The following is a 269873-nucleotide window of genomic DNA, read 5'->3' as shown; positions in this document are numbered from 1 at the left end:
ATCCGGGGGTCACCATTCTTGTCCAGAATCTTGGTGCACCTACCACAGGACAGGACAGGAGAGTAAGGGAGACTGCTTGTGGCTGTTCAGCAGTCCCCTCCTTCCACCACCCAGTTTCCCCCATCTGTAAAATGAGTACCTCTCACCCAGTACCCCTATAGCCTTACTAGAGACACCCTAAAAAGAGCTAACACTTTGCACAGCAGCACTTCCTGATGCTCACACTTTCTTTCCCCCCTCCTCAAGCACTGGGTCCCCTTCACCCTGCAATCCCCCAGAACAGCTCAACACCGCTCTGAGAGCTCAAAGTCCATGGGGCAGGTGGGTTGGGGAGAGGACTCAGCGTGGAGGGGGGGGACGACAGTTACTTGCGGAGGATGATCTCAGAGGCTCCCTTGCTGTACATGCGGAAGCTGTTGTCACTGTTCTTGAGTACTGTGCTCATGGACTTGCGCACAGAGTTGAAGGTATAGACTTTGTACAGCTTCTCCTCTGGCACCTCATTCCGCACAGCCTGATAATCCTGCTTCAGGTCCAGCACAAAGCCCAGCAAGGCACACTCTGTCTTGTTCCCCACTTGCCGGGGTAGCCCCCCTTCCTTCTCTGGTGGCTGGAGGAAAAAGGGAAAGGAAAAGAAATGTCAAACCTGGGCACTGCAGAACACAGTGGGATGGAAGCAGTAGCGATGGCCAACAGTGGGAACGTAAGGCTGTGGTTCTCAAGAGCCAACTCACCAGGATCTTGGATGTGTAGGCAGAGTTGATGGCAACACCATTGACAATGAGGTCCAGGACCTTGGGCAAGATGGCTTCAGGGTCAGGAATCTGGCGATAGTGGGTGTCCCCCACGTAGGCCTGCACCACAGTCATTCGGTTCATTGTGAGCGTGCCGGTCTTGTCTGAGCAGATGGCGGTGGCATTACCCATGGTCTCACAAGCATCCAAGTGCCTCACAAGGTTGTTGTCCTTCATCATTTTCTGCAGCATGACCAGGAAGGTTAAAGCCAAAAGCCTGAACATTCCCATCACACTTCTCCACACCCACCATGCCCCTACTGGTCTCACCTTCACTGAGTAGGCCAGGGAGATGGTGACTGCCAGTGGGAGCCCTTCAGGCACAGCCACTACCAGCACGGTGACACCGATGATGAAGAACTTGACAAAGTACTGGATGTAGATGGGGGTGCATTCTGCCAGCCAGGGCCGACGCTGTACCCCAAAGGTGTCGATGACAAAGTACAGCACCAAGATGATCACCGTGATGGCTGACATAATCAACCCTGGGAGAGGATGCCAAGCAGCAAGTGAGGGGACACAGGGATGGCAAGCAGGGATCAGCCCCCTCCCACTGTCCCACCTCCAGTGAGACACCCGGGGTGATGGCTCACCTGCCTTCCCAATCTGGACTGCAAGGCGCGTCAGCTTCCCTTGGAGCACAGACTTCTCCTTCTTGGGCACCTTCACTTTCTTCTTCTCCTTCTCCTCATTTTCCACCCCTTCCTGGCTCTTCAAGGGTTGGATCTCTAAGGCCACACCATCCTGAGTTTTAGCTACAGCCCCAGGGCAAAATAAGACACCACGTGTGAGTAGGAGAGAGACCAGGGAGATCTGCAGGACACCACTGAGAAATACGGTGGTGGGAAAGAGAGAAAACCCAGAGCACAAACCATCCTCCATGACACACATATCCGAGCACATGGAAATCTCTTGTCCTGGGGCCCTGTTGCCTCTCTATGGGGCAGTCTTTACATCTACCCCATGCCCCAGCCCCATGCAGGAAGGGTCCTGGGGCTGACGCTGGCTATGGGTCACAGAAGTGCTGCCAGAGATCCCTAACCTGGCTGCCGGGCACAGGCAGGACATCTCCAACCTCTCCCCAGCTGCTTCACACCCTGCAGCACAAGAAAAGCATGCTGGGTTTGCCCCAAAGCAGCTCCAGTGCACCAGCAGACCCCACCCCAGCTACAACACAGTGGGTCAAGCTTGTAGAGGACTTCTCTCTGCTCTGTACCCCTCTTCTGCGGTTTAATGCCCTTTTTAAAGCCCTTCTGGAGGCTCAGCAGGAATCCATTACATATAAGAGCACTGGAGAGGTGAGATGGAGGAGAACAGTTAAGACATTCCAAAGGAGTTGAAAGAGGAGTGAACCAGCTCCTACAATCCCAGCCCCAAGCTGTCCATTATGTTCTTAGGACCCAAAAAGGCCAGGCTTCCGTAGCCCAGCTCCATGGCCTCCCCTCAGCTAAAAAATCCCAGCTGGGTTGGGCGGCATGGGGTGGGATGGTGGAGCAAAGGCTGAGATCTGCTGGGCTGGGGGAGCAGCAAAACCACCCCACAGCAGCCCCAGGACCCATCCCCTCCTGGCAGCCACTGCTCAATGGTCAGAGACAGCCCCAGGCTGCCCTGACACCTCCACAGTTACAACAACACGGACAAAACAAGCACCCAGACACATCTGGCAGGAAGGAGGGCAAAACTGCTGAGAGGAAAGAAAGAGAGAGAGGGGTGGAGAGAGAGGTGCAGAAATGGGCTTCCTCCACAGCCTGCAAAGAACAGGGTGAGAAACACCGGCGAGGAGACGCTCACGGAGTCGAGGCCATGGGAGGAGAGGGTGCAACCACCACACAGGCCGGGTCTCACAGGAGATTTATCCCAGGAGGATGTGACCTGTGCCTCTTGCCCCACCATGCCAAAATACACACCCTGCAGGAAAGCAGCACAAATGCTTCAGAGCCACTAGGTCATGTCAATAGGGACTTGCTTTGCACCAAGGGATGCTGTGCCAGCAGTCTGAACTGCCAGGAATAGGCTTGTCTTCCCTTCCCAAAGACTGCACCCCAAGCAGAGGCCATGGGGCATTGATCCCATTGTGCCGGAGCTGTGGGACCATTGCACCCTCTCCCAGGAAAACGAGGCGAGAGTCCCGCCAGAGTAGCAAAGAGCACAGACTCATGAGAAGAAGGAAGGAGGAATGCTTTGTAGTTAGTGTGGTGCTGGTTCAAAGGATGGAGAGGCTGGTTACCTTTGTTGCGATTTTCAGGGGCTCCGGTTTTTTTACCTGTTCAAAGAGAGAAAGGGTGCAGGGCTGAGCACACAGACCAGACAGAGGGATAGGAAGGGTCAGCCCTCCTCCAAGGGGCTACACATACTGCTCCAGCAGCACCTCTGCTGTGGGCTCACTGTCATCAGGCACTGAATGCGGGACCCCAGACAGCTCACCTCACCTGCCAGAGGCAATCCTGCACCCCAGCACAGCAAGGACCTGGAGCTCCACAGCACCCTGACCTCATTGCTTCAGACATCCCCAGCTGCAAAGCATCCGCTATAAACCCCACCAGAGCTCTGCAGGGTACCAGGGCATCTCAGACCTCTGAGGAGAAGCCACAAGCAGAGCCTGATCTCTGCACAGCATGAGATCATCCACACTCATCTCCCCCAATAATGGGCAGCACTACACAGCACAGATCACCCCAAGTCTGCAGCAGGCAAGGTCCCCATTTTGGGGTTCCCTAATGGGCCTCCATCATATGAAAAGTGCAGGGCTGCTGTTATCTAAACAAGCAGCATACAATGAAGGGGTTTATAGACCAGAGACCTGGTTTCTCCCTCCCCCCCTTCCCCTCAGCAGCACAACAAGAGGTGAGTCAGGGCAGCATTCTCCTAAGTTTTAGTCCCAAATTGACAGCTGCAAGGTCCCAGCACTGAACACATAGCTAGGTTTGCATTGGGATCAAGTGACAGAGCATGAGGACAAGGAAAATAACCACCAAGCACCACACCTGGACCTCAAGCACTCTGCTGTTAGCTCCAACAGCTTTCTCTCTCCGTGATCCCATCTCCAAGCTGGGCTATGCCCTAGATGCTCCAGCCCAGATCACATCAACAAGAGCTTGGGATCCTCAGGGATAAAGAAGCACTGTGATGAAGCAGCAAGAGGGCAGAGCTGAAGCTGGAAAGAGTTCACATCCCAGCACAATTGGAGACATCTCAGCTGGTCCCTCTCCTCTTCCTCACCCACGAGGCACAGATCCCTCCTCACCCTCTTCTCATTTCCTGTGCTTTCACCTCTCAGTCCAGGCAACTCAGAGATGCCAACAGAAATTTTCAGCCAAGTCCTGATGGCACAGCATGGGCTGCTGGCATCTTGCAGGCAGTCAGAACTCACCCTCCAACCACAGGGTGGGCGATGAGCTCCCTACAAAGCGTCACACAGCATCACCCCCAGTCCCATTCCCCTCACACCCAGCCTCCAACACCAGACTACAGCTGGATGGACAAGAGAGATGGAGCTATGACTGAAAAGAGCCAGGGAGCTGAGATCTAAGTACACAAAAGACTTTCCTCTTGCAGCACATCCTACATTGGACCGAGAGCTCACCATACCTGTCTGTGTCACACGCACTAACGCACAATCACATCCCATTGCTGTGGACGGAGCTTGTCACACACTGGCAGGTGCTTCCCAGGGAAGGGAGAATGGCAACAGGTGGGAAGAAGCAGACTTCAGAAATCCCCTTACCTTTCTTCACCTTCTTTTCCTCATCTCCTTCTCCTGCACCCAACAGAGTGAAGATGATTCCAGTCTGGGAATTGATTCCCACTGCAGTAACCACCATCCGCCCAGAGCCCTCCATCACATGGGTACCTGGCAAAGCAGGAAGGCATGATGAGAAAGGGCGCAGTACAGAGCTCCCACTATCCCCAAAAACCCATGTCAGCTAAGGCTCCCTCCCTAGGTCATCTGCAGATACCACAGCAGCCCTTGTGACAAGGGGACGAGGCAAAGGCCCCGCTGCCATCCCCGTATTTCTCATAATACAAAGCTGCTCTAGGGCTGGGAGCCACAATTCAGCAGCAAAAAGATGGCCAGTACCCCATCCCAATCAAATCAGTAATTCTAAATGCCATGTTGACAGCTTTGGGACTTCAAATGGAGGAGCAGCCTCACCTGACAGCAGCATGGGGTCTTTTTCAAGTGATTTTCTGACTTGGTCAGACTCTCCCGTCAGTGAGCTCTCATCTATTTTCAGGTCATTGCCTTGGATCAGGATGCCATCTGCTGGCAAGAGGTCACCTGGGAGAGGAGCAGAGAGAATGGTTGGTCCCAATCCAGACAGCTGCAGCATCCCTGTCAGCTGTACCCAAGGGAGAATTCTGTGTTAGAAAAAGGGCTCAAGAAACTTGTCCCAGTTTAAAGAAGTAAAGCCTAGGGATTAAACACTGATCTCCAGTAGCTCACTGATGCATAAAGGCACTAGTTTTGAGGCCTTTCACTCCATCTGGCAGTGCATCCCTATGTTTGCTTTTAATGAATCAATATCCCTTATTCCCAAAGTCTCAATGCATCCAAATCATTGCACAAATGTACAACTGCAGGGGCAGCAGAAAGCTCCAGGTAAAAATCAGCACCACGCAAGAAAACCCTTGTTCCTGATGGGAGCTGCAGGCAATGAGTGCTGGGTGAGCAAGGAGCAGGGCCTGGCTTCGGCCAAGGGCTGCATCAGAACACCCCTTGCTAGGGAAATGATCTCCAACAAGGACACAGTCGGTGCTGGAGCAGCCCAAAGCCATGTGCTGACCTCAGTCCCAATCACCCTGCTGGAGCTGCAGAGTTCCATCCCATTGCTCCCAACCTCCACATGCCATGGGGCACAATCAGGCCACCCTTGCCCCACTCACCATACTTGATCTGTGCGATGTCTCCCACCACGATCTCTGCCACAGGGATCTGAATCACCTGCCCTTTGCGGATCACTGTGAACTTCTGCTCTTGCTCGATGCGGCTCTGGAGGCCACGGAACTGCTTTTCTTTGCTCCAGTCGTTGAAGGCGGTCACCAGCACCACAATAATGACTGAAAACAGGATGGCTGCCCCCTCGATCCAGCCAGCCTGCGCCTCGCCCTCATCCTCCACGCCACCTGATGATTGCCCACACACTGCCACCAGAGAGGAGAACACGTTGTACAGAGGGGGAAAAAAGGAACTGTGCTATGGCATGGCTCAGCCACCATGGGGCATCACAGCTGTAAGGAGCACTGCCAGATCTGAGCTGCCAGAGAAGAGCTCTGTAGAGAAGGATCTGGGGTCCATGGGGGCCAAACAGGGTGATCATGAGCCCACAGCATGCTCTGGTGACCAAGAAGGTCAGTGGTACCCTTGCTGACCAACAGCTGACCATGTGCCATCAGTGTGTCTTGATAGCCAATGTGGCCAGCTATATAGATAGATATAGATATATATGTGTGTGTGTGTCACAGACCACGGCCACCCTGGTGAGGGGCTTCACAGCTCAGTGTGGAGAGGCCACAGCTGGAATGCTGTGCCCAGTGCTGTGCTCCCATTTCCAGGCAGACACAAAACTGCTGGAGAGCCCAGCAGAGGGCGACAAATATGATTTTAAAGGGCCTGGAGCATTTCTGGTACAGGAAAGGCTGAGAGCTCCGGAGCTGTTCAGTCTGGAGGAGGAAGGCAGAGGGGGGAACCTCATCACTGTTTATAAGTATCCAGTATGGGAGTCGAGTTGATGCGGATGAACTCTTCAGTAGCGAGCAGCAATAGAAGAAAGGGGAATGGGCAGTAACTGAAGTACATAAAATTCCACATTAACACAAGGAAGAACTAGTTTACTGTCAGAGTGAAGGAGCACTGGAACAGGCTGCCCAGAGAGGTCGTGGAGTCTCCCCTGGAATTATTCAGTATCTGTCTGGATGCCTACCTGTGCGACCTGTTGTAAGGAACCTGCTTCGGCAGGGAGGCTGGCCTGGTTGACCTTTAGAGGTCCCTTCCAGCCCCTGTGACTCTGTGATCTGGGCAGGTGCTCATGAGCATTCAGCCCCATCCCTCTGTGCGCCAAACCACAAAACAACACATGGGTTGGGCCACCAGACCCCTGGTCTCTGTGCATTCATGGGGACCAGCAAGGAGCAGCTCTGAGCAACGCTGCAGTGATGCTGCATCCAGACACCCGTCAGCGCCCATCCCCCTTACATGGATGGGAGGAGAGAAGCCACCATATCAAGAGCAAGTGAAAACAGAACGGCCCAAAGGCACTGCAGCTTACCCCATGGGTCCCCTGATTTTGTCCCACCACTCACGTTCATTGTCGCCACCTGGGGGATGGTAGAACGACAGCCCCAGAGAGATTATGGCTGCTATTTCCAAGATGATCAGGGTGACGTCCTGGAGTGCCTCCCACACTAACTGCAGGAACGTCTTGGCTTTCTTGGGAGGAATGAAGTTCTGGCCGAACACCTGCCTCCTCTTCTCCAGGTCAGTTGGGTTCCCAGACAGACCTGGGGAGGGGAACAAGGCAAGATGTGACCAAACAGCAGCGCAGCCACCACATCCCCTCCAGCTGAGCAGAGTACAGCTCCTGTGCAGCACAGGGAGGGACACCTGGGGCACACACAGAGCCATGCCAGTTGGCACTGGCCGGTTTGTTTACACACTGCATCAAATTAACTGTAAATCTGACAGCAGGAGCAGTGTCCAGAGCCACCTGAACCCTGACAGCTTCTGGGGAGCAGTGCTGAGAGCAGCCCCATCCCCACACCCACCTCCATGCTCTCCACCTTAAGCACAGGCCAGGGCCGCTGCCAGCTCCCAAAATGCAGCAGGAGAGCAGCTGTAATGCCCAGCCCCTGCTGCACCCCGTGGAGGAAGCAGCAGGAGGAGCTCTGTGCGCCTTCCCACACGCACCCCTTCCCTGTGACTAACCCCGTGTTCCCACCCAGCACTCAGAGCGGGATCTCCCAGCCCCGCGGCTTCACCCAGCCCTGCCCATGTGGTAGGGATGGAAAATCTCGCTAAGAGCCACGCTTGACTCATTGCAGCGTCACAGCTGGAGGCTGTGGGGCCCGGAGGGTGCACACGTGGAACCTCCAAACTTACCTGCAAGAGACTCCTCTAGAGCTGCCCCACATCCTCCTGGGGCAACAGGGCAGACAGAGTCCATCAGCTTTCAGCTTTTTTCCTCTCCCTTTTATTTTATTTTTTTTTAGGAGTCACAGTCCCCCCAAGGAGAAGAGCTGTGTGCAGGACAGCTCCACAAAGCAGGAGGAAAGCAGCAGAGCCATACTCCCCACTAGGAGCCCCCCAAAGCAGACTCCTTGCTGCAGCCTTGGAGTAGGGGCCAGGAGGAAGGAGGCAGCAGCTGCCAGACTCAGGTGTGAATAGAGAGCAGTGCTCTTCCTACAGCCTTAGCTCATAGGAAATCACCTTTCTATCCACACCAAGCTCAGTAGGACAGACAACAAAGATTACCTCCGCACAAGGGGAGGACAGGAGCACACCTAAAGCACAGAATAGAGGGATATGAACACAACCAACAGCCTTGTATGAAGGCAGGGGCTCAGGCCTGTAAGCTGCCTTTGGGATCAAACAGTGCCCGTTCCTTATGCAAGCCCCAAGGCCAAGACAGAGCTCTTTGGGTTCACTTCTCACCCCTCCACCCACTCCCAAAAACATACTCACCTTTTGGCATGGCCAAAATGCATTGTTTTGTGATCTGGACTTGGTATTTCCACTGGGACTCCCCTCCTCCTCTAATGACATCCCGGGATTGTCTGGACCTTCCTGGTCCAGCTCACAGCTGGGAAACACACTAACCCAGCTCACAGCACTGGCAAACCACACAGCCCCATTCCATACCCCCACAGGGCTGCAACCTGCCCACGCCATTCCCACAGCCCTCAGTGCTGCAATTAGGGCATTTCTCCCTTTGTGCCCCTTTCAAAACCATGGAAAAGGCTCAAAGCACAAAGCTGCCCCATGCCACAGCACCACATGGAGGGCCCAAAAACTCTGTCCCACACCATGGGGGGAGGTAATATTCCAGTGACATCCTTCTACCACAACTTCCCAGAAAGCAGCCAGCACAAAATCCACCACTGCACTCTATCCTATGGGGCTCAGAACAACTCAGTCACATTCCCAACTCCTGCAGCTGCTTGAGAAGCCCTAAATCAGTGGGAAGGAAGCACATCTCCCTGTCACCACCAGCACTTTGGGTTGAGATGCTCACATCACAAGAACAACTAAAACCCCATGCAGCCCCACTGTGAATCACTGAGCAAAGCCAGTGCCACATGTGGGGGGGGCAGCAGGGCAAGGAGTGGAGCTTCAGCCCCACCAGCCACCCTTCATTCATTGGGATGCAATACGTTGCATCCCAAAAAGCTCATGGCAGATGTGCAGTGCAATGGGACCGTGCCTGAACTCCACCAGCAGCTGGGTGAGCAGCATCACAGTGGCTGCTTGAAAGCCTTTAAAGGCTTGAGCTCCACACATCACATCTGGCCAAGTGGCCACTTACCCTCAACCGGCGACGTCTTCAGCCTCTTGCAGACAGTCTGCACGCTGCCATAGGAGTCGCTGATCCGGGCGACTGCCTCAGCGCTCCGCAGTTCCATGAGATTCCTGAGCTCCACCATGGAGCAACCAAAGTCCCCCTCATGGTTGCCTTCAGCAACTGAGTTCCCAGGGTGATGGTCAGCCACGTTGTTTGTCATCTCACCGAGGACACAGCCAGAAAGGTTTGCTTTTGAAGGGAGATGGGGGTGGCCCCACAGATGTCCCTGTCTGTTGGGGTGGGCTGGGTGCAGTGGTACCTCTAACCAAGCCCAAGTCCTCTGGAGGAAGGTGTAAACAGGATGTGCATGTTACCGCGGAGGCAACCTTAGCAACGGCCGTCGTGCATCTCCTGCTGGAGGAGGAGGGCTCCCTGGATACCACAGCAACTGGAGCTGCAGAAAAGGACAGCAAAATTAGGAGATGGCCATGGGGAGGGCTGTAAAGAAACACATACCACAGGGACAGCAGATGGAAATAGGAGGAGGTGGGGTTTGGGGATACACACCAGCCCTGCTTGATCTCCTGGCCCTGCATAACACTGGGATTTGGCTTTGTTTGAGCAAAACCGTGTGTTGAATGGAGCTGGGGGCAGGAAGGGCAGCCAGGTGGTTCTCCGCTCAGCCCACAGCTGGGCAGCCCAGAACACGCTCCCATTGAGTTGGGTTTAAAAATACATCTCAGCAGTGGAAAGCAGCTGTTTCCTCCCTACACCGTGGTCCCTGGGCAGGAGTGCCTGGTCATAGCAGGTACAGAAAGCATCCTCAGGTGTCTGACAGGTGGGGATTCACAGCACCAAGCTGGTTTCTGATTGCTAGTAAGATCTGTCAGGATACAACAGAAATTCACACATCTCTCCAGCACAGAAGCTTATGCATTAAGGACATCTCTCAAAGTGCCAAAACGCTGCTGGACAGACGATGGCTCAGTCCCACAGCATCCCCTCCCCTGGCATCAGGAGCAGGAAAAAGCAACACTGGTGGCAGCCTGGGAGATGGAGCAGGATAGCAGCACAGCAAGGGCTAGGGGAAAGAACGGCCTTCTCCCCCAGGAAGGTAACCTCTAGTTCTGCTCCCCTGCTCAGCTCCAGCACATGGTTTCAGCACAAGGGATGCTAACCCTAACCCCAACCCTGCAGGAGAGGCTCTGCAGAAGGACAATAAAGCCTCTTCTTAAAGAGAATAAAAGAGGTACGGTCACTGAGCACCCAGAGGCTCAGAGTATGCAGCCAAAGCCCAGCAGAAGAACACTCAATGCAAGCACATGGATGTGCCCAGCCCTTAGCAAACCCATCAGGCAGGCACTGGAACAGCCCTGTACATCTCAGCATCATCCTTACACCAAACCAATGGCACAGCAGTTTGACACTCCCCCAGGGCAGCAGGACCTGCACAAAGCAGCTCCCTCCTTCTAACCCACAGCCTAGCCCCCTCCTTCTGCCCTGGCAACCGCAGAGCTAGCAGCAAGCACCAACCAACCTGGAATGCCACATCACAGGAGGGTCCCATGCAAAGGCATGGCTGTGGTGCCACCGCTGCTGTACAGATGCTGTGGCTCTGCCCCCTGCACCCACATAGCAGGGCAAGATCTGAAGCATCAGCACCCCATGGCTGAAAGGGTAAAGCTAATTCATGCCACCGTGCTCAGCTCATAATTACCCCCTGAAGGAGCCCATGGCTGTTCAGTCCTGGCAGCGGCACTGGCCCCACAGACTCACTCGGACAATCAGAAATAAAGGAGGACCTGGCCAGGACTAGGGATTACCCAAAAGCCAACACCCTAACACAGCCCTCAGGGCTGCCCATCCCTCTGTAATGAGTTTCCAGAGCCTCCAGGCAGTTGAGATGAAGGAGTGTTGTCCAAGGGTCTCCTCTGCCGGAGGACAAGGCACTGGGTGCCTGCACCCTACAGAGCAAGAGAACACAGTTGTGATGGGAGAACACAACTGGGGAGCCCAGACCAGCAGCATCGTGTCATCTCCCGAGCAGTGTCCCCAGACCAGACGCTGATGGCAGGAAGGACACCCAGGAACGGAGCCGAGGGAGCGAGCATGCAGGCGGCAGGGAAGAGGCAGCCGTGGAGCCGATGCAGTGCTGCAGACAAACCTGCCCAGAATAATAAGCGGCTGCACTACACCTCCATCCTGGCCGGGAGAGCGGCTGCATGCCAGCACAGCCTCAGTACACAGCAATGGCACCAGGCAGAAAGTAACCACTGGCACAAGGGCAGGAGCCCATCTGCTGTCAGATGTGAGGAAAGGAAAGCACGCAGCAAGGAGAGGGACATGGCTGCAGAAGGCAGACTCTACCCACGGGGCACCGGAGCCGGGAGCAGACCACAACCACACAGCCTCTCCATAGCACAAGCAGTGCAAGCGCCCAGAGCTCACCACTTCTTCCCCAAGGATGCAAAGCCAAGCTGCAACAAAAACTGGGTGCATGGCACCAGCTTGACAATTCCCACCGGACACCTTTATGCCAAGGCAACAGAGCTCTGCCTACGAGACTGGCAGCACTACAGCCCATGTAACACAGCCTGCAGCTGCTGCTCGTACATCAGGGACGCAGACCTGTGTGGAGATCCCCATTCCTGTGCTGCTGAATGCCACCGCATGCTCCTGGGACAGCAACAGCAGTGCTTCCCATGTCCTGCACTCTGATTTAAGGCAAACCCTCCTCACCTCTGTTAGGCATGCTTGCAGAGAGCAGAGGGACAGCAAACACAAAGTCAGTCCAGCTGCACCCAGGAGCCAAACCAGCCTGAAACAGCTGTTCCTTTACCCATGACAGATGGGGAAAATCAGCACTCCTGCATTATGCAGGAGAAAGCCAAGGTGAGGAGAACAAGCCTCAGTTGGGGCAGGCAGGATGCAGCCCCCTGAGCAGACATCGGCCCCACTCATGGAGCTCCTCACCCCCACCCTCCCCACCCCTGACCCCCACGGCTGCCCTGTCCCATCCTTGCTGAGGGGCATCCCCTCCCCAGTTCCAGCAACAGGGGCTAGAAATACTGCTCCTGAAGGTTGTAATGGAAAAGTCAATGTAAAGCTGTGGCTGAGATACTGCTTACATTGCCAAACCAGGGAGAAAAAAGGAAAGGAAAAAAAAAAATTGAAAAAGCATCCAAGGAGAGAGCACAATGCTCCCCTGTTGCAGAATAACACTCCCCCCAGCACAGACCCCCACAGAGCCACATCCACTGTGATGAGAGGGGAGGGGGGGACAGTTCCCTGGTCTGCAGCTCCTCAGCAGGGAGAGAATGCTGCAGGTGGGAGCTCCACATCCCACGTGGTCCCCAATCCCCCCCCACACCCTGAATCCAGCAAGGGAGCCCCAGGCCCCTCCCTGCACACTCACCAAATTGCAATGTGCAGATGGCAGCAGCTCTGCTTCTGGTTCCCAGCAACACCCATGGGCCACCTGCCCCTTGCTGTGCTTAACCCCTCCTGTGCTGAGATGCCCAGTCAGCCCCAAGGCGTGCATGGTAGCCTGCTGCCCTCTCACATCTGGAGCAGCCCAGGATGAGCCATCACCAACCACTGCATCCCTGCCAGCACACTCAAAAATCTACAGTTGGGGAGACAGAAGATGAGCAGCAACCAGAGGGACACACACTGTATGACCACACCACAGCACCAGCAGGGGCAGCAGCAGCACCCCATGCCCACAGCACCACACCACTGCACATCTTCCTCTTCCTTCCCCCACCACGTGAACCAAGATACAAGGAGGACCAGTGCAGATGAAGGGCAGCTTGCCTTGCACATCACTCCACAGGGAGCCGGCAGCTGCCAGCAGCCCACTAATTAACACCACTGCTGCTCACTTCATGCCCATTCTGCCTCTTGTTAACTAAGGTAGGAAAACTTTTTTTCCCCACATGCCCGAGGTAGCAATTAGCCCTTACAAAAAAGAGCAGCAGACACACCACAGCAGCACACACCACACTCAGATACTGCCACACAGTTCCTCAAAATCCACCATGCCCAGAGCAGGGCTCCTGCATGGTGCATCCGTGTAGCACAGCGGGACCAGGAGCCCTGCACTGGGGGCTCAGGAATGCACGTATGCCACAGGGTTTTCCTGCAGCTGCAGGACACAGAGGAGAGGAATTTCAGGGGGGTGGAAAAAAGAAAACAGAGGGAGTCTCCAGGCGAGCTGTCAAGGGGAATGTTTCCATCTAAGGCCTTGGTATTTCTCTCTCGGCGCCTGCACTAAATCACCCGAGCTCCTCTCATTATTCTTTTGTGCTTTACAAGGTAACATGGGCAGCAGGGTTGGTGGAGGAACACAGGAATTCACACAAAGCAGCCCCTCCTGCACCAGCAGCACCACCATGGGGCACTATCTCCCTCAGCACTGGGTGCTAGAACCCCTGGGTTCTGCAGCCCCACGGGCACAGGGACAGGGCAGGACAGCCTTTGTCCTCCGCTTCTCCATCCCACTCAGCACTAGGAAACAGGTTCCTCCTGCCCCAGCACTTCATGTGGCAATATGGCACCAGCAAGCCACCTGTTGGGCAACCCTTCACTCCTGTGGCTTTCTGCCCATTCAGATCCATCTGTTGGGCAGTTCCCTTGTGGTGAGAGGCAGACAGTTCTGACACAGCTGAGGTTTGGGCTCTAACTGCTCAGAAAGCAGAGCTCCCCACATTGCATTTCCTGAGTGCTCCCCACAGTGCAGCAGTATCCCAGGGCAGCACTGCTCCCCTGCACTACACACCGCTGGGGGAACTGAGGCAGCCCCAGCATCGCCCTACACAGGGAGCAGGCTAACAGCTCCACTTAAAATGAAACGAGAGCAGCAGGCAGGCACCGACCTGCAGAGCATGAGGGCATCTCATGGGCAAAACAACACCCAGAGAAGGAGAGCGATCAGCTGGGGCCACATGGGCACAGCCATGGTATTTTTAGCAGTATTACACAGGGACAGGGGATTCCTACCCTTCACATCCCTGGGGGTTTAAAATAGGCCCCAGCACTTCCTCCTGTGAGCAGAGGGATAAGCAGCGGTGCTGTGAGCGCCATGCCCTCCCCCAGCACCCACAAGTGGGCACACAGCAGGGGTCCTGCAGCATCTCACACCAGTGAGACCAAATCCCCATCCCACCGGAGCAATGCTGCAGCACTGACCCGTGCCAGCACGATGCAATGCTTCTGCCTATACCATCAGCAAAAAGAGAAAGCACAAACAAGAAATAAAACAGACACATTAAATAAAAAAATCCTTCTTGATGACAGCAGGAGAAACTGAGGCAGGGGACAAAGCTCTTGGTGGACACCATGGGATGAGCAGCGCATCCCCCAGATTATGGGGTGCAACCCAGCACAGGGGACCTCCAGCACTGGGAGCACTGAGAGATATCTGCGCTCTGAGCCCCTCTCCCCATCCCAAAGGGTTATAAAGCAAAGCCGTCAGTAAGGAGCAAGAGGAAAAACACACCGCTCCCCAGCTGCTTACCGCTTCCCTTCCCAACATGCCCCGCTCCTGGGAAAGTGTAGGCTGTTTTCCATATATAACTGCAAACTGTTCCATGCAGTAAGAAGTCTAATTAAAGGGAATGAGGGAGAGAAGGAGAGATGCAGAAGACCAAAAGGCAATATTTATATGAGGGAAGAAAGGCTGCAGCCCAGGCAGCAAATTAGACCCTTTGCAGTACGAAGCTCTGCGTTATCATCGAGAGATCACAGCAAGACAGAGTGGCAGCTTTGCGGAAGAGGCAAATCAGAGCCTGGAAAGCATGTACCAATAGGTGAGAACCAGATAGGCCATGGGAGGGGCAGGGAAGGAACAGCCCACCCCAGCTCGGGATAACACACAACGCCACTGGGCTGCGCATTGGGGTCCCCACATCCTGTGGAGGGAGAAGAGCTACTGAAGCAAAACCACAGCAAAGAATGGTAAACTGATGTCCGGGGCAATCCCTCCTCCTGCACCCTCCACCCAGATGTGGGCTGAGCAGGGAAGACACCCACATGTCTGTGCCACAAATCCCCCCGGCAAGCTGTGCCCCTGTGAGCTCAAATCCAGCAACCAAACACGGCTCTGTGACCGCAGTCACACAAGGTGACAGCCAGGCACAGACCACTCTGTGCCCACCAGACCACAGCCAGCACCCACCCCCCACAGACATCCATAGCAGTGGGCTCCAGCCTGGGAAGAGCAGTGAGAGGGCAGAAGATTGCTGCAGCAGCAGGCACAGAGCAGCCTGAAACAAAGCAGGCAGCTCTGTGAGCTTGGCACCGGGGTGTACAAGGCATCCTTGTCCTCCCCACTGCCTCTCTGCATGCAGACAGGCTCCAGGCAGCCTTCTTGGCAGGAGGGTGTCAGGGGATGCTGCAGGGCTGAGGAACAGCGAGGCCACTCCATGCAGGCAGCTGCATCCAGGGAAGCAGGAGGAAGGGAGGATCCCTCAGCATCCTTTCCAAAAGGAAAAGGGTCATCCCCTGAAGCAAGCACCAGACAGAGTGGGGAGCGCCACAAGCCCTGAGCAGCACAGCACACGTTCCCCCTGCACTTCTGCAGCACCATCTGCAGCATCTCATGTGGATGTGATGCATTTCACGTCCAACTGCAGGAGTGAGAGGAACCCCCAGCTGCTGCCCTGCAGAGCAATGGGCAGATGCTGCAGGGAAGAGAAACAAGGGGATGCCGCCCACCTGCACCTCCAACCTGATGCATGCAGATGCCTGGATGAGGTGACACCTGGGGGCACAGAGCATCCCAAACACATGGGAACCGGCAGTGGGATGAGGAAGGATTCCTCATGGGCTGCACAGTCCAGTGCTCTCCGACAAGGCAATGCTGCTGGAGTGCAGTCAGCTGCTTCAGCCCCTTTGCTTTTGGCTGGTCCCATTGGGATCAGCGTTACAAGCAACTTGTCATTTTGGAAATAACAACATCTCACCCCTCCTCCCACAAATAAAACTCAAAAGATACCATTTAGCCAAGCTGAGTCCTGACACCTAAAAATAGCTGGCACCATCACCCTGCAGAGCACAGCCAGGCAGCTTCATAGCTTGCAGCACAGCCTGGGACGCAGCAGCTTTGGGTCACGGAGACAGTCCATGCAATGTGGGGGGCAGCAGCAGCCCTGCAGTGCTGACATGGAGACACATCTTCACAAAGACACCCAGGACAGAGCACACAAACCACCAGGTGTTCAGGAACAGAACCATCCCCACGCCTGTCTTCATATCCCACTGCCCACAGTGGTGACAGCCTGAGCAATGGCATGAGCACCAGAGCAGCTTTCCCACCATCAGCTGAAAGCATCAGCGAGCTGCAGCCCGAGATCTGCTCGGAACAAATGAAGCACTCTGACAACCCAGGGTAATTCCTGAGCAGCTTTCAAGGAGGTGGGAAGAGGGAGATCAGGAGCAGGAGCGGCACTTGGCCGGCAGGAGGGCTTGGACAGGACACGGGCATTTCAGAAGGAGCAAACAGAAAGCCATGCACAAGCCCTGGGTGCAGAGCCAGTATAAGGGAAGGGATAGCCAAGCTCAGGATCCCTAACGACCATCACAAGGAATCGCGCTGAAAAATCAGACACCTTCTACCAGAAATCTGAGCCTGGAGCAGCAAATCTGACCAGCAAATCCAGCGTTCAAAGAGCAAAGGTCACAGGGAGCCCCAGCCAGACCCCCCAGCGGGGCTGAGCCATCCCACTGCTTCCCCCGGCCCCACCGGCTTATTTTTAGCCCAGAGAGAGCTGGAGCTTTGCTGCTGGTTCCCAGTCAGAACAAGTCTGAATGGATCATCTCAGCTTCCAGCCAACCTCAGCACAGATCAGCACCGAGCCTTCCTCTGCCTATGGAGAAGATGCTGGGGTCAGGACCCACAGCACACAGCTCCTGTGTATTCCCAGCTCTGGGTGCTGCGCTGACCTTTCTGCATTCAAGGAGACAGAAGCAGACTGGGAGGTGGCAGATCTGCATGGACAGGAGAGGGACAGCGCTGTGCCACGAGCAGGAGGGAGCAGGCAAGGATCCCTCCTCCCTGCCGGACAAACTCTTCCGGGTAGGGCTTCCGCCCACTGCTTTCCACATCCCAGTCACTTCAGTAGGTGGGAATACACACGCTTGGGACATTAAAAATAATACAGGGACAGAGATTTTCACACAACCCGTGGATGCCAGAGCTCCGCTGGTTCCCAGCCCACTGCCGACTCATCCCTGCCACGGAAGGAAAAGTTTCTCCGTCAGCACAAACCACTGCCAAACCTCCACACCCCGCACGCCACTCCAGGGTCCCCGCGTCCTTCTGCATGTGCCACAGGGATGCTCGTGCCCCACAACCCACACCTCCTGCAAGCAAAGCTCAGCAGCTCCCCAGGGCAGGACGCCACACAGTGTCTCACTGAGCTCATTGAGCGTCAGGGAGTCCCGTCCTGGTGAGTGACACAGGTGGGTAGCACACCAGCAGTGTGCCACGCACTCTACAAGTGCCAAGCATTTCCTTTTTTTTTTCCCCCTCCCCTTCCCTTCCCCTTTTCCAACTAACAAATATAGAAGTAGGGTCTATAAGACCATGGAAACTCTATTACTCTTCTGCATTAAAGCCAAAAGCAACTCATTAAAACATCAAAGTAGGATGTCTCATCAGCTCAGGAAGCTCCAGCAGGAGGTGGCAGGGATGCAGCTCCCACACAGCCCCACACTGGGCATGAGGAGCCAGGAGCCCCAGGCCGGGGCTGCAACCCCTCCTTACTGCAGGAGCTCTGCACACACTGACCCTGCAAGCAGGGATGCAGAGAGGTGCTCCATCCTACTTAAGCCCGAAGCTCAGAGCTTCTTATACCAGGAGTATCCCCATCACCACAGGACTGATGCCCACTGGCTCGGTGAGAGGAAAGAGGGATGGGCTCCCTCTCCTTGCTCACCCAGTCCCATTTATTTCCCTTTCCATGCACCAATTCTCCACCTGTACAACAGAAGAGACACCGCTGCCTCCACCACCTCAACCAGCCATCAGGCAGCAGCATCCCATGCTCATGTCACATCCCTGGGATCCAATCCCAGAAGCCTCCAAAAAGGCAGAGGAATTTGGGAGACAGCATCACCTCCATGCACTGCAGCAGCCACCCCTATGGATACGCATCCATCGCTCCAGCCATGCTGAGCAGCACAGCTTCCAGATGGCTCAGAGAGCAGCACTGATTTGCAGAACACAGCTGGGAGGGATCCAGGCTGGGGGGAGCAGCCAGCAGCAGCAGCGTCTGCAGCACAGGGCAGCAGATCCCTGCGGGCTGCTCACAGCACTGCAGCAACAGGCGGTGGAAATGTTGTGAGCAAACTGTGCTCACGGCACAGCAAGGGGAAATAAATTTTATGCATATGTATACTCGCGCGGATATACTTATATATGCACAGATTAATTAAGAGAGAGAACGAAAATGGGAGAACGCGGGGAACCAAGGGAAGCTGAGAGGGTGCACGCAGCTCCCGGGGCACCGCAGCAGCCAGGGAAGGCCTCGGGGAAGGGGGAATTCCTCACTCACGGCTCCACCCTGCTGCCTTCTGCCGCACAACAATGGCAGCGCGCAGCGGTCCCTCCCCGCAGCCGCTGAGCCCGGGGCCGGAGCGCCGCACGAGCGGATACGGCGATGCTCAGCGCGGAGCGCAGCGCTCCGGACAGCGGCGGGCGGCTCAGGGGAGGCTGCGCCCCGCGGGGAAGGATCGAGCTGGGCTGGGAGCGGGGAGAGCCGGGGGTGTTAGTTAGCCCCGCTCGTTCGCTGCTTAACGATTCAGGTGCGTTTCGGTGTTCACATTGAGCGCAGCGGCTGCAGCCGCGCAGTCAACGCGAGCGGTTACCGGGAGCGCTGCGCCCATTTGGGGGCGGGAGGGGGGGAATGCAGAGAGGTGCCCCGCCCCGCGGCGCAAACAGGTCCGCGAGCCGAGCAACCCCCCCGCCCTCAGGTCTCCGGAGATAAGAGGACAATAACCCATTGTCCATCCCCTCGCTTCCTCCCCGCCCGCATGCAGAACGACCGGGAACAGGGGGGCCGTGCAGCCCCCGCGGCCCGGACCGTGCCCGCAGCCCCTGCCCCACCCAGCGCTGCCGCAGGCGGGGAGCGGCTCCCAGCCCCGGGCCGAGGAGGAGCCGCCCCTGCGGAACCTCCCGGCGCTGCCCTCGGGCTGCCGCAAGGCGCTCCCCCTCCGACCCCGCTCAGCCTTTCCCTCCGGCCACGGCCGCATCCACGAGCTGCGCCCGCCCCCCCCACGCCGCTCTGCCACGCGGGAACGCCGCGCAACCCCCCCCCTCCCCCGGCTCCCCCAAGGGTTGTTCCCAAGGGCAGCAACAAGTGGTGGGCGGCTGTTACAGCCGGAGCGCTCCCCCCTCCCCACCGCCTCCCTCCCCCCCGCCCGAGTTCGCACAGCCCCGGGGTGTCACGGCCACCCCCCGAACCGCTCCGCGATCCGCTCGGACCCGGGAGATGCGCGTGGCCCCCACGCTCCCCAGATTCCGACGGCAGAACAACTCCCCGTCCCCCCGCTCCCTCCCACCTGCTGCGCCGGTCCCGTGTCCTTCCTCCCAACCGACGTTCCCCCACTGTCTCCAACAGCCGACCCCGCAGCAGCTGCAGCGTTATGGAAGGCGAAACCCGCGCGCTCCTTCCGCGGGACGCTCCCCCCCAACGGAACCTCGAAGGCAGCACCGCCGCCTACACCCGCCCCACCCAAAGGGGCACCCTGGGAATTAACCCCCCCCCCCCCTCTCGCTCCCTCCGCCTCGGTCCCGCACTCACCGGCGCGGCGCCCCGTCCCGACTGTCGGCGGAGCCCCCGCGGGCGGCCATAAGGAGGGCGGCGGCGGCTGCAGAGCTAGCGGGAGAAAATGCTTGTCATGGCAACCCGGGCCGGGCCTGCCGGGGGAGGGGCTGCCTTAAGGTGGCGGCCCGCCCCGTCCGCTGCTTAAGGGGGACGGGAGGCGGCGGGCGGGGCTGCGTCCCCTGGGCGCTGCGGGGCGGGTGCGTGCTCGGGCGGTATCGGTGCGCCCCGCGGACACTGCCCCTCTACCCCAGGAAGCACCGTCGAGTAGTACAGGTGAACCCCGGTGCCGGTACGTGTACCTCCATACGTCGTGGGCTTCCCCATAGGCAACCCCCACCACCAACCCCCGAGCAGTACAGATGTACACCCAGGAGGTGGGTGTCCGTGCAGTGTCACCCACGTGGAGCAGCTGCAAGTGGTGCACGAACCCGTGGGGACAGAGGACCCCCCTCCAAGCACGGTGGTCCGTGTGTGCCCCCCACCTCGAGCGGTACGTCCAGGGTGCGCGGCTGCAGGGCGGCATTGTGTGCACTCCTGGCACTGCGGATCCTCCCTTGGGCAGTGCAGTGCACGCACCACCAAGCGCTGTGCCTGCACCCCCAAAATCTGTGTACCCCCTTCTGCACATACTGCACCCCTGCTGTGGTGGTACAGATTTCCTCGAGCAGTGTAAGTTGCTCCCTCATGATGGATGCATCTGGGACACCCCCAGCTCCCCTGGCAGTGTGGTCACTGCAAAACAGGATGCACAGAAAGTCCTTCCTGCTGCGAGCATGGGGCACAAAATCTCTGGAGCAGAGCTCGGGGTTCCTTGTGGTCACTGTCGTTGGTGACATGTGACGGGGGGGTGTGCCCCACCCTGCTACTCATAGGGCACAGCCACTGCTGTCCCTACAGCGTGGGGTGGTGGTGTCACCCAGGAGGGGTACAGCTGCTCCTTGAGGTGCAGAGCATGAATCTCAGCCCCTTGTCCAGGCAGAGCCAACCCTTCCCCCTTTTATTACAGAAGCAAAGAAAAAAGTATGCATTGAAACTCCACTGAAGCCCTGGAAATGCTGTGGCTGCAAGGAAAACGTAACACGGCATTGATGCAGCTATGCTGGTGTAATATTGGGTGTAGGCAACCTTAACTCAGCACTAATCCTGTTGTTTGGGCATGCAACCCAGTTCAAGTCAAACCAGTGTAACATCTGTGCGTGCACAAGCCCTCATTTAACACTTGTAACATTTACCCCTGCCCTTGAGGGCTGCGCCTCAATAACTTTGCATTCCTGAACAGTCCTGGGGGGGTTCCTCTTTGGGCCTTTGGCAAGGGGATTCCTCCCTGTGTGTCCACATCTCTTTGCCGAGCTCTCAGGGCAGCGCTCTGCGCTTGTGCAGCTGCATGCAGCAATAGGCAACCTGCAGCCCTGCAGGAACCCCAGGTTGCAAAGCAGGTACAGTTATCTGAAATCAGCAGAACGACTGCAGAGCACCAGGCATGGCACAATCACAGCATCTCACTGGGACTCTACATGGAAGACAACAAACTGCTCCAGTTCTCTGCAGCAGGACCAGGGAAAGGGACCTGAGCTCATCACTGCTGTTTTCCTTGGTGCTGCTTTTTCCTCAGGGGTTGGACATGGTTATCCCTTACTATGAAACCTGGGCACTGTCACGGCAAGAACAAGCCTCGTATCTCAAAGCAAACTCAGCCATCCTCCCTTCCTGAGCACAGTCAGCATCCAGGGCTGCACTGACCGTTTTTGGTCTGAGTGACTGCAGAGCAGCTTGAAAATTGGATGTAGGAACAGTGCTTCCAAAGGGATGCAGAATGGCTGTTGAGAATACTGGCCTTTTAAAACAGGTTTTCTGAGCTTGGAAGGAGTATCTGACCATCTGGATTTGAACTCTGCAAAGGAAATCAGCCTTCCTGCCTTGGGGAACCTGTTGAATTTGCAGCCCCTTTGGGCTCTGTATGAGATTGGAGGGAGGCCCTTCCAGCCTGCACACAGCTGAAGGAACCAGCCAAAATCCACTGGAAAACATGTCAGCCTGCAATCACAGCACTGGTGTTCAGTAGCTCCTGTCTGGTGCTTTTCCATTACATCAAGAGCAACCATAAACACTGCGGCTGAAAGCCCCTTCCATTTTACATTTAAGGAAAAGCACATGGAGGAAAGTCAGACAGCCCTGCAGAGAAGAGAGCAGAGCGCTGGTGCAGGGCAAGCAGAGAGTTCCTGCACAGAGTGCTTTGAGGTCGTCCAAGCCCTGGGCTGATGCTGAGCTAGCCCTGCTTTGGAGGTGTGGGCGCTGCTTGGACAGTGCCCGTGCACTGCTTCCTCTGTTTGTTACCTCCTCTCTCCCCACTAGGCTGGCAGTCTCTGCTCTTAGCTGTGATCTGGTGCTCTTTTTCTATGGAGGACGGAGTACTCCACTTTGGCCATGCATTCTGTGAGCAAAGCAGAAAGCGATCCTGAGTGGTGCGTAGCCTAAAAGTACCCTAAAATAGAAAGGATCAGTCTGCCAGGTTCTTCTGTAAAAATTAGGCTTAAGTGATAATTTTCCTTTAAAAAGTGTATGAAACTTCATAATAATTTGTCTTTAATGTCTCCCAGGCTGGGAACTTGTAGGTGGAGTTTTAGCCCAAAATGAATTGAATCAGCCAAGTTGTATCTGCCAAGTTACAAACCCATCAAAACCTGAGGCCAGATCCTGATCTCATCTCTGCGGGTACAAATCCAGCGTGGCTGTGCTGGAGTCAGCAGGGAAGGTTTTGTCACTGTGCCGGGAGGCAGCAAGCAGGATTGGACCCCAGGGTTTCTAATGGAAACACTGACTGAGCCTTGAGCACCAGGCAGAGCGTCTGTGAAATCTTTCTCCATTCAGAGCTAAATATAGGGAGAGAGAGAGGGAGAGAGAGAGCCAGCAAGCAATTCAGCTTTCAGTGCTCATGGATAAATAAACCCCCAGTGCTGCTCTGCTGTAAGCTACTGGCAGTTGATCCTGTGGGTTGTGGGGCTGCCTGGGTGATGCTTATAGCATGAGGCTGCAGAATGCTCCCATCCTGCTCCCATCCTGGGGACAGGGTTGCCCACCTCAGCTGCCTGTAGGCTGTTCACCTATGGCATGGGCCTCTCGCTTGTTGCAGAGGGTGCCCAGAAAAATCCCAGAGCCACTCTGCCATGCTATTGCCAGTAAATCTCTCCTAGACCATCTCTGCTAACTGCTCTAGCAGCACAGTTGATTTCTAACTGAGCAGCCACTTTGTTGGGAGGGGGCTGCAACTAAAAAACATGTAGAACAGGAGGGATTTGGACCCAGTTCTCCCTTTTGAGTGCATCTAAGAAACACAGTTGTTTGCTCACCTGAGGAGCTCAACCCCAAAGTGCTTCATGGCTGCCCTACAACACTGAGCTTTCCCTGGGAGCTCAGGGACTGATGTTGCTTTTCCATTCCCCAGCCTTTCACCTTCCCACTTGTAGCCAGTGATGGCAGGCCCTAAATTGATGAAAACTCCAATTATATTCTACAGCTGAGGGAGAGCTGCCCCTTCCCAGAAACCTGTGGGCAGGGTGACAAGATGCCATGGTGATGCCCAGGGGGATCTGCATGGCATTGGTGAGTACAACTCAAACACCACCTCTTGGGGCCCTGGGGACACCCTTGTCCCCTCCCCAGGGAGCCGGAGGGAGACAGGGAGATCCTCCGCTCCACCTCAAAATGAACATTTTTCCCTCCAGTTCTGACCTCGTTTCATTCATCTCATCAAGGAGAAACCTTGCACTTGGTGTTTGCATCGCGGTAACACCTCCAGGACCTCGGTGGGTCTGAGGAAAGTCCCTGTTGCTGGGAGTGACAATGCGGTGGGTAGTGTTGAAAGGGAGGAGGGAGAAGTGACAGCACAGGAGAACCACTCGCATGGCTGTCACTCGCAAGCTGTCACTCCTGGGGGAGCGGGGAGCAGAGGAGCTCTGCGCTCCGAGTCCTACTTCAGTGCCTTCCTTCCAGAGATGGAGAACAGTGCTGTGCCAGCAGTTCTGACCAGGGCAGGGTGCCTTTGTGCCACCTCACAGCCCCCCGTGGTGCTGCAGGGACAGGAGCAGGCAGCTGAGAAGAAGGTTCTCCCCAGAACCTGCCACCAGAGCTCTGGGAATGGCTGAGCAGAGAGCCATGGGTTTCCGCTGGCATTGCCCAGCATAGGTATACGCAGGCGTTTCCTCCACTCCATGTGGAGTTCCAGCATGCAGTGACCAAACCCCCATGTCCCTCACCCTGCACTGATTGTCAGCCCCCCAGCAATATACTGCTGGTATATATTCCAGTGAGAGGAAGAGGATGGGAAGCATAGGCCGCTCTGCAACCCCAGCAGCCCTGGGCAGAGCTCAGCCCTGCAGCCTCCCAGCATGATCTGCAGAAAGGCGATGGAGGCAGAACACGTACAACATGAAAGGTGACCTCTTCCAGAAATGGAGAAAGAAAAAAATCCATAAACACTGCCAACTGCATCCATAGAAAAACAAGCAACAACTGTTTTATTTGAATAATAACCATCAATAATACATTGCTTAGAAGCTACAGATGACTGCAATTAAAAAAAAGCACCGCATTCCCTGAGCAAAATCTAAATTATTCTTCACAGCTTCTCTGCTCCCTAAGTTATATGAAAATGAAGTGGTTCCTGGTGTGGCTCAGCAGAGCCGGGAGCCCGAGTGGAAGGCATAAAAGGAGAAAAAAGAGGCAAGGAGAAAGGAGAGCCCTAATGTAGGGGGTTATAAATATTTCACAGCCGAAGAGGAGTGGGGAGCCTCTGATACAGATGCGATTGCAGGCGTCCATGGTGGGAGGGAGGAATTAATCACAGAAACAGAGGAGAAAGTTCTCTCGAGGAGTCCATGCATACACCCACAGACAAAGCAGATCTGGGGGCTCCTTGGCACTGGATCTTGGGGTGTGGGGCAGGTTGGCGGCTGCTCCAGAAGGTGACTTGGTGCTGCTGGCTGCCCCTGGCCAGGCACTGTGCAATACCAACCCCATGTATGGGTGCTTTGATGGTGCTGCTGTGAGGGCCTTAGGGCACCATGTTCCCCTGGGAACAACCCCGCTATGTGCACCTTGCACTCTGTTATCTACAGAGCAAGCACCAGCTGCAGTCTTCCTATTGTTATTCAAATAGTAGCTCTGCTACCCAAACTGCAAACAGACCCACATGCTGGGTTGACCACACTGGTCACCATTGGTGGAGGTAACAGAGAGGGGCACCAAGCAGCAGCCCTGTGGCAAACATCCCCCTCCACACCTCTGTCTCCTGACTGGCAGCAAACAGTTCCCTGAGGAAGGTCTCCCTTCCCTGGGCTGAGGACAAAGCCATGCAGCTGGGGGCATTCCCACCCGTCCCAAACATCTCCGTACCTGGAGCTGAGTGATAGCAGCATGATGCACTGCTGCTTATCAGGCACTGTGCTGTGTGGCGGGGCAGGGAGTGCTCCCAAGGCCAAGCTGTTTTCTTTTCTCCCCTCTTGCTCTCAGCCCATTTTTCCCAGCCATCTCAGGCGCTTTGCAGTGCTGGGGATGGCCCTGTCCTCTCTGCCCACTTCCTGAGCAGCCGGGGCAGAGGGGATAGTCCTGTACCCCATCCCCAGCTCTGAGCTTGGGCTTCCCTTGCTCCTTCTGTCCCAGCTCCCTCTGGGTACAAAAAGAGCACGAGAAGACTCCAGGCTCAACTTCACTGTCCCCATAAACACTGATTGGAAAAGCTTAGCTGCACCTGCTGGGAGCCTCTGCAGGTATTAAAGCCTCTGCGCGTAAGAGTACCTCTTTAAAAATTAAAGCCTCAGTGAGAAAGAAATGAGTCGTGACAGGGAGAGATGAAGCTCATGGCATCTGCAAATCACTGTTGAAATGAGAGCCAGCACCAGGCATCGTCTGGAGTCGTGACCATCTTTGATGCACCAGCCAGAAGGCTGGAGATTAAGTGCAAGCAGCTGAGGCACAGGACACCTGCAGACACCAACCCCTGGCTCAGCATCCAGGCACACCAGGTTTGGACATACAGCTCCCCTCTGCATGGCATCAGGGTTCCCAAAGCTGGGAGGACACTGAAGGCTGCGCTCCCACAGCACAACCAACCTCCTGGGTGGGCACAAGAGTTACAGTTGGTACAGGAGTTACTTTGAATCCCAAATGCTGGCAATACTGCATTGCCTATCACTAACATGCTGGAATAGCTTGTGCTGCAAATATGGCACAGACGTATCTCTTCTGCAAGACATGCATGTGTCTCACATTGGCAGTGACGCCAGCAAATTAATTCCCTGCTGACTGCTGAGATGGCTGATCAGCTCTTTCTTGTCTGCAACGTGGGATCTTGCCCTTAATTTCCAGTGGCACCAATATGTTTACTTTCTCCCCTCCCTGTAAGCTCTCGTTTGCTCCACATGGAATTTGGCAGGCAGTTATGCATCTCCCTGAATGATGCCAGTGTCCCTGAACCCAAACGTGGCACATCCCGGCCTCCCAAGGAGCAATCAGCTAACAGAGGGCAGAGCTGGCAGCTCATGGTGAGCCCAGATCATGCATGATACATGCTGTGCATAAAGGATGTGTGTGTTTGACACTAGAGCAGAGCTTCCAGCAAAAACCAGCAGTCGCTTTGGGAAGCAGCATTTTTGCCAATAGAGTGCAGTGCGTAGGTAGGAGAGTGAGCATGCATTTATCCCTAAACTTGAGCATGTGGCTGCCAAAGGATATTACTGCAGAGAGGACAACTGCAGGCACCTCTGCAGGACTGCACTTCTGTGCGCATGGTTACAGGTGTGTGTGTGTGCATGCTTGGCCTGGGGGATGCATGTGCTCAGGGCAGGGACAGCTGTGTGCCAGCCCCACTCAGTGCTGGAACTGCCAGGGTTGTGTGCTCTGAGATCTGGCAGCAGCGGGGCTTTGTGCACTTATTTGTAAACACACTAAGCCCACGATTTGCAGAGAAAGACAAGAGCCAAATGTCTGCAATTGTTTGCATGCGAACCTTTGGGAAGCAGTTTTCTGCTCTCTTTGATATGCTCACCAAAATTGTTCTGCTCCGTTGAGCTGGAAATTGGCTGTGGATTTCAGCATCCAAACGTCAGGTCTGAAGAATAGATTTCCCTCTCAGTCATTAGATGCAGGCAATGATGCAAGTGGACAGGGAAGGGGAAAATGGCTGGGACTGGCGCAGCTCAATTCTTCCTCTCAAACAAGGTAAAGAGATGTGGGCAGCAGGGCTAGAGAGGAGGCACAAATGCCTTTATACTGCTGGGAAGTAGCTGGTATGGTTTGAGCTCTCCAGTCATGCTGGGCTTATAGCCTTTGTCCTGGTCCCTCTGACTGATTTCCTTCCTCCCTTTCCTTGTCATCCTGCCCTCCTGCCTCCCACCCCTGCCCCATGGCTGTTGGCACCAGCAAGGCTGTGCTGTAGCATGGAGCAGCTCTGTGGGGCTGGGGTTGGCGTGGCACTGTGACCTGCCCGTGATGATTAACTCACTCCTAACACACCCTCTACTTTGATGGCAGGAACCACCACCAGAAAGCAGAAGCTGGTTCCTTCCCTCTTGCTCCCCACTAAGATTTTCCAGTGACCAGTCGTTCTGCATCACTAATGGAAAGTTGACCAGTCCCTGTCCTTTTTTTGGGTGTTTGTGTTTTGTTTCATCTGTGTCTTAGCATCATCTGTCCCAAACTGACTGCCCTTGGAGGAGGAGCATCATTGCTGGCATTGCACGGTTCCCTGCAAGCAGGAGGCTTGCTTGGTTTTGCTCTGAGCACACCCCAGCACGGGTGAATTGCAAGGATGAATGCTCTCACACCCAGTGTGGGCGCGGGTTATCAGTGCATACAGCTCCTGTTGAAGGGGAGATGCTACTGGCCACAGAGCCATATAAACCATAGCCCACAGCCACATCTGGGGCTGCTGCAGCATTTCTGGGCTCAGCCAAGGATGGTCAACAGGTTGCAAGGTTTGGGTGTTTGAGCACATTCTGAGAGCCTGAAACCAGCTGGCTCAAGCCCCATACCCAGTGATGGGAAACCCTGCTTTATCTCCCATACTGTGCTGCGTGGCTTTGCTGCACCCTCACACAACTGCTGTTTGGCAGCAAAATGACCCTAGGACCCTATACACTAATTCAGCATTAATCAGCCCCTCCGTTATTAATTAAAAAGCCCTACAGGCCAGAATTCCCTGCACATACACAACTAGAATCAGCCAGCAGCCCAAGAGCTCTTTTAGTACTCATTCCCTAAATCTGTTCCTAATTAGGAGTGGACTCTCCCCTGCAATTACTTGCTAGTCATTCATTAGTGACTAGATATCACAGCAGGTCTGTTTGGAAGAGGAGGCAGCATAGTGTCTAATCAATGCATAGCAAACAGTGAAAGCACCAAAGTTGATCCTCTGTGCCTGGCCAGGGGACAGCAGAGCCTGGTGGTTTCCAGCAGAAAGCTTTGGGGCAAAGGGATGGGTTTGGGTTTTGCATCAAGCAGGGAGAGCCCCTCACCTGAAGCTGGGTCTGAATCACTCTTTCTAAAGAACTGATCCTCTGCTGGAGTGAGAGAAGCCCATTTTGTCCCAGGTTTCCTGCCATACACAGGGTTTTCCCTGTGCATTTGGCACACAGCAGAATCACACTGGGAATCAGCTCATAGCCTAGCACATAGCATGGGCACATGACATCCCCCATCGTGCCTCATCGCGGGGGAACAGCAGTGTGACAGTGGGACATGAAGGGCACAAACCCTTTTTTAAACCTTTCCAAACCAGGTCACAATCTCCCATGGCACAGTTTCTTTGTCTGCCACTTGGAATCACCACCAAGAGCCCCGAGTGCTATTCTTGTCTTTAAGGGAAGTGAAAGCACTTCTGTGCCTCAGCACTGAATTTTTCCTCCTAATGCAACCTGCATGGAAACAAGTTCACCCCACTCTGGGAACCACCATCCTGTACTGGGGACACCCCCAGCACCACAGCCCCTACTGCACACACAGCACCCATTCTGGATGGGGATGCCGGTGGCCCAGGGGCCACCCCACTTACCCAGAGCTGGCAGACACTGGCAGCAGCAGTTCATACAATGTGGTTCAAACTGTTTTTCAGCAGTTTTACTTTTCTTTTTTTTCCTGCTGGGTCACATGGAGGGGATGGAGCAGCTCCGTAGTTTCTCAGTTGGAGATGGTTCGGGAAAAAAATGTGTTTAGTGACAGAGGAGTTAAGCTGCATTCTATCTGCTAATGGCTGGTGAAATTACATTAAAAAAAAACTGGAACAAAACAAACCCTTGAAGGTATATGACTGTAAACAGCAAAGGAAACTGGGACACAAATCTCGACTGGGAGAAGGTGTTCATTGCGGGCTGGCAGGTGATTCATGCGGGTGATGGCCATCGGTTCCCAGTGCCCCTGGGGTTAGGGGGATTGCTCTTTCCTTCTCTTCATTTTAATTCACAGCCTCTGTCTATGGAGCAATGCTCCTCCCATGGGCACAAGTACTTGCGTGGGATCAGCACCCACCCTGCCCGTCTGTGATGCAGAGCACCTGTCCCTTGGTCCCTGCAGCAAACAGAACCTCCCCCCCCCTCCCCAGCTATTTTCTGGCAGCCATACCCAGCCCTGAGTGCCTCTGGGGGAACTTGGCAGCAGGTGCCAGCTCCTCACCGCCTAATCCCGCTCCCTGCCACCAGCCAAGGGGTGACGGGAATAAACACATCCGCAGCCACTCTCGACGTGCCTTTCCATAAGGGGAGCGGACCTGCTGGCACCGTACGCTGGCCAAGGTGCAGCCTGCTGCCAGCTCACATCCAGCCCTTTCTCCTGTGGGGCCAGGAAGTGGAGGGAGAACTCTTAACCCCAGGGTCCGCTAGGCACCTCCAGCATCACAATGCTTCTCCCCTCCGAATTTCTCAGCAGAGGCTGAACTGCTGGTCACAGCACCACTGGAACAGAGTGCAGAGAGGCTAACTATATAAATTACTTAATGAGAGTGTTCACTGGAGATGAGGAGGCCCTGGGAAAGCAGGCAGCAGGCAGAGGAGCATGCAGGGCAGCTTTACCTAAGGACCCTATTGTGGGTTGCCTGTGCTATAGCGGGGACAGGGCAGGGACATGGAAGGGACACATGGGGACACAGTGGAACGAAGCACAAGGTGGCTGAGCCCGCCACCTGCTGCAGTGAGTTACAAGTGCCTCTTCACCCATCAACAGGGATGCCCCTGTGAAGACAGTGTTTAAAGCATCACTTCCAATATCCGTTTGTTTTCCCATCCTGCTATGGAGACAGATTCCTTATATAAACCCTGTTAAGTAGGGCAGTCTTTTATACCTTTTTCCTGTCTCTGCTGGTAGAGCAGACCTTTGAATGCATCCAGCTCTGCAGAGTGGCCCAGAGGGCCATGAGGAGGCTTTGAACTGGGACTAAGGGAAGCAACCTTGGTTAATTAAAGCAACCAAGTTCCTGCAGTGCCTTCCCTGAGACAAGGTATGCTGCAGCAGAGATTGTGAAGGGGATAAATGCAAGGCCAGAACTCTGATGTGCTCAGATGCATCAGCACAGGGGATCCCACCTGCAGCCCCCTCCCTGTCTGCCCAGCTGCCCACAGTACCTTGGCACAACCCCATCCTCAATCTGTTACAGTTGTCTCTGGCCGAAGCATTTCCTCCTTGCTGCCTTTTCTCCAGACCTGTAAGACATCTGGAATGACAGGTTTAACATGGGTAAATTTTTGATGAACAAGCTATTAAATATTTGTGGCCATTGCATGTGCTTTCAATTATTCACTGCAAAGATGCAGACAAGGTGCAGGCAGTATCTTGGGCTGTCACGCTCTCCTTGTGACAGCAAAGGACACTGCAACCACATGGGACCCATGAGCCAGCTCAAAATCTCCTGTGGGGAAAAACCTCAGGGGACAAAGCTCCTTTGCCAGCAAAATCATCTCACAGGGAATACTTGCACTATTTCAGGCTGCGTTTGATGATCGACTTCAATGCAATGCGGAGGACGGCAGCTGATGCCTCACTCCATGTGTAGCTGAGGGAGAAGAAAGAAGTGCAGCTCCTGAGATCAGCAGAGAACTAAACTTGCAGCTCCAAGGCATGGGAGCACATGAGTGCCTGCTTGGAAGCAGCCTGCAGTGCTGCAGGGGTACCAAGTAGTAAACCCCCCACATACGTTTGAAAATGGCCACTGGAAATTATTTCTCAGCAACCCCTTCCTCGTGCAAACTCTGAATTGCTGCCTATGAGGATTTTATTTGTGGAACAAGCCAGGAGGAACTCTTGCAGAGCTGTCAGGTCTTGGGCTCTAATCCTCTTGCTTCCAGGGCTGCAGGAGCTGCAGGTGCTGGGAGCCAGCCCTGGACTGCCAGCAGCTCTGCTGTTTTCCCAGGTGACCATAAAACCCTGAGCACTGCTCAAATCTAAATCCCATTTTCAGATGTCATTGTTTCTCACAAAAGAGAGATGTGGAGCTTGGACTGGCAGGGCAGGGCTGTATTGCAAATAAATAATCAGTGATCACTAAGGGATCTCTCGCTGCCTGGTGGGGATGGAGAAGCTCTCCCCCTCCTCCAGAAGGACTCAGTTTCATCGGTGCGTGGGAGGACTGGCAGTGCTGAGATGAAAGCATCCACAGGGCTGCTCACTCCCGCAGTCAGGTACCCACCCAACGGCACTGCAAACTTTCTTCCCTTGGAGGAAAGGCAACCCAAGGATTAGCCAGGCTCTTTCATTGCCATGACAACTCTAAAACATTTATCAGCAGTAATTGTTGAGTGGACCAATTCTGGCTTACTTCGGGCACAATGCTGCAGAGGGTCTCTTTCTGCCTCACTGCTTCCCTTGCTCTTCACGTCTGCAGCTTCTGAGTGCTGCTGGCCTGTGCAGCTCAGCTGGAAATTGCAAGCAGAGGCCAGGGGCATCTCCCTGGGCACAGTCCTGCCACCAGCAATGGGCCCATGCTTTAATGCCAGGGGCATTCGCTCTCTCCAAACTTACCCACAGCAATTGATCTGCATTACCATGGTGAGAAGGAAAATCCAGTTCCTAGTCCTCATTATCCTTAGCACTGATTTAAAATATTGTCTTAAAATGGTGGTGCTGACCTTGGCACAGGGTGTGTGCTCACACTCATCACCATTTGGTGTAAATGGGGTTTTTGGCTTCATCTCAAGTCATAAAGTCCTCCCAGGCAGTCATTAATCCCCAGGAAATGGTCTGTGATTTGGATCATTGCTGCTTAATTAATACAAGCTCCCAGTCCTGAAGTCATCATGTGCATAGCTTCCCCTTGGATCTGAGAGCTGAGATGCCAAAAGGAGGTGAGCCAATGACGGGAACGCGGGTGCAGAGAGATGCAGGGATGCCGGCACTATGGGATTTGGATGCTGTAGGACATGGGCACTGCAGACACCAGCAGATGATTGCTCACAGACTGGAACCATGGCTATTGTTCTCACAAGGTTTTTTACAGCACCAAGCACCTCACCATGAGTGGCTAAGACAACCTCTCCAAGGCACAAGCAACACCTTGAGAAGTGCAGTACATTGTCCTAATAATGCACAACTGTGTGGGAAGCCCAAGGTAAGGGGTGTGCTGGTAGGAGAGGTGCTGGAGGGCAGGCTTGGTTACTGAAACCCTTAATCACAAGCACACACTCATGCTCCCCCCATCCCCAGCAAGGGACACACAGCAAATGCCTGTTCCAAAGGACTCTCATGCAATCAGCTTTATCCTCCTTAACTCGTCAAAAACTGAAAATGTAACACCTCCTCTTCCCCAGCCTCTCCTCTTCTCTGGTCTTCCATGATCTCTCTTAAAAGAGAAATAAAACCCCATTCATCACAATAATGATTTTTATTTCCAAGCATTGCCAGTGATTTATGGACCTGCTTCCTGAAGCTGCTCTCTCCACTAGCAGAAATGGAGGAATGCATTTGAGATGGGCTGGGGCTGCCGGTGGGAGTGCAGGGAGCAGGGACACCACGGGCAGGTCGGTGCTGACAAGGCAGGACAGAGCTTACAGTGCACTGGGTAAGGTGCTACCATTCAGCGAGCCCCTGCCCTGCAGATGCAGGAGCACCACGCTCTGAGGGTAGGGAGCGCCACCCATCCTTGCTGGCATTTGAGTTTGTGTTGACAAACAGGGCTTTAAAAGCCCCAGAGATGCGAGGCCATAAATCCCCAACATGGTGAAAGGTCACTGTGCCTGGCATTTCCCACTGAGGTAATTATGGTGGGCAGAGGTGGCTCAGAGCTTAAATATCAGTGGAATTTATGCTGGGGGCTGACAGCACTGCTGTCAGTCCTGTGCTTCAGTGGCGATGGTGGCCCCAGCGCAGCACAGCACTGCTGGCTCCTGCAGTCCTGGGGAGGGACAAACAACAGGGAGCCTGTCAGGGTTGCAGGTTTTGGGAGGCAAACCTGTAGGGTAATGAGTGTCATCTGTGCTCCTCTAAAACCTGGGTTGCAAGTATTCTGGAGGATTCACCTCTGCACATAGTGGCCAGAAAGAACCCCCTGCAGACCCCCAGCCCACCAAAAGCTGTTGGCAAGCTCCAGTGCCAATGCTTCCAAACCCAGACCCTTCCCAAGACCACTGGACTGTTTGCAATATTAGGTTGCCAATATATTTATTTTTGCCTGTGTTTATTTGCCTGAATTTTTTTTCCTGTTTGTCTGAAGTTATGGCTCAATTTCAGGAGTTAAAGAAAACTCTGTTTATAAATAGTTTGCTCATAGCTCCACTTTCCAGAAACGACAGCAAACCGGCTCCCAGTGAGCGCCGCTTCCCCGAGGGAGGGTCACAGCCAGGGGATGTGGGGTGCACTGTTCCCACATTGCCTCCTCAAACAGCATCCACCCTTCCTGAGAGCTGGGGAAGGGCATTCAGGGTGGCTGCTCCCCTGTGCCAGCGTCACAGCCAGCAGGATTTGCCTCTCCAAAAGGAATGGCAGGGCTGTGGTGGCTGGGGACAGCCTGAGCAGAGGAGCATCACCCCTGTGCAACTCCATTCCCAGCACACATCCCTGCTTGGAGCAGTGGAGATGTGCCTGAGCTGGCATGTGAGAGTGATGCTGGGAAAAGGGAGGAGAAAGGAGGAAATTGCCAAGGAATTGTCACCACGGGGTTGCCCCAGAACGATGGGGCTAGTAATCTTCAACATCTTTGTCAGTTACTGAGGGACTGAATGCACCCCCATCACATTTGTGGATGATACGCAGCTGAGTGGTGGAGGAATGGGTGCTGTTAGCAGGCCACCAGCACCAAGCCACCACCCCACGCTGCCCTAAAAGGCTGCAGTGAGGATTCCTGGATTGAGGCTCTGTCCTGAAAAGCTGTGGGTTGAAAATACCAGCACTATTCATAGCTGCCTGAGAGTGAGAATGTCTCATCACTTTGATGGTGCAGAGAGAGGAAGCGCTGTGGGGCAGGGACTGTCACTTCCAGTGTGCATCTAGACCCCCAGAGCAACAACACTGCTGCCAGCAAAACATCACACCTGAGTTCTGTTGGTGGTTGCAAGCTGACCTCCCAGTAGCACAATTCAAAAGGAAGCACCCACTGCCCATCTTTCCTTATCCAATATTTCTCCAAAGCCCAGCATCCTGAGATGCCACAGGACCATCAGCTTGTAAACTACATTTCTGCCTCTTTGACCCTAGCAGCAAGCAAGCCAGGAAAGCCTCACATACTTATGGTGCAATAACCCCAAAGCATCCAGATTTGGAGGTGCTGTGCTTCATGTGCCCCTCACTCCACCATCTGAGCAGAACTAAACCAACATTTGTACAACCGTTCTCCAGCTCAGCAGCACATGCATCTGCTCCTGCTTAAAGCACAATTCTCCAAACACCCTGTCTTGTTCCAAAAAGGAAGGAGATGGGGGAAAGGAAGCAATGCTGGATTTCACTGCCTTTTTTCTTTTTCTTTTCTTTTTTTTTTTTTCTTTCCTTTTCTTTAGTGGAGGGTTTGTTACTTCTCCCTCTCTCTTTCTGTTCCTCCTCAGCATGGAAACTTTTGCTTCAGCTCACTCTTGTGACTGGAAAAAGAGCCAGTTGGTCACAGCAGAACAAGGGTGCTGTTTCTTCTTTCTTTTTTTATTCCAGAGTTCTTAGGAAAGTGTTTTTGCAGGGAGGCTGCAGGGGAGAGGCAGGAGTGAGGTCTCTGGGGACATCCTTGGCACACACAGGGCAGAAGAAAGAGGAGGGCAGAAATCTGGGTGGTGGTTCAGCTCAGTGGGCTCAAGGAAGGCTATGAAAGAGAGAGGAGCGGACTGCTTGGGCACAGACACTGCTAGCAGCAGCTGCTCTATCGCTTGATACCCATCTCAGGTCCTTATACTCCTCCACAGTTCTCTTCCCTCACATTTCCCAGCTCTTTCTGCCTTCTGGATTCTTCCCTTGCATCCACCTTGAGGCCTCCAGGCTGCCACGAACCCTGGAAGAACCTGAGCAGAGGCAGGATTTGCAGCAGGATTGCACCACCAGGCTCCTGGCATTCAGTTTCACGTTGACAGAGAGATGTGCGAGATAGAGGTAGCACATCCACCTCTCCTCAGCCTGGGGGGCTCCTTCCGGGGATTTCTGTCCCCTGTTTGTGACCACTCAGCACATCTCAGGGCCAGCAGCCAGCTCTCTGCTGTGTGCACAGATGCTCTGGCCCCAGGTTCCCTCCTTTGCAGACTCAGAGATGGTGGTGGCAGCAGGAGCTGGCACTGGCTGCTGCACGGGGACCCCAAGGGATGGTGACACATCTGCGTCACGGATGACAATGCAGAGCTGCCGCAGCATCGCTCTTCAGGTCCACTGGGAAACACCCCAGCGGCTGCTCCATCCACACCAGGCTGGTGGTGCTGGCTGGAAAGGGGCACAACAGACACTTGGAAAACCCCATTATTTGCACACTGCAGACTCTGTTCCTCCTTCTGGCTGTATCCCAAGCGTTGAACACCTCTGTCTGACTCCGGTAAGGTGTATCCTCGATTATCAGGCTCACTTCCAAGCCTTCTAGGGTATGGATGCATTCACCATCCTCCCCACCAGCTCTGCAAGATACAGCCTTGCCCTGGGTGCACTGAGGCTCATAGCAAGTCAGTGCTTTTCCAGCAAGGAGGGAGCAAGCCAGCCTGCTGCTTATCAAATCTAACAGCAAAAGCTGAAAATCAACAGAACAACACTGCAAAGCCTGTCAGGGCTCAGTGAACCAGCTGAGCAAAATGCCTTCATGCCCACTCTTCTTCCTTCCCCCTCCAGCCACATTAGCATCAAAGGGAATTCCCTGCACAGGGCAGGGTGTCGACTTGCTCCCGTGCTGCGTGCTCTGAGCATCGCTGGCACAGCTCCCTGCAAAGCATTTGTTAGCACTCAAACCAGAGCTGTGTGAGGAAGGGGGTGGCACAGGGAGCTGAAATAGCTCATGGCTTTTTCCTGCATCCCTCTACAAGCCTTCCCCAGCTGGGAACTGGATATCCCACTGCCAGCCCATCGGGTACTCTCCAGCAGATGCATTTATGTGCTTGATATAATTTTAGGTTTCCGTTTCCAAAGGAGGCATCAAGCTTCAAAACCACTGAAGTCCATATGGACACCAAAACACTACCCTTCACCAGCTAAAAGGGTACAGCCCAATTCATGGGTTCTTCCATCCCACAGAGCTCAGCAGCGAAGTGGCTCCCAATGCCACATGCCCTGGGCTTTGCTGCACACTCCTGTCCCAGCCTAAGCGTGGCCACTTGCTCCAGCTCCAGCAATTGCACCCCTCCCCAGACCACTGCTAGGGTGAAGCTGCTATGTGCAGGGCTCCCTGCTCCAGTTCCTTTTGTCCCTAAAGAAAAGAAAGCAGGGAACACACTTGGAGCCTGGAGAAGTTTGCAAACAGTCCAAACACATTCTCCAAATCATTTCCAGCTCTACAGGCATTGAAGCGTTTGATTTAAGAGCTGCAGGAGATTTCCAAGCAGATATAATAAAGAGAAAAGCAGGTCAGATTTTGGCTGTTCACCAACACAGTCACTGCTTGCTACATCAAGCTCTGAGCACACAACTGGAGGGATTTGCTCCATCCTGGGTGCTCCAACCTCAATCCCCTCCATGCTGGAAAGGCTTTGGGCACAGCAGAGGGGGCTGATGTGCTCTGGGCACACAGCTTTTCCAGGAGGAAGTCTGGTGAGGAGCTGGCATGGCACACGGGTCCATACTGAGCCATACGTCAGTAAAAGAGAATAAAAAAAATCTTTTTACAAATATATCAATGGTTAGAGGAAAACCAAGGAAAATGTCCACCCCTTACTTGATGCAGCAGGGAACGTGACCACTGAGGATAAGGGGAAGGCTGAGGTCCTCAATGCCTTCTTCACATCTGCCTTTAATGGGCAGAATAGTTATCCTCATGGCACTTTATGTCCTGATCTGAAAGTCTGGGATGGAGCACAGAATACACCCCCAGTGATTCAGGTGGAGACAGTTAAAGAGCTCCTCCTCCACCTCCACCATAGACTGTCCATGGGACCAGATGGGCTCCAACCTCAGGTACTGAGGGAGCTGGCGGGGGTGATTGCTGAGATGCAAGAAGCAGCACCAGGCTGCTTTCAAGAGGCAATGAAGGATGTTTTCATCTCCTGCAGAAATCACTGGAGGCATCCAGCTGGGCTGGGAGCTGCTGCTCCAGCAGTAAAGCATCTGCACCCACTGCAGGGAAACGCCTGCAGCAGGGCCAGGGCAACCACAAGCATCCTGTCCCCAAGCAAGGTCAGTGAAACTGCAGCAAAGTAGGGTAAATGGGAGGAAAAACAGTACAGGAAGGAGCAATTCTGCCCTATGTTCTGCCAGCCTTTAAAACTTGATGCCTGGAGATGAAGTAATCTACATACCAGGGAGAAAACACTGGCGTTAACCATGCTGAAGCAGGATGCAAAACAGCATTGAAATGAAAGGAGAGGGAACAGGCCTGGAAGCACAGAGCCCAGGCTGGAAGGAGTTAACCCAACACTGAGATCCTCCCCACTACTCCAGCGGGATTCCAGCCCCTTTTCAAAAGGGGATTTTGCAATACATTTACTTACATTTCAAAATGAAAAGTAATTTGCAGGCGAGAAATGGATTATGTTCTGCTGAGAAAGTGTTCAAGTGGGGTCTTTTGGTGATTTGGAAGGCTTTCCCATAAAAAAATTTAAAACAAGTGTGTCGAAACTGATGTTTCCCTATAAACATATTGTATTTCAACAAACCTCTGTTTTTCAAACAAGAAAATAACCTGCTGGCCGTGTGGGAATGTCTAGGGCCACCTCTTGGCCAGGTGACATTTGGATGGCAGGGAGCATTGCTCCTGCATTCACAGAAGCCTCAGCAGAAAAAAATAACAGCAACAGCACCATGACCACTCCAATCCTCCCCACTCCTGCTGCTCCATTTTGGGTTTATTTAAGGAAAACTCATACAGTTTTCACTTGAAAAGTGTTTGACATCATTTAGTACTCCCAGCGCAAAAGGCTCCCGCTGCTGAGGCTCTCTCATCTGCAACCATGAAACGTGATCAAAACGCAGCAGACAGCCACAGCATTGGAGCTGCGGGTCAATGGGGACAGAATTATATATTGATTTTTTTCCTCTGCGCAGCTGCTTTAATGCTGTCAGCATTCCCCTCCTTCCCAGCCCCCTGAGCTCTCATTCTGCATAAAACCAATGTGCAGGATGGGTTGGGGCAAGAATTTCCCCCACTCAATAACATCAGTCTTCACTTTTCCTTTGAGCTTTGGGGCAGGATTACCATTCCCTTGTCTGCATCAAGTCCCCTCTGCCACATTGAGGACAGGGGACACAAGCAGCATTCATTTCAGAATACCAATAAGAGATGTTGCAAAGCCAAATTTCCAAGCTGAGGTATGCAAGACATGAGAGCAGCAGAAACAGAGGCTGTGCAGAAGGCTGCAGCCCTGTGCCCATCACTTGTAGCAAGGATGCTGCAGCTGCAACAGACCGAAGCAGATTCATGCTATTACCATATTAGCAGCCACCCCTCTCCCTCTCCCCCATTTGTTGCTCTAATGGGGATTATTATACTTATTACAGTCTCAGCTGCCAATGCGTATTGATTGTGACACCACAGCAAGTTTAATCAGTGATCTAAAACACATTATTATCAGTGCCAAGGGGTCACCAATGTGCAAACATAACCACAATAACAAGGACAAAAATAACCTCCCCCAGGCAGAAAGCTATGCCAGGTGGATGGGAAACCTGCTGGCACAGTGATCGTGCATCCCAGAGCCTGGCAAAGGCTGTTGACAGAGCCAGGAAGCACAGCTGGATGGGGAGCACCAGAGTGTGTGGCACCACGCGCACCTCCACCCCTGTATGCCTTGCTCCCCCCCAAACCTGGTGAGTCACAATTACACAACTGTGGGAGAAGGCTCTCACCACAACAATTAAGGCTCGGGAATGACACATGCCAGCACATTCAATCAGAAATTACCCACATCCATCTTTACAGAACTTGCCTCTGATCCAGCCCCTCCAGCACAGTGACAAGCAGCCCCCTGTAGCACCCCCCACCCCACCAATCACCTGATCTCAATTTAAAGCAGCTCCGTGAGCAAATGTGAAAGAGCTACAGTGAAAGCATGAAAATAGAGACATGAAAGGCACTGCAGCAGGACGCCTGCAGCCCTTCCTGCGCTCCCACTGCTGGCGTTCATTATCAGTACAACGGGCACAGGGCAGACTGCATTGATCCACCAAGCAATCGGTTATTTGGAAGCACAACCATTATTTTTCTGCATGTCCCCTTGCAAGTTTGAGCAGTGCAGCCATCTGAGCACCTGCCACATAGGAAGGCACAAACCTGACCCCAGAGAAGCTCTCATCCTAATGAGCCCCCTGGCACAGCCATCCAATGACCTGCTGGTGCCTCTGCTTCTCCTCCACACCCTTACCTCTGCCAAACCTCATCCATCCTGCCCATGGATATGGGGAGAAAGCTCAGCATCCTGGCCCCATGCTGGGTCTTTCCCCATGGGTCCCTGCTCCCCAGGATGGTGCTGCCCTCTCTGCAGGGGCAAATATGTCCTTGGATGCAGACACTCAAATTCCCTACCACTGTTCTTCCCTCCCCACATGCAGCAAAGCAATGTCTGATGGCCCTTTCCTGGGTGCCATGGGGAAAAGGTAGAGAGAGGGAAGCTCTGGGCTGGGATGGCAGCTACTCCCAAAGCCCTTCAGGTAAGTGCCTCCAGCCCCTGCCTCCTCTGACCCAGCTATGCAGGGAGCCCAGCAGCTCTGCACAAAGGCTTTTTCTCTTAAGCAGAGAGGCGAGGGAAAGCAAAACCTCCCCAGTCAGCTGAAAGCAACAGGGGAGTGACAGGTATGTAGAGATAATTACTCAAATTGGAATTTGGGGTAATTATGTTCTGCCTTCCTGCAATTTGCCCAGTGGGGAAGCCTTTTTGTAACCCCCCAATACAACAGATTTATCATCAGCTGAACACCAGGTCCTTCCCTGTAATCTCTGAATTCTAACACACGTTTCTCTGATCATAAATTAGCAATACTCACAAGCGCTCACTCAAAGCTTGTTCTCTCTTCCCCCTCTCCAGGTTTTCCACATCCCACAGAAACAGAAGAGCCGGGCTCTGGGCTGGTTATTTTAAAAGCCGGTGCTTGCTCAGGCATCCTGGGGGGAAGTGAGGGCTCTCCTCCTCTGCTTATGGTCTGCAGGTCCCCCACATCAGCTGCTGCCTCGTGCCCCACAGCCAATGTAGGGCTTTGGGTTGATAGAAGGATCTAAAGGCAGGAGCAGAGAAGTGGCGAGATGGGGAATGAATGCTCGGTGAGGTGAACTACGTGCCCTGTGAGCTGTTGGTGCCAGCAGTCTGGGAAAAGCCTGGATCAAGCAGATGGGAGAGAAAATTCATCAGTGCTTTGCTCCATTTCATCATTCCTCTCTGCTAAGATGGCTTGGTGTGCTTGGGTGGGAACAAAGAGTGACCTTGGGAGTGGTGCTGGGAAACTTCCCCTACAACAGCAGCCAGGGCTGCTTGGGGCAGCCATGCTTCTGGCCATGGGTGTGGGGCAGGTCCCCAAAGCTGGTATCAGCCACAGGGAGGGCATAACCCCCATTTTGGGGACACACTTTTGTCCCCCACTGCAAGGAGCAAGGATGTTGTCAATCCTGGATGGAATGGGAACACCAGCTTCCATGCTGCAGGCTCCAGCATCCTCCAGAGCAGCCACATGCCCTGTGTGATGCAGAGCACAGACCCCCTGCCCCTTGGCCCCATCAGCCTCAGTCTCCTTGCAGCCCTTGTCCCAGAGCAGAGATCCCAGAGTGCTTTGCAGGAATTGGGTTAAGTCGTGTGGGTCCCCCCCAGGGACACGTGCCTCCCCTAAGCATCAGGGCTCCTGCTGACAAGACCTAACGCTACATTGCTAAGAATAGCTGCATCTTGAGCGCATTTCCATCCTGGAGCAGTTCACTGCAATGAGTCCCCCCAGGCTGGAGGAGGGGAGGCTGGAGGAGCCCCGGGGTGCTCAGGCACTTCCAGATCGGCTGCAAGGAGGGGCTGGCTTGTCATAGATTGTTTCAGCCCTAAACCCTCAGGATCTGGGCAAAAATGTTGTGAAGAGGGAAGTAATGCATTCTCTTCTTTCTTTTGCTGTATTTATCCTCCTCTTTCATCTAGCAACAAAGTGGAAAATGGGGAGAGGAAAAGCCCAAACTCAGTTTCCATTGATGAGCTTCCCCACAGAGGCCTGGGCAGCTGTCTGCACCCCAGCAGCAATTCATGAGCAGTGATTTTGTCTCCAGAGCCATCACAGCTCCCATCTAACGAATCCCAGCACTGGGATCGTGCAAAAATACATTTAAAAATGGATAAATAAGAGACAGACCTGGAAGCTGAGGTGCTGAGAAGCAACACAGTGGTGACCAGGTGGACATTAGTCAATTAGCATTAGCAAAGTACAACCTCTCAGACCCTAAGGCACCAAAGTGGGATTTCTCCTTATGGGATGCTCTAAACATACAGGTAGGAAATGAGGCACTGGGGTGCTGGGAATGGGAGGTGGGACAGGTCAGGGTCCATGCCAGGCAATGGAAGCACAGCGATGGCTTTGGTAGAGCTACGAGTGCTCCAGCCACAAGCTGCACAAACAGCCACCCTAAACGACTGCACATACTAAGCACAAATCCGTGCCTTGAGCCAACAGCCAGTTAATGCTATAAATAAAGCTGTTATCATCAAAGCCTCACTCACTGAGGGAGCTGAGCCACAGCACTTCCTCTTCAGCAGCATTTAAGGGTGATTTCTAGCCCAGAGGAGGCCAAGACCTTGTCAGTATCCACACTTCAGTGGCCTTTTTCCCTCCTGCCATTGATGCTGCACTTGGCCAATAAACCCACTGGTTACCCATCCTGGGTGCAGGCTGGGGACTGGGCTGCCACCATAGGGACACTGATGCTGGCTGATGTGGACATGGTATGTGTGTTATCTCTGTGACCTTGTTCCACATCACCTGGCTCCCAGGACTGCTGAAAGTCTCTCTCCTTCTCCTCTTGCTGCTGCTCTGGTTCCCATCTCTGCCTCTGGCCCCCAGTCCCTACTGCACTGCCTGGGCAGTGGAGGTCCTAAACAGAAGGAAATGATGGCTGTGTCCCCAGGCAGTACCAAGGGACATGACCAGGCAGAAAAGGGGGAAGGCTGCTCCTCCATGCCTCTATGGCTTTTTCCTCCTTGCTTTTGGTGCTTGCTAATGATGCATGGGCAGGAAATGGGAGGAGAGCATGCAGGGGAAGGCAGGATTAAGAAGGAGGGGGCCCATATGGAGAAGTTCTTCCAAGGAGTGACAAGATGCTGAGCTGGCATGAGCCTGGGAGCTCACTGAGACATTGGCTGTTGTAGCCAAGCGATCAATATGTGAAAATCCAGCCCAGCAAGGAAGGTGACCTTGAGCAGCAGAGAGAGACAGTGAGAGGAGAGCAGCATGAATTACACGCTGAGATGTTCTCTGGGCAAGGGAGGACAGACAGAGGGGAGAGAGAGACAGGCAGAATATAAGCCCTGGAGCTCAATGCCCAGCACAGCTCTGCTCCTCCTACTCCACCCTCATGCAGGTGGGGACATGGTTCCCTGTACACAGCCCCCAGATCAAAAGATCTCAGAATCAGCTGCTTGTCCCAACCATCCTTCTAAGCAGGGAAGCTCCTGTCCCCCTTCATCTCACCACCTCCAGTAGTGCAGCCTTCACCATTTTCCAGCTGCTTTGAAGCCCCACAGCTCCCACTGCTTCTCAGTGAAAGCTCCTGAGATCAGAGCAATGTTTTGCCTCCACACAGTTCCAGCTGACAGCTCCTAGTGGAAGGCCCTGCTCTCATTTCTCTTTCTCAGCTGCTCTGCTCCCTCCCCTGCAGCTGTTTGGCCCCACATGCTTGCAGCAGGTCTGGCAGCTGTTGGCCCTGAATTGCTGCACCCATGTCAGGTTAGCAGAAGCAGCACATGATTCTGAGCAGAGCTGCACAGAACTTTACATGCACATAACTGTGGTCTGTGTAGCCCTAAAAAGCCTCTGCCACAGAAATGGCTTTAGATACAGGTCTACATAGGTGGTTGTAAGGGTGGCTAATATATAAAGATATTAACAAAGATGATTGTAAATAGTCAAAGGTTATTAACAAAGAAAAACTCACCAATGACGATCCCTTGACCAGAAAGCTGAGGCAGTCTCCACTGCAGAGCAAACTCCAAGAGATGCTGCCTCAGTCGTGGTCAGCCCTTAAATGAGGTCTTAGAGGAGGTGGAGTCGAGTTCCACCCCTTCCAAGAGCACAGCTCCATTACTCTCACCTGTGCTCCCGCAGCTGACCCAACACTTGCCTCAGCTGATTAATCAGAGGTTCAGGCTGTGATTTCCCATACAGTGGCACAAGCCATCAGCTGGGCAGAGCCACAGATGTCAGGGATGGACAGCAGCCAGGACTGCCAGCTGCTTGGGCACAACTTGGGGACACAGGCAGTGAGAATGAAGGATCTTGGGGACAAATGGCTGAGATCAACTGCTGCATTCAGAACCAGGGCAGGCTGTGTCTCCATGCCAGCCCCGGTAGGTTCCTCCAACCACTTTGAGGTACTTGTGGGGAGCTCATTCACCTGGTCCCCACTGAGGTCTTAAGGGACTTCAGAAGGATGGGAAACAGCCACAGTGAATTTCTCCAAAATGCTGAAACATTCCCAAAAGGAATACAGACAGCAGAGATTCAGTTTGCAGTTGGGCGTTCAGGTCAGGCTACTCCAATACTCTGCCTTGCCATCTAGTGGGATGAACGTGAAGGAGCAGAGTTCGCTTTTGGGGAAAGCTGGGTGACTCCAGGATGGCACGACAACAGGGCTAATAAACCCTGGCATTTAGAGCCTGGAAGGAAAGATGGGAGCAGAACCAGTTTCCTTTCACCAGTCACCAAGGGTCCTGGCTTTTGGATGGACATAGCCTGTCTCAGAGCAGCCCCTCTTTGGGCTTTGCATGGAAAAGTGCACGCAGGCACACCCTGTTTGTCACTGTGCCGTGCGAGCAAGGCGGGCTGGAGGCACCAGCGCCCAGCAGTGCTCACAGCGTGCCCATATATGAGAAGCTGAATCTTTTCTCAAGCTGCCTTAGTCTGCCTTCCCAGGCCTGGAGGATGTGGGCTGAGCTCAGTGATTTCAGTTCAGGATTTTGGATTCTCTGGGGGTGCATCATCTCTCACAGTACGTGTGTTTATTACATGTGTGTAAAAATATAGAGGATGAATACATTACACTTAAAGTATCTCACCACTGGGCAGCACTTTTCAGGTTTGAAAGGTTGGGATGACGTGAGATATTTTAACTACATCCAAGTGACTCTTTGCTGCTGTGTGAGGGGACATTTGGCTTTAGGCATGGGGCGTCAAAACAGCCCCAAAGTGCAGGGAGCTGCTGCACACACCCTCCAGGCACAGATCACACTGGCTCTGTGTCCCAGCCAAAATCAGGACCTGGACACAACTAAGGGACAGCCTGTTGTACAGGTCAAAGCATCACCTCCCTGCAGCAGTGCAGCTCCTGGCCTGGAAACCCTTAAAGCAATCCGACCCACAAGGGTCTTCCCAACATCCCCAGGAGGGAGGGAACTGAGGAAGAATTGGGCAGGTCCCCATCCTTGCATCCAGCAGAGGTCACAAAGAAGCTGTTGGGCTGGGTGAGAAACAAAAACAAAGAAAAAAACACCGAATGCATTTTTAAAGTCTTCATTTTATTACAACTGCCCACACCCGGTTCTGCTTGCCTCAGAACTGAGTTCACCCGTGTGCAGATGCTCAGCTCACCCTAAGGTTAAATATGTCTGCCTTAATCCCATGTTTTCCATGGAACAGTGGGACACGAGGGAGTACAGGTGGAATGTCAAGGGCTTGGGGATGCTCCCCATCAGGGGTTGATGCTGGGAATCAGAGGAAGCGCCCCGTGGGCAGGCGGGGCAGGCAAAAGTAGGCATTGGGGAAGAGGCTGAGGTTGATGGGGTTGCCATCGAGGCGAATGTCCTCCAGAGCCCTGCGGATGTGGCTCTGGTCTTGGCTATTGCAAAACGTGTCCTCATGCATGGTCTGGATGTTGTTGTTCTGGAAGAGGAGAGAGAGGTAAAAATGGGATTTGGCAGTGCAGGGGGTCTCAGGGGGCTCTGTAGATGAGGATTTGCTATGGAAAAGATGTCTCACCTGGAGGTGCAGAGACCGTAGGCTCTCGGGCAGGGGTGCAGGGATGTAGTCCAGCTGGTTATCGGACAGATGGAGAAACTGCAGCTGCTTGAGGTCCTGCAGGAAAAGATGAGAGGTGAAGCTCCTCACTCCCTGCCCCAGCACTTGTCCCATCACCCCTTGCCATGGGGTTAAAACCATCCAGATGGGTCTGTGGGTGCATGGCATGTCTCAGTGCACACCACCAGCTCCAGCACCTACCTGGAAAGCTTCGGGCCGGAGACCAGCACTGGAGATCCTGTTGAGACGGGCATCCAGCCTGATGATGCTGCGGGGCAGCTCGGGAAGTGCCGTCAGCCTGTTCTCAGGCAGGATGAGCTCCTGCAGGCTGGAGAGGTGACGGAAAGCATCCGCATCTGCCCAGGAGATGGAATTGCTTGTCAGGTCTATTCGCTTCAGTTTCTCTGACGAGAGAGGAGGGAGGGGGTGCTCAGGTCACACATCATCACCTGTCCCTGCAAAGCTTCCCTGGGGCCTGGCCCTTCCCTTGCCCCAACATACTCAGCCCCATAAAATCACCAGCCCGGATGGCGCCGATGCGGTTGAAGCGGGCGTACAGGTAGGTGGTGTCGGGCGGCAGTGGTGGGATGTGCTCCAGGTCGGTGTCATCACAGTACACGGAGGTTCTGATGCAGAGGCAGCGCAAGCAGCTGGGGAGGCCTGGGGCACAGAGAGGCAGCTCTGGGCACAGCACAGCATAGCATTGCACATCACAGCTTGACACGGCACAGCATGGCATGGCGCAGCATGGCATGACATGGCATAGCATGGCACGGCTTGGCTGCTTCGTCTCTCCTGAGCACCCCAACCAGCAGAGGAAGCATTAGCCAGAGGTGCTGCTAATAAATGAATCTGCTCAGGATCAGGTAGCTTCTATGGGAGGGGGGTAGATGTGAAGTTCCCAAGATCAGCAGAGTTGCACATAAAGCTCATTTGGACTTGTGTTGTTTGTTTGTTTTTTTCTCACAGAAGGAAATTTGACAAAAGAAAGCAAAAGCAAATAGTTTTGCACTGAGCAGAACACTTTACTGTGCAAGCAAGTTGGTCCCAGCAAGCTTGGCAGGGGCAGCAGGAGGGGCAACGCCGAGTACCCCCCATGCAGGCTTCCTCTGCTCACCCCCAGGGACACCAGGCTCTGCATCCATTAATGGGAGAGTTCAAAGCAGAAGGCAACTATTTCCCTCTGCCTCCTCCTTAATTTGTCCCAGTCCAGAATGACAGAAAATGAATAAAGATATTTATCCCTCACTACAGGATTTTAATTGTCGCTAATCTAATTGCTACTCTGTCCAACTCTCACAATGCCTGTGCTCATTAAGATGTTGCTGGTGTTTGCTGGAGCTCGTTTCTCAGAAATGTCTCTCTGCAGCACTCCTGCCTGCTGTGTGATAAGGCAAACCCCAGCACCCCTCCTCTCCTTGCTGCGCGGGCAGAGCAAATAACTACTGCTGTCTGCTGTTGGAAAAGACTTTGCTCCTGGGCTGTACGGCTGCACTGGATGGAAATGAAACCCTGTTGGTCTGTGCTCACCCTGCACAGTGCCAGGTCCTGGTGGTGCTGGGTGGATGGGATTGGTGGTGGCCAGAGGCTGCAGCTTTGGTGCTGGAGCTGCTGTGCCCAGCTCTGGCAGAGCCTTGCGGTCCTTGGGCCGAGGAGCCAGAGTCCCGACCTCGATCTGCAAAACAGATGGGGCATGAGGGCTAATCAAGATCTCCCACTCCCTTCTGGGGCCCTAGACAGCTCTCATAAGAAAGCCAGACTCTCCTTCAACAGCTCTCCTGGCTCTTCAGAATCTCCTATTACCCAGAAGGATGAAGACACTTCCTCCTTGTCTTCCTCTGGTTCACCCTGCAGCAATACTCAGCCCAGGCAGGACACAAGGAAGCAGGAGAAGTATGGGATTGGGTAAAGCATTCCCAACAGCAAAAGAAGTGGAAGAGCCACCATGGCTTATAGGCTTTTACAAGGGGCTGAGTCTGTTCTCCAGCCATAGCCCACAAGAACCAGCTGTGGTCCATAGCTCCGAGCAGCCCCTGCCTCCTTCCCCAGGCTGCACCAGGATGAGCCCTTCCCTGCGTGCCCTCCTGTACCCCTCACCTTCGGAACCAGATCACCGTAGTCATAGAGCTCCTCATAGTTGTTCAGGTCCATGATGTCCCCATAGCTGTCCAGAGTCACATCATAGTTGTCCAGATCCAGGTTTTCATAGAGCACAAGGTCAGCTTTTGGCTTCTCCACCTTCTTCCTCTCTTTCTTGGCTGGGACAGCCCAGGTTGCTCCCAAACACAGGCTGGCGATGCCCACCCAGGCCAGAGTCTGCATCCTGTGCCCTAAAGCCATCTACCCTAAGACAGCTGCAAAGTGGTGAAAGCAAAGAGAAGGTAAGATGAGCACACTGACCCTGCTCTGCAGCCGTGCTAGGGACTGCAGCCTCTGTGGGGGATGAGCTTTTCTTTTCTTTTCAGCCCATTTCACGCCTGGCTGCACGGCTGTGCAGAAGAGGCCCCGAGCAGCCAGGCCGCCCCCGCTTTCCCAGCCCCAAGGAGGTGATAAGGGGCTCAGGGAACCCCATGCTGTAGCAACACTCACTCCCAGCATAGCAAGCAGAGCAGTCTTGTGACATTCAGCTCATCTGCCCCCATCACATTTCCCCTCTGCTCAGGCCCCCTGTGCAGTGCTGCTTCGGAAACTTGGAACAGTCTGGGGAGAGGGAGCAGGCACAGACCGGGGGGCGGCACCACTCTCACCACCAGAGTGGGGTGGGAGATGTTCCCCCTCCTCTGCTCCGCACACCCATGTGTGCAGTGGAGCTGCTGGTTCCCTGCCACCTGCAGTTCCTAGCCCTGCTGCATCCTCTGGATGCTAGAGACGTGTCCTATGGGGCTGGGACACCTCAGGATGGGCACCAGCCCCATTGGCTCCATCAGTACTGGGCAGCATAGTGCACATGCAGCCACCCACCACTGTGAAAACAGTCTTCTCTCTTGCACACAGATCGCAGCCCACACACTCACCCACCCGAGACGTCATGCCCATCTGCTACTTCTTGCTGGCAGGCAGGGACACCCTTGCAGTGGGGACCGTCCTTGTCCAAGCACCCACAGCCGCAGCACACACCACTCCTTCTCAATGCAGCCCCAGTCCCCTAGGCACGCTGTGGAGCAAAGGGCGGCCGCTAATCCTCATTAAGCCCCTCATTAGGCAGCTCAGCAGCCACAATGATGGAGGCGATGTGGCAGCTCGGGGGCACCACGGCTCAGCCCCCCTCGTTTCTGTGGTGCTGCGTTCCTCATCTGGAGAGGCACCCACCCCAAAGTGCGTGATTCACATGCCCATCACAAAGCACAGATTTTATTCTACAGCAGAAAAATAGGAGAGCTTGCTGCCTGCTCTGCACGGCTTGCGTACACATACCTGTGCATGCCCCACGCCAAAGCCCATGCATTCCCATCCACACCCACACTCACCCTCCCTCTCTGCTCATGATTCATGTGGGGAGAGCAGCAGTGAAAGGAGATACTGAATCTGCAGTGATAGGCAGGAAGATAAATTGCTACCCACACCCATTCTGCTCGTGTGAAAACAAGCATGCAGCCTGCACAGCCACAGTGTGGGGGTCCGGGTTTATCACAGTGGGTTGGAGATGCTTTCCCTATATGTCCCAAAGTCCACCTGTGCTGCCCAGAGGGGCAAACTCACCCTAAGGACACTTGTCCAGCTTTCCTGGGAGCACCAAAGTGAAGTGGGGCAGCTCATCTCCAGTTTGGGACAACCCACCCCAATGCAGTGTGTGCAGCCATACAGGGACGACAACGCCCATCATCTGCATCCACAGCCCTGGAAGTTGCAGTCAACGTCGGGCACTCCTAATTAGCAGGTCTGTTCATTAGGCCAGGCCCATGCTCCAGAAACCTGACCAGCACAGGTAGAAGAAAGCCCTGGGTGACCCCCAGACAAGCTCCAGCATTTTGGAGGGCTGCCCCCTGCTCCCAAATGAAGCTGCTTCCCATACAGCAAAGAAGATGCAGAGAAGCAGATCCAACCACAGCTCCAGGTCCCTTGTGAATCACTTTATTTTCACTGCTGCGGAGAGTAGGAGTGAAAATACCATTAAGTTGAAATCAGTTGAGAACTACATATGTCTCTAGATATATCTGTACAGTCTACCAGTATATATACACATTATATATAAATATACACAATAGGGTCTTCGGGTTTAAGGTTGAAACCTGTCAAACCCAACAAAGCCCATTGGAGGAAGATTTGGAGAGACTCATGTTATTAAAGTAATCCTGAATATCCTGGTAGTTTGCTGGTCCTTCCTATCTCTGGTGCACGCAGGTCATCTGCAGGGAGCATCCCCACTCCTTCCTGGGGAGTGGGACACAGTGCCTGTCCATGCCCACCCCAGAGAAGGGTCACTCTGGGGGCTGAATACCAAGTCTTGTTTCTTTGGTTTATTCCATTACATTTGTTTTGATTGGATTTTTTTTTCTCCTCAAACCTAAATCTTGAGAATTAGGAAGGAAAAGAAAAAAAAGAAAAAAAGAAAAGGAAAGAAAAAAGAGAATAATCCCCTCTAAACCCAGACACCCTATATATGCAGGCACAGCTATCCAAGAGGGGAGTGATACATGTGGGAATGGGGAGAAGAGGGGATAGAAAACAGCTTTTCTGAAAGAGTAAAGAGTAACGAGTAACGAGTAATCCTTCCCTTTGCCTCTCCTTAAAAAAAAAAGAAAAGAAAAAAGGCAAAACCAGACGTGTGTTCGGTCCGAGAATGCGACAGAACGGAACGTGCAGGAGGTGGGCACAGGGGGCACGGGAGAGCAGGGCGGGGGGTGGCGCGGTCACCCAGGCAGCAGAACCCAAACGTTCTCCACGTCTGTGCCTCAGCTCGGGGGCGGCGGGATGCGGGAGGTGGGGGTTGAACTCGGGGTAGGGGTGCAGAGCACACGGAGTGTATTGCAACCCCGTCGGCAGCAGCAGGGGAAGGGCCACCCCCCGCCACCATCTCATGCCCGATTGCCCTCAGACACGCTGCCCCGGGAGCAAGGCTACGGAGCAGCGGGAGGATGGCGTCCCGGCCCCGGGCCGTGGCTGCGGCCACGAGGTGTCGTTGCCGGCTCTGCCCGGCGGTTCCAGCCCGCTCCCCCCGCACCGAACCGGGCGGCGGCCGCGGGACCTCGGGGCAAAGTCCTGGGGTCGGGCTGGGACCCGGAGCAGCGCTGCGCCGCGGCTGGTTGGATGCGGGACCCGCTTGGACTGATGGGAGGCGGTGCGGGAACGGAGGGCTGAGCTTCCCAAAGCAGGGACTCAGCTCTGCTTGCTGCTGCCCGAGCGCAGGGATGCACATGTCCCCTGACAGGCCAGCCTCGGGCTGCTGGCTTTGGTGGTTGTTTAGGTTTGGTGTTTGTGCAGATTACGGCTGCTCTGAGCTGAAATAGCTCCGTCACAGGGCTGTGTGATTGCTGTCCAGCAGCACCACTAGCTCCTGTGCCATCCCTTCCCCAAACACCCCCCTATCAGCTCCATCAGGAGATGCTTTGGATAGGGCCGAGCCCACCCTCTCAAAACTCTTCCAGGTCCAGGGGAGAGATGGAGCCAGCTCCAGTGCTGGCCAGCGGTCAAGCGGGGGCTGGGGGGGCATGGGCAGGCTAATGCTGGGACATGGGATAGATGCTGCAATGCTGCAGACATACCCGGGGACACAGAAGCCACTTCAGGGGAGGAAAGGGGGGGTAAGGGGGTGACATGAGGGGAACAGAGAGGTTAGGGGGTGAGCAAGGGAAGAGGGAAGAGGGTCCCAAGTGTCAAATACTGATGTAGTTTGAGTCTTCGTGCAAAGCCAAGTCCTATGAGATGCACGCAGGGCTAGAAAACCACGGACTGCAGGAGACGGAAGCACATCATCAGGTCCAAGGGAATGGGGGGCTTCAGGAGGTTCCCGTCCAGCCGCAGGTACCGGAGCCGGGGCACACTGTCCAAGTCAGAGGGGGAGAAATCCTGGATGGACATCAGTGAGGTGGGGCAGATCTGTGTCCCATTGATTTCTGCAGGGAAAGAAGGAGAAGAAGGACAAGGATTAGAGGTTATGAGGAGAAGGAAGGCAGAAGGGGATGCTAGAGACCCCCTTCTCCCCCCTCCCCCTCAATTCATTTGTCCCTATCTTCATAGCATCACCCCACAATGGGGTTGCTTTGCTACCAAAAGGAGAATCCCCAGCCCCTCTGAGGAGCCCAAGCACCCTGGCAAGAGGTTTTGTTCAGAAATGAAGCAGGTCACTCAGCCAAAGCAGAGTGAGGAATACAGAGAGCCAGTCTGGAGACAAAAGGGACCACCACATCCCACAGCACAGTCAGTGCTTGGCAGATAAAAAGTCAGCTTCTGATTTGCCCCTTCCTGATGATGCACCCAGCGCCCAGTTCATGATTTCACACCTCCTTGGCAGTACGCTGCTCTTCCATGTAAAGCCACACACTGTCACTGCCGATCAAACAAACAGCGTCGCATGTGGAAGTGTCAGTGTCACATCACCTGTTGGGACCAATGTCCTGCCCAGCAGCTGCTTCACAAATGAGTAATGCCCTGTGTGGGTCCTGCAGCCTCCAAACCCCCACCAGAGCCTGAAATATGAGAGCCCAGCTCACTTTCCCCAATGCAAAGAGAGGGTTCCTGGCAAGAATGCTGCATTCTTGCTCCCCTGCAGATAGCAAGGACAGCGGGTCGCTGGACCTCTAAAAGCAGAAACATCTGGCTTGACCAGGAATGCTTCTCTGTCTTCTTTAAAGTGCTGGCTGTTTATACACTTCACAAGCCAGTACCATGAAGCTTTGCCTGGAGCAGTGTTAAACTGCCCTGTTTGGTTTGCCAAGACAACCTCCATCAAGGCCCTGTTCTTCTTGTTCCTTCCTCTGTGAGGCTCTGCTTGAGAGCTAATCTGGGTTATTTCTAATAATCTTGACTGTGTATTTGGCACCACTTCCTAAAATATGTGCACAGACACTCCTTTCTGAATAGCCCTGTTTCTGAGCCCTGCTGGGGAAGTAACTGTTTCAATGACAGGTACCCCCTAAGAAGGTCTGCCTATGGCAACAAACAAGAAAAGCCTTGCAGCTCCAAGGGTTATTCAGCCCTGCTCCTCTGCTGCTACCCTCACCCATAGGTCATCCTTCAACTTGTGCAAACGCTCCTTCATTTGCCAACTGTAAAACCTGAGCTCATCTCACCACTGCATCCCCCCCTTTGAAAGATTCACATACAGATGGGTGAAAAATGCCCTTTTGAACAAAATGCTTGCCATCTCTCAACCTATCTGCTTCCCAAATCTCTCCCAGCTAGCCAACGTGACTCACTTTCAATGGAGTTGTTGTTTAGGTAGAGGTGCTCCAGCTTGGAGCTGATGAAAGGGACATTGGTGAGCTTGTTGTGGGCTAGGTGCAACACCAGCAGGTTGGTGAGGTTGAAGGAGTTCTTGGGGAGCCCCTTGTCAGAGATCTGGTTGTAGTTGAGCCGAATGAATGCCAGGTTGGGAAACTCCTTGAAGTAGTCACTGGGGATGTCCTCAATGTTGTTCCTGTCCAGGAAGAGTTGGTGGATGGCACTGGGCACCCCAGGTGGCATTTTCCTCAGAATGTTGTGGGCAAGGTTGAGTTGCATGAGGTTCTTGAGTCCTTTGAAGGTGTTTTTGTTGAAGACTCCATCACTGAGCTTGTTGTGGTGCAGATCCAAGAGGACCAGGTTCTCCAGCTTATTGAAGACCCCGGCAGGGATCTTGGAAATCTGGTTCCTGCTCAGGCGCAGCTGCTCCAGGTTGGGTGGCAGGAAAGCAGGCACCTCCTTCAGCTGGTTCTTCTCCATGTAGAGGAAGATGAGGTTTTCCAGCTTCTCCAGGACCCTCCTGTCCACTTTCCGGATGCGATTGTTGTCAAGGTTGACCCATTTCAGCCCCGTGGCATTCCTGAAGGACTCCTCCGGGAGGTCATCAATGAAGTTGTTCTGGAGGTAGAGGTAGTGGATGCGGGATGGGATGATGGGAACCTTCCGTAGGTTGCGGCTGTCACAGTAGAGAGCAGAGGGGAAGTCCGGGGGACAGTAGCATTCTCGGGGGCAGTCGGGGAAGATGGAGGGTGGGCCAGGTGGCAGAGGTGGGGGAAGCTCAGTGGGCTCCACAGGTTCAACAGGCTCGATGGGCTCAGGAGGTGGGCGGGTGGGCTTCCGTGGAGGCTTCCTCCGCTGCCCGCTCACCTCCGAGATCAGCACAAGAACAAGTGGGAGAAGCAAGCTAAAGGCCAACTTCATGGTCCAGATGTTTGCCTGAGCAAGACAACAAGGAGAGGTGGATTAGGAAGAATCACAGAATCATAGAATGGCCTGGGTAAAAAAGTTCCAGGTGCGGGCTGGGAGCCTCACTGCACCCCTTCTTCCAGAAGAATGGAACTTTCAGAGGCCTTGATGGATTAGGGTTAATTTTGCTCTTGAGCCAAAAAATCAATGATTCAGCAACAAACTGGCTGAGCAACAGCATCAGGAGGCCCACAGCAGCTAACATAGCAATGAAGATGGATAGTGTTGGGCTTCGGGGACCAGGACTTAATGCAGGACGGCCCATTTCCAAGGCTGTGTGATAAAAAAAAGGACATTTGCAAGATTACACACGGGCAATACTGAAGGTATTCTGCCATATGCTTCCCTATGGTGCCCAAATAACTGATCCATCACCTCCAGCCCCACTGCAGGGTGCTAGGCTGGGCTGGTAATTTAGGGGAGTGCAGTAGCAGTGGTCTCCGATTGTCCCTAGCCCTTGGGAGCCCCTCCTGGACACCAGCCCAACAGCTCACATCCCCCACTTTTCCCTCTCAACCACATCCTGATTTCTGTGGTCATTACTAAGCCCACAGAGCCTTTCTGTCCCATCCTTGCTGCCTGGAACAGCAGCAGCAACCTTCCTTGCAAGATTTTTGCTGGGTGCTTTCCAGCTGACAGCTTGAAGGATGCAGGAATCCAGCTCTTTGCAGATGAGCTCCCGGTGCAGAAGGTGCTTTGGATGCTCCCCAGGCCAGCTGGAGCAGACCAGGTTCTGTACTTTCTGTGCAGTCAGAAGACACCTGGGAGTGTTTGTCAGGTTTCTACCAGTGGCATTAGGCACTCCAGTGAGAATGGAGCCTGTGTGGATGAACAGCAAAGCAGACGGAGGAGCTGGGCAGAGCTGGGATGGGAAGGGGAACCAAGCAAGGGGAGACAGGAAGGAGGGTGTGGAGGAAGATGAGACAGTGAGGAGAATGGATCTCCCAAACGAACAGAGCAGATGCCATGAGAGACATCACAGCTGGGATGGCAGCATGGAGCAGGAGGCTTTGGTAATGCTGGAGCTCAAATCAGGCTGCCTCAACTGAAAGCAGCACCCACCACCAAACCTCCCCTCCCCTGTTGACTTTTCCTGGCATGGAAATGCCTGCCTGGGTCCCCTCTGGCTTAACATCCCCCTTTCTATTCCAACTTTGGTGGGTGCTGCTTTCAGCCCCTGGAGCTGTGCCAGCCCTACTCCCTTTGAAGCAATCCCATGCATTCCTGGGGCTCACAGTAATTGACATTCTCCTTGAAAAAACCCTGTTCCCACCCCCCGCCCTCCCCCAGCCTGTGTTACTTTCCTTTTTGTCTCACTCTGCTCCCATCTGGCTCTGTTTAACCCTATAAGGCTCCCATGCCTGCTGTTTTCAATCAGAGCTCTGGCATCTTGCTGGGGGGAAGGGAGGAACAGAGAAAGAGCAACACTGCCAGATATTCAGCTCAGCAGTACTGCAGTCAGTCCCTTTTGGGGATGTACGTGCATGCTTCTGTGTTGTCGAGGACAGATTCGACAGCAGGCCATGGAGTACAGACAAATTCTCAATACAGAGGCCCCTCCCTGGCCCCACAGCATCCCGCTCCTCTCCCAGCCACGTTCCCCTTTGCATGCCCTCTCCCCCCACTTTATCCCAAACTTTTCCACAGGCTTTTGCATCAGCTCCAAAACTCAGTTCTGGATTTTCACACCCACAAAGCCTGGAGGAGCTGGGGGGGATCTGATGCCTGCTTTTGGCTGGTGATGGAAGGAGGAGGTGGCTGGGATGCAGCACACGCTGTGGTGCAGCCATTCAGCTCCTCCCTGTGACAGGGCATGGCTCTGTTTGGGGCAATATCACCATGAGGGGCAAGGATGGGGTTGCACCATCAGGCCTGGGAGCTGGGACTGCAGCCAGTCTGCTCACCACTTCCATCCCATGCACAAAAAGTAGCACTCACTCTCCTGCAATTTGCAGACAGCAGCTCACGGCCTGTGGCACCCATGTCCAGAAAAACATTAGCAACCAGGCTTTTTGCAACAAGCCCAAGGCTGCCACGAGATGTACAGTTGCCTCCAGCACTAGGGAAGATTCAAAGCTGTCTCTCCTAGGGGGTACCCTAACCCGGGTACCCCCTAGGAATCCCTGCAGTTGAAATAGAGTTAAACCATGAAGCAATGAATGCCTTCAGGAAACCAACTGCTCATTGCAGAGGAAAGCCCCATTTCATGTACAGTTTTAACAGTCTGAGCACCTCTTGAGCAGTGTTGAGTGTCTTGGCTTAGGTGCAAGACCAGCATCTCCTACAAGACCCTGGTTGGGGTTACAACAAAGCCTCCAACAAATGGCAGCCCAGAGCTTTTCCCAAGAATAGACAGCTGCACATTCAGTCGTCCCATTACAACCAACAAAAATTCAGTGCAACAGCCAGAAATTCCATCCCCAGTCAACACTGCTGTTTGCTTCCAAATAGTTTACCTTTGGTGCATCTCACCAGCCCAGTGCTCCCAAGCAGTGCTTGCTAGTAGCACAGCAGCTGGTGCAGGAATCACAGCCCCTGGGAGAGGAGGGAGCTTTGAAAAGGTCGTTGGGGGATTTTTGGCAGGCAGAAGTCACATCACTTTCTCTCGGGTGCCTCCTGACCTCCCAGCTGCCTCCTGGAGCAGCTGGGTACACAGGGAGCAGCAGCAAGCTCTGGACAGATGTTTCTGGGACCCCTCCTCCTGTGAGGGGCCAGGAGGAATGAAGGGAGCCTTTGTCTTTAGGGAGGTGAGGACGAAGACTTGATTGCTGCACCAGGGACTCCTTCCAGTCCATTGCCCATAGCCCCACTCCCTTCGCAGTTTTTTCACTGCTGCCTCCATCTCCCATTTCATCTCCACTCCCCAGGCTGGAAAATACCCCCGGTTTCCCTGGGAGCCTGCGCTCTACAGCAGCACAAGAAATGTGGCTTAAAAATAGCCAAAAGGAGCCAGTAAGCCTCCCCTATTGGTCTTCCTCCACCTCCAGTCTCTGTAACAGTCCATTAGCTCTCCGCAAGGCTCTGGGTCTGATCAGCTTTAACCAGAACAGGGGGTTCTTTATCCAGCAGTGCCGCAGTGCTGGGAATGCTGGAAAACCACAAGACACAGCGCCAGGCTGTCCTCTGAGGGGAGGCAGACATGCTGCCACCCGCACGTTCCCGAGGTGCCTGGGGAGCAGAGCAGAGCATTGATACGACAACCGCCCTGCTTGCCCTTTCCCAGCAATGTCCCAGCCAAAAGACAAGCTGTGTGCTGCTGGTCCATCTGGGGTCAGTGCTGCATTTCTTCTCATGTGACCATGCAGGACATGGGTGTCCCAGGGGACCCACTGCAGTCTGGCTGGAGAGCAGCTCAAACATGAACATGGGCTCACAAGCAATGCCTGTGGGCTCAACTTGAGAACTGCACAATGTGGGGATGGCAATGCCCAGCCTGTGTGCTCCCACATGCCAGGAGTGTTCCCCCCGCTGTGTCACAGTCACCAGACTCATTGCAAAAAGCTTGTTGTGTTCGCCACTACCTCTATCCCCCGGGGTGGTCTGTGGTACGGCAGAGAGGGCAGTGAGCACCGCTGCTGCCTCCTCCATCTCAGCAATTCCTCCTCCTTCCTCCTCCTCCTCCCCTCACTCTGCCTGCCCTGGGGCTGCTCCTGGCTCAGCCCACACACCTCCATGCTGCAACCACCGAAGCAAACCCCCATGCACACCCCACTCCCCCCCCAGCAGATGCATCATGCCAGCTCAACTTTTACAAAAGGTTGAGAAACACTCTGATGCTTTGTCATCTCCTTCCACCTCATTCCTTCCTCTCAGACTCTTCCCAAGGCAGAGCAGACCTCCCACAGCCATACTTTCCTCCCTCCTACTGGGAGCATCCCATCCATTGCCCTGCAATACAAAGGGGCACCCAGGAATCGGCACACTCCCAGGCTATGGGATGCTGCAGCCCAGCACCACATAAGGCAGCCCTCAGCTCCTAGGAAAGTTTCCAAGCCCTCACATGCTGCGTGCTTTGCATTCGGCTGCCAAGAGGATGAATTTCTGTTTTTCATCCTCTTATTTATTTCTTTTCCTAAAAGCATCCAGCTCTCAAAAAGACAAAGAAGGCAGGTTTGGTGTAAAAGTGAATCTCCTCTGCACACCAAAAACTTTGTTCCAGGATTTAAGTGAGCATCCTTGCCCTGTTGCTTCCTCCCTTTGCCTGCTGAAGCAGGCACAAAGAGCCGGCTGTGAGCCAAGCTGCTCCATCTAATGGGGTGGCTAAGTGTGCCCTGGGAGTGAGCTGTGTGTACCAGGCATAACTTTGCCTGTAGGGTAGGAAAGCTGTACCACCGTGCACAAAAGGGTGCTGAAAACTGCTCCTGAAGCACCCAGATGTTGTTTGGCTGCCCCATCACACCTCTCCCAACCTCCTCCTGCAGGAGCAGCCCCCTCCACCCCCACCCCATTCCCTGCAAACCCAGAAACTCAGTGACCTGGTGCCCACAGCGTGATTGATGTTCCCTGGGAGAAATCCCAACTCCAGAGGTGTGTGCTCTCCTCTCAGCCTCCCACCTTCCTTGCGCACCTTCCGGACTCCTTTCCTAGGCAGGGGATTGCTCTGGGCACAGCTTGGGCTGAGCAGCTCCCTGTTCACCCCCAGCACTTCTATCCAGCTGGGGATCTGAACCTGAGTGTGGTTGGGAGCCACCACAGAAAGCACCTGGCCGCAGGCACAACGCTGTCACACACGGGACTTAGTTCTGTTTTCAGCCCCCTCCACCCCCAACCTGCACCACTCTGAGTAAAACTCTTGCAAAAACAGAGCAAAGTGAAGGGAAAAGAGACTCCAGATGCTGAAGGGGGAAAAAAAAGAAAGAGAGAGAGAGGAAGAAGGAACAGCGAATGCTGCTGTGCATGTAAGAGACGCTGGAGAGGGCAGGAGCATCGTGGACCACTGCAGCGTCCAGGCTGGGGCATCAGGCAAGGCGAGGTGAGCCTCGGGGGAAGCGCCTGCCCACCGCTTACCTGCGTGCACCTCTCCCTCCTCCTGCCTCTTATTAATCCCCAATGCAGTTTCCCTCTGGCCGCCTCCCTCCTCCTCCTCCTCCTCCTCTCCACGAGCGAGTGCCGGCTGAGCGCGCGGCGCTGCGCGGGGGTTTTGTTCCTGGGAACCGCGGGCGCGGGGTGGGTGGGAGCGCGGGAGGCGGAGGGCTGGGATGGAGGCACGATGACAACAATAACGTCTTTATCTGGCAGCCAAGAGCTGCGGGCTCCGCACACATGGCCGGCCTGCCGGAGGGCTGGCGTTTAATAACAATTCCTTCTGCTGCGGAGGCTGCTCAGAGACCGTGTTTAAAAACAAAGCTAATTAATAATTTCAATAAGCCCTTCCCTTGCCACGGCCCCTGCTCCAGGAGCATGCAGTTGGGCTGGTGCTTTCCAGCTTTGCTTCTGATTGCAGAGGGAGCGTGGAGCGCAGGGGCTCTGCAAGTGCCACCCATCCCCGGAGCTGTCCCATGCGGGGCAGTGACACAGCACAGGGACACGCAGTTGCCCTCTGTCCTGCAGAAGGGAACCAGCCCTATGCTGGGGTCTGGAGGATGGCATCATAAAACATGGTAGAGGTTTCATTCTTTCCCAGTTGTTCAGAGCTTTAATTTAAATCCCAGTGATTCTCAGTGAAGAGGAAGGAGCAGGGCTGTGGCAGTGCTGGGTGACTGAGTGGGAAATGGGTGAAGGGCTGTGGGGTTTTACCCTCAGACTATGAAGGTCCTGGGCTGGAAAATCACTCTGTGCAGAGCGGGCACACTGGGGAACATCAGTGCCAGGGCTGCAGGGACTGGTGAGCTGGTGAGTGCCCAGGGGGATGGTTTTACTCCCAGGGGCTCCAGGTGAATATTCACAGTGCTAAGAAATAGCATGGGGCCAAGCAGGGAGCACCATGGGCACAGCAGGCTGTGGGCATCCCCATCCCAAGCACCACTCAGGTTGGGAGGGCAGGGGCTCCCACCCTCCCCATCCTCCCTCCAGCCATGTGGATCTGCAGGAAGGGCCAGGAAAAGCTGCTTTTGCTCAGAGAAAACCCAGACCAAAACCTGCTAGATGCTGGCAGCTGCCTGGCAGGGGCTAATACTGCACTGCCCCACTTGGCTGATGATGGCTATCAGCTATAAGCTTCAAACAACAGAAGTCAGACCCTCCCCAAAGCTCCCACCATCTGGCTTTCCCTGCTTGGCCCTGGGTTCCCTGCAGCCTTTCTGTCTGCTTGTTTCCAGCACAGTGACCTTTTCCTTGCCCTATAACTGGGTCTCACTGGGAGTGAAAGGGGGCATGTGGATGCCCCAAAACCTGCAGGGCACCAAAGAGGCACAAGGAGAAACCAGATTGGTACTTCATGTTGCTTAAACAAAGGGTTGAGATGGAGACGTGTTTGCCAGCTGGAGAAAGATCAAAATCAATATGGAAAGAATATGCTGTTTTCCAGCATGGAGATTAACACCAATTGCTTTGAAAAAATAGTTGAAAGTATCCAAAGTGAAACGAGCACAGCTATTTTTAATGTGTTTATGTTTTTTCTTTTTTTCCCATTACCTAATACATACTCAGCTGAGCACTGAGGTATGCGCAGGGGAAACTAAGGCCCTGAACAGGGGCATTTCTTGCACAAAAGCTTTCTTGCAAAGCCCAGCATGGAAAGGTCTCCTACTCCAGACTCTATCTACTGTGAAGCTGCTCCATTGCTGGGAATGCCTAAAGATGATGCCCAGGACAAAGGAAGATGCTTATTCTTCATGTTATGACAGCATCAGCTGCCCCATCATTAGCCAAGCCTTTGCTCTGCTCAGTGCTGTACAAACACAGATGATTAATGGTATGGTGCTTCTTTCTGACAGCCAGATCTTCAAACTCCCCTTGGAGAGCTAGAAAAAAATAAAAAAATCAGAAAGGAAAAAAATAAAGACAGGAAATCCGAGCTGCCTTTGTGGCCAGTGGGTTGGATCAGCGCGTGCTTCATGCACAACGCCAAAGCTGCCTGCCCTCACCGAGCACCCCAGCACCAAGCAGTCACGTCCCCAGTCCATCCTACCCATGGGTGCTGCTGCAATGACGCAGTGTCATGGGAAGGAGTCCTGAGCAGGGACAGGGGAAGCCCTGAGCTGCAGCCCCCCCAGGGCTCTGCACACCCCACCAGCACCTCCTTGTGAAGCGCATGGTGCTGCCACCAGCCTGCAGAATTAAGCTTTGTGGTCCCTCCTCCAACTGACCATCGAGCTCATTCCCAGGAGCCAGAAGGCTGGAAAAGTATCACCAGGAGAAACATATGGCTACAAACAAAACTCTGGAGGTGGAAGTGAGCAAAGGGGAAAAGTATGCTGTGCTGTCATGCACAGATCTTGCTCTCCGGTCATTGGGATGCTGCGGGATGAACTTCCTCCCCTGGCTGCAGTTGGGTCGGGGCCGGGTACAGCTGCTCCGTGCCCACATTTCCACCTCCAGAAAACACTGTGAGTGCAGCTGTGAGGGGGATGCATGGAAATGCTCCTCAAACAAAGCAGCCCCCAGCCCCAAGTGCTCTAGAGGCAAAAAGATTCTGCCCAGTGTTTGGCTGGTGTGGGAGATTCGGTCACTTCAGTCAACACAGCAGAATGAGGGATGGAGGTGGAGGAAACTGGTATCATCTCCTCACAAGGCCAAACACTGTTGCCTTCCTTCCAAGCATGGTCTGGCCCCTCCATCCATCCCTGAGTGTCTCATGCTGCTAGAACCAGGATGTAAGAACCCTGTAGACCAGGACACACTGCTTCACCCACTCAGACAGAGGCCGATGGAGCCAGGCTGGAAAGAATGAGCTGCCCTCCATTCCAAGTGAGAAACACAGCTGAAAAATCCATCTGACCTTTGCCCCAACCAGGTGTTTAAAAAGAAAGAGGAAAAACAAGAAATAATCCTGTTTTGAGCACAGCTGCTGTTTTGGTCATTAGATGTACAGGCAAATCACCTCTCAGGATCGTCCTCAGCAGTTGAGCTGCCTGAGCACAGGCGCTGTGGCAGCCAGGGAAGGGTTAGGGAATGGAAAACGCCTGCAAGCTGCTTGTCCCACAGCACCACCAGAGCTGACGCAGTGAAGGAATGCAAACCCCCATGCCTCTTGCCTGCAGCTTTAAACCCCTTCCTGCTTGGCTGTTGCCAGAGACGTGATGAAGCAGGAACAGGCCAGATTGGATCAGGAACAGGCCAGTGGTCCTGCTGTGCTATGGGACATGATGCAGGGAGGAGAGAAATGGGATCTGCATCCCCCATCACCTGAGGAAACTGAGGCAGGAGGGAGCTCTGCACTAAACCAGTTGCCTTTTCATTTACACAACCTGAAGTGTTTCCCAAGCAGTGCCAGGGTTTTATTGTTCTTCCTCTTTCAGCCTTGGCATGGGGGAGCTGGCACACGAACAGCAGCATGAGCACTTTACAGCCTAGCACTGAGGTTTGTTTGCTGAGCTTGCAGTCACCCCGTGGGGATGGAGCAGCACTTCCCCAAGGGATGGAGACCTAGCAAAACTCATTGCTGGAACAGCCCGAGGAGGAGTTGGTCCCTTGCCAAGTAAAAGGCAAAGTGAAGGAGAGGCTCAAAGCTACCAAAGCAAAATGGAAGTGGTACTGTAATTCATGAGGACCCCATCCCTGCTGCGTGTCAGAGACTGCAGGCAGTGGGGCCAGCCCATAGCTGGTGGGGGACATAGCACAGCTGCCAGCTCCACTCCATCTGCACTGTAAGCACTGAGCCCTCCCAGCACACCCCCAGCCCCTTCCTCCCCATTCCACATCTCCTGGGCTGGTCTTGTGGCTGCTTTAAGTGCAGGGAGGGGATACAGAATTCATCAGACCTCACATTTCTCGGGGATTAAATCATCCAGCTCATTTCTCTGAGGGAGAGAAGTCCAATCCCCCTTTTTTTCTTTTTTTTTTCCCTGCAGGGCCGAGCAGCCACTCATTAGCTCTTGGCAGTGGGGCATGGTGCATGGCCAAGTGCTGCTGCTGCATGCTCAGCTCATAACCACGGTGCCAGGGGCTGGGAACTGCAGGGCACCAACCAGGCCCCCATCCCTGCCCCACAGTGCCCCTGCCAGCAGCACCCCGACCCAGCCGTGCCACTGGGACTTTATGTCCTCTCCTCTCCTGGGATGAGTGTCCCAGTCCACACAGTTCTCTGCCGTTTCAACAGTGGTTTGCACTGGAAGCACACAGGACACAAGGACCTTTCTTCCCCCTGAGCAGGGGCTGCATATTTCCAAGCTGTGCTGGGTGTGACAGTAGCCTCCAGGAGTGCGGAAAACAGCTCCTATCATTCCCTGTCTGGGTGTACTATGGAAAAGACTGGCTTATCCTTGCTCATGCAACATTAGGGCTGGTACTTTAGATAAGCAAAGTGGCCCCAGGCTCTGGGGCCCCATAGGGCTGCTCCTGAGGAAGTCGCTGCTTTCACCCTGCCCCAGCATCACTGCTCCACCCCAGAGGTCTCATCCTGCCCACTGGGTAGGATGAAATGAAGTGCACTGAAAACCACGAAAGCAAATACTCCAAGCCAAGCACACAATTAGCTGGTGGGACCCATCACCACAAGATGCTGCTCAGGCTAAATGGCTCCATAGGGTTTAAATAAATACATGAAAAATATGTGAAGGGATGCCCACATGTAGGAAGACTGGTGTCATTCAAGGTGGCAAGAGCAATGGGAGCAAGCATTCCAATGAGCAGAAAAGCACTGGGGACACAGAAGTAAAGGAGTCACTAAGCTGTGGTGGACATCTGCCTGTTTCTCAGGTGATGCATTATGCCCCTGGGGATGGAAGAGATTACTCAGCTGTTGGCACACAGGTGACATAGCTCCCCACTGGCTGCAGTGCTGCCCCAAAGCCTCTGTCACCTCCCTTGCTCTGTCTGGGTGTCACCGTTGGCTGTTTGCAAAGGAAACCCCTGAGCCACATCTAGCCCTTCCAGCCCTCCCTTGGGTTTGGCCTTCATCCCTGCCTCCTCCTCCTTGCCCAGTATTTTTCCTCTCCAAAGACAGGAGCCAGCTGCTTCCCTTGCACGACATCAGCTGCACTGTGAGCCTGGCTGCTCCCCAGGGTTGGGGGGGCACAAAGTGCTGCAGCCCACCGGTGCCTGGGGGACTGCTCCCACCCCCAGCATTTGCTTTCCCACAGTAACCTCAGAGACATTGACTGGAGTGATGTGGGATAAGACTGATGGACCTGGACGGTAAGAACAGCTCCTTCCTAGCAAGCAGCCCCATCTAGAGTAGGCATGGCTGGGGGGATCTTGCTTCTTAACAAATATGCTCCTACTATGATGACCTGACAGTGCGTTACGGGCAGAATGATGATGTCTCTTCCAACACAGCAGCCCCAGCCTGCTCAGCTGTCCCCTGGAAAACCTCAGCCTAAGCAACAGACTCCAACAGCCTCACTGCAACAGCTGACAAAGGCATGTGAGACATCCCGAGCTGGGGGCTGAGCTGCACATCACAGGTGGGGATATTTCCTACACGAAGTCCCTTGCTGTGCACTGAGCACACAGCAGTGCAGTCCCCAGCTCTACACCATGCACGTGTGATGGGAAGGTGAAAGCAGAGCACAGAAGGCTGGAGGTGATGGATATGCAGCCTGAGCTGGGAAGCAATCTCAGTGGCCCTGTTCTATTGCTGCTCATTACACTTGGTGCGGATTTGCCTATATTGCTTGGCAGAATGTGAGTAGCAAACAGGCTTCATCAAAACCCCAGAGATACCCAGAAATGGCTCCAAATATTACAGCTATAAATTCAGCTCATTTTCTAACTGCTCAGAGCTGCCAGGGAGGTTGACTCAATGCCTCTCCTGGTGACTTTGTGCCAAACCCCACCAGACATTGTTCCCCTGCAGCTCCTCATGAGGGTCTGCAATACACATCCCATCATACCCCAAGCTCCCACTGATGCAGCCTTCACTCCCACACCCCCTCTGCCCCCAGGGTCCCACCATCTATTCCCCACCTCCACTCCTGCCAGCTTTCCCCTCTCCCCTCGAACCAGAGCCACTTTTGCAGCACTGCTGGTACCACTCAGATGTACTTAGTCTGCTCCTTGAGACCCTTCCTGTCTCTGCCTTGTGCTTTTCCCCATGCAAGCAAAGGCTCCATGTTCTCCTCTCAGGCTCTTTGTGTCCCTCCTCTGTGTACACTGAAGTCAGCATCAGATTTCCAAAAACATTCCAGGACTTATCCTCCAGGGACTATATCCTCACATCTCCCCCTTAAACATTTTCCTTTCTCCTCGGGAAGAAAAGGGCTATAATTAACCCTGGATCATTCCTGGGGTTATGAGAGCTGGGAATGCCTTACAACACGGACTTCTCACCCAGTCCTTTCCCCAGCCACTCATCACCCAAATATTTGAGGCCCACTTGTGCAAACAGCAAATTGTGCAAAGGGACAGAGCAGAAATCTGGGCAGCTGCTGGCTCCGATAGCTGCTCAGAAGGGGATGCGAGCACAATCTAAGATCCAAAACTGGAATATCAGCATCTACCATCCAAAAGGAGCTACTGAGGTTCTGCAGACGTGCAGCCTTTCCAGTGGAACTGAAAACCTTCCTCCTGTCCAGCACAAACTGCTGCTCACTCCTCTTTTAGCAGAGGAGCACAGAGGCTCAGCAATGAAGCAGCAATGCAGAGGCAGCACAGAGGCTTCTGCCTCCCCAGGCAGTACAGGGAATATCAAAAGGAAACTTGCCTTGGCAGAAGTCCCAGCTGGTCTCACACAGACCCCCGAGGCCCTGAGCCGAGGTTATCAATCACAGATGGACTCCAGCTCCAGGTTTATTTTCCTGGCTGTGTGGTTTTTGCTCTGATCCAGAGCTATGTCTGCATGGAGACAGTCCAGTCGTTACACAAGCTTCAAGATAACTCCTCACAAACCACAATGAAAACTGGGAGGAAAGGAGATGAAAGGAAACAGCAAATAAATCACACTGCTCCTGTATTTTCTACCTTGCTGAGCTCTATCCCTTATCTCCCACCTTTTCCCTCTTGCTCCCAGCTGCTCTGCAGCTCAGCCCCACAGCTCTGTGTGCTCAGCCCTCTCCTCTCAAAGCAGTTCTTAACCCAATAGCTGGGAGGGAACAGCCAAGCCTGGGTGGGCTGAACCCCTTTGAGAGGGGGAGTGGGGTGTAGGTCAGGCTGGAGCCCCCCGTCACCGCTCCTGGGCTGGTGGAGGCAAAGCTGAGGCTGGGCTGAGGCAGGGGGATCTGGACCTTTGTGTGGAACATCTGCCAGAGCAAATCCCCCTCCCCAGTTCCTGGGACTCCATAATGAGTTCCCTAAGTCCTGGAGAAAAGAAGATCCTCAAGAAGAATGCAGCTGGAACCCCAAAACACTTCCATGTGGGTGAGGGGCTGGAGCAGCCAGCACAGCCCAGGATCCAGGGGTTAAATCCCCTGGCTGGTGAGTCAGAACTCTTTGATGCAGCCAAAAGGAGCTGAGTAATATGTGTATCTGCAGAGGTCACACTGCCTCCTCTCTCCTTACGCCTGTTACTCATGCTGCTCCTTCCCACTCTCCCTCTGCAGTCTGGACTTCTCTCTCCCTCCAGCTCATCAGCTCTCTTTACTACTGTTGCTATTAATTATCAGCATTAGCACAGCCCTGAGGAGACCCTGGCAACAGCTGGCAGCCCTGTGTGGTGCCGGTACCATTGGAGCACAGCACAGTGATGGGTACCAAGCGCTCACCCTGCTCCCTTTCATCTTCCTCTCTCCTACGTGGATATTCATCACCCTCCACTCCATGGTTTCATTCAGAAGTTCTGAGCAGCAGAATTTCTATAGGACTCACTCTGCTGCCAGCTCTGCAAAGCCGCTTAATCCCAAGTGATGAGGCAGGAGTTGCTCTCGGAGCTTTGTGTCTCTCGAATGACAATCTCAATAATCCCAGGTTGCTACGAAGCACCTGGGCAGCCAGAAAGACTTTCCTGCATTTAATCAAATCATTTAATTAGGTTGTCTAATAAGCAAGGGAGCTCTGGGAACATCAGTGTTTCCCTGCTCTCATACAGTGTTTGAAGCACGGATTTATGGCAGAGCCATTAAGATCCTAACAATCAGCTTTTAATCCATCACAGCAAGGCCTCTCTGCTCCTGTGCCCACAGGACCCCTTCCCCTGAGAGCTGTGCAAAGGGGTGGGTATGGTCCAGGGCACCCATCAGAGCATCCCACCACTGCCAGCTCCTGCAGAGCAGCTGTGGGAATGGGTATTTCCTACATGTGCAGCTTGACCCACTCAGCCCCTGATCAGCTCATTGCCCTTCTGGTTATGGAGAGGGATTGCAACGCCAGCTCAGCAGCAGTGAGCCTGCATCCAGGGGCAGGGCAGCTCAAGGGGCTCCTGCTCCTTCTTGCCATTGCATTACACACCCAAGTGCCTGTCCTACATCAGCTGCCCCAAGCAGCTTGCAGCATCCACTGCATGCTGTGCTGCTGCCATCCTCCAATCCCCTCCAGATGGATTTGCTTTTCATTTCCCAATCTGGGCCTTTGTGTTTCTTGCAGATGTTTCTAACCTCTCTGTCCTCTCTGGTATTTGCAAATCTTCCCAGTTCTGCATCCACAGAGGATTTTGTGTATGTGCTACTTCCTTCCTAATCCACAGCATTGCTGAATCCCAGTAAACACACTGGTCCCCATGGGCCACAACTGGACTTGCATTTTGAATCTTCCCTGCCTTGCACAGACCTGAAAACCCCCAATTGTAGACACAAAGATTTCCACAGCCAATTCAAGTTCGTGAACCCCGCACATCTGTTGGCCACAGCTGAGAACACACAGCATCCTTGGCACACAGCAAGCACCAGAGCCCACAGTAGGGCTGGAACCGCCACCTGCAACTCACCTCCCCACCTTTCACCTCACCATGCTTCTGCCTTTCCCCCAGGGCCTGAAAGTTGGCTGCAATTACTGCCTGGCAATGCAAACCTTCATTCTTTCCCCCAGAGCTGCTGCCAGCAGTTCAGGGCAACTGCTAACTCCCCAGTTAATGCAATCACTGGCACCTAGTAATTAATATCTGGGATGTTAACCCCCATCCCCAAATTCTCTGACTGGGGCTGCAGTTCTGCATCTATGACACTGAGTCAGCTGCGCAAATCAGCCCCTCCTCTCCTGGAGATCCCCTCAGAGACCTCACCAGTGCTCCCAGCAGGACAGCACCCACTGCCCTGCACAGCACCAGGCCAGCTCTCCTGCATGCTGCTCCCCATGCAGAGCATGCCATTTGCCGTCATTAGCAGCGTGTCCAATTAGGAGAGCTGGAAAGCTCCAGGGAGCTACAGCTCTGTATTCCCAAATGTCAGGTGGAGGTGGAGCAGCAGAGGAAGTGTGTTCATCTCGAAGGCATCCATGCTGCTGCTCCAGTGGAGGCAGATGCTCTGGTAGCAGCTTCTGCAGCCCCACAACACTCTGAGGATCTGCTCTCATGCAGGTGGAGGGCTTCAAAACCACGGCCAAACCCCAAAACTGTGACCAAGGCAGCTTCAAGCCCTTGGCTGCTTTCCCCAGCATCTTCACAACACAGCCAGGGAGCACCACTGCTTGGGAAGTGGTGGCACTGATCCTTCTCTAGTGCAACCAGCACAGGGGCTGGGGACATTTCCTGAGAGGAGGGGGTGGCACGGGACTGGCCTGGTGCTGGCAGCGCTCGCAGTGGGTCAGCATCTCTCCCCCGAGGCCAGCAATGTAGCTCCAGGGGCAAAGGCGTCTGTTTGTTTTTCAGCACAGAACGAGGCTTTGCTGGAGCTGGAGGAATTCATCTAGCTGAAAGAGCCTTGTTTTTCATGGAGGAAATGAGACAGCGCACTTTTAATAGGAAATAAAAACACGTAAAATAAAGAGAAACTGAGACACAGGCCTGGAAAAATGTTGAGCCATCCAGCTGTGTCTCGCCAGCAGCTCAGCCCCTGCCAGCAGGCAGCACTGTGCACTGCTCTGCCCCTGTCCCAGCACTTACAGACAGGGCACAGGGCGCAGAACTGGGCAAGCCTGCAGGCACTGCCCAACACCAACGAGTTGCTGATGAGTGCAGGTCTGTGCTGTGATGAGGGCAACACAAAAGGAAAAGCACCACAGGGGCACCTGAAGCCCTGAGTCTGGTAGACCTCTGCTGATGAGCCCTGTGCTGGCCATGGGACTGCCAGCAGGGCAGGGGCTGGTCTGCTTCACAAGGAGCAGCACACACTTCAGCGACCCTCAGGGAAACCAGGCACAGGCTGGGGAAGAGATTTTCCAGCTGTTTTACAGGGATTTGCACTGGGATCAGAGACAGTTCATGGTTCATAGCTTATTTGCATTGATTAAGTGAGAAACTTAAGCAGTGCAGGAAGGGTTTGGTGCTGGGGATGGTGGCTGTGCAGGGGAACACGCTGTGCTGGAGCCCTGGAGACACCACCAAGAGCAGCTCACAGTTCCATGGTCCTGCAGCAATGCTCTGATTAAATCGGAATGCAATACACATCCGGAGGCTTTGCTGCAAATCCATCCTCCCCCGGCTGGGAGCACAGCCGCTGTCCCAGGAGCAGCCCCACGCCTGTCACCATCGGGAAGGACAGGAATCAGCAGATCCCATCCTGGGGGTAAACACTGCCCTGAAAATTGTCCCCACAACCAGCAGGGCAGCTGTACAGCCTGCCTTTACCCTAACTGCTTGCTGAGCAAGATGTCCCCATAGGACATGCATCCCACACAACAGCCAGAGCTCCTGACACCCAGCCCTGTCCCAACACACGCCATCTCCCCAGTATCACTTGCTCACCCGCCCAGCCACCCCCAGTTTCTTTCCACCAGACACCATCCTGACATATGAAGTCAAACTGCTCCTTACATAGCTCTTGGCTATCACAGAAAGCAGCCGTAGCTATGGGTGCAAACAAGCAATGTTTCCATCCCAGCCTTGTTCCAGCCCTGTCCTGGCTGTCTGCAGAACCACACCCAGGACCCAAGCTATGCATGAGGAGATGCAAGGTTTGGTGGCTGTGTCCCAGAGTTTCTTAAAACCATGGGGATGATGTCCCAGTGATGGGGGCTGCTGGAAACCTCCAGTTCATCGTTGCTGTCTGGAGTAAAGCTGGAAGAAGTAGCCAGGAAGAGAAGGCTTGAAGGAATTTTCAAACAACTCCTGCAAACGTTTCCCCAACAAAAACCCCTTTAGTCCCAGGGCGCCTGGCCATTTGTGTGGAGCCAAGTGTAACATTTGTGCATATGGAGCTATAAGGAAATGTGTTTATTTTTCAGCACGTTTGATGAAACACTGCGTGCTGGGGGGAGGGGGGAGCAGAGCTTTCCCCATGACAGCAGGGCCACTGCCAGCTTACACCAGCTCTGAGCCCCCCAGAGCCCACATGCAACCACAACCAGGACACCCACATCACTTCTGAGCAGCCACAGCATTGGGCCCAAAGCACGTGCAAGGTTAGGCAGATGAATGAGAGGAGGGATGAGTGTGGTGCCTGTGTCAGAACAGCAGCAGAGCATGAGAGCAAGTGGCCCAGAGCAGACCAAGGAGCTCCCTGGTACCACACGCAAGGCAAAAGCTTTTGTCATGCTTTAAAACAAGCAGATGTGTTCCCACCACTCCCTTGACACTGAGGGGAAGAAGCCCTGCTGGGATCAAGGCTGTCTTTGGGCTGATTCCCCTCTGGGGGTCTCTGGGAGACTGTGCCAGCAATGACAGTTTAGATCACGGTTTCTTGTTAAACACACCTGAATGGAGACATTTACTTAGGATTACACATTATTAACAGCCACAGCAGGAAAAGGTCGCGGAAAGAAAAAAGTCGATGTTATTTCCCAGGGGAGAGGCTCAGCAAGAGGATGCTGCTGGGGTTTCCTCCAGCAGCTCCATAACAAAGGGAAACTTTCCACATTAAAACACCCAGGGAAAAGAGTGACCTAAAAAACCCCTGGAGGGAGGGGAGGCCTTGGCAGTAGGGAACCCCCATCCAGAGGTGAGCAGGGTGCGGCCATGTGGGGCTGGGATGCCCTGTTATAGTGCAGCAGAGGCCAGGTACCACTGGCAGCATCAGCCGTGCACCACCAGCCCTTGAGGCTGTGACGTGAGAGGATTAATTAATTTTTACACACTGCTCAGCGCAGGGCTGGGCACAATCATGCATTATTCATGCATTCAATAACACAGCTGATTTATTAATGAGGAGGTCAGACTCCCTGGAAACGAAGGCTTGTTGTAAAATCACTTTGAGCTGGGATGTTTCAGAGGAGCCGCTGGAGCAGAGCCGGCACTGGGCTACAGTGCTGGGATGAGAACGGCACGCAGAGCTGCCCTGTTCCTTCCAGCCCATTAATCCCCGTGCTGCTTCAGAGGCGCACGTTCCAGCTCCAGCACCGGCACACAGCCGTGCAAATGTAATGCGGGCGTCGGAGGAGCAGAGTGGGTCCGTAGGGCCTGGCTGCCTCCTCCCTGCTGCAGCCATGGAGGACCTGGGGAGCCAAAGAGACCCAGAGCGGACACATCAGCATCTGGGCCTCGCAGAGAAACGGGAGGAGAACGCAGGCAGCCAACCCCTCCCTCCTGCTGGCTCAGTGGGGAAAGCTGGAGCCACCTCCAAACCAAATGAAGGGAAGAAATTAGTGCTCCTGGCCTCCTGCTGCAAACCAAGGAGAGCAGGGCTGGGGGAGAGGGATCGATAGCGAGGGGTGAGGGGGAGGGACACAGCCTTGGGTGTCAGCCCCTGCAGTTGCCACCCTGAATGTCCCAGGCAGGGCTGGGCTTTGCTTTGTGCCGGTATCTTGAATGGTGTCAAGATTTCCAGGCCCCGGCGCTTGGGGCTGTGGAGAAGAAGTCGCTTTGATCATCGATAATTATTGCTGCTGGGCTGACAGCACTCTGCTGTCCCACCCCCAGCTCAGCTGTGCCCACCCACATTCCCCATCACCCCACTCTGCAGCGGGTTTGTAGGTGCTGCCGGTGGGGCTGGAGCCCCACATCCACCTTCAGATGGGTGGACGGACTGACAGCACCAGCAACATGCCCCACAGCCTGGGGTATGACTCAGGTCCTAGAGCACCACTGCTCCATACTGCAGGGATTAAACCCTCAGTGCACGTCCCCCTCGATGCTTTTTATTCCCCTTAAACTGCAAAGGCACTGCCAGGTCCCCGAGTTCCTGCTGAACAACACAATTCGGCTGAACAGAAGCAAAAACAGAGAACGCCCACGCCCTCCTCTTGCTCCTGTTTATTTCCAAAGCTTTTCTAGAAAAGAAAAGAGAAGAAAAGACAAGAAAGAAAAAAAGAAAAGAAAACTAAAACACATCTTCCCTCAGTATAGAGGAGTGGTGCAGCTGAGTGTGGAGATGGGAATAGGAGTGCAGAGGGCAGAGCTTTGCTCCAGTGCTTCTGGCCATGGGCTTGGAGGCTGCCGGCCGTGGCACCTGCAATTTGTTTGTGAGCACGGGAAGCCAGGTGGCGGAGCAGGCAGGAGCACTAATGGGTTTCCCAGGCAGTTGATGTTATGCTTTAAAAAAAATAAAAAAAAAAAAAAAAAAAGTTCTCATTTTTCGGATGCTTTAGAGAGAAAAACAGTCTGTGCTCCACTGGGGAGGGGAGCTCAGTGCAGTGCAGTGACCTTCCTGAACCAGGGTATGCAGGGGGAGCAGGACCAGGTCCCACCTTCACCCCTGTTCCCCCAGCCCTGCTGCCCCCACCCCACACCCTGAGCCATCCTCATTTCTGAGATGGATAGAAACGGGGGCTGTGTGTGTCAACCACATCAGCATTGTCTGGCAGGTACGTGGCAGGGACACACGGCTGCACGCACGTTGCCTCTTGTTTGCTCCCTGGTGCAGCTCAGGCTGCTGGTTATGATTTATTAATCTCTGTATGGGTTTATATTTGGCTCCAAGAGTGTCTGCAGCCGCTTGCAGAGAGTGTTGGGTGCTGGGCTGTCAGTTTACACTGAGTGGGGCAGGGACAGGGCTGGGCTGGGACCCATAAGCTCTGCTTATGGGAAATGTGATTGAGATCTTCCCCATCCAGGAGCCTCAGACCATGGGCTGGAGTGAGCCTGTTCCCTTCTGCTGTTTGTTCAGGAGAGCTGGGAGGGTTCTGAAGGGAGCCAAGTGCTCAAAGGGCCTTTGACAACATGAATCGAGGTCTCTGACCAAAGAAATGCTGCTTTTTTTTTTTCCCTTCTGCTCCTTGGACAGCTGCAGCCAGCATCTGGCAGCCGTTCATGCAACCTTGATGCACAGTGAGGAAAGAAGGGGAAAGATGGAAGGTTCTTCCCTAACAAGCCTCCCTTAGCCTCGGTGATGTTCGCAGCACAAAGCAGACGTCCAGGGGCAGCCGAGGGAGCAACTGCATGAGGAAACACTTCATAGTTTCCAGCTCTGTTCTAAATTAGGCACTTAACCTTTTCAAACACATTTGATGGTGGTTGCAGTGAGATCTGAACTGCTTTGTGCACAGCCCAGGGCTGCACTGCAAGGAGCGCTTCCATGAGGAAATCCAGCAGGTGGGGTCTGCAGGGGAGTGGATCAGAGTGCACACAGATATTCCGAGGCCATTTGTTACCCAGAGCCACGCTGGTGGGGCCAGGGGCTGGGAGTACACTGTCCACTGTCCATCCCATCATAACCTGCAGATGGTTACTACTACATGGAGTTCTAAGGCCCCAGAAGCAGTCCATAATTACAATGGGACAGAGCAGAGCCTTCCCCAGCTAAACCGTCACCCCCAGTGCTGTGCAAAGCAGAGCAGGGGGGCAGGAGACAAGTCAGGCTTTTCTTTCCCTCCCTTTGTGCCATCCACCAGAATAGATCTGGGGGGCAAAACAGAGCCATTTGCAGCCATCTCCCACCTGTTTCAGCCAGGAAAGACCCAGGCTGAGCCCTTGCAGCTCATTGCACGCAGGGAAAGTTTTGCAGCACATCCCACGGAAGGAGCTGTGCCTGCACCCAAGTCAAAGTTTCCAGCAGAGCCCCATGGCCCCACTGCCGTCACACTGTCTCCAAGTGACCAATTCTCATCGCCTCAAATCTCATTTCAAGAATGTTGTTTGGGTTGCAGAAAGTACGTCTAAGAGAGGGAAATAAAAAGAGAGAGAGAGAGAGAGAAAAGAGAAGGCCAGGATGAGATGAGAGAGGTTTCACTCTGCCCTTTCGTGCTGACCACTGTATTTCTTGAGAGGATAGCACAGCCCCAGCTGCAGCAGCTGCCAGATGTTGACTGCATTCCCTCTGCATGGCTTGGCCAGGGCTGAGTCCCAAAGATCTGCTCCCACTCCCTCCAGGATTTCCCCACATTTGTCCCCTTCCTGGTCTGGTTTAGCTGCTGGTGCTGTGAACATTCTTAGAAAGCAAGAGGGGTCTGCCAGCTGAGGTTGGCTTCAGAGGTGTGGGTGACAACTGTTGTTGGATGACAACCACTGGGGAAGCTGTATGGCTGCTCCGCTGGGCACAAGAGGGACAAACCCCTCTGCGGGCATCCACTGAGGGCTTGGGAGCCTGGTGAGGGGATGGGGAGGTGAGGAAGAGAAGGACAACGCAAACCTGGGAGCCACCGTCCCAAAAGCTCAGGAGGAGCCTCTGGAAACAAAAAAGAAAATCAGGAGAGGGAGAACAGAGCAGCAAGCAGCTCCAGCATGGCCGAAACTTCTTGGAAAGGTAGAAGAGGCAGTAATGACATTTTCATGAGTAAGAAGGGAAGCTGCTCTGAAGTAGCCGTGCTTAATGATGATCACTGGTTTTGGATGTGTGTGGGACATTTAATAGCTTGGCATCCACTGGAAAGAATGAGACTTATCCTTAGCAGAGCATCAGATTGCTTTGCTTCTTCATTACGCATTGGAGAATTTGCTGCTTATGCCAGAGTGGTGGTCCATGCACAGGACAGTGCTCCATGCTCCAAGTGCAGTGTTTGTAAATTAAAGGCAAATTTGGGATGGGTTTGCTGGTTTCAGATACAAAGCTCAAGAGCATTTGATCAAAACAACTGGAACAAACCCAACCAAAATAGACACTGCTCATATCAGTTTGGTTTAGAAAACCAAAGCAAACCAATACAGACATCTGTCTGGCCCTGATGAGATGCAGACTACAATCATAAGCGTAACTCCGCCGGATGAGATTATGCAGTGATAGGGACCATTGGCTTTGAGCAAGCAGGACAGTGTGTTCCCAGCTCCTGGTACCAGTTCAAGTCTTCCTTTGAACAGTGAGCCATTGGGAAGAGGTGTTTATAGTTGTCCAAAAAGTCTGATGAAAGTTGCGGATAGCTGCAGAAGCTTTGCACTGGCCTGAAATGAGCAGTAGCATTGAGGTCTTATCAACAGTGGCTCAGGAGACAACGGCCACCTGGAACATGAGATTGCAGGATTAACCAGATAAGATGTATATGCATCTTTAGACAGCAGATTTTCACTTTCCTCAGACAGCCCAGAGGACACTGGAGCGGGGTCTCCCCCTGCACCACCCCCAGGCTCCCCCACATACATGTCAAAGGTGTGAGCCCTTCTCAAGCTGCAGTAACAGTGCCCCACAGGGACAAAGAAGTGCTGCCAGCTCAACTGAAGCCCATGGAGGCTCAGAGAGTACAAACCCCTGCTGCTTGACAAGGGCTTTACCTCCTTTGGGGCAGCACATCTTCTTCCCTCACTTGAAGGCAAGATTTTTCTGACTCACCCGGAGGAAGCAGCACTCAGCCTGTAGCACCACAGAGAGCTGTGCTTTCCAGGCATGCTCGTCCCTCCCAGCCTCACATACTGGCACAATCCCCACTGTACAGTTTGTCCCTCACAACCCTGTCCGTGAACCACCCGCACATTCCTCCTCCCTACAGTGAGGAACACAGATTGATAAGGATCTTTGCAAGTCTCCCCAGGGCCAGAGGATGTTTTGGCTGGGAAATATCAATGGGAAACAAGGAGAAAGCAAGCCCAGAGGGAGCGTGGCACCTGCCAAGCCCGCTAAATAACTGCAGGCTCCTTGGCAGAGCCAGGCATGCTGCTGGAACAGGGCATGGAGCAGCAGGCAATGGGCAGTCAGGGTTCCTCCTTCCTTCTCCCTGCAGGAAGAAATGCTTCAACAGCCATCAAAGGGCCATGGCCAGTGCTGAAGCATGCAGGGGCAGTGATCAGCACCTAATAGTCCACAGCTTTGCACGACACAGTGGGCACTGCATAGCAGGAGGTGCTGCAAGCTGCCATGTCCCCAGTTCTGTCACAGAACATGTTCCCTCCCCTCACCCCCTCCCCAGCAGCCTCACTGGGGACCCCCCCATCCTAGGTGGGAGGGCACGGGCAGTAGAAATGCCAGCTGTCTCCTTCCAAGCTGAAGAGAAATTCCTGGTGTCACAGTGGCCCTTTGGTAGGCAATTTATTTACCTTGGATGCCACCGCCTTATCGTTCATGGAAATGTTTATCCTAAATATTTAATAACAGGGCTGCATAAACGGAGGTTTCCTGGGAAGGAGCCCAGGCTGCAGTTGGGGCAGGCACAGCATCCCTTCCTTTGGTAAAGTTACAGCTCCCTTCTCACTTCTCCTCAAAAATCACATCCTCAGCGCCTCAAAATCAGGGAGTTTTTCATCTGGCCAGAAGCCTCTTCATCACTTCCTGATGAGAAACGCAGGAGACCTAACAACAGCCCTTTTAAAAACAACATCCCCAATTCCACTAACTCGTTAAACAGAGAGAGCCTGAAAAGTGCCAACACTCCTATGAGAAAAGACGGGAGAGAGAGAGAGAGAGAGGGAGGAAAGAAAAGGCAGGTTATTTATAACACCAGGCTGCGTTAGGGTCTCTTCAGTCTGCAAACTGTCTGCTGCTAGGAGGTCACTCCCAAAAAACCTGCACAGCCCGTGACCCGCAAGCACAGTGTTTGATCTGGGATCTAGGGCGGGCACCAGCCCTTGCACGCTGGGAGACGCACTCACATGCTGCTTGACACACGGGAGATCCTAGAGCAGCACAGCAAGGCTTTGGAAAGGAGGCTCTCCACTTGGTAAGTCCATCTCCATATTTATTCTGATTTTTTTATTTTTTTTTATTTATTTATTTTTTAAGCTCGATTTCCATAGCCCTGCCATGGCAGGCAGCTGCCACACAGAGCACATGCCAGCAACACGGGTGGCAAGGCATGGGCGCCAGCATGCCCGCTCCATCTCCTGCCCCGAGCAGCAGCTCCCCAAACATTTGCCATGGGATCCACACACCCACAGCCCCAGGCACACGCACCCCCCCAGCCCCACACAGCTCTGCCAGACCTGCTGCTCGTGTCGTGCTTGCGATGCCACTTGCTCCAAACCCTGCTCCCTCCCTGAGTGATGAGCTGGCGCTGATGGGACACCTGGCCAACTAGCACAGAATGATGAAGGATGAGAGACTGCTTGGATATTGTGCAGATGCCACCCAAAAATGGGGCTGAACACACCGGGGAGGGAAGAGAAGCCTTCAAATGGAGCAGGGGTGGCTGCTGAGGACAGGTGCTGGGGCAGGTGTTGGGGCTGGTGGCACCTTGGAGGAGGCTCTGAGAAGGTGGAAGGGAGTCCTGGATCCATTCTGCCCCACACAGAGGGACCCCAGGAAGGGGTAGCAGCCCCAGAACAGAGCAGACAGCTCTGTTTTACCAGGCAGAGTGCCCTGGAGCAGGAGGGAGGAGGAGGAGAAACTCTCCTGCAACTGCCAAGATCCTGCCACACACAGAGCAGCCAGGAGGGCCAGGGCTCCTCTGCCCCTCGGAACAAGAGAAAGCGAGAGTCATGCCTGCCTCGTTTGGTCTCAATTCCTCCTTTCTTCCAGCAGGAGCAGCCTGCCAGGGTCGCTCAGGGGCAGCCCCGGGCAGAGCTGTGCCCTCTTTGTCTGATGGATGAGCAGTTCCCTCCTCACTGCTGTGCCAGGGCAGGAGACCTTGTGCTCCTTGGGAGCACAGTTTGGATGGGGAAGAGGGAGTGGATCCTCAAGGATATGATTTGGGAATGTCTAGTGGGTGCAGCCAGCTCCACCATCACAGCTCTGCAGGGCTGAGTGACAGCCCCCAGCATTGCAGGGGTCAGGTGGAGGAGAAAACCACAAAACCTGCTGTTTTCACCATTTTCCCAGCTGGGTTAGGGCATGAATGCTGCATGGTTTCCCCATGCACAGCAGCACAGCCACGTGTACAGGAGCCTGCGCTCCCCCTCCAAGCAGCACAGCTCAGATTATTTCCTGGAGGCATTTCAAGCCACCTCGCTGTGTGTGCTGGCATAGCCACGAGGCTCAGGAAAGGACGAGAAGCCATAACTGTTGTTCTCCATCTGACAGTGCAGTGCCCTGACAGTGCAGCAAAGCCCACCCTGAGCCAAGGGACTCCAGGGCTGTTGTGCAGTGCTGAGCATCCAGCTCTGCTCCCAGCTGGTCTCCAGCCCTACACCGACTGGTTCCCATAAACAGGGTCCCAACAGCAGCCCCAGGGATGTCGCCACTGTCCTGTATCACACTGGCCTTGACGGGATGGCAGCTGACAGCCAATTCACATCAGGACAGGAGGAGAGGGAAAACTAAGTTCTAAAGTGGTTTCAGTTCAAAATAAGGCAGAATTTGTTTACCAGGATTTACATCAGTCCCAAGCCGTGTGAGCATCCCACATGTTTGTGGGGGAGGGGAGAGCCGGATTAAACCCACTGCAACTTGCATCGCCAGCGAGAATGGAATAAATATAGCTGCACTGAAACATGCCTTGAGCTTCAGCAACCTGTTCCTGCAGCTCCCACTTGCCGGCTGCTGCTTGGAGGGCGGCTGAGTCCCTTCTCCTCCCTACTGCATAGGCCAGCAGAGGTGAATTGGGATGCTGCAGGGCATAGCTGTGGCCTTGCACTAACTCTGACAATGGGCCCCCACTGACATCCTCTACCCAGAAACACCAGTGGGCAGAGTTGGCAAGAAAACAGGCACTAGAATGTTTCTGGAAAGTGTGAGATGAAAGAGGGGGAGATCGGGTAACTTCAAAAAAGGGAAATGCTGGAAAGCACATTCATTTTAATGAGATTCCCTCAGGTCATCCCAGTTCATTGGCTCTGCTGCCAAGTGCCATCAGCCCCACATCCCAACTCGCTCCACCCCACATGCACTCAGCCCCAGCCCGCAGGCAGCAGCTCACCTGCCTGTGACCCCACATTGGACCTGACTTTGCCACTGGTTCCCCCCCAGGTCCCTCCAGCTCCAGCACCATGCATTGGGCCACCATCCTGCTCGTTGCTGGGTTCTGCGGAGTCTCCCTGGGCCAGTACAATGAGGAGGAGGACCTGGCATGGCTGCAGTACTACATGCGGCAGTCCCGGATGTCCTCCTACAACTACATGCCCTACTACGAGGATGAGAACAGCCCCTACGTTTACTCCTACCTTCCGGCCCCAGACACTGAGGCAGAACCCATCCCTGAAGCTCAGCAGGCCTCATCCTGGCAATGCCCCCAGGAATGTGACTGTCCCCCCAACTTCTCTTCAGCCATGTACTGTGACACACGCAACCTGAGGTATCTGCCCTTTGTTCCCACCCGGATGAAGTACGTCTACTTCCAGAACAACCAAATCACTGCCATCCAGGAAGGAGCTTTTGACAACGCCACCGAGCTGGAGTGGCTCGCACTGCACAACAACCAGATCAGCAGCGAGAAGATGGGCAAGAGGGTCTTTGCCAAGCTCAAAAACCTGGAGCGGCTGTACATGAACAACAACAACCTGACCAAGATGCCCAGCCCCTTGCCCCGGTCCCTGAGGGAGCTCCACTTGTCTTACAACCAGATCTCCAAGGTCCCCTCCAATGCTCTGGAGGGTCTGGAGAACCTCACAGCCCTGTACCTCAGCCACAACTACATTTTTGAGATGGGAGCGTCCCTCAAAGGGCTCAAGTCCTTGATCCTTGCTGATCTGAGCTACAACCACCTCAGGAAAGTCCCTGATGGGCTCCCAATGAATCTGGAACAGCTCTACCTAGAGTACAACTACATCAACACCATCCCTGAAGACTATTTCAAGGTGTCTCCCAAGCTGCTCTACGTAAGGATGTCCCACAACGTCCTGACAAACCAAGGGCTCTCTACCAACACTTTCAACAGCAGCAGCATCCTCGAGCTGGATCTCTCCTACAACCGGCTCCAGAAGATCCCCCGGGTCAGCACCAATCTGGAGAACCTCTACCTTCAAGGGAACCAAATAAATGGTGAGCAGACACTTATCAGCCATGTGTAATGGGGATGGGGAGGTGGGGAGATGTACGGACGCCCAGCATGAGGCTGCCCAGGGAATGGTTTGAGCAGGACAACAAAATTTGGCAGATCTCTGACCTCTTGAATGCAAGGCTGTAAGGCAGGAAAGGAGCCTGCTCTGTTGTCAGCTCTGAGATCTGTGTGATGCTCAGAGACACTGCTTTGGTTTTATTGAGAATTTATTTAATTCTGGACAGGCCAGAATTGTGGGTAGAGGCTGATGCACAATTGTCTCTCCCGGGGAGACACTGCAGCCCTCCCTTGTGCCCCCTCCTGTCACTGACCTCCCCCGCCTCCCCTCCAAGGCTGTTTCAGACGGTGTGGAGCTGCACAGCCCTGAGCAGTTTGGGCTGAGTGCTGTGCAAGAACTTCCCCAAGAACCTTCCCCAGAAGCTCTCGGCCTGGAGCTTTGCTGCCCCCTAGGCGGTCGTTTCTCTCCTAAATCCTGCACAAACACGAGATTTGCTCGGTAACCCCCCCTGCAAACCCAGGGAAGGATGGGCCTGAGAGCTGCTGACAGCAGTGGGTGGCAGAGAGAGGAGAGGGAATACAGATGGGATGGGGACCTCCCCCCACAGACACAGTGCCTGGGTGGTCCCACTCCCCATCGGTGCCACAGGGTCTGGATGCTGCAGCATGGGAAGACTCATGAACTGCAGTGACCGTTCCCTCTGAAAAGTGATGGGTTTTGTCTGACACCACCCAGCTCTGTCCTTTTATCCTACCAGGACTCCAGCCATGCTGGGTAAAGTCACAGCTTCCAAAGCTTTGAGCACGCACAGCCTCAGCGCTGCTTTGGGCTCCAGCTGGAAGCACCAACTGCTCTGCTGGTTTAGGATGGAAGGGCATGGAATCCAATTTAGCTGTAAATTGCTAATTTAGGGGTGTGATCATTGTTCTCCTGCCTGATCTGCATCTGCTGGGCACCCTCTGACCCACTGCAGAGCAGTGCCCTGACAGCTCTCCTCCCCCCCCCTCCCCACAGAATTCTCTATCAGCAGTTTCTGCACTGTCGTGGATGTCATGAACTACTCCCGGCTCCAGGTGCTGCGGTTGGATGGGAATGAGATCAAGCGCAATGCAATGCCCCCCGATGCCCCACTGTGCCTGCGGCGTGCCACCGTCATTGAGATCTAACCTGCTGCCAGCCCCGCTCCTCAGGACTCTACTACCCCCTCCCAGGGGGATACTCACTCCCATTTTAATGCAGCTTGACAGTTTGACTTGGCTTCTGCAATAGTGCAATAATGGTGCTCCAATGCCAGCCCACACAGGGGAGCTCAGCCCTAAATCCCCCCCGGCTCTCCAGCCTCACAGATCCCATGTAGCCATGCCCTGGTCCATGTAGGAGGCAGTGGGGAAGGACGAGAGCTCATCCCATCTCCAAAACATGGTGCTTAAGGAGAGGAGCTTAAGGGGAGAAGCCCCACAGCAGGTGAGGTTTCAAACCAGATGGGACCCACCTGGGTTTAACGGGGGAGGGTTTCACTGCTCCCAGAATCCTGGTGCCTGGCCCCTGTGCTCACCTGCACTGCAGGATCTGCCCTGTCCCTCCCACCCCTCCACTTGCTGGCACAGCTCTGAGCTTCCCACCCAGGGAACTGGGCTCCCCCATTAAGAATAAACGATGCAGCAGTAATATCTGCATGGGCAGCACATCTTGATTTATTGAGAGCCAAAACACCCACTTGGTTCCTTGGACAGGCTTACTGAGAACCAGAGGGGCAGCTGAGCTTTGAAGATGACCTGCAAAGCCAAAGTCATCCAGACTCTCCGCATTTAAACTGCATGCTAACACTATAGAAACAAAAACCTAAAAAAGCCTGCACTATCACCGGCGCATGAACTGTAGATGTCATTCCGACGAATAAAGCCCTTTTTGTAACTGCACAACATGTGTCTGAGGAATCCCAGCACCGTGTGGAGCCGCTCGCAGCCCAGACTCCGTGCAGTGATAACGCTGCGCTGTGCACTGGCCGTCTGGTGGCTGCTGCGGGCACTGCAGGGGTTTATAGAATCATGGAGTGCTGGAGTTGGAAGGGACCCCTCAAGGCCATCCGGTCCCATGCCGTAGTGCACAGGGACACCCACAGCTCCATCAGTGCTCACAGCCCCATCCCTGCCCTTGGGGGGTCTCTGGAGATGGGACATCACCACCTCTCTAGGTAGTGTGTGCAGTGCCTCACTGCCCTGACTGCAAAAGACTTTGCTCTTATACCCAATCTAGACTTCCCCCCTTTTGGTTTGATTTCCCCTTATCCTATCACACAGACCCTGCTATAGTGTCTGACTCCTCTTTCTTACAGACCCTTTACATACTGAAGGCTGCTCTCAGCTCTCCCCACAGCCTTCTCCATCTGCACAGCCACAGCTTTCAGCCTGTCCTTGCAGGGCAGTGTCCCATCCCTGGCACCGCATGTTGGATGTGCTCCAACAGCTCCACGTCCCTCCTGTGCTGAGGACTCTCCATCTGGACGCAGTGCTCCAGGTGAGGTGGCAGAGCAGTGGCAGATCCCCTCCCTGGCCCTGCTGGCCGCGTTGCTTTGGATGAAGCGAGGATACGGTCGGCTTTCTGGGCTGCGGCTGGAGAGGCAATCCGGCCCTACTCCGCCATCCCCATCCCCTCTGCACCCCATCGCTGCCCCCTGCAGTCACAGACCCGCCATGGGCTCGCAGGACCAATAGGAGCAACCCCTCGGGGCAGCTCAGCATCGGCGTGGGGGTGATGAGGGGCTGCGCGCTCCCACTTCTCCCCCATCCCCCAAAAAGTGGGCGATCCTATTGGTCCTGCGAGCCCACTGGCGCCCAATCAGAGCCGTGTTGCTGAGTGGGGGACGGCAGGATGGGGGCTCGCGTCCCCTTCCTCCTCCTCCTCCTCCTCCTGTTGCGGGGAGGAGCGGCGGCAGCGGTGTAGCCCGGGGAGGAGGAGTCCGCGGCTTTGTCCGGACTCACCAAGAAGCACAAAGGAGGGGAAAACCCCAAAGCAACCGAAAGCGGCTCTGTTGCTCCGCCCCCCCCGCCCCGAGGTGTCCCCGTGGCTTTGTGGGGCACCGCATACCGCGACGAGCAGCTCCCACGAGGACGGGCACGGCTTCTCCACAGCCCCCCCCAAAACCGTCACATTTCAGCTCCCAAAGTCCCCAGTTCCTTTTCAGCATCTTTTCCCACATTTTCTTCCCCTCCTCCCTCTGCCCCTCACCCCCCCACCCTTCCTTTGAAGCATCCCGCAGCTCAAACCTTCCCAGGCCGTTCCCAAACAGCCCTTTACCATCACATTCCTCCACGGGATTTATGTTTCAACACCATCATCCCAGATATTACCATCTGGGGACACAGATGAGAACAAAGAAAGGACAGCTATGACCCAAAGCCACCCCTGGGACACGAGTACTGGGCACAGCACACACGCCCTGTCCTTCAGCATTTCCCTTTGCTCCATTCTCCCCAGCCTTAACCTAAAACCTTTATTGTTCCGGGATGACTTTAGGATGTGTAAGTGCAGACAGAGCCGTCGGGATTTCTGTTTTTCTTCCCCAAAGCCGTGCCACATTTCTCACACTGATGCTGAGGACAAAAGGACTGAGTCCCACACACATGGCTGTCTGCAGACAGGCAGCAATAAAGGCTGATTATTAATAACCCGCATGGATCCGGGCCATGGCAGCTGCGACATTGCTGGGAAGAGATAAGAAAATTGCAGAGGTAGAGGGAAAACATGCCAAGGGGGGAGACCAGTGAGTTCCCAGCAGGGATCAACCAGACCTCAAGCACTGCGTGGTCCTGAGTTATAGAGGAGAATGAGGGTTGGAGACTTCCCAGCTCCTGCTCCACATCAGGGCTGAAGATTTGGGATGTGGTGTTTTAGGGCTCAGGCAGAGCTCAGTGCAAACGCTTTGGGGACTGCGGGGCAGCCCAGTGCCCCCACACTGCACAACCCCAGCAGTGTTGGGGAGTGGGGCAGAGGGAAGGGCAAGAAATCCCCAATCCGTTTGGCTCCCATTCTTGCCTCCCCTTTTGTTCCACTCACCATCTGTCCCACAGCCCCGTGCACCCCGTGCTCCCTCTGCACGTGCTGTAAATATCAAGCTGGGTTTTGTTTCTGCTTCTAAAGGCACAGTGTGCCCGGAGTCGTGCTGCAGCCCCAAAGCACCAGCCTTAAAGCTGCAAGGGCTGGCACTGCTGGGATCAGAGGGGCACACCCCTGCCGTGCTCTGCTCCTTGGGGATTTGTAACTGTGCCATTCCCTCTCAGAACCATCCCTGGGAGAGGAGGGGTCCCAATCCCTCTCTAAGTGAGCAGCACCCCAGCTGCTGTCCCAGCCTGGATGCAGCCTTTTAGCTCACAACAAAGCCATCAGCCCATCAGCAAGAGCAGCTGCTCTGCTTCAGCCCAGTCCTTCCCCTTCCCTGTTTTATCTGGGGCTATAACAGACACAAACTCCCCAGTAAAAGGGCATAGTCAGAGGGAAAATGGGCCTCACTTTCCATCTGGCAGCTGGGAGCCAGAGGACGCTGCAGGGCTCAGGGGCATTGTTGGTGTTTCCATAAGGCGTTTCCTGGTGTGTCCCAGAGGAGCAGTCTGCATGCAGGGTGTCACCAATCCCAGCTCATGCAGTGCAGCAGCTGCGTGAGTAATGGGGCACAGAGAAAGCCCAACATCCCCCACATGGCTCTGAACCCCCACCTGGCAAAGTCCTTCAGAGGCTCAGCATCCCAGACAATGACCTGTGGGAAGCGGTGATGCTCCCATCCCAGGGCCAGCCAGGCACCATGGCCCCACTACTGCAGTCCCTCAGCATGCTTTGGGATGGGGAGTAGGGCAAAGCCCACAGGGACACTGGCACAACGTCCCCACGGTCAGCAAGATACAGCTCTGTCCCTGCAGTTCATGCCCCACAGTGTGTTGAACTCCTCCCAGTTTGCAGAGTGAAGGACAGAAGGGTCCAGGACCAGGTTGCCCAGTGCCAACAGACTCCTCAATTAACAACAATTACTATTAGAATAGTTAATAAGAGCAGCATGCAAAGCAGCAAGCTCTGCCCTGACCTGCACGTCGCAAGGAGGCCGCTTTTCTCCCCAGTGCTCCCAGCTCTTCTCTTGGAAAACAAAAGGTGCAAAGTTCAGTGGTGCATGAAAGAGAAACAAAACCCAGCCCCAGCCGCACCCCCCCCGCCCCCCACCCCAACAGACAGATGGCAGCAGTTGTCCCCGCACACCAGTTGCTCACTGTTGCAAATAAGCTCTTTTATCCCCCAACAGATCATAAATGAGAGCACTAGAGCTCAGCAGCTGCCTGTCATGGATGGGCTGGAATTGGGACAGAGACAGGAATGGGGATGGGGACAGAAAAGGGGATGGGATGGGATAGAGATGGGGGTGGGGACGAGGACAGGAATGGGGATGGGAATTAGATGGAGATGAGATGGGGATAGGGCAGGAATGAGGACTGAAATGGGGATGGGGAGATCGAGATGATTCTCCCTATGAGATGTGCAGTGGAAAACAAAAAAAGCAGCTCCATGCTGCCTGCCCATCTGCCAAGGCCCCACATCCCGTGCTGGTGGGGACACAAAGGTTAGGGTCAGGGCTGCAGGGAGCTCAGGTTCTGCTCTGCAGACAGTGTGAGGGGAAGGGAGGAAAGGTCTGTCAGGACAAAGGGCAGGCGAGGAGCACGGTCCCTCAGCAGGATCCATTCTGCCAGCCCTGCTGAGGGGCAGGAACCAGCAGGAATCCACATGCAGCACAAGACGTGGGTTTGCTGGAGCTGGTGCTGCTGCAACCCCTCCAACCACTCAAAGCACCGTCCCGTTGCTGGGCCACGTGAGCAGTTTCTCCAGCTGTGGCAGATCCTGGGAAGATGGTTTGAGCTGCACACACCGCAGGTGATGGAGCACCCTGGGCATCCCCTCCCATCCCCAGGGCTGGGGCAGAGCAGCTGCATCGCCCCAGATACAGGCACCCACACAGCACTGATTGGCCTCAGCTGAGCTGACATCACTGCTCCCATCCCAGCAGCAAAACCCCAGCAGGAAGCACCTCGAGGAGTCCAACCCCACGCCATGTGCAGGGGAGGGTGGAGGCTGGGTTTCACTTCTGCTGATGTTTCTTTTCTGGTAAGTTAGAAGTGAGAAATGCTCAACTTCCGCTAAAGGGACCCTGGAAAGAGAACAGAAAAACACACAAAAATCCAGTAACATTTTGTCACGTATTGAGCAAAATATCTTCACGGAGTCCGTCTGTGGGGGTCACTGCCTCCAGGTCGGGCCATTTTCCGCAGCTGATTTGGACTTTGCACAAATGGCATTTCTCCAGCAGACAGACAGACAGCCCCAGCCCAGCAGGAAGGACAGGTGGGGCAGAGCAAAGGGCACCAGGCAGCGCTCCAGCCCAGGACACGCTGGGGATGAATGCTGGTTTGTGAAATGTGCCAGTTGCTGGTGGTAGGGGGCACTGACCAGACGGGGCTCCTTGAATCAGACACTTCCAGCAGAAACACACCAATTTAAAAAAATAAAATTAATAAAAACTAAAAAAATTTTTTAAATGCCAGCAAAAATCCAGCAGAATCTTGGCAGAAAGAGTGTCCAAATGGCAACAGGAGGCAGGGAGCAGTGGTTGCACCTTTGTTTACTTTCAGTCTGTCCTGAACCATCCTGGGCTGTCACCCTGTACCCCTCCCCACACCCCAGAGCTGATCCTGACCGACCACGATCCAACCAGAAGGAAAATGATGAGCAAAATAAAAATAGGAGATGAGTCACCTCTGAGAGGCTGGTGGGCAGACCTGGAGGCTGTGCCATAGTGCTGACTCCTCACTGAGCACTCCTCTGCAGGAGAGCCGTGTTTTCATCCAGGCTGAGAGCACTCCAGTTTGGGGCCATTGCAGCTCTGCTTGTGGGGACCCAAAGGGCAGAGGCTTTAGCCCTGCGAGAGCCCAAACGGAACCTGTGGGCACAGCAGGGGCACAGGCTGTGCTGCCACCACCACCCCCAGCCCACACACTCAGCGAATGGGCATCATCCCACCACTCTGTGCCTTTGAACCTGCATGACTCCAATGTAATCAGCAACCAACGGGACACCCATTCCTCCCTAACAACCCTGTTTCACAAGCAGCAGCAATTTGGGTGTGCTTACTGAAACTAATGAAGGGATGAGTTCAGAAAGGAGTGGCCTTGACAGAGCACCAAAACCAACCCACCAGCTGTTTTCCTCCTCTAGGTGGGATAAAAGCAGGAGAGAGACATGGCTCAGTTCCCAGGCCTGCACCCACCCCAGCATCACTTCTCTGGAAGCCCCCAGGGAGCAGCTGGGGGATGGCAGAGCCCACAAAACATTTTGGCATGTTTGTGACCAAAGCTAGCACCGGTGTGAGCTGATTTAGCTCAGTGCCCCTAAATAAAGTCAGCCTGAAGAGAAGGGATGAGGCACACAAGCCACACAGTGAGCAAGCTGCAGTCACCAGCCTGGGCACAACCAAAACAGGATCTGCCATGAATCAGCCCCAGGTGCTTTTGTTGTAACAGCCCTAAGCATTCCCAGGACATCTCCATCCTCTGATCTCTCAGCCTTCCTCCTGCTGACTCAGCCACCCCTGGAAGGAGGGCAGGAAGGGAGCAGGGTGGCACACCCAGACACCCAGGAACTGCCCCGTGCCTGGCTCAGGTCATTACCTGCTCGTTTCCAAGGTGAACAATGGTTTTATAGTGTTGAATAAGAGACCCAGCAGGCAGCTCCATGCCCTCTGTGCTCTGCAACAAGCCCCCCACTGCCTCTGTGGGACAAGTCAAGGCAGCCACAGGGAGAAGGGCAGGACCCCACAGCCCCATTACTCATCAGACCCAGCCCCCAGCTCCGCAGGGCTGTGCTCTGCACATTGAGTAAGCAGGTTTTTCCAAACCTCCTGTTACACAGCCAGAAAGAAGCAGTCTCACACACACTCTAACCAAGCCCCAGCAGCACAGTGCGGTCACAAAGTCCACCCCCCATTGTCAGCCCAGCAAGGAAACAAGGCTCAGCAATGCTATGTTTTTATTAAAGTAACAAAAGCATAAGGATCTGTACACTCTGTATATAAAAACACTACTGTACAATTAGTAACCATCCATTTCTTCCTCCATGTGTAGCTTACAAAGTTTCCACCACATCCACCCAATAAAAAAAGCAGGTCCCAGTCAACAGTCCAGCTTTGTTTAAACAGTGAGAGGAAACCTCCAACCCCCTGGCCCCCAAAGACCTCCTGAAAACACACCATTTCAGCTTGTAGGCAAGAAGGCAACAGCACAGAAATTCACAGCTTTTACAAGGAACCAGCTAGAAGAGAAAGGGGTTACACCTGAATTTTAGTTGGGCTTGAAGCTAACAAGACACTTGAAGGTGAGGCTCCTCCACGCCAGGGATAAGGAATGGGACGTGGCTGCTTTTGTGTTAGAAGCAGGAGCACAGAAAGTGCAAAGATAGCGCGTTCCTTTGGTGCGGGATGTTCCTCTGACATTCTTTTCTGCTAAGAGGGAGGGAACAGTAACAGGGAGGCAGACACCACAGCCCAGGCAACCCCACACCCAGACACAGGGGCCAAAGCAAACAGCATTCGTCCTGATCACACTGCAGCTCCCAGACAAGCAGATTTGAAGCAAGGACTCCAGGAAACACTCTGGTCCTTTTCTCCTTTGAAAAGAGAACTTGTTTTTTTGGAAGTTCCCAAGTGCTCCCCTCTGGGTGATGTCACCTATTGCACCAGGGGAAAAAGTCCCAGCGCTTCAGTTCAGCTTCTGCTTCACTGCTGTGAGGAACTGAAGTGATGCAACTCCAGAGCAACCGCCTCGTACTGTTCAAGGACAACATAAAACCACTTGACATTTAATAAAAATGCTGTTTTTCCAGTTCAGGAAATCATTTGAAACTGCTACAGGAATCTGTAAGTTTTCCCACATAAGTAGTAGTCAGAACTGGGGAGCTGCACTTCTTTGTTTTAATGTATTGAGAAACAAGCCAAGAACTGTAGCAGACAGGAGGCTTCCTTCCTCTCCCAGAGCATCCATGGTTTTGAAATATATTGCACAATTGTCTGAGAACTTGAACCCAAGGCTGAGAAAAAGCAGCTCCAGGATGCCAGTCAGCTGCCAGCTCAGGAAGGAGGAAGGTTAAAATAAAAGTGTTCTGCAAAACAGATCTGAAGAAGTTTCATTAGAACAGGCCACGTCAATGCCCTGAATTTCCCCATCACTTCTACTGAGATCATTGGAGGAGCACCAGCTGGTTCATAAAAAAGCTAATGGACATCTCATGCTGGTGAAGGCTCATTCCCCAACAGCCAGTGTTGGGGCAATGCTTTTGGTTCCCACCCCACCTGCAGAAGCCAGAGGGCCAAACACCTGAACGCCACTCAGGTAAACCACCATGAACACAAAACACCACCAGGACCACAAGAAGAGCTCTGCTTTGAGACGTGAAGGGCCAGGCATTGTGCAAGACAGGTACCAAGAAACCAGAACCAGAAACTGACCCTTCAAGGTCTCAGCTAAGACAGCTCCAAGGGGAGGAAGAGAGGGAGGAAAATATGTGAATTTAAAAGCAACATGGATGCCAAAGCATCCGAGCACCTAAACCCCAGGCAGCCACAAGCACAGGGGAAGAATCTCCCAATACTTTTAGATTTAAAGATAGAGGAAAGAGGGGAACTTACACACCAATCTCTAGGGCACAAGGTGAGTTGCTTCAGCTCTTCCAGAGAAGTGACACAGAGCAGTATCAGAGTTGGGTTAGGCAACTTTTACAAACAAGAGGGGATGCAGCTGCAGGGCATGGGCTGATGTCTGAACCCCATGGAGGAGAAAGGCCTCAGTTCAGTGCTGGTTTCAGGGCTTGGAGCAGCCCTCTCAGTGAGCAGCGAGCTGTGGTGACAGCCAGGTGCTGGAGAGCACCAGGAACAAATAGCACTGGGTGCCACCAAAATATTTACAATATTGGGGACCTCCACTGCACAGGAATCACAGGGTTCCCAGCACCAAACAGACCTTGGGGTTACCAAACATCATCCCGAGAGATCAGACCAGCTTAGGCATGAGTTAGTGAAGGAAGTGCAGAAACTCATCCCTTACCTAACAGGGCTGCAATGCTTGGTGACACAGCAGCACTGCCAGGTACCAGGACAAAGAGGAGGCGACACTTGGGTCCTGTCATCAGCTACACTACCCAGCTGGCCTCCTCCCCCTCTTCCTCCATTCCAAGCTTCCCAGTGACAAAGCCAGCTCACCAAAACTGCCATCCAACACTAATTAGGTAGATATCGGCTTCATAATAAAAACCTCAAGCTTGCAACAGCTTTTTTTTTTTTTTTTAAAAAAAGGCACCTAAAAACACCGCTTCTGTCTGAAGCAGCGTCTGATATTTTAATTTTGATTTTCTCAGATTTTCTTAAAAAATATAAATAGCTCTTCATTTTAAAAATAGATCCTCAGGTGAGGTATACAGTAGCCCGTGTCTTGGCAGTGTAAGGACAAGAGGAGTATTTAGCTGGAGACAGTCATGATGTAGTTCTTCGAAGGGCTGGTGCGACCTAACATCATCTGGTTCTTACAGGTAAGCATCCCATAGGAGCTCACAGGTTTGGCTGCTGTCGCTTCGTACAAGACACAGATGGAGCCATCCTCACCAATGCGGTATGAGACCTCGTAGGGGTCCACCCAGAGTGTGAGCTCGCTGGGCAGGAGCTGGTAGAGCTGCGGGAGGCTGAGTCCGATCTGGCTAGCTGCCTTGCTAATAATGGGGTCCATTTTGTGGTTAATCCGGATGCAGCGGTACCCAGAGCCTTTGAACGGTTTCTCAGGAAACCAGTGGTGTTTGTAGTGCTCTGCAAGGGAAGCAAGAAGGGAAGCACGGTGAGCAGACATGTAGCAGCAAGGTCTGTATTTCAATGTAGTCCCGAGGGGTCCCACATCTCAATGCAGTCAGAGGAAACCATGTCCTGCTTCAGTCACCTCAGTCACAGCAGCTCCAGAGCAGAGTGCTCAGCTGCACGGCTGCCACTTGCAGAACCCAGGGCAGAAAGCAGCTCTTCAGGTCCTGGAAAGCCCCAGCAGCGCCACAGGGGATCCCAAAGCCTCCGCACCCCAGGAGTGAGGTGGCTGGGAGAGATAGAGTATCACCAGCAACAAAACCCCGTGGTCAGGGAGTAGCAGATGGGTCATTAGGGGCACACCACTGCCCCTTATCTTGACGGAGCAGCAGACAAATGCCCTCCTTTGGGCTGATAGCACCAGGGCTGCACTGGGAGGAGAGCCTCGCACCACCCAGCATGATACAGGGTGGATCTTCACTTGGCAGGGACTGGGCACAGAGCCCGGCTTCGGTCCCCCCAGGCAAACCCCAGAGACGATGCTGAGGGCACAGAGCTCTCCATAGGGGACAGGCAGACAGCTGCAGGGCTAAAGTGCCACAGAGACACGGGCAGGTGCCCACAGGGACATACATGGGTGCTCAGCACCGAGGGGGCCACAGCTGGGTATTGAAGGACGTGGGCAGGAACCAGCAGGGGACCCCCGGCCCCGGGAGTGACACAGAAGCTTCTGGTCTCAATCGAAGGGGCTGAAGACCGGATGGAGGTGGGCTCCGCAGGGACCTCAAAGCCTCAGTCCCATCCTTAGAGGTGCCCAAGGCAACGTATGGAGGCTAAGCAACCTGAGCCGTTGTGGAGGAGGGGGGCACTCAGCAAGCGATGGGGCTGGGGGTAGTCGCGAGGTCCCTAAGGTCCCTTCCAACGCAGCTGATGTCCCTCCCAACCCAAACCACGCTGCGACTCCATGACGAGCCGTCCGCATCCCCCCTCACCTGCAAGCGCCTCCCGCAGCGCTCCGCTGAACACCTGCAGCTGCTGCTCGCTGACGCAGCCCCGTGTCCGCAGGAGCCCGGAGACGAAACCGACGGCGGCGGCGATCTCGGGCAGCATGTCGGCCCGCTGCGGGGGCACACGGCGCTGGCTCATGGCTGGTGGGGGGCGATGCCTGACGGTGGGTGGGTGCCTGCCCTGCCCGCTCGGACCCGCTCGGCGCTGTTCGGCTCAGCTCGCAGTGCCGCCGCCCGCTCCGCTCCGCCTTTAAGTACCGCAGCGCGGAGGGGCGGCAGCGGCGCCTCGGAGCCCATTGGGCGCAAGGAGAGCGATGCAAAGAGCGGCTGAGCTCAGCGCCCTGGAAGGAGTGACGTCGGCGCGGCCCTGAGAGGGTGGCGGGGGGGCGGGATGCTTACGGGAGGGCTGGTTACGGGAGGGCTATTTTTGGGCTGAGCGGGGAGGGGGAGGGGAAAAAAGAAAGAAAAGAAGCAAAAAAAGGGGCCAGGGCCGGGGCTCGTCGCGCCGCGTGCCGAGAGGCGGAGGGGTGGGAGGGGTCTCCATGGCAGCTGCGGAGCTGCTGCAGCTGGGGGTGCCCAGGGGGGGCCAGGTGGGTGAGAGGGGCGCGATGTGTCCGTTAACGGACCGACCCCCCGCGAGGGTGAAGCCAAGGCCGCTCCCCGCCCAGCTGTCGGCGATGGGCGCTGCGCCTTGTGCTGCCGGACAGCGGGAACCGGGAGGGGGCTGCAACGTGGGGACGTGTCACACCACGGAACGGGGAGGGCAGCCAAGGCAAGGACAGAGCCCAGACAAGTGCCCTCGGATGCCTCAGTCCAGCCCAGCAGCAGAGGAGAGGAGCAGAGCAAGCAGCACACAGCCTTGATGCATAGTAAGATGCAGGCAGCTCCCAAAAGCCACTACAGAACAGGGAGCTGCAGCAGCCAGCCCTGCTGCCACGATGGAGGCACTCGCCCAGCTTCTGGTGAAACTGGCCTGAAGCTAAAGCAACAGTGGGAGACCAAGCTCTGTTCTTGCCTTTGCTTTGATCCAATGAGAGAGTTGGTATCAAAACAGGATGGGTTTTCTGATTTAATATTCAGTGGCAGAGAGCTGGGATCCTTTGGAGCCGTTGTCAGGCAGCCCCGGATCCCTCCCTTGGCCTGCACTGGGGAGGATCTGAAGCCACAGTGTGATGCAGACCATGGTGGAAAGGCATCCTATGGCCAGGGCCTCACCTGGCTCCTCCATGAGCAGTGGGAGCAGCTGCAGGCACTAAAGCAGGTCAGGAGCTCACCTGGCTGTGCCCCTGCCAGCAGGGCAGCCTGCTGTGCTCACTCTCTGATAAGGCTCCCTGATATGATAAGGTGCAGCTGCCACCGAGCCCTGTGGGGCCACCTGGGCACCCTGCTTGTGTAGCAGTGTGTAGCCCCAAAAAAGGAGCAAGGAGAAGAAAATAGCTTTTGAAATCGTGGAAGATTGTAGTAGAAGATAATGCCCAAACAGAAGTCCGTACTGACCCCATTTCTTGTTCTGCACAGCTCAAAAAACACTTTGAGAAGCAGCACAGAAGTGTCAAGCAATAGAAAGAGTGAGCCAAGGGGTCCTTGGTCCTCCCCTCCCCGCTCCATCTGCTGCTCCATTATCTGCAAAGCACAAGGAATCAGGCAAATCTCTTGCTACAAACCAGATTTGCCTTTGTAAGCTTTGAAATAAACCTCAGGATTAAAGTCTAAAGACTTTTTTTTTTTTTTTTAAGTCAGCAATACACATGAAAGAGCACATGGGTCCATGTGAAACCCAACACAGGGCACAGTGCAGGGCAGGGTCTTTGTACTGGAGCAGCAGCTGGGGCCCCCGGAAGAGACTGCACAAACACATGGAGCAAGCCTGTCTACACAGAGCTTGATTACTTTAAACACACCTGGACTGTCAGCCAGCAAACACACTCAGAGCGCGTGGGTACAGTCATAAGCAGCATGAAATTAGGAAGTAAACAAAGCCATCCTGGTAGAAGACACCTTTATACAAATGTATCAGGAAAAGCCAAAACAAAAACAAACTTTTCTTCCTTAGTAAAATGCAGGAGAGCTGAGCTGTGCTTGCAGCCTGACTGCACAAAGTGGGAAAAGGGGCTGTTCCCCCATCCAACAGAAGGAGCCCATTAAGAAGTACAGGGATGGCATCACCCAGAACTGAGTCAGTAGAAGAGGCGCTGTGTGCTCTGCTCTGCCAAGAATAGCACTCATAGCAAAGTGTGGGTTTGTTCACCACCAGGGCTCACAGTGTTCCTTAAGTGCAGCTGAAGCTCTGCCCTTGGCAAGCAGGTTCCCCTGGTCCCCCCTGCTCCACAAGTGGGTGCAGTCAGCAGTGGCACCATTCTCCAAATTCAGATCCTCCATTTGTTCTTAATCACCGTGTTAATACAGGCTCCCCTCGCACTGCTCAGGGCCTTTGTCTTCCGTGCTCATATGGTCTGATACCAGCCCAGGCCCTGCAATCAGATTGTCTTCATTAAGCCCTTCCAATAAGAGATTTCCTGTGGAGCTGAAGGATCCCTAAGCGGGTTATGCACCCATAACTTCTGGCCTTGTTACAATAAGACTGCAGTCTTAAAGACAGGGCATAGACTTAATACACACTTCCAAATTGCTTTGAGGAGTTACAGAGTAAACAAACAATTAAAAGATAAAATTCATTTGAAAAAGAGAAGTTAGAGCTGTTTCGGTGTCAGTCTGGCTAGATTTGTTTCTGCTCTGTGTCATGCTGGAAATGGCTGAGAGCATTTTGATTTCAATTTAAAATAAAACTAACAAAATCAAACAAAACCACCAATAAACCTCTCCAAAGTGATTGGCCGGACTAGATTTGTAACTGGTTTGATGGGAGTTAAACATCTGATAGGCTTTCAAACACTCTGGCCCTGTTTATCCAAATGAGGTTCAGAACCAGTTGAGCTGGAAAATTTACAATAAAAGGGTAATATTTGGCTTTCAGTGAAGGGTTGATATTCAGCATGGACAGAACGAGCTGCTCACAGGACTCGGGCATTTCCAGAGTCAGCAACTCCAGTGTTTTCTGTACACCTAAAAGACAACTGTTCCCACGCTGTGCTTTCACCTGCTGGGTTTGGAGGGGCACCCATGTACCACATTGGGCTGAAGTTCATAAGGCGTTAGACACAAAACCCAGCTTCTGAATATCAGCAGAGTCAGCTGCCAGTCAGACGGCCGTGGTGTGAATCCACAGCCCCTGTTATCAGCAGTGAAATAGTTACACACAGGATTCACATCCAAATCTGCCTGATTAGACATGTCCCACGGATTGCTAAATTAGCTGTCGCTTCTCCCAGTTGGGCCCCTCCCAACTACCCCAGGATTTGAGAAAGACTGTAAGGTTATCTGTGTGGATACAGGAAGGCTTTCCTTACATTAAAAACAAAAACAAAGTTTCAGAAGCAGTTCTGAGCTGTAGAGACAATCGATGTAGCAGCCTGCTTCCAATCTCATTATCTGGCTCTACCGGAGATGGCACAGACATCACGATGGTGCTGCCACCAGCTCCCTGGTTGCTAGCAGGGGCTCAGCATGATCAGCTGGAATCTAAGGAGAAAATGCCCAGGGGTAAGCAGTGTGTTTAATCATAGCTGTAATTGGTAACCTGGGTCTGACCCCAGAAACAGGCCTAGCAGGCAGGGTAAACAATAAAGCAAGAGTCTTAAGCCCAACCTACACTTAGAGCTAATAAGTCCTTTCAAAACACACAGTTGTGAAATGTGGCTGTGACTGAACCGTGTGAAATGCAGTTGTGAGCAGGGAAGGAGCTGGGCAGAAAACAAAGACTTTTTAACCTGTTAGCTACTGAGATTAGCCCTCATTCTGCAGCACATATGGATTCCTGGCAGTGTGAACCAGAGCCTGAACATGTGCTAGCCTGGCCAAGCTCTCGGGAGCTCAGCATCCTGCACACCTCCATGGCCTAGGCTTCACTGAGCACCTTGCACCTTGCTGAATGCCTGCTAGCAGCTCAGTCCTTTCTTGTCCCTATTTGTGCTGCCCATCACCTGGCTCCCTTCCACAGTGCCTGTGCAGATGCAGCACTGGATGGATGAATGGAAATACTTTGGGCTGTTCCATGGGGCAGTTCCATCTGCAGGCTATCAGGATGCTAAATATTCCCCTCTGCCTCATCCACGGAGGGTATGGAGCGAGGGCTGGATGTTCTCCAGCACTTTGGGAGCACAGCCCAGGGCTCCAGCAGCCACCTGCCGTGTCCCCAGGAGGTGCCTTTCACCCAACAACCTCCCTCTGAGCCACTTTCCTTATAGCAGGCCATATTTCCTCATGGAAAACAGCCTATCTGGCCCACAGTAAATGTCACATCTGTTCAGAAGTATTTTTGGAAGCAAACATTGCTGTACTCAAGGGAGCCACAAGCAAAGTAATTGCTTTCTCTTCTAATTTCTTAGGACTTCAGGCCTGGTTTCCAATGGTGCTGAGCACTCGCTGGCTCCAGGTGTCCTCAGCACAGTCTGGGGGGTTCTCTTCAACCTTCCCAGCTTATTGCTGAACCCCTGTTGACAAGCATCTTCTGGAACACAGTTGCTCAAAGCAAAGTGTTATCAGCTGGAGAAGCAGCTTCAGACAATAGTTCCTCCTGAAGCTGCTCTGTTGGGGAAGGTGTGTAGGTGACCTCGTGCTGATTTCGTAGCTGTTTCCTGTTCTTTGCACTTGGTTATTCTTTCTTTCCACATCCTCTGTGTAGGATCCATTCTACACCTACATCTGTTCCGGTTGAACAAAGCTTGAGAGGGTAAAAAAGGGGACTTTGGCATATCCAGAGAAAGTCACCAGCTGTAAAGCCTGGAATGGGCTTGTTGGATCATGAGAGCACAGAGCAAGTCCAGAGCCCTGAATCGTGCTTTGAAACAGAGAAATGATCAGTGATTCTGTGGCAGATGCACGTCCTGCTCCACCCCTCTGCCCCCAGCAGCCCTTGACATCTCCCCGCAGCCCCCGCCTGCAGCACAGAGATGTAAACACAGCTGTGTGTGGATGCAAAGTGCGCCTTGGCCGATCTCTGCTATTGCAGCATCCCGGGGTGTGGCTGCTCTAGAAAGTCCCAAGGCACAGACAGCTCCAGTCAAAACATGATTTCCCTCCCCATAGCTGGGGATAGGTAAACACAGAGCAACTGATGGTGAACCCACCGACACCATGGGACAGGGAACCAAATCTTCCCCAGCGCCACAAAGACACATGGACAACCACATGAGGATCTCACTGTGTATGAAGGCAGGAAACTGAGCCTGCAGGGTGCTGGGCTTTGTTCCAGGCTGCAGAGCAGGGCTGTGACATGGGACCCATCCTCAGCAATGATACAGCACAACAGGGGTCCTCTGCTCCCCCCTCCACCTTCCTAAGCAATCCTCCCCCATGGGGCCTATTACACATCGTTCCTTTGAGGGGGGGCCGCAGGCTATATGTAGTGCATTCACACTTCGCTGCAATGCAGTTGGGCTATGAAAATGGATTTTTTTTTTCTTTTCTTCGAAATTCAAAGTTAAGAAACAGCTTCTGGCTGAAAACCACCAGACAGGATTTTTTTCAGCAGTGAGAATGCAGCTCATCTGCCAAACTCCAGCTCAGCCATGGAGCAATGCTGCGATGGAGCTGCCAGAGCAGCACATTGCCGAAATCTGCATTTATTGCTTATAATAATGCAGGATAACGTGTCTTGCAGTACCATAGCAACCCCAATCATCAGCAACAAAATAAGGGCAAGAGCACCAAAGGCACTGTTGCTGTAGCAGCCATAAGTGGACGTACTGACCCTGTTCAGAGACACCTGACATCTTGGCACTGAGTGGGGAGTCTGCTGGGCTTGAAGGTGGGGTCCTGGGAGCCCAGGGACAGCAGCTGATTTACCCACTGTCACTTTTGTCTTCGAGCTAGTGAGAGCAGCAGCGTGCAGATGGTCTGGGCTCCAGCGTGGGAGAGAAGGGACACTGGGAGAAGGTCCTTGGGGTTCTTCTCAGGCTACACCCACAAATATGAAAGAAGCCAGAGCTTCTCAGAGCCCAGCAAAACTCCTAACCCCTGCAAACATCAATTAGTGCACAAAAGCAGCCCAGATAAAGTGGGGCAACACCCTGCAAGAGTTTAGATCTGGGTGGTACCCTTTCCCAAAAGGCAGCCTGATCCTCGCTAGGTACCTCCTGAAAAGCAGGTGGACTCTGCAGGACTGCTCTGGGCTGTTCCAAGGATTCCTGCGCCTCCCTATCAAAGCCAGTTCTTTGATTTTTGGTGAGTGCTGCACCTGAGCAGGGGGAGGGTGCATGGAGTGTACCATAAGCATCCACCCCTTCACAGAAGCAGCACATAAGCTCTCTCTTCATATTTCTGCATATCAGCAGCAACCAAGGCTTTAGCGCAGTCTCTAGGGGCATTTTTTCCCCCTCACTTGTATTTGAAGGCATTAAAGCAGACATGATTTTATCAGTGTAAATTTGAGGAGAGGAGGTGGGGTCTGGATTCCTGAGCCATTTTCAGGTCGGACCTTGGTGCCCAGCCAAGGCCCTGCCCTGTTGCTCAATTTCTGCTCAGGACTTTGGTCTCGCTTTATGAAAACTCAGGAGCTTCACCGACCTGGCCCAGGTTTCAGTGCTGCCCATGCTGACCAGTGTTCCCAGAGCTCCTTGAAGTGATTGACCTCCACGTGCATCACACCATAATTAATGCTTTTGGGTGCCCAGTTATACCCCAGCCCTGCTCCACCCCACCTGTAATGGCAGGGATGGTCCTACTCCCACCCCAGCCAGCTATGTTCCCATCTCCCACTGGAAGGTCAGTGAAGCTGTCGGGGATGTTGCAGCACTTCTGGAATTTGAATGGGCACCAAAACTAAACAGGGTGGCTATGCCAAGAGTGACAACTGGAAATCCAATGCATGGGCACTGCCCCATGAAGTAGCAGAGGAAAAAGCCATGCAAGGGAAATGGTGATGGGATCTGCCACAGTGCCTGGGTGGCTGGAGAGTGGTGTGAGTGGTATCACAGAGAGAATTCAGATCATTAGTTGTAAGAAAAGCAACAAGCAGCCTCCTTGCTGGCACACCTCCCCTGCTGGGCACAGCGATCTCATGGAGCACCTTCCTTCAGAACAGCACTCTCCAATGAGGTTCAGTCCGCAGGACTTTGCTGCCACATTCCTTAGGAAACAAAAGAAAGTTTGGAAAAACAATAAACCATTTCTCCTCCCTGCACTGAGCCTTGGCTGAGGGCATGCTGAGTGAATTATACATGGAGCTCTGTCAGGGAGCCTCCCTCCAAGCTGGGAACATGCAATCCAATCTGCCCACAGCCAAGACATCAGCGCAGACCAGGGCTGGGGGATGGGAGATGCTGCTGCCTCCCTTACAGACTGTTTGCTGAGCTCCTCAATTCAGAAACCCACCCTGCCTTCTTGGGGTCACCTTGTAGTTTTCCAGTAGCAACAAGCCTTATGAACACATGAGGCACAGCATTGTCGTGTTATGATCCCAACCATTTCAGATTTCCCTCATACACACACCCTTGAGATCCGCAGAGGCTGAAGAATAAACAGACCTTAAAAGGGGCTGAAATTACTGCTTTCCACTCCCTTGTTCTCAAGGGTGCTCTTCAGCAAAGCAGCTTTTGCAGAGACCAGGCAACCAAAGGTCCTCTTTACAATACAAAGCAGCTAATAATAACCCACACACCCTTCACCCTGCCTGCTCCAGAGCCCAGGAGAGCCCCCGCTCAGCAAATGTTCGTGTTTTCCTGCCATAAGTGGTTGTTTTCCCTTTCTAGCGAGGCCGCATTGTGCTCAAACTGTTCTGTTTCACCATCATAAATTTCAGCTCAAAATTGCCAGTGCAGATCTTATCACAAGACTCCTCATGTTTGGAAGCTTTTCTTCTCCTCTTACAAGGGCTGAGCTTTTAATTTAAACAAAAGGTTTGTTGCTAAGAAGAAATCTGAAAACATGAACTGCCTCAAGTTGAGGTTGGAAACACAGGTGTCAGCTAAAGCAATCAGAGAAAATGTTCTCAAAAGAACAGGGAGCCTTGTGGTATTTGTAGCAGAATCAATGTGTCCTTTCACTGCGAACAAAACACGTCAAGGAAGCGTGTTCACATTAGCACCATTTTATTGGGAACATTTCTCAGAACCAGGATGGAATTTCCCATGAAAAACAGAGGAGGACAATGAGTAAATGAGCCTCTGCCCAGAGCAACCCACACTGCACCTGCAGATAGAATGCTCCAAGTCAAGGCTGCCTTCTGGCAGATCACATCTGAATCTGGGTCACTCACTTCTTGGGTGTCAGTTTCAGGCTGCGTCAGAATAGAGACAAGACACAGAACTCCTCTTTTTTATTGAAAGACAGAAGTTAAAAAGAAGCACTTCTCCAGCCAGCTTTTCCCAGCAGGAGCACAACAATAAAGTCCACTTCAAAGATGTCACCTAAGACACACCTAAGGTGAATGCTTTAGAGACATGTGAGCAGGTAAATCATTTGAAGGGCCACTTTGGGCCTTATAACTGCCCCTGGGTATGCTAAAAATTGACCACAATTACTCTGTGGGGTGCTTACCTTACATAATCGTCTTAATTACAGGGGTCTGCCTAATTACACTTTATGCAGCTTTAACTATGCAAAGGCATCACGCGTGGGATAGAAGAGATCCTGACCAAGTCTTGACCGACATGAGAAAAACAGAAGTGCTGCTGGACCCACTGCGCCTCTTGCCCTGTGACCCTGCTGAGCAGGTTTCTCCCACAACCCCGATAAGATTAGGAACCTGGGTGTAACCCTGGCTTATGGCAACACACATTAAAGCAGGCAGAACCCTGGGTTGGGCTGGGGGTTGGGGGGTGGGAAGGGGCTTTCCAGCTGAGCAGCCGATCCCACAATGGCAGCACTGTAATTGTCCTTCATTCCAGGCTGTTTATGCAAGGGCAGAAAGCTGCTCTCAGATTAACTGTCTCCTCCTCGTAGCTCTGTAACCTTGGTAGCCTCATTTATTATTATATTTTTTAACTACGCCACACGTCGGCACAGAGCAGAGCTGTCTTATTGCACAGGCGCCCACATGAAAGGAACTTTGTAGCGTGCAGCCATGTCAGAGCTTCAGGGAAGGCAGAGCAGCAAAGCCTTGCCAGGCGGGTAGGACGGGTGTGCTGGAGAAAGGTGCCTTGCTATGGATTGTGCATCTAACTTGGGGTTTTCCCAAAGCTGAGAAGCAGTCAGGTGAGGATCTGACCTAAGTCTGTCTTAGAGAATTGCTGTTAATGCCCAAGTTGCCAAATGTGTGTGCGTACATCTAACCCACTATGAATAAAACACCACTCCAAACATGCTCTCAGGCTGTTTTGTTCCCCTTCTTTGGGCACCTGGAAGCCCCCAGACTGAGGCTGAACGTTCACTTCTACCACGCTGGTCCTTCCCACAATACACCTCCTCTTTGAATCCCCCAAACTGCCCCAGTTCAGGTGCTGCCTCGGGACATGAAACTGCTAAATTCTGTGGAAGGGGAATAATTGTTTCCATTTCATAAAGCAGCTCCATCAGAAAAGCGAGGATGAGGGAGTGCCATCAGAGAGGAAGATCTAAATATAACACTGGAAAAGCATTCCACTCCAATTAATTATCAGCACTAAAATAACATTTTTAAAAGAGAAAGGAAAATATTGTGCTGAGCTGAGAAAAAGAGGGAGGTCTGCCAGGCCAGGCGTGTGTTTATCCTGGACATTGTTTAAGCTCTTAGTGCTAAATTACTGACAGAGCCCAGCTGTTCCTCAATCTCAGCCCTCCCCTCTGCTCAGGCCAATAGATTTCGCTCTAATCTGCACCCAAAAAAGGACTGTATTTCCCTTCCCGGCCGTGCCTGACGTGGCCTGGCCTGCACACGTCAGCAGGATCAGCTCCCCAGCAGGAAGCTGGCGAGAGCTTCTCGAAAACATGTGACGTAGGAGACAGCCACGCAGCACCTCCGCACCGAGGGCAGCACAGAGTGGGAGCAGAGCCACGCTTCCAAAGAAGGAGAGCCTGCATGGCCCTTCCTTGGTAACAAAAGCTCCGTAACAGCCTCCCAGACGTGCTGTGTTGCTGCCAGGAGCGTGCGGGCTTGCAGTGTTGCGGTGCTGGTAGATAGTACATGTTTGGCACGGGAAGAAAGGGCTGCCTGTGAGAAACATGTTCAGGGTGCCTGAAAGGGTGCTGCATCCAGGCTGTGAGTTGGGAAGGAAAGGAGAAGTGGCACAGATGTATCACATTGGGCCTGCACAGCAGGGCTGCTGCATCCTGCATGGGATATGGGTGTGTTCACTTCCCTGGGGGAAAAACAAAGGGTCACAAATCAAAGGGAAACACCATCACACAACTGTCCCTGTGTCTGATCAATGAGGAGAAATGAGTGCTGTCCGATGGGAGTATTTTGAGACACGATTCCACCACATCCTCCTCCACCCCCGCAAAAAACAAAACAATAAAAAATAAATAATAACATCTGGCAGCTTTTCAAGCCTCCCTGTGCAGCACAGCTGCCCCAGGAGTGCCCAGGAAAAGGCAGGAGCACAACATGAAGCCCAGGACAGAGCTCTGCTCCAGCTTTCCCACGCCCTGCTGAACAGGCCAGCCCGCATGCGAGCACAGAGCAGAAGCACATTCACACGCTAGAAACCTAATGCTTCCTTCCCTGCAGCATGTCCCTGAGTGAGGTAAATAATTGGCAGCTCCTTTGATGAATTTCACTTTTACTGCTTTCAAGTTCACCAGTCTCCTGTTTACCTGGGTTTTCTCTCATGTCTGCAATATTCAGAACCATTTACCGAATAATACACCAGACTGGTGTGAGCTGGGGCCAGGATCCTCCTGAAGCCATTAGCCAACAGAAAGCGGCGATCTGTCATGGGTGCCCATGGGCTCAGTCCCCATCTCATCACCGCCTCACACCCCAAGAGATGGGGGAGCTCAAAGTTTTACCCTCCTGAGGCAGCTCTGAACTAACTTGAGGCTCATTCAGGCTGGTTTGTCTCACAACGAGGATCAGTACTTTAGTTTAAGGACCGATATCAGTTTACCAAAAGGAATCCACGACTTCTAGTTCTAAAACTTTCCATTTCAACTCTGCTCGGTGTGTGAACAGCCTTGTTTTCTCTTCATTCCACTTCACAAGAAGCACTGGAGTCATAATAGAATACTTATCTCTGCATTTCATGAGGTGCAAGGACATTTCCCTCAGATTTCACATGGATTGTTTTGGAAGTTGCCTAACAAGCAATGGAAATATGCCAGATCAGGGAAAAACAGCTAAAGGTCAGCCAAAAGTCTCAGTGACGAAGTTGACAGTGGAAAAGTGGGGATAAAATAGTACGCATGCGACCACTCTAAATGAGATCACGCATGCCTAGAGGAATATTAGCATATATTAATGAGTCCTTGAATAGGAACGCATATACATGGCAATGTCCTGCGCCCACGAGGGTTTATGGCGCTGCCCCGTGGCGCAGTGCGGCACAGCACCTCTGTTCTCCTGGCCGCACTGTGTTGGATGCACCCAGGATACGGTTGGATTTCACAGCTCATAGGCTTTCTGCCTTTGTTGCTGGTGTTTTTCCTTGGCTGTGAGGGAGCAGAGGAGAGACTGCTGCCCTTTTTGTGGCCTCCCGTACTCTTCATTCCTAAAAGCAAATATCTGCCAATCCAGCCCCTATATTTTGAGGTTTCTGAAAAGGCTGTGAATGCTTTGCCTTCATTACAACAAAAATAAAACAAAAAGTGGGATGCTGGTCAGCCCCTCAGTTTTCATAGAATCAGAGATTCGTGAATGTTTTCATGAATGTTTACAGGCAAAACCTCACCCTCTGTTGGCATTAGTTGGGGTTCAGGAAACATATATTGGCTAAAGCTGTTCTCTTTGCTGCCCCAGAGACTGAAACCTTGAATGGGAAAAAGGACAAAGTCACTCAGTGAGATAAACCCCATCCTGGCAGTATTTTGAAACAAAACTGTTCTTTCAAAACAAGGACAGTATCTGATGAAGTGCAGGGACACAGATAATGTCTCTGTCTAGAATTAAGGAGACATTTCACCCCCTTCAAGAAAGCTGAATAAAGGGGTCAGACTGACTTCCAAACCGTTTTAAGCCTTTAGGTTAAAGGGCAGTTAGAGCTGCTGCTTAAGTAGGGAATGTTTTATTTAAAGGCTATTTGGTTGCTAGAATTTCTAGGGCCCGAAGTGCTATTGAATTATTTTAAAAGCCTTTATCATGCTAATATCGCAAAAACACTCATGAATCTGAGAGGAGCAAACACCCTTTTGCTGGTGCCTGATGGCCCACATACCCTGCGCTGGGACATTGAGACGTTTTTCTCCTTCAGTTGCATCGTGGCAGTTGGAGGATGGGGGTCAGCTCCCCCCGCACACCCACAGCGCTATCAGCTCGGGTTGTCTCAGCAACTGTTGCTTCAATGCTCTGTTGTTATATCCTGTAAATGTTTAATGGCAAGCTTATCTCTCTTACCTATACAGATGGCTCCGGTTATTGAGCTTTCGAGCAAGGATTAATTGGAAATGGGCAGATGTCGTCTACCAGAAAAAGAGCTTAATAAGTGATTAGATGGGATGCTGCTGTGGGGGCAAAGCCTTCTGTGAAGGGTTCGGAGCAAAACAAGTGCAAAAGGAACTTCCTGGGAAAAAACCAGAATAGCTAAAACAAAGCATTCTTCATGTGATATGTCCATAGCTAAAATAACATCCGTGTGCATATTCATTCGTGCACATACCCTTTTTCAGTGTGTTTTGCTCACCTGCACACACCTACATCTGAGCACAGATATTTATATGCAAACTAGCAGCTTGTGAGTCTGTATCACATGCACTTACACCCACTGCTCACAGCCTGCTCCTACTGGCTGACAGAACACAAAACTGATCTTGGGACTCATGTTTAGAGACAGAGATAGGCAGCAGGATCCAGCTCTGCATGTAGACAACACCCTGTTATTCACTGGGGTTAACCACCACCACAGGGAGCTGGTGAACTCAGTCCTGACCACCTGGGAACATCAGGCAGATGCTCACAGTGCAGAGTCAACATTTATTTAAGGAACAGGATTGGCAAAAATGAAGCTTGAGTGTTTCCTAACATCAGAGAAGCTAAGGGTGTGTTTACAGTGCCTAATTATAACTGTTTGGTGTCAACAGACAGAAAGGAAAGATAAAAGCTGTAATATAAGGAGAAAATATATAATGCCCGATTGCAATATAAATGGACTACTCAAGGTCCTAATAAAACATACACAGGCACAAAAGGTGGATAAACTATGACTGTGTAGAAGTAGCTGGGGAAATGGCTGCAGCATTTTGTAATCAGACTGAGTCAGGGTTATATTTCTGGGAACGTACATGCAGAAGGGAGGAATTTCCCCTGCAGTGCCAGGGAATGGTTGGCATCTGCCCATAGCCCTACTCCATCTTAATCCCATTAGAGTCCAAAGTGATTAGACTCTATCTAAAGCAGAAACCAAAGCAAGAAAGGAGATCAGGTATCTCCAAACGCCTCTTGGACTGGGCACTGGATGCAACACAACTCATTGGAGTAATCAGTGATGCACTGATATCCCTATCTTAGATTATAGACCACATTAAGCAAGGAGACTTTTGCCAAGATAGCAAGGTAAAAGCTAAGACCTTCTAAGAAATAAAAACAGCGCCGAGTTAAGCTGCCCTAATCATAGAGCAAAATCTCCCTCACTTTCAGCAAAGTGAAAACAAGGCGTTACTTCTTATTTTAAGCACTTGTGCACACACTGGTTGTTGATTTTTGTTCTGCCACTCCCAAAACTTTGATATTTGACACGGCACAGCAGAGGCAGGGCCAAGGTGTAGGTCATTGACATGCACTGGCATCAGGAAGCACATTCCTCTTTATAGGCTCCAGAGCTGAATTCCAAGTGGACCAACCCCTGGGTAGGAATCTGAAGCTACTTACTGTGTCTGGGAAGGGGATGACTTTGTTTAGATGTAGTTTTCTAGGAAGAAGTAGATAAAATTGCTCTGATCTTCATGATAGAATGCTTATCAAGTATATAAAGCTGTGAGCAAAAACAGGCAGTTCTTTGGAGAACCTGCTGAACTGCTGTAATGAATGCTGTAACATTTATCACTGAAATGAATGATCCAGTGTGACTGCTTTGTTTTATGTCATGGCACTGTGAAAACCAGGGCTTGCTCCACAGCAAAAAAGTTCCTATATACCTGGGAAGAGCAAGCAACATTGACACCTACTGTTGGACAGATTAATTGCTGATGGTACCAAGGCACTATCTTGCCAAGATTCCTGTAAACCAGGAGAGGACGATCTCTGTACTTAAAGCTACATGCTGACTCCAGAGACAGGAACTTAATGGCAGTTGAAGAGAAAAAAGGCTGGATACAGAACTTAGCAGTGACTGTTTTCTCACATGGTGATCTAAAGTCCTCTACGACAAAGGTAAAGTCATATGAATATGTCCTGAATAACGCACTGTCCCTGGGCATTTTAAGTGTGTGGCCTCCAAGAAATAATGTTTCTCCTGAAAGGAAATTATCCCAGCAAGGCACCATCAAACATTCACTTTTCAGGCCAGCCGCACACTCACCATTGAAGGTGCTCCTGAATCCTCCAAGCCCAACCCAGTTTTGTCTCACTGACCCCCAGCCAAGGAGACCAAACCCTTGTAAAGCACCTTGGTTTGGTAGCACCTGCCACCTCTGGGCAGACACAATGTCAGTACGAGGTTGAACAGACATCCACTGCGTAATCACTGATATCGACACAAAGTCTGTCGTGGTAAAGAAAATTTCTAAGAAAGGCAATCTAATCTTATGTAATGTCCAATAATGTTTCAGCATCTTTGTTGACACAAGACTTGCAAGAAGTGAGAGGAGCATATAAAAGAGAGAAACGGTCTGCACCAAGCTAGTTTGGGTCAAAGATGGCCAAGCTCATTTTGCTTACCGGTAAGTCCTGCTTCAAAACTCTGCCCTTATGCCCACCATTGCTCTCTCATGCTTACACTGGGGTCAGTCCCTGCAGTAGAGCTTTGAGTTTGCAAATACAAATACTAATCCCTTATGTTTTCTTCACTTCTAAACAGGTCTGGCCCTCCTGCTGAACGCCCAAGTAGGTATGTGCTTCCCACCACAAAACAACTCAATAAACACTTTGAGCATGGGCACACACATTCAAGGCAGGCATGCAGCACATCAGAACTACAACATCTCTAATTCTCTGCAGGCTCTGCCTATGTGCTGTCATGCTATTTCACCAACTGGGCTCAGTACAGGCCTGGCTCAGGGCGCTTTACAGTTGACAACATCGACCCATGCCTCTGTGACCATCTGATCTATGCCTTCGCTGGGATGTCCAACAATGAGATCACAACCATTGAGTGGAATGATGAGACCCTCTACAAATCCTTCAATGGGCTGAAAAATCAGTACGTACTATGAGCATCAGGGAACATTTGTACACTTGTTCAGGACCTGCCCATTACAGAGCATCCATACCCTGCATGAGTGGTGGGGGTGCTGAGGGGAATGGGAGACAGTGATGGCAGCAAAGGCTGGCCAGGCTGCCAGCATTGATTCTCTGGGGAGGAGGAACATCAGGCACTGTGCTCCTGACATTCTCCTTGGGCTTCAATCCACATCACAGCTATAAATGCAGCTGCAACAGCCACTTTCCAGAAAAGCAAGAGCACTGTGCTTCATAAACAGCAATACTAAGACAATATTTGGACTGAAACGTGTTTCTGTTCCTCCCTTTGCAGGAATGGAAACCTCAAGACCCTCCTGGCAATTGGAGGATGGAATTTTGGGACAGCCAAGTAAGTTCAAACCACCCATTTCCCATAACAACACACTGGAAAGGGAGGTGAAGGGGAAAAGAGGCACCAACCAAGCCCAAATTCTGCCCTTCTCTTCTTCCCTAGGTTCTCCACAATGGTTTCCACCCCTGAGAACCGCCAGACCTTCATCAACTCTGTCATCAAATTCCTGCGCAAGTACCAGTTTGATGGGCTGGACATTGACTGGGAATACCCTGGAACAAGGGGCAGCCCTGCTCAGGACAAAGGTCTCTTCACTGTCCTTGTTCAGGTAGGACACAACAAAAGGCTTTGAACAAACCCTCCATGGGGTCAGAGGGCTCACACTGAGCTGTTTGTTGGTATCCTGCAGGAAATGCTGGCTGCCTTTGAGCAGGAAGCCAGGCAGGTGAACAAGCCCCGTCTCATGATCACTGCTGCTGTTGCTGCAGGACTTTCCAATATTCAGGCTGGCTACCAGATTGCTGAGCTTGGAAAGTGAGTAGCAAACTCTCTGGCACGCTTCCTAGAACTTCCTTCAAGAGATTTCTTCCAGCACTCTTCCTGGTGGAGGGTTGTTGTGGGGTAAATGGCCGGGTCTGCAGTAACAGTTGGGTCCAGGTGACTGAACTGGCCAGAGTGCAGACACAGGAACCTTTCTCCACAGGTACCTGGACTACTTCCATGTGATGACTTATGACTTCTACAGCTCTGGGGATGGGCAAACTGGGGAGAACAGCCCTCTGTACAGTGGCAATAATGCCTACCTCAGTGTTGTAAGTACAATATGAGAGTCTGTCTCAGAGACTACCATAGTTGCTCAGCCAGTGAGAAATTAAGAATTCATCCTACAGCCGACAAACTGCGACACAGAATGAACTAAGATCTTTTTTTTTTTTAGGATTATGCTATGAACTATTGGAAGAGCAATGGTGCTCCAGCTGAGAAACTCCTGGTTGGATTCCCAACCTACGGACATAGCTTCAACCTCCAGAATCCATCCAACACTGCTGTTGGGGCACCAACATCCGGCCCTGGGCCAGCTGGGCCTTACACAAAGGAAGCTGGGTTGCTGGCTTACTACGAGGTATGTGTGTTCCAACACATCTATGCAGCCAGGAACAGAAACACACTTCAAACTACTTCAAACTACCTAAAAAAGAATTTTATCCCACAGATTCATGGAATATTCCAGCCACCCATTTCTATGGGACAGTTACTAAGTTCCCTCTTCCTGCCCTTTCCTCCTAGATCTGCACATTCCTGGACTCTGGAGCCACTCAGGCTTGGGATGCTCCCCAGGATGTGCCCTATGCCTACAAGAGCACTGAATGGGTTGGCTATGACAACATCAAGAGCTTCAACATCAAGGTACAGTTGTTGGGAAGCACAGCTGTACTAATGACAGCACAAAACCCCTTCTGCAGTAGCACATCCTGGGACTAATGGTCATTTCTCCCCTGGCATTACACAGATTGACTGGCTGAAGCAGAACAACTATGGCGGTGCTATGGTTTGGACTCTTGATATGGATGATTTCACTGGCACTTTCTGTAAACAGGGCAAATATCCTCTGATTTCCACCCTGAAGAACGCTCTTGGACAGCAAAGCAGCAGTGAGTAACCTCAATAGCATGCAGCTTGTTAAAATAATTTCAGCAACAAATAGTTGTGCTTGTAGCACCAGGAGACCATGAAAAGAGGGAAGTTGGGGATGCTTATTGTAAATATACATTCACAAAAGGCAAACAAAAAGGAAGAATTAATTAAGAGCAGCCCTGAGGTGAAGGATTTGTGGGTTATGACAGTGAATAGCTTGATGTGAGCCAAAAGCGTGTGCTTGCAGCTTGGATGGTGAAAGGACAAGGGGCAACAGTTTTTAAGCTAAGAAAATGGAGATTTAGATTAGATGACAGAAGGAAATTCTTTACTCAGAGGGTGGTGAGGCATTGGAAAAGTTTGCCCAGAGAAGCTGTGGATGTCCTGTCCCTCAGGAGCTCGAGTACAGGCTGGATGGGGTGCTGGGAATCTTGACTAATGGTAACCTGCCCACAGCAAGGAGCTGAGAACTAGACAGTCTTCAAGTTCCCTTAAACACAAGCCATTCTACCATTTCATAACTGCATGATTCTGTGATTCTCTGAAAATGCCTTTCCGATTTCCTTTCAGGCTGTCTGACCTATTAGCAACCCAGTCCTCAAGTACCTGCAGCTCCTAACACCAGGAGCAGAAGTGGAAATGGTTTTGTGAGCAAGTACTAGAGTAGTAATTCCAATGGGAGCAGATTTTGTGCTGATAAAGTGATCCAGACTTATTCAACAAGAGCAGCTTCTACCAATACTTGAAATACATCAAAAATTATTTGCTGAACTGCCAGGCAGAGCTCATGAATGAAACCAGCTGCTTCTGCTGCAACTGAGCATGAAGATACCAATTCTGTTACAGCAAACACATCCCCTTGATCTAATCCCATGGAAAAATAATGATAAATAAAGTGTTCTGCTAAAGCAAAAATGCATGCTGCTCTGACTCATCTTGCTCGTGATATTGGTTCTCTCTCAGTACTTACATCCATGCCTAGAGTAGGGCCCAAATACAGAAGTGGCACTTCAATAGTCCTAGACAGGCATATTACAGGTCTTTCTTACTTTCCTACTGCGGCAGTCAGTCAGAGGGGAAAAAAAACAACAAAAAGAGGGTACAGGGCAGATCATGCTGTGCCATAGGAGAGCACTCAGAGCAAGGTGGCACCAACAACCACGAGCCTGACTCTCCAGAAGCCCAGAGAGTGCAGCACTTCAGCTCCACACAACACATCAGCTCTCCCTGAGAGGCAGGACTGAAATGCTGCAGCAAGTCCCCACTGGGGGCCTTACATCCAAGGGCATGTCAGCCCTCATTGCACCTCAGCACTATTGGCTATCATTACAGCTCCCCCCAATAGACAGAAATGGAAAAAATTCCTCGAAACACATCCATCTCCTGAGCTTATCAGCTGCTCTGGCTTTTTGTCCTTACCTTCATTAGAAATAAACCTATTTTTAGAAGCTCAAACCTGTATCAGGAGATCAGTGCTTATGCCTCTCTATTCAGTTAAGGGTTAGGACAGGGTTATCCAAAAGATATGGTTCCATTTCATTGACCTTTACAGTTCTCCCCAGTTGAGCCTTCCACACTGACCTGTCTAATCTCAGTAGCAAGGGCAGGTAGAACAAAACACATCCAAAGCGCTGCCTTGGGTACACCAGAGTTAACAGGGATGACATGGAAAAGGTCCCCCTGTAATACAGCACTCGTTAGAGAGTTGGCTGGCAGTCACCTGTTAGAAACATCTCCAAGTGGGTGTGAAGCTGTGCCAGTGCCATACCTGACCCTGGCAAACCACCTCAGCCATCCACCATTTCTCATCTCATTCCTCCATACCACATAGATGTGGATCTACAGCCTAATGAGCCTTTATGGCACTTCAGTAGTTTCAGAACAAGTACGTGACATGAACAACACTGTGGGCATTTTCAAGGCTCCCATTCCAGCAAGTCTTAGCAACTACCTTGAAATTCACCTTCACATCATCTTCACACAAATAAAGCCATGACTCAGTGCAGAGCAAGTGGTATGTGCAGCAGAGAAGTCAGAACAAAAAAGTCACCTGGATCCCAACCAATCACTTGCCAACAGCAGTGAGCTCCTGAGTCTGCTGTAGGTCCAAGCTCTGCTCAGTCTCACCTCTCTGACCCTCAGCCAAGGAGACCGAACCCTTGTAAAGCACCTTGATTTGGCAGCACCTGCCACCTCTGGGCAGACACAATGGCAACGCAAGGTTGAACACTGCAGACATCTACTCCAGCGTAATCACCAATATTGACACAAAGTCTGTCACAGTAAAGAGAATTTCTAAGAAAAGTCACCTAATCTTGTTCTTCCACTGCTCAGGCAGAAACACAAAATGGCAGGGTGTGATAATACTGTTTTTTTTCCAAATAGAGTGTTACAGCCAATTGTATTTCTATTATTTTTCTTTGATGTTGATCTTTACCAGCTTGTGCAATGTTTGGGCATCTTTGTTGACGTAAGACTTGCATGAAAGGAGAAGAGCATATAAAAGTGAGAAATGGTCAGCACCAAATCAGTTCTGGTCCAAGATGGCCAAGCTCATTTTGCTTACAGGTAAGTCCTGCTTCTAAACTTACTTCTCTGCCTTTATGACAAACACTGCAGCTCTCTCACTTCAATACTGGGTGACAGAGGAGAGGTTCTATGGAATTCAAGATGTTGCATTTTCTGTTTAGTCAAAGGAAAATCACTTCCACATATTCAGGCTGTTTATATGCAGGAGTGCTTTGGTGTTTTCTTCTTCCTTATATATGCAATTTCTTTACTTAATTGATTTCTTTAACCAAAGAACCAAAACATAACTCTCTAAGGATGAGAACTGCCATGCTAACAGAGCTATTACTGTCCATATTTGCCTGTGAATGAATTGTGACCTCAGATTGAGCTTCTGTTGGGTTCATACTAACTGAAAAAGTTGGCACAGAGCAATTTTATTGTTTGTACAACAATGTACCTATCAAATGATCAAATGACTTCTGCTTCTTCCAGCACTGATGTTTATTTCAAAGACTAATACTTTACTTTGTTCTTCAAAGGTCTGGCCCTCCTGCTGAATGCCCAAATAGGTACGTGCTTCCCACCACAAAGCAACTCACTAAATGCTTTTGAGCATGGGCACACACAATCAAGGCAGGCATGGAGCACATTAGATATACCAACATCCTTCCTCCACCCAGGCACTTCACTGGAGATCTGTTTTAGGTCTGTTTTTCCTCAACAAAGGGAGAAAGACTCAGTTTGAGAAAGAGACACAGCAGCCACAACCACCCTGAATCATGAGTTTCAGGGTACAAACAAAGAAGGAAGAAGGAAATGCATCATTGACCTTAGGGAGGCAGTTCCCAGAAGGATTACCAGTCTTACATCACTTTCTTTGAAATCCTTACTCCCAAGCAAACATTGCCCAAACACTTCTGATCAGATTTCATTTATGTTGTAATTTAAAACCAGTGAGCCCGGTGCAGTGTTGGCTGCACTGAGTGGCATGAAAGGTTGTTACAGGAGATCTCATGCAGCTAATTACCTGGTCAGCATAGATAACAGGCCATCAGCATCTTCCATTTACTCTCTTTTCCCCTGACTCCACCTCCTCAATTTCTCTGCAGGCTCTGCCTATGTGCTGTCATGTTATTTCACCAACTGGGCTCAGTACAGGCCTGGCCTGGGAAAATACATGCCAGACAACATCGACCCATGCCTCTGTGACCATCTGATCTATGCCTTCGCTGGGATGTCCAACAATGAGATCACAACTTATGAATGGAATGACGAGACCCTCTACAAATCCTTCAATGGGCTGAAAAATCAGTACGTACTGAGAGCATCAGGCATCATGTGTTTTCTCATTCAGGTCCTGCAAATTACTGTTCTGTACATGATGGCAGCTCAATCCACATGTTGATGTGGGCAAATAAAAAGGGGCAGACAATGATGGGCAGCAAAGGCTGTCCAGGCTGCCAGCACTGATTCTCTGGGGAGGAGGAACATCAGGCACTGTGCTCCTGACATTCTCCTTGGGCTTCAATCCACATCACAGCTATAAATGCAGCTGCAACAGCCACTTTCCAGAAAAGCAAGAGCACTGTGCTTCATAAACAGCAATACTAAGACAATATTTGGACTGAAACGTGTTTCTGTTCCTCCCTTTGCAGGAATGGAAACCTCAAGACCCTCCTGGCAATTGGAGGATGGAATTTTGGGACAGCCAAGTAAGTTCAAACCACCTATTTCCCATAACAACACACTGGAAAGAGAGGTGAAGGGGAAAAGAGGCACCAACCAAGCCCCAATTCTGCCCTTCTCTTCTTCCCTAGGTTCTCCACAATGGTTTCCACTCCTGAGAACCGCCAGACCTTCATCAACTCTGTCATCAAATTCCTGCGCCAGTACCAGTTTGATGGGCTGGACATTGACTGGGAATACCCTGGATCAAGGGGCAGCACTGCTCAGGACAAAGGTCTCTTCACTGTCCTTGTTAAGGTAGGACACAACAAAAGGCTTTGATCAGGCTCCCTGAGCTGCACAGCTCTGACCAGAGCCCTGGTGGGGTTCACACTGTTTGTTGGTATCCTGCAGGAAATGCTGGCTGCCTTTGAGCAGGAAGCCAAGCAGGTGAACAAGCCCCGTCTCATGATCACTGCTGCTGTTGCTGCAGGACTTTCCAACATTCAGGCTGGCTACCAGATTGCTGAGCTTGGAAAGTAAGTAGCAAATTCTCCAATAGTATTTGTTACTTAATTGGTCTTAATTTTGAGCAATTAAGAGAAATTATGTCATTAAAACTGTCAGGTACTTGGACTATTTCCATGTGATGACCTATGATTTCCATGGCTCCTGGGATGGACAAACAGGGGAGAACAGCCCTCTGTACAAAGGCCCCGCTGACAGTGGTGACCTCATCTATTTCAACGTTGTAAGTACAGTTTAGAAATCTATTTCACAGACCACTGTAATTGTACCACCAGTGAGAAGTTTAAGAATTCATCCTACAGCCGAAAATTCAGGGCAAAACCATAACCAGGATGCCTTTTTTTTTTAGGATTATGCTATGAACTATTGGAAGAGCAACGGTGCTCCAGCTGAGAAACTCCTGGTTGGGTTCCCAACCTACGGACATAGCTACATCCTCAAGGATCCATCCAACACTGCTGTTGGGGCACCAACATCGGGCCCTGGGCCAGCTGGGCCTTACACAAGGCAGTCTGGTTTCTTGGCTTACTACGAGGTATGTGTGTTCCAGCACATCTACACAGCAAAGAACTGTCACTAAACTTCCTAGAAAGGAAATGTATCCCATGGATTAATGGAATATTCCAGACACCCAGTTCCTTCTTTCTGCCCTTTCCTCCTAGATCTGCACATTCCTGGACTCTGGAGCCACTCAGGCTTGGGATGCTCCCCAGGATGTGCCCTATGCCTACAAGAGCACTGAATGGGTTGGCTATGACAACATCAAGAGCTTCAACATCAAGGTACAGGGGGTGGGAAGCACAGCTGTGCTAATGACAGCGCAAAACCCCTTCTGCAGTAGCACATCCTGGGACTAATGGTCATTTCTCTCCTGGCATTACACAGACTGACTGGCTGAAGAAGAACAACTATGGTGGTGCTATGGTTTGGTCCCTTGATATGGATGACTTCACTGGCACTTTCTGTAAACAGGGCAAATATCCCCTGATTACCACCCTGAAGAACGCTCTTGGTCTTCAAAGCAACAGTAAGTAGCAGGGCCTCCTTGAAGGGGATCCCCCAGCTCGCTGCTGGTGCAGAGCTTCAGAAGCCCAGGAACTCTCAATTCTGTGGCCTTGGTAGATAAACTTTTTTTTGGTGGAAGCCACAACAGGAGATTGAGCTGGAAACATCCCTTTACTGTAGATCCCCAAGGATGAAAGAGTGAGATTGGAGCTTGTGTCTGGGTCCAGATTTTTCAAAGGCCAACTGTGAACCCAGCCAGACTTTGAGGGGCACAGAGTTTAATAGCAGTTCTGCTAATGGCAACAGCAGAAAAGGAGAGCTGAGAAACTAATAAAACAACCCTTTTCCTGCTCTTCTTTCAGGCTGCGTGCCCCCAGCTCAGCCCAATCCTCCCATCACTGCAGCTCCCAGCACTGGAAGTGGGAGTGGAAGCGGGAGCTCAGGTAGCAATACCGGTAGCTCAGGTGGGAGTGGATTCTGTGCTGGCAAGGCCAATGGCATCTATGCAGATCCAACCAACAAGAGCAAATTCTACAACTGCAATAATGGTGAAACCTTCACGCAGACGTGCCAGGCTGGTCTTGTCTTTGACTCCAGCTGCTCCTGCTGCAACTGGGCATGAAGACAACAATTCTGTTACAGCAAACACACTCCTCTGATCTAATTCCATGGAATAATGATGATAAATAAAGTGTTCTGCAAATGTAACAATGCATGCTGTTTTGACTCATCTTGCTCATAATATTTTGATGCTCCCTATTTCTCTCTCAGCACTTACATCCATGTCTATGGTAGGGCCCAAATCCAGAAGTGGCATTTCAACAGGCTAGACAGGCATTTTCCGGGACTTACTTTATCAGTAGAGCAGTCAGTCAGAGGGGAAAAGAAAAGCAACAGAAAGAGGGGACAGGGCAGATCATGCTGTGCCGTGAGAGAGCACTCAGGGTAAGGTGGCAGCAGCAACCAGGAGCCTGACTCTCCAGAAGCCCTTGTGCAATGTCTTTCCTTTGGTATAGGAAAAAAAGAAAAAAGGATAAAAAGGAAAAAATAAAAATAAAAAAAAAAGCATTCCCCTTCTGGAAAATTTACCCTGCAAAGACACCAGTCTTCAAAGGTCCTGTAGCTCTTGTGCCTTGGCATTGAAACTGCTGCAGGAATTCCCCCACCACTGCAGAAATGGGCATGTACCAGTTTACAGACACGTACTCCTGATGTGCCCTAGAGCCCCAAATGACCACTGCATGGCCTCAGCAACAGGGGAGCCTCATCCCCATTGCAACAGCCTAAAGCATGAATCACAACACTATTCTTCCTTTTCTTGCAACTAAGATTTGTTTAAAAGACACATATTTAGAGAAGAGACTTAAGTTTTGCAGATCAGTCACTTTTGCACTTCCCCTGATGAAAATGGTGCTGAAAAATGCTTTTGAGCCACAAGGAAAAGGCATCATATACTTCCTGAAAACAAATGACAGAGCAAAAAAGGCTACATGACTGGAGCAAGAGAAGAATAGCATTTCACCTGAGACTTAAAGTTATGACAAGCAGATTTCAAAGGGCCAGAGTCACAGCTTGGCAAGAATGTATATGATCTCAAGCCATTCTGGTCTCACTTTTAGTGGTCATGAAACAGACTGGGAAGCAGAGAGAGCTAGAAAAGCAGTCTGCTTTCATATAGACCAACGCTCATCTATCCAGCATATGCCTCTGTTGCTAACAAGGCTCATAACCATGGAACATTTCCATCAGCACAACTGTCACTATTGGCTGTCAGCTCAAACCACCCTGAGCCGGGAAACTGATAACCAATACCTCTCTATTCAGTTAAGGGTCAAGACAGGGTTATCCAAAAGATATGGTTCCATTTCATTGACCTTTACAGTTCTCCCCAGTTGAGCCTTCCACACTGACCTGTCTAATCTCAGTAGCAAGGGCAGGTAGAACAAAACACATCCAAAGCGCTGCCTTGGGTACACCAGAGTTAACAGGGATGACATGGAAAAGGTCTCCCTGGAATACAGCACTCGTTAGAGAGTTGGCTGGCAGTCACCTGTTAGAAACATCTCCAAGTGGGTGTGAAGCTGTGCCAGTGCCATACCTGACCCTGGCAAACCACCTCAGCCATCCACCATTTCTCATCTCATTCCTCCATACCACATAGATGTGGATCTACAGCCTAATGAGCCTTTATGGCACTTCAGTAGTTTCAGAACAAGTACGTGACATGAACAACACTGTGGGCATTTTCAAGGCTCCCATTCCAGCAAGTCTTAGCAACTACCTTGAAATTCACCTTCACATCATCTTCACACAAATAAAGCCATGACTCAGTGCAGAGCAAGTGGTATGTGCAGCAGAGAAGTCAGAACAAAAAAGTCACCTGGATCCCAACCAATCACTTGCCAACAGCAGTGAGCTCCTGAGTCTGCTGTAGGTCCAAGCTCTGCTCAGTCTCACCTCTCTGACCCTCAGCCAAGGAGACCGAACCCTTGTAAAGCACCTTGATTTGGCAGCACCTGCCACCTCTGGGCAGACACAATGGCAACGCAAGGTTGAACACTTCAGACATCTACTCCAGCGTAATCACCAATATTGACACAAAGTCTGTCACAGTAAAGAGAATTTCTAAGAAAAGTCACCTAATCTTGTTCTTCCACTGCTCAGGCAGAAACACAAAATGGGAGAGCACGATAACGCTTGGGTCTCCAAACAAAACCTTAAAGTCTATTGTATTTATATCTCAGTTTTTATGATACTGATCTTTAACAACATGTTTGGGCATCTTTGTTGACACAAGACTTGTATGAAAGGAGAGGAGCGTATAAAAGTGAGGAATGGTCTGCACCAGATCAGTTCTGGTCCAAGATGGCCAAGCTCATTTTGCTTACAGGTAAGTCCTGCTTCTAAACTTACTTCTCTGCCTTTATGACAAGCACAGCAGCTGTCTCCCTGTTACACCAGGTGATAGAAGAGAGGTTATTTGGAATTTAAGATGTTGTACACTCCTTTCAAAGGAAAAAATTATAACAGTAGCTTTCAGAATGGATAGTTAGACTTTTCAATGCCACTGAAAAGACACGTTATGCATTTAAAATCAATATAGTTCATTGCTATTTGAAATGGGTAAAGTGTTTTTGAACAAAACAAAGAAAAAGACCACAAAATCCCATAATTGTCAATGTGAGCTATTCAGTTATTTTTCTATGTTTCCACATGAAATTGTCCCACAAACTGTACCCTTTTCCAAATGAACACTCATCAGACATGTGCTGTACAATCTATGTTCCTGTATGTTATTTAAGGAGACAAAATGATCACAAACAAGTTCAGTTTTGCATTTTAAGGTCACATGGCATCTTTACCACAGTTTTCCCTTCCCTCAAAGTGACCTGTGAACTGGGGTATAAGTTACATTAGGTTCAGCCCAGTTCTGCTTTGCATTTCTCTGTTCTAGGACTAATCCTACATTTTTTTCTTCACAGGTCTGGCCTTCCTGCTGAACGCCCAGATAAGTACGTGCTTTCTACCCAAAACAGCTCCACAAAACCTTTCTCAGCATCTGCATGTACCTGGAATGGACTCACTGACCAACTCTTTTACAAGACAGGGAGGACTTGAAGGCTGCTTAGCACGCAGTAGTTGTGTCTCTGAAGACAACAGTTTAACAAAGCATGATGCTCTCAGTCTCGAGCGCAAATATACTGCTTGCTTTCACACAAGTTTCCCCCTAGCCCCCTTCCTGCTGGCTTTAATGAAGTCTGAGCGCAGTCACTGTGTGGTTATGCAGAAAGGTTATGCTTGACTTTCACAGGCAGGTGAGGAAAGCAGTACAGCAGACACAAAAACAACCTTCCTCATTCTTAGTGCCTCTCTGGAGATCTATTCTGCCTCTGTTCTTCCTCACCTGGCAGCAAGGGAGAAAGACTCAGATTAGGGAAGAGACTCAGCAGCTACAGCCACCCTGACCCATCAGTTACAGCATGCAAGAAGCTCCTAGGTGGACGTGTTTATGTAGCTAGTTACATGGACAGCATGCATAAGAGTCTGACAGCATTTCAAACACACTCTCTCTGTTTTCTTCTCTCTCTACCCTATTGCTGTTTACCTGCAGGCACTGCCTATGTGCTGTCATGCTATTTCACCAACTGGGCTCAGTACAGGCCTGGCGTGGGAAGTTTCATGCCTCATAACATCGACCCATGCCTGTGCACTCACCTGCTTTATGCCTTCGCTGGGATGTCCAACAATGAGATCACAACCATTGAATGGAATGATGAGACCCTCTACAAATCCTTCAATGGACTGAAAAAACAGTATGTACTGAGAGCATCAGGCAACATTTATTCACTTGTTCAGGACCTGCCCATTACAGAGCATCCATACCCTGCATGAGCAGTGGGGGTGCTGAGGGGAATGGGAGACAGCGATGGCAGCAAAGGCTGGCCAGGCTTCCAGCATTGATTCTCTGGGGAGGAGGAACATCAGGCACTGTGCTCCTGACATTCTCCTTGGGCTTCAATTCACATCACAGCTACAAATGCAGCTGCAACAGCCACTTTGCAGAAAAGCAAGAGCACTGTGCTTCATGTTGGTCATTTATCTAAAGTTAGAAACAGCAACTCTAAACCATTATTTGTAGTGAAACATGTTTCTGTCCCTCTCTCTATAGGAATGAAAATCTGAAGACTCTGCTTTCTATCGGAGGATGGAATTTTGGAACAGACAAGTAAGTTCAAACCATTTATTTTCCTGAAATAGAGGAAATAAAAAAGAGGCACCAACCAAGCCCTAACTCCTCTTCTTCCCTAGGTTCTCCACAATGGTTTCCACTCCTGAGAACCGCCAGACCTTCATCAACTCTGTCATCAAATTCCTGCGCAAGTACCAGTTTGATGGGCTGGACATTGACTGGGAATACCCTGGAACGAGGGGCAGCCCTGCTCAGGACAAAGGTCTCTTCACTGTCCTTGTTCAGGTAGGACACAACAAAAGGCTTTGAACAAACCCTCTGTGGGGTCAGAGGGCTCACACTGAGCTGTTTGTTGGTATCCTGCAGGAAATGCTGGCTGCCTTTGAGCAGGAAGCCAGGCAGGTGAACAAGCCCCGTCTCATGATCACTGCTGCTGTTGCTGCAGGACTTTCCAACATTCAGGCTGGCTACCAGATTGCTGAGCTTGGAAAGTGAGTAGCAAACTCTCTGGCACGCTTCCTAGAACTTCCTTCAAGAGATTTCTTCCAGCACTCTTCCTGGTGGAGGGTTGTTGTGGGGTAAATGGCCGGGTCTGCAGTAACAGTTGGGTCCAGGTGACTGAACTGGCCAGAGTGCAGACACAGGAACCTTTCTCCACAGGTACCTGGACTACTTCCATGTGATGACTTATGATTTCCATGGCTCTTGGGATACACAGACTGGGGAGAACAGCCCTCTATACAAAGGCCCGAATGACACTGGTGACAATATCTATTTCAATGTCGTAAGTATATTTTAGGAGCCTGTGTGAGAAATATCAGCTCTGTGATCAGGGCAGTGATGATAGTGCAAGAATTCACCGTCCTGTGTACCAAACCTTGCACAGACTGGAATTCTGTTTTGTTTTGTTTTGTTTTGTTTTTTAAATAGGATTATGCCATGAACTATTGGAAGAGCAATGGTGCCCCAGCTGAGAAACTAGTTGTTGGATTCCCAGCCTATGGAAATACCTTCAGACTGCAAAACCCATCTAATCATGGTCTCGGTGCACTGACTTCGGGACCAGGACCTGCTGGACCTTACACACAGGAGGCTGGGACGCTGGCTTACTATGAGGTTTGTATGATATCAATTTTGTGAAGTTATTTCAAATAATTTCATAGAAAAGATTCATGGAACTTTCTGAGTGGCTGCTGCACACAGGATGATACTCAACAAAATTCCCCCTTTTCCCTTTCTCCCCAGATTTGCACATTACTGGATTCTGGAGGCACACAAGTTTGGGATGCTCCCCAGGATGTGCCCTATGCCTACAAAGGTAGCACATGGGTTGGCTATGACAACATCAAGAGCTTCAACATCAAGGTACAGGGGGTGGGAAGCGCAGCTGTACTAATGACAGTGCAAAAGCCCTTCTGCAGAAGGATGACTTGGAATTAATTGGGATATTTCTCCTGGCATTACACAGGCTGACTGGCTGAAGAAGAACAACTATGGCGGTGCTATGGTTTGGGCCATTGATCTGGATGACTTCACTGGCACTTTCTGTAAACAGGGCAAATATCCCCTGATTACCACCCTGAAGAACGCTCTTGGTATTCAAAGCAACAGTAAGTAGCAGGGCCTCCTTGAAGGGGATCCCCCAGCTCGCTGCTGGTGCAGAGCTTCAGAAGCCCAGGAACTCTCAATTCTGAGGCTTTTGTAGATAAACTTTTTTTTGGTGGAAGCCACAGCAGGAGATTGAGCTGGAAACATCCCTTTACTGTAGATCCCCAAGGATGAAAGAGTGAGATTGGAGCTTGTGTCTGGGTCCAGATTTTTCAAAGGCCAACTGTGAACCCAGCCAGACTTTGAGGGGCACAGAGTTTAATAGCAGTTCTGTTAATGGCAACAGCAGAAAAGGAGAGCTGAGAAACTAATAAAACAACCCTTTTCCTGCTCTTCTTTCAGACTGTGTGTCTCTACCTACAACTCAGCCCACTACTACCCCCACTACAGTTCTCTGTAATACACAAGGAAGTGAAGGTGGAAGTGAGAGCTCAGGTAGTAATCCCGACAGCTCAGGTGGGAGTGGATTCTGTGCTGGCAAGGCCAATGGCATCTATGCAGATCCAACCAACAAGAGCAGATTCTACAACTGCAATAATGGTGAAACCTTCACGGAGACGTGCCAGGCCGGTCTCGTCTTTGATTCCAGCTGCTCCTGCTGCAACTGGGAATGAAGCAAACACGCTGCTCTGATCTAACTCCATGGAAAAATGATGATAAATAAAGTGTTCTTCAAAAGTAACGATGCATGCTGCTTTGGCTCATCTTGCTCATACTCTTTGGATGCTCCCTGGTTCTCACAGTTTACAACTTGTGCTGAGGGATGGGCCCAAATCCAGAAGTTGGGCTTCATTCCATTAGTGTGTTTTCCAGGAATTTCTTGCTGTCTCACCATGACAGTCAGACACAGAGAAAAACACAGGGAGCACATGACACAGAGCATCACTATGGCTGAGAACACACAGTGAAGGGTCCTGGCAGCACCATCTATAAACTGCTTTGCCAGAGACATCTCCACCACTAAATTTCACTGTGCAAATTGCAACTCATGGGAGCAGACTAAGCACAGTGTGATCCTTGGGGCTTTTAGCAGAGCTGCTCCTTTTCCTGAATACTTCAGCAGCTCCTATTGCCAGTATTTCCTCCAGCACCCCTCCCCGTATCTATAGCAACTGCAGTACACAGACTTCCTTAAGCGCCTGATATGGCAGCATGTTTGCAGAGTGGCAGCGCAGAGGTAAGCCCTGTGAGGTGTGCACACCAGCATGGGGTACAAGCATGGGCCACAAGCATAGGCTACATGTATGGGCTACAAGCATGGGCTACACGTATGGGCTACAAGCATGGGCTACACGTATGGGCTACAAACATGGGCTACAAGCATGGGCTACAAGCAGGGGCTACAAGCATGGGCTACAAGCATAGGCTCTGCATCTCCAATAGCATCGGGCTTCCCCAGCATCCTTTCCTGCTACTGGGCTGCTATGCACCTTCTTGCCCAGGCTGGGGAATAAGAAGTCTGTGGCAGCAGGAAATAGTCATTCAAAGATCTGTCCCCTCCAGGATATCCAGGGACAGCTGAGAGATAAGGCTCACCTCAGGAAGCAGCAGATGCCTCAGGACTAAGAGCAGTGGTCATCTCCACCTGTGTGAATCACACTGATCTCGTTTTCCTCTCCTGGTTTCACAGCTTCACAGAGGCGCATTTCGTTTCGGTTACTCAACGATCAGGAACTCTTCCCTCCCGACCATGCTCCAGCCAAGATTGCAATCCAGCCAGAAGCCAGCACAGAAATCCCCACCCTAGGACCAGGCTGTTACCCGAGTCAGGAGGTAAGTTTGTCTTTTATTCTTGGAACTATTCCTTCACAGAAGACATATGTTATAGGAGTAATAGTAAGGAGTAAGTAATAAGTAACAGGTAATAAGACCACAGCCAGCCTGACACAGCATACTCCATGCCTGCCCTGTAAAGACCATTGTATAAATCTGCATATATACCTAAAAAATAATCTCCTAGAAAAGTTACCTTCTAAATTTACTGGTCCTCAAAGCTGCAGCCATCCTAATACTATAAATTAGTGAGAAATTAAAGGAACGGTGTCTGCTGCTCAGGTACTTCTCCTATTCCTTTGATGCTTCTGCTTTTTAACCACAGGAAATGTGCCTCAGATACTCTTTTGGAATAAGGCCACTGAGTGTGAAAGGCTACGTGATAGGAGCCAGAACAGCACGGAGATTCATACCAGAGCCACGGGTAAGAAAAGGATGCTTCAAAAAGGCAGGAATTTGTGGGCAGATCTATCATAGGCTGTAAGTAATGATCACATGCTGGGCCTGCCTCCAGCTCAAAGTAACAGGCAAAATCAGGAAGGGAGCTGAAGTTGTACTAACAGAACAAACCTAGTTTACTGGCACAGCTTCTGAGGATTAACGCTGTAGCGGGGAGCACAGATTTGATTTATTCTGCTCTTTTTATGCGATCAGTGTAGCCAAAGCATGCACTGAACAGCAGGTCTGCAGTGCTGAGCTAGTTGGCATTAAATGCTCTGATTAAGAGCATCCAGAAATGGTTTGCAGAACAAAATCTAGTGATTTTTTTCCCCTTGCAGACTGTGACTCCTGCACCAGGAACATACCAGCCATTCTGGACTACAGAGAGAAAACACCAGCCTAACTATGCTCCATTTTTATCTAAGACAACACGATTTCCTGACAAGCCTCAGAATAAAGAATTTTTCCCTGGGTAATATAACTCATTTTCTTAATATTCTAACAACAAGCGGGCATAATAGGGGACTGAAATACTGAGACAGAAATGGAACTGAGTTCCCAGTAGTGGTTTCTTGTTTGTTGGTGTTTCTGTTTGTTTGTATCTTCAAAAGGCTCCTTTGCTTTAGTCTCCAACCTAAGATGATGACTAGGAGGCCATAAAATGCGTTTTTCTCATAGGTCTAAGCAGGTCTGGTTAATTCTCATATTGCAAACATCGTGCACCACATCTAGAAATGAGATACTTTGTCTCTGTTTTCTTTAGACCTGGAACTTACAATGCAGACAAGCGATTACACAAAAACATCACTTGGCCAATGAAGTTTGGAGCTCCAGATTGGTCATTAGTGCCAATGCCATCAAGGAGGATGCTAAGAACAGAGGTTCAGAAGGTATGGACAGGGATGAAACATTGGCTGAGGGTCAGGAAAACCACCTGGTAAAGCAGCCTGCAGTTCTCAACACCACCTGGTGTCTTTCTGTGCTCTTTTCTTTCAGCTGATTGCGGACAGAGAATTCATAAAGCATCGGAACCGCGTGGCCTACCTGAGTTTATATGAGAGCTGAGGCACACATCACGTCAGCCCCATGCAGCAGAGCCTGCCCATGGACACGTCTGCCTGCAATATTCTGCCTCCTCAAATAAAACCTGTTCAAAGCAGCATTTCTGCTTGCTGATTTTCATTGCCTGACCTGGTACATGGTCTTTCCTGACTCTGCAGGTGTTTGGCATCACCGGGACCAGCATTCAGCACTGCTTCCCTCAGCTCCTGGCCCAGGTGTATGGAGTGCTGAGAATGGCCAGACCAGATGGCCATGCCTGTGCTGACCAGCATTGTCCCTATGCATATAAAGAGCTGCTCTCAATCTATGAGAACCATGTGAGGCCACAAAAATAAACAGTGTGAAACAGAGAGGTTCTGGTGTTTGGCTTCAGGTGCTTCTGTAGCGTGCAGCCTGTAGAGACTGCTATAAATATTTACAGCTCGGCTGCATGCACAGTGATCAGATCTCAGGGGAAAACTGGGAACTCACAATATTTGTACTTGAAATAACTACCAACCACAACGCAGCCTTTCCATTTTTTGGGTCTGCTTAGCAGCGTCTGTAGCAATTTCACCTGCAGCCCAATTTTGACTATAAAAATGAGATACATTCTTCCAGTTTCCCACTTTTGGGCTTAAAGTGCAGCTGCTGACAGCCTTTATTCTCAGTGCACAACCCTCCCAACCACACAAGGCAGCTTTGTAGCTGTAGCTGTCAGAAAGGGATGCTGTTGCTGACTCTCAGTTGCCACTGTTGATGAAAAATCTTCAAGGAGGAGGTGTTATTCCCTGCAGATTATGGCTGTAAAACCTCTTTTTAATGTCTCTGCTTCCAGCTCCACCACTGCAATCATGGCTGACAACATATACTTTATCTTTCTTGAGTTTCTCATGAGGAGAAAAAACACACACCAGAAAGATGTAGAATCAACTAAAAACCACCAAGGATTCTGCAGTCTTTTCCAACCACATGTTCCACTTGTGACAGAGAAAAAAAACTTCTTATAAAGGGAAGTATTCTGTCCTCACTGAACACACTGTGTTGGAAAATTCCCCAACCTTCTCAGCAATCAAACATCATTGCAAAGAAAGGAAGAGACGCAGCAGCAGAATAAAGACCTCCTACATGTTGGTGAGAACTTCACCAGACCCCACTGAGCACACATTCAGGCTCCACTCGGGTGTTTTTTTCCACTCAGTCTGAAATTTTATGGACTCAGTCACTTTTAATAGTAGAAGATAAAATTTCTTTTATTATGAACATTAAAGATACTATTTTCATTCCAGATTCTCCCCTATCCAGAAAGGGATATTTTCATTATGAAAAACACCTAATCCAAAGTAGAAAAAAAAAAGATAAATCCTTTTATATACATACACACATATATATATACATCATGTCTTTGTACATTTGATTTTCTGTACAACAAAGGCACTAACAGAAGTGGCAATGGCACACGCAGGACTAATTTTTTGCTAAAGATGGCATTTCAAATAGGTTAACAGGAATACTTCCATTCTTGCTGAAATAATTCCTCCTCTTCTTCCTCCTCTCTGGGTGATATTATATATAATATATCTGTGTATATTTTCCCTAAGTAAAGACTGAACATAAAGTAAAGGAAAGGCCTCCAAAACTGGATAACAATTAGAGCAATCCCACCAGCACTCATTTTCACAGTTGAAACAAAGTTCCTTATCTAAGGAAAAAAAGGAACAACAACAAAAAAGAAACAAAAAAGAGCAACTTTTGTTGATAAAAGCCCATATCTGAACAAAGACAAAATTTAAAAGCATGATCAATAGCACAGCCCTGCAGACTGTAATCAATACAGCTTTATTCTATATTCCAAGCTTTGCAGCAAGCATCTTTCAAAACAGCTGGTGAAGGCATGAACTCTCAAAGGACTTGTGCTGCATTGAACCTAACAACAGAACTAGAAAAGAGCCCGAGGCAGCTGTTGAATCCTGCCATTGGTACTGCTAGAAAATAACCTCAAAGCAGAGTAGGGTAAACACCACACTCAGCACTTTTAAGTTGGAAGTGCAGCTGCAGTCAGAAAAGCTGAGAATAACTCTCATCTTAGCTCTGTATTTACACTTCACTCTTTGATAAATGTGTTTGCTTTTACCTGCCAACAATCAAAAGAAAGAAACCTCTGTGGGATTTTTCTCTCTCTCTTCATACATGCACCACAGATTATAAAGCCAAACAGGGTTCACTGCAGAAGTTTCTTTTCTAGCTTGTAAGGCAGCCAAAAACAAATGATGTCTTTGTGTTCTGTAGAGCAGCAAGAATCTTTTTGTCCCATGCCTCTTAAGAGAGTAAACCTCCTCAACAGTGAGAAGAAACCAAAGCAAATGAGACAATTCCCATCTGTAACCCAGTGGCTTTTACCATTTTTAAGGCAACTGACCACTGAGCATTCCCAGTTAGGAGGAAAGCAGAGGAGGAAGAGGGAGCACTGCAAACAATGATGACAGTGTAGTTTGCCAGGCAGACAAAGATCATTCCTCTCCTTCTGCCATTCAGTCAGACTGCCTCCTCTGTCTTGCTCCATGCCTCATACCCACAGCAGCAGAGGTGACTACTCATAACAGCCAGAGAAATGGGCTCCTCTTTCTTCTAGCAGCCAGCTGACTACAGTTCATTTCTTTCTGCGGATCTTGGGCTTTTTAACTGGCCGGAGATAAGGATTGTCTATCATATTCTCCTCCCCATTCCGGCTGCCAGACAAGGAGGTGTTCTGCTGTAATACTGAAGAATTCTCTTTTTCAGGTCCTGAATCATCCTGACACAGGAGAGAAAAAAAGAAGAAAAAAAGCATAAATAACCAAAGTTAGTCTTAACAGGGCTTAGAAGTTCAAACCACAAAACACATGGGAGAAACATAATCAACAGCCAAGATAAACAGAAGCAAACAAAAAGCTGCACTAAAGGTGAGAACTGCAGATTTTTAATATAAGTAGATCCCCTCTGAGAACAGCATAGAATAGTGTGATGATCCTCTCTCCTCTAGCACAGAAATAAAGGCTGCATTGAAAGCTCGTGATCCAACATTAGATAACCTCAATGTACAACATATTTTGCAGAAAGTTAAAGAACCATGACAGTGTTAGTCATTTACATCCGGTAAAATGCAACCTACTTTGCCGTTTTCCACCCCCTATGCTCAGCTGCAAGGAAGGCAAAGAACCAGGTTTCATATGTTTAAGAAAATCAGGCCCTAGAGACCTGAGGGTGGGCGTACCGTGCTCATATGCAAGGGCAGGTTCTCTGTGTCTGTCTGGTCGTCTTGCTCGGATGAATCTGTTTCTTCCATTTGCTGCATTTCCAGCTCCGAGGGGAGAAGAGCCGTCAGGTAGGGTACGGTGAATGGCCTGGCAGCAATCACTAGTGTTGGGGAAAAGCATGCAGTGAGCAGGAAGGGAGACAGATCATCAACTCAGCGCTGAGTTGACAGCACTGGGATAAGGGAACGATAGGATGTATCAGTCAAAGCCTTCTCCACCATCACAAGAAAGGGGGAATTTGTTTAGAGTAGAAGCCAGTGCTGTCTGAATTTCTGTAACTTTTGCACAAGTCATTTATGAACCCAAGGTTTTTATGCCTGTTTAAAATAGAAAGTCCCTCATTTCCTTCCCTTCCCGTGCTTCAGAAGGCTGAACACAATGTGATCCCTCAGTGCCCACCTCCTGCAATCACAAGAACACCAGATGTACACTCTGTTAGAGAACTGTCCTTTACAGCACAGGTTTCCAAGATAACTCACATGGGAATGTGCTAACATCATCTTTGAAGAGACTCTGTGTTTCTCCTGTCTTAGCCATGAAGCGGGTGAGAGCTCTTTCCACGTCACGCCTCTGAGATGCTGCCTTTTCCCGTAGGACTTGATAATCAGACACTGGCTCTCGGTACGTCTGTAGAGCAGGGATGACAAAACAAGTACAGTCACTAGATTCAGTGAAGACAGATCAAGTTCAAAACACTAATAGGATCCAGACAAGCACTGACCTTCAACATGTGCATGTTTTCAAACAGCTACAGATATCAGCTATAAAACTAGAGCAAGTACAATATGCAAATGACAAGCATTGTGCCAAGGTAGCAGAAACAATGTTCTGGAACAGCACTACAATAAAAATGCACATGCACCTTTCCTAACATTACTGACTTCAGACAGAAACCAAACGGCACAAAAGTCTTTTTTCACTCACTGGTGTCTTGATGTAGGTGTGAGGATCTGGAAACTCAGGGAAATAGCCAGGGATGTGGGATGGATGTGGCTTGTTCTGTCCAGCTGTCAGGGCTTTGGGAGTCACGGGCTGATTTGTCACAGGAGCTGTGGTTAAAAAAGCACATGCACTACATGAGCATATGACACAAGCAACAGTTTCAGGTTGTATTTGGCATCCCAAAAGGGAACAAGGCTTACATGACCCCTCCTACACAAGGAGAACCACATTGAGGATTCTCATATGCAATGAGGATGCTGAAGCAAAAGCAACAGGTTTGGCAAAGGACAGACACTCTCCTTCACCTACTACATCATAATTACAGGAATCCTTAACACAAACTGAGTGCCCCGGAGCACTGAACTACACCATCCATGAGAAAAGCAGCAGCTCTCTGGATGCCAGCAGATAGAAAAGACAAATTGTTTCCTGCACAAGAAAAGGACTTCTCACATACGGGCAGTGATCACCATCCTCTGGGAGCGCTTTGCATATGCAGGAAGTGTTTCAACATTGAACCCTGAAATACAGAAGAAGAGAAAAATGGAATCACACCAAGAAGAAAGAAAATAATGTACTCTGTGTGCATACACACTACATCAACAGCAGTGATACTGGAGCCTCTGTGTGCGACCCAGAACAGCCGACATCACACAACTGCACCAGGAACAGACTGTCATGGCAACACAGAACACCCACTGTATGCACATGGAATGAGTGAGATGAGTCAGCTACTCACCCATCTCCACTAAAGTAACAACTATGTCAGACAGCGTGGGCTGTGTTCGGGCTGTATGTTCACAGTAGGACTTTGCACTCCTTCCAATTTCAGAAATATCTGGAGGGGAAAAACCACCAACAACCATTACATGTTCATTTTATTTTATTCACATTCCATGTTCATTTCAGGCAGCAAACACACATTTGTGTCAGCACAACACCTGACTTTTGATCAAATCTAGTGTCATGGTTTTATGATTTTTGTTATTGTTATTGCACATCATAACATCATGGAAAGCACCGGGAGTTAAAGAGTTAAAACAAAACCAAACAAACAAACGAAAAACAGAAAGAGCGAAAGCAAATGTGAACCGATTTCAAGGTGATTTTGCCCTAAATCTGGTGGCACCCGACACTCACAGCTCTGTAACATCTCTGTCAGTGTTTCCACCGCAGCCTTCTCAGCGCTCTCAAAGCCGGCTTCAGTGAGCAAGGAGCTGACCACCACCTGCAGCGTCCTCCTTCGGGCCAGGTAGTAGTTATCTGCTGGCGTGGTCGTGTGTTTGCTGCCCGACCGCTGTGGACACAGACCCCAAAACACTGAACCTGAGCCCCAGCCGAGCTGCCAGCACTCGCTCTGTGCTCACACATTGTCCCTGCACACAGCACGGGTGTACATACACAGCACCTACCTACACACAGTACAGACCCACCTACACAAACAGACACACATGTACAGACATACTCACATGAGGACTGCTCTGAAAGTAATGCCTCCTATTTTATGATGTCGACATCAGGGTTAGATGTTGGAGGCGGGGTAAAGGCTGAACCTTCCTGCCAGCATTGTGTACATTACATTGTGTACATTACATTGTGTACATTACATTGTGTACATTACATTGCCGTGTGACAGGTGGCAGCAGCTGGACATAACGGTGTGTAATGAAGGAGTGTGAATGAAGCACAGAATCACTGTGTTCCTGGATGAGGGCGGATGCTTCTGGAGACAGAGCAGCCGCTGTGAGCACAGTGCAGCGTGTTCCAGTGATAACAGTGGGTCACTCCAGCAGTATGAGTGCAGCACGCAGCTCTTCTCCAGTGCCAATATGGGCAATGGTGGTGACCGTGTTAAACAACAGTGCTTTCCAGATGTGCAAACACCTGATCACACAGTATGATTGTGCTGTACCTGCTGCAGCTTCCATGCGAATAAATAGGAGGCTTTACCTTAGGAGCGCCCTACAAGCAGTGCCTGTCCACACTCATATCCCCATATTTACACACGTTCCCCCCCAGCCGCTCTGTCCCTTTAAACGCTGCATCAGAGCTCGGACCAATCACAGCTTGCCGCCAAGCCCCGCCCCCACGCAGCCATGCAGCCAATCAGCGCCTCCCTCCCTTCAGCTCCCCCTTAAAGCCGCCGCGCTCAGCCCGCAGCCGTTAGTGCCCCGCTCCCGGTGCAGGCCGCGCCGCTCCGCCCGGAGGGGCCGTTCCCACAACGACCCCGCGGCCCGACGAGGAGCCGCCGTTACCGTGCCGGAACCGCCGGGCGCCGTGTCGGCCATCTTGGAGCCATAGAGCGCTGTGCGCATGTGCGGGGCTGTGGGGCCGTGCGGCGAGGCGCGCGTTGCACTGTGGGGGCTGTAGGCGGCTCCAACATCCCCCACAGCCCCGCGGTGCGACCGGGGCGGGACGGCGATGGGACAGCGATGGTGGGACAACAACGATGGGACAACAACGATGGGACGATGAGCTCCGGTAACGGCGGCTCCATGGCGGGGCAGCGGCCCGGCCCGGCAGCGCTGCACGATGCCCCGAGAGCAGCGAGAACCTGCAGCCCCGCCCCGCGATGCCGGAGCCGTGTGGAGAGTAAACAACAGCCAGGAGCGGGACGGGACCGGGCAGCGGAGCTGGTGGATGGAGAAGGTACGAGGCACAACGTGGGTGGAGGGAGCGGGGAGCTGCTGCCATAGTACGGCCTGGCCCTGAGCTGCCGGTGTGTGAAGGTGCCGTTGTTGTGGCGGTGTCAGCACCCAGCTCTGCTGTGCCCGGCGGGGTCGGTCCCTCGCTGTGTTCGGGGCTGTGTGTGCTGCGCTGGCTGCTGGAATCGGTGGCAGTGATTAACGGAGTGTGAGGGAGCACAAGGAGCTGGGAATGGACGCGCTGTGTGTGGTGGAGCTGTGACCTGCTGGTTGATTGTGGGGCTGAGTGATGTGCGATATGGAGGGATGTGGCAGCTGGGAGCTCAAAGCAGCCGAGTGAAGCTGCTGAGAACAGGCTCAGGCTTCATGTTCGGTGGCTGCATTACTTGGTTTACTCACACGTGGGAGCTGTTGGATAAATGAGATCCCAGCCCTGTGCTGCCCGGTTGGTTTTCGTTGGCTTTGTGGGTTTTTTGTTTGTTTGTTTTACTCTTGGGAATACTTTTCCCCCATCCCACAGTATCATACACTTCAGAACAAAGCTGTTTCTTTGTACACGGGGTGTCTCTGAGGAGGGGGTAGCAGGGGAAGCCCTGCAGTGAGGGCTGCTGGGTGCTCTGGTTATTGGTGCAGAGCACTGTGTTATTTTGGATTCTAGTCCTGGCTGCATCCAGCCTGCTGAATAACCAGACACAATCTCCTTGCTCCTCTGCACGTTTTTTCCCATCAATAAGTACTGCCATGCCTCGTGAGCTGCTCTCAGAACTGATAAAGTGCACCCGCTGATGTTACAGTACATAACATAACATTGGTGGTGGTGTCAGTGGTGGTGTCATTGGTGGTGTCAGCTGGAGCCCTTGGGTTCTAACCAGAGCACTGCAGTCCCTTCTAAACTCAGTTACAAACTGAAAATCCAGAGTCTGGTGGAATTTCCCTCAGCTAAATATGTGCAGAAGTCCCTATGTGTGATGTGCTGCATCCTGTTTTATGGCACGGGTACATCATTCTGTTATGCATGGCTTCCGTTTGCCTGGCAGGGTGGGAGTGGGAAATGCTTCCATAAAGGTCTGGCTGCTCAGTGATGTCGGGGTTTCTTGTGTGTCTGTGAAGCAGCAGCTGCTCGCAGCCACCGGAGGAGACTGGCCAGCCAAGAGGAAAGGGGTGAAGTGAAACAAGGAGAGCTTCAGGGCTGTGCTGAAAGATGTTGCCAGGGATCTGATGTGAAAGGGAAGGAATCTGGAAGCGAGCAGAACCATGCTGGCTGTTCGTGTCCATAGGTGGAGGGTGACATCCTTATTTTGGAGCCCATGTGGAGTGGGAATCGATGTTGCTGCTGGAAACGTTTGCCAGTTTATGGTGCCAGCTTCCTCTGCAGTGCTGTGAAATCAGTCAGCTGGCAGCAAAACAAGGAGATGTGGGATGGTGGGAGTCTGTGCGCCTTCCTGAGCATGGGGTTTTTTCCCAGAGTTTGGAACGCTTCCTTTTGCAACAAGAAGCACTTTCAGATCGGTCTCAGACTGAGAAAGGAAAGAAGCTCACGTGTTTTTACAGAATTTCATGCAGATTATTTCAAAGAAGATGTAGGAGGTGGGAATCCCAAGTCCTTATTGTGTCACCCCAGACAAACATTAAACCTCAGAGAGCTACAGCTGAATAGTTATTCTCATACTGACGGTCCCAGGGGGGAGAAGCTGTGAAGCCTGTTGAAATTCAGCCTTGTAAAGAATGATGGGAATGGATGACTGTCCACTCTTTGGTAGGGAAACCCCAAGGCTTTGTCAGTTCTGAACTGGGCAGTGCTGGTGAAGGGGGGGCTGCAGGGGGCTGGTGTGGGAACCTGGTGTTTGAACCTGGTGTTTCTGAGCAGCAACAGAGATGGGTTGGTGGAAATTGCTGCGGTCGATGTGGGGGTGAACTTTTGCATGTGCTTCTGTCCCCCAGCACCACTGCCACCAGAGGGCACGTTGTCACCATGTGCTCTTACTGGCTTATGTCAGAAGCCAAAATAGCTAGCAGCGAATTCATTTAGACTCTTACAGCCCCCTTACAGCAGTCAGGATGTCACCAAAACCTTCCCTGTGCCCATGTGGTTCTGAAAAGTGAAGCCCCCAAGCTCCTTGACTAATGCATTGTAAGGGTTGTTGCATAGTATGATAGTGACAAGCACTTGATACACAGGACAAGGGCAAGGAGGGAATAAGCTGTACGTCTGAGAATGTTTCTCCTAAGGACATTGGACTATTGCTTGCAGAGATCATGACCTGAATGCAGTGAGGCTGTAGCTGCTTTGCTACTATTGACAAATAACCTCCTCTCTAAAGCAACAGTGGTGTTAATGTTGGCAATATGATTGTGTGAAGTAATACCCTGTGGACTTGTTGCTTGCTGGTGGAGGAGGCTGATGTCTTGGCAGAAAGCACTGCCCTGCCTGGGCTCATGGGATGGGGATCTGTGCAGCTCTGCTGGGTCACTTCTGGAGTTCACATAAATCTTCTCAAAATTATGTTGCATGTGTGTAAGATGGAGTTTCCAGAGTGCAGGATCCATCTCGGTGCGTGAGTTAGGTGTTCCATCCTTGGAGTTCTGAGTAAAGCTTGAAGCCATTTCATCAAGACTACAAATAGCCCCAGTGGGAGATCCCAGGAGCTTTCTTTTGGCCTAACTGGAGTGTCAGAACATCTTTACTGATTAAAGTGGGCCCGGGGTGGTTGATATCCACTGGACTTTTTATTGTAATGCTATTTAGCTGATGTAAAAACTGTTCTTTCCCATCCCATTAGCTCATAGTTGTGTTTGAGTCAGTGCTGTATCTAATCCAGCAAGCATGTAAACCCACACTTCCAGGCTGATCAGAGCCTCTGCTGCCAGGAACTATTGCAGATTCCAGGTCAGCTTTTCCTGCCTCATCGGTGACTCAGTGGATGTTCTGCATTTTGTTCCTTCTGTTTTCTTCAAACCTTAGAGCCCAAAGGTGATGAGGAGATGGGCTGAGCTGGTTGCTGGATCAACAGATGTAGAGTTCAGATGCAGAGTTTGCTGAAAGAAAAGCAGAGGAACAGTGTCAGGTGTGGTGATATTCTGCCCTCCAGATCCTTACAGGTCATACAGCTGGTCCTGTGCTGGAGAACATAAGATCTCTGCCCAGTCCCATCCACAAGCTGTCATTCTTTGTCACCACCCTTGGTCTGGCAAACTGCAGCTACCTCAGGTGTGCCAGATGCTGGATGCAGCAAGCACTGATGCAGTCCCTTGCTATGGAGTATGCTGTAAATTAGTATTTTAGCAATTAATGGCAGAGAGCCAAGGGCATGTACAGCAGAATGTGCATCTTGGTGCTGGAGCCTTGCTCCTCACCCCAGGCATCTGTCTGTCCTGTAGATGTCTTCACATTGCTGGAGGAGGTGCTGCAACAAGTAGGTTCAGTCACTGGTAAGGCAGACGTCAGCAGTAGAGCTGGGCCAGGATGATGTGCCTGTCTGCTTTTTGCACGCTTCCCTCTGTGGCTGCAGCCTGCCAGTGGAAGCCATGTCTGCTCTGAGCCTGAGCTGCATTGCCCATGCCTTTGATATCTTGCAAAGAGCAGGGTGTTGCTGCTGGCCTAACAGGGTGATAGCCTTACCTCAAAGCATGAGCACTGCCAACCTGCACAGCTCAGCAGAGGCCACTTACCACATTTGTGTTCCTTACTGCTTTCTCTGACAAATATCTGTTGCTTCAGGAAACCACACGTTGGGTGTTGCCCTTCCAGGGTAAGGGTGGGGGAGAAATCCTGCTCCCCCAGGCACAGATCCAGCAGGGGTCTGGGATCCTGCTGCTCTCTGGATTGGGCTGGGGCTGTCTCCTCCAGCTGAACGAGGTGAATCCATCTGTGTCATCCCCAGGCAGGGAGCTTATGGGGCCAGCAGAAGCAATTCCTGCATTCGATTGTAAGCTTCTGAGCTGCAGTTGTGCAAGTTTGCTTATCCCAGCTGGGCTTGGGATCCCTCTTTTGAGCCCTTTTCATTTCTGCAGGACAGGAAAGCTGTTTGGGTGGGCTGTGAAGAGCCCCCACTCCTCAGCTGGGGCTCATGCAGTTGTTTAGCTTTGCGAGAGTGGTGTTGAGTAGGGTTACCATCACCTTTAGATACCTGTTAAATTCTGTTGTGTTAAGAATGTTGGCATTCCTGAGCAAAGCACTTCAAGGAAATGCATCAGTCCCAATGGGAACCCAGGACTGAATCCCACCAGGGGTCTTCAGCACTCCAGGCTGGTGGTGTAGCATCAGGGCTTCCTGTTAGCCAGGCTGAGCTGTTTGCCTCTCTGGGGGCTCCAGAAGCAGCAGGGACAAGGGGTGAGGCAGAGATAGAGGGTGGCAACAGCTGTTCAGGATGTGTTGCTGATTCTGTGACATCTCCCACCCTTTTTAGAAATTAAGAGTTTGGAGCAAGACAGAAAGAAAGAAGAAACAGCCACTGATAAAGCCTTGTGGGGATGACAGCCCTGTTCTTAATGGCCTGCAGTCTGCAGCATGTCTCTGAGCACCCATGCCAGCTGGGAGGCAACGATAGGCTTAATTGCTTGCTCTGGCTGTTCATCTCCCTGTGCTGGGCATGGAGATGGATATAATTTCCTTTCCTTCCTTCTCTTCCTCCTATGTCTCTGCATCTTCTCAGTGTGAAGCCCTGTTAGCTTACCTTGGCTGTGCTGTAAGGGGCTCCTTGGGCAAGGAGGGCTGAGAGCTGGGAGGACACGCGGTGTCTCACAGAGTGTGTGTTTCCTCCGCCTCACCTACAGCAGGGTCTGTTTTAACTGAGTCTTTGAGGGTCTGAGAAAATGAGTTCCCACACCCCAAACAAGGATCCTGTGGCTTTGGGGTTCACAGAGGGCTGCAGGCCATGTTTCATGTGCAGACAACTGTTACCACATGCCATCTTTCTTTTCTTTCCTTTTTTTCTGTAACGAATGGGGTCCTCACATCTGCTTGTGGCGGTTAAACAGGTTTGATTTAATCAGACTGATATAGTACACAGAGAGAAAAGAGGGGAGAGGGGTGAAAAGCACAGAGCACCTGCTTGCCCCCAGGCAGCGTGCCCTGTTCAGTGCCATGCTGTGTGCATGTGCCTGGGGCCTTTTGCAAGGTTTGCCCCCAACCTACTTATTGATGAAAGCACATTTGATGTGTGACAGATCCCAAGATTAAAAAAACAAAACAGGAGAATATAAGCAACAGCTCAGGAGAGGAAAACATCCTCAAAGAGTTGACTAGGCACAACCAGGGTGTCTGGTGTCTGCCTCAGGTGCAGAGGGAAGGGGCTTCCTGCTGCCAAGGGTTAGTGACAGATCTCCTGATGGGCTCTGGAGGCCTCTTGGCAGAGGTTTTGAAATCTGATTTTCTTTCTGCAGCCAAGTGAGATTTTTATCAACTTCCTATTTGAGAGCAGAAGTCAGCTGGTGCAGGAGTGCTGGTTTGTGTCCTCCTGCCTCATGCCTGTACATGGAGTGGGGGTGCCAAGGGTGCTGGCAATGCAGGACCTGCAGTTTGTGCAAATGGGAGATGAAGGGCAGGAAACAGCTCTGTAGGTCAGTGAGACGGTGTCCTGTTTGCTCCTTCCAACACAGCACAAGTCAGCCATACACACAAATCTACTTGCTCTGACCCAGAAGTCATTTGCACAAACTTGCTTCTCAGTGTTCCTTTGCATATGCAGCTGGCACTTTCTCTTGTAAGGGCTTTCCACTTGTAAGTGGTCTGTCTGAAACTCGAGCATTTGGGGATTTGCTGTCTTCAGGACAGATATCATTTTTGTATGTACGTGTCTTATGGAGGAGCTGGGCTTGGGCAAGCACAGATGGACTTCAGGCCTGTGGAAAGTACCTTCCCAACTATCCTTGTTTAAACTTCTAGCCTGAGCCAGAAAGTTAATAAAGAGGGGAGGTCTGATCTCTTTTTTCATTCATTGTATTCAGTTTCATTCATAATCAGAGCCTTGAATCAACCTCTCCTCTGGAAATACCCCAGAAAGTCTCTGATTTGGCAGTGATTTCCTCAAATACTTCAGCTGGGGGTGTGACACTTCTCATTGTCAGCCAAAAAACATCTCAGCATTTTTCTGTCATCTTACATAGAACCAGCTGTGGCTTCTCAGGCCACCTCCTCAGCCCTGGCCTGATAGGATACTGCCATGTAGGTCAGCTGCTCTGCATTCATAGCTTGATTGATGTAGGTTTGTGATACCCCAGATGATCAGCACCATCACAGTAACTGCAGAACTCTGCAGAGGAGATTCTCAGGTATTCATGGTTGTGATACTGAATGCAGGGAAATAACTATTGAGATGCTCTGTGTGCCGTAGTCTGTCTCCAAAGGGTTTCTGCCATGTTCATGCCTAAACACAGCAAAATTCTTTGATGGCTGGAAACTCGGTATGATCTCGGCTGCCAGAATGCCATTTCAGCTTAGTACCTCCAGAGTGGTTTGCAGAGTGAGCTCAGAAGTGTCCATGTGCTCAGCCTTAAGCACCTAGTTGGGTCTGCAGGGTCTTGGCAGGCAGCTTTGCAGGTGCACAAAGTGGCAGGAGATGGAAGTGGAAATTGGTCTGTAAGGCACCACTGTAGTTTTCAGCTGTGCATCCAACCATCAATCTCAGCAGGTGAGCAGAGATCGTTGCTGAGCATCTATTTTCTCCTTCTTAACTTACACTGTGCAGGAAGTAAATAAACACACATTTCTAACGTGTTTGTCAGCTGAAGGGTGGTAGAAGTTTGCATATTATGAGGCTGAATGGGCTCCTGTTTGCTTCACGTTGCACGTGGGAGCCCTTTGAAATTGGTGAGGTCTCAAGGGTCTAACGGATGGCAAATGCCAGCCCTGTCTCTGAGCCCTCTCTGTCTGGCTGTGCCAGTTGGGTGTTTTCCATTAGTGCTTATGTGTGTTGATTTCTTCCTCTGCCCTGTGTATTGTTTTAGATCACCAAAGTTTTTAACCTAGTCACCAATTTCATAAGTAAAAGCACAATGCCCTCATTTCCTTTTAACTTGGTACCTTTGCTTCTTTGCCAAATTCAGTGCAGCAGAAGGGAGAAGCAGCACATCTGGCTGATGCTGCTGGAGAAGATTGTGGCAATGGCAAAAAGAGCTTTAGCAGCTCCCAGCAGTGCCATACATGAGACTTTTTTGAAAGGAAATGAAAGGCAGCTTTTCCCATGGGAACTTCAGAGGGAGGCGAACTGAACTGAATGGAGATCTCGTAAATCAGTGACGTAGGCCTTTGACTTTCTGTGCTGTAGCCTTGGGCGGATGGTATTTATATGCCCAGCCAATAATTAAGAAAAAGCAACAAACGTGAAAATGCAGCTATTACAAAAATGCCGAGTTCTATGAAAATTCCTTCTATCAACCTCAATCTGTGGATGGGGAAACTGAGGCAATGTGCACAGTGTGTGCTGGCCATGCAGAACCTCAGCCCTGCAGGGAGGACGAGTGCTTGTGTTGAGGAGTGATGAACACGCACCAATACAGCTGTTCTCCTGGATGCTCATCTTCCTCATCTCCACCCCCAGTGAGAGGGGAAGAGGTCAGGCAGTGTGACTGGCAGGGACACCTATGTTCTGTTCTGGTTATCAGCTAAATGTGTGTTCTGTGGGATTTCTTCGTCAAGAAGTAGGAGCAGTATTTATGCTGCCTGCACAAATCTACACTGGCAAAGCACATTACAGGTATTAACCAATTCATCATTGTTAAACTGCAATGATGGGATTTTCCAAAGCTGTCACTGTTGGCCTAAGCTGCAGCAGCTGTGATGGAAAAAAGTTAAGGACGTTTAAAATACAAGAGCCTAGGGAGATGTGATTCAGTATGTATGATCTCACTTCTCCGTTAGCTGTCATCACAGTACCTTCCAGTTTGTCACTTGGTTAAATGCAGGTTATTGCAGAGCTACCTTTAGAAGTACAGTTAGTGCCGCCTTTTGCCTTCCCTGTGTGTAGGGATAGGGCCTGGCTAGTGCCTCAGGCAACCTCTTCTTCTTACCTAGGTGTTAAGAGTCAGTGCTGGGACTTACTTGCAGTTGTTTATTTTCTTTCTTCTCTCGAAGGCAGCTGGATTCTAAGAAACCCAGGCAGGGAAACAGAGCACAAAGGGACCTTTTTCTTATCTCTGACCTTTCTGGCAGGGATGCTTGTTGTGGGGTGGCCTCCAGGACCCAGATAATGCAGGAGGTGTTGTGCACGATTAGGCATTGAGACACCATCTGCAAAAGCCTGGTAAGGAGCTGCAAGGTGGCAAGCAAAGGGAGAAAATGAATGAAGGGAGTCTGCTCTGCCAGGAGGTGGTGGAAGGCTTGGGCAGAGGTTGGGGACAAGCAGGAGCTCTTGCAAAGCCAGGCAGTGCCCATTGCCTTTATGGGAAAGGAAGGACTGACCCACAGAGTGGGATTGCATAGGGCTGTTCCTTCACAAAATAAGACTGAAGCTCTGAAGGATCTCAGTTTCATCCTGATGCAGAACATGGTTGTGGGATGGGAAGAATATTTCCTGCCCAACTGCAGTCCTGGAGGGAGACCTGCTGTGGTCAGCTGGGCTGCAGCAGCATGGCCAGACAGACAGACAGACAGGACCACAGGGCGGGCTGGTGTCTGGTGGCCTCTAAAATTCCCCTGGTGTTTTGTTTTGTTTTCCCCTCGTCTATGTTTAGGCTGTAGTGACCCAGCTCCAATTTCCTTATTAATGGCAGCACTCTTAGTGCACAGCCTTCTGCCTGCTCCCTGTCCTGGGGCAGCGTGGCAGGACAGAGCTCTGCCCGTGCTGCACCAATTGTGAACTGCTGAGCTGCAGGCGGTTTATTTGCCAGTGTCGTGCAAGCAGTAGAAGATAGCTGCACTGACATGAAGTGTGTTGTATTGATATCGTTTCTTTAATGGATATACTCATTTAAATATAACTAAATGAATTTGCCACCCTGATCCCATTGTGGAATTGATGGAGTTACACTCCTCCATTATCTCCTTTTGCTGGAGGGAAGCTGAGGCGTGTGGTCTGTCCAGACTAATGAGCAGGGCAGGAGCAATCCCAAAGCCCCAGTGCTTCCTGGCTCTTTCTGGTGTGTTTCTGTTTTTACCACAAACACTTATTGCTTATTTTTATGCTGTTCCATATTCTCTGGATGGAAGGAAATGTTGCCCATTCTCTCTGGGGAAAATTGCTAAGGTACTAGAAAACAGAAACTGCTGTGCTGCTGAGACTGGACTCCAAGGAAGGTGGAAGGAGACTGGGGGTCATTTGCTGGAGCTGTTGCTGATGTCAGCTCTGAAGCGTATGATTTAGCATCTTTTCTTATGCTTCTTACAATACAAAATAATCTTGATATCCAGAGAGTAGTTGGGCCCCTTTTGGTTTGTAATCTTGCTTAGGAATGGCAAGAAGTTGGCATTGTAGGCAGGAAAGGAAGTGGCAGGAGCCAGGACTGGTTGTTAGCTGTCAGGCCCCAAAAGGTCGTGCTTAGGTTGGTGCACTGAGAGGAACGAGGTAGGAGTGCTGCTGCAAATGGAAAGCATTTCCATGCACTGCACTGTTGTCTCTAGGAAACCTTTCAAGCATTCTCAGACCCAGCAATTCACCAAGAAGACCCGGATCTCATTCCTTTCACTACAGACGCCAGCAAAAAGTGTTTGGTTTTTTTTTTCCAAGTAGAATCTGCTCCTGGCTCCACTGGAGCTGCTCACAGCTTTTGTTCCAAAATGAAGCCCTTCCATATTCAGCTGTACTTTAGGCAGCAGCACATCTCCTGGTCATTGTGTGGGTGTGAGGGAGCTGCCTGCTAACCCAGCATGTGGCAGGATCGACCCATTCCCCCAACAGTTTGACATTTGTCTTTTCTGAATGCAGGAAGCCCTTAGAGCTCAGGTGGGAGGAGAAACATGTCCCTCTGCTTTCCATCACATGAGCCGCTCAGAGCTCAGCCTGGGAAGCAAAAGTTCCTTGGCTGAATCCGATGGGACCATTTCCTCCTGTCACTTTGCCATCTGAGCTACACACATTTGTCACGGGACAAGCAAGAGCAGTTCATTCTCCTTGCTTTGCTCAGTCCTCCACATGCACCTTCCGCTGGCTGCCTGCAGCTCTCTGCCTGCTTCGTTCTCTCCTCTTTGCCCTGCTGTGCTGCGTGGTGGGGGTCTTTCTCCTTTACTTCTTTCAAGGGTCATGTTAAGTTCACATTGGTCAGGGGACCAGACTGGTCCAAAACACCAAGAGAACAAAGTGTGAGTCCAAACCAGCATCTTCAGTTTGACCATCTAAAGCTGCTGGGCCAGCATCTTTCTGCTGCTTCAAGTGGGCTTTGGATTTAATATATGAGGAAGGAGTTTTTATGGTAATAAGTTTCTAGTGTTCCTGGCAAGCCTTGTACTCCATGCTGCCAGTTCCAAGCTGTTGCAGATAATCAGCAGCTGTGACATGGGGCTGGTCAGTTCTGCACTTGCCATTGCTTAGAGCCTGCTCTGGGACTGGCACAGTGGCCCTGGGCAGGGAGTCTCCCTGCCAAAGAGGTGATGAGGAGCCAACACCAGTTGCAAGGTCCCTTTGTTTGCCAGGCTATGGGAAATCATCCAGAGAGGAGTTTACAGCCCTATATCACAGAGCAGTGGAAAATATGTGCAAGTGAGTGCCATGCAGATCAGTGCCTAGGGCAAGAGAGCTGTGTCTCCAGCTCTATGGCTTGTGCAGGGAGGGCACTGTGCTGGGAACTGTGGGCTCCCTCTCCAGGTGGCCTTGTCTGCCTGGAGCACCACGCAAATCCTTTCAGTGCTCCGTGCCCCAGTTTCCCCATCCATAGGTGGGATGCTCCTGCACTCCTTTACAGTTTAAGTATCTTCTTCCCTGCTGTGCTGCTATAGAGGCAGGAGTTGTGATGCTGTGCTGCAGGGCTCAGAGCAAGCACGGAGCAGCAAGTTGGTGTTGGAAGAAATGGTTAATGTGTCAGGCTGCTGTTGGAATGGCTCCACCAGAGATCTGCCTAAATACATGAGAAATGCTCCTTGCTCAGTGATGTGCATGCACTCAGAGAGTGTGTCTCATTAGCATGTTGTTAATGTCAGTAATTATTGATGATATGAATGCAGAAGCATATGTAGGTAATATACAACTAGCAGAAGTGCCGGGAGAAATGCATCCATATGTTATTATGGATATTAGCATCTCAGTGAAGTTGATCTTTTTCTGTCTCCTGAGATGTGCAGAGGTACCGGGATGTGGCAGTCACAAGCAATACAGTGACATCTGTGCCCCTGGGAGGGTGTTGGTGAGCACGCTCTGATACTCAGCAGAAGAGACTTCTGAGCAATGCCTTGTGCTGCTGCGTGGATTGTATCTGATTTCCACTTATTAACACAGAGGTGTGACATTTTGCCTTTGCCTGTACTTAATAATTGCGACTTGTTGGTCCTCAAAGTTTTCCTTCTCTGGCTGCCATCTGAACTGCTATGCATGTTTCTCTCTGCCCAGTTGGAGGGGATGCATTCTGTCTTAGGTGCATTGACCTGCTGTGTGCCAAAGCAGGTTGGCTGCAAAGACGGGGGGCTTTGGGGCTGTCTGTAGGGCTGCAGGGCTGGGGATCTGCCATGCACAGATGTGGGCTGGGAGCAGCTCTGCTCAGTGCCCGCTGCTGTCTGGGTGAGGCAGCGTTGGTGCAGGATGTTTCCTTTCAGTTACAGCAGGGTGTGAAGGCAGGGTAGCCAGCAGGCTCACTGTAAAGGCTTGTCTGCAAGGTCTGCCTCCAGTTCAGAGCTCCTGTGTGTGCTCAGGCAGTGCTGGAAGGGAGCAGGAGCCAGGTGCACTGCGAGTGGGGAAATTAGGGAGTATCAATCTGTTTCTTTCTTTCCCCTAAACACTCCTAGACCCACACACACATTGTCCTGTCCTGCCTCCCTTCAAGGACTCGGACCTGGCACAGGCTCAGCTCTGATGACATTCCTGTCCTCCCATCGCAAATTCTGCCTTTGCTAATGGGAACTGTTGTGCTGGCTCCAGCTGGCGGTTGGCAGTGGCAGACAGGCAGTAGGCACCAGCACTGCGTCCTCAAATGAGAGGTGCCGTGTAACCCAGCATTCCTAGAAAAAGCCCTAACACATCCAGACTTCTGAACAGGGCATGAGAGACACAGACAACAAGACCGTCTCAGGGCAGGGAATGAACAGGGCAGGAAGAATGGGCACGGGAAGGGTGGTTGAAAAATGCATATTTAATGCATAAATTTTTAGGGTGCTATTTTTTAACAATTTGCATAATTGACTACCACAGATATTCCCCTAAAATTAACTAAATATATCGCAAATGGGGGCTTTCCAAGCCCAGTTTGCTTTCTGAAATTGATTGGTTTCAGCTTTGCTTTTTTTTTTCTTTTTGCAGTCTTTCTTTCTATCTTTACCAGCAGAATTGGGCTGGTTTCTGAGATGCCTGATATAGGAGCAAAACTGAGCATTCACCTGGGGTTGCTCAGTGTGTCGTGAGTCTGAACCAGTGAAAATGGGGCTTAATTTTAGAATTTGTTAGGAAAAGGGAACGGGGCAGAAAACAGCTGCTAAAATGACAGGTGAAGAGTGACTTGTGTTAATGCTTTTAGTAGAAGGTCAGGTGGAGCTGCATTTAATGGTTGGCTGTGGCAATCCAGCCTGGCTCCACTGGGGTCAGATCTGGCCCAGCTGCTTTGCAATGGAGACACCCCAAAGCCATGACTGCAACTTGAAGTCTTCTCCTGATTTGCCAGAGGGGAATCGTTGGTGAAGCTCTTGTGTACAACTGCATCTCTGTCTATTCCTGCTCACACCTCTTTGCTGCTGCTGTTCTGTTCTGGAAGCCACTGAAGCAGAGGGATTCCCAGATCCAGCTGTTTCTCACCTTTAGTAATCTTAGTTAAGAAACTGATATTGCCAAACCGATGCATTTCCCAGGAATGGGCATGTGTGGGTGTAGAAGCGATGGATGTAACATCAACTCAGCACTTTCCATTTAAACAGAGGATTGGTCCAAATTTCAGCAAAAGCTGCTCTAATATGGGGAGTTAAAAGTTGTATTTTGATCTTAGGAACACGTAGCTTTGTTCGGAAGGCTCACGTACATCAGAGCTGGCTGTATCACAGTGCTGTGGAGAGTCGGTATTTAGATGATATCACTCTGAACTAATTAGTTGTACTCAAAAGTCTGACCAAGTCAGAGGAAAGGGAATGCAGTGGTTGCCAGTAATGGGAAAGCTATTGGGAAACACATCCCCTGGGTCAGATCCTGCAGCGTTACACTTTTCCCAACCGCACTTCAGTGAAAGCTTTTTTCTTCCTCCCCCAACCCTGAATTTTAAGAATGAATATGAGAAAAGAGAGAGAGCTGCAAGGGGAGGAACAGTTGTCTCAAGTTGAAGTGTGGGAGCGGGACCAGGAGCTACTCAGCTCCTCTGCATTGACAGCCAGGGAACAGCTGCAGGAGCGGGATGCTGTGTGCCCCAAGCTGCCGTCCTGCTAACACCAGCCCATCTTCATTGGCACTGCTGGGGAAAACTGGATGTGAAATACAACAGGTTGAGGTACTTCCAAATCCTCAAAGCAGGAAGGGTGAAATACTGCCTGTGCTCTTCCCCTCACATGCACAAAATGGTACCTGCTTTTCATTTTATTTGGGGGATTTCCTATAGCAAATCATATTGTTATTTGTTCATGGATTTGGTTTTCACGTCCTTCGTGTACGTTGAGCAGTTTCGTGTTGATGTCAGTGCTGACGCTGTAGTTGCAGTATGACCAAGGATAGCTTAGCTCTTGGTAGATCAAAACTGGATGGGAGGCAGCTCTAAATGCATCAGAAAGCAGTGTGAAAAAAATACAGCTTCATTAAGAGCCCTTGGAGCGGGATCCTCCGCCCATACCAAATGACGGAGCTGGAAATTCCTGCAGAGAAGAGTTTTCAGAAATGCATTTTCTGAATGGCCATCCCAACCCATGCCCACCAGAATCAGCCCTGCATTTGCATCGCCCCTTTAAAATCCCCAGCTGCTGGTCAGGCTTCTCAGTTCATCACAAGAATACCCAAAAAATGAGCCCGCTTTATGATTCAGCAAAGAACAACAGTGCTGGTTGGGGATCCTGGAAGTCTGGAGGCGATCTGTTCTTTAATTTTTGCTCTGCAGGAATTTCCTTTTTGATGTTGCTGTGCTCTCTGTGGCCGTGGCCAGGAAGCTGACTATCTACGGGCAGCACTGACCAAAATTTGGCTTTCCTGGAATTTTCTCCTTCTCCTCTGCACACCCACACAATGAGCTTCTGGGGACGCCTTCAGCCTGTAATTTGCCTTCCTAGCCTGATAATGTGGCTTGCAGAGGCACTGGTTTTGCCAAGTCATCATCTGGAAGGAATACTTCCTTATGCAACAGGCTTCATTCTCCCCCTGTGTCCCATGGGGCACAGCTGCCACTGAGCCCAGCTCCGGCCAGAGATGGGGAGTATAGGAACCAGACCATGAAGTCTGGGAAGGGGCCTGGAACTTTCAATTTCAAAAGGCGCAGCCCAGAAACCAGAAGGACCAAGAACCCAGTGCTGTGGTTTCCCTTTGCCTGCCTAAAGAAAATAGCTGCTATTTTTACTAAAAATGTGGGACGTGGGGCCCATCTCTTCCCCTGCACAAATGGGGGCTGTCATTCACAATGAGAGAACGGGGGAGTAGAGCAGGGGAGCTGCAGGTAGATTGCTGGTGTGAATTGGATTTGGGTTTATCTCCATCCAGTTCTGTGTGTCTTCCCTCAACACAGCCAGAATGTGATGCATAACACTCTGTATTTGAAGAAGTGCCCCATGCAGAGATGTGTTACAGGAGCGTGTGCTGCAGAGGTGCTTCATTTCAAAGGATAAGGCAGTTAGAAACGTCAGGAGCAAAGTTGAGACATCCCAGTTTTTGTAGACACTTTGCAACTGTATGGAGCAACATGGGTGGGCGTGTGTCCTGCTGCCTTCAGCTTCCCATGCCACAAAGCAATTGCTGCTGTGCCACCTGCAAGTATCTGAATGAAGTAGCAGCTCGTAACAAACCCTGTGCTGCAGGAGCACATTGCAAATTCATTAGAAAGACTTGAGCGTCCCTGACAATTCCTGAAGAAGTTGCTCAGGTACAATTTGTAAAAGTATTTCCAAACGATTGTTAACTGTTCTGAACAAACAGCAGAGCCCTGAAGGGCCTTATCTGTGCAGACACAGGCTGCTATCTGCTGAGGAGCTGCACCACTCAGCGTGAGGGCAACTTGTGGAAGGCAGCAGCGTAAGTACAGACTGGCACCGAGCTGTGTATGCGGCTGATTATTTGTGTAGCCTTGAAAGGCTCTGGCCACAAAAAGCGGGGAAAGGAATAGGAGTAAATGCTGAAAAATTACTGTTAGAAACGGTAATTACGGGTTTGACGTGCATCCCTTGGGAGCCCGGGGACTGTTCCTTTGGAGTCTGCCCGGACATCCCTCACCCTCACGCGCACCTCGGCCTCGCTGGGGTCGCTGCCGAGATCAGCTCCCGCAAACTAAACGGGCGGGGGGGCAGACGGCCGCGGGATGAGCCGAGACGGGTCCGGGATGGGCCGAGACGGGTCCGGGAAGGTCCGGGACGGCCGCTCCCCCCAACATGGCAGCGGCTCCCGCGGCCGCCCCACGTGCTGCCGTCCCGCCACTTGGTGGGGGTGGGCGTGTCCAGCTCCGGCTTTCGGCGCGTTCCATCAAAGCCGCGCGCCGATTGGTTGCGAGCGCCGAGGGCCCGCCTCCATTGAGTCGAGGCCCCGCCCCCCCGCGCGCCGCCCGCTCCCGGCGTGTCGCGGCCGCAGCAGCGGAGCCGCGTCGCCCCGCGCCCATGGAGCTGCTGTGCGTGGAGCCCGCGGCTCGAGTCCCCCGCGCCGGGCGCGACCCGCAGCTGCTGGGGGACCGGCGGGTGCTGCAGAACCTGCTGAGCCAGGAGGAGCGCTACAGCCCCCGCGTGTCCTACTTCCAGTGCGTGCAGCGCGAGATCAAGCCCTACATGCGGAAAATGCTGGCGTTCTGGATGCTGGAGGTACTGCCCCCGTCGGCGCCTCCTCTCCGCCTCCGCGCTCGGCTCCTGGCCCTGGCTCCGGTGCTTTCGTGCGCCCGTCGTCCCTCCCCGCGAGTCCCCGCGCTGGCGGGAACGAGGCGGCGAGAAGCGGGGAGCGGAGCGGCTCCCGGCACGGCCCTTCGTGGAGCCTGCGGGGCGGCCGGGGGACGGCGGAGGCGAAGTGTCCCTACTGTCCCTATTGTCCGTGCTGTCCGTACTGTCCCTATTGTCCGTGCTGTCCGTGCTGTCCGTACTGCTGTGGCTGTGGCTGCGGGGTGAGGGGGGGGAGCGAAGGGGCAGCGCTTGTGCTGGAAGCGATCGCCCGAGCGGGAGGAGCGGAGCCCCGAGCCGCAGCCTGTGCACCCACACGCGCTCCCGGTAACGTTGTGGGAGCCCCATCCGCACCGCGCTCCGTAACGTGTCCGGGTTGGGGCTGAGCGGCGGTGGCGGTGCCCAGGACCGCGTGTCCTGCGCGGGGCTGAGGACGCCTCGTTAGAAGGGGGAAATAATATCGCTGGTGTTTCCTTCCCTAAATGAGAAACGAATGTGGCTCTGTGGGATGCGCTGCAGTGCGGGACGCCTTAGGGGACCTCTCGGTGCGGCGGTCAGAGCGTGCAGCCAGCACGGGAAGAAAGAACGTTGTGCAAAAAGCAGATGACTTTGGATGGAGCCCAGTGCTGGCAAAAAGAAACGATGGGGCACGGTGCTTTTAGCGAGTCTGTCTGTCGTTCTTCCTATTAGCGCTGCCCTGTTCCTGCAGTTCCCTTTCCGACGTTAGTTAGACAAACGCTGCTTTGGAGCCTGTTGCTGGGGAGCTCGTAAGGCTGTCAAAAAGTAGGAGACACCTGGCACTGCTCCCAGCGCTGTGTGCAGCCCATGCAGGGCTGCTGCTGGGGGAGCACAGTGCTCCGTGAGGAGAAACTGCTGTATTTGTATGGCTGTGCTGGGAAAAAGGAGTGAATGTGACCAGGGTTGTGGTGCTGAGATGGGAGCAGAGGGCTGGAATGGAAAGCCCTGGTGTTCTGCTCATGGCGGTGGTGCCAGGGTGGCTGAGGAAGAGTTGGGGGCTGGCAGAGGATGCTGCACAAGCTGCTCTCCAGCTGGGTGCTGCTGGCAGGATGAGTTTTCCCCCATCGTCCCAACTCTCCAAAGCTGATAAACTCGCTGCAGGCATCTGCAGGAGGAGTTAGGAGGCTGCAAATAGGGCAGTTGGGTTCTCTCTAACCACATACAAGTTCTGTTTTCTGCAGGAAGATGAATGTCTACAGCTTTGGTAGAATCTGTTGCTACTGTGGAAGCTGTAGACTTAATGCTTGTAGCTCATTTGCACCTTTGTGCTGTGGTGCTGTCACAGCCCTGCAGATAAGTGTGAAACACCATCCTGACCAGACCCTTTGAAGCTGGTGCAGGCAGGATTTGGGGAGTCCGGTGGTGATTAAAGCTTCCTTTTTTTTTTTTTTTTTTAATTGTTTTTTCTCAGGTGTGTGAGGAGCAGAAATGTGAGGAGGAGGTGTTCCCCTTGGCCATGAATTACGTGGATCGCTACCTGTCTTCTGTCCCTGTGCGGAAGAATCACCTGCAACTTCTGGGTGCAGTGTGCATGCTGCTGGCTTCCAAGCTGCGGGAAACCATGCCCCTTACAGTGGAGAAGCTCTGCATCTACACAGAAAACTCCATCACGCCTCAGCAGCTCCTGGTAACCACCCCTATCTCTAAGGGACCTCCAGCCCCTCCCTCGCCCTTCTATCTCCTGCGTGCTGCTGCTTGGCAGCATACCTGTCCCTGTGTCTCCTTGTGCTTTTTGTCCCACTTTTCAACCTTCCTCTTGGTTCCCCAGCCAACTTTCTCACCTCTCTGCCTTGGTGGGTTTGATGTCTGTAGGTGGAGACTTTTCTCTCCTTGGCACAGCCTCTCTCCCTCTTGTGGGAAGCAGGATTGTCACCTCCGCATTACAGAGAAACTTCCTGTGCCTTACGTGCTGGCTGCCAGCACAGAGCTTGCTCCTGAGTGTGCTCCTGAGCAAGCTCTGGGGAACAAAGGCCCTGTCTGCTCTGCAGCAGAGCAGGAGGCGGGCACTGGAACGTGCCCCTCTGCTCCGTTCCAGTTGCTTTGCACCCTGCTCCTGGGCATGGCAGGGGAGCTGCATTGCACCCTGCTGGGGAAATGAAGCCTTAGGAGCTGTTACCCAGCAGAATGGGTGGGAGCAGGATGACTGAGGATCAGGCTTGCTGCGCTGCCAGTGCTGCTGAGGTGATAGCAATGCTGGCAGCTTGCTTCCCAGGCTCTGCTTCCAGGTCTTGAGTTAAAGCAGGGCTGCTCTGCTTAGTCCCATCAGACACTTGGGCAGTAGCTGCATAGGCTTGGAAAGGCAGAATGTTTTCTTGTCTGAAAAAAAGATCCTAACATCTGAATTCAGCTTAGCTGATAGAACCAGAGAACCCCTTTATATGGGGACCTCCCTTGCTGCTGGATCAGAGCTCTCTGGAGGAAATGGCTAACTCATTTCGTGTAACAAACATCCCCGGAGGTTTATCTGTGAGAATTTTTCAGGGTTAGTCATTGCTGTATTAAATATCTGTTTTTCTGGGCTGGCGGTGGGTGAAGTGAGCAAAGAATGATTTGTCCCCAAGGTGGGGACAGAACTTTCAGGTGTGAATCAGAAGGCAGCTCTGCTACGGGCTTTGCTCTGACTGTGGGTTTTCCAAGTGCCAGTGAAGGTTGGGGAAACTCCCCTCCCCTCCATACATCTCTCCCTGTAGTTATTTGTGGGTCGTTGCTGCCTTCTCTAGCAGTCATGAAGAAAGTAGAATCATAGAATCCTCAGAGTTGGAAGGGACCTTTAAAGGTCATCTAGTCCAACTCCCCTGCAGTGAACAGGGACATGCACAGCTAGGTCAGGTTGTACACAGATCATTTCCTTGAATAACAGCGAGGAATGGAAATGCAGAGGGGATGCACGTGCTCACTGCTGCTTTGGATGCTGAGCTGTGCTTGTACTGTAGCAGTCTGCTGCTAGAGCTGCCACAAAACAATGTCAGGGGTTTGTCCAGCTGTCAGCAAGATTTCATCCTGGAGAGCAGCTTCTCACCTGTCGGTGGATTCTTCACATGCATCTTCCCAGCACTGGGGTCCCATCAGCTTGTAACAGGAGGGTTCTTTTGGCACTGTGTCAGTGCTTTACTCCCATGTTTCTGTCTCCCTTTCATACCATTGTCATCACCCCTCTTGTTCAGGGGTGATCACCACAGCATAGACTAATGGTTTCTGCAGTAGGGGCCTTGGGCCATAAGGAATTGGACCATCCCAGAGGCTTTTGTTTGCCCTCCACTGAAATGCTAAAGCCTCCTTGCTTGGAGGCTGCCCTCCCGCCCCAGAGGTTTGTCAGCAGGAAGCTGTGGCTAAGCCATGCCACATTCATCTTCCTTTCTCCCTCCTCTTGCTCATGTTGCAGTGGAAATGGAGGAGAGTTGTGCTGCCTGCCAGCCACCTGTTGCTTTTTTCTTTGTCTGAGTCTTTCTGCTGGAGTTCTGCTTTTCCTGTGCAGTTTTCCCACCAGGATCCTGGGACACTGCAGAGTGGGGCACAGCTGAGTACCTGGTGTGGCTCATTCCTCACCACGTTATGGGGTCAGTGTGACCGGAGCAGCTTCCCAAGGCTTCTTTTTGGAAGATGCTTTACCTTGTTGGGTGCAGATCCTGCTCCAGTTCTCTGTTCTCCAGTTCAAAGAGGGAGCAGAGGGAGCATCTAAAGATACTTGCCAGGTCTCCAAGTGGAGACAAACCTTTCAAGAGTTAACGCCCCGATTACAAAACCAGGGTGAGCTGCTGTTTCCCTCCACTGTGCTAATCGTGGTAATGTTGCTCCTCTTTCACAATCTTGCTCTGGAAGAGGGTGGGGAGGGGAAGGGGAGCTTCTTAATCAAGATGTGGGCAGTGGTGCATCCTGCCTCTTGTGGATCGTTGCAGTTTCAGCTCCCACCGGTTCCTCCCGGCCTTTTGAAGGAAGCTGGCTTGCTTTCCCCTGAGCTTTGCTTCCTTCTCCTGCGGGGATGCTTGGCACTGGCTCAGCAGCTCGGAATGGACACGCTTGAAACACAATCTAGCTGAAGTTATTCTAGAGAGAAGGAAGTGATGCAACGAGGGACTTGTCCATTTGGAGGAAGCTGGATTTCCGTTGAGGGCGTTATCTAACCTACCTTCTTTTTTTTTCTTCTTTTTTTTTTTCCCTTTAATAAAGTGCAGGGTTTTTTTTTCTTTGGCCTGCATGCATCTGCCTGATCTGTTGGCTTGCCTCTGAGCTCTTTGATCTAAGATCGGTTGCTCAGATTCCAGGCATCAACCAGCACAGACTGTGAGCAGACCCATGAGGCACACAGCAAAGGGCAGCAGCACTGACACCAGGTGATGAGGAGTGAAAATGAGGGGGAGGGATAACAGCTGAGTAGAAAGGGACGTTCAGTTGTGATAAGCATTGACCTTCCAGAATGCATGTGTGCCTGTGGTTTACCTTCTGCTTTGTGCGCGCGTGGAATAGGTGTGACTTCTGCACCTTTACCTTTGGTATCCAGTTTTGAACTGTTTGGTCAGGGGATGGAAATGAATGTTTGCACTAGATTTCCTATTTGCAGACGGGCTGTCATGGCCTCTCATTTCTGTAGCTGTGTCTCAGCTGCTGAGGGTGGGTGGGTGGCCGACAGCCACATCAGCAGCTCTTCCACCCTTCCTTTGAGTCAGCTCATACCAGAGCAGCTCCTGCTTTGCTAGTGCAAAATGGAACCTTATCAACCCAAGTGACAAAATCAAGCACGACTTCCTTTCTCTTGCAGGCTGGGCTGCTGCAGAGGAGCTGGGCTCTGCTCCTTGTGCAGCACTGCCAGATGTGTTTACACAGCCTTCTCATAGGCACGGCGCATGTGTGGGTGTTGCTGAGGGCAGAGCTTGATTTACAGGGTGACTGTCACTACATAATGAGGAGAGAAGCTGCTATGACTCGCTTCGAGTTGGAGCTTGCAGAGCTGCAGATGGAGTAAAACCATCTTTGCTCTCGACTCAGATCCCCCTCGATGAGGAGCCTGAGATTGTTTCGCTGTAGTAGAACCATAGTGAGAATACACTGGGTGATGCTGCTTCTCTTCCTTTTCTTTCTTCTGTAGGATGTAGCTGGAAAGGATGGAGAATGTGAGCTTGTAGGGAAAACCCAGCTGCTGTGAGGTTTCCAGCCCAAGAGATGTGAGCCAACTGTGGGGAGCTCCTGCAGGGCAGGGACTGGGTATATTCCCATTGATGGGATGCTTTCTGAGTGATGTTGGCAGCTTGCAGCCCTTCCACAGGGAGGTGGGACTCCACAGGCAAGAGAAACAAAGGAAACGTTTTCCACTATCTTCCTCTCTTTCATTAGGCAGAGACTGTTGCATTTAGGTGCAAAACAAAATGCCAGGAAAAGGATGTTTGCTACACTGAGTGGTGCTGCTGTCGCAAACGTGCCTCCCTATCTCTTGCAGCCTTTTGTTCAGCTTCTTCCACAGATAAAGTGATTCAGAGATTCTGCCCTGCTGCTCTGAGAGTGGGGAGTCCCAGGAGTGAGCAGGAGGGAAAGGAGGAGCGGGCTGGTGTGGCCAGAGGGCAGCCTCCCCCGTGAGCTGGTAGCAGCCCTTAGTGCCTGTCACTGTCAGCCAGCACCGAGTGCCAGCTAGGGCTCAGAATCAGCCTCTTGTAACGAGGCTTTCGAGAAGCTGAACCTTTTTATTAGCTGGAAGAGAGCTGCTTTTGTGCATTGCAGACAGGCACATGGCACTTCTCTTTTGTGACTCTTCTCATGTCACCTCGCTGTGTTGCTCAGTTGAGTTGGTGGCCATCTCCTATCTAAGCCTGATTTTTTCCCTGCAGAACCAGGCATCCTGGGTGCTCTGTGCTGTGGTCTTCAGGTTCTGGATCTTGTTGCTGCATTTCTTGCTTTCCCTCTGTTGATTTGGCTGAAGAATACAGCGAGCCTGGCAGGCTGGCTGTCCATATGGGAGGCAGTGAGTCTGTTCTAGCAAAGCAGTGCTTTCTGGTTGGAGAAGCACAAGCTGTGAAGCAGCAAATAGCACATTGGGCCTGGCGGGGGATTTGGAGCAGGTTGAGCAGTGCTGTTCATTTAAGCAACTCAAAACCAGTGTTGTTGTCTTGAGGGGAAAGTGAGTTAAGGGGGAAAAAAAGAAAAGAAGGAAATGGAGATCTGCCCTTATGAAAAAAATCTCACTTCTTCAAATCCATCTGTTCTGGCAGAGCTGTGGTACTTCTATGGGCAGACTGACCTTGTAATCTTAGACTATTTGGACAAAGAACAGATAATGTGCTGGGCAGGACCGGGCCCTGAAATGGAGTTACCTGATAGGAATCCCAGCTCAGCTCTCCCAGCCCCAGCACAGAGCCGTGCTGTGGTGCTTTCCTTCCCCTGCATGTTCGCAGGGCTGCTGTATTCCCTGTGCTGTGACAACCAGATGGTCCCACACTGTGCTGCTCCTGGGAGCCTGGGTGGCTCCTTTCAGGAGTGGGGAGGGAGCACAGGACTGATGTGTGTGCTGCTGCTTGCTCCGCTGTTGTTACTGTTGCAGCAGCACTGCAAAGCAAAGGAGTGCCCAGAGGAATGTCTGCAAAGCAGGTGGTTAATCTGGCTGCACCTTGGGAAGAAGAAACCGGATTTGTTGCTTCCTCTGCTCATCTTTGCTCCAGCCTTCACAGCAGCACAAGGCTGGATTTGTGCCATAGTCACAGGGCAGGGACGTTCCTCTCTTCCTCCCTGCCTAAAGGGCTGTGCTGCTTTACTGGCCCTTCCCCAGACTCTGTGTGTAACCGGCCATGAACTGTGAATCTCTTCCGGACTTAGCCCTAACGTCTGTCTGTCTTTCTGCAGGACTGGGAAATTCTGGTCTTGGAGAAGTTAAAGTGGGACCTGGTCTCAGTGATAGCAAACGATTTTTTGGCTCACATCCTCTATCACCTCGCGCTACCTAAGGACAAGATGGAGCTGGTGAAGAAGCACGCACAGACCTTCATTGCCCTGTGTGCCACAGGTGGGTGCCTGTTCCTGCTGGGAACAGCTGCTGGGGAGCAGCCTTTAGTGCCTGCCTTCATTCATGCAGAAGAGCTTTTCTGCTCAGCAGCTTGTTCTCTGTCCCTGACAAAGTAGGAGAAGTGTCCTGGGGGCTCTTAGTGGGTGCCTGGGAGATGGCGGGAGGAGCAGAGCAGCTGTGCCACCCCTCTGCCTGTGGGAGGCCATGTGCTGGAGAGCACGGAGAGCAAAGGCAGCTGCACTGTGAGCCTGGGTTGGCCTTGTTCTGTCAGTGGAGCAAGGTCACCTTTGGCACTTCTTTTGGTGAGAGAGGCCCAGGGAAATAGCTTGGTGAAGCTTGCTGCTGTGATGCTCAGCCTGTTTTCCATTGCTTTGCTCCTGTTTCTCCCTGCTAAGCTGGAGACTCTGCTCTGCCCTCACTAGTTTCCCATGAAATTCAGTCCCAAGAACTTAAGAGCTTGCACACAGCAAGAAAGAAGTAACAAATAAGAAGCTAACAGCTCCTTTTTTTCTCTCATGTGTCCTCATCCTGGTCTTAGACTACACTTTTGCCATGTACCCCCCCTCCATGATCGCGACGGGCAGCATCAGCGCGGCAGTGCACGGCCTGAGCATCTCCGTGAATGGCTTTGGTGGGGAGGCAGTCACCGAGCTGCTGGCCGGCATCACTGGCACAGAGGTGGTGAGTGTCAGCTGGGCAGCAGCAGGGAGGTTTGGCTGTGGGATAAGGTGGAGACCCTTCCCATTTCTTTAGCTTCGTTTGGATGGAGAGGGGAAATACCTGTCTGTAATGATTCTGGCCCTGGTTTGGTGAAGGCCTAAAGGCCAGAGAGCATTTCTAGATGTGCCCATGGCTTCAGGCGGCTCCCGGCCCCCACGTGCCATCTGTGCCGAGAAGGTGAGCTCAGAGCCTTTGAAAAGCAGCACAAAAGGGAGCGTCTGTTCCCTGTGCAGACAGGTGTCGGTGGGATCGGGTTGACCAGGCAGGCTGGGGCACTGGGTGAAGCTGGGCTTGGCATCTGCTTGCCTCCATGGTGTCTGGTTGCAGGTACCCAGGCTGGGGGCATGCAGCATTACGGGGTAGTGGGGAGCATCCACGTGCCCCTCTGCTGCCCTCTAAGTGGGGAAGGGGTGTCACCAGGCTCCGTGTGTGCTGGTCATTCTGGGTGCTCTGAAGCCGTAGGAAGCTCTTATCCTGCCTGGGCCCCTTTTCATCTTTTCTTCTGTCCCAGCACAAATCCCGGCAGCCGGTGTGGGATTGGTTTCAGTCCCCTGACAGCAGTTCTGGGACTTGGAACTGGTGCCTTTGGCGGATGGGAGGCTGTGACCTGGCTTTGTGCACAGGGAGGGGATGGGGCAGGAGGTTGTCTTGCTTTATTCGTGCAGCTTTTTATATGTTTTTGTTTGCAGGAGCCTTTTTAAAGAGTTAATCAGTGCAGCCAGCTGCTTTCAAGCTGCTGTGGTGAATGGGACAAGGGCTGAAACCTGCTGTGGGCTGGGGTTGGTGGAGGGAACAGGTGGGAAGCAGGGGGGACACTGCAAAGGGAGTGGAGCCAAAACGGTCAGGGACAGCTCAGCTGCCTTCCAGCCTCAGCCAGCCCCTGCCCAGACCCTGCAGCCAGAGGAAGCCCTGGGGATGTCCCTATCTGCAGACAGGCGGCAAGTGGGGGCAGCTCCATGACAGCACGCTGTGCCCTGCGCTGTCCCCTCTGCCTGTCTCTGGGCTGCAGCGTGTTGGGCTGCGCTTACTGGAAGCGGCGCAGGGCAGGGGTTGGTGGGCGTTGCTATTTCTGCTAGCCACATCCTCTGACAGTTTCTAAGAACCGGCAGTGGATTCCTGGTAAGAGATTTCGATGTGTGACAATATCCCCGAGCACACACAGCCCTGTGGTAGCCGACTCGGCTACGGCCCTGAGGTGCAAAATGCCACCTCGTGCTGCTTGGTGACAGCGTGTGGGAGCAGGGCCAGGCTGTGCCCTTCTGTGGTGGTCACAGCACTGCTTTGGTGAGGTGAGGGAGTTCCCTCCTCTGGTCACATCGGGGTCTGGCTGTAAGGAAGTGTGAGTTCTGGCTTCCAGCTCTGCTGTGATGTGCGTGCCATCAGGCTCCCAGTGGCGATGATCTGGTCCTATTTGGGTAGGGGAAAGAGCAGCAGTGGCTGCAGGGACACACAGTGAGATGCAGAGTTTGAAGAGACCGTGAGCCTGAGGGAGGCAGCTGAGTCCCCAGGCCTGTACTCGTGTGTGTATCTGTCCTGAGCGATGGTTGTGGCCAGCCCAGAGATGTTCTGCTCTGCCCCTGAGCTTGGTGGGGGTTGGCTGCAGTGCTGAGCTCACTGCTGCATTCAGTGGGGTGAGGGCAACCAGATTGTGGGACTTCTCCTGGGGAGGGGTGTAAATGACAGGCAAGTTGGAAATGTCTCCTGCAGGAAAAGGGCTTCTCTGTGCTTCGATGCCTGGGGGCCAGAGGTATAATCCAGCAGCCGCTCAGAGCTGTTTTAAGGTCCTCAGTTCTGAACAGCAGGACTGAGGCCTCTTGTCCCCCCCTTCTCCCACAGGACTGCCTGAAGGCTTGTCAGGAGCAGATTGAGGCCGCCCTAGCCGAGAGCCTGAAGCAGGCATCCCAAAGCCAACAGGAATATAGCACCACCAAGACTGCTGCTTACCCGGCCAGCCAGCCCACCAGCACCCCCACAGATGTCACGGACATCAACCTGTGACTGCCTGCCCCTGCCTGAGAGCTGCCCATCCCCACAACAGCAGGACCCAGCCCCGGGCACCCAGAGCTCACTGCGTCCCCCCAGCCCATCTGAGAGCCCCTGTGCCTGAAGCCTGCTTTGGGGATTCACTCTTCCTGCTGGCTGTGTGAGGACAGCTCCACACTCATCCTTCTCTCCTCCTCCAGCACCGTGGGGGGAAGGGGAGGGGAGAGCCAGGGTGAGGGCTGTGGTGATGCAGCGGGGCTCACTGCTGCTTGGACTCTGCTCGCTGGCTGCTGGGGGTGTCAGGGGTGAGCTGGTCTTTCTGTTGGGGGGGGGGGTGTTGCAGAAGAGCTGGGGAGGGTCACAGAGTCCAAAAGGAAATGGTAAAATGTTTCTGTTTGCTTTCTTTGTCGCCTGGATGGCAGATGTCTGCTGTGCTCAGGTGTGTTTACTGCTGCAATGACTCCCAGCTCTGCATGGGCCACCAGTTGTGCACAGCCAGCTCTCACCTGGCTTATGTGACCAAAATATCCACGACCCCCTTGTTGAGCACAGGGCAGGTGCTCGTGGGTCCTGGGTCTGTGCTGCGATGGATGGCTGTGGCTGCAGGGTAGTGTGACTGCTTCTGCTTGGAGAGACGTGTGTGCCTTGTTTCTTGTTGCCATTAGGTCTGGGATTTGCGGGTTCTTGGCTTTGCTTGGGAGAGGTTCTCCCTTTTTTGCATGGATGGCAGAGAAGTGCTCATCCTGGGGACATCCCTGGGGAGACGCGTGGGCGCAGCGTGACACTGCAGCGCTGACCCATGCAAAGTGCCTTGGCTTTCTGCTGCCCCACTGAGGCTGCTTAATTTATTGTTAAGTGCTATGAAAAGGGGAGGGAGGAAGGCTGCAGCTCCGTGCGGTGGGGCCTGGATGCTGCTCTTCTCTCCTTCCTAAAGTGCCTTTATCCTCTGTCCCCTTCCTTCGCTCCCTGGGCAATGGGAGACTCTCACTTGAAGCTGGTTGGCTGCAGGTAGCTCAGATGTCAGTTTAGATTTAGAGAAAAAAGAAAAAAAGAAAAAAAAATCACTGAATGTGCTGCTATGGTCTGAAATGCATCTTCACTCCTCCAAGGCAGGGATCACATCGTGTCGGGGGGGCTGTTCTGCATCAATACCCGAATGGCTCGAGTTGTGTCCTCACAGGGTAGAAAACTCGCTGCGCACTTGAGCTGAACAGTGATGGCAAAGTGACAAAGTGATGATGGCATTTTGTTGTTCTTGTTGATCCTGTCTGTTCATTTTACAGAAAAAAAAGAAAAAAAAAAAAAAAAGTGTTTTTTAAAGAAAAAAAAAACCATTCTATAATGCTGCTTTCCTAAGAGAGAACCAATACATTGTAGACTCATATTAACCAGGAATAGCCAGAGAGCCGCTGCTGGGGGTGTCCCTGCACACAGAGCAGCTGCTGAACTGCTCCTGGGGGGGAACCTGCTCTGGGCGCCACCAGAAACAAGTTTATCAGGTGGAAAAAGCTGGGGCTGCTGTGCTCTCACCGCCGATGAATCGCGAGGAGCGTCTGTACAAACAGATTTTTTTATATATATATATATGAGTGAGTTTTAATTTAAGAGTAATCTGTTGTGGTGTTCACATGCAAGTCCTGCTGCTGGGAAAGTTGGAGTACCGTGTAATGTTGCAATAAAGTATTTTAAAGGAGCACGGCGGTGTCAGGGCTTTCCCTTTGCTGCTGTTCCCTGCACAGACGGGGCTGTGCAGCAGGAGGGCGAGCGCGTTGCATTGCGTGTTTGCTGGCAGCTCGGCCGATCTCTCTTCTTATCAGCTTCTGGCTTTTTTAAAGAAAGGAAATATGAACCAGGAAGCCAAGATTAAAAAAAAATGGCTGCAGTGTGTGAGCAGCCCCAGGTGCTGCTCTGCTCCACGGGGAGACACGGAGCCAGGAGGTGCTCAGCACTACACGAAGCTTCAGGGACTGTTCCCCATGGGCCGTGATGCTTCCAGGAGCAAGGACAGGAGCTGGACATCTGCAGGAGCTGTAGTGTCCAGGTGAGCACCCAGGTAAGTGCGGAGCCTTGTGCGATGCACAGCAGAGGTGGCACTTCATGGCAGCTGCCACGTGTGGGTTATGGCCTTGCCCCTTGCCCCCACCTCTCACAGGAAGATGTTTAACCCCAGCCCTTCTGCCCAACATCACAGGGGCTGCTTAATGCACAGCACAGTTGGGAACGTGCTCGCTGCTGACCAGAGCACAAGGAGGGCAGGGAGTTGCACAGCCCCTGGTCTCCTTTTGCAGCCGGGACAGCTGCAGCGCAGTGCTGCATGGAGCCGGTGTTGGTGGCTTTGCTCTGCCCCCTGCTGGGGACAGGACGAGGGGAGGGGGACAGGGCAGGACGATGCACGGATGCAGCCACACAAAGATGCAACTGCAGGTCAGAGCTGCTCCAGACTGAAGGACCCAGCACGGGCTTTATTTTCCAGAACAGGAGCAGGACAAGCCCTACTGCTGTCCTGGGTGCCAGGGCTGTAGGGCTGCCCTGACACAAGCAGCACAGGGAGCCCAGCCCAGCCCCGTGGTTACAGCACCACGAGCAGTGGGATCCAGGGCTGGATGCTCCCAGACCCCTGGACATGCTGCTCCCAGCTGTGCAGCAGCCCCCAGGAGCCAGGCCAGGCTGTGGTGCTTCCTTCCTTCCTCCCCCTCACTCCATCACTGCCGGCTCCTGCCCCTCCACGTCCCGTGTCTTGGAGTTCACCAGCTCCCTGCGGATCTCGGCTGAGATCTGTGGGTGGCTGTGGAACTTGAGCAGCTCGAGCAGAGCTTCCTTCTGCTCCGAGGACAGGTCCTCCTTGTAGCGCTGGGCAAGAGCCAGGAAGCTCTGGTGCCACAGCACGGGCAGCGTGCGCTGGTCTGTGCGGAAGGCCAAGAAATGGAAGACCAGGGCATCCACCACACGGAACGGCAGCGCGTACTTCTTGTCGATGAGCAGCCGCAGGAAGATACTGTTGGCACCGTTATATGGCATCTCAGCAATCTTCAGCATGGCTGCACTGTGGGGACAAGGGGAGCAGCAGGTGAGGGCAGGGCACAAAAAGGACGGCTCTGAATCTCAGCCCTGAGCAAAGCTCCCCCACTCTGAGCTGTTGGATGGGCTGAGGGGCAGTGACTGCCCCACTGCATTACCTGGAGTGCAGGACAGGGATGGAGCACTTGGTGAGGATGCTGCCGATGATAATGGCCTCCCGCAGTGTGCAGGTCCCCGATTCACACAGGGGGATGAGGATCCCTGTGGGGAGAGAAGAGCTGGGCACCGCTGGTCATCGCAGCAGGCAGAGCTGTGGGGCGTGAGGCTCAATCTCTGCTCTCTCAGGGCACATTTAACCCAAGGAAATAACATCTCTGCATCATGGGCACCTTTCCACCTTCCTCCCCCTGCCCTGCCCTGCAGCAGGTTCCCAGGCGTGGAGTGCAGCCCTGCAGGGAGCCCCTACCTTTGAACCAGGCTCCTGGCTTGAACAGAGCCTTCTTCAAAGCCATGTAGAGGTGGAAGTTGAGGCGCTTATACTCAGCGATATCATCTCTGACCCGTGGCAGCAGCACCAGGTTGTAGAACCTCTGGGCCATCCTCTCCTTCAGGTTGGATGAAAATATCCTGTGAAATGCCAAGCATGAAGAGTGAGCTGTGATTCCAGAGCCGGGTCCTGAGAGCAAAGGGCTGCAGGAAACTTCCATCCCCAGCATCAGGATCCCCTCTGCTCCACAGGCACAGGGCAGGAGGAGCAGCTGTAGGACACACGATGGTATTTTGTCCATCTCGTTCCATTACAAAGAGGAAACAACAGCTCAGAGCACACTGAGCTGGTCCCACCTCGTGGCCTGGTACATCGCTGCTGCCGTCCACGTCTCGGGCTCCGTGATGTAGAGGATCTGCTCCCAGTTGGACAGGGCAGGAATGATTTTAAATGCCTTGGGGAGCTTCCCACTCCTGTATTTGGACAGCACCTTCAATGGAAGCAGAGGGGGAAGGGTTTGTCTCAAGGCTGTAAGTAACCTGTCTGCTCCCTGTGCAGTTCCACTGCGTGTGCTCATACAGCACGTATGTGCTCACAACACCCGAGGGACACAGCAGTGCTGTCTGCACTGCTCCGCCGGGAGCTGGGGGGTCCCACAAAGGTGTGTGTGGGGCCGGGGGGGCCGCAGTGCCCTCACCTCTCTGACGCCTCTGTACACCTCTATCACGCGGGGGTCGAGTTGGGGCATGGGGCGGCCCGACAGCTCGGACAGCGCCGTCTGCACCTCCGTCTGCTTCTCCGTGATCTTCTCCATGATCACATCCGCCAGCGTCCGCCTGGGGGGCGGCAGGGGTCGGTGATGGGGAACCGGAGCTCCCCGTCCACCCCCCCCATCCCACCCCATCCTCCGGTACCTGAGCGGCGCCGCGCGGTTCATGAACATCTCCAGGGCCTTCTCGTCCTCGGGATCCACCTGCACGTCCCCCCCGCCGCCCGTCCCGTCCCACTCCGCCGCCCGCTGCAGTGACGGCCACTCCTCGTCCTCATCGTCCTCCTCCGAGCCGCGCCCGCTCGGGGCTGTCGGTGCGGGCGCCCCGGGGCCGTGCTCGGCCTCCAGCTCCTCCTGCTGCCTCCGGGCCTCCCGCAGGATGCGCCGGGACAACCGCGGCCCCACGTATCCGCCGTCCCGTTCCTCCGCATCGCGCCCCGCGTCCCGCGCCCGCCGGTTCCGCACCGTGGGGGCCGCAGCCCTCAGGATCTGCTCGTGCAGCGGCTCCGCGACACGCGCCGCCTTCGGCATGGCCGCAATAACGACACGCGATGAGACGCGCCGGCGCCAGCACGGCCAGCCCCGCCCCTTCCGGTACCGGCACCGCCGCTGCCGGGACGGAGCCATGGGGGTCACCTGGTGAGGGGCCGGTGGGGATGGAGGGATGGATGGGGTGATGGATGGGGTGATGGATGGGGTGATGGATGGGGTGGTGGGGATGGGGCGGTGGGTTTGGGGGATACCCCGCGGCCATTTTTGCTGTTTGTCGCCCCGCAGCGTGACGCAGGTGCCCGTGTTGGAGGGTAAGAGCGTGCAGCAAACCGTGGAGCTGCTGAGCAAGAAGCTGGAGCTGCTGGGAGCCGAGAAACACGGAGCGTTCGGGGTGGACTGTGAGACGTATCACACGGCAGCCGCCATCAGCAGCCAAGGTGGGAACCCGGGGGGGGCGGGTGTAGTGCAGGACATGGAGCATCTGCTGGGCTGGTCAGCATGGAGAGGAGAAGGCTGAGAGGGGCTGGGGGTTTTATCAACCCATACGAATGTTTAAAGGGTGGGTGTCAAAGGAACGGGCCAAACGCTGCTTTTCTTTCAGGGCAGACGGGCAAACTGATGTACGTGATGCACAACTCCGAGTATCCCCTCAGCTGCTTCGCTCTGTTTGAAAACGGGCCCTGCCTGATCGCGGACGCCAACTTCGACACGTTGATGGTGAAGCTGAAGGGATTCTTCCAGAACGCCAAGGCAAACAAGATCGAGAGCCGGGGCACGCGGTACCAGTACTGCGACTTCCTGGTCAAGGTGGGAACCGTCACCATGGGCCCCAGCGCCCGCGGGATATCCGTGGAGGTGAGAATCACCCTTAAAGGGTATGAAATCCAGGGCAGGGAAATCCCATGTTGGAGGCTTGGCTAGAAACCTTGAGTCCCCATCCCTTCCATGTATCAGCTGTGTTACTCGTTGCTGGCAGGTTGTATTAATGCATTCAATGCCCTCCTGCTGCAGCTTTGGCTCTAAAGCTGCTTTCTCCTGGTCACAGAGCTTTGTGCTGTCAGTGCTGCCCCAGATCTGAGATGAGGTGCTGAAAGGTCTTGTAAAATCTGAGCATGTGTTTCCCTAAACACACAAATCCTATTAACTGGTCTGTAATTAATAATGACGGCGCATCTACCCAGGCAGGTGTTCCGAGCTAACAGGGATGGGATTGAGAAATGCCTTGGTTTTGCTTCATAAGAATAAACACAGATGTAGTGCGAGCTGCTGCTGAGCTGGGGTTAAAGAGAAGCTTGTTTTACCCTAAGCTTGAGTCCAGGACCAGATTTTCCTGGCAGTCCGGCTGCTTCTGCTTTGGTTTAGTAGGTTGTTTTCAGGGTGTCCATTAGTACATAATCCCTGGTCTGGAACCGCAAGTCCTTAAATCCCAAGGCTTTATCATCACACATCTGAGAGATGTCGTGGCCACACAGGCTGTTAACAGCGACTCTTGGGAGCGAAGTTTGTCGTTGGGGGTTTAAAATGACGGATGAACCTAAAGGGGAAATTTCCCTTTCTTGTTCTTCTCTTTTGAGGAGCTGGTTTGCACATTCCCTGTGTGTCCTGTTCACATGTTTGTCCTTCTGCTGTTATGTGCTCAATGTTCTCAATTGAAAAGCACTGTTATCCCTCTGCAGTGCAGCACGGAGGAGGTGTTTGCTGGCTTCAAACTCTTGATGCATATCTCATTTAGGGCTGTTTTTTGTTGCCAGGTGGAGTATTGCCCCTGTGTGATCGCCAACGACTGCTGGAACCTGCTGATGGAGTTCATGCAGAGCTTCATGGGCAGCCACACTCCCGGCATCCCGACTGTGTTTGGCACCAAACACGACAGCGTCTACAGCCCCGCGGACACGATGGTTCAGTACATGGAGCTGTTCAACAAGATCCGCAAGCAGCAGCAGGTGCCGGTAGCAGGGATCAGGTGAAGGGACTCGTGGAGCTCAATGTGCAGCAGCTGCAGGTCGGGGTCCGTCCAAAGAGCAGCTCTGCAGCCAGAACAAGGCACTGAATAACTGTGATGTCAGCAGCTCTGGGAGGAGCCGGTTGCTGAGCCGTCATCAATGGCAGCATCACCATGAGGGAACTGCACGAGGAGTCGTGTGCTGAGTTCCTGCAGCTCCTGGTGGGGTCCATGTGCATTGACTGCACTGTGCCTGTTGGTTTCCAGGTGCTGGTTTCGGGCTGTGGCTGTAAAAACAAACCCTGGATTTGGCTGGGTCGCGATTTCAGTTGTTTCACTTTTTAATAAGGTTAAAAACAAAGAGTTTCCTTTCAATGACCATTTTAGTGACGCTGAACATTGTGACGCTTTACTCGTTCCCTAAAGATGGTCTTAAAGATGTAAAACATTCTGGGATCCCTGCAGACCTCACTGCCCCCCCCCCCATGGCCCCTTTATCGCCGCGCTGCCCCTTTAAGATCCCTTTGTCTGCTCCATCCCTATTGACCCTCAACTTCAGCCGGGATTCACAAAGCCCGCTACGTCACCGCCCGGGGCCGGGCCCAGCCGCTCCCCGCCCCTTAACGCTGCCTCCCGCTACGCAACCGGGAGCCGTTCAGGAGCGCCCCCTAGCGGCTGCGCAAAGCTCGTAAGCTCCGCCAGACTTCTGTCTACTACGGCGCTAGCTACGCAAACAGCGTCCACTCGAGCGCCGTTAGCGCCGTTAGCTCCAGAGACGGTTACGGAATTGGCGTAGGCGGTGGAAGTGAATGGGGAACGGGGAGAGGGGCGGGGCGAGCGCGTTGTGTGGCGCGCCCTCCGACCAATGGCGGTGAGGGGCGGGGCGCGGCGGGCGGCCAATGGGCGGGGAGGGGGCGTGTCCCGCGGCGCGGCGGGGTCTCCCGGCGGTGACAGCTCGTGTCGGTGATGGCGGTAAATAAAGGGAGCGGGGGGGGGGGGGGGGGGAACCACGGGGCTGTGGGAGGGTCCGACCCACACACGGTGCCCGGTGCGCTGCGGGGGGCGGGAACTGCGGGACGGGCCGGAACACGGCGGGGGGGGCAACGGGGGGGTGTTACCTGCTGTGGGGAACCGGGAATGAGGGCAGGAACCGGCCGGGGGGCGAGAGGCCTTTGTGTGAGGGGGGGAATAGAGCGGACAGGGAACAGGGAACAGAGAACTTTGTGTGTGAGGGGGGGTGAGAGAGTGTGGGGGGGTGAGGGGGGTATGGGGGGATGTGAGGGGTACGGGGGCTATGGGGGATATGGGGTGTAGGGGGGCGGCGTTGCCTCGTGTTGCCGGCCGTCTCGCTGGGCCCGCGGGGTCGGGGCCGCCAAGATCCCGGCTCAGTTCGGTCCCGCTGAGGCTCCGCTCCCCGCCTCGGAGCTGCTGCCCGTCGGGTCGGGTCGGTTCCGGGCCCTGGGCCGGGCTCGCTGCGCTGTTGCCGGTACCGCAGCGCTCGGACACTCGTTTCCCCGCGTGTCTCTTGGTGTGAGGGCGGTTCTGACAGCGCCGCGTTCGGGGCCTTTTGCTGTTGCCCAAGTTGTGTTTGTTCCCAGTTGACGCTCTTTATCCAGCAGCAGCGCGTTGTAATCGGGGCTTTATTCGGCTGTTGCGCATCCACAGGTCGTTGCTTTAGAGTTAAAGGTCGTTGCAGCGGTTGCGGAGCTGCCGACACACCGGGCTGAGCCCCGCGATGTGCTCAGCAGCTCCCGGGAGAACAAAGTCCCGCTCAGCCGGGGCCGTTGGTGCCGCTCGGGGGTGGCAGCTCGGAGCGGCTCCTGCTGCAGCTCCTCGTCATCTCACGTTTGGGGTTCAGAACTTGCTTGTTGTCCTTCCCTGGCCGTGTCTGGCCGCTGACTTTGCTTCCTTCCTTGCTAAAATGCACTTCGTTGCTGGCTGCTTCCTTTAAATGGTTGGTTGGTTCTCAGCACTTACGGAGGAGCTACAAGTACTTTGGTGGTGGCAGAAGCGCCGTGTTACAGAATCCATCTTGTAAGGTCTTATTTTAATCAGCTTCAGGGCTTCTTTCGGTAGTGCTGCGTCCTTCCCCCCTCTGTCCTCCTCTCCCCTCTGCTTTGATATCCATTTCTATGCTGAATGTCTTAGGACCTCTGCTAGAACTTTAGCGTAGCTGTGTTCTCACCATCAGAGGAGCTTCACTGGTACATTCAGATCAGCTGGAGATGGAACTGCTTGAGGATTCGGCTTCTGTCGCACAAGACATGCAGACACAAATTCTTTCACGTGCACTTTTGGTTTGAGGAAGCACGTGAAGGTTTCTGAAGCTGCCCTGAGTCAGAGCAGAACTCAGGGCTTCTGTCTTCAAGCTGTTCGATAGAAAGGAACAGAGAGATGCTGAGATCAGTGGTTTGAGAAATCTCACCCGTAACGCCATTGAGATTAAATGGGAGAAAAAGGTGAGTCCCATAGTAACAGCTTTGAGCTTGTTGTGCTGTGAAGGTCTTGCTGCCTGGGAGCTGAATGCTGAGAGTTCTGTGAGAACTTTGGTGCAGCGCCGCTGTGGTTTTCACCCTGATTTTCCATCAGTGCTTTGGGTTGGGGCTCTGGGGGTGGTTGGGTTTTTTTTCCCCTCCCTATTGTGGGGATTGAAACCTCCAGAGCCGCTCTGGTCTCATGTTAATTGCTGTGTGTGTGAACTCTGCACCTTCCCTGAGCGCTTCAGCACAAGCAGCAGAGCTGAGCTGGGCAGCACGAACCCCCCACGGCTCCCTTCAGTGGAACACCATCCTCGTTAGCACGAAGCCCTTAATGAACAATTGCTTTGGAGCACATGAGCTGTGCTAAGCAATTTCAATGCATATGTATATTTAAGTGGGAAATCGGTATATTCCCAACATCCAGCACATAAACCAGAATGTGCTGCTTGTTTCTTCCTGCTTGTGTGCACCGCTGCCGCTCTCCACTTCTGAGATCAAAGATGGCTCTGGTGATGCTGCTGAGCCGTGCACAGCTTTGCCACCACTGGCAGTTATGGCCCCAGTGTGCAGACAGCAGCACAAACAGCCCCTGCACTGAGGGACAGGAGGCAGAAACCCAGGCTGAGTTCTGAGCGTCATCAAGGAGTGATTCCTCCGTGGTCTAAAGCAAGTTTGTGGTATGTCTGCAGCGAGTGGTTCCTATTGCAGCATACTGAGCACAATGCAAATTAAAATGCTCTTTATTGCACTGTTTTCTGCTGCTTTTGAAGGATCTCCCTCTACCCCCCCCCCATGCTGTTGCAAAGTGATTTAGTACCATAGGTAGAAACAAAGAAAACTTGGCTGCTTTGTGTTAAGTGTTGTTAATTAGCTGACAGTAATGAGCTGATGTTAACTGTTACACCTCCAGTGCACGACAAAGATGGGTTTGAAGCCAGCAGACTTGGGTGGAAGGGATGCTTCAAAAGGAAGCTCACAAGGCAAGTTCCTGCAGTCGGGCAGCTCCATTGCTATGCTGCCCTTTTTGGAAGCACCCTGAGAAAGCAGCAGCACAACATGGGCAGCTGGCTGTTACTGAGGCCCTTTCCTTGTCCCACTGCTTTGCTGTGTGGTTCAGCTGCGTTTTCAGGTGAAGAACATTGGAATATGTGGATGTGAGGGCTCAAAGTTGTTATGAGCACATTTGAAATGTATCTTGTGTAACACGGTGCTGGTGACAAATGTGTGGTCACAATACAGAGATGTGTTTTCAAAAGGCTGCTTAACTAAGGGAAAAAAAGCACATCTGCAGGCAGATTGGAACTGCTAAATAACACACTCCATTTATTTCTTATGGCACACCTCAGTGTGCAGTATATATCACAAACCCTTTTACACCCCTAACTAAGTGTACTGGGAAAGAAACTTTCTTTTTTTTTTTGCTGTGTGAACCCAGTGCTGGATTTGAAAGAACCAGTTTAATGGAGAAAAGCTTCAGTGCATTGATGTTCTTTTCAGTCAAACCATGGAAGATCAAGCCAAGAGTTATGGGCCGCAGCTGCGTTCCTCCATTGAGACCTTCTATAGGACATCAGCTGAGCTGATTAAGAAATGGTGACCACAGCTGTGTGCCCTTATTCACTCTGAAATGCAAATCCGTCCCCTTGATTGAGAAGCATTGCATTGCAACCATATTTTCCCATTCACTTTCAGTGGGCGGCTTGGATTTGGTTAAGAAATCCTGTCCTGTAATTACATTCTGCCTCTCTCTGGTGCTGTGAAAAGCCTATGAAGACAATTTGAGGTTTTGGGCTTTAAATGGAAGTGGTGAGGAAGAGGGATCTGCAGCCTGTCTGGGTGGGTGTGCAGGGGGAGAAGCACTAACAGGGTGCCTTAAGAAGGGCACTCAGTGCTGGGTTGTGTTTCTGTGCTGCTGCTTTGATCCCTGGTTTCCTGGAGGAGAGCAGTGGCTGAGCTGGGCTCCATTCAGATGATTCATGATACGCGTGCTTTCCTTTTATTCCAATAGCAGAACTGTATGTTGGATGAAATCCTTTCCTTCCTGCTGAGTGTGGGGCCGGGCTTGTCTCTCTGCTGACGCTGAAGCCAACTTCACCAACACGCTTTGGAACATCACCTTGTGTTGCACATTCAGTGTGTTCCAGCCAAATAACAGGTGCCTCGTGTGGAGAGAATCACACAGATGTGTGGCTGACCCCTAACTCAGGCATTATCCGCGTAAACATCAAAGTGTAGGTGATCAGAACAAGTAATTTGTTCATATATTGCACTTCAGGTTTGGTGTGGATGCTTCCCCCCCTCCCCTGTGTGCAGGTCTGTATAGCTCTGTCACATGGGGACCTCGTGGCTTTTTTGGCTAATTAGGGGTTTGCTTTTCTATTCGCTGTGTGGTTTTTGTTGCTTGGCTTTGGAGCTGGCAGTAGCTGGTGGATTTTGTGGGTTCCAAGTGTGGATTGGAGCAGCCCACGTGGGTCAGTGCGTGTCTGTGCAGGTGTGAAGCTGCAGCTCCTGGTGCTGGGATGGCGGCTGGATTGGGGTGAGCTGGAAGGGCCTGATGGTGAATCCTGGAGCTTGGATTGTCTGGGAAGAAAAAGAAAAGCTCATCAGCCGATGGGGATGGATTGGCAGTTGGCTTTGGGCAGGGAATGCAGGGTGCTCTGTTTGTAGCTCATCAGTGTGTGAGTGCACCATCCAAGTGCAGCATTACAGTCTCACAGGAGCGATGCCGTCAGCTTTTCCTCCCAGTGACCGTCATTAGTGGTTACTTGGACCTTTTGGTTTCTTAGGGCAACTTTTTCCTTCCTCACTGCCCCTTCCCCTGCTCCCGTCTTGGAAATGCAGAGCACAAAAGCACTGCAGTGAGGCAGCTCAATGCACCGAGCTGTCAGCTGTGCCAATTAAATGGAAGTCATCACTAAATATCAGACCAGGTGCATGGGAAGGCTGCTGCTGGCCTTGCTTGCTGTGAGGGGAGCAGGAGGAGGCCCGGTGGTGTGACCTTGCACAGGTAGCAGCTGCTCATCATGCTGCCCTGCCTGCTGGGTGTGCAGGGGAGCTGCTGGCTGGAGCTCTCAGGTGTTACATGTGCAACGTTTTGTGTACAAATAAGCCCCGCTGAAATACACACTTGATGTGTTCAGCAGAGAGGAGCTGCAGCTTCTTGCTGCGTGCCAGCGCTTTGCTTCCAGGCTCTGTAGCATCGGCCGTATCTACTGCAGCTTGAGCAATGTGCTGGGAACAAAAGCGCCGTGCTGAGCACAAAGAGCAGCTCGCTCTGGAAAGCTGCTTCTCCCCGAGGAGAACAAAGTTTGGGGTTTTTTTGTCTGTTTGTTTTTTTCACTCATGCGCCTGCACACAAACATGGAAAAAATGTGTTTTAATTGAGGATGGGGGGGTTATTCTGGGCTTAAAGCAGTATGAATTATTTCAGGGGAAGAAAATCCACATAGAACTCTGCTGCTCTTTTAAAAAAGAAAAACCACCCAAAGAAATGAAAGCAGCCAACTGTTTGTGTGCAGGGCTGGGGGAAAGAGCCCTCAGCCTGGATTTAATGATGTTTAATCATTCTTTCAGAAATACAAAGGAGGTACTAAAAGCTGTTCAGCTGAGCTTTAGAGAACTAATAGCTATAACTCAGATTCAGAAGTGATTTAGTTCCAGAGGTAAGTCTATAATCCTACCAGCCATGAGTTAATCTGTCATCAGACTAAGGCTAGAAGCAAATCTATTTAACTAAGAATAGTTAATTCACCTGAATGTGCGCCATGAGGAGGACCCTTCTCCCAGCCGTGACTGTCTGGCAGGGGATGACGATAGCTGCTGTTTGTCAAAGGCAGACAGAAAAACTCCATTGGGATTTTGTGCTGTGGAGTCTGAGCATTTCTGGTTCCTTTCGGATGCCGCAGAAATGAGCGAGTCCCTGAATGTGAGGGATGGTCTCCTGGTTATTGTGAGGTTGGAAGGTTCTAAGAACGGCTTTTTGGGATGGTAGTGTCCAAACCAAACCCACCTTTCCCTCTTGCCTTTTCTTCTTGTCCTTTCGTTGTTTCACCTCATAACAAATTGATATGATGGCCTCTGACCTCAGAGTAAGATAATGTACTGAAATAACAGATGCTGGCGAATTGGGCCTCGGCTGATCTTAAATTCTGTGAGAAGATTACCAGTCTGATAGTTTGCAAATCAGGTTCTTGTTCCCTTATTCTGCCATGGGAGAGTAATGGTGCTGCTCCTCAGACATTGCCTGCTGCCCAATGGCTTCAGCCAGTTCAAGACTCATAGCACACGCACGAGGCACAATCCCATTAGGAAGGGGCACAAAAAGCTTGAAACCCTTCGTTATTTCTGTCTTGTTTTAACCTCCGTTGTTTGGATGTCTCAAAGTGGAGCCCCACAAAATGTGGCTGTGGAATGCTGTACTTCTATTTAATGCTATTTGCCTATTCATTACGGCCGTGGAGATAATAAGCCACAGCCTGCTGGGGTTGTCTTGTTCTTTATTGCTTCAGTAGATGGCACTGACATGTTCATTTGACTGATTGCTTTCTGTGTTGTATCAGCTGCGATGTTGTTTTAGATTAGTTAATAGTCTGTCTAAGATTTTGCCAAGATGAATAGGAATTGGAACGGGGGGAGGAAGAGCAGCGGAGGACTACCCATAACTTACAAGTATTCACTGCCCGCTGTTATCCGTCTTTGTGTCTATCACAAAGAGATTCTCGAAGGGACTGTTAGTCTGAATGCGAGGGCTGCTCCATTGATCTCTGCTGCAGCCGTGGGGTTCATGTGTGAGCAGTGCCAAGAGAATTCTCGGATGTGCTGGGGCTGTAAAACTTCACTGTGTACCTGCAGGACAGCGCTGGGCTCTGCTTTGCTTTGTTGGCGCTGGGTGTGTTTTGCACCAACAACTGTCAGGTTTTGTGACAGATGGGGGGAACGGAGCGAGGTGCACAGGTCAGGATGCAGCCTGCTCTGACCTTGTTAATAAAGCTCTTTGCCTGCGGTGGGAAATTGATTGTGCTGATATTATTGTGAAGGTGGGCAGAATTTGGGTAGAATTTTCCCTATAAAAGCTCTAATGCGGTTCTGAAGTATTTGTAAAATATAATGTCTGAACTACTACTATTGTAATGACTATCAACCTCAATTCTGAATGTATTGCTTACATCAGAGCGGGACCAATGTGATATACACAGTGTATTAACTTCATGGTCAAGAGAAATAATGGCTTCTGCTTTCTGGAAGCAAACAAAACAAACAGGGCAGCTTTTTTGACTGTGCTGTTGCAGGCTGTGATGAAAAGGAGTGCTAAGGTGGGGAAAGAGGGCACACGGGAGAATGGCTGTTTGTCTGTCTCCTGTTTCCTGCCTTGTTAGGCCACGTTACAAGTTAACAGCGCTCGTTTTGCTTCTTTAACTTGGTTAGTTATTCAGTCATAACGTTCCTCGTTTGTTTGTGTGCAGGTCCTGCCCTGTGGATTCGTAAGCACATGCTTTGTCTGTCTGAGCAGCATCACTGAACGTCCGTCCTTGCTGAGCTGGTCAATGGTAAGTCAAGGCAGCAGGAGCACTGCTCATTTTACATCAATTATAACTCTATTTTGCTTTTTTTCCCCCACAATTTTTAGTGTTTTTTACAGGAGTGATGTTCAGGGACAAACATGTACCAAATTCAAACTGCTCTGCTGTGCCACTCTGATGCTGTCAGCAATTAAGGAAATGGAATTAACTGTAAATTCATGGGGTCTATGAAGCTGGTTGCCTGGCTCATAAAGTGAAATTATTATTTGATACTGGGCAGCTGGCATCTACGGCCAGAGTCTCCTAATGCAAAACATTTTTCATGTTTTATTCTGATAATTCAACCTGTGTGTCTTTGCTGCAATTGCTTTGGGCTCACACAGATGTAACACCCAGTGGAATTGAGGCACTGCCTCTTGGCCTTGTTGACTGTTTCACTAAGAGTAGAGGAAATATTGTGGGTGGTTTTAAAGCAGAGCGCCTCTTTTATACAGTATATCTGTCTTGTGTTTCCCAGCTTGTATTTTTTTCTTCCTGTTTGATTTAAGGTGACTGTAAAGAATAAACATCTATCTTAAACCCGAGTTTGAGATGTGATCCTACTATGAAAAATAGCAGGGGTGCTGGGGGCATTCCCTGAGATCACAGTCACTTAGTTTTGTTCATCTCTGGCACTTGGACAGGAAGCAGTGTGTATTTGGCTTAATAAGAACATTCATTTCATCTTCTAATATTTTCTCTTAAATATTCATTTTTAAAATATTTCACATTTTGAAAGCTCTTTCATTACAATTTGTCTGGCTGAGGAGTTTAAACAGCAGCGCAAATTGTCTGGTTCCTGAAGAGGACTCTGAAATGCTTTGGGAACTGAAGGAATTAATCTTCTCTTTGCCTTCTTGTGATAACTTTCAAACCATAAATTGCCAGTTACGTTCCTAGTGAATGCTAAACTGTATTTGGTTGAAGGGAGTCTTTATTAGGAATGTTTTCTCATTGTTGCTCCTTTCCTGGGAAAGCTTTGAGTGCTGAATGGAATACGGCTTTAACTATTTCTGTGATGAACATTCCCAGGAGAGGAAAGAATGAATGAATTTAAGGATCATTGAGCCTGAGCTTCTCACCTGTCTTTGAAGGATGACTTCCAGACTGCAGTGAAGGATTTGGTGTTGGTGTTCCAGGCTTCTATTTATCCTGGATCCATTGGACAAATGGATGGTGTGTCTGATTTCCACACCATTCGTGACCCAAAACCTTTTCTGTTCTATGAGCATTTGTATAGAAAAAGAAAGTAGTGAACGTCAACAGATCTGTACAGATGTCTTCAATCAGTTTCCAAATGTGTAACAACGGTACAAAGGAAAATAATAAAGTCCTGTGTTTTATCTTAACACTCCTTCAGTGTTAAAATTGGCTTTGCTGCATTTGATTATTGAGATTCTTATAGGATCTTGCCTTAAGTTTTCCCAGGATTGAGCCACACAGGTAAAGAAAGCAGAGTCTGACTTTGTGCTTAAAGACTGGAACTAATTTGCAAAGTAAAAACCTTTCAGGCTGTCTCTAGAACATTCCTGGTAGGCCGTTAAGGGCTGCTTGATTGTATGCAATGCCTCCAATATTCTCAGGCTTCACCCCCCCCCATCTTGTGCAACAGCACACAGGTTCTAACTCATCTTCCTGTTTTCCTCTTATCATTGCTTTTTAATTTCCCCTGCCAGTTTGTTGTCTTTATTCTCTCTGGTAGTTTGTTTACCTACATGAAGCAGAGGAACAAATTTAGTCCTTAATTTGCCCTTAATTATCTGCGTGTGCCTTTCCCTGACTTTACTCAGTTGGTTGGTGGTGTGGTTGGTTTCCTTGCAGCCTGTTACCCAGCTGAAACTAGCAACATATCTGTTTTTTGGTGATTTTTTTTTGCCGCCCCTTGGAAATTGAGAATGAGTGCAGTGTTCTTTGAAAATATTGAGTCCTGAGACCTCGCAGAGCTGGTGAGTGTCTGTGTTTGGCAGCTGCTTCATCTGTCTCTAAAAAACATCATTCAGAAAGCCCATCTTTTCTTTTCTGGTACAAAAACTGGATGTGCTGGTGAGACTCAAGGGTTAAATTCCCAACACTGTCGCATATGGCAGTGAACAGAATCACAGATGTTGATGATACAACATAATTAGTATTCTTTTATGTAAATGAAGGCTGTCAATGTTACCATAGTGTCTATACTCTTTCAAGCTGGAATCTATGCGATGCCACTTGGTCTCTCCAAGACTAGACAGGATTATTCCACAATTTTCTATCAGGAATTGAGTGGAAAAATAAAGAAAAGGGAAAGGAGGGAAGAAGGGGAGAGGAAGGTGAGAAGGAACGTCTCGGTTTGGAAGGAGGAGCCCAAAGCTGCCCTTTTGTTTACTGTAGGATTTCCAAAAGTGTCTTTTCAGGTCCTGGAATTTGTGAGAGAACGAATCTGTGAGCTGCTTTGGAGGGACAGCTGAAGTGGTTCAGGCACCGCAGAGTTGCTGCATTGGAATTAATTCTGAAGTGGCCGCTTGTGCTTTAATCTGAAGTAGAGGAGAGTTAAAAAATAAAAGGCCTTTGTGGTACATAGCTTCATTTGTCTTTTTCTTTAGCAGATTTGGTCTTTAGCAGCAGCATCACTGGAAAAAGACTGCAATTGAGGTAAATGTGCATCATTTTAGGTCCCCCAAAAATAAGTCATCTTAGCCTGGTCGGGCAGGTTTTCTATGTACCACTCACAGGTGATTGTTATTTATTCCATGGCTTTCAGAAAGTGCTGTTTCCTTTGTTATATTAAACCCTGTCCCTCAGAAGGTGATTTTTTATTTTTTTAAAACTAAGCATTCTCTCCGCCAGATCTGACACCATCTGTGACATCTGTAACCACCTTGTGTTTGTTATTGCTGTCCCTCCTCTCAGTACTGTGCATATTGCAGTTCTGTAGCCACAGAGGCATAAACAAGCTAATTTAGTCTCTCTTGGATTATTACAACAGATACTTTTTTTTCCCCAATCTTTTTTGCCTTTGGCAAACTGCAGGTTTTTCCAATCTGTCTTTCCCGTGTAGTTCTTGTTTTGTTGCAGTTCACTCTTGAAAACCATTCATTACTTCATTTCTGGTTTTGTTTGACAAATCATCCAGAGATGAAATTTAACTCAGGAAAGATTCCATCCCCCCCACTGCTCTCCCTCCTCCTACTTTCACAAAGTCACCAAAGCAGCCAAAATTGAAGCCATCACAGGAGGTGCACGTTTTTGTTCCATGTTTTTGCTCAGATTTTTCCTCTGCCATATGTTGGGTCACCCACTACAAAAGGCTGACGACGAAGAGGCTACATGTGATCAGCAGATTTATAGATGATCAGAAATGAAAACAGAAAAACAAAATTCCTGAGGGCCTCTTCCATGTGAAATTTCTTAACATCTGCATGCTTGGGTTCCTAAGTGCATTCGTGCTCGGACTTCCAGATAACTCTGTTCTCTGGGATAAACGTGTTCTCTGCAGTAGCTCTTATGCTGAGGGGATTAATTCTGTTCAAAGCAGCCTCGCTGGCTTTCATAGTTTATGTGCATCATGAGAATATTCTCTCTCTCCAGGGCTTTGAAGCTGCGCTTCCTTAGAATGAAGACTTAAGTAGTAATTAAATTCTCGAAGAACCGCCAGGACTCCTTTGAATGAAATGGGGATGTTCCAGGCTCTGAGCATTGCGTTGGGGAGGAAGGAATGTTTCAACGTGACTCAGTGAGTACTGTGTGCGAGTGAGTGGGGCTGGGTGCTGCTTTGGTGCTCCGGTCGCTTTCAGTTGTGATGGGACGTCAGACTGCACAAAGCACCATTGCCGTGCTGGGAGCTCTGCTTTGCTGCTTTGCCTGTGCTCCTCGTAAGACTGAATCTCTCTTATAAAACACAGAGGACATGGAGTGAAAGCTTTTTCACAGTACAGCTATGGTTGTGATACCCAGTTTTGAATTCTCTTCTGATACAATATATTAATTTAGTAAATCAGCTTTTTCTGTTTGTGTGTTTGTGCACAAATTTACTTGTGCAGCCATTCTGTTAGGTAATCCGTTACTGTAACAAGTTGTTACATATTCCATCTTTTGCCTGTGCTTATTAGTTTTAAGCATTAAAATATTTTGGAAAGTGAGGGGAAGTCAGAGAACTTGGAGGCAGAATGTAGAGCCTGCGGAGCTGTGGGTTGCATATAGACTGGTTCTGGATATGACGAGTGTCTGATATTTTCATGGCTTCCATGGAAAGCTGTAACCTTAGTTCGGTTTCTGATGACATGCATTGGAATTCCAAATTCATTTCATATGTATCAATTTCCAGAGGGCAGCTGAAGATCAAACGAGTGTGTGTGGACTGAATTAATCTTTTTCTCTCTGGAAGGAAGGCACGCAGTTTGAGTAGGGCGTCCTGGCAGCTGTCTGGGCCATCCTTAGCACACAGACAGTTCGGTTCTGTACAGCTGGTCAGTCCGATATTTTTTTGCTGGTAATGAAAACTTCATTTAAAGAAGTTGTGCATGAAAATGATGTAGTTGGTTGAAGGAAAGCTGAGTGGAATGATGCAACATCTGTATATTTGTAGGTCTTTACATCTGGTACAAAAGAGATCGTTTGAGATGTGTTGTGGCTCTGAGATTTATTTCTTTCTTTTTGCCTTACAAGGTCAAAGCAGCGAAGACTTCTGTAAGAGATGGATAGATGCAAACATGTTGGGCGGTTACGACTCGCCCAGGACCATTCTATCCTGAACCCGCAGAAGTGGCACTGCATGGACTGCCAGACGACTGAATCAATCTGGGCTTGTCTGAAGTGCTCCCATGTCGCCTGTGGGAGGTACATGGAAGAGCATGCACTTAAACACTTTGAAGAAACCAGACATCCACTGGCAATGGAAGTTAATGATCTGTATGTATTTTGTTACCTTTGTGAAGATTATGTCTTGAACGATAACCCGGAGGGTGACTTGAAATTGCTGAGAAGTTCTCTGTCAGCAATTAGAAGTAAAAAACATGATCCGTCAACAAGAAGTGGGAGGACGTTGCGATCCATGAGTTTGGGAGAGGATGTGTGCGGCCATCAGAGGACCCCTCAGGGACAATCTCAAATGCTTACAGCTCTCTGGCACAGGCGCCAGTCTTTGCTTGCCAAAGCATTGAGGACCTGGTTTGGTAAGAGCTCCAGAGGGCAGCTGAAGTTAAAACAAAAGAAACAGATGGAGGAATTGGAGAAGAAGAAGGAGGCAGCTCGGCAGCGACGGCAGGAGATGAAGAGACAGCTTCTGGAGGAGCTGGCAAACACTCCTCCGAGGAAGAGTGCGAGGCTGCTGTCACACGTGCACAGAGAGAACTTGATTCCAAGGAAATTCAGGGAGGTGGCGACCGCTTCCCCTACCTCAAGGCAGATGCAGAGCAGCAGATTCAATCAGTTTTATTCAATCCGACGTAAGCCTCTGATGACTCCCGGGGTGACGGGTCTAAGGAACCTGGGAAACACATGTTACATGAACTCTATTCTGCAAGTGCTGAGTCACCTCCAGAAATTTAGAGAATGTTTTTTGACGCTTGATCTCTGTGAAACAGAAGAACTCTTGGCCAAAACTGTGAACGGGAAGTCTAGGTTGCCTGGGAGGTTGGCAAATGGATCTGCTGCTAATGAGTCAGGGAGGACTGACAAAGTGGGATCGTACGGCACGCAGAGCTTGCCAGCTGGCTTAAATGGCAGCTCCTCAATAAGCAGGAGTTTAGAACTTATCCAACCCAAGGAACCGCGTTCAAAGCACATCTCCCTCTGTCACGAATTGCACACCCTCTTCAGAGTGATGTGGTCTGGCAAGTGGGCGCTTGTGTCCCCGTTTGCCATGCTGCACTCTGTGTGGAGTCTGATCCCAGCGTTCCGAGGTTACGATCAGCAGGACGCTCAGGAATTCCTATGTGAGCTGTTGGATAAAGTGCAGCAGGAGCTGGAATCAGAAGGAACAAAGCGCAGGATCCTCATCCCTTTCTCGCAGAGGAAACTCACCAAGCAGGTCCTGAAGGTGGTAAACACCATTTTTCACGGGCAGTTGCTTAGTCAGGTACGCACCTGGTTTTGCACAGAAATCAATTGGAGCTGTTAGCACCGAGAAGCAAAGGTTTTGTTCCTTCAAAAACCACCAGATACTGAGAGGAATTGATGGGGAGTGCCTTCTGAGAATGAAAACTGCTTAATTGCTGTGTAGGTTCTCAGGGTTTTCGATGCTTAACATATGTTTCTGCAGCAGCTAAAAGCACCCACAGTGTCACACTGCTTGGTCTCATATTCCTGTGCCATTGCCTTGTCTGGGACACATTGTGCTCACAAAGCTGACCCTGCAAGCACAGTGTGTCTGAAAGTTCTCAACCACTTTTGCTTTTCAGGAGAAATGAATGTGTGCAAAACTTGATGCTTCAGGGCTTGCAAGGTCAGACCGCGAGGCACATTATGTAGGTGCGATCTCATTAGTATTTATGCAGTCTTTTCTAGTGCCAGTCTTCCTAAGCTTACCACTCATAAGAACTTCCGTGCACATTAAATATTGAAAGGTGTATTTTTCAAGTTAAAGCTTTTGTTTTTTTAGGGAAGATGCTTGAAGTCGTGCTTCATCTGAATCATCTTTGCTTTGCATGAAATTCTTGTGTGGTTCTTAACCAAACATTCTTTGTTCAGCTCTGTCTCTTGGCTCTGGAGTTGTGTTGTATCCAAGGTCAGTGTTTCTAGGTGGACTCTGTTAACGGTGTGAAGATGTTCATAGATCAGTGTAATTTATCTGTTATTACTATACGCTATAAATAACTGGATAAGCTATTTATTTAACTTACGTAACTCGGATACAGACACTGTGTTTAATTTTAACCCCTCTAAGACTTCCTTATCTACTCTGACACCACATTGAAGTCACTGATGCTTTCAGTGCATGGAGTTGGCTGGAAAGCCAGTGCCAAGCTGGGAGCTGACTTTCTGGTGGATTGCTTTCCTAAGAATGCAAAGTCTGAGTCTGCTTTCTGGTTTTGTTGCCTCTTCATCTTCTCACTTGTTGCCTCTGAGTTTAGTTGAGAATGTTTCTGCTGTTCACACTAAGAATTGTCCAGGATGACTTGAGAAAACAAGTTCTTTTGCACTGTGTCCTTTCATACTCCAGTCATGAATAATTTTTGCATGGTTAGCAGGTAAAACATGCAAGGAAAATAGAGAAACAGTGGAAGAAAGTGGCATGATAAATGCAAACGTTTACTGGTTGTGGTTCCAAACTGTTTGTTGCCCATCTGTGAAGTCATGTCGTGCCTGTGTTACACCTGTAGTGGTGAATGGAAATACCTTTCTGCGAGTGTCCATGTGCATAACTTCACCTGTGTATGAACGTTTGATTCCCAGGTCACCTGTATAACATGCAACTACAAATCCAACACAGTTGAGCCCTTCTGGGATCTTTCCCTGGAGTTTCCTGAGCGCTATCACTGTATTGAGAAAGGGATTATCCCTGTTACCCAGACAGAGTGCATGCTGACGGAAATGTTGGCCAAGTTCACAGAAACTGAAGCTCTGGAAGGGAGGATATATGCGTGCGACCAATGCAACAGTAAGTCCAGAGCTGCTACTGGCTTTGCCAGTTAGAATCACCTTGTTTTCCACATGAGGGGTTACTGCTGTATGTTTTGTCTTGAGAACCCATACATATATTGCTGTTCATGCTGTTTCCCAAAATGTTAGGGAATAATCATTCTCTTAGATGTTCTTAAAACAAAGCCAAGTACAGTTCTGATTCTCAAATAATGTTTGCAGAGTGTCAGTACAGGCAATTATGGCTTTCACCTTAACTCAGTTTTCTGTAGTTCCTTGTGAACATCAGAGTTAAATGGCTACAGAAACATTAACCAGCTGAAAACAAAACAAAGGCAAACAGCCTGCATCTAAGTGCCAAAAGCTATTGGGGGCACTGCTTGTCAGACGTGATAGAGGAGGAGCAACCCATCTGCTCCAACCTGGTGCGGTGAGATGCAGAAATCTAATTAGCAGGTACATTGCCTATTGGAAGCTCTGACAGCCACCTGTCTTCCTCATGGTGTAGTCATATGTTTGGTGTCCTGGAAAGAGTGATCACTGGGAAGAGAAACCTCCTTCTCTTTTCTTCAGTTTCTGCTTTTTTTTTTTCCCCCATAGGCAAACGCCGAAAGTCCTCTCCCAAACCTCTTGTTCTGAGCGAAGCTAAAAAGCAGTTAATGATCTACAGGCTACCTCAGGTCCTCCGACTGCACCTTAAACGATTCAGGTGAGTGGGGCAGCACGGTGAGGTGCCAGGCAGACAGATTCTGTCCTCTGGGGAAGAAGTGGTGAGCTGGCCCCTCAGCTTTACTCACATTGTGAGCAATGTGTGCCTATAAATGTTGTTGAAGGAAAACTCCTCAAACTGTGCTGCAGTGCTCCTGAGTCCATATTCCATTCCTGCAGCCCTCTGCCACTGCCCAGAAAGATTCAGAGCCTTTGATGATGCTCTTATTTTTGCAGGTGGTCTGAACGCAATCACCGTGAGAAGATTGGGGTCCATGTCCTCTTTGACCAGGTACTAAACATGGAACCTTACTGCTGCAGGGACTCTCTCTCCTCTCTTGACAAAGAGACCTTTGTCTATGACCTCTCCGCTGTGGTGATGCATCATGGTAAAGGGTTTGGCTCAGGACACTACACAGCATATTGCTACAACACAGAGGGAGGTGCGTGTGCCTTATTACAGGGAAACAAATACAAGAAATCTGTGTTTTATTCCATAGATGTAGTGTATTGTAAAGCTTCGTGATCAAGGTTGTTCAGAAACAAATTTCCTGACATTCAGTAGTTTGTTTCCCAGAGTGTGTTACTAGGAGCACGTTTTCTTTCTCCTTTATTTTATGGTGTGTGTATAAAGACCTCAGATTGCTGCTTTTTGCTTTGTGGCGCTTTGGGATGCCTTTTATTGCTCACTGTTAACAGCATGAATGCTTCATTTTCTCACGGGATGTAAGTCTGTGAAGCTAATCCAGCTGGGTCTTTTCTCAGCATCCTTGGGATGGTGAGATAAACAGAAAGTGTTTTGAAACTGGACAGGAACTATTCATGAATAACATCCTCAGGGTTGATGTGAATTTCCAGCAGTCTCTTTCTTCAACTGAATCAGCATTGATTCTGCCTTTTAACTGATGGAGAAAGAGGAACAAATTGGCTTTCTCCGGGGAATACTTATTTTCCTAATTGAGTTTTGGGCCCATTGTATGCAATTGGTTAAATCATCATTTGGTATTTGTCAACCATGTTAGCAGTACAGAAATGGTAAAATGTTTTTCGTATTAGAAACTCCTTTTGAAAGTTTCCTTATGAGAAAAGGCAGAGGGAAGTGCAGCTGATATCCTCTATCTGGACTTCAGTAGGGCCTTTGACATCGTCCTCTGCAACATCCTTCTCTCCAGATTGGAAAGATATGGATTCGATGTGTGGACAATTTAATGGAACTGGTTTAGGGGATCGTACCTAGAGTCCTAATGTCTTCTTTCTCACTTTGATTCCTAGGCTTTTGGGTCCACTGCAATGACTCCAAACTGAATGTATGTAGCGTGGAGGAGGTGTGCAAAACCCAGGCCTACATTCTATTTTACACTCAAAGAACCGTGCAGGACAAAGCAAGAATCTCAGAAAAACAACTCCAAGCTCAGGTGCTGTCCAAAAATACTGATAAAGACAGAAGACTGACGTTCTCTTGATGGGAAGCTCTATAACTCAATCAACAGTCTCTTGTTTGTTTGTTTTTGCTTTATAAACCATTGGTGTTCACATCTTTCCTATTGTAGGGAAAAGGGCTGGCTGCAGGAAGGGGATCAGATGGTGTTTGTTGCCCAGGAATGGAGAAGTGTATCAAGCTGTGCAATTCTGATGCGTAACATTGTAGTCAGAAACTTGTTTCTAAAACAACATTGTTAAACTACTCGAAGAATTTGATGCTTTGTATCGTTGGTCTCATAATTGAGTTCAGTGTTTAAGAAAGGAGCACAACCAAGAAATAGAAGCATTCAGCTGGCATCCAGAAACCTTCAGTACCTGATAAACCTCTGGAAGGAGCAGGTATAGTACCTTCCCTTTAGGATTTCTACCCAGGTATTTCTTTTATGGTTGTTGAGTAGTTGGAGCTGGCTGCCCTAAAAGCCTTTCTTGCTGAATAAGTGTTTGACATTCAACAACAGGAAGAAATGTTCCCCAGCCCTCAGCTATCTCTGTGGTACCGATTTCTTTGCCCTCAGATAAGGGCAAACAAATGGCTGGCAATTTCTGTCAACAGTTCTTTTTCTCAGTGTTACTGGGACTGGATGCACACTTGATAGTCTGTTCTCTAGGCTGAACTGAACTGGCAGCTAAATTCACTAGGAATGTAATTCTGGAAACAGTTCTGCTCTGGAGAATGTTTTTTGTTTTATTTTTTAAAACAAATTAAAAAAACCAAACACCTGTAATAGAGCAGGAACGTACCTGTGTGATCAGAGTCATATCTGTTTGCACTGGCAGCAGAAATGAAGCCTACACTGCGTGTTTCTGCTGGCATAACTCTGCTGATGGGGGTTAGAAAGAAGTGAAAACCCTGACCTGCACAGCTGTGACAGCAGAAGCAGCCACTGGGAGGCAACTTACACTGGCAAATGAGCACTTTGTTTTGTTTTCCAAGGGAATAGTGAGGAGGTAACATCACAGCAGTCAGAGTCAGAGCTAAGTGCTGTTAACTGCTCCTATAGTGGCAATGCTGACAAACTCTGGTTGTCACAGGAGGCCCAGAATGGCTGAAGGCAGTGAGGCTGTGCAGATGCAATGGGTAGAGTTTAACCTGTGAAGCTGTTATTCCTGCTGGGTCATAAAGGGAAGGAATTAAGTTAACTGTTGTATTCCTCAGTGAGTTTGAAAAACTACAGGAATGCGTCTGTCTGTGAGTATCTTAATTACAGAATATAGGGCTCTAATTGACTATTTCTGGTCAGTTCTCAGCCTTCAGTTGGACCTCAGGAATTTTTATAATTTGGGGTTTGGCTGCTCATGTTTCTTATTGTCATCAAATCTGAATATGTGACTGCAAACATACGTGTTGTATTTCAGTCTTGTTGGTTCTTTTTTTCCTCTTTCCTGAAGCAGCTATGAGTTGAGGTATGCGGTTCTTCAAACACTTGATCCCATGTTCAGGTAGGGGAGCTGGGACCATGTTTTTCTTCCCCTTCCTACTTTTATCCTGTCTGGCACTGGCCCATCAGACACAAACTGACAGCTGTGCATTATTGTTGGAGAGGGCAAAGAGGAAAATCCCCTAAACACAATTCCTCTTTTTTCACTGCTGCTACTTCACCTTTTGATTTCCTGTTCTATGGGCACTTCAGCTGCTGTTAATCACTTTAGTCATGCAGAGATGAGCAGCGCAAACAAGAAACTCCTCTTTTGTTAGAGCACAGCGCCGCTCTATGTCTCCTCTGTCCATAAAGAACCCATTTCCTCTATGTCTGAGCAACATGCCACTTTTTGAGCCTACGCAAACTGATTTTTTAGCGATGAAGGTAGTTTGAGTTTATATACTTGCTTTGTTTTGTGGGTTTTTTGTTTGTTTGTTTTTAGACTTGTTTAGAAAGTCCTAAAGGAACAAATTAAAAGGTTTTAATTCTGTTTCTGTGAATGTTGCATGGTCTGGAAAGATTTCCTGTGAATACTTGCATATGTATTTACTAGGTAGCCCTTTTTTTATGCTACTAGTAAATAAAATAGATTATAATGCTATAGGCCAGACTGAGATGCAACAGAAATGTGACCCGGCTTAATGCAGGGGAAGCTGGTCTGGCTTCAGCACAGGCAGAAGTTGACATTCATTAAAGAATGAAAATGAAATGCTTGTGGTGTTCAGATCTGTGCTGCAATCTTGGTTAGAGCAGAGTACGTGCTTTGTGAAGACTACGTGTCTCAGAAGGAAAATGAAAGGAAAAAAAATGTTCAGTGTTGCCTTCTTCATCTCAGAGGTGTGAGGGAAAATAGAACAGTCATGGTTTGCTGTGACTGCCAAATACTGTGATCGCATTCTGCAGCCCTTACTGTGCTGTTCCTGTTTGTATGAAGATTGATTGTTGTTACTGTAGTGAGTCGAGACTCTTTGCTGTGAATGCTCATCTTTTGACTGAGTGTTTTGCATTAATATTTGTATTCAGGTAGAAATATGGTTGTCATGTGAATTGACCAGATTATGGAGGGGAGTGGGAGCAGCACCGTTAGCCATGGGTACAGCTGGTTACCCAGATTGTGTAGTGTTTGCTGTTGACATCTTTTGACATTAGTGACTTCTCCATGTGACATTAGCCTCGTTGCACTGAGATGTGGAGATACTGCAGTAAGATAAATATTGCCCTGATAGGGAAGGAACGAATTATACTTCAAAGTAAACTTGCTTTTTCCAGCACTGTGAGGTTTCTGTGATATTTAGCTTTTATTTGGAAGCGATAGCGTATAGCATTTTTTTATGCTGTTTGGTTTATATTTGTCTGCTGTAGGCATCTTTATATAAGCATAGCTCAATGTCCCTGCCATGGTGGACACTGTTCTATAGTGTCTTGTTTGCCAGAAATTAGAATTGGAAATTACCTCTTTACATTAATAAGACAACATCCAACTTCCAATTACTGTGAAGCCCACTGAAGTGAATGCCTGCCCAAGGGCAGCCTGCAATGCAAGCTCTGTTCCTCCTTTAATGGTGTGGCTTGAAATCCTGCTCCAATCCAGGTGTGTATTTAGAATAATTCCAAATGTAGGCTTTACCCTTATGAGCACCTAAGCAACTGATATAACTTAACTCAGGTGTGGAGGTCGTGCTTTTGAGTCCCAGGCTCAGTGTCTGCAGGATTAGAACCTTTGTTTTGGTTGAACTGGGAGTGGAATTTGTTTCTGTACATGCAGGCACACCTGTACTGAGCTTTCAGTCACTGAACAAGAAGCCAGCTGCCTTGAGAGATGCTGAGAGCAAGTGTGAGGCTCCTGGCACTGTGCAGGTTGCTGTTTGAAGGCAAAGTAAACCACAGGGCACTTGCAGGCTGTCAGGATTGTGAGTACGCAGCCCTTTGCACAGAACTGTTCCCAGCATAACCTTATTCTCTTCAACTTGTACGTAAACTGGTGTTAATTTTGTGCTTTTAAGAATGAAGAATTTTAATGTATTCATGGCCAGGTAGGGTACAACATTGGCTGTAGTTATTGGGAAATACTTTATGCCTCTACCAAGCTAGTTGCATAAATTTGCCTTTGTTACCCCTTTACTGCCTGCATGTCCAAGTTAAACTATGCATACAGCAAAAACAGCTTCTCTGCAAAGCAATAGGGGAAAAAACAAAACAACTTTTCTTCCCTGCTATTTCTAACCAGAACAATTCTCTGGTCTGGCTTTGAAGTTGTCAATATGAAGCAGCAAACAGAATAATGTGCATTAAGTGTTTGACGTCAAACTTTCCTGGGTGGCAGTGTCACCCCCATTTCCTTAGGGGATTCCAGCCATTCTTTTTCAGTGCAGGAATGTAATTGGAAACAGTAAAAGCACAGAGTGCATCCTATGGACTCACTATCAGAAGTTATTTTTGCTTCTAAAAGGCAAAAGACATCTTCCTTATATCCAACCTAAACCTCTTCTCTCTTAGTTTGAGACCATTTCCCCTTGTCCTGTCACAGCCCCTGTTAAGGAGTCTGTCCCCTTCCTTCTTACAGCCCCTTCAGATACTGAAATATTGTCTTGGTGGTAATTTTTAGACACGCTCATGTTGATTCTAACATCCCCAGGCCTGACTGTGCTTAAATGCACCCTCACAAAACTTTGGCTACTGCCAGATCCCCCAGGATAAGCTGCAGTGGAAGTAACAGTACTGCACAATGAGAAATACTTACGGAGGAGACAATAGGCAGAGATTAGTTTTACCTTCCAATACAATTTAGTGAGCTAATTTTGTATGATTCCTTAGATTTGGTGCCTTGTATCCAATAACATTTTGAATGGGACAGGAACACTGGGAAATAAGTCCTGACCGAAGCAGCAGATTTGTGTTTTTATAAGTATTTTCAGCATCGCTGCCATCTTCACATTTCACGCTCCATTGGGAGTTTTTGGTAGAGGAGCTGTTCCTTTGGAAGGGGCCTCCTGTCCCAAATCTAGGTTTGAATGTGAAATCTCAATTAAGTGGTATCTTTCTCATGTCCATTACATTAATATTGATACCTGTTTATTGCAGATGGGAATGTGAAGCATTCTAACATGCTTTTGAATTTTGAAAACCACAGCATAGACTGAATGATCAAAAGCTGAATGTGTTAAGTCGCCTGTACTGATTAGTGATTATCTGTCTTAGTTGATTTAAGGGGTTTGCCTTTAGGCCACTCCTGATGTGCTTATTTTATTTTAAATGACTCTCTGTGTGTGAATGGGTTCCACTTGTTTAAAGAACTTTGCATGGTGGGCCGAAATAGTTTTGAGAGATCTGATAGTCTTAATAATGCAGTTTGCAATGTATGTGTCCAGAAGGGGGGGGGGGGGGGGGGCTGAGGGTGGAGGGAAAGGAAGTAGAGAGAGGAGGAAAAAGCAAAGACAAGACCAGCCCAATGGGCCCAAGATTGACTTTTAACCACTGCTATTTGTTCTGAGCACAGTGAAGTGCTGTGCGAATTTTGTGCAGGCAGGGGATGGGGAAGGAGAAAGGGAGGATGAAGCAACTGTGAAAATAAAGCCAAGCTGAGCACAGCAGTGATCTACTTCCAGTAGAGATAGGAAGCACTTGGTTTGGTGACCTTATGTGTCAGAGGATCATTTATTTTGTAGGCAGAGACATTAATGAAATCCAAACACAGTCTCATTAGCTGCAGACTGGGGTAAAGGTTTCTCCTAGTGGTAATTTCATACTGGCAAACGAATGGTGCTTTTCCATTAAATATTCCTAAGGAACAGGACCCCAGATTCTCAAGTTTTAAGAAGGAGCTGCCTTCTTAAAGCCCACCATGTCACTGTAAATGCTTGTGTAACTGGAAATGAAAAAAGAGATCATACAGTTGATGATTGAACACCATTTGATCTGTTCTTCTTAGTCTCAGTAACCTGCTTTCCATGGAGGTGGCAGGTGGTGAATGTGATTCTATGCTGAACTGCTGGGTCTGGGCCCTGACTCATCAAACTAGGACTTGGTGGGGTACAAAAGGGCTCCCTCTGTTTCTGCTCCTGCTTTACGGACACTTTCCATGTGAGCATTTTGTCATTGGAATGTAGGGCTTTTGAGCATTTATCCTGCTGAAGAGGAACAGAAAGGAACAAACACACCCTCCAGCGTGGGCAGTGTTAAGTATCAAGCACTTAGGCTATAGCCTGCTCTCCTTAGAGAACTGTATCTGTGCTATGGGGATAATTGTGTTACACTGGGTTAGTATGAGTGAATCAGTGCAGCATTAGTGGATTCACATGGTTAAAGAATGTATTATAACATGGGCAAACCAGAGCTTTGCAGATGAGTAATGTCACTGCAAGCGTGTGGTGCACTGCTGAATGGGATCTGTAGCTGAGGAATTAAGATAACTTACCCACATGGCTCCTCCTCTGCACAGTGAGTGTAACGTCTGTTCTGTATAACTCAGTACCTCTGACTCATGAATACTTCCTAGCAAGTTCATTTTCCTCACAGCCCAAACTCCCTTTAGTTGAGACAGGGGATGCTGCCAGGGGAGCCCTCCTTTCTGCTCGTGCCCTGGAAGCTCCACTGTTGACCTGAGCAAGGGTAGAAGGAAAGCTAATCTTCAGGACTTCTGATGTTAATCCCTGTCTAAGATTGCTGGAAGGGTGCTGCTGACAGACTGCTTAGAACACGAGCTTTTCTCTTTCCACATGAAATCCCCTTGCAGCCGCTGTGAAAACAAGTTAAAAGCTACTTTGCTTTCTTGGATAAGGATCAAAGCTGGAGTTTGGTGGCTTTCCTGATTATTATTTTTTCCTCCAGTGAATTCTGGGGGTCTTTAAGTCAGAACAGCTTCTGGTATCTGCTCCGAGTTTTAGCCACTTTTGTCACTAATGACTTAAGCTGGTGTATCCCATGCTGTGCTCATGAATGAGATTGCCTCTGCTTCAAGGACGCTTCCAGGCAGCAGCAAGTGACGAGAGAATCCAATTAATTACTGAATGTTTTCTGGCTGCCTCACAGCTCAGTGCAAACGCACCTGAAGTGCTGCTTCTAATGGCAGGTTCAGCAGCTTTTATTTTAGTCGAGGTTTGTTAAGACAACAGCCAGTAAGTCACCTGTGGCAGCCTTATGTGCTTAAGTGTCTGAACTGCCCCCTGCCTGAACCCAGACCTCAGGAGGAGATTAGCGCGTTCTAAATCAAAACTAAGATTAACTAGAAAATGACCTAATGTTCTAATTAATCCCCTTTTCCTTCAAAAACTGTCCCTGCTTAATTTGACGTTCTTTTGAAGTACAGTTAATCCATTTCTTTACAAGATGTTAAAATTCCTGCTTTGAAAACAACATTTTAAAACGTTTCAGCAGTGGAATAGATTTGTCTTTTGGGGCAGCTCTCAGTCACAGAACACACAGTCAGTACAACTGCAAAAGAATGTTTTCATTGAAAGCCCTGTGCACAACTGTCCAAAGAATCCAAAGCCATGTTGCAGTCAGACTGCCACAATGCTCAGGGCTGGGAAGTTATTCTGCTGCACAAACAGCATCTCTTGGGAGCCGCAGCGTAACGTCTCTGATTAAATTACAGCTGTGGCTCCCACATCAGCCTCATGTCATGTTTCACTGTCCCTTGAACAGCTTCATCGTCCATAGAAGGACTTGAAGTCAGTAAAGGCAAGTTGTAATTTCAGTCCAGGACACAAAGTGCTATGCAACAAATGGCTTCTTCCCACAGGGTCCTAATTCCTTTACAGCAAACACACCAGCTTTATATTGGCCAGACACGATCCATGAAACCTTCTGGTGGTTGGACTTTACCTACAGCTTTCCACGGTTCTGTTTTCCCCTTGAATAAGGATCCAGCTCACGGCCCAGGACTGGACTTGTTCATTTGTCTTTCGGGTGTGAAATAAAAAATCATGTTTTTATGATTTTTTTTTGTAAATCTTTGCTCTTTTTACAGCTTCTTTTTGTAAACTGAAGTTTCTTATTAAAAAGAAGTAAAATTTCACCGTGTCACTTCATTACATTTATTAAAGAACTAAATGGTGATACAGGAGAGAATTCCATGCATGATGGAGAAACTCCTCTCGTTGCCTTCTGCAGGATGGGTTGAATGTGAATTCTCCCTTTGATGTGTGGTTGTTTTTCTGCTCCTTGGTGTTGCTTCGCGTGGAACGGCTTTTAATGGGAGCAGCAGTTCTACAAGGAACAAGAATGGAAGATCTGTGAGCACATCAGCCTCATAACTGCTGAGCATGGCAGTGCCTGGGAGAAGGGAAAAACTCTTCTGCCTCACAGCTGGATTCTGTCTGTGCTCTGTAAGTGCTGGAATCACACAGTGTCAGTCTGCTCCCAGATCAGTGCAGCCCCGGCTCCTTCTGGGTGCACTGCTCCCCCTGCAGCCCGGCACATCTCCATCCAACACAGCCCTGAGCTCAAAGGGCCGCACCTTTAGGTTGGATGTCAGGGGGAAGTTCTTCACTAGGAGAGTGGTGAGGCCCTGGAACAGGCTGCACAGGGAGACTGTGGATGCCCCGTCCTTGGAGGTGTTCAAGGCCAGGTTGGACGGGGCCATGGGCAACGTGATCTATGGTGTCTCTATGGGGTCTACAGGGTCTCTATGGGGATCTATGGGGTCTCCTGGGCAACCTGATCTAGTAACTGTGTCTGTTTGTTGGCCCTGCCAGGCACGGGGTTGGAACCACACGATCCGTGAGGTCCCTTCCAGCCCGGCTCACTCTGTACCGCCCCATTCATTCCATTCCGCCCCATTGATTCCGCCCCGTGTCCCGTCTCTCACCGCCGTCACGTCCCGGGTTGCGGCGCCATCAGGTCGATGTCCGCCATGTTTCGGGCCACCCAGACCCCGGCCGCGAACAGCCCCACGTTCAGCAGCAGGTTCCTGCAACAACACACCGCGTTGGCCGCCTCAAGGCCCCGCCTCAAGGCCCCGCCGCCGGGGAGCCGCCCCGGGTCCGTCCCAGCGCCCCGACCTGCGGAAGTCGTTCCTGTCGGTCACGAAGCGGAACGCGGCCCGCACCCACCCGGTCACACCGAGCGGCGGAGCGGGAGCAGCCGGCGGAACCGACACGGCCGAGCCGCCCAGCTGCGCGCCGCCCGCCGCCATGACACCTCCCGGCGCCGCGAGATGACGTCACTTCCGGTGATGGGAACGGGCCTCGCCATCCGCGCCTGCGCGGTGGCGCCCCGCCGCGTGCCGAGCGAACAGAGCGTCGATGCGACGGTAACGGGGGGAGTGTGAGGGGTGCGGGGCAGAACCGGCCGTGTCGGGTCGGTACCGGCCGTGTCGGGTCAGAACCGGCCGTGTCGGGTCGGAACCGGCCGTGTCGGGTCGGAACCGGCCGTGTCGGGTCGGTACCGGCCGTGTCGGGTCAGAACCGGCCGTGTCGGGTCGGTACCGGCCGTGTGCTGTGCTGCTGTCCCCCGCAATAAGCACTGAACCCTGTGTGCCACCAGTGGCTCAGTGCTTATTGCTTATGGAGCAGGGCCGGCTGTAGGTGGCACCGCTGGGGAGCTGACATTGCAGAGATAAGGTTTGTCCCGTGGGATGTGCTCACACGCCTCTTTCTTTACAGCTGGTCCTAAGGAGCTGCTCCCTGCGGGGGTCAAGGCAGGATGTCCTCGAAAGAGTTGAGCAGGAGGGGGCGCTGGGAGGTAGGTGGGGCTGCAGCTGTGGCTGGGAGCACAGGAACCTCGTTGGACTTGACTGTGGGGCAGTGAGGGTGGTGTGGGAATCTAATGTTGATTCTGCATCTAGAACAAGGTAAGAATGTTTTATCTCAAGGTCTCTGTGTGTACGTGAAACTATTTGTGGTTATTAAAAATTAATAAAGTCATAGGAACAAAGACGGCAGCTCCTGTCTGTTCGGCCATCTGAAATAAAACTACTGATTTTTGGTGCTGGACAAACAAGACCTGAGTAATAAAGGATCCAAAGAGGAGAAGTTAAAATAGTTAACAATATACCTGTATGTATGTATGTATATATATATATATGTATGTATGTATGTATATATATATATATGTGTGTGTGTGTGTATATATATACACACAATGTTTTGTTGCACACACTGTAAAAATATACGAGTGGTGAAATACCTAAGGATGAGCCTGAAGAGACATCAGGAAGGACTGGAATCCCTGGCCTCCCCCCACCCCCGCCTCGGGGCTCTTTGTTTAACAAAGTGTCCTTTGGACAGAATGGAAGCTTTGAAGGGAATCAACATATCAATAGGATATTGATATGTAGGAGGCTCATCCTGCTTTCCTCTCTCTGTGTCCTCTCTGCAGCCCTATCCGCGTCACGCTGGGCCTCCACCTCCACATGCTCATGGCCCCTGGGATGCCTGGCATGATCCTCCATGGGAGCACCAGCACTGGAGAGCCAGGGGAAGGATGCATCTGGTAAGAGTTTGGGGCGAGCAGCTGGGCAGCACGCGGTGGGCAGAGCTGCTGGGGTTGTCCAAGTTTGGGTTGGCTAAAGGATGGGACTCCCCTGGGAAGAGGAGAGTTGTAAAGAACTCAGTGGGCAGGGGAACCTGGAGCACAACCAGAATCCCCATGGAAGGCTGCCGGATGCGTGGCTGCTCCAGGTGTGCTGCTGTCCTCACCTGTGGTGATTTGCTTTGGCAGCCTGGTCCCAGGCAGCCCAGGCCTTTCCCTGGCCCTGCTGACATCCACTGGAATGAAGAGAACTGGGGATGGGACCCCCAGGACTGTGAAGAGCCGCCGCCTCCATGGATGGAAAGAGAGGATCACCACGGCCATGAGGAAATGTTTGTCAAGGACTTGCAGCCGGTGAGGAGAGCTGGTCAGGGGTGGGATGGTGGTGGTGGTGTGATGAGGGTGGCAGACAGGGTCATGTTTCTCTGTTGTGCTGTTTGTGGGGGCAGATGGTGAAGGCTGCTGTTGCAGATGCACCACATCACTGAGTGGGGAGCCTGCTTTGTGCAAGGATCCATCTGCTGGGAGGTATCACATAGCTTTCCCATGCCTGTTTTCAGTTTCCCGATCTGATTTCTGCTTTCCCAGACAGTAGGATCATATTAGGATCGTTTTTGTAGTTTCTTTGTTCTGTACTTATTGAGAATCTCTCAATGTCTGATTTTTCTCCTGTGTACAACTCCAGGATGCTCCTCAAGGACGTGCTTTGTTCCCAGGCTGGTGGTTCCTGGCCCTGCAGACCTCTTCTTTCTCTGTATTGTTATAACCTGGTCATGTTTATGGCTGCTTTTGTCACTAAGGTAAAGCCCTGCATAAGCTCATAGCCAGCAAACACATGCTGCGCGTTGGCTGGTGAGCAGGAATGTCCAGCCCAGCCCTGGCGAGCTGCCCATGCAGCGGTTCAGTGGCAGAAACCAAAAATCTGGGGTGTGTCTGGCCATGAGCTTCCACTGTGCAGAAACTTAGTGCCTGGTGAGCGCCGTCACCTCCCGGCCAAGGCTGGTTGGACTGGAAGGTTTCTGTGCCTGGGAACAATGTTTCATAGCGGGTGATAAGGGCAGCTGTGCTGCTGCCTGAGGCTGCCTGCAGGATGTGAGATAAGAGAGAAATGCATAGAAAGTGAGGGGAGGCCTGAAATGTTGTGTGGGATGTTACCCGTGTGTGAGTGAATTTTCCAGGCAGGGCTGCCAGAGCTGGGCTGTTTGTGACCCACACTGCGTCTCTGTATAAGCACTGGTGGTACACGTGGGCAGGATGGCGTTTCAGCAGTGTTGTATGGAAAACATCTCTTCCATTCTCTCTGTCTCACCCTGTGTGTGTCTGAAGCTTCATACAATTGTGTGTTTGCTTTGTGAACCGCCCAGCTCTTGGCTGCCTGCACGCAGCTCCCGCAGGTTAGCAGCAGTGCTGGTGAGCACTGAGGTTTTGCAGTAGTTGGGCACAGTCCTGAGCATGCGCCTTTTGTTCTGGCTCTGCAGCACTGCTGGGCACTTGCTTCTTCTTTTGGCTCCTTCCTGCTCTTTTGCTACACTTTGAGGAACTGGAGCAATTCTCACTTCTGCCTCATCCCCTTCCCCTGCTTTCCTTTTCCTGGGGTTTGCCCTTTCAGAATGCTGCTCCGCTGCTCCAGCAGCTGCACTTCTCCTCCTGTCTGCAGATACCTGGGTCATCATGAGGAGGACCTGGGTCTGGTAGGAAGACAGCAGCCAAGGAGCCATCGGAGCCTTTGGTGCTCCCCTTGTAAGGTGACGTGCTGCCACAGTGGGCTCCTAGGCTGGGAACACATTTGTCCATGCTGCTGTATTCTTTTCCCAAATCCCAAAGAGCTCATTGATCCGCCCAGTTAGTTAATTGATTTATAGCTATTAGAGGCTGCAATTAACCGACCAGCTGGAAAGCTGCGTGTTATTTGCCTGGTGGGAGCAACACTGAGAAGCAGTGAGCTCCAATGGGCCACGAGCTGCCCCATCACTGTTAACAGCGCTGCTCATCTCATGTGGCATCTTTTAAGGTTTCACTCTGCTTCAGACTTTAAATTTTTCTTTTTATCTCCTCCTTTACTAATGTTTGGCATTGACAAGCTCCAGCTTTTCTCCGTGCTCTCCCTTATCTCCCTCCCACGTTACTGCAAGGTCACAAACTTTGCTTTACTCTTTAAAATACAGAGGGAGTTTGCATTGCAGGACAGACCAGTTTGGACCAGCTTGTTATCGGTGCGTTCCCAACCGCCATCCATACAACAGCTTTCAGACCTGAAAGGAAGCAGATGCGCATTAAGCAGCAGGACAGTGATACATCTCGTTAGGTGGCTGGGCGAGCTGCCTGCACCGAGCACTAACGTGTCTGGCCGGTCAGAGCAAAGGAAATGGGAATGCGGGGAGAGAGGAGGCGCCGTGTGCGTGGCGGCACCAGCAGGGGGTGCGCTGGGCCGGCAGCAGCGCCGTGGGCAGCTCCCGAGCAGCCCCGGGCTCAGCCGATGAGGTTTGCAGGGCTGCAAGCAGGAAACTGACCCGGCTGTGGTGGTAGAAGGTGAGCGGACACGGCCGGCTTTGGCAGCCCATCGTCCCCAGGCGGCTCTTGGCCGACCCAGCAGCGCTGAGCTGCAGCTTCCTGGCTGAGCCGGCCCTGCCCGACGAGCGGAGCTCCCCGCTCCTCAGCTTCCGCCGTCTGCAGAGGTGGGTGTGAGGGCAGCAGCCCTTTGTGCTGAGCGCTGCCCGGCCAGGGCCAACACACCGACCGGACGCTCCTCCCGGCCTCCCCTCCCACCGCCTCGGGTTGTGCCGGAGCAGCTGCGCTGCTGGGGTGTCTGTGCCCCAAAATGCCCCAGCACGAAGCTGGGAGCATCCTGGGAGCGCGTGGCAGTGACGGGTTGAGGCGGAGCTGTGCCCAGCTGGTGAGCTTTGCTCTTTGCCTGACTGTCCCTGCAGGAACCTCCAGAATTGGGAATGAGGCAGGAGTGGGGGCTCTCGTGGGGCTGATGGAGTGACTGGCACAGCATAGCGATTCTGAAAGCTTTGCATTAAACTGTGCTTTAAACAAAGTTTGATGATAGAGATCAGGGAGAAGAAACTGTGTTTATTGGGGACCAGTTGGAGAAGAGGTGCCATATTGGGTCTGTGCAGTCATTGGGAGATAAGGGGGGGCTGCAGGCATGCTCTGAAGTGAGCAACGGGAAGGCAGTGATTGCAGCGCATTCTCTGACACATATCAGCTGCACTCAGACAATATTAAATGTGCTTTGAGAAGGCTGCTACAGTTTAAACCTCATCAATATCCCAGGGAAGGTCAGGTAAGGCTGTATGACCTGTCCTGCTGGCACAGCAGTTGCAGGTCTGGATCTGGGGGTTGCATGCTGGGTGGGTCTCAGGTTGGTTGAGAGGAACCTCAGGTGTCCTCCAGCATCCTGACAGGATACCCCTTTTCTCGTGTGCTTTCCCATGATAAGCAAGAAAGTATTGAGTCACAGGTTTTGCAAATTAAGATATAAACATGGGTCTAGAAAACATATGACTTACTAAGAAAAATGGAAGAGAATCTTCTGTTGATTCCTTACAACCTCATTTTTGTTACGTGGTTTTATGTTTTCTGTGCCTTTGCCAAAGGTGTTATTCTCTCTTTTCCTTGACAGATTCCAGTCACAGCTCAGGCTCTTGACATGAGCACTAGTCTGCATGTTGTTAAGCATAGATAGGGCAGGTGGAGTGACTGAGGCATAGCTATGGCCTTATCCAGCCTGCCCAACTTAGGGCAGTTCTTGTTATCAAACAGAGGCTGGCTACCAGACCTGTGTCATGTCTTGTTCTCTGGTCTTACATGACCTCTCCCCTCCTTCAGCAGGCTGTGCTTGGGCCATATTCCACAGCTGCTAGCCATGCTCTGTGCCCCTCTTGTTGGTGGGTGTTCCCAGAAGCCTTGGTCAGTGTCAGGAGGTGCTCTGTAAAAAGTAAAGCCTCCTGGAAGGTGTTGCAGTTTGACTTTTGGTGCCTTGCAGCAAATAAGTGGGCAGGAGGAGTACAAAGGTAGCTGGCCGGGGGGGATTAACACCCAGCTGCCGTCACCCAGCTGCCGACAGCCACTGCTTCCTGTTGGGCTGCATTCAGCAAACAGAGGTGGTGCAATCTGCCCTGTGTGTGTGGGACGTTCCATCCTCACTGTATCCTGTGCTCACTGGTGCTGGGTTCCTGCCAGCAAGAGATCCCCCTGCAAGGCCCCTGGGACTGGTCTGCCAGGTAAAACCCCAATCTGGGGATAAAGTGCTAATTTTCTTGCTCTTACACTCCTGTCCTGTAGCTCGGTCCCTGCTGCTCACTGAGACAAGGGGAGGGTGTCTGTGCTATGACTCCTGGCAGGTTGGCTGTTTCAGGTCAGAGCCGACCCTGCTTGCCCTGGTGCTATACTGTGCAATGAGCACTGAGCCCTGTGGCTGCTGAGTGAGGAGCTCACCAGCGCATCCCCAGGGAGTCTGTGAAGTGCCCTGGTGTATGCACAGGGTTCAACCCCTGCAGAGAGCTGAGACAGTGTCTGGTGCTGAGGCAGCCTGAGCAGTGAGGCTGTGAGCCAACACAACAGGGACAATAGTGAGGTGGTGCTGTTGGGCACTGTGACCTGTGCAGAATGCACTGGGCAGTGGAAGCATCGATGTGAGCAGGTAGAGATCAGCAATGGGTGGGGAGACCTGGCAGCAGATGTGTGTGGTGTGGGGGAAGAGCACCAGCACTGCATTGAACCTTGTCTCCTCCAAGGACAGGGAGCAGTTCTGCACTGCATTCTCTGCTGGTGGTACTGTGCTGTGCTTCAGAGGGCCCGAGTGCTCAGAACTCAGCTGAGCAGGGGCAGCTGTGGGTGGCACCACTGGGAAGCTGACCTCGGAGAGATGGTAATGCCCATCTTGTGGGATGTACTCAGCCACTCCTCTTCCTTTGCAGCCTAATGAGGACTCACTGAAGACCTCCTCTGTGCAGGGATCAAGGCTAGGGCAACACTTTAGCAAGATGTCCTCAAAGCGGTTCTGCAGGAGGGGGCCCCGGGCCTTTCCCTGGGAGGTAGGTGGGGCTGTGGTTGTGGCTGGGAGCACAGGAGCTTTGTGGGACTTGTCTGTAGGGCAGTGAGGGTGGGTACCCACTGCTCTATCCCTTGGGATGTGGAGTATCTGGAGGTGCATCTCTGTGGTACAGGAGAGAGCTGGAAAGGCCGGGAATTGTCTGCAACTTCAGATGGGAGGGTTTAGAGCTACCCATCCGTGCATGACATCCTGGTGGTGGAGAGGGAAGTTGCAGCAGCGGGGAGGCTCATCCTGCTTTCCTCTCTCTGTGTCCTCTCTGCAGCCCTATCCGCGTCACGCTGGGCCTCCACCTCCACATGCTCATGGCCCCTGGGATGCCTGGCATGATCCTCCATGGGAGCACCAGCACTGGAGAGCCAGGGGAAGAATGCATCTGGTAAGAGTTTGGGGCGAGCAGCTGGGCAGCACGCGGTGGGCAGAGCTGCTGGGCTTGTCCAAGTTTGGGTTGGCTAAAGGATGGGACTCCCCTGGGAAGAGGAGAGTTGTAAAGAACTCAGTGGGCAGGGGAACCTGGAGCACAACCAGAATCCCCATGGAAGGCTGCCGGATGCGTGGCTGCTCCAGATGTGCTGCTGTCCTCACCTGTGGTGATTTGCTTTGGCAGCCTGGTCCCAGGCAGCCCAGGCCTTTCCCTGGCCCTGCTGACATCCACTGGAATGAAGAGAACTGGGGATGGGACCCCCAGGACTGTGAAGAGCCGCCGCCTCCGTGGATGGAAAGAGAGGATCACCACGGCCATGAGGAAATGTTTGTCAAGGACTTGCAGCCGGTGAGGAGAGCTGGTCAGGGGAGGGATGGTGGTGGCCATGGCACCATGGATGGGCAGAGGGCAAAAGGGTGGTTTACTGCTCCGTGATGAGGATGGCAAACCACGTTGCGTTTCCCTGCGCTGTGCTGGGTAGTGCTCCTCTGCCCTGATGCCAGCTGGTGTGTCTCTTTACTTGCTTAGTGTGTAAACCCCTTCTCTCCTCAGATACCACAGCTGCGTCACTGGGACTTCTTTGCCCAGCCTGAGTTCCCCAGCCAGGAGCACCATCCTGCTGAATTCCTATGGTGGGTGCCTGCACCAAGGGTGGGGCAATGGGCTGGAAAGGGGTCAGCTTTATATCCTGCTGCAGGTCTGGGCTGAGCATAGCTCCTGTGGGTTGGCTGTGGAGTGGTGGTCCCCTCTGGGATCTCAGGTGGTGGGGGAGCTGTGCTACATGAGCAAACATATCTAGGCTCAGCTCTGGTGCACAGCAATTGGCTGTGGGCAGCAGGTGGATGCAGTGGACTAAATACTGCTGCAGGGCACTGCAGCATTGAAACTGACCCTGCTCTAGGTGGAAGGTTGCACCAGGGATCCTTGCCAGCCTGAATTTCCCTTGGCTCTTATAGGGAGCAAGAAGTCTTCCAGGACAACTTCTCACCCCAGCACCATCGTGGCCCACGCCAGAAACGCTGCCGGCTCCTTCGGCCCATCAGGCAGGAGACAGCATCTGACAGCCATTCTCCCCAGAGCTCTCAAGGTTTGTGCTGCTTCAGTGTTGGCTGCTGCCCGGGACGCCTCTGTTCTGTGGTGGGTGCAGCCAGCAGCATCTGCATGGGGGGGTTTAGCACTTTGTGTATTAAGTCCTGTTGTGTTTCTGCAGGACACCATCCATCCTCCAAACCCTCTCAGTCGAGCTCCCCAGCCAGCCAGCCAGGTGTTAAAGAGCACCTTGGTGCTCCCCAGTCACCTACTGCCTGCAAAAAGAGTCTGCAAAGCGAGAAGCAGGTGGATGAGGTAAGTTTTTACCCCAGGTACACAGTGGTGACTCCAATTGCATGGCCACATGGATCCCTTGCTGCTGCTATGGCCTTGACCAGCAGGATTTCCCCCAGGGCCTGCTGGCGGCAAACAGCCAGGTGCTGGAACAGCCTGCGCATGCAGAGAAAAGCCCAGAGAAGAGCCCAGAGACAAGCCCAGGCACTGACCCCCAGGAAGTGGAGCAGGAGCCAGCAGCAGAATCAAAGCCAGTATGTGGGCACCTCTTTCCTGAGTGCATATGGAGATATTTTCACCCCAGGAGCTGCTTGGCCCAGGGGATCACTTCAACCTGTGTAACCCCTCACTTCTTTCTCTCACTTTTCACCTTCTCTGTCTGTCCTGTGTCCCAGCTCTTTTCTCTGGGACAGATGAGCATCCCTGCCTCATGCTATTGCATGTCTGCAGGTTGAGCCAGAAGTTGGAGAGGAAGTTGCAAGCAACCAGCAGCCCTCTGCATCGGAACTGGAGCCAGTCTCACCAGAGATGACCAGCACCAAGGAGGATGAAGGCTTGGAGCTGGTATGTGCTCATTCATGTCTCCCCTTTCTGCCTAAATGTTGTGCCATGAGGGAGGTGGGATTTTGCGGTCCCCTCCATGAACCCTATTTTTCCCTTTGCCTGGGGTGTATCAAAATGCTTCTCTGTGGACTCTGAAGCACATCTGCAGTGATATGCACAGATAGATAAAGCCATGCAGCCAAAGTGTCCCTGGGGCTAGTGGAAGTGCCGAGCTGTATCTGTGCAGTCTGTTAGCTCTGCAGCCTGCTGAGGCTGTCGTTGCTGGCCCAGTTTTAGAGGTACATGCGGAGCTCTGCCTGCTCTCTCAAACATGGCAGTAACTGCCAAGTGCTGCTGGTGAAGCAGAGGCAGCAGCTGCCCGGGATGGGGTGGGTTTTTGGGGTGGGTTTTAGCCTGTGGCTGCACTTGTTTCCTCCTGGGAGAAGAGTGCCTGAGATTTCCCTTCCTGAAGGCCGAGTGCCTTCCCACTGCTTCTTTGTGGCCTTCACCAATCTGAAAACTCACAGATTCCACTGGAGGCTACTGCAGAGCCCAGCACACAGCCCAGCACGGCCAGCTCCAGTGTCTGCACTGAGGCAGCAGCACCAGCCGGGACCGGGCAGCATCCTTGGGGTTGGACAGAGCTGGTACGTGCGCAGCCCTGCCCTGTGTACTGTGCAAGTGTATGGGAGCTGTGATCGTGGCCTGATGGGGGAGAGAAACCATCCAGTGGGGCCTCTGGGTCTTGATGCAAGGCTGCTGGGGCTGCAGTGGAAGTGGGAAGCAAGGAGCAGCCTCCTGCGTGTGAGGGAAGGGTGGCGGGGTCCCAGCAGGTTCCTCCACAGAGTGACTGGTCCCCAGCTGGCAGCTCCAATGTGGTGCCAGCCCCGTGCCTGTTCCCTTGCCCACACCTTCTCCCCATCAAAGCATCCAGACTCACCTCGTTGTTTCCTCTGCCCAGGCTGCAGGCTTCCAGAGCTTACCCCTGCACTCCACACATTCCCCCACCAGCACAGACCCGCGCTCTGCTGCCATCCTCACCAAGAAGGAGAGCATCGAGCAGGTGAGTCCTGGCACAGTCAGGGGTGTGTGGGAACTGTCAGGAGCTTCAGAACCCACAGGGGGAATAAAGCAGTGCTGGGTGATGGGCGAGCCCTGGGACAGTTCAGCACAGGTGCTGTGGGAAGGGGCTGCCACCTCTGGGACACTCTAAAGGGGAAATAAGTCCCTTTTGGCAGTGAGGTTCTGCAGTGCCCCGTACCGAACCCAGGCTGCTCCCTGCAGGGATACCACGACTTCTGCCTGAATTTTGCCATGGTGTCCATCATGCTGCTGCAGAAGGAGCCCTCTATGGAGGGGGTGCTGATGAAGGCACTGAGAGCCAACCTGTGTGAGCTCCGCAACCGCCTCATCAAGGAGATGGAGGACTTCATCCAGGAGTACGATGTGTTGCACCCCAGCTGCTGAGTGGGGAGCTGTGGGGCTGTGCTGGCAGAGCCTGCACTGTGGGGCTGGAGGGATGTGCCAACATGGTTTCTCTTGGAGACGGGGCGTTGGAAGGCCTTCATACTGTGGGGAGGGTGGTTGGTTCTGATGGTTGTAGGCAGTAACTGGGGACTGTGGGCAATGGATGAGCCATATGTAGGCCTGTATTTATAGTGACGGAGGGAGGTGGGTTTATTGGGGGGAGGAGGGAGGGAGGGAAACTGTGAGGAGGGGCCTTTATTCTACTACTCATTTTCATAGACAGTCTCTTCAAAATTCATGGTTTGTTCTTTTTCATAAATAAAAATGAATTATTTTTGCAGCCTTTGCACTGCTGTTGCTCCATTCCTGTTCTGCTGGGGCCAGCGTGCACAGGGAGGGGTCCCACAGTGACACCCCAGTCTGGTCCTTTCCTGGGGGCCCTCAGCTCCCATTGAGCACAGTTCTCCAGCAGCACAGTTAACACGGCTGCAACCCCAGGCTGGAGAGAAACAGGCCAGGCTTGGTTGTCACTCCTGTAGTCAGGTCTCAGCTGAGCTTTATTGGAGCTTCATCCATCATGATGGCAGAGCTGCCCCACTGGTCTCCTCCCTGCAGTGGCAGGGCACACAGCCCCACGCAGGGCAGCATCAGCTCGTGTCCTTCAAGATGTCCCTACAGGTGAGAGATTGTCACCTGGCATCTGGATCTGACCCTGATGGCCAGATCCCTCCTGTTCAGTCTGGGCAGGAGTCCCTGCAGCAGGTGTCTGCCCTTGTCCTAAGTCCTTGGCTGCCCTCCCCAGAGCACAGCTGTTCTCTGAGGATCTGGGTTTGTCTGAGCAGTCAGAGACCAGTGTGGGCTGCTGGTTCTCTGCTCCCTGCTCGCTTTACCTGTTCCTAATTGAAGGAGAGGCCAGCAGGAACTGCAGGCTGTGCTTTGCCAGCAGCTGCTGGTGAAAGATCCCAGCAGCTTCCCCCCCTACCACCTCAGCCTTGGGCTGTGTCTAAAAGGTGTTTGGAATGCATTGAGACCACTGTAAGTGCTGGCAGGATGGCAGTGCCATACAAGGTGCTCTCCCCTCCCCTGTGCTTTTGGGACCCAGCTGCTGCCCCTCTGCTTAAATACCATGCAAACTGCCACCTTGCCCTGCTTCCTCTGGGCTCCCCTGCTTGCTGAGTGTCGCTGTGCTAGGACACGCTGCAGTGCTTGCTGCTGCCCCGCAGCTTTGCCATCCTGGATCCCGCCCGCTCCAGGTGCTGGGGCTCCCTGCCCACAGAGTTCATCCCAGGTTTGGGGATGGGTTTCCCGAAGAAGAAACCCTCCTCTTCTGAGTCAGAGTCTGAGGATGAAGAGCAGGTGGGACACCAAGAGTCATCCTCTTCCATGATATCCTGTGGGTCAACGTCCTCCAGATGTGGGCTGGGTCTGGCAGGGGACAGACCCACTCGGTAGTGTGGGTCTCCATCCCCTGCCACTGTTCGGGGTTCAGGACCCCCTGTGCCGGGCTGGAGGTTGGAGGGGTAAGTGGGTGATGATCTCAGCATCCCTGTGCACACAGCATCCTTGCTCCTCTCTACAGCTGCTTCATGGTCCTCAGGGCTCCTGAATGCAGGGTGTGTGGAGGCCTGATCCGGTAGCATCTCTGGAAGAGGGAAAGCAAGGAAGGGTGAGGGAGAAAAAGGCTGAGCCTGCCTCGCTGCAGCTGCTTGTGCAGCAGGGGCTGTACCAACCAAACCTCAGCTGTGGAATTTGGGCTGGGAGCCCACAGCTGCTGCTACAGCCCTGAGCCGGGCTGCACCTGTATGCTGTACTCCCAGTGCAGCACCCAGAGCCCGGGTTTGCTTCCATTTCCCTCCCAATCCCCTGCAAGTGCAGCACTCAGGTCCCTACCGGCCCCTTCCACCCGCTGTCTGCAGCCCCCAGCTGCTGCGGCGCCCCCAGCCCTGGTGGCACAGCTGGCTCTGGAGACAGGCGTCGAGTCAGGGGACGGTGCCGAGACAAAGGCTGAGTCAGATGAATCGGAGCTGGTGGAGGCAGCAGAAGACACATCCCAGCCCAGACTGCAGCTCTCGGAGCAGAAGAGCCGCCCGCAGCGGGCGGTGAGGGGCTGCCCACGCAGCGGCTTTTGGCAGAGGCTGCAGCAGAAGCAGGAGGCGCAGGCGTGCCAGTGCAGACCCTGGTGTGTGGCCTCTTCGCTGTCAACACCTATGAGGGGATCGCAGGTGACAGGGGGGTCTCCCACAGCCCCCCCCCCCATCCCCAGCAGCAGGGCCGTACCGATGGGCTCCCCGCAGGCCTGGCACGGCTCGGCAAAGAGGCCGTCGAAGCAGCTGCGGCAGCAGGGCCGGCCGCTCCGCATCACGTAGCGCTGCCCGCACAGCGGCGCGTCGCACTCCAGGCAGCAGAAATGCTCCGGGTGCCAGCGCCGACCCTCGGCCTCGATGCACTGCTCCAAGAAGATGAGCTGGAAGGGAACAAACCGTCCCTAAGCACCACCCGCAGAACGCACCGCCCGCAACACGCTTCTTGTGCTTTGGGGTGGGCGTGGGAATCTCCGGGGTGCAGGGAGATCCAGCGGCCCGTCCTGCCGTGTTTGCAGCTGCCAGCGGAGGACAGGAACATAAGGGCGGCACGACGGAGCCCGGAGCATCTCCTCGGCCGTTCCCACCTGGTCGCAGGAGGCGCAGCGTGGCCGGAACAGCTCGGCGTGGTGCCGGCCGCAGTAGATCCTCCCATCCTGCTGGAAGTAGATGAGGTCCACCAGGGGCTGGTGGCAGACGTGGCAGCAGAAGCAGGGCGGGTGCCAGAGCTGCTCTCCCAGCCGTGACGCCGCGATGCCGGGATCCCCTTTGCTCAGCCTCCTGCCGCACTGCAACGCACGGGGTCGGGGTCAGGCCGCGTTTCAGGGCGGCCCCGCGCGGTCCGTGGGGATGGACGGGCCTCACCTTCCTGCACGGACAGCCGTGTCGGGCGCCCGGCACCGGCACCGCCACCCCCTGGCCCAGCGCGTCCCGTCGGCGGCCGGCGCTGAAGGCCCGGAGCTGCTTCCTCTCCTCCTCCTCCAGGTCGGGGCAATACCGCTCCTGTGCGGGGAACGGGAGGTGAAGGACCCGCAGCGCGGGGAGGGCGGCACCGAACAAACTCGTGCGTTTCTTACATCGCAGTCCTGAGGCGGCAGCTGCTGCAGGAGCGCTCGGACACGAAGCAGGTTCCGGTCGGCGGGACGGGGGGGCTCCGAGGGGCGGCTCTCGAAGCAGGCGGGGACCTTGGGAAACGGGTGGGAGAACGAGGGGCTGAAGCGGCGTCGCTTCGGCTAAAGGCGCGTCCGCCCGTCGGGGTCGGAGCTGCTCACCTCGGGGGGCGCGGGCTCTGCGGGGGGCTCCGGGTATTCCTCCAGGGCACAGCCGGAGTCGCTGTCAGACGAGGCCGGGGGGAGCGCGGTGGCGGTGCCGCACGGGGGGGGCTCGTCTCGCTGCGGCCATGCGGGACTCGGCCGGGACATGAGCTGCGGGGAGAGGAGAGGAGGCTGAGGGTTGGACCGCGGGTGTTTGCTCTCACCATGGGGCAGCTCCGGGTGAGCCGCACTTTGATGTTTTCTCACCCGCAGCGGGAGATGTCCCCCTGCTGCCGCCAGCCCTTTCCCGGCACGGCTGAGCCCGGGGTTAGTGGCCTGTCCCCAGCGGAGCAGTGGGAGGAGACGAAGGTCTCGCCCAGTTTGATGGAAAATAATGTATTCCCCCCGGGCTGCCATTGTTCTGCCCCGAGCGGCTGTTCCTGCTCGCCCGGCGTGCCTGGCTCAGGGCTGTGCGATGCGAACCCGTCCCATCCCCTCCCCACGCAGCGTTTGTCGCCGCTCGCTTCCTTCCTCGGCTTTCCAAAACAAAGCGACGCGGTGGCTCCTGGGGCTCCCCGTACAGCTGCCCGCAGCTCTTCCTGTGGGGCCCCTCTGCACCGCGCTGACACCCCCAGGAGCTTCCCTGGGGCTGACACCCCTTCAAAAAGGCTCCCCGGGAAAGGGCAGAGAGCTGTGGTTGTGAGGGTCGGTGACCACAGCCCCTCGGAGGCTCCGGGCTCTCCCGCAGCTCTGACCCAGCAGGGCATCCCGCAGCGCAGCAGCTCACGGCACCAGGGTGTGTGTGCACGGCTCTGAGCTCAGGATTCCCAGCCGTGCACCCGGGTCAATGATTAACGCGGCAGATTGGCAGTCAATGGGATAAAGCAGAAGGGCAGCTTGTTCCCTGGGGTCTGCCGTCCTTGTTGACGTTAGGGCAGGCCGGCTGCATGCTGTGATGAGTGGCTACAGATTGTGCTTGGAGGAACACACCTGACCCAGTTCTGTGGTGCTGGCTCAGTGACGGACCACCAGTGGCACTGGATCAGTGAACAGCCTCAGCCCTGCAGCTGTGATGGAGCACTGCAGCATCCCCGGGGTGCTGAATTTAAACAGCCGTGGGTGTGGGATGCCAGCCCTGCTGCTGCCTTTGGTCTCTCCCATGGGACATGGATGGCAGTCCCAAGCTTTGCTCTGTTTGCTAAGATCCCAAACTGCACGGCTGATCTGCTGTCGTCTGACCCTATCAGGGCCCTATGGATGCAACAGAGTGGGCCCTACCCACGCAGGGCATCTCATCCCAGGGCTGCCAGCAGGAGCCCGCTGGGGTAAGGCTGGGGACAGGGCTGTGAATCAATGGGTCCGTGCAGGAGAGCCCAGCCCAGCCCGGTTTGATGTGATTAGGATGGCTGGCAGCCGTCTGGGCTGCAGGCAGGTCCCTGTAATTAGCCGCAGACTGTGACAGCCCTACGCGCCTCCCATGCTAAGAAGCCGGGCAGCTCCAACAGGTCCGTCTCCTCCGCTCCCATCCCCTCTGCCCTCCCCACTGCCTCCAGGCAGTCCCACATCATCCTTTCCCTGCGGAGGGATGCGGGATGCTCTCAGCACAGAGCTGGGCACGGAGCTGGGGTCCCCCCAGGAGCAACCGAGTGCCACCGCATGGAGCGGCCTCGGGCTTTTAGAGCCCCTCAACCCGGGGCTTCCTCCAAACTGCCACAGTTCAGCCCTGCTCCATAGGACGGGCTGATGTCCTCGCTGCCCCCCCTTCCCCCCTCCTGTTTATTTGGAGGTTTTCTGTTTTGCCATCCCAGCAAATACTGGCATCGCCCGCCCTGATGACCCCACAAGAGGCCCCTGCCTTGGGGAAGGGATCACAGCTCCCTGAAATCCACAGGAATTTTAATCCCTTTCAGTTCAGGGATCAGCTCCTGTCCCCATCCTGTTGCGGGAGGACGTGGGGCTCCTGGATCTGTCCCTGCAGAGATCACAGCGTTAACATTCAGCGTGGCTCATCTGTGCCTGCTGCAGCCACAGGGATCCTGAAGCCGCCTCCCCACGGTGGCAGCCCCACTTCCAAGGCACCTCTGTCCTGTTTTTCCGGGGCACCAAACAGCTCCACGGCCCCGAGGAAACACAACAGCAGGTCACTGCCAAGAAGACCAGATTCCCCTTCCAACACCCCAAACACCGGCAGCTCCCAGGGGCTCTGTATGCACCTCACCCACGGGATAACCTGTTTGTGCTCCAGCTGCCGTCAACACAGCTGCAGCGAACGTACGTGGAAATGAAGATGCAGAGCCATAAAGATGCATCTCTCCGGGGGTGAGATAAGCTGACGCCTGGCAGGGTGAGCCGGAGCAGCCCGTCCTGCAGCACGGCGGGGCCGAGCCGGCAGAGCAGCCGGATGCTCGTTGTCACAGCGCAGCCACCTCCGGGGCCATCGGAGCCCCGCGGTGCTGCAGGTTGGGGGGGTGGTCTCGGCATCCCGCTCTGCCACCCGAGGGAGCGGAGGGGCCGGACCGACGTGTGAGCGCTGCCCCATCGCCGACCCCGCACCGGGGCGGAGGAGGAACCCGCGGCACAACGCCCGGCCGGAGCTGCGTCTCCCGGGGCCGCCCCCCGCTCCGCACCTGCAGCCGAAGAGTGGGCGGGGGGTTCCCGAAGGACGTCGCCGTCCGGGGCCGCTTTCCACGAAGACAAAGGCCGCTGGAGCAGCGCTCCCACCCCGATCCCAACCCGCAAAGAACCGGCCGACCTCCCTTTCCCTCGCGCCGTTTTCCACCCTTCCTTTTCCCCGCAACAATTCCCGGACGTGGCAGCCAGCCGGTTCCTCCGGCCCCCTGGACCCCCCCCCCCCCATCCCCCTTTACCTGCCCGGTGCCGTCCCGTCCCGTCCCGTCGGGTCGGAGCTCTGAGCCGAGCGGACTTGGCAAAACGAAAGGAAAACATCCAACATCCAACAGCAGCCGGGGCTGTGCTTCCTTCGGCTTTGTTTTTGTTTGTAGATTTCCCCCCTCCTTTCTCTCTCTCTTTCTTTTTTTTTCTTTTTTTTCCCTTTCTTTTTTCCTTCTTTTCTTTTTTTTTTCTTCTTCTTTTTTCTTTTTTTCCTGTTGTTGTTGTTGTTTCAATCCTCCTGCCCAGGAAACTGGAGCCCTGTCAGCCGGGGTCCCAATTAGAGGTTCGTTAGCCTAAACCTCCAGCGGCAGCCAATGGAGGGAGCGGGGAGGGGACGGGCAGGGCCCGGCGCAGTGTTAACCCTGCAGGGATCGCGCTCCCATCGCATCGCGTTTTCTCGCCACCTCTTATTTTCCGACCATCCCCGCCCCGCTTCGCCCCGGGTCGGCGTTTGGGCGGCTTTTATCATCCGCCGCGATGTATTTTTTCGTCCCTACATCAGAAAGAACCGGAGCTTCATAAAAGAGGGGAGGTGTCATTACGCCCCGGCGTTGAGGTGGGGGAGCTCCGCGGGGCTCTGGCCGGAGGCAGCCGGGATGTCCTACTTTCCTCCCAAAGCCACCGAGCTTCGGCAATGGCAGGAATGGGAGCAGGAGCCGCGTCGGGGCCGCGCTCCGGTTCGTGCCCGCCCTGTTGTGTGTCCCTAATTTCTAAGATTTCCGTTTTGCAGCTGCAGTGTTTTATCCTCCCTGTAAAACCCCCCGTGCTGCGGATGGAGCAGGGTGCGGGGTGGGGGGGGGGTACAGGGGTCGGGGATACTGAGCCCCCCCACCTCCCTGCTGCCACCCACAGGGGGACACGTGGGGCTGAACAGCGACTGCTCCCAGGGACCCCACAGGGCGCAGCCCCGCTCCGGGGGCGGTCAGTGCGGCGGGGCCCCCAGAGCCAGAGCTGCGCTGTGTGGGCATGGGGCGGACTTTGACCCCAGGGCCCCACAGCCGCCAGCGCAGCGTCAGGGGAGGGGGCGGGGGGCAAAGTCCGCACGGGGACAGCGCTGCTGGGGGGGGGGCGGGGGTCCTGCGGCTGGAGTCAGTCACTGTGTTGGAGTCGGTCACTGCGCTGAGGGCACCGCGGGGACCCCCCGAGCTCCGGCTGCGTGTGGGGGGGCACCGACACCTTCTACACAGCCCCGTGCCGCCCCGATTCCCCCTGCAGTCCCACCCACCCCCCGCTCCTTTATAACTCCCGGCTCTCCGACCCCTTTCTGTCGCACTGACCCCTCCGATAGAGCCCCCCCCCCATAACTCCCCACTATCCCCCCATTCATCCCCGTCTCTCTCGGCCCCTCCCCTTACACTGACCCCTCCCCCTCCTTTAGCCCCTCCCCCCCATCCCTGCTCTCGGTGGTGGCGCCCCCTGCTGGCCGCTCCGCCGCCTGCCCGGGGTCCTCCCAGCGCGACGCTCTAGGCGGCGGCCGGCGGACTCACTCGCTGCTCCCGGCGGCCCCGGGCCGGGCCGTGGGACGCGGCGCTGGCGGGTCCCGGTCCCCGACCCGGAGCTCGCAGCCCTTGGGCCGGGCCGGGTCCTGGTCCCGGTCCGGTTCGTAGCTCTGGGCCCGGCCTCAGCTCCCGGACGGCGGAGCCGGGCAGCGCCTCAGGTACCGACCCACGGCCGGGCCTCGTCCCGCAGCGCCGCTCCCACCCGCTCCATTAACCCCTTTGTGTCCCCCCCTCATTCCTCCCCCGTTGCCCCGTTGCCCCTTTGCCCTCCCCCCCGTTTCCCGTTGCGCTCCATCCTCCCCCGGTCCCATTTCCCCCGCCCCATTGCCGGGTTCAGGTTCTGGTCGTTGTGTTCGTGTGGAGCCCGATGGGGGTTGGGGGGGGGGGGCTGGGTGAAGGGCTGAGCTGTTGCCCCCCGCCATGGCCGCCCCTCAAGGCTGGGGTCTCACTGTGCTTCTCCTCCTGGCTGCAGTGAGTTCAGGGCAGGTGATGGGGCTCCATCCCTGAGCTGGAGGGAGAGGGGAGCAAGGAAGAGAGGGCAAAGATAACGTGTTTTCTGTGGGATTCTTGTTTCCGTGGGAGCACTGATGGGATGGCAGCCCCCACGACAAGGAGCCCAGGGACCAGCCCCAGGATTCGGCTGCAGATCAGCAATCGGTGCTGAAGGTCAGTGAGGGATAAAGCCGTGCAGTGATGGAGATGTGCTGGGTGATGGCAGCTCCAGCCTGCCCCGCTCCAAGCCTCCCTCCACTGGAGGACTGTGCACTAGGGGTGTGGATGCAGCAGGGAGGTGTTGAAGGGCTGGAGCTGAGGCCGGGTGACGTGGAGCTGCAGGGAAGGTCGGTAGGTTGTGGTTTGATTTGAGAACCAAACAGGGGAGACTCTGCAGCAGCACAGGGATGTGGCCCCAGGAGTCGTCGCTGTGTTGGAGGGTCTGGTGAGGTGGATTCTGGTGTGGCAGATTTCCAACAGCCTGTTTGTTGTATGTGCTGCTGCGGTGCCAGGCTGGTACCTGTGAGGCCTTGGATGCAGAGGCCGTCGGCTGTTCTGCCAAATACAGTGTGACATTCTCCTGTGTTCACCTGCTGCTGAACCCAGTGCTGCACAGTGGGTGTGGATCTGTTAGGGCTGCTTCAGAGTTGCCCTATTTCCTCACTACTGGGTATAACTCCTGTGTGCCCCGTGCTCGCACTCACTGCCTGTGAGCAGGCAGCTGAATTGTGTTATTTGGCATTTCTTAGTTTTCAGAGTCTGAAACGGGCTGGTAGTCGTGTTCAGTTGCTGACAGGGCTGTTGTTCTGCGTCTCATAAGGATCTTCCATCCAACGAAGGCACCTTCCCATACCCGAGCAGCAGATGTCACGTGCCCTGAGTCCTCGCTGCTCTCTGCTCTTCCTGGGTACAATCCCAAAGCTGAGAGGTCAAATATCTCTTAGTTTTAGGTTTTCTAGATGTGTTTCTTTCCTTCCCCACATGTTTATTCTTCTCTCTTTTCTTATCTCTTGAACTGTAACTTTCTTGCCAGGTGGAAGATGGGGCCGTTTCCCTCGTGTTTTGGGTGACTGACACCTGGGTACCATGAAGTCCTGAAGGAGATAAAGGGACGGCAGTAGTGGGATTTTCTCACCTTCAGAAAACCCAAGCAACCACTTGCCTAATGGTAAGAAAGCTGTTATTTTTAATTAGGCTTATACTGCACAGGGTCCGTTCATTGGGGAACATGTCATGAAGTTCTCAAAGCAAAAAGCATCTGAGTTCCAAACAGGCTGAGCCGCACGCAGGGGCACCCAGGAGGGAATGGGCTGTAATTTGATTGCTCTCTCCTGTGTCCTTTCCCCAGGGATTACCTCTCCTGCTGCCGTCATGGGGAGCTGCTGCAGTTGTCTGTGTGGAGACAGCATCCCAGACAACCACCCCACCAAATTTAAGGTAAGTGTTGGGCCTTCATCCCCATTAGAGAATTTATAGCAGCTCTGACTGCTTGCAAAGCTCAGCGTGGGTTGGGCTCTAGGCATGGAAGCAAAGAAAAACTGCTTTTACAGACAAGTCTTTCACTTGATAAGATTTGCAAACGTGTTGCTGTTTTCTTTTCTTTTTTCCCTTTAATTAAGTACCCTCTGCTGCAGATATGTTTCATATTTGCAGTAGAAGTTTCCTCTACGCTGAGATTCAGCCTGAGCAAGGAAATGGAGAACTGGAGAGAAACCTTTTATTGCTCAGGGCTGTGATCCAGTGTCTGTGCTGAGACTCATCAGCTGAACTGCTGAGCACCAAGTCTCCAGGCCTGTCAGCTCTGTGCTTTCTGCCAGCAGTGAATCTGTGCTCTCAGCTGAAAAAAGGGCATCTGAGGAAATGAAGGGGGAATTACAGCATCTTAGTGGCAGGGCTTTTTTCCCCCCCCTTTCCTAAACGCACCAAGCTTCCCGGTGTGAGCTGCGTGGTTTCTGCAGGTAACGAATGTGGACGATGAAGGTAATGAGCTGGGATCTGGGGTTATGGAGCTGACGGAGACGGAGCTCATCTTGCACACTCACAAGAGAGATGCAGTCAGGTGGCCCTACCTCTGCCTGCGCCGTTATGGCTACGACTCCAACCTCTTCTCCTTCGAGAGCGGCCGTCGCTGCCACACGGGGCAGGGTAAGTGCTGGCTGCTTCCTGCAGCAGGAGCTACGGGGTTTCTGCTTGTGGCTTCCCACATTCCTGCATCTGATGAACCAGCAGGTGTTCCTGCAGCCTCTGATCCCCCTGAACACCCCATATGCATGCACGTGCAGTTGATACTCAATTAAAATACTAATGGGAGTGCTGTTGTGGCTCAGAACCTGGGTGTAAGTCTGGCAGTCTCATCTTGCATGGGCACTTAGGAGGTAACTGGCGAACCAGGCTTCAGCTGAAGTTTGCAGCAGATGGAACATACTTAATGTCCGAGTGTTACATCTCAGCTCCAAACTTGGTACCAGGCACTGAGCAGCCCAGAGCTGTGCATTGTGTTTCAGAATTGCTTTTTGCAGGACTGGAGCTTTGTTCAGCGTCCTTTAACTCTGGGAATAAAGTGAAGTGACATCAGCTGCACCTTTTCCCAGACCCCTCTTCAGATTTGGTTATTTCACAGGGCTTTCACATGCACATCAGTGGCAGCGGTTACTTAAACACATTTTGTTTTTGCAGTGCATTCTGTCTGCCCGTGGTTGGTGTTATTTCTGCTTCGTGTTTTCTATTTTGCATCTGGCAGCACTTTGTAAAGCAAATGAAAAAGAGTTTTGTGTTTTACTGATTTTTATGCACAGGGATGCTGTGCAAAGGGAAGTGAGTCACCCAGGGTTATGTGCCAAGTCATCAGCAGCACTGGGAATGGTTTTACTATGGTGCCTGTTAGTTCCCTCCCAGTCGGCCTCTCTTGCTTTTAAAGAGCTGGGTGCTTTCTTGGTGTGTGCATTGCAGGCGCAGGGGGAGTTTGTTTCCTCCTCATGTGTTGGAACACGTTCTGCAGACACACGCTCACCAGTCATAAATCAAAGGGGTGACACCGTTGTGAGGAGTTTTCTCCCTTCCCTTTGAGATATTTTTCTTCTCAGTTAATTTGATTTGGAGGATCCTTTCCTGATGCTGTCTTACATAAGGCAGATCTGGCTGTGTTTTGGTCAGAATGTTTTGAATGTTATTTTTTGGAGTAGCAGCTGTTGTTGCCATGCCATCCTCGTTGCTATGGCTTTTGTGTGTGTGTGTGTTGCAGTGAGGGATTGCTCAGCTCTGCACACACACCAGCTCTGGTTTGGGCTGATTGCTTGGAGAGACACTGCTCAACTTGATGCATTTCTGCAGTAGGACACTCCTGTTCCTCTCCCACATAGAAACCCCACAGGGCCCAGTTCAGCTTCTACCAGTCCCTGGAAAGCCTTTCCCCTGGCAGTGAGAACTGGGTGCTGTGCCAAGTGAGCTGAAATAGAAGATTAGAGGCAGAACAAAACCGGTTAGCTTGTATCTTTCACACCTCTGCTCGTGGAGCACCGAGTGTCAGGAGATAATTGGGGTGCTCTGTTTTTACAGTGGTGCACTGCTAGGCCAGATGGCAGCCTTGGCACTGCGTGGTGATGTTGATGCAATAATCCACTCAGACGTTAGTTGTTCTCATGTGGCTGTGAGTTTCAGGGGTTGATTATGTTAAACACAATAAAAGAAATCAAAATTGCCAGTTCATTTACAGCCCAGAATTACATATCCCCTTGTTAAAGCCAGAATTGCTTTCTTGCTCTTGTGACCCTCCTCCTTGTTACCCTGCAGGGATTTTTGCCTTCAAGTGTTCCAGAGCAGAGGAGATCTTCAATCTGCTCCAGGACCTGATGCAGTGTAACAGCATCAACATCGTGGAAGAGCCTGTTGTCATCACCAGGAACAGTCACCCCACGGAGAGGGAGCACTCCCGGGACCCCCAGGTCCCCACCAGTAAGTCTGTCTCAGCCCACGTGGCAACACCTGCTGCTGCTCATGTAAAACTGCCCTTTGCAGGCCATGGATATTTCCCAAATGCTGCCTTGCTGCTGACCTGTATCTTTACGCCTGTGTGAGCCCCATACAGCGTGTTTATTTTAAGGCTCCACTTGTCTGCAGTGTGGTATTTTGTTTCCAAGGAAACAGCAACAAAAAAACCCTTCAGTAGTCAATGGGTTGTCACCCTTCAGCCCGTGTTCACCTGGAGCTCTGCCAAAAGGCCTTTTTAAGTGGCACCTACAGGGATCAGGTGGTTCCCAAAGGAAACCACGTCTGGAAGAATTCAGGTTTGCTCAATTCCTGCCTCCATTAGGAGTCACTTAAATAAATGTAAACAGGAGGGCCTAGCCCTTGTATTTGTACGAGGCACTTCATGATAGGAATCTTCTCCAGACAAGCTGATTCTGACTTGCAGGGCGCAGTTCAGGGACCAGCTCACTGTGGAAATGCTACTTTATGCACCGGACCAATGCTGTGTTGTCATTCTGTCCCAGGTCTGGGATACACTGTCCCAGGATTTGCCAATGGATTCCACAGTTTCCCGGGAGAAAACCTGTCGTACTTGGCAGCCCGCCACCCCTCCATGAGCAGCCTGAGGCATTCCTCTGTGGGTGAAGACTCTACTCATGCCCTCATTGGGCCTGACGATCAGGTAAACACAAATGCCCTAAATTTTCCTGTTTTCAAGCAATGAACAAGTTTGATTTGCTAGTGGCTCCATGAAATTCCAGGTTTCTTTTGCTCCATCAAAGCTCGGGTGATCCTTGTATCTTTGCCACTCTTCTTCTCTTTCGCTTCATTTTGGTCTTGGGGACTTCAGCTCAGACAGGCACTCTGTTCAGGTGGACTGATTTGATTTCCTTGATCCCCGAGTGGTGTAGTTGATGTGACAGAGGGAAGGAACACCATCCAGAGGGACCCAGACAAGCTTTAGAACTGGGCCCACATGAACCTAATGAGGTGGCTTTGGTTTTTGTTCTGTGCCACATGCATTGGATGTGGGACAGATTAGTTGTGTCCCTTCTGCAGTTGGAATCCTTTTTTAATTTTCTTTTTTTGTTCTTCTCCGTCAGCCCACAGATCCAGAAATGTCTTTTGAGTTTTGCTTCCCAAAACATTTTCAGCTTCTGAAACTCTTTCATCTCCGCCTTCATCAGTCTTTCCTGTTGGTTTCTCAGCTGCTGGCAGCTGCTTTGCTCCTGCTTCTCCTTTCACTGTCCCTCTGCTTCTCTCCTTGCAGTCTCACACCTACGTGAACACAGCCAATGGTGATCAGGAGCTGAGGGGCCAACATTGTATGCACTCCTTGCCTGAAGTCCACCCTCCTTTCCCCCATAGGAAACGCAGCTGCTCCCTCGAAGACCGCAACCCACAGGTCTTCCTGCAGCCAGGGGAGGTGAAGTTTGTGTTGGGTCCTGCACCCAACTACAGGCGCATCAGTCGGCACCACCGGGAGTGCAGGACACACTTCTGTGCTCCCAACAACAACAACAACGAGCGCGAGGATGAGTGTCCTTCACCCCAGTGCGTCTATGAGAATGTCAATGGCTTGTTGCCTCCCAGCTCCTCATCCCTCTGCCGCGGGGGGCGTCTGAAGGTCCCCCATGAGGACAAGGGCTCGTCCAGCTGCTCCCATAGGAGAGCAGCGTTACTGCACTATGAGAACTTGCCATTGCTGCCTCCAGTGTGGGAATGCCAGCCACTCCACCAGGGCGAGGAGGATGCTGGGGACGCGCTGACGCCTTCTCCCAATGGTTATCCTGAGGCAGGAGAAGAGGATCCCCTGCAGAACTACATGAACTCGGAGAGCGCTGCGCTGCACAGGGGCAGCAGCCTGCGGCGCAGCACCTTCCTGCCCAGACCCCAGCGTGGCTGCGTGCCCAGCGTCTTCAGCTTTGACTTCCCACGGCCCCGGCTGGAGCAGCCCCGGCAGCTCAACTACATCCAGGTGGAGCTGGAGGCTGAGCCTCACAAGGGCCATCCCAATGCACCAGCCGCCCCCCAGGAAGTGCAGCGGACGGACTCCTACGCGGTTATTGACCTCAAAAAGACAGCAGCCATGTCCAATTTGCAGCGGGCCCGGCCGAGGGACGATGGGACTTCACGGAAAACTCGACACAACAGCACCGACCTGCCTCTGTAAGGGGACCCAGTGCAAGCACTGCGTTGTGGCTTTGGTACCCACCCTTCAGCGTGTTGCCTGGTGTGACTTCCATCCACCATTGCCTTCTGCTTCCTCATTTGCCCCGTTACCTGGTGTTATGGGATGGCTCCTACAGCTTTTGTTCACGCTGCTCTATCTGTTTGTCTTACTCTCTCCGTCTCCCGTGCAGTTTGTTTTATAAAGCCTTATGGGATGTTGAAAGACGCCATCTGGGAGTTACCTTGTCTTTCTGGCAAGAGGGGCAGTGGGTGCCCATGGTAGTGCTGGCGCTGCATGGATGCCACCTCCAACAGGGTTAACCCTCCTGGATTCCTGCCTTTTCGTGAGCAGTGCCAGCAGCTGGTGATCTTCTATGGGGAGGCCTGACTGCATTTTGCTGCCTCAGAGTCGGTTTTTGCCTTGTGATTTCTCTGGTCCCTCACGACATGGGAGCTCGTGCTGCAGTCTTTCCCTGCAGTCTTTCCCTCCTCAGCTTGCTCCTTTCTCCTTGTGCACTATTTTCTTGAAGCTCGTAGAAGCTTCTGGTACTTCTGTCCCTTTCTCAGTTTCGATTTAGATTGGGCAGCTCTAGAAACCAATAGTAGAGGACAGACAGCCATGGACACAAACACTGTGATCACAGAAACCTCATTTCCTGAAGATACTTTGCTTAAAAAGAGGAGGGGCAGACTGCAGGTGTGAGGGGCTGGAGGTTGGGTACAGAAGCCTTCAATTGTACTGTACCCAGTTGTGATTTCTGGGAGGGGGTTGTTCAGAAGCACTGTCGATTTGTTTACTTCTTTATTTATTAAATGCTCTTTTTGCATCCTGGTGGTGATGGCCAAAAGTAGTGCCAGCATGACACGTGTGCTCGTGTGCCCCCTGGGCTGTCTGAGCAGGGCTCTTGGCCTTGTAAGGCCGCCGTCAGGGAGAAGAGCAGCTGTGATTCAGTGTTTTTGAACTGGGATTCGCAGTTGCAGAGCGGGTGGGTGGGTGTGAGGTGGCCAGGCTTGGAGCACTATCAAAGTGGTTGCCTGCACCTACGTTCCTGGCTGGGTCCATGAGAAATATTTGATCCTGTTTAGAGTGAATGTGTCATTTGTTTCCTACAGCTACAGACTTGGGAAGGGCTAAACTTCCGTAAATGTGTGGCCTTTGATGTGGAGTTTTGTGTTGACGCTGGAGCTGAGCTGTCAGACCTCCACGTGAGGTGCTGTGTTGGGTCTGTGCTGGTGCAGGACGTGCCTCCACACCCCTCTGTGCGGTGACATGATGCAGCCTGACCCCTCCCCGCGTTACCTTTGGCCTCCGTGGGCTGTATCTGTGAGACAGGGGTGCTGTGCAGTCGCTTTGGAGTCCCACTCTGTGCTCTCTGTGTTCTCCCTGGGCTGTGAGCGGAGGGGCCCAGCACCCAGCAGCTTGTCCCGCTGCCCACCTTGCCCATCTTGGCTGTGCCTTCCTCGTTCCAAGCATGGAAGTCGGTGAGCAGCTGCTGTGAAGGAGGACAGCACAGTGTCATCAGCTGCTTCAGAGGTGCACAGACCCATTGCATAAAGCTTTAACAAAAGTATGTCAGTATCGAGCTCTTGCTCTGTAAGTTCACTGCCTGGGGTGGCTCCAGCAGCACCAGCAGGAGGCGGGTTCCAGTGGGAACCTGCATTTCCAGCATCACAGCCCGGTGAGAAATGCAAAGTGCTCCCACCAGGAAAAGGATGGAACATCTTACGCTTCTGTGGAGCGAGATGCCAGGGCCAGGTACAGGGTACAACGGGGCGTGCTGCTGTTTCCAGTGTCACAGCTTCCTCTAGTGGTCAGAGCTGCAGCAGCTGCAGGACGAGAAACCAGCAGGAGGTTGAGGTTTGGGTTTGTTCTGTCTGGTTCCTTCAGTGCTGGGCTGTGAGCGGTGGGTGGCAGAGCCCCCTCGTAACCCTGCGGCCTCCTTCCTTCTCGCTGGTTTCTCCTGGTTGAAAATCACCCTTATGAGGTACATTGTGCCTGTGCAGCACTTTGCAAAGGTGTGTGTGGCAGAACTTGCTTTGAGCCTTAGCTGCAAGTTTGCTGGGTTTCGCTGTGTGTGCACAGTGATGGGTCTGTGAGTGCCTGCATGGATGGGAAACTTAACCTGGGGCAGCTGATGAGCATCCCATGGTCCAGCCGTGCTCCATCCCTCACTGCAAGGACGGCCTCCCCAGGGCAGCACACCTTGCATGTGTCTGCATCTGTAAGTCTGGTGTAGAGACTGAGGATTCACCCAGGGCCGAGTGGTTCCCATTTGAGTTTTGAGTGAACCGAGCAGATTTTCTCCCCTGATATTCCCTCCCTGGGGACTTCATACCCAGATTCCTGCCCATCCCTCTCCCCAGGCTGCTCGGTAGCACTGAGCTTCTCACGGCTCTCAGCTGTCTGTTATCGTGGGAGGGTTTTTCATTTGTTGCTTTTTGTTTTAAATTCTAACCTGTTTCTTGTGCCTGCATTTCCCCCAGGGAAGGAGTTCAGTTATTTGTGAGCTTCTTTGGCCTTACACAGAGAGTGGCAAATGAGAGGCTGTGGATTGAAAGATCAATATTTTTGTGAAGAGCTTTGAATGTTACTGCAGCACTGAGTGTTATTTTTGTTACCCCAGCCATGCTGGTGGGTGGGAGGAAACCCAAGCCCAGCTTCAGCTCCTGCTGTCTGTGTTTCTGGTTGCCCCATCCCAGCAGCGCTCCCAGCTCTGGTTCTGCTGCGTGTCCTTTCCCTGTGCCTGAGTGTCACTGTGGCAAATCAGGGGAAGAGGCACCAAGCTGTTGGTGTGATGCTTTAGAGATGTGAGTGAGAGCTCTGTCGGGGCTCAGTGCTACGTCTGTATGTTCCCAGCTGTTTTCTCTCAGTCGTTCTGTCCCTCCGTGTTATGCTGCTTAGCCCTTCTTGGGTTGTATCTTGACTGTGAAGCATCATTAACGAGCTGTTGTTAATGAATGCATTGCCTCATATAGAATCGTGGAGTGGCTTGGGCTGGAAGGGACCCCAAGGATCATCAGGTTCCAACCCCGTCGCCCAAACTCAGCTCTGGGATGCTGAGCTTTGACGGCCCCCGCAGCGCGGCTCCTCCTGCAGTGCCGTGCTCAGGCAGCAGAACAGGTTTAGGTTCCTGTTCCCAAACAGGACCAAAGGTGAATACATTAGGGGAAATCCAGAGAGCTTTGAAGTTGGCAGGTACAGGCCAAGGCGTAGAAAAAAGCTAATTCTAAGGAAGAGAACTCATTTGTTTTTCTTCCATCGGTGAATGTGATTTTGAAGTTGAAAGGCCCGGATGCATCTGCGTTCTCTCGAGCTCTTTTCCCCTTTGCTTCCCCTCTCTGTGACTCTCCTGCTGTCTCTGAGCATTCCCAATGTGGCAGACTAATGGCAGAGCTTTGGGGCTGCGCCCGCCGGGGATGGGGCTGCTGTGCCCAGGGGGCCGATGTCACTGCAGTCCTATTTCTTCAGGGTATCTCCGTGGGTGTCATTCAGTCTCTATATTTCATCCGGGTGTAACCTCACAGGTGAAGAACAATAGTGCTATGTGACCCGAGGAGTGCTCATGTCTTACTTTAACGTGCACTACGAATGTATACCGAATAAATGGAATATGGTGACAATACAGCGCTCCTGTCTTATTTTAACAAACTGAGTTTGTTGTCCCGTCCTTATGGGCTCTGAAGGTGAGATATCGGTTCAGTAACAAACAGTCTGTATGGAAATGTCATTTGGTGTCCCCAATTGATCCCATTGTTTCTGTTCCCCTTGTTTTGACCAAGGGGTGAAGCCAGACCTCGATGATAAGATTACATGTCAGCTGAAAGATATTTTGTCCTTCTGATAGTGGGGCAGAACACGCGATGTTTGCCATGGAGTGGAGAGGGCCAATGGTGCCGACAGCTCCGCACAGCCCCGTTCCTTCTCCTTGAGTCCCCGCATCTCTGAAGCAGGGAAAAGTGAATGTGGCAGCTGAGTTTCTGAGCCACTGACCCTTCTATGACATCCCTTAGGGCATAAACCCATTGGCTCATCCCATAGATTCTGCCATTGCTCTGTGTGGACTGGATCCTATTTTCCACAATATAGCGCAGTGATCTCACAGTGCACAGGGTCAGTTTAATGCCTTGACTCTTGGAAGTCCCTCCTGACAGCCCTTCCCAGCAGGAGTGCATCTAATTGCAGCCAATAGAGCTGTCTGCATCTTCCAAAGGGAGTGTACCTTGGGTTGCGGTGTCTTTCCATCCCAAGCCCTTGTGTTTCCTTCCTGCAGGGTCATTCTGGGACTTTCAAAAATGCAAGAGGTAAAAACTACAATGGAAACAGGAGATAACAGAGCTGCAGATAACCCGTGTTGTTCTTTCCATCGTATCCCTGGAAAACACAATGAAATCTTTTCCGCTTCTTTCGAGGGAGTCTTTGACAACCATATCAAGTCAAGAAGAAATTGGGCAGCAGCAAACTCAGCTCCTCGGACTTTTGGTTAATTTTACAGGGTCATTCTAATCAGTTGTTTCTTTCCTACAAGGAATAGCTCGCAAACAGGTCGGTGTTTGCTGCTGATATTTGACTTTGGAGTTCCCAAGATATTCCTTAGCACCGCGGGGACATTTTTGGGCTGCAGTGATAACCTCTGGCCGCGTGCATGGCACAGGGGGAGGCAATAGGGGCTGTGGTGGGGTACATAAAGGCGCATGCAGAGCTCTGCAGGTTACTGGGACGGCTTCTGAGAGCAGCTCACCATGAAGCGGCTGATCCTCGTCGTGCTGTGCCTGCACCTCTGCAATGGGCTGCTGCGGTGAGTGGCAAGTCAGGAGGGTGGCAATGTGAAACGTACATTGGGAGTGCTGGGTTTTAACTGGGGCATGCATGTGGGTGAGCTTTAGGCAGGGCAGGGAGGGAGAAAAGACCAACAGAGAGCAAAAACGAGGGGATGTGATGAGAAATGGAAACTTGCTTCCCATCACACCGAGCCGACGTCTTCTGCTTATTGCCTGCAGCATTCCCCTGAAGCAAGGCAAGTCCATCAGGGAGGCGATGAAGGAGCGCGGGGTGCTCCAGGACTACCTGGCCAAGCACCGCCACTATGACCCAGCCTACAAGTACTTCAGCAACTTCGCCACTGCCTACGAGCCCCTGTCCAACAACATGGATGTGAGTATCCACCCCCTGGGGACAGTGAGGGGAGGATGAGACAGGAGGAACGGGATGCGAATAGAGAAGTCTGGGATGTTCAGTGTAAGACCTTGAACCAAAGGTTTATTTCAAGAGCTGTTCTTGTGGTCATGCAGGAAAAGAGGGGTGTTTGTGTGAGTGCTGTGTGCTTTGTTTTGGAAATACACTGACAGTAGCACTGCAGGAAGGGTCTGCGTGCCTTTGTGCTGCTTGTAAACACAGCTGCTGCATTGTGCCTGCACTGCAGGGAGAAGCAGCAGAGAGCAGTGCCATGCTCAGGGAACAGTGCTGTTGTGCACCGGGGCAGCAGGAATCCTGCAGTCCTGTGGCTGCATGGGCTGAGGTTTAGCATGCACGTCTGAGGAGTTACATGGGGTAAAACCTGTCCCCTTTCTTCCAGTTTGCCTATTATGGGGAGATCAGCATCGGGACCCCCCCGCAGAACTTCCTGGTACTCTTTGACACCGGCTCCTCCAACCTGTGGGTGCCCTCCACTCTCTGCCAGAGCCAGGCCTGCGGTGAGCTCCTGGGCAGGAGGGTGCACAAGGGGGGTCCTGGGAATTCTGGCTGCCCCTGTTGTATTTACCATAAGCAATTATTACCACCAATTATTACCCTCTGATTGAGGTCCCTGTTGCTTGCTCTGAACCTCTGTTGCTTGCCACTCAGCCTCTGGTTGAGTGCCCCTGGATGGAACAGTCACTCTTCTGCTTTGATTTTCCTATAGCCAACCACAACAAGTTCAACCCCGATCAGTCCTCCACATTTTCAACTCAGGACCAATACTTCTCCCTGCAGTATGGAAGTGGCAGCCTCACCGGCATCTTTGGCTTCGACACAGTGACAGTGAGTGACACTGCAGATGGGGGGAGCGAGGGGTGCTCCAGCTTTGCCCTGCAGCCTTGAACTGCAGAGGGCACACACACATGGGCTGATCACTCCTGGAGACCAGGGGTGGAACAGGAGCAAAACAGGGGAATTCTGTTCTTGGCTCTCAGTCCCCTGTGTACACATATAGCTGCAGGATGGAGCCCCATGTTGGCTTGGTGCCCCACCGCATGGCCCTCTGTCCTACTGCAGGTCGCAGTGCTCAATGCCGTGCTCTCATGGCAGCTTTGCCTCTTTTCTTCGTCCCCAGATCCAGGGCATCTCCATCACAAACCAGGAGTTCGGCCTGAGCGAGACGGAGCCTGGCACCAACTTTCTGTACTCTCCCTTCGATGGCATCCTGGGGCTGGCCTTCCCCTCCCTCTCTGCTGGTGGGGCCACCACTGTGATGCAGCAAATGCTGCAGGAAAACCTGCTGGACTCCCCCATCTTCAGCTTCTACCTGAGCGGGTAGGGATGCTCCTCTTCTCCCTTCCAACTCGTGCTGCCTTTCTGCTTCCCAGCAATACTATCTTTTTTACTTGTTGAAACCTTCATGAGAGCCTGTCAGCTGATGCTTCCTTCCTGCTCTCCTGTTTGCCCAGCCCCTTCTACTTACTGGCACACTGGCTGGTACTGGTGGCTGTTTGTCTCTACTGATGTGCCTTTCAGTATCTGAAGGGGCTGTAAGAAAGAGGGGTCAGACTCTATAGCAGGGTTTCTGTGATAGGATAAGGGGAAATGGTTTCAAACCGAAAGAGGGGAGGTCTAGGTTGGATATAAGAGCAAAGTCTTTTGCAGTCAGGGCAGTGAGGTACTGCACAGACTACCTAGAGAGGTGGTGATGTCCCATCTCCAGAGACCCCCCAAGGGCAGGGATGGGGCTGTGAGCACTGATGGAGCTGTGGGTGTCCCTGTGCACTGCAGGGCATGGGACCGGATGGCCTTGAGGGGTCAACTCCAGCACTCCATGATTCTGACTCTGTCACTTGTGCCTTCCTCCCGCAGGCAGGAGGGCAGCCAAGGAGGTGAGCTCGTCTTTGGTGGCATCGACTCCAACTTGTACACCGGGCAGATCGTCTGGACTCCTGTCACCCAGACCACCTACTGGCAGATCGCCATTGAAGAGTAAAGTGTCGCTTTCACCAGCTTCCTCCACACCAGCTCTGGTTGTTCTTAGATTTGCAGCCACAAGAAGAATCTTTCTGTCACCTCTGGTGGCTTCAGGGATCTCAAATCTTAGGCTTTCTGGGTTCTGGAGGCAATTCTTGACAGTGCTGATGTACACCTGTAGAGAACACTTCTCATACACCGTGCCCCTGCATTCCTCTTGCAGCAGCAAAGAGTTTCATGAGCCATCTGTCTTCTCTACCCACAGCTTCACCGTTGGTCCGCAGAGCAGTGGCTGGTGCAGCGAGGGCTGCCAGGGGATCGTCGATACAGGAACCTCCCTCCTCACCGTTCCCAGCCAGATCTTCTCTGAGCTGATGGAGTACATTGGAGCTCAGGATGCCGGCAATGGCCAGGTAGGGAGAATGGGCTGGGAAAATGAGGGGAGAGAGACAGGAGATGCATCTGTCATGGTGGGCAATTGCTGTCAAGCACTTGGGCTGGAGGAGCATTGGAAATCCAGTTTCACAGAATCACTGAGGTTGGAAACATCCTCCAAGGTGATCCAGTCCAGCTGGATCATGGGCTGCTGACAGACCTGACCAGGCACAGACCAGCCGTGCTTTTCTTTTTCCCTAGTATGTGGCAAGCTGCAGCAACGTCGAGAACATGCCCACCCTCTACTTCGTCATCAGTGGCACCACCTTCCCCCTGGCTCCCTCTGCCTACATGCTCCAGGTACGGCATCCTATGGCCTGGCCTGTGCCCTTGGCCCTCGGGGACATATGGGAGATAAGCCAAGGGGACACGGGCTGGGGGACAGCTGGAGGGCGCTGGCTATAGAGCTGTGCAACCCAGAGGTTTCCAATACAATTATTCCTTCTTGACAGAGCAACAGTGGCTACTGCACCGTTGGGATTGAATCCACCTACCTGCCCTCCCAGACTGGGCAGCCCCTCTGGATCCTTGGGGATGTCTTCCTCAGGGTCTACTACTCCATCTATGACATGGGCAACAATCGGGTGGGCTTTGCTGCTGCTGTGTAGGCAGCCACAGCTCTGTGCATTGGGGCATCTCTGTCCCCTCAGAGCCCAGACCCCCTTCTCTTGCAAAATCATGCATTGAAGATGGGTTTATTTCCAGATTGTATAGTGAAGAAATAAAAGCCATGAAAATAAGATTAAGCGTATGTAGTTTGTGTTTTCTTATTTCACAATATGTTCCTTTTTTGGGGGTTGTGGGGGGATACAAATGAGACCAAATGAGGCTGAAAATATTCCCCCTTCAAAACCCAATAAAAGTGAGGGGGTAAAAGCAGAGGACACAGCCAGCCTTGCTGCTTCAGGTAGCCCATTTATAGCAGGAGCAAACTCAACATTCAACCACACACAAGGGTGTTGTGTGGCTAAAATAATGCTTGGAAGCAGCCAGGCACTAGGCAAACATTCCAGGCTCCAAATGCTCAATCGTTCCTCATTCCACAGGTCTGATATCCCTGCCCTCTCCAGCTACTACACACCTCCCAGCTCAGTCCCATGGGATGAGGAAGGCGGGCTTTGCCCAGACGCTCAGTGCCTGGGAGGTTCCAGCTGGCACGGTGCTTGTTTGAGCAGCCCCATGCTCATGCTCCCTTTGTTCCATGCTCCCATTTGCTGAGATTCAGAGCAATATCTTGTGCCCAAGGGGTCCGGGAGTGGGGGCGGTTGGTTGCCCTGGTGCTGAGACCAATCACCTCCCTGTGCTTTTTTCTAGGACAAAGCCTGGAGTGGACCAAGAAATCTGGAGTGACTGCGATGTCTTTGGGAATGCCTTTGCTCAAGGCTGAGGCTGGACTCCATTTCAGAGCCATTTGCAGCCTGGTGCAGTGCTCTCCTGAGGGCTGCTCAGTCTGTTGATGCAACAGGAGGAGCAGGACGTGCCCAGAGCCCGGCCCCAACACGTGTCCATGCCCAGCAGTGCAGGTGAGCGCTGCCTCTACAAGGATGCGCCATCTCTGATGGCAGAGACTGGAATTCCCCGACTCCTGTTGGACTAAGTGCCTTAGCAAACAGATGCTGTTTAACTTTTGGGGGTCAAAAGGAAACAGAAGTAGCATGTTTGCGTGTGCTATAGAGGGCATCTTATTCCTTTGTCTTTTGGCAAGCCTGAGTCCCCATGGGGACCTGCAGATAACACGCGGTATGTTGACGTTTTGATAACCGTTCTTTGCTTTCAGCCAGAATGTGCCTTTTATCCAATCTTAATAAGTTGATCTTTCTATCAATCCTGCTAGCAAACAAGATAATTGCTTTATTATAGACTCAGTATCCAGCAAAGGACACACACTTCCTGGCGCTCCCAAGGGAGCATAAGATGTGCAAAGCGCCAGCGTGGGATGAGTGCAGCCATAGCGGAGCCATGTGGGCAGCAGCTACTGGGGGGCAGCATTGAGCCCCCATGGGGTGCACGGTGCTGTGGGGTGGGCCAGGAGATGGAACTCAGCTATCTTCCCTTCTGACCCCAGGCCTTCTATGAATGGCTGCAGGTGGGTGCTGCAGACACGCCTGCAGCAATGGCACCAAACAAGGTATCGGAAGGGTGTTTTCAGTCTCAGCCCAGCGCCCGTTTCTCCTTCACGCCCCACAGTCCTCATGGCGCTGGGTCCGCCTACAAGCCAGTTTCCATCCTGCACCATGAGCTGTGAGCACCTTTGTTTTGGGAAAGGTTGAGGCGATTTGTAAGGATCCAGATAGTGCTGCAGCATGCTGGCAGTGCGATAACTCCTCTCCCTGCCGTGATAAGGGCGGCCCTTATCGAGTGGCCACACTTTGATTTGGCCGTGGAAGGTGCAAGGTGCTCTGTTCTCATCCGGGTGCCCCACCAACGACAAGACTTCTCAAGTTCCTCGTGGTCCAAAATACAAAGAAACCCTTCAGGCCAGGGTTACACACGGCGGTAATGGAAAACAGAGGCAGGTAGATAAGGAGGTCAGTGCATGCTGGTATAAAAGCAGCCGGGCTGGGTGGCTCAGCCTGGTGCTGTGCTCTCTGGACGGGTGCACCATGGCCACCAGCTGCACCATGAAGTGCCTCGTGCTGGCCATGCTGTGCCTACAGCTCACAGAGGGGCTGGTGAGGTGGGTGTACTGAAGCAGCACAGGGACGGGGGGATCTCAGAGAGCAGAGACCGGCTGTGTTCATCACACGTGTGCTGCACTGCTCAGGGACGTGGTGTTCTTGGTGCATCTGGACACGTGCATCTCCAGAACCCATCGTGGCCACACCAGCAGCAGCCCAGGCTGTGCCCCTGGCCCAGAGATTCTGTGCAGATGACTCGCAGCATGGCAGGATGCAAGCGAACCCAAAGGAGAGGACACCTGGAAATGCCCAAATCACCTCATTTCCTGCTTTATTGTTTTTGTTTTTCTCTCCCCCTCCCTCCCCCTCCACCTGCGCAGGATCAAGTTGAAGAAAGGCAAATCCATACGGGAGAAAATGAGGGAGGCAGGAGTGCTGGACGAATACCTGAAGAAAATTAAGCACGATCCAGCTAAGAAATACCAGTTCACCAGGAACGACGTTGTGTTCGAGCTGATGGCCTCCCACCTGGATGTGAGTGCTCTCACTGCTCCCCCTGCCCCCCCCTGCTGTCAGAGCAGTCTGTTCTCCTCTGGGCCTCCAAGAGTGGAACAGCTCTTGTTCTCAGACTTTCCTTAAGGTTATGGTAGAGTTTAGCAGAGCTTTCCCCCAGCTGCCTGAAAAGCTCTGGCGTTCTATACGGGACACCAGAAATATTGATCAGCACTTAATCTGGGGGTAGATTGCTCAGTCCCTTTCCCACTTTGTCACTGTAAGAGTGAGGGGATCCCCAGCGTTGCTGCAAGGTGCTGGGATGTGGCACAGGGCAGGGAGATGGAGCTGAGCCCCATCCCATGGCCATAACCCTCTTCTTGTCTGCAGTCCTCTTACTTTGGGGCGATCAGCCTCGGGACCCCCCCCCAGAGCTTCCTGGTGCTGTTTGACACCGGCTCCTCCAACCTGTGGGTGCCCTCCACACTCTGCAACATGCCGGCATGCGGTGGGTGCCACCTCCCCCCCCCCGAGCAGCTGTGAGTCCCACAGCGACAGCACCCCCAGCAGCTCTTCCACTCCATCTCTCCTGCAGGAAAACACGCCAAGTTCAACCCCGGTGCATCCTCCACTTACATCAACAACGGGCAGAGCGTTACGCTGTCCTATGGCAGTGGGACACTGACTGTGCTGCTGGGCTACGACACACTGCGGGTGGGTGCACTGCTGGGGGCTGGGGGGCAGCTCTTGTACAGACAGCATGGTGCAAACCAGGTCCTGAGATGGGCAGAAAGTGCAAAGTGATTACTGCTCCCTTCAGTTACCCGGCTGGGCTTTTGCCTTGTTTGCATGACTGCTGATTGTTTTGCCAGGTGCCCAGAGATGTTTTCAGCAGCTGCAGCCTTGTAGGTTGCTCTTTGGCTTTGCACTCTTGGGGTCTGCTCTCTTTGGCTTTGCACTCTTTGCACATTGCACAGCCTGACACAGCGCTCCCTCTGCCTCCAGATCAAGAGCATCACAGTCAGAAACCAGGAGTTTGGGCTGAGCAGGGATGAGCCCACCGAGCCGTTCTACTACGCCCAGTTTGATGGGATCATGGGGATGGCTTACCCTGCACTCGCGGCTGGAGGGACTCCCACCCCACTGCAAGGCATGTTGCAGCAGAACCAACTCAATCAGCCCATCTTCAGCTTCTACTTCTCTCGGTAAAGCCCACCTGCATATCCCCCATGCACCGCTGTCCCTCTGGCTGTCCCCATGCAGGTTCCTTGCTGCTCTAACTGCGTTGTTCTTGCAGCAAACCCACCTACAACTATGGAGGAGAGCTCGTGCTGGGAGGAATGGACCCTCGGCTGTTCACTGGGGACATTGTGTGGGCACCGGTGACCCAGGAGCTTTACTGGCAGGTGGCAATTGATGAGTGAGTTGCATCCATCCCTGATGGAGCTGTGTGCAGCCTCAGCTTCCAGCCTCCCAGACCTGGTCAAGGTGAGTTTCTGTGCCCGGTGGGGTCTCAGAGTGACACCCACCACCTCTCTGCACTCAGATTTGCTATCGGACAGTCGGTGACGGGCTGGTGCAGACAGGGCTGCCAGGCCATCGTGGACACAGGGACGTTCCTACTCACTGTGCCCCAGCGGTACCTGGGAAGATTCCTGCAGGCTGTGGGTGCCCAGGAGACCAGCTTTGGGGTAAGGGGGCTGTCTGGGGTCAGGGTGGGGTTTGTCAGTGAGCCACAAGCCCTGGGTCTGGGCAGATCCTGCAGAACTCAGGTGGTGTTTGCAGGGCGCAGCGCTGTGTGTGGAGCAGGGATGTGTTGTACCTCAGTCAGTGCTGCTTCCCATCCTGCTCCAGCCATAACGCCCCCATCACCGTCTCTCCACAGTATGCAGTTGACTGCAATGACATCCACAACTTGCCTACCATCGCCTTCATCATCAACGGGGTGCGGCTCCCACTGCCCCCCTCTGCCTACGTCCTCAAGGTCTGTATTACCCTCCCGGGTGCCAGGGGTCCAGCACAGAGCCTGGTACTCCTGTGTGAACAGCGATGCTCCCCCCCTGCACAGTATTGGGGTCCGGGTGCTCCCCCAGGCTCTGACCCCCATTATTTCCCCTTGCAGAGCAATGGGTACTGCACCGTTGGGATCGAAGTCACCTACCTGCCGTCCCAGAATGGGCAGCCGCTCTGGATTTTGGGCGACGTGTTCCTCAAGGAGTATTACACCATCTTTGACATGGCGTACAACCGCATCGGCTTCGCCAAGTCGGTGTAAAGGAGCGGAGCAGCCAAACGCAGCCCCCTCCTGCTCTGAGCGAGTCTTGCTGTGGGTTTCCTATGGGCCTTTACGTTCCTTTACGTGCTCTCCGTCTGTCCGAGGTTTCTGTGTAAGGCTGCGCTCTCAGTCTCCTGTTGCAAATAAACTGCAGAGCCTCAGTGCTCCCTGAGCTGAGTTGGTTGGGCAGAGTGCAGGCTGATGGCACGTCTCAGCCCCTCCTGCTGCAAGGGAAGCTCCTGCACGGCGAGAGTGTTCCACTGGAACACATCTCCAACACGTCAAATAACCTGAGCATCCCTGCCATCATTTGGAGCTGCAGTGAATCAAAGGGTCTTTTTTGGTTTCTTTTCTTTTGGAGATGCTCAAGTGGTTGCAATTGGGCAGCTAAAAACTGGTTCCTGCCAGTGGTACAGTGGAAACTGGACACAATATGTTGTGTGCTGTGGGCTGGGAGAGGCCAGAGCCTTCACGCAAGGGATGTGCAGGGGGTGCAGCACCAAAGGGCCCCATCAGCTGTGGCCCAACACCCAAATCCTGCTCAGAGTGTGTCATCTCCCCTTCAATCTGCTCCCTGCAACCTGTGCCGGGGCAAAGAGCCGATGTATGAGATGAGCGGTGCTTTGCAGCTCCCTGCTGCTCGGCGCTGAGCACGGAGCGGCACGGCAGGAAACCGGCCCGTAACGCCGCAGCGGCCGAACCGGGGACTACAAGTCCCGGCAGGAGCCCGGCCCCGTTCCGGACTACAGCTCCCGGCGTGCTGCGGAGCGGGCCGGGCCGGGCCGGGCGGGCAGTGCTGCCCTCCTTTGGCACGGGAGCGGCGGAGGCCGCGGCCGGGAGTGGGACCGGGCCGGGCAGAGCCGAGCGGAGCCGAGCGGAGCCGCCCCGCGCAGCACAGCGGTGAGTTGGGTGAGTTGCGGGGTTGGGGTGCGGGGGGGGCTGTGCTCCCCCAGCGCGGGGGCGAACCTGGGCTGGTTTGTTTCGTCTCCGTTTGGTTCTATATATATAATATAGAATATTATATATATACATATATATATATATATATTCATTTTGACGTTTATTTTTCAACCCCCCCCTACCTCCGTTTTCCTCGTTAAATAACAATGGGGGAGCAGCCGCCGTTTCAATAAGGCTCTCGCGGTCGCTTTATTTTTAATGGGTGCTGTGGGGGGAGGGGTTGTGTTTCTTGCACGGCGGTGACCCCCCCACCCCCAATGCACAAACACAGGGAAACTGAGGCACGGATGCTCAGCTCTCGGTGTCCCCCCGCACGGAACCGCTCGGAGTTTTGGGGGTCGATGGGGAATGATGGGGTGGGGGGGGGGGGGGGCAGAGGGCGGCCCCCCTCGGGGTCACAGCGCTTTATGGGGGGGGTACGCAAACTGCGGCCCCCTCCGCTGTGTTCGAGGGTGAATTGCGGAGCGGGAAGGGTTGCGACAGCCCCGCTGAGTCAGGAGGTGAAGGGGGGGCTGGGGGGGGGCAGGAGGGGGGGGGGGGGAATTTCCTCGGCTTAGAAGGAAATTAAAAAACAACAAGAAGAAAAAAGGCGAAAATGTGGCGGTTCTCGTGGCGCTGAGCGCACATAAATAAATAATAACGCCGTGCGGGGCCGGACGGGCGGGGCTGCTGTGAGCTGCGCCGTGCTGCCCTGGCGGCCCGGGGCTGTTTGCACGGCGGGTCTGTGGGGGGCTTCCCCCTCTCCCCCCCACCCCCCAGCTCCCTCTGTTCCGTTTCGCTCTCCCCTGCCATCCATGGATCCATGGCTGCACGCACGGCTGCTCCGCTGCGGGGCCGCGCGGTGGGGGGGGGGGAGGTGAACGTGAACTGAACTGGGAGCGCTGAGATCCGGGGGGGGAACTGCTGAGCTCTGTGAGTGGGACACGCTGAGCGATGCGGGGTGGGATCCTGTGCTGAGCTCCGGGAGGGGACACGCACCGTGCTGGGCTCCAGAGGGGGGTGACACAACTGTGCTGATATCGGGGGGGGGGTTGCTGAGCTCTGTGGGGTGGGACTGTGCACAGGGCGCTGGGGCACCTGCGGGGGGTGCGCTGTGCAGCGGGGCTCGGAGCACCGCGTGGCACCGAGCAGCACGTGCTGACCCCGCTGTTTTCGGAGCGATGCTGCGTCGCCTCCCAACCTTATCAGGAGGAAACTGCCCGGGGTGGGGTCGGGGCGGGGTGACCCCGTATCCGGCCGTTTTGGGGCATGGCTGCTCTGCCGGCGCGTTCTTTCCTTTCTGTGCCGGGAGCTGCCGGCTCGTGTCCTCGTCTCCTCTGCTGGGCTGAGGTTTCCACCACGCTCACGTGTGTGTGTGGGGGGGGCTCAGGTGTGCAGGGCGGTGTCACATCACAGCGGGGCACCTCTGGGGCTGGGGAGGGCTCTGGGGGTCTCTGTGTGTGCAGTGATGTCCCCACGTGGGCATTGTCCCCTGGGGAGCCCTGTGGTCGCGGTGCTGTGATGCTGACCCATGGTGGCTGCATTGTCCCCCCCTCTGTTTGCTTTCAGGGCTGCCACAGGGCATCCTGGCAGCAGCTGTCACTGACACATCTGCATCCCCTTGCTGGTCCCAGCAGCCTTCACTGTGCAACCTGGGCCTGAGGTGTGTCCCCTGATCACCTGCAGCCTGAGATCTCTTGTAGTTAAATCAATGCAACTTTCTCACTGGATAAACCTGAAAGGCCCCGACGTCGCCCTTCTTTCCCTGCCGTGCTGCGTGCATGACATTAATGAAAGTGATTTACTTCCTGCATGAGCAGAACATGTGCAGTTTGTGCAGCTGCTGCGCTGCCTTTCAGGTGCCATAATGGCCATAACGCCTGTCCGGGCGGTAGGAGCAGGATGGGAGCGGGGGGGTGTCAGGAGCAGGTGCTGTTCCTGATGTCGGATGCTCGGGGATGGGCTGCCCCGGGGGATGGTGGCTTTGACACGGCACGGGGTGAGGGGGGAGCATCGGGCTGTGTGCCCTGCTCGTGGCTCGGCGTGGGGTCGGCTCAGTGCTGGCAGCAGCTCGCACTCTGCGCTGCTCCGCTCCCTGCTCCGCTCCCAGCTCCGCTCCCAGCTCCGCTCCCCTCTCCAGGCCGTTGCTGCAGCTCCGCTCCCGCTGCAGGCGAAGCTCCCGGCGGGATCAAGGCATCGTGCTGCCCAAACCGGTGTGACCGCGGTGCGGGGCTGGGAAAGCGCTGCAGGACGGGGCTGCTTCGCCCCGCGGCTCGACGTGTGACCTTCGGGGTGGGACCCACATCCCTGGTGCGGTGAGAGCCCCGGGCCCTGGGCAGGACACGGCACAGCCTGTCCCCGCTGTGTTTATTGCTGGGGCTGGAGAACAGCTGCAGCTCTGGGGCCGGGGCGGCCGCAGCGTGGGGTGGCCGGTACGGTTACATGAGGCTCCGGGACGCGGCTCCGGGCGGGACGTGGCGTATTTATAAATGTTCCCCATGGGAGCTGAGGTTGGGGGGGGCTGGGGGTGGGCTGGCAGTGCCTGGGGGGCACTGAAGGTGCGGTCACCCCGTCCCAGCACCGCAGTGGGTTTGGGGCAGCGCTGCGATGCCGGGTTTGGGGAGGCGGCGCGTCCTACCTGCTCTGCATGCGCCCCGAGGCGGGGAACTGGGGACGGTGCTGCTCTGCCGGGTTCCCTTATTGCTTATTGCTGCACTTTACCAAGTAACCCCGGGGCAGCAGCATCCTGTGGTTGTGTTGCCCCCCGGGACGGGCTCTGCTCGGCTTTTTGCAGCACAGTGTCTCCTTGTCCTCCCCCCCCACCCCGGGGCCTCCCAAGGTCACTCTGTTCTCCCCTCTCTGCTGTGGATGGATCGCTCAGCCCGGGTGGTGCCGGGCGCTGCTGTTGGCTCATCCTCACCCTTAGGAACGTCCTTCTGCCCATTAGTGCTTTTATTTTTAATTGCCTCCCCGCTCGGATGGGGTGGGAGGGCAGGAACGTGTCGGCTGGGGCTGTGTGCAGGCGGGCTGTGAATTCCCGCAGTGGTCAGTTGGACAGTGATGTTTCAATCACTGCACTGTGCAGCTCTGGCAGCTTTGGGGGCAGCTGTGAGTTGCCAGCAGTGCCCGCAGGGATGGCCCCTCTGTGCCAGCCACTGTCCTGGTGCCGCCTCGCAACTTTAGGGGTGAAGGAGCAGGGCTGTATTGTTAACCCCATAAAGGTCAACTGCACATACAGGTGGGAACTTAGCTTCCGTGAGTGTCCTTGGTGCCACCTCAGCCGTGTGTGATGAGGGATGTGCAGCCCTGACTCCAATGCTGATGCTTTTCGGTCCCTGACAGCTCCCTGCTGGGTGGGGGCTCCTGGGGTGCCGCTGTCACCCACAGCTCCGTTAATGTTTTTACTGCACTAAATATCTGGGCTGCTTCCAAGAGCAGCATTTAACACATGGAAGGGAAAACATTTGGCCTCTGACCCACGCTCCTGTTAACAGCGCCGTGGTCCACATTGCTGAGATGCCGGGGCTAAAAACAGTGCTGGTGACTCAGTTGCTCGCTGGCGCTGTCAACTGACTCCGGGTCGATGTGCCAAGTTCCCCCCTTTGCCTTCTCCCTTTCAGGGCTGCGTGCTGGGCACAGGGCTCTGCCGTCCACCTGCCGCCCCCTCTCTGAGGGCGCTGCTCCCACCTCCCATCCTCAGCCTTGATGTCTGGATGGGACCTGGCGACCTTTGGTTCAGCCCCAGGCGGAGCTGTGTTGGTGTTGGTGCTGTATCGGTGTAAAAGGGCTGAGTGTGGTTTGAGCACTGGGTGTCTCTGAGGATGGACAGTGCCACCCCCAGGCCCCATCCCGGGACACACAGTGCACGGAGCAGAGCTGTGCTCCTCCATGTGCTGATGAAGACGAAGGGCCCTGACCTTCCTCCCACCAGGTGTCACCCGACCCAACAGCAGCACTGAAGGGAGGCAGCGGGCCAGTCCCAGCTGTATGGCAGCAGCCAGGTGCCAGCCTGCATTGCTGGCAGCGTGCACGTGGCAGCTCACCTGCCCTGCATCAATGTGTCTCCCTGGGGGTTTGACCGTGGGGCTGCAGGGAGGAGCGTGAGCAGCATCCCATAGGGCTGGTGGGGATGCTGCAGCTGCAGCTGGTCGCATGGTGGAATGCAGCCCTATGGGTACCACCAGCACAAAGAAGAGGTTGTGCAGAAGGGGCTGTGGGGCATCACCTGTGTGTCCTTGTCCACCTCCAGCTTTGTCACTGCTGCTGGCAGCAGCGTGGCCGTCCTGGTGCAGTGTTGGGTGGGCGGGGGGACCCCCAATGCCCATCCCTTAATTGGCAGCGGCAGTTAGTGCCCGCAGGAGGGGATGTCACTGAGGGGCTGCGTGGGGCAGAGCCAGCAGCTGGCGGCGGTGGCTGCATCTATTTTTGTCCCTCTGCCCTGGTGGGATTGCTGACTGCAGCGCAGCACTCAGCGCAGACACTGGCTCCGAGGCCTTTTTTTGCAACTTCCTCCACCCGCGCTGCTGTCACATTAAAAGCAGGCTCTGAAAAATGAGGAACCACGGAGCCGGGCAGGGCAGGGAGGAGCACGGAGCGGCTGTGAGCAGCAGGCCCTGGTGCCCGGAGACCCCCTAAGCCCCCCCATCACCCCCTACCCAGGTAACGCGTGTCCGCTTCCCGCCTGGCTCTGGCAGCTGTGGGTGCCATCAGTGCCTCCCTGCACCTGCAACAAGGCTGGAGCAAAACTGTGGGGTGGGAGCAGGGAGAGCCGGGTGCTGCTGGTCTGCATCCCAGAGGGGGCCGAGCAGAGCTGTGCCCCCCACATCACCCGCAGTGCCGCCATAGGGCTGGGCTGGGGGCTGTAGGGGGCTCCTCGCCCGCTGCCCCACACGTCTGAAAAATCAGAACCAGGAAGGAAGGCTCGGCCGGCACCGCAGCACAAAGCAGAGCTGCTTTCACTTCTTCCTTCTCCATTTCCGTTCTCAGCCCACGTGTTTGTCAGTGCAGCAGCGTGGGGCTGGGGGGCTGTTCACCCCCCGACTGCCTGAGGCCAGGGCTGCCTGCATGCTGGGCTCTGCGCTGAGGCAGGGATGCAGCTGTGCAGCATTGCTCCCTCTGCTTTTCTGCTGCGAGCAGAGGATGAGATTCTGTGCTTGCTGCATGCCCTGCTGGCTGCATGCACTGCTGGCAGCGTGGGTGCTGCTTTGCTGCAGAGGGCAGCGTGATCCTGCCAAAGGCTGCATCTGCAAGCTGCCCTATGGCACATTTTCTATTTAATCCCCATTTCTTGAGCTGCTTCACTTTGCCATCCAGGCACACCTGAGCTGGAGGTGGGGACGGGGCGATGAGGGGACATGCAGCAGGTTGGCACTGGGAGCTCCTGGCTGTGTGTGTCCCCTGCTGTGTTGGAGCAGCTCAGGGGCAGCACGGCTGAGCGCACAGCAGTTGCTGAGCAGCCGATGCCGGCTCCTCTATCAGCTGCTGTCTGCACCAGCTCCAGCCTGTGAGGGGCCAAAGGGCAGCACTGGGGCCGCACACTGTGCCACAGGGTCGGTGTCACCGGGGCAGCTCTGGCTGCAGCGATTCCTGAGTGCTGCTGGGGTGAGGGAGGGGCAGGCTGCTGAAATAACACCCCGCAGGAGCAAGGAAGGGCCAGAAATAACCGCGCTGCTGCAGCACGCTGGAGCTGCTCGGAAGGGACAGAAATCCCCCTGCTCTGCCCTGCTGCTTTTGGGGCCGGGAGCTGAGCTGAGCTGCCCCCAAATCCGCCCTCACCCACACGTGTGGTTTTTGAGCACTGAAAGCTTCCCATGCATTGGGGTGTTGTGCTGTGGCAGTGTGAGGCTCTGCTTGACTCCTGGGGTGGCTCTGCAGGGTTTGCTGCCCAGGTTTTATGTCTCCCATGGAGCATCTCCACTGTGCACCTCACAGGGCAGCATGTTCCCCCAGCCCTCCCTGTATTTCATCTCTCCATCCCTGCTGCTCCTTGTGCCCACACCGCCCCTCTCCATCCCTGGCTGGATGTTATAATCAGAGCAGTTATAATCAGTGGGGCTGTGCATGGGGATAGATCCTGCATGCAGGACTGGGCCGGGACAGTGGGAACAGCGCCGCAGTGCCGGAGCAGCAGGCACGCTCCTTCCTGGATGCCAAAACCTTTCGCCTTCCCTGGAATAGCAGGAATCCCAGACATGGTCCAACTGAGGGATGCAGCCCCAGTGTGGGAGGTGCCCCTGGGGTGGGTGCTGGGCAGTGCCAGCCCCGCAGTGCTGCCCTGCTCCCCGTCCCACCCTGCCGTCTCCCTCCTGCTCTGTGTTCCCACTGGGGCTGATTCAGAGTGAAAGCAGAAGCTGCCGGCTGCTCCTGGGGGGGTGAAGCCAAGCAGAACCCAATGGGTTATTTTAAATCTGACCTAATTTCCCACCCCTCTCCTTAGCACAGAGCCCCACTGTGACCACCTGCCCCATCCCTTATCTACAAATGTGGGGCTTTCACAGGAGGACAGGGAGCACTTTTTGCTCCCAGTGCTTACAAAGGGGCAGCTGGGGGGTGTCCTACAGCCTGGCAGGTTGGGGGTGGTGGTGCCCTGGGTTGAGCAGTGCTGTGGGATGAGTGATGCTGTGGTGTCCCTTGTGTGCATGAGCTGTGCTGTATCCCCTCTGCCTCGTGCTGCTTACTGCAGGCCGTCCTGTGGCCCCTCTGGCTCCCACCAGTTCTATGGGACTGCTGCTCATCCCACGTCCTCCTGCTCCAAAGCTCCATCTGATGCCTGTCCCAGGCTCCTCTTCTCCCATCCCCCTTCAGATGGGCCACCATGTCTAATTAATTACCTTCCTCTTGCCGTTCAATAGCTGGCTCTTGATCCATGTAATCGTATTTCTGTCCATGCTGGCTTGATTTAATTTCCCCCTTAGGATATTGTGTGGCACTACGTATCAGATGCCTCTCCGAAGCCCTGGTGTTGTCCCCTCCGTGCCCCCTTTGTCTGCAATTACTCATTGTATTTAAACAGCAGAGCCCTCCAGATCTGACTGGCTGTAAACCAGAGCCTGGGTGCCCGGCTGTGCTGTGTGTGCTGCGAGAGGGGATGGGGACTCTGCACAGCCCCAATCCTACACAGCAGCTCCGTGCCCCCATCAGTCACATGTGGCAACCTGGCACCATGGCTCGCAGCGCTTCACACCCCAGACAGGGCATCCCACAGCTCTCCCCCCATCCCATGGCTGCCCCTCATCCCAGTAGCCCCATCCCCTGCCCTTCCTGGGCCGCCATCCCCTTTGTGCAGGGGAACAAGGGCTGTGCTGTGTCTCCCTGCACCCAGCTCGCGTGCCGTCCCCGCACAAAGCCGTGTTGTTCTCCCGTGCCGCTGGCTGCAGTGCCTGGCACCGCGCTGCCTTCTCTGCTCAGCCTTCCTTCTCTTTCTTGTTCCTGATTTGGGCTGCTCCCAGTGCCTGCCTTGTTGCTCTTGTGCTGTGTTTCAGAGTTGGTGGCTCAGAACAAGCTCCTGCAGGTTCCCATCTGAGCTTCCTGAGCGCAGAGACCCACCGTGCTCCATCTCCTCCGGGCTGTCCCCACGTGCCCTGTCCCCTCCTCCCTGGCTGTGCTGGGAAGCTGCAGGCAGAGCTGTCTGTCATTATGGCCATCTGACTCATCATTGCTCAGATGGCAGCATGCAGACTGGGGGCTGTTGTGCAGCGTAGTGAAGTCGGATGCAGGACTGCTCCTGCAGCTCACACCGAGCACATGGGGCACATCTGCTCCCTCCCCGTGCCTCAGTTTCCCTGCCACTGTTCCTGATGCACAGCGTTCTCCTCGCCCCCCTTACAGGGTCATTTTCGTGCTTGGCCTGTGTCCCCCCGCCCCGCTGCACCATGGCGTCCCGCATCGGGCTGCGGATGGAGCTGATGAAGCAGCAGGCACAGCAGGAGGCCGAGCGGGAGCGCGCGCAGCAGCAGCTGATGATGAACTACATGCAGCAGCAGCGCATGCCGGTGGCCTCCACCCCCGCCATCAACACCCCCATCCACTACCAGTCCCCACCGCCCGTGCCTGGAGAGGTCCTCAAGGTACAGCACCGGGGGGATGGATGCGGGGACCCTCTAGTGGTGTGGGGTGCTGACGGGTTGTTCCCACGCAGGTGCAGTCCTACCTGGAGAACCCCACCTCCTACCACCTGCAGAAGTCGCGGGATAAGAAGGTTCAGGCGTATCTCTCTGAGACCTATGGGAACAAGTTTGCTGCCCACGTCAGCCCTGCCAGCCATTCGCCAAAGCCGCCCCCGGCTGCGTCCCCCAGTGTCCGGCCTGGCCATGTCATGTCCTCCTCTGCGGGCAATAGTGCGCCCAACAGCCCCATGGCCATGCTCAACATCGGCTCCAACCCTGAGCGGGAGGTGAGGAGGGGCTGCCGGGGGTACAGCTGCCCCAGAGGAGCCCACTGACAACATGATGCCTTTTCCTTTCAGTTTGATGAGGTCATTGATGACATCATGCGCCTGGATGATGTTCTGGGCTATATGAACCCTGAGGTCCACATGCCCAACACGGTGAGTCCAGGGCACAGAGGTGATCTGTCCTCCTGCCCTGACCCTGCGGCAGCGCTGGAGCTCATGGCTGCCCTCATCCCAGCAGGAAATCACACACACAGAGCAGCCCACATCCCTTGGCACTGCTGCCCCATGTGCCATCATGGCAGTGGGCATCAGGGCTGGCTCATCCCCAGGGGAGAGGTGGGAGCAGTGGAATGGCCCCCCCACAGGGGCAGGGAGGGGGAGCCGGGATTTCATCCTCCTGCATCTTCCAGAGCCAGTTCTTCAGCTTCTGCTCCTCTTTAATGATAGTTTGCAGCCCTTATAAAATACTAGAGAGGCAGGAGGGGAGCACTGGGGGGTGGTCTGGAGTCAGGAGGGCTCTGCAACCCGCTGTGTCTCAGTCCTGGTCAGGTCTATCTGGCAGTGGTGCTGTGATGTGGGGCTCGTCCTGCTGGGCCCTCCTCAGCTGTGATTCATCTGTCCCATTTGGGATGCTGGCTGTGGGAGGGCACCAGCTGCACCCTTTGAAGTCCTGTTTTCTTTGCTGCTCTGATTATAACTATTTTAAGGGCCCAGGAAGGCAATTAGAGCTGCTTTGTCTGCACACTTGCATCCCAGAGGCCGAGGAGCTGGGCTTGAACCCACCTGTCCCTTTGGTTTTCAGCTGCCGATGTCCAGCAGTCACATGAATGTCTATAGTGGGGACCCCCAGGTGACCGCCTCTCTTGTTGGTGTCACCAGCAGCTCCTGCCCTGCCGAGCTCACCCAGAAGAGAGAGCTGACAGGTATGTCCCCAGACCTGGGTATGTCCTCATCCCCTGCTGTGTCCCCAGACCTGGGTTTGTTCCCATGCTCAGGTGTGTCATTAGCACCAGGTTTAGTCTGAGGCTCCAGAGTACGGTGGGGAGCTGCAGTGGCAGCAAGGACTGGGGCTGGCCAGGGCTACTCTGTCCATGCGGGTGCAGGGGGTGGCTCTGGGGGATGCTGATGGGGCAAGGTGCAGCCTCATCCCCTCCGGGTGACACTGTGGGCCTCCATTTCAGATGCTGAGAGCCGAGCCCTGGCAAAGGAGCGCCAGAAGAAAGACAATCACAACCTGAGTGAGTTGGGTGCTGGCTGCCCATGGATTCATGGTGTTACCCTCTGAGCTCAACACTCTTCTTCCTTCTTCCTCCTCTCTCCAAGCTGGGTCTGCTTCCCATCCCATCTCATCCTAAGGGAGATACCCCCATAGCCTGCACTCGTAATGCAGGGGGCACCCTGTTGTTCCTATTAACACAGGGGGAAGGTTGGATGGGCACTGGACTGGGGTGGGAGCCAGTCTGTAGGGCATCGAGGTGCTCCCCCCTCCTGACTGATTTCCTCTCTTCTCACCCCACAGTTGAGAGGCGGCGAAGGTTTAACATCAACGATCGCATCAAGGAGTTGGGGATGCTGATCCCCAAGGCCAATGACCTGTATGTATCCCTGGTTTCTGTGGGGATAGCAGTGGGCACTGTGGGCTCCTCGCCCTGTAGCAGGAGGTGCTGTTTTGGGGAGCAAGCAGTTGCAGGTGCCAAGTTCTTTTTCCATCCTGCACTACAGGGACGTGCGCTGGAACAAAGGGACGATCCTGAAAGCTTCTGTGGATTACATCAAGAGGATGCAGAAGGACCTGCAGAGGTCACGAGACCTGGAGAACCACTCTCGGCGGCTGGAGATGACAAACAAGCAGCTACTGCTCCGCATCCAGGTGAGTTTCCTTCTGTTCTTCCTTCCTGCCTTTCTCCAGCCTCTTTCAGCCCACCTGCCGTGTTCCTGCACGCTGTGTCCCTAAGCACCACGTCCCCATCTGCTCTGTCCCCACGTGCCGTGTCCCACCAAAGTCCTTTGTTGCAGGAGCTGGAGATGCAGGCTCGTGTGCATGGGCTGCCCACCTCCTCGCCCTCAGGTGTCAACGTGGCCGAGCTGGCTCAGCAGGTGGTCAAGCAAGAGGCTGGTGCAGATGAGGGGATGCTGGAGCCGCTGCTGCCCACCCCGGACCCTGAGTCACAGCCGGTGCTGCCTCCACAGCCGCAGTCCCCCTACCACCAGCTGGACTTTACCCACAGCCTGAGCTTTGATGACGGCTCCCAGGGCTTCCCAGACAGCCTGGAGCCCGGCCACAGTGCTTCCTTCCCTTCCCTATCCAAGAAGGAGCTGGACTTGATGCTGCTGCAGGACACCATGCTGCCCCTGGCCTCCGACCCCCTGTTCTCAGCCGTGTCCCCCGAGGCCTCCAAAGCCAGCAGTCGCCGGAGCAGCTTCAGCATGGAGGACACAGACATGCTGTGACCAGGAGCTGCGCCTGCGCTGGGGGCGAGGACTGGGCCTTCCAGTTTGGTTAGTGAAGTCACAGGGCACCCTTCTTCCCGGGGGAGGAGCCCGTCCTGCTGAGCACTTGAATCTACATAGGAGTACATTTTCTCTATGCAACGGAGGTCTCGCTTCAAGGCTCACCAGGTACCACCGTGTCTTTTGCAAGCTTTTTTGTTGCCCAGAGTCGGAGCCGACCTTCTTGGCTTGCCGTGGCGTTGGCCTGGCTGCAGCTTTCCCAGCCAGGCAGCATGATCTCGGCTGCTTCACCTCCCAGCGCGTCCCCGCTGTGCTCCCTGTGCAGGGCTTGCAGCACGGAGCTCCACGTCCTGGTGTGATGCTCACAGCTCTCTGCCTCGCTGCCCCCTCCCAGTCTTCCCCTGCAGTGCCACTGATGGGTTTGTCAGTGTCACCCCCCTGCTTGGGCTCCTCCTGACAGTGCCTCACTGGGGGGAAGCGGCGCTCCAGTGCAAATTCCCAGGACTTGGGAGGGGTTGTCCTATTGAATTGTGTCGCTTTGTTGTCCTGGAGGTGCAGCAGCTCCATGTCCATCAGCCTCCACCCCACAGAAGTGCCTCTGCCCTGGAACACCGCTCTGTGCTCTCAGCTGGGGAGCAGCACGTGGTTTTGATGCCAGTTCTTTGGGTCCGTGCTGAGAGCTGACATCCTGCCCTGCATCAGCACAGCAGCAGTGCCGGGGGTGGTCTCTGCCCATTGCTAAACCTGAGTGTTGCTGCTTGTCCCACTGTTGGCAATGTGCTCCCAGCCTCACCCGTGGGGCTGTGGGGTCATTGCTTCCCTGGCAGCAGGGGGGGGAACTGGGGGTGTGAGGGGGAACAGCTCAGAGTGAAAATACTGCACTGATTTGTAAAGCCCAAAGGGGGACATCAGGGAAGGCTGCATGGAACTCTGCAGTGCCCCATCATAGTGCAGCACTGTGGGGCTGAGGTAGGTTGGTAGCAAGAGCCTGTGTGGGGATGGGGGTCAGTGGGTTGAGGTGGGGAAGGGATACGTGAGGCAGCCCCCGAGGAATGCAGGAGAGATGCCTGTGTGGTGTGGAGGGTGCGGGGAAGTGTGGAGGGTGGGGGAGAGAAGGGGCAGAGGGGAGGTGGCATCAGGGCTGGCAGGAGCCAGTGGAGTTGGGTCTGTTTCACCCCGTGTGTTCACCAGAGGCCTTTGGGCATCACTGCCATTAGTGCCTGCAAAGCCAGTGGTCCTTCAGGATGGGACATTGATCCTTTAGGATGGGACATTGATCCTTTAGGATGGGACAATGGTCCTCCAGGACGGCTGCACTGGACCCTCCTGCTGCGGGGGTGCATCTCCCAGTGTGTGAGCAAGCAGCTGTGGATTATTGTTATTTTCTAAATCTTTTTGGAGGTTTTGTTTTTGTTTTTTGTTTTATTTTTTAATGCACTGTGCTCTGATTTAAAAAAAAAATGAAAAAAAAAAAGAAATTTTACTACTGTTTTATAAAGAAATGTATAAAAAAGAATGAACTGGAATGGAAGAAGAATCATTAAAGTATATTTATTTACAACATAGTGGAGATGGTGGTGAGGGCTGTTTGTTCTGTGGTCGCTCTGTTAGTGCTGTTGGGTTTTGGGGTGCTGGCTCCGATTGGCATCTGGATGGTTAATTGGAGCCTTGGAAAGGTGGGGGTGTGGTGGGGGTGGGGGGTGCCCTGTGGGTGCAAAGTGCTGCCCCTCTGCTCACACTGCTGTTGGGTTAAACACACACACAGGGAAAGGAAAATAGAAAGAAATCCTGCCTGAAAATAGACTTCCCAGGGTGGAAAATCACAGGGGCTGATCCTGGAAACTTCATTAAAGGGAAAAGGGGAAAAGTGAGAGAAAGAGGAGGGGGGGGTGGGTTCAGAGAGCTGGAAAAAAAACCCACCCTGATTTATCTGGGGAGCGTGAGCGCTAAATAGAGAACAACGCCTGAAGTGTGAATGATTTCCTATATTAACACAGAGAAAAACTGATAGCCTTTTCATGTCAGGAGGATTGTGTGTGTGTGGGGGGGTGACATTGCTCCATCTCTGGGTTTGCTCACTCTTTATCAGGCGGAGATCAAAATTTATTCCCAGGATGAGGCCCGCGGCCCAGCTGAGGCCCTAGAGATTTTTAAGGGCCTAATTAAGAAAACAGGATGAAAATGGCGAAATAAGAGGGCAATTTACTTCTTGCAGAATAGGGAGATCAAATCAACTTATGAGCAATTAATGTGCACAAGGAGAGAATAAAGGGATGCCGGGATATGGTAGAGGGCCTCATTTTAATGACATGCTCTGGTGTTGGCATAGAGGATTACTCTGAAGGTCAGATGTAGATTGAAACGACCTTGCAGATTCTTAACCCTCCTTCCAATTAACAGAACCAACTCAGAAATGCAAAAGACCCCGGCTTGGAGCACTGTCACCCCTTTATGTTCAGAAGGGAGAAAAAAAAACACCTTATAAAGGAGAGAGAGGACGAAAGGGGGTTTCCTTCGCTTAAACAACAGCTGCTGGAGACGGAGCTCGGGCGGGCGGGAGAGAAGGGCTCTTAATTACAGTGTGAGCCACCCACCGAACAGAGCGGAGTCAGCACTGCACTGGGTGTATGGGGGAGGGAGAGGGGCTGCAGGGCTGTGATGAGCTGCAACAGGGCTCTGCTGTGGGGCTGGGGTGGATGGATGGATGGATGGATGGATGGATGGATGGATGGATGGATGGACGGACAGGCGGATAGATGGGAAGATGGATGGATGAGTGGATGGGTGGACAGCAATGGGACTGGGCTGCAGGCCCACGGGTGATCCTCACTTGGGTCATCATCTAAACATCTTTGGACCACAGTGGGGTCACTGAGGGTGTCCTCAGTCCCACATCGCCCATCCTGTACCCTGACTGAGCTGCAAGTGTCCCGTCAGAGTGGGACCAGATGGGCCTTAAAGGTCCTTCCAGCTCAAGCCGCTCTATGAGTCCCCAGTGGTTCCACTTCGTGCTCTTTGGCACTTCTATCCATTGCCCCACACAACACATGGTTGTTGTTTTTTGGGTGGGTCCTAAACAGTGCTGGGAGCGGCTGCACCCTCGGGGTGAGGGTCCTTTGGGGACAGCCACATCCTCACGTCTCACCCGGGGAGGTCGGGCTGTGTCTGCGCATCTCAGCGCACCCTCGTGGTCCCGCAGGGCTGGGCCGGGGTTGCGGTGCGGGACACGGCGCTGAGCGCTGGGCAGGAGCCGTGAGGCTGCACAGGGCCCGAGCAGCCACCAGAGAGAGCCAGACTGTTGCTGGAGAAAACCGCTCCGTGCCCAGCCCGGCCGTGCCGCCGGGTCCCTGCTCCGGCCGGGCAGCTGCCCCTGGTCCATAGGGTTCAGCAGAGGAATGCAGGTATCTCTTGTGGGGCGGCTGCTGCTTTCGGTCCGAGATTTGGGACAGAGGAACTGCGTCCCAGCTGCTGGGACTTGCTGGCTCCAGAGCTCAGCCCCGTTGTGCTGCCTGCAATCAGGGTCACCTCCTGCCTGCGCTCAGCCCGAGCATCCCGTGCCTGGGGCGCTGCTCCCTGCCCTCCTGGGATGGACTTGGTGAGCCCACAAGGGGAACAGCTGGAGCATCTCTCTTCTGGAGCTCTGAGCACTGCCAACAAAGCAGCTCACTCAGCTCTTCACGTCTCTTGAAACTGCAAATCCAACTTTCTGAGAGCTCTGAACCCTCTTCCTCTGGGCTGTGCCACAAAACAGTGCAGCAGATCCATGGGCTCCAGGTGGGACAAAGCCCTGTACTGCACATGTTCTGGGGTGTGGGACATTGAGCTGGGCTGGTTTGGGATCTGCACGGTGCTGGTCAAGCTGCATTTGGCTGAGGACAGGGTTCCTTCTAAAGAGCCTTTGACTCCCTCTGTGCCATCCTTCACATGCAGATGGACAGATTGATGCTGCTGGCATCCCAGACAACTGTCTGCAAAAAGATGTCTTAGAAGGAGTGAAAAACCTTAACAAAATGGGCTTCATCCTGATGCCAGCCCAGCACCCCAGGAGCGCACTGCTCACCAGGCAGGGCAGCCCTACCCCACAAAGGGAGCAGAGAAGTGTGGAGCCTGCAGGAGGATCTGGGGTGTCTCAGGGCTTCCCCTGCCCCACTCCACACCTTGGGATGGGTGTGGGGCTCTGCAGCATTGCTGGCCCATGACCAGCCGGGCCTGCAGTCTGGAAGCCATCCCCTGTCTTGCTGCTGGGCTGTTGCTTAGTTTTCCTTCCCCCCCTTCTCCCCTCATTTCCTTTCTGGCTCTCACTGAGCTCCTTCTGTGGTTTCAGCGCTGCTCCTTCCCCACCTGAAGCCCCAACACTGCGCCGGTGACGTCAGCTGGGGTTGTTGTGGCAACGGTTGGGATGAGGTCAGAGGGAAGGGATGGCTTTTTCAGGTGGGGAGCAGGCAGTGCAGCCACTTTGGCTTTGAGAACCTGATGCAGCTCTTTGCAAGCAAATCCGAGTGTGCAATAAAGAGGGAGAGACTGGAAAACCTGTGATGTCTGTCCAGACATTGCTTCCAATGAGAAGGTGTCCCTGGCTCCAAAGGGGAACTCCCCGGGTGCCTTTGGCTGCTGTTTTTTCTGCCAGCAGCTTGTTTGGTTTAATCCCTGTTGGGATGCCTGGTGCTGCAGGAGGAGTGGCCGTGTGCCCTGAGCCAAGGGGCAGAGAATGGGGGCAGAAGGATGGGGAGAGCTGGGAGGGGCTGTGCTGGGAAACAGCCACGGGAAGAGGGAAAGGCAGCGTGGGCAGAACGCAGCTCCCCTTTGGGGAAGGACATTGTGTGTCCGTGCCTTGGTTCCTCTGCAGCCTGGATGATGATGTCAAAGGGACGCAGCCGTGCTCACCACAATGCAGGACAACTGGTGAGGGGGCAAATCCCCTGAGGCTGAGCCCCGCAGAGCCAAAGTGCAGCTCCTGGCTGTGCTTCATGGCCCCATGAAGGGGCAGAGCAGCAGAACTTGTGCCTTTGGTCTCAGCTGGAGCTGAGCAGCCCTCCCTGCCCTTCTCTGTGCCCCTACCAGGGCTGGCACCTCTGTCCCATGGTCCCAGGAGGGCTGGGGAGCAGCAGCCAGCTGTATTTTCCATGCCTGGTGCTGAACACACACAGCAGGGACTGGGTCAGGAGCACACAGGGGCGCTGGGATCCCGGGATCCAGGCTGAGATTGACAGCACTCAATTCATCCCAATGTTTAGAACCCCCATTGGAAGGAAACCCAGTTCAGTTTGTTCAGAGACCTCAGGGAGGTGGGATTCCTCACCCCAAGCCCCCATTTCGGGCTTGCACATCTCTCAGGCCACCGTGCAGCCCTTCTGCCTCCTCTCCTGTGCTCCTGAGCTGCTTTAATCAGCTCGTAGTTTTCATTTCATGCCTTTCTCGCTCTCCTTTTTGAGGGGGCAGTGAAATTTATACAATATTTAAGCAGCATAGTGGAGTCCTGGAAGATATTATTAATGTAAAAGGGACAGGCTGGAAATGCACTTGAACCTGGTTACAATTAGAGGGTGATTTTTCTAAAGGTCAATGAATTCAGATAATATCCACAGGGGGGAAAAGAAATTTAATACCTTTTTAGTGAATTAATTAATTATAATATTATATCGGCTTGGGGTTCTTTTCCAGAGTGATTAAGGGAACGATCTGTCTTCGGAGAGGCTGGGGGGTGTCAGTGAGCTGAAGACTGACAGAGGGGCAGGGAGAGGGGGAGAGTTTAATATGAGGATAATGGAGCCTTTTCTTCCCTTTCAAAACTTGCTGTATTTCCAAGGCTGTGTGATCCCTCCTGCTGGCCCAGACCCTTCCTTGCTGTCTCTCTGTTGGAGGGATTATTTTCTACTTTTTCCAGAGCTGTTTTGGGTGCTTGGATGATGTGCACTGAGAGGTGCAGTTGGACTTGCTGCTGTCCCAGTGCTGTGTCACTGGGAGGCACTGGGAGCTGCAGTGCTGCTCCTGGCAGTGCTGCTTTATCTGCAGCCCGAGCTGAGGCTGAAATTTACTCTCTCAGCTAATCCAGCCAGCCCCAGAAATTAATTACAGCCTTGTACATTAAAAATTAACATAACCTTTCTGGATATATGTTCTTATAGCACAGGAGCGGGCTGGAGTCCCGCCTGCATTAGGAGCTGCTTTGCTTCTAATTCTTTTTCCCCCTCGCCCCATTTTTTAAAGATGTGGACTTCCGAAACTGTTAATCACAGTAAAGTTTAAGAGGTTTTAATTGTGTTCTGTCCCGGCTGCAGGGAAAGGCTGGGAGGGAAGGGGTGCACAGTGTGCACTCAGATGGACACAAACAGGTACCAAAATCCAGCAGGATCTGGGTATTACCTGCAGCTCAGCCCTGGGGAGATGGGTGGGAAGAAGCACAACTGCTCTGGGATCCCCAGCATCCCCTGTGCAGTTATGGCTCCAGCACAGGGTGGTGATGGGGAAGGTTAAGATGACTCAAAACAACATTTCATGGGCATCCAACAAGATGTGTGCAGTGTGCTGTGGGGTTCCCTAGGGGGATTTGGTCTCTTCTTCCACAGCAACCCTTCCCTGTTCTGTCCACTCTGTGTGTGGGGCTCTGTGTTCCACCCCCCCCCCCCTCCCTGCTCCAGAGCCCTCTCATGGAGTGACACCTCCCAGGAAACCCAACCCAACCCAAGTGCCATTCGGATCCTGCCCAGTTCCCTCCTTCTCCATTGCTTCCAATGGGCCGAAGACCTTCCATGCCCTGATCACGTCTTCTCTTTCCCCCCTCTCCTTCCCATCTCTTCTCCTTCACCCCCCCTTCCATCTCACCAGCCCTTCCCTTCCTCCTTCCCCCCTCACCACCACCACCTCCCTCAGCCCGCGCCTGCCGAGAGCCGCTCTGCTCCCATTGTGCTATCTTTGGGTCCTAAATTAAAATTTATGACATCTTGAAATGAGCAGTGAGGGTAATTTTGCTTCTGAGCGAAGATGCTAATGAGTCCCCTTAATGGCGTGAATAAGGAGTTGACGGGTCGTGTGTCACTTTGCGCAGACCGTGCTGGTGGTGTAATGGCCGCAGTAAGTGTCTGTAATTATACCCTGTCTCACTGTATTTTGGCAGCCGTTGTGGGAGAGCAGCCGGCTCTGCATGTACAAGGCAGGGGGGAGAGAAGAGAAAAATCCCAGCCCCTCCTGTGCTTCCTGGGCTCGGCCCCTGCCCGGGGCTTTGATGGAGCTCTCCTGCCTCTTCCTCTCTCCTTTGGAACAAGGTCACCAAACCCTCGAGTCCCAGTCCCCAAATATCTTGGTCCCCATGCATCCCCATCTGTATTCATCTCCACTCCCACATGTTCACATCCTCACACGTCCATGTCCTTGCGTATCCCCATCCTTGTGTGTCCCCATCCTCACACATCTCCATCCTTGTGTGTTTCCCCATCCCAACATGTCTCCATGTGTCCTTGCACATCCCTGTCCTCACAAGTCCCCATCCCTGTGCGTCCCTGTCCCTGCACATCCCCATCCACACCATCAGGGCTGCAGCACCACGTGGGGATGGCACTGAGCTGTTGGATTCAAGCATGGGACAGCCCTGGGTGGCACCATGGGGTGCTACATGCTCTGTCCCACCAGCCCTCAGAGCAGTGTCCTGGCTCTGCCCAGGGCTTGGGCTTTGCTTCCAAAACCACAGATATCCTGAAGGCTTTGGTCTGACCGAGCAGCCCATCCCACGGGTCACCTCACCTCGAGGCTGTGTGCCTGGGGGTAAACGTACATGGGAGAATGTGCTGCAGCAAGGTGATGGCACAGCTGAGCTCATGAGCCTTTGGCACAGTGTGGGTTGCAGAGCAGAGTGAGGCTGGCTCTTCTCCTTGCATTTCAGGACTTGTGAGCCTTCAAGCTACAGCAGACAGATGATTTACTCACTGCTGAGCATGTTCTTGGTGGTTTTTTTTCTGTAGGTGGACTTTTGTACGTGCTCCTCCTGAAACCCTGAGAGCTCTGTGTGCATTTCTGCCAGGTGTGGAATTCTGTGCAACCCCAGCCCTGCCCCAGGGCTGCAGGACCCCTCACTGAGGTGCTGCAGGTGTTGGGGATGGGAGTTATTTGCCCCATAGAGCCTGGGTGGGGGGCTCCAGCACAGCTGAGTGCTGCCACGTCATCAGAGCATCAACAGGAGCAGGGATCTGAGTGGCAACATGAGAGGACAATATCAATAAAGTGCAGAGAGCTGCAGGGGGGGCTGCTGGCAGCAGGCTGCTGCCTCACACCACCGAGATCATGGCCATTGAAATATTGAAGTACTTGCATATAAACTGCGCTTTCAAGTATTTTTGACAAGGGTACTAATTAAATCTTAATTGACATTGCACTAATTAGCTTCTTAATTACATGGAACCACGTAATTAGCAGCACACTCTGTGCTAATTGTTAATTAGGAAAACCAGGCTTCCCCTTATGCTGACCCCCCCCCTCAACCCCTCCCCTCTTGTTGTCACTTTTAACTAAGGAGCCTCTGGTGGGATGAAGAGGAGGAGGAAGGGGTGAGTGCACACACACACACACACACACACACACACACACACACACACACACACACACACACACTCATGTGCACACCTTGGGTTGAAGTGCTGTGGGTGTGGAATGCTTGTTAAGGGTTGTTAATGATGGGTGATGTGGCATCATCCCTCCACTTGGGGGACAGCCCCACACTGATGCTCTCCTGTGCTTTGGTCTCAGCGATGCAGCATCGCTGGGTCGACCTGCTGTGGCCCCATGGGGATGGTGATGGTGGTGACGAGCTCCTATGCCAAAATACTGCCCTAACTGTTGCTGTGTCCTCAGGTAGTGTCCTCTGACAGCAGCTTTGCCCACCAGCACCCATCCTTAAGGTGAGAGTGAAGCCAGAACCCACAAGGCTGCAGTTTTGCACGTCTTTCCCTCTCTCTCTCCCTCTCCTTCCTCCCTCAGTTGTTTAACTGTAGGTTTTTGTTTGTTTTGTTTCAGTTTTCCAGGAGATACAGAAGCAGTTTGACACCTGCTGCCCAGTTCACCTTTCCTGAGAGCCCAGAGGACCATTGAGGGGTGCACAGTGCAGCTGGGAGAGAGCAGCCCCCGTTTATGGGGAGAGGTGGAGGGAGCAGAAAATATCTGTAGTTGCACCGGGGCGAAAAGAGGGGAAAAGGGAAAGAAAGGAAAATGAAGAGGTGAGAAAATTGTTCACTTTTGACAAATCTTTCTAATTAGGGCCCAATTATGTCCTCAGATTCCTAATTGGGATTCCGGCAGGTTTTCAGGCTTGTAGGGTAATTACAGGCTCGTAATTCTATTAAGATGGAAATTTGGGAGAAATACCTTATCATAACATTTAGATTTTGCCATCTGTGTTGATGGGTGGAAGGAGGGCGCCTGGCACTCCATGTTCAGGGCTTGATCCTCTGCAGGCAGTTTGGGGTTGGGATGCAGGGTGTTCTAGGGCTGAGCCAGGTGTGGTGCTCTCGCAGAGGTCAGTGCCCTACAGACCCCATGCACAGCCCCAAATCCCAAAGAAACCCAGAAGATCCTCCTTGGACCAAGCTTCCCAATAGGAAACCCTCTCTTCTAAGTGGGCTCATGCTGTGGCTGAGCAGTGTCCTCTTCTCTATAGGGGACATTTGGTTCTGGCTGGGGGTGCTGGGCAGCACAGTCCCCATGAGGGCTGCTGAATTTGGGGCTCTTGGCATCGCTTTCCTCTTGGCAGCTGAAAGCAGCTGCGGGTAATTATTTTAATCTGCGTTACTGGGCGGGAATGCAGCTTCTTCTGGATCTGCAAATTTATAATAACACTAAAAGGGGGGGGGGGGGGAAGAGAGAGAGAAAGAAAAGAAGAAAACCCTCCTCTCTGTAAGAGCTGTGCTCGCTTTGATCTTTTGTGTGAGGCCTCTTATCGGGACGAGAGTAGGTTTACATGCTGGCAGATAGGGGAATAATACTCAGCGGAGATAAGCTGCAGCCCCGGCTTTCCTTTGTGTGGCAAATTTGATAGTACTGGGAAAATGTTTACTGGGAGACCTGGGAGAGAATCAGACCCCAGAGCCAATGGGAAAAATAATTGCTCCATGTAATAATTAAAGGGTTCGGGCTCTGCTCCCTGCCCTGGGCTGCAGGAAGGCATTGCAGTGTGGGGTCCTGCTGCAGCCCATGGAGGTAGCAGTGGGCACACACAGCTGCCATCGCTTATAGGGACACAGGAAATCCTTCAGGATGGCTTGAGGTGTTTTGGACACAGGGAAGCAGGGAGGAAAACCCGATAGATTTCTGCATCCTGCAGCTCTTACAGGTGCCACTGAAATCCTGGAGGCTCCATCAGCATCTCTGGGTGTCCCCCAGGGCTGTGCAAGGACTTATAGGAATGGGGCTGGAGGGGACCTCGGGGGTCACAAAGGGTCACACCCCCCCCCAGCCTCCTCGTAATCGGTTTCCTATTAATCTGGCGTTTTATTATTATTATTATTGTTATTATTATTAAACATCTCTCTTCTCCCAAATCATCTCGGAGCTGCGGCGAGGTCCCTGGTAATAGCTCCATAAATTTCAGCCATAAAAAGTAATGGAGGGAGACAAATGAGATAATTAGGAATAAATCTTGGCGAGGTCTCTATTCATCAACATCCCCCAGAACCGGCCAATATTCCAAATCATTAGCAAAGCCCGTAATTAACAAAGAGCCGAGGCTTCCAACGTTAATAAAGCTCTCTCAACTCTATATTATCAGGTAGCGGCTGACGAATCGGCCCCGTTAATATTATGGCCTTTGTTCAGGATCTGCTCTTTCTGTCTCTCTTTTTTTGAAGCTAAAAACCCCACACCATTTTTATTTAAATTCTTCTGCTAAATTTTAATTAGATTTTACGTATGTGTCTGTAGAGGGCAACTGAGGGGACAAAGGGACACGGCTCCCCTATTTGCACACTGCTCAGCCCAAAAGGACGGGATTGGGGATGCTCATGGTCAGCACAGGGCAGTGTTTACCCCACAGCTGCCCCTGGAGGTCCGTGCAGGGATGTGCCCTGCTGGGCAGCTCAGAACTTGAAGTAGGGAAATAATCAAAGGGGCATTTATGTGCTGTGGTCACAGCAGCTTCCCATACGCAGCCAAGAAATACTGCCTGAGATGTAAATGTTTGCCTCCTGCTCGCTTCCTTCCTCACTGAGGTGAGTGTTTGCTCCCCATCAGGAGGCTGTAGGGCTGCAGGGGAGCAGAGCTGGGCTGGTGGATGGATGCAGGGCCGGGTTGTGCTGCACTGTGCTGGGGTTCTGCAGATGTCAGCACAGGGATCTGCACACTGAGCTGGGCGGGTGGGAGGGGAGGAGGGTTTTCATTCCTCTCTCCTTTCTGCCATTAGGGGCTGTACCCACCAGACCAGCTTCCTCTGCACTCCCTGAAATGGGGATGGTGGTGGTTGAGGCTGTGTTGAGCTGCTCACGCTGCAGGCACAGAAAGCACAGCACTAATGCCAATCCTCCAGAGTGCTTCAGAGCTGTTTGCTCCTCCGGTGTGAGACACTGAGAAGGAGGATGCTGAGACCTGGTGCAGTCCTACATCCCAGTCAGGGCAGCAGCCTTGGGAACAGCCCTGGGATCCGGCTGGTTTGGCAAAGCAGCCCATGAGCTGGTCCTACTGACCCTAGAACAGCGTGCCCGGGTGCAGGGAGCCCTGCCTTGCTGAGAGCCCTTGGCACCCCAGCCCACATACAGCCCCAGCACTGCTGAGATCTGCTGCCAACACATTACTGCATCCATCTCCAAAGCTGCTGCAGCACCCCATGCCCAGCTGGGCCCAGAGCTCTGCAGCAAAGCCCCCCAGAGCCCTTTGGGGGGGGGGGTCTTGTTGCCATAGGACTACACCCTTCTGCTTCAAGCAAAACTCTGTACCCTCTTTGCTACCCGGATGGATGCCACTAAGAGACGCGGGGACCCCGCACTAGGGGGCAGCCGCACGCCGGTAACATCAGCTCCGAACCAGGAGCCGCATGGACCAGGCGGGAGCATCCGGAGCGCTTCGCAGCTCGGGCAGTTCGGAGTCTGGTCGGTACGAAAAGGGCCGGGTTTGTGCTGTCAGCATCCATGAGGCTGGGAGCGAAGGACAGCCCGTGCTATGGGGCTGGGGCACGGAGCGATGCAGCTGGTGCTCGCGGCATGTGGAAGCCATCTCGGAGCTGGGGGGCAGACAGGGCCACGGCAGGGGCCGAGAGCAAAAAGAGGAGGTGAGGAGACAGCTGGGATGTGCTCTATGCAAAGAGAGAAAAGGTGGTTTGGAGGTGTGAGCTCAGCTGGTGACCAGCAGCACAGCCCGTGGTGCTGCCGAAATCTGGAGTAAAACAGCCAAGGCAAACAGAGATGAGCTGCTTACCTGCCACTGCAGCAGGCAGAGGACACCAGCAGTGCTGGGTGTGTAGGCACGCTGTGAAACTCAGCCTAAAACACAAAATCCTTTGTTATGTATAGCCACGAGCAAACTTAGCTGCTAACGAGCTTGGAAATGAACGGGGCTGGTGCAGAAATAGGAGCCATCAGCCCCGCCTCCCTCTCAATAATTAACACCAAATGGCTTTGCGGGGGATGGCTCCCAAATTGCTGACAACTGAACAGAACCAAGGGGGTGTTTTGAAGCACGGAAAGCAAATGAGCACGGGGCATCCCAGGGCTGGGAGAGCCACAGGGACCCGAGGAGCAGAACCTGCTGCTGGGATGGAGCCTGGGGTGCACAAAGTGTGTGTGAGCAGATGGGTGCAGAACTTGTGTCTGTGTGTGTCTGTATGCATCTCTGTGTGCCTGTATGCATCTCTGTGTGCCTGTGCTAGCTGCCAACCATATATATGGATCAACGTGTATGAAGAGTTTTATATATGTATATACACACGTACAGCCAGATGCTGTGGCACATAGAGGGTCCCTCTCACACATGGATGGAGGGAGTGGGAGGCTCAGGTCACCCCCAAGTGCCACCCCCACGTTTGGGAGCGGCTGTATGAGGAGCCCATAGGAGGCTGAGCACATCAATAGGAGCCACACGTGTGTGCCAACTTTCCCTGCTTGGGAGGGACCGGCGCCTCGCTCTTAAAACAAAACCGGGGCCACTTCTTTCACCCTATAACTCACGGCGGCCGCTCGGTGCGTTTCTGTGTGGGGTTAAAGGTAGGGCTGAATTTTCCTGCTCAAATATTCCCCTTAATGGCTTTCAAATGTTGGCACCCCCAGCGGGTGCTGCACGTCTGTGTGTGTGCGTTGGCTGCCGGCGCTGTCTCACGGCTCCCAGATATTTCAGCTCCCTCCATCCCCTCTCCGATTTCAGCCGCGTTTGTAAAGAAAACAACTCCCACCGCCTGCAGCAGGAAATCACTATTTGGGTTTATGAGGCACCTCTTCCTGATGAGCTGCACACAGGGGTCTCTGCTCGCTCTGCAGGGCTGGTATCCCCCAGTATGTGGCAGCAGGATGAACTGGTGGCACTGGGATGGCTCTCATGCAATGGCTGCGGTGCCTGTGATTGGGGCAATGAGGGCGGCTGGAGCTGCTGGCAGTTGTGGTGGCAGCTGAGATGAAAGAAGGGAGGCAGAGGCAAAGAGGGGCCTATAGGATTGCAGCACTCTGCATTGAGGTGCTGGGTGTATAAGGAATGTTAGTGAAATGGAAATAAACTCACTCAGTTTTATCAGCCACATCTCCCAGCTCAGACCCATGGCAGAGGATGTGATCAGCCCAGGTGATGTGATGTGTAATGCCAGGCAGGATCTGCCCCGCTGTGGCCCCACACACCTACTCTGCCCCATGCCTGGTGGTGCTGAGCCCTGTGTCCCATGGATGGGCTTCTTGGAACCACAGCACAGCTGGAGTCCTTACAGCCCCCAGCCCCCCTGCTGTGGGCTGGGTGCCCTCCCCAGCTCAGGCTGCCCAGAGATCCTATCCATGGCCTTGGGCACCTCCAGGGATGGGGCACCCACAGCTCTGGGCAGCAATACCAGCACTGCCTCTGGGAAAAGCATTTCTCTCTCAAATCTGACTAAAATCTTCCCTCTTAGTTTAAAACTGCACTTCCACTGTCGTGCTCTGCTTCGGGCAGGACCTGAAGGGACTGTATTGGACACACAGTTCCCACGTGTGTCCCCATGGGTACACACGTGTATGACCCCCTGGGAGCCATAGGTCCAGCAGGGACACACTTCCTGGCCAGCCCTTTGCTGCCCCCCCCCCGGCCCCCACCCCATTTACTCCCAGCAGCCCGTTGGGGTGAGGGGCTGCTCCTCCGCAGCACCCAGGAGAGGGTTAAAAGCGACAGCTCTGCGTTTTCCTTCTCCAACTTGGTAGCAGGGCAGGACGTGGATACACGGTCTCCGTTTGGGTCCCAGCCCCGGGGCCGGCTGGAGGAGCGCTGAGTTCAGGCAAATTGCCGCTTGGCAGCAAAACTCGACGGCTTCAGCCAACGCTGCGCTGTGCGGCCATCAGACGGATCCTGTGCCCCTACCCCAGAGACAGCGCTCTGGGTAATCACGGCCCCGATCCCACTAAGGGGCCAGCAGCGCCCTGAGATGATGTGAGGATGCAGCGCGCAGCACGAGGGCTCCAGGCAGCGGCAGCCCGAGAAACGCCTGGCAGCGCTTTGCACGCGTGCAGGACGTCGGCAGCCGGCAGCTTTCCCCTCACCGGACTCTCACGTTTATCGCGGGGATCAAAGACACAGCGGCCCCAGCCCGATCCTGCCCAGCTCCAGGGGTTTCATAGAGCAGAGGAAGCACAATGCTGCAGGGGCTGCGGCTCCGGGCGGTGTGTTGGGGAAGGGTGAAAGCGAGGAGCCGAGCTGGTGGACCTGAGCAGTTAATTCCTTCCAGCTGCTGTCAGGCTGGCAGGTTCTCAAAGGAAGTTTAATAGACTGCAGTCATCTCCCCTCGGCCCTTCCCCCCTCACCCGGCAGAACCGGGATTACATGAGCTGCACGGCTTGCAGGGACTGAGCTCGAATATTATATATTTTCTTGGCTTTTGGCTCTGGAAGTGTTTTCATGTGTATGTGTGTCAGTGTGTGCACGCACGCACGCACATGTGGGATGCTGTTCTCTCACTGCCGGCCAAACCTGCCCTGACGGCGCATCAAATGGGGATCGCACGGGGCTGGGATGGGGAGCGGGAGCAATGGGGAGGGGGAAGGAGCTGATTCTATGGGCCCCCTGGCTGGAGCACACCCTGCGAGCGGGAGGAAATGGGATGAAGAAAGTATTTGGAGTGGAAAATAAAAAGATCTTCTCGCTTGTTTTATTGATTGTGACTGTGGACAGAAATAGCCCCGGCTGCTGGAAGCAATCAGTGCCAGGCTGCCCGGCACCCCCAGCTGTGGGGCAGGAGCTCAGCTGCACACATGGCATGGCAGGGTCCTGCTGCACGCTGCTGCCTTGCCAGGTGTTGTGCATCTTGGGAACACGCAGCCTGGCAACAATTAGAGGATCAGCTTCCATTATTAATACATCCAGTGTCTCACCCGTAATAAATCCCCAGCAGAGCGATGCAAGAGACAGCCCTGAAGGCAATGAGTGGTGCTGCTCTCCCTTCCCATGGTGAGGCCGTGCACCCACTACATACCCCCATCGTGGGCAGGCAGAGCCACGTCACCTGGTTACTGAGCTTTAAAAGCAGCAGGAACAGAGCAAAGGGCCGTTCCATGGACTTTAGCCCATTTAACTCAATTCTGTCCCAGCTGGGCTGGGGGGAGGACATGGGTGAGCCCAGGCATTGGTGTGGCACAACATCAGGGCTGGCATCTGCATGGACACATTGCAACAGCTCCCAGCTCTGAGGCTTCCACAGTAAGAGTGAAAACCAAGTGCTGGCAGGAGAGTAATTAGTTAAAAACCAGTGCACATCTGCTGTTAATTAATTCCTAGGCAGGAGGGTTAACCCCTGCTTTCCCTGGTGCTTTGCAAGGTGCGTGGCCAGCAGCAGGTTGCAGCCATAGGCAGGCACCTACTTGGCTCTCCCAGCCCTTTTCCAGGCACTCGTTCTGCTGTGCCACCATTCCCACACTGCAGCACACCACGGGCAGTGAATGCACTCCGGAATTGGGAAAGAGACTTTAAAAACCCCGACCTTGTTGTGCCAATGCCCGGCCCATGGAGCTGGTGGAGACTGGCCCTGTTTGAAGACGGAGCATCGCTTTGCAAGGCAGAGCTGTGCTTATGGGCAGCTGCACGGGGGCTATTTACTTTGCATTCTTTTCCCCCTGGGTGTGTGCCATCCCTCCCACACTGGGTACAAGCACGGCCGACCAACCCCAGGGCCCTCCAGTACCGGGGGAATCTGTTCCCTATTAAACGTCTCCAGCAGCGCTTGTTACCACAGGGAGAGCAGCCGCCAGCTCCAGCCTCCCTAATTAGCACCACGAGTGAGGCCGGGCTGGGGAGGGCCGGCGCCTCCATCCCTCCTTGCCAAGGATGTGAGCGGCTTGGAGCTGAGCCGCAGCCAGAACCGAGGAAATGCTCCCACCCGCTCCGTGCTGGGGCCCCAGCGCTGCCTGTCCAGGAGCAGACACCAAAACGCAGCCCCCACTCCTCACTTGAGGCTCAGCTGCACTTGAGGATGGGTTCAACCCCAATCTGCTGCCCCGTCACACTTAGGATGGAGGAAGGCTGCTCGCATCCTCCTCCTCCCTGCTGTGCACTTGCCCAGCACTGGGCTGCGACTGCCTTCCGCTCACCACTAAAAATAGGATGAAGGGCTGAGCTGCAGCCCCGGAGGGCAGGGAGCCCAGATCCCGAACCAGCCTGTGTCACTGTGACCAACTGACCCATTTGGCCTCGATTTTAAAGCATTTTTCCCTCCTTGCTCAACTTCAGCCCAGCCTGCAGCCTTGCTGTGGGGGTGAGGACCCCAAGCCAATCTCCGGGCATGGCATGGCACAGTATGGCATGGCACAGCATGGCATGGCATGGCACAGCATGGCACGGCATGGCACAGCATGGCACAGCACAGCATGGCATGGCACAGCACGGCATGGTATGCTTGGCCGTCCCTCAGCAGGGCTGAGAGGTGGCACAGGAGAACCCAAACTACCACACTCTGCCGCCTGTGAAATCCCACAGCATCACACAAACCCCAGGCTGTGCCCACCCAGCCCTGCAACTGGGAATCTGCGTCATTTGTTCCCTCCTTTTAGGGACATAATGTCTCTGTGACAGAGGTGAAGCGAGAGGCAGAGGACAGGAGAGCTCCAGGGCTGCTGCTGAGCCACCTCATGGCCCCAATGCCAAGATAAACCCTGCAGGCCCCCATGCCCTGCAGCAGGATGTGGGGACAGGTGACGCAGTGTGGCTGTGAGGTGATGCAGCAGCCCTTATTCAGAAATGAAGAAAGACCTTTATTTATAGTAACAAAAGGGACCAAAATAATAATAATAATAATAATACCATGACACTTCTTCTCCTCCCCCTTCTCCCCAGCCCTCCGATGGGTGTTCTCCACCTTCCCCAAGTCACAAGCCCTGACTCCAGGGTGATGGGTCGGGGGCCAGCAGCTGCTGGGGGTCATTTTGCACCAAGGTGCCCAGTGAGGGAAGCACTTGGGGTCGGTCACAGCTTGTACGGCTGCTCCAGTCCTGCAGGAAGAGAGCAGGGGGGGACAAAGGCACTTGGCTGCGGGAGAACCCCACTGCAGGCTGGTTATTGCACTTGGCTGCCAATGTCAGCACCGAGGAGGGGCTGGGGGCTGCGCCCACCCACACAGCCTGGCTGCCAGGGGGCATCTCTGTGGGGTGGAAGGCTCTGCTGCACCCAGCCTTGGAGGAGCCAAGAAGTGAGGATGCCCTGGGTCACCGCAAAGCGTGACACAGCACCTGGAGCAGCGTCCTGGGACGGCGTGGGGTGGGAGCTCCTGCGCTCGGCTCAGGTGGCAGGATGCTCCATCAGCCCCGCGTGTGGGGAAGAGGTAGAGCGCTATGGCTGTCCCCAGCCCTGCAGAGTCACCCTTCCCCAGGCAGGATCTGCTGGCTCACCAGCTCCGAGGATGAGGTTTGCAGCAGGGGGGAGCATCCTCCTTCCTCACCGGGCTCCGTCTTTTGGCATTTCACACCTGGGTTTCCACGCTGCCTCCTGGGGGACCCGCAGGAGGGGATGGGAACGGTCCCCTCCCCCCAGATCCGGCCCTCAGGAGGAGAAGCAGAGCCCGCAGCACTCCATGCAGATCTCCAGGCAGTCGGCCGACTCGCAGCAGGCGTCAATGATGCCGCAGTCCATGTCGCAGGGCAGGTCGCAGTCCGCGCACTCACCCGAGTTGCAGCAGCAGCAGCAGATGCAGGAATCCTCGGAGGTGCAGGAGCCGCAGGTGGCGCAGTCCAGCACGATGTTACAGAGGGTCAGGAACTCACAGAAGAGGCAGGAGAGGATGCAGTGGACGCAGCAGTCTGCAAGGGAACATCAGAGAGTGGGCAGGGAGGAGTGATACCAGGGCTGGGCTGGTGAATGGATGCTCAGCCTCTGAAAGATGAAAACTGGGAACTAAGGGAGGGGCTGGGATGGGGCTGGGAGCCTGAGACATGCCTAGACCACAAAAGAAACTGATTTTGGAGGTGAAATGACCCCCAGTCAGTACCTGCCCTGGGGAAGGGTGAGTGGTGCAGATGCAGGAGGGGAGGGGAGCATGGCTGCTGCCCAACTGCAGGGTCCTGGTGAGCTGGGATGACGCTACATGAGATACCCCATGGGATATGGGGCCACAGCAAAGAACCCCCCCTTGGAGAGAGCCAGTACCTTCCTGTGCCTCAATAGGGATGTGGGATGAAGCCGACTTGGAGCTGCCCTTGCTCTTCTTGCTGCTCTGGCTGTTGATGGAGTGGTGGGGCTGCAGCTTACGGTGAGGCTTCTGGGAGCTGGGCAGAGGGCGGAAAATCCCATTCCCTGTGTTCCCACCTGGATCTGGTCCTTGTCCAGGCCCGTTCTGCAGCAGGTGGGTGCAGGGGCCGGGGGCCTGCGTGGCTGCTCGCGTCTGGGGCTGGCCTGGGGGGAGAGCGGGGTGTCAATATGGTCTGTGAAGTGCTGTGCTGAGAGACAAATGAGGTCCCAGCCCCCGGACCCTGCCAGCATGTGGGAACCTGGCATGGTATTGCAGGAGGGATGTAGCGATGCTGACAAAAGCACCGTCCAGGAGGATGGAGGAGGAATGAGATTCAAGAGACAGCTGGAAGGAAGGAGGCAAAGTCAGAGAAAGAGAGGGAGGGATGAGAAAAGAGCGAGAAATAATGTCTTGGCTCATAGGATGTGGTGCGACTGCCAAAGCTCAGCAGAGGACCTGAGGGGGGGCCCAGCACTGCCAGCACAGGCAGGAGGGGTGGAGGTGAGCAGGGGTACGGAGGGCACGGAGAGAAACCTCTGCCTCTGCTGCCACCAAAAGAAACTCAATGGCACAGCCACCATCCCGCAGCGCAGCCCATGTGCTGCACGGCCATCCTCCTCGACTCAGCCAGATAAGTTGAAGCTGGAGCGCTGCTCATCACCCCGGCTGCGTAATGAAAGGGCTCCCCAGCCTCTGGCTGAACTCCTTGGCCGGAGGAGGGAACGCAGATCTGCTCTATCAGCCTCCAGCTGCGTGCTCCTGCCCGGCGCCGCGTCCCCACGTGCGGTGAGGGCTGGAAACACAGCTCGAAGGAGGGGGCTGCAGTGTATGACCCCCGCTGCAGCAATGCCAATGGAAGCCACTGACCCAGCCCGGACTGGCGGAGCTTTTGCCAAGCTTTGATTTCCCTCTCCTGCTCCAGTAAACAAGGGATGATTCAGCCTGGAGGCTTGAGGGCAAAGGCACCTCCGGCTGCCGGGAACAGTACCTGCTTTCTGCACAGCGTGGCCATGAGGGGACCCATGGGAGGAGGGGCACGTCTAGGTCCCCCCCCGGCAATGACTGCCTCTCTTGCACTGGCAAAAATAGACAGAGGCACGAAACCCACAAGAGTGTGACTGTGGTGCTTCCAAAATGGGAGCTGCAGAAGTCTGCAAGGGCATTGGGGTGAGAAGAGCTTACAGCAACCAGAGCTGAGCTGGAAGATTGGGCTGAAAACAAGAGGGGTGAGAGAAGGGCAGAAAAGGTAAATGGGAAATGGATCATGGATAAAATGGGAGACTTTGCCCCACCAGCCCCTTTAAGTCCCGGGGTTTGGTATCCCAAGGGAACAGGAGCACACACTGATGTCCCACCACTGTGCATGGGGCCCATAGGGACAGTGGCAGCAGGGCTGGCTGGAGCTATGGGGGATATGAGCACACAGAGCCCCGCGCAGCCGCCTCTGCCCACTGCTCTCCCTGCACCCCCAGCTTCACCCGCTGTTTTGCTCTGAAGCTGCACAGCTCACAGCAGCCCGCAGTGCTCTGGGTTTGGCATTCTCCATTTCACTGCATTCCTCAGATTAAACTGTTTGTAAATCAGAATCTTGCTCCAACTCCAGCGAGCAGCAGGAAGGGCCAGCCAGCAATCCCCCCTTCTCCTTAAGGAAAATAGCTTCCATCTCTCAGGATTGCCTTCAGGAGCTCTTTGGAGCGACAGCCCTTCAACCTGTGGCTGTGGAGTGGTGTGTGATGCTGTGCAGGGTGATGGCAGTGCAGTGAGGAGCAGCCCATTGCACTGACTCTGTCTGCATCCAACACGAAGCTCTGGGATGTCTCACACTGGGGTGATGCTCCGTGGAGCAGCTCAGCTCCCTGGTGCCAATGTCCTCAGATGGACCAGACCCACAGCAGTTCCTGCCTGTGCCCAAGGTGGGGTCACCAGCAGGGCTGGGCTGCACTCTGAAAGCAGCATTAAGTGGGCTGCAAGCAGGGCTGCTGCTGGTAACGCTGAGGGACCGGAGGGGAAGGAGGGGGTTGCCCCACATCCTGCCCCCACACCAGCCCAGCCGTGCTCCCCTTGGCCCTACAGGGTGGGGAGGGGGCTGCGCGGGGCCGCAGTGTGCGGGGTGCAGTGGCTGTGCTGTGACTCAGAGGTGCAGAATGTCTGTGGGCAGCCGGCCCAGCTCCCAGATGCTTGCAGGACTCGTGCTGGGGCTGGGGAAACGTGTGCTCTCCTTGCTCCAGCCAGCAGTGCCTCCATTTCACTGTTCACAACCTGATCTCCAACCTGCTCCCCCCGGGGGGAAGCACCAACCCACCCACATCCAACATATGGGGGTGGCTGCGTGCAAAGGGGTGACCTGGGAGCAGAACCACCCACCCCATAACGGGGCACAGAGCAAGGACACACCAACAGAGCATGGAGATGAGAGCTTCCCACCACTGCCTGCCTCGTTATTGAGCACTATCACTTATTAATTGGCAGCAGCCATGCTGGGAGCTGCCAGTGCCATTGCCAAGGAGCACTCACATGTCACAGCTTCAGGGGTGCCCACGAGCTCAGTCTTGGCTGCTGCAGTGCCATTGAGCAGCGCTGTGCGGGACTCAGCATCGTCCAAAGGCTTCTCACTCTTGGGGGCTGCAGGTGAAGGATGCGAGGTCTCACCCAGCTCTGCAAGAGAAAGAAGTTGGGATGAGTGTCCTGGGGGGGGTCACGGCCAGCAGCACAGCCCCACGGGCAGTCACAGCCCTGGATCACACTCTGGGGTTCTGTTCAGGACGCAAGCTGTGTCCACTGGCTGCTGTTGTTTTTTGGCCCAGAGTGCACAGCTGGGGAAACAGCTGCAGTGGATTTAGGGTTGCATGGCACTGCTCACCCTCCTGCAGTGCCAGAGGTCTGTGAGCACCCTCCTAAAACCCTCCTGAGGTCTCAGATTCCCTCTCTGTAAATAGAGCGGATGCAGCAACACCCAGCACCTCCATCAGGCTTTTCCCCCCATTCTCATGAAAGAGCTCTGCCGGCCACCCCACATCTTATCCCCCCTGCTCTGGCACAGGAGCAGCCCCTGTGGGACTGCCTCAATTGTGGGAAGCCAACTCCCAAATGAGCAAAGTGCTCACCTGCTTTGTGGGGACAAACCCCAGTGCCAAACATCTCCCTGCAGAATCTCAGCTGGGTGTGGGGACCACTTCCCCAGCGGGTGATCGAGGGGGGCTGCAGAGCCCCCTCCTCCTCCCCGGCACAGGAATAGCAGCTGCTTGCACAACAGGGGCTGGACTGCACTTTATATAACCCTAAATTATAGCTTGGGCAAAGGGAGGGAGACCAAACAGCTGTAATTTCCCTGGCTATAACAAGAGGTCCTACATGCAGGAAGGCAGGGGTGGGGGGGCAGAGTGAGCCCTCAGCCGCTCTGTGTAACAAGAGGTCCTACAAGCTGGAGCCGGGCAGACTTCACCTGTGTAATTACAGGGACTGTAGCAAGAGGCCCTACAAGGGAGGTGGGGGCAAACCCCCAGCCCGGGGTGGGCAGGAGGGGACGCATGCAGCTGGCAGTGATGTGGTGTGGTGATTCTGATGCTGAGTTCTGCAGTTTGGCTCTAAAACCCAAATGGAGCGGAATCAAGCACAGCACAGAAAGGAGCACGGAAAACTGGTTCCCATGTTCCTGTGAGAGTGCAGGGTGAAATAGAGACACGACAGCGGGCTGCCCCAGGCCTCTGGGTGTTTGTGCACAGGTGTGGTGTAAAGGTGAGTAACGCCCCCCAGGGCTGCAGCCACGTCCTCTGTCGTGTCCTGACCTGGGCCAGCCTGACTCAGAGCCGAGGGATTTGGCCAACGCCTGTGGGAAGCAAACACTGACACCCCGATGGATGGGCAGCCCCACATGGAGCTCTGAGCCAGAGCTGAGCAATCGGAGCCGTGGCTGAAGGGCATGGGAAGGGGCTCAGGTACCGAGCATCACTTTGGAGAAGCTTTCTGCTGCACCTGCATTGTCACCCTGTGCAACATGAGCTCTCACACACAGCCACAGCGGTGCAGGAAGATGGCAATTAAATCAACGCCCACTGGGACAAGCTGACCAGGAGAGAGACAGAAATAGGAGGGAGAGGGATCTGGGTGAGCTGCTCCTGCCCTGCACACAGCCCTGCTGCCCCACCAGGAGCACGAGGACACCCCGGTGTTATCACAGCATCTGCACAGCCCTGTGCCAAACACAAGGGAGAAACAACAGAGTGTGGCACAGGGCGGTGATTCCTGAGAACAGGGACAATGAAGTGTTGGAAGCTGGAAGCCTGAGTCAGGCTTTGGTAAATCACAGCACTGCTGTAAGCTGCAAGAGATGAGGGAAGCAGAGAGATGGGGAGCTCCTGATCTTTGCTCCTGGCTGCCAAGGCTGAGCGATGCACGCTCCCAACAATTCTGTCTCCTTTCCCCATTTGCAAAGTCAGAACTCGCCCACTGAAAAGCCCCAGGACACCACAGGGCTCCAAACAGCACAGAGACTGAGAAGTATGGAGGGAGAAGGGGAAGGAGCTGAAAGGAGCAAGAGAGCCAGACTCGTAAAGTAAAACATGTCAACGGAGCTGGGATCACAGGGAAAGGAGCAGCAGGAGGGTGTGCTGCACCAGCAGCTCCGTGCTGACGAGGGGCAGAAGTCTGCATGCTTAGGGCAGGAGGGATGCTGTGCTCCCTGTTGCACTCAGGACTGAGCTGACCCATCTGCAAAGCCCTGAACAAACATGAGGAAATAGTGGTGTGTCAGCAGCACAAACAGGAGCTCTGCTGCCGTCAGCACGGCCTTGCTGCACCCAGTGGGGCTCTGGCTGACCGCAAGGACCCACAGACTGTCCCCTCCATGCGGCCCCAGCTGGAAGGCGAGGAGGATGTGGGAACACACGATGCTGAAGACACGCTTTGGGGTCAGACTCTCCCAGGTTTTCCCATGGCTCCCGCTTGGGACTCAGCTGGAGCTGGACGTGAGGGATGAGCTGGTTCTCCTCTGCCCCAGAGCTGCTTTGGCCACAGGAGGAATACGGGGGCAGGAGAGAGGCACACATCTGGATCCATGTCCAGGACTGTGGGTCACATCTCCACTGACACGAGTCAGGAGTCCCACGTCTCCTTCCCTTCTCTTTTAGTCTCCCAGGAGCGGTCGGTCAGGGAAGGACTGAATTGGATGGAGACACAAACAGAGGCAGCTGAGCAAGGCGTTCACCACCACCAACACTTTACTTTGTGGTGATATTTAGTTTGGGAGCTTTCTAATCTTTTTTGTGCAGATAAAATGAGTGTGTAATCCTGCTTGGTTTCCCCATACAGGCTGCCTGGCCCAATCAGGTGCCTGTCTGACCTACCCAAGGGATATCACAGAGCTTGATTAAGTGGTTTCAAGCGCAGGAGAGACAGCACTGAAACAAACTCTTCCAATCCTGTGAGCCAGAGGAGGAGAGGAAAGAACAATTCTGGTCTGAAAGTCTGCTCAGCTGGGAGGAATCCAAACGGCTTATTTACATTCAGTCTGAAATTAATGCACTAAAGCAGCTCAATGATATTCAGAGAAAGGAAGAGGAGGTTGTGAGGGAAGGGACGAGCAATGCCCAGCAGCTGCCCTGCTCCCAGGCAAGTCCCAGCTCCATCCAGCCCAGCTCCAGTCCCAGCTCGGTCCTGGCAAGTATTTCCTCCCTGCTCACCTGGGCTGTGCTCTGTGATAACACTTTGCTGCTGGGACTATGAGGAATCTGGTTAAAAAAAACCCCTCAAACCAAACAACCACTATTGGTTTCTATGAAAAGTTACTTCCTAAATGCAAAAAGCAAAACAAAGCACAAAAACCCACAAAACCCCGGACGGTTTGCCAGCCTGGGAGTTGTTATTATTTGTTATTTATAGGCATTGGGTGGGTAGGGAGAGAGGAATTTCGGGTAGGCTGGACCTGTGTCCATCCTGGTGCAGGGCAGGGGCTGAAAGCACAGCTCCACAGGGCTCACCGAGCTCCTCCAGACACCAAACCCCACTGCAGGTTTGGGGCACAGACTCTGCTCTGGATGACCCTACAAACCCCAGCACCAAAGGTCCTCAATGACCCAACTGCTCCTGCAAAGGATGCACCGACCACCCCAGACCCTCATGGAAGGCTCAGTCCTCCCAGTGGTGATGATGAAGACGGTGTGGGGTGACCTATTACCTCCACAAGAGAGGAAAAGCAGCAGGCAACACAGCAATGAGCCTCACGGCCGAGCTGGGGGAAATTATGGAGAGTCTAATTAAGGACCGTGCCCGCACAGTAATTGTGTAACCTTATGGGGTCAAACCAGCACAGGTTCTGCCAGGGAAAATTTGTGTCTTTCTAACCTGCTAAGAGCCCTTAAAAAAAGTTAATTGAAGAGCAGATAAACGTGAGCTGGTGGACATCGTCATTAACAAGAGTAATAATCTGCAGTCATACGGCACCTTTCATCCTCAGATCTACCAGCGCACAGTTCTAAGCCGGTGCCCATCACACGTTCCCCAATCTCAATGTGTTTTACTTGAGCTCAGCCAGCACGAAGCAGAGCTCTGTCACCAGGAGGTTCATAGGGGAAGCAATAATGCCCAGAGCAACAGTGTACAGTGACTGAGCCCAAACCTGGCAGTTTTCCCTCCAAGGCTCCTCTATAAACCACCTGTGGCTGATTCAGGGCTGGGCAGCCCCGGACAGGAGGGGGCTGTGGGCACCAGAGATGGCAGGGGCTGAGCTCAGAGCACAGAAATGAGGCTGAGCGTGGCAGTGCCATCCCAGCTCTGCACACAGCGCAGCCACATCACTCTGCTCCATTTACTCTGCAGGCTCAGTGCTACCAAACGAGCTGCTTTCATCTGCAGAGCGCGGGAAAAGGAGATGAGCATAAATTCCCAGGCTCTGTGCTGCACGACGGGGCCCTGGAAAGTGCCCAGGAGATAACGCCTCTGCACTGCAACGTCACGCAGCCAAGAAGCACTGAGTGCTGACTGACCGTCCATTCATCGCTCACCAAAAGCCAGCAGTGTGTGCAATGGGAAGCTGCCCTTCAGAGCACTCCTGTGGGGTGAGCAAAGGACCCAGAGCTCCTTCTGAGCACATTTCTAAGAGCCCTAAAGACAGCTTTGCTCTGGCAGCACACAGAGCTCCTCTGAGCCCAGGCTGTCGGCTGGCTCCTATGCAAGAGCTTTTGGCACGAGGTCCATGCATGGTTCCCCATCTCCCACCTGGATCAGGAGAGCCCTGCAAGTGTCGCACTGTGCATCGCCCCAGGTCTGACAGCACAAAGCAGCACCAAGAGCTCGGCCAGGAACGCAGCATCCAGCAGGAGAAGCAGGGGGAGAGAACAAGAGGATGCATTCTCCAGCACTCAGGCCCAGCCGTGCCTGGGGGCCAAAGGCAACAAGCAGAGATCCAGCTGCAAGCAGCCTGGGCTCTGTGTCCCTGTGCCCGCATGACACCACGCAGCTCCCAGCACTCAGCCTCCGGGCTGCAGGACAGCCCCAGCCATCCCCCCCATCCCCAGCCAACCCCCCGCCCCCCCGGGGATGGTTTTAACCCCTTCATCTCTCTCTGGCCCCAGCCCAGCCCGGCCCTGTCGTCCCGTGCGGCCGCTCAAAGTTTGTCCTGCGCTCCCCCGAGACTCAGGGCATCAGCTGCGCTCACACCGCGCACACACGCACCGCAACACGCGGCCGTGCACGCACACACCGCGGCCTTCCTGGAAAAGGCCTCGTCCTCATCTCCCCCCCCGCCCCCCCCAGCCGTGCACACACACAGCCGTGTGCACGCACACACAGCCACGCACACAGCGCTCGTGCACGTACAGAGCCGCGCACACAGCTGCGCACCGTGGGCCCGAATCCCCCCGCACCACGCACACTGCCAGCCCCGCACACACGCACCCCCCCCATCCCCAACCTCTCACACGCCTCCAAGCCCAGGCAGACCCCAACGAGACGCCCCTCCCTGAGCCACGCGGCTCCAGCACCCCCAGCACCCCCACCGCCCCCCAGGACCCCCCACGCCATTCACACACAGTCAGCTCCACGCTCCACGCACAGACACACCGACCCCCACACCCCCAGCCGTGTACCCACACCCACAGCCACGCACACAGGACCCCCCGGTCAGCCCCCCATGACACGTACCCACCCCCAGCACCACGCACATACATCGCCCCCCTCGGACCATCCCGAACCTCCTTCCCCCACGCTCCGGTACCTGGCGGCGGTTCGACGCGACGCGGCTCCGGGCGGCTCTGCCGGGACATGGGCGCTGCGGTGGGACAGACGGCTCAGTGCGGACACACGGACAGACAGAGTCCACCGCAGACAGACAGCGCCGGACAGACAGACGGACACCGTCCCCCCCCCCCCCTTCAGGTCTCACCTGGGCCCCGCAGCTCCGCGCTGCGCTCAGCCCCGCGCCCGCCCCGCACGGTCCCCCCCGCGCATCGCCCCGCGCAAAGCGCTCCCGGCCCGACGGCCGCTGTGGCTGCTCTTTTTCTTTCTTTCTTTCTGTTAAACTTTTTTTTTTTTTTTTTTTTTTTTCCCCAATTCCTTAAAAAAGAAGAAAAAGCCGCGAGAACCAACAAACAAACAAACAACCGCCCGCGTCCGCCGAAGCGCTGCGCCGAGGAGGGGAGGAAAGTTTCTTTTGGGGGCCGGAGCGGAGCCGGGAGGAAGGGGGGGAAGGCGGAGGGTTCCCGGCTCCCGGGGGTCTCTCGGGCTGCGCCTCCGGCTCCGCGTTGGACGGGGAGGAGGCCGGAGGGAGGAGGGGCCCCAGAGCCCCCGCTCCTCCCCCTCAGTTTCCCCAGGTGGGGGCCGCGGTCACAGATCTCCCCCTCCCACCGCCCCGCACGCAGCGCCGGGGCTCGTTCCCCTTGGGGGGTCGGGCAGCCCTTTCCTCCGCCGGGTTTAGTGCTGCGCCCCGTGGGAGCCGTCCTGCCGCACAACACGGGAAATACTCACGCTGTAATAATCCCTGCGGAGCTCGGCTGCTGCTGTGGGTGTCAACCAGGAGCTGGGGGTGCCCTCCCTGCCCTGGGGTGGGGTCACAAAACTTCCCTCGGATCGTGGATCAGTGCTCCATGTTTGCAATACGGCGCTGTGGGCCCCGGGATCCAAACCCTCTGCTGGAGCTGGTGATCCCCTGTGCCCCCCGTCCGCTGCCGTCACCCCATGGTCACCAGGGGACAGCGGCCAGATCCTTTCCATCACCTGGAGCTGGCCAAAATGTCCCTTAGGGCAGCACTCAGGGCAGGTCCGGCCATGCTCATGGCGTTGTGGTGTCAGAGAATCAGCCCCGCCAGCCTCACACACCACCACACACATTCCTCCCTGTTTACCTGGCACCTGCACAAGGCAGGACACTGGATGGAGGTGTTTGATGCCGGCATCAGCAGCCCTGGGATCGGCAGGGAGCAGCCCTGGGCAGGAGGAGCACAGTGGTGATGCTGTGCCATGTGCTGAGCTCAGAGCAGCACTACCCCCAGCCCCGTGCTGGCAGCTCAGCCTCGTAGTGCTGGTGAGGCTGAGCCATGACCCAAGATCTCTGCACTGTGCTCCTGTGGCTCAGGAGGAAAGGGGGGGGGAGCAGCATCAGGGCCCACCATGCAAGGAGCTGCAGCAGAATGGGAGCAGCACTGTTCCAAAAGCCCTCTGAGGATGCTGGGGTCAGTATGAGAGGGCATAGGGGCGGAGCCTCTCCCCCTCCTGACCCCACAAACAAAGGTAGGACCAGCCCTGAAAAGCAGCTCCATGCCCTCCCCTCTTCCACCGCCCAGGTCCCTTTGCCGCAAGTTACCTGCTCCTGGTTCCTCAGGGCTCCCCATGAGCTTTGGCAGGGCGCATCCCATCTCCACGCTGCCTCAGTGATGCTGAGCACCAGGCTGATGTTCTCTCTGCTGTCCCAATGCCTCCGTGTTGCCTCTTCCCAATGGGGTGTTGAAGCTGCAGCCCACTTTCATCCAGGGGGGATCCTGGCCAGCACAAGCTCACAGCAGCCCAGCCCCAGCCCTCCTTGCTGCAGGCTCTGTGTTGCAGAGATGGGTCCAGAACGTCACCGCCAGTGTCCATCAGCTCACACCCCATGAAGGGCCCTGCACAGATCACCCCCAGTGCCCTCCATTGCTGTGGGGCTGTGGGGCAGTGTGACCCCGGGTAGGGCAGCCCCGGTGCCCCGTCCCAGCGTGAGGAGCCCTGGGGAGAAGGATGGGGCTGTCCTCGTTGCAGCGGATGCAGCGGAGCAGCAGGGCGTGCAAACAAGTCGGGGCAGTTCTGTGCTGCGTGTTACCAATTACTCAGCAACGCGGAGCGCCCAGCACACTGATGGGAGCGTTCTCCATAAAACCAAATGGTGACCCCTATATAGAAAGCGTCCCTGAGCAGTGCTGGCATCGTGCTGCAGCAGCACGAGGTGTGTGGGCATGTGCTGTACAAAGCAGGTCCTGCCGTGAGCATCACCCAGCCCTGCTGCACCCCGAGCACTGTGGGACTGTGATGTGATTTGGGGCCGTTGGTGAAGGGTGTGGGACTTCACTGACCCACATTCACAGAAGCTCATGGCAGTGGCTGTGCTCATATCACACAGCCAAAGCCAACCTCTCATATCCTGCAGTGCACACCCGATCCCATTGCTTTGTGCTCCGGAACCCAGATCTGGGGCAGGACGGGCAGTGAGGTGGGGATGGCCAATAGGGTGGGGATGGCCAGTGGGGTAGGGTGGGCAATGGGATGGAGGTGGGCAATGGGATGGGTTGGAAAATGGGGTGAGTTGGACTTTAGAGTGGAGACAGGCAGCGGGGTGAGACAGGTAATGGGGTAGGGATGGGCAACAGGGGCTGGAAGCCCACCCCCAGATCCCGGCGCAGTGTGGGCTCCGCACAAAGCCCCAGCTTTGCAGTTTAAAGTGAGTTTTGCAACACCCACAGGCTCCCATCCCGCCCTGCACTCTTTGCAGTTTTGAAAGCACAAATAAACACCGAAAAGAAAAC

The 269873-nt window shown here is 53.1% G+C and overlaps 22 protein-coding genes and 1 long non-coding RNA gene across 83 annotated transcripts in view; 14 read left to right on the top strand and 9 right to left on the bottom strand.

The window, feature by feature from the left end:
* The window catches only part of ATP2B4 (ATPase plasma membrane Ca2+ transporting 4), a 34906-nt gene extending 14652 nt beyond the window's left edge, over window positions 1-20254 (bottom strand). For 2 of the 10 annotated variants that reach the window (XM_085526963.1, XM_015885298.2), the window contains exons 1-12: window positions 20095-20225; window positions 9314-9743; window positions 7095-7292; window positions 5679-5936; window positions 4948-5073; window positions 4519-4644; window positions 3022-3057; window positions 1388-1549; window positions 1065-1279; window positions 735-977; window positions 369-610; window positions 1-39 (exon numbers count right to left, since the gene is read on the bottom strand). The exon at window positions 1-39 is cut by the window's left edge and continues 196 nt beyond it. In XM_085526963.1, the coding sequence (XP_085383089.1) occupies window positions 1-39; window positions 369-610; window positions 735-977; window positions 1065-1279; window positions 1388-1549; window positions 3022-3057; window positions 4519-4644; window positions 4948-5073; window positions 5679-5936; window positions 7095-7292; window positions 9314-9509 (1841 nt within the window). In that variant the 5' untranslated portion in view covers window positions 9510-9743; window positions 20095-20225. Of the gene's footprint in view, window positions 40-368; window positions 611-734; window positions 978-1064; window positions 1280-1387; window positions 1550-3021; window positions 3058-4518; window positions 4645-4947; window positions 5074-5678; window positions 5937-7094; window positions 7293-9313; window positions 9744-19852; window positions 20027-20094 lie in introns of those variants that run through there. The other 8 variants (XM_085526968.1, XM_085526965.1, XM_015885301.3 and 5 more) reach the window with 7 other exon arrangements.
* A 25105-nt stretch (window positions 20255-45359) lies between these two features.
* On the bottom strand, window positions 45360-49007 carry OPTC (opticin). Of its 6 annotated transcripts, none has more exons than XM_085526974.1 (7): window positions 48894-49007; window positions 47977-48233; window positions 47410-47554; window positions 46381-46539; window positions 46081-46283; window positions 45841-45936; window positions 45360-45744 (listed from the first exon to the last, which is right to left on the bottom strand). In XM_085526974.1, exons 2-7 carry the CDS (start codon window positions 48217-48219, stop codon window positions 45574-45576), a joined length of 1017 nt encoding a protein of 338 aa, XP_085383100.1. In that variant the 5' UTR covers window positions 48220-48233; window positions 48894-49007; the 3' UTR covers window positions 45360-45573. The 6 variants fall into 6 exon arrangements, with proteins under 6 accessions (XP_085383100.1, XP_015740848.2, XP_085383101.1 ...); XM_015885362.3 differs by having other exon boundaries at window positions 48898-49007; XM_085526975.1 differs by lacking the exon at window positions 48894-49007 and adding an exon at window positions 48469-48635.
* Window positions 49008-49928: 921 nt separating this feature from the next.
* PRELP (proline and arginine rich end leucine rich repeat protein) lies at window positions 49929-59339 on the bottom strand. Of its 2 annotated transcripts, none has more exons than XM_085526973.1 (3): window positions 59233-59339; window positions 53235-54498; window positions 49929-51932 (listed from the first exon to the last, which is right to left on the bottom strand). In XM_085526973.1, exons 2-3 carry the CDS (start codon window positions 54178-54180, stop codon window positions 51754-51756), a joined length of 1125 nt encoding a protein of 374 aa, XP_085383099.1. In that variant the 5' UTR covers window positions 54181-54498; window positions 59233-59339; the 3' UTR covers window positions 49929-51753. The 2 variants fall into 2 exon arrangements, with proteins under 2 accessions (XP_085383099.1, XP_015740847.1); XM_015885361.2 differs by having other exon boundaries at window positions 53235-54195.
* Window positions 59340-76923: 17584 nt separating this feature from the next.
* On the top strand, window positions 76924-82377 carry FMOD (fibromodulin). Its single transcript, XM_015885382.3, has 3 exons — window positions 76924-77244; window positions 79428-80438; window positions 81470-82377. Exons 2-3 carry the CDS (start codon window positions 79448-79450, stop codon window positions 81619-81621), a joined length of 1143 nt encoding a protein of 380 aa, XP_015740868.1. The 5' UTR covers window positions 76924-77244; window positions 79428-79447; the 3' UTR covers window positions 81622-82377.
* Window positions 82378-88496: 6119 nt separating this feature from the next.
* Window positions 88497-92552, bottom strand: BTG2 (BTG anti-proliferation factor 2). Its single transcript, XM_015885343.3, has 2 exons — window positions 92312-92552; window positions 88497-91334 (listed from the first exon to the last, which is right to left on the bottom strand). The coding sequence occupies exons 1-2, from the start codon at window positions 92463-92465 to the stop codon at window positions 90994-90996; spliced, it is 495 nt and encodes a 164-aa protein (XP_015740829.1). The 5' UTR covers window positions 92466-92552; the 3' UTR covers window positions 88497-90993.
* Window positions 92553-92669: 117 nt separating this feature from the next.
* Window positions 92670-94040, top strand: LOC107324909 (uncharacterized). Its single transcript, XR_001559584.3, has 2 exons — window positions 92670-93195; window positions 93845-94040. It is a non-coding gene; the product is annotated as an uncharacterized LOC107324909 (long non-coding RNA).
* Window positions 94041-106588: 12548 nt separating this feature from the next.
* On the top strand, window positions 106589-110694 carry LOC107324931 (acidic mammalian chitinase-like). Its single transcript, XM_085526971.1, has 12 exons — window positions 106589-106823; window positions 107222-107332; window positions 107470-107499; window positions 107610-107811; window positions 108145-108201; window positions 108307-108472; window positions 108554-108678; window positions 108848-108956; window positions 109082-109267; window positions 109432-109551; window positions 109655-109796; window positions 110350-110694. Exons 2-12 carry the CDS (start codon window positions 107308-107310, stop codon window positions 110364-110366), a joined length of 1179 nt encoding a protein of 392 aa, XP_085383097.1. The 5' UTR covers window positions 106589-106823; window positions 107222-107307; the 3' UTR covers window positions 110367-110694.
* Window positions 110695-112267: 1573 nt separating this feature from the next.
* On the top strand, window positions 112268-116196 carry LOC107324930 (acidic mammalian chitinase-like). Its single transcript, XM_085526970.1, has 11 exons — window positions 112268-112347; window positions 112830-112859; window positions 113400-113601; window positions 113946-114002; window positions 114108-114273; window positions 114370-114494; window positions 114583-114706; window positions 114833-115018; window positions 115146-115265; window positions 115369-115510; window positions 115851-116196. The coding sequence occupies exons 1-11, from the start codon at window positions 112323-112325 to the stop codon at window positions 116108-116110; spliced, it is 1437 nt and encodes a 478-aa protein (XP_085383096.1). The 5' UTR covers window positions 112268-112322; the 3' UTR covers window positions 116111-116196.
* Window positions 116197-118898: 2702 nt separating this feature from the next.
* Window positions 118899-122468, top strand: LOC146754813 (acidic mammalian chitinase-like). The gene is made up of 10 exons (XM_085526961.1): window positions 118899-119000; window positions 119600-119801; window positions 120158-120214; window positions 120298-120463; window positions 120545-120669; window positions 120839-120962; window positions 121109-121294; window positions 121424-121543; window positions 121647-121788; window positions 122129-122468. The coding sequence occupies exons 2-10, from the start codon at window positions 119668-119670 to the stop codon at window positions 122398-122400; spliced, it is 1326 nt and encodes a 441-aa protein (XP_085383087.1). The 5' UTR covers window positions 118899-119000; window positions 119600-119667; the 3' UTR covers window positions 122401-122468.
* A 437-nt stretch (window positions 122469-122905) lies between these two features.
* CIMAP3 (ciliary microtubule associated protein 3) lies at window positions 122906-125162 on the top strand. Its single transcript, XM_015885391.3, has 6 exons — window positions 122906-122963; window positions 123417-123559; window positions 123885-123983; window positions 124339-124472; window positions 124764-124890; window positions 124997-125162. Exons 1-6 carry the CDS (start codon window positions 122939-122941, stop codon window positions 125063-125065), a joined length of 597 nt encoding a protein of 198 aa, XP_015740877.1. The 5' UTR covers window positions 122906-122938; the 3' UTR covers window positions 125066-125162.
* A 1105-nt stretch (window positions 125163-126267) lies between these two features.
* TAF8 (TATA-box binding protein associated factor 8) lies at window positions 126268-131632 on the bottom strand. The gene is made up of 8 exons (XM_015885193.3): window positions 131535-131632; window positions 130420-130576; window positions 130019-130117; window positions 129737-129799; window positions 129262-129386; window positions 128817-128964; window positions 128295-128437; window positions 126268-127835 (listed from the first exon to the last, which is right to left on the bottom strand). Exons 1-8 carry the CDS (start codon window positions 131592-131594, stop codon window positions 127692-127694), a joined length of 939 nt encoding a protein of 312 aa, XP_015740679.2. The 5' UTR covers window positions 131595-131632; the 3' UTR covers window positions 126268-127691.
* On the top strand, window positions 131632-159429 carry CCND3 (cyclin D3). Of its 4 annotated transcripts, none has more exons than XM_015885195.3 (5): window positions 131632-131928; window positions 149459-149674; window positions 154873-155032; window positions 155571-155713; window positions 157589-159429. In XM_015885195.3, the coding sequence occupies exons 1-5, from the start codon at window positions 131812-131814 to the stop codon at window positions 157748-157750; spliced, it is 798 nt and encodes a 265-aa protein (XP_015740681.2). In that variant the 5' UTR covers window positions 131632-131811; the 3' UTR covers window positions 157751-159429. The 4 variants fall into 4 exon arrangements, with proteins under 4 accessions (XP_015740681.2, XP_085383086.1, XP_015740680.2 ...); XM_015885194.2 differs by lacking the exon at window positions 131632-131928 and adding an exon at window positions 147709-147960; XM_085526960.1 differs by lacking the exon at window positions 155571-155713.
* Window positions 159430-160170: 741 nt separating this feature from the next.
* On the bottom strand, window positions 160171-162612 carry BYSL (bystin like). Its single transcript, XM_015885192.3, has 6 exons — window positions 162155-162612; window positions 161938-162076; window positions 161597-161730; window positions 161220-161380; window positions 160912-161014; window positions 160171-160778 (listed from the first exon to the last, which is right to left on the bottom strand). The coding sequence occupies exons 1-6, from the start codon at window positions 162538-162540 to the stop codon at window positions 160430-160432; spliced, it is 1272 nt and encodes a 423-aa protein (XP_015740678.1). The 5' UTR covers window positions 162541-162612; the 3' UTR covers window positions 160171-160429.
* A 2-nt stretch (window positions 162613-162614) lies between these two features.
* MED20 (mediator complex subunit 20) lies at window positions 162615-164822 on the top strand. The gene is made up of 4 exons (XM_015885101.2): window positions 162615-162648; window positions 162787-162938; window positions 163103-163356; window positions 164253-164822. Exons 1-4 carry the CDS (start codon window positions 162635-162637, stop codon window positions 164466-164468), a joined length of 636 nt encoding a protein of 211 aa, XP_015740587.2. The 5' UTR covers window positions 162615-162634; the 3' UTR covers window positions 164469-164822.
* Window positions 164823-165368: 546 nt separating this feature from the next.
* On the top strand, window positions 165369-185843 carry USP49 (ubiquitin specific peptidase 49). Of its 6 annotated transcripts, XM_085526926.1 has the most exons (9): window positions 165369-165415; window positions 172386-172469; window positions 174861-175109; window positions 176046-176190; window positions 177123-178533; window positions 179850-180054; window positions 180636-180744; window positions 180981-181035; window positions 182016-185843. In XM_085526926.1, exons 5-9 carry the CDS (start codon window positions 177151-177153, stop codon window positions 182046-182048), a joined length of 1785 nt encoding a protein of 594 aa, XP_085383052.1. In that variant the 5' UTR covers window positions 165369-165415; window positions 172386-172469; window positions 174861-175109; window positions 176046-176190; window positions 177123-177150; the 3' UTR covers window positions 182049-185843. The 6 variants fall into 6 exon arrangements, with proteins under 6 accessions (XP_085383052.1, XP_032305209.1, XP_015740684.1 ...); XM_032449318.2 differs by lacking the exon at window positions 174861-175109; XM_015885198.3 differs by lacking the exon at window positions 174861-175109 and having other exon boundaries at window positions 180981-181186; window positions 182016-185580.
* A 3824-nt stretch (window positions 185844-189667) lies between these two features.
* TOMM6 (translocase of outer mitochondrial membrane 6) lies at window positions 189668-190799 on the bottom strand. Its single transcript, XM_015885204.3, has 3 exons — window positions 190648-190799; window positions 190455-190556; window positions 189668-189853 (listed from the first exon to the last, which is right to left on the bottom strand). Exons 1-2 carry the CDS (start codon window positions 190779-190781, stop codon window positions 190460-190462), a joined length of 231 nt encoding a protein of 76 aa, XP_015740690.2. The 5' UTR covers window positions 190782-190799; the 3' UTR covers window positions 189668-189853; window positions 190455-190459.
* On the top strand, window positions 190759-201274 carry LOC107324772 (uncharacterized). Of its 23 annotated transcripts, XM_085526927.1 has the most exons (16): window positions 190859-190898; window positions 191251-191329; window positions 191966-192079; window positions 192308-192472; window positions 192804-192918; window positions 197044-197160; window positions 197443-197556; window positions 197785-197949; window positions 198154-198233; window positions 198558-198688; window positions 198812-198945; window positions 199044-199178; window positions 199375-199488; window positions 199995-200114; window positions 200429-200530; window positions 200752-201274. In XM_085526927.1, exons 3-16 carry the CDS (start codon window positions 192000-192002, stop codon window positions 200932-200934), a joined length of 1755 nt encoding a protein of 584 aa, XP_085383053.1. In that variant the 5' UTR covers window positions 190859-190898; window positions 191251-191329; window positions 191966-191999; the 3' UTR covers window positions 200935-201274. The 23 variants fall into 23 exon arrangements, 22 of the variants coding, with proteins under 22 accessions (XP_085383055.1, XP_085383058.1, XP_085383054.1 ...); XM_085526929.1 differs by lacking the exon at window positions 192804-192918 and having other exon boundaries at window positions 190759-190898; XM_085526928.1 differs by lacking the exon at window positions 192804-192918 and having other exon boundaries at window positions 190767-190898; window positions 199032-199178.
* Window positions 201275-201473: 199 nt separating this feature from the next.
* On the bottom strand, window positions 201474-207846 carry PRICKLE4 (prickle planar cell polarity protein 4). Of its 2 annotated transcripts, XM_015885201.3 has the most exons (8): window positions 207136-207846; window positions 204287-204439; window positions 204092-204199; window positions 203880-204017; window positions 203603-203803; window positions 203212-203398; window positions 202825-203139; window positions 201474-202576 (listed from the first exon to the last, which is right to left on the bottom strand). In XM_015885201.3, the coding sequence occupies exons 2-8, from the start codon at window positions 204434-204436 to the stop codon at window positions 202122-202124; spliced, it is 1554 nt and encodes a 517-aa protein (XP_015740687.2). In that variant the 5' UTR covers window positions 204437-204439; window positions 207136-207846; the 3' UTR covers window positions 201474-202121. The 2 variants fall into 2 exon arrangements, with proteins under 2 accessions (XP_015740687.2, XP_085383076.1); XM_085526950.1 differs by lacking the exon at window positions 202825-203139 and having other exon boundaries at window positions 207136-207421.
* A 747-nt stretch (window positions 207847-208593) lies between these two features.
* FRS3 (fibroblast growth factor receptor substrate 3) lies at window positions 208594-218910 on the top strand. 4 transcript variants are annotated; one of them, XM_085526952.1, is made up of 8 exons: window positions 208618-208817; window positions 209132-209325; window positions 210185-210319; window positions 210500-210588; window positions 211110-211296; window positions 212941-213102; window positions 213642-213799; window positions 214486-218910. In XM_085526952.1, exons 4-8 carry the CDS (start codon window positions 210523-210525, stop codon window positions 214654-214656), a joined length of 744 nt encoding a protein of 247 aa, XP_085383078.1. In that variant the 5' UTR covers window positions 208618-208817; window positions 209132-209325; window positions 210185-210319; window positions 210500-210522; the 3' UTR covers window positions 214657-218910. The 4 variants fall into 4 exon arrangements, with proteins under 4 accessions (XP_015740809.2, XP_085383078.1, XP_085383079.1 ...); XM_015885323.2 differs by lacking the exon at window positions 209132-209325 and having other exon boundaries at window positions 208594-208817; window positions 214388-218910; XM_085526953.1 differs by lacking the exon at window positions 209132-209325 and having other exon boundaries at window positions 208622-208817.
* A 785-nt stretch (window positions 218911-219695) lies between these two features.
* On the top strand, window positions 219696-224330 carry LOC107324901 (gastricsin-like). Of its 3 annotated transcripts, none has more exons than XM_085526958.1 (9): window positions 219696-219832; window positions 220288-220441; window positions 220863-220980; window positions 221190-221308; window positions 221601-221800; window positions 222338-222457; window positions 222708-222855; window positions 223079-223177; window positions 223330-223619. In XM_085526958.1, exons 2-9 carry the CDS (start codon window positions 220325-220327, stop codon window positions 223483-223485), a joined length of 1077 nt encoding a protein of 358 aa, XP_085383084.1. In that variant the 5' UTR covers window positions 219696-219832; window positions 220288-220324; the 3' UTR covers window positions 223486-223619. The 3 variants fall into 3 exon arrangements, with proteins under 3 accessions (XP_085383084.1, XP_015740816.1, XP_015740817.1); XM_015885330.3 differs by lacking the exon at window positions 219696-219832 and adding an exon at window positions 219893-220085; XM_015885331.3 differs by lacking the exons at window positions 219696-219832; window positions 223330-223619 and adding exons at window positions 219894-220085; window positions 224192-224330.
* On the top strand, window positions 224261-228423 carry LOC107324900 (pepsin B-like). 4 transcript variants are annotated; one of them, XM_015885329.2, is made up of 11 exons: window positions 224261-224400; window positions 224738-224838; window positions 224943-224963; window positions 225876-226029; window positions 226378-226495; window positions 226583-226701; window positions 226993-227192; window positions 227285-227407; window positions 227534-227678; window positions 227873-227971; window positions 228110-228423. In XM_015885329.2, the coding sequence occupies exons 2-11, from the start codon at window positions 224792-224794 to the stop codon at window positions 228260-228262; spliced, it is 1179 nt and encodes a 392-aa protein (XP_015740815.2). In that variant the 5' UTR covers window positions 224261-224400; window positions 224738-224791; the 3' UTR covers window positions 228263-228423. The 4 variants fall into 4 exon arrangements, with proteins under 4 accessions (XP_015740815.2, XP_085383082.1, XP_085383083.1 ...); XM_085526956.1 differs by having other exon boundaries at window positions 224943-225005; XM_085526957.1 differs by lacking the exons at window positions 224738-224838; window positions 224943-224963 and having other exon boundaries at window positions 224270-224400.
* Window positions 228424-229014: 591 nt separating this feature from the next.
* On the top strand, window positions 229015-241609 carry TFEB (transcription factor EB). Of its 4 annotated transcripts, none has more exons than XM_015885324.3 (9): window positions 229015-229171; window positions 237029-237267; window positions 237339-237593; window positions 237666-237746; window positions 238396-238516; window positions 238775-238831; window positions 239113-239188; window positions 239316-239463; window positions 239610-241609. In XM_015885324.3, the coding sequence occupies exons 2-9, from the start codon at window positions 237073-237075 to the stop codon at window positions 240042-240044; spliced, it is 1368 nt and encodes a 455-aa protein (XP_015740810.1). In that variant the 5' UTR covers window positions 229015-229171; window positions 237029-237072; the 3' UTR covers window positions 240045-241609. The 4 variants fall into 4 exon arrangements, with proteins under 4 accessions (XP_015740810.1, XP_085383080.1, XP_085383081.1 ...); XM_085526954.1 differs by having other exon boundaries at window positions 229040-229162; XM_085526955.1 differs by lacking the exon at window positions 229015-229171 and adding an exon at window positions 231123-231516.
* A 15789-nt stretch (window positions 241610-257398) lies between these two features.
* MDFI (MyoD family inhibitor) lies at window positions 257399-269129 on the bottom strand. 4 transcript variants are annotated; one of them, XM_085527266.1, is made up of 6 exons: window positions 268685-268751; window positions 268227-268307; window positions 267101-267154; window positions 261406-261546; window positions 258810-259055; window positions 257410-258463 (listed from the first exon to the last, which is right to left on the bottom strand). In XM_085527266.1, the coding sequence occupies exons 1-6, from the start codon at window positions 268734-268736 to the stop codon at window positions 258207-258209; spliced, it is 831 nt and encodes a 276-aa protein (XP_085383392.1). In that variant the 5' UTR covers window positions 268737-268751; the 3' UTR covers window positions 257410-258206. The 4 variants fall into 4 exon arrangements, with proteins under 4 accessions (XP_085383391.1, XP_085383390.1, XP_085383389.1 ...); XM_085527265.1 differs by lacking the exon at window positions 268685-268751 and having other exon boundaries at window positions 257399-258463; window positions 267850-268519; XM_085527264.1 differs by lacking the exons at window positions 268227-268307; window positions 268685-268751 and adding an exon at window positions 267487-267727 and having other exon boundaries at window positions 257399-258463.
* Between the last annotated feature and the right edge of the window lie 744 nt (window positions 269130-269873).

Source organism: Coturnix japonica, chromosome 38 (assembly GCF_054131305.1).
Source record: "Coturnix japonica strain WE chromosome 38, WE-NBRP24, whole genome shotgun sequence".
Classification (NCBI taxonomy): domain Eukaryota; kingdom Metazoa; phylum Chordata; class Aves; order Galliformes; family Phasianidae; genus Coturnix; species Coturnix japonica.
Note: the sequence above shows the minus strand (reverse complement) of the source record. Positions and strands in the feature narration are given on the sequence as shown.

Excerpts from the sequence above, each read along its gene's own strand:
- PRELP (XM_085526973.1), bottom strand. The coding sequence starts at position 54,180 with ATGAAGTTGGCCTTTAGCTTGCTTCTCCCACTTGTTCTTGTGCTGATC. Across the intron at positions 51,933-53,234 it reads AAACAACAACTCCATTGAAA|AAATCAATGGGACACAGATC; the intron begins GTGAGTCACGTT and ends CTTTCCCTGCAG.
- FRS3 (XM_015885323.2), top strand. The coding sequence starts at position 210,523 with ATGGGGAGCTGCTGCAGTTGTCTGTGTGGAGACAGCATCCCAGACAAC. Across the intron at positions 211,297-212,940 it reads TCGCTGCCACACGGGGCAGG|GGATTTTTGCCTTCAAGTGT; the intron begins GTAAGTGCTGGC and ends GTTACCCTGCAG. Across the intron at positions 213,103-213,641 it reads GGACCCCCAGGTCCCCACCA|GTCTGGGATACACTGTCCCA; the intron begins GTAAGTCTGTCT and ends ATTCTGTCCCAG.
- TAF8 (XM_015885193.3), bottom strand. The coding sequence starts at position 131,594 with ATGCGCACAGCGCTCTATGGCTCCAAGATGGCCGACACGGCGCCCGGC. Across the intron at positions 130,577-131,534 it reads CGCCCGGCGGTTCCGGCACG|CGGTCGGGCAGCAAACACAC; the intron begins GTAACGGCGGCT and ends CTGTGTCCACAG. Across the intron at positions 129,800-130,018 it reads TGTTACTTTAGTGGAGATGG|GGTTCAATGTTGAAACACTT; the intron begins GTGAGTAGCTGA and ends TCTGTATTTCAG.
- MED20 (XM_015885101.2), top strand. Across the intron at positions 162,939-163,102 it reads AGCCGCCATCAGCAGCCAAG|GGCAGACGGGCAAACTGATG; the intron begins GTGGGAACCCGG and ends CTTTTCTTTCAG. Across the intron at positions 163,357-164,252 it reads CCCGCGGGATATCCGTGGAG|GTGGAGTATTGCCCCTGTGT; the intron begins GTGAGAATCACC and ends TTTTGTTGCCAG.
- CCND3 (XM_015885194.2), top strand. The coding sequence starts at position 147,763 with ATGGAGCTGCTGTGCGTGGAGCCCGCGGCTCGAGTCCCCCGCGCCGGG. Across the intron at positions 155,033-155,570 it reads CATTGCCCTGTGTGCCACAG|ACTACACTTTTGCCATGTAC; the intron begins GTGGGTGCCTGT and ends TCCTGGTCTTAG. Across the intron at positions 155,714-157,588 it reads GCATCACTGGCACAGAGGTG|GACTGCCTGAAGGCTTGTCA; the intron begins GTGAGTGTCAGC and ends CTTCTCCCACAG.
- USP49 (XM_015885198.3), top strand. The coding sequence starts at position 177,151 with ATGGATAGATGCAAACATGTTGGGCGGTTACGACTCGCCCAGGACCAT. Across the intron at positions 180,055-180,635 it reads TGCGTGCGACCAATGCAACA|GCAAACGCCGAAAGTCCTCT; the intron begins GTAAGTCCAGAG and ends TTTCCCCCATAG. Across the intron at positions 180,745-180,980 it reads CTGCACCTTAAACGATTCAG|GTGGTCTGAACGCAATCACC; the intron begins GTGAGTGGGGCA and ends TTATTTTTGCAG.
- PRICKLE4 (XM_015885201.3), bottom strand. The coding sequence starts at position 204,436 with ATGTCCCGGCCGAGTCCCGCATGGCCGCAGCGAGACGAGCCCCCCCCG. Across the intron at positions 204,018-204,091 it reads TGCCGCCTCAGGACTGCGAT|GAGCGGTATTGCCCCGACCT; the intron begins GTAAGAAACGCA and ends TTCCCCGCACAG. Across the intron at positions 203,140-203,211 it reads GGCCTGCGGGGAGCCCATCG|GTGTTGACAGCGAAGAGGCC; the intron begins GTACGGCCCTGC and ends ATCCCCTCATAG.
- LOC107324931 (XM_085526971.1), top strand. The coding sequence starts at position 107,308 with ATGGCCAAGCTCATTTTGCTTACCG. Across the intron at positions 108,473-108,553 it reads TCTTCACTGTCCTTGTTCAG|GAAATGCTGGCTGCCTTTGA; the intron begins GTAGGACACAAC and ends GGTATCCTGCAG. Across the intron at positions 109,268-109,431 it reads GGTTGCTGGCTTACTACGAG|ATCTGCACATTCCTGGACTC; the intron begins GTATGTGTGTTC and ends CTTTCCTCCTAG.
- OPTC (XM_085526974.1), bottom strand. The coding sequence starts at position 48,219 with ATGGCTTTAGGGCACAGGATGCAGACTCTGGCCTGGGTGGGCATCGCC. Across the intron at positions 46,540-47,409 it reads AGGACCTGGCACTGTGCAGG|GCCTCCCCAGCTGCTTGCGC; the intron begins GTGAGCACAGAC and ends TCTGTGCCCCAG. Across the intron at positions 45,937-46,080 it reads TCCGGCCCGAAGCTTTCCAG|GACCTCAAGCAGCTGCAGTT; the intron begins GTAGGTGCTGGA and ends CTTTTCCTGCAG.
- FMOD (XM_015885382.3), top strand. The coding sequence starts at position 79,448 with ATGCATTGGGCCACCATCCTGCTCGTTGCTGGGTTCTGCGGAGTCTCC. Across the intron at positions 80,439-81,469 it reads TCAAGGGAACCAAATAAATG|AATTCTCTATCAGCAGTTTC; the intron begins GTGAGCAGACAC and ends CCCTCCCCACAG.
- LOC146754813 (XM_085526961.1), top strand. The coding sequence starts at position 119,668 with ATGCCTCATAACATCGACCCATGCCTGTGCACTCACCTGCTTTATGCC. Across the intron at positions 120,215-120,297 it reads TGGAATTTTGGAACAGACAA|GTTCTCCACAATGGTTTCCA; the intron begins GTAAGTTCAAAC and ends CTTCTTCCCTAG. Across the intron at positions 121,789-122,128 it reads TCTTGGTATTCAAAGCAACA|ACTGTGTGTCTCTACCTACA; the intron begins GTAAGTAGCAGG and ends CTCTTCTTTCAG.
- TFEB (XM_015885326.3), top strand. The coding sequence starts at position 236,864 with ATGGCAGCATGCAGACTGGGGGCTGTTGTGCAGCGTAGTGAAGTCGGA. Across the intron at positions 237,268-237,338 it reads TGCCTGGAGAGGTCCTCAAG|GTGCAGTCCTACCTGGAGAA; the intron begins GTACAGCACCGG and ends GTTCCCACGCAG. Across the intron at positions 238,832-239,112 it reads GAAAGACAATCACAACCTGA|TTGAGAGGCGGCGAAGGTTT; the intron begins GTGAGTTGGGTG and ends CTCACCCCACAG.
- TOMM6 (XM_015885204.3), bottom strand. The coding sequence starts at position 190,781 with ATGGCGGCGGGCGGCGCGCAGCTGGGCGGCTCGGCCGTGTCGGTTCCG. Across the intron at positions 190,557-190,647 it reads GACAGGAACGACTTCCGCAG|GAACCTGCTGCTGAACGTGG; the intron begins GTCGGGGCGCTG and ends GTGTTGTTGCAG.
- BTG2 (XM_015885343.3), bottom strand. The coding sequence starts at position 92,465 with ATGAGCCAGCGCCGTGTGCCCCCGCAGCGGGCCGACATGCTGCCCGAG. Across the intron at positions 91,335-92,311 it reads GCTGCGGGAGGCGCTTGCAG|AGCACTACAAACACCACTGG; the intron begins GTGAGGGGGGAT and ends CTTCCCTTGCAG.
- BYSL (XM_015885192.3), bottom strand. The coding sequence starts at position 162,540 with ATGCCGAAGGCGGCGCGTGTCGCGGAGCCGCTGCACGAGCAGATCCTG. Across the intron at positions 162,077-162,154 it reads AACCGCGCGGCGCCGCTCAG|GCGGACGCTGGCGGATGTGA; the intron begins GTACCGGAGGAT and ends GCCGCCCCCCAG. Across the intron at positions 161,731-161,937 it reads TGTACAGAGGCGTCAGAGAG|GTGCTGTCCAAATACAGGAG; the intron begins GTGAGGGCACTG and ends CTTCCATTGAAG.
- LOC107324772 (XM_015885102.3), top strand. The coding sequence starts at position 192,000 with ATGCTCATGGCCCCTGGGATGCCTGGCATGATCCTCCATGGGAGCACC. Across the intron at positions 192,473-192,803 it reads TTGTCAAGGACTTGCAGCCG|GATGCTCCTCAAGGACGTGC; the intron begins GTGAGGAGAGCT and ends GTACAACTCCAG. Across the intron at positions 197,161-197,442 it reads CCCGGGCCTTTCCCTGGGAG|CCCTATCCGCGTCACGCTGG; the intron begins GTAGGTGGGGCT and ends TCCTCTCTGCAG.
- MDFI (XM_085527266.1), bottom strand. The coding sequence starts at position 268,736 with ATGGGATGCGCCCTGCCAAAGCTCATGGGGAGCCCTGAGGAACCAGGA. Across the intron at positions 268,308-268,684 it reads CCCTGAGGAACCAGGAGCAG|GGCTGCTCCCTGCCGATCCC; the intron begins GTAACTTGCGGC and ends CCTCCTGCCCAG. Across the intron at positions 259,056-261,405 it reads CACCCCTGAAGCTGTGACAT|GCCAGCCCCAGACGCGAGCA; the intron begins GTGAGTGCTCCT and ends CTCTCCCCCCAG.
- LOC107324901 (XM_015885330.3), top strand. The coding sequence starts at position 220,030 with ATGAAGCGGCTGATCCTCGTCGTGCTGTGCCTGCACCTCTGCAATGGG. Across the intron at positions 220,442-220,862 it reads CCCTGTCCAACAACATGGAT|TTTGCCTATTATGGGGAGAT; the intron begins GTGAGTATCCAC and ends CCTTTCTTCCAG. Across the intron at positions 221,801-222,337 it reads TTCAGCTTCTACCTGAGCGG|GCAGGAGGGCAGCCAAGGAG; the intron begins GTAGGGATGCTC and ends TTCCTCCCGCAG.
- LOC107324930 (XM_085526970.1), top strand. The coding sequence starts at position 112,323 with ATGGCCAAGCTCATTTTGCTTACAG. Across the intron at positions 114,707-114,832 it reads ACCTCATCTATTTCAACGTT|GATTATGCTATGAACTATTG; the intron begins GTAAGTACAGTT and ends TTTTTTTTTTAG. Across the intron at positions 115,511-115,850 it reads TCTTGGTCTTCAAAGCAACA|GCTGCGTGCCCCCAGCTCAG; the intron begins GTAAGTAGCAGG and ends CTCTTCTTTCAG.
- LOC107324900 (XM_085526956.1), top strand. The coding sequence starts at position 224,792 with ATGTGCAAAGCGCCAGCGTGGGATGAGTGCAGCCATAGCGGAGCCAT. Across the intron at positions 226,496-226,582 it reads CTGCAACATGCCGGCATGCG|GAAAACACGCCAAGTTCAAC; the intron begins GTGGGTGCCACC and ends TCTCTCCTGCAG. Across the intron at positions 227,972-228,109 it reads CCTCTGCCTACGTCCTCAAG|AGCAATGGGTACTGCACCGT; the intron begins GTCTGTATTACC and ends TTCCCCTTGCAG.
- CIMAP3 (XM_015885391.3), top strand. The coding sequence starts at position 122,939 with ATGTTTGCAGAGTGGCAGCGCAGAG. Across the intron at positions 124,473-124,763 it reads AATAAAGAATTTTTCCCTGG|ACCTGGAACTTACAATGCAG; the intron begins GTAATATAACTC and ends TGTTTTCTTTAG. Across the intron at positions 124,891-124,996 it reads TAAGAACAGAGGTTCAGAAG|CTGATTGCGGACAGAGAATT; the intron begins GTATGGACAGGG and ends CTTTTCTTTCAG.